Source organism: Bos indicus, chromosome 8 (assembly GCF_029378745.1).
Source record: "Bos indicus isolate NIAB-ARS_2022 breed Sahiwal x Tharparkar chromosome 8, NIAB-ARS_B.indTharparkar_mat_pri_1.0, whole genome shotgun sequence".
Classification (NCBI taxonomy): Eukaryota; Metazoa; Chordata; class Mammalia; order Artiodactyla; family Bovidae; genus Bos; species Bos indicus.
This window is the reverse complement of record NC_091767.1, coordinates 100,213,863-100,502,220: the sequence shown is the minus strand read 5'-3', so window position 1 is coordinate 100,502,220 and position 288,358 is coordinate 100,213,863. Positions and strand designations below refer to the sequence as shown.

The 288,358-nt window shown below is 40.2% G+C and overlaps 1 protein-coding gene, 1 long non-coding RNA gene and 2 other non-coding genes across 7 annotated transcripts; 3 read left to right on the top strand and 1 right to left on the bottom strand.

The window, feature by feature from the left end:
* Nucleotides 1-67,710: 67,710 nt before the first annotated feature.
* Nucleotides 67,711-75,477, bottom strand: LOC109563338 (uncharacterized). Its single transcript, XR_002181334.2, has 3 exons — nucleotides 75,107-75,477; nucleotides 73,034-73,928; nucleotides 67,711-71,398 (listed from the first exon to the last, which is right to left on the bottom strand). It is a non-coding gene; the product is annotated as an uncharacterized lncRNA (long non-coding RNA).
* On the top strand, nucleotides 73,885-237,788 carry LPAR1 (lysophosphatidic acid receptor 1). Of its 4 annotated transcripts, none has more exons than XM_019966710.2 (4): nucleotides 73,885-74,016; nucleotides 145,405-145,564; nucleotides 172,844-173,591; nucleotides 235,330-237,788. In XM_019966710.2, exons 2-4 carry the CDS (start codon nucleotides 145,520-145,522, stop codon nucleotides 235,629-235,631), a joined length of 1,095 nt encoding a protein of 364 aa, XP_019822269.2. In that variant the 5' UTR covers nucleotides 73,885-74,016; nucleotides 145,405-145,519; the 3' UTR covers nucleotides 235,632-237,788. The 4 variants fall into 4 exon arrangements, with proteins under 4 accessions (XP_019822269.2, XP_019822270.2, XP_019822272.2 ...); XM_019966711.2 differs by lacking the exon at nucleotides 73,885-74,016 and adding an exon at nucleotides 74,403-74,715; XM_019966713.2 differs by lacking the exon at nucleotides 73,885-74,016 and adding an exon at nucleotides 74,922-75,087.
* On the top strand, nucleotides 169,848-169,980 carry LOC139184697 (small nucleolar RNA SNORA71). Its single transcript, XR_011568264.1, has one exon. It is a non-coding gene; the product is annotated as a small nucleolar RNA SNORA71 (small nucleolar RNA).
* Nucleotides 234,905-234,976, top strand: TRNAC-GCA (transfer RNA cysteine (anticodon GCA)). Its single transcript has one exon. It is a non-coding gene; the product is annotated as a tRNA-Cys (tRNA).
* Nucleotides 237,789-288,358: the final 50,570 nt, after the last annotated feature.

Genomic DNA, 288,358 nt, shown 5'->3' with positions numbered 1-288,358 from the left:
AGAGATTATAAGGATGTGAATGAAGGCAGTGGCAGTCAGTCTGGGTGGAGCGAGATCGATGTGAGGGCTGTTTGAAAAGACTTGTTGACAAATCAAACCTGGAAAGGTGAAGGAAAAAAAAAACTTGGGACACAAGAAAAGATATTATCCACACTTTTTTCTTTCTGCTTTGAAAATATTATATTTAGAATTTTTTGTTTCAAATAGTAAGAGTTTTGCATAATCAACTCAATACAATCTATATAAAGCAGTCCAGTATAGCTTGTGGTACAGCATCTGAGCTATAGAACAGATGTGATTTCATGCAACCATATTCATCAGTGAATTCTGTAGTAAGGATGATATAAAATGCAAGTAATCACACATGAGTTTCTCTCCTGTATAGTTAGACTTCTGTAGAATGTGTAAATAGATTAATACCTTTCACACAGTACAGTTGTGCATCATCAAATACCCTCAACTGCAAAACAAGTCTGCTTTTTTTCTCCATTTAACTTCATTTGAGGAAATCTCTGGCACTTATTTTAAGCCATGTCTAATAAGTGCCTGTCTAGTCAAGTGTCTAGTCAAGGCTATGGTTTTTCCTGTGGTCATGTATGGATGTGAGAGTTGGACTGTGAAGAAGGCTGAGTGCCGAAGAATTGATGCTTTCGAACTGTGGTGTTGGAGAAGACTCTTGAGAGTCCCTTGGACTCCAAGGAGATCCAACCAGTCCATTCTGAAGGAGATGAGCCCTGGGATTTCTTTGGAAGGAATGATGCTGAAGCTGAAGCTCCAGTACTTTGGCCACCTCATGCGAAGAGTTGACTCATTGGAAAAGACCCCGATGCTGGGAGGGATTGGGGGCAGGAGGAGAAGGGGATGACAGAGGATGAGATGGCTGGATGGCATCACTGACTGGATGGACATGAGTCTGAGTGAACTCCGGGAGTTGGTGATGGACAGGGAGGCCTGGCATGCTGTGATTCATGGGTTCGAAAAGAGTCGGACATGACTGAGCAACTGAACTGAACTGAATAAGTGCCTGTATTGCTTTTCTAGGGCTGCATAATAAAGTACCACAGACTAGGTGGCTTAAACAACAACAGAAATATATTTTCTCCCAGTTCTGAAACCTGGAAGTCCAAGATCAAAATGTCATCGGGTTGATTTCCTTCTGAGGCCTCTCTCCCTGGCTTGAAGATGGCTGCCCTCCTGCTATGTCTTTGCCTTCTTCTCTGTGCTTTTGTGTCCAAATCTCCTTCTCTTATAAGGACACAAGTCATGTTGGATTATGATCCACCCAAAAGACCTTATTTTAACTTAAGAATTCCTTTAAAGACCTTATCTCCAAATTCAGTTATTAGGTTGGTGCAAAAGTAATTGCAGTTTCAAACCATGAATCATTTTAACTAGACTCAAACACATATTTATTAATCAAAATAGGAATCGTTACAATCAACACATTTTTGCTAATGAGAAATATTCCGATCATGTAAAAATCCATTCTTCAGGGTTCAACGAACTCTTGGAAAGCATTTTCTCCATCCTGCTGGTTGAGGAAGTGTTTTACCTGTGAAAAGTTGTCGAGATGCTTGAAGAAGGGGTAGCCGGTTGGCAAGAGATCAGGTAAATATAGTGGATAAAGCAAAACGTTTAGCCTAATTTGTTCAACTTTTGAAGTGTTGGCTGTGCAGTGTATGGTCAGGCTTTGTTTTGGGAAAGAATTGGAGCCATTCTGTTGACCAATGCCAGCTGCTGTCATTGTAGATTTCAGGGTATCTCATCGATTTGCTGAGCATATTTCTCACATGTGATTGTTTCCCTGGGATTCAGAAAGCTGTAGTGGATCTGACGGGCAGCAGACCACCAGACAGTGACCGTGAACTTTTTCTGGTGCAAGTTTGGCTTTGGGAGGTGCTTTGGAACTTCTTCTCAGTCCAACTACTGAGCTGTTCATCACTGGTTGTCAAATGAAATCCACTTTTCATTGCATGTTACAACCTGATTGAGAAATGGCTCATTGTTACTGTATAGGATAAGAGAAGACACTTCAAGACAACAGTTTTTTAAAATTTTCAGTCAGCTCATAAGGCATGTACTCATTGAGCTTTTTCACTTTTCCAGTTTGCTTCAAATGCTAAGTGATGGTAGAATGGTCGATGTTGAGTTCTTTGGCAACTTGTGTAGTTGTAAGAGGATCAGCTTTGGTAATGGCTCTCAATTGGCTGTTGTCAACTTCTGAGGGCTGGCCGCTATACTCCTCATCTTCAAGGCTCTCATCTCCTTTGCAAAACTTCTTGAACTATCACTGCACTGTATGTTTGTTAGCAGTTCCTGGGCCAAAGGCATTATTGATGTTGTCAGTTGTCTCTGTTGCTTTATGAACCATTTTGAACTTGAATTAGAAAATCGCTCAAATTTGCTTTTTGTCTAACATCCTTTCCATTGTGTAAAATAAATGTAAAATAAATAGCAAGTAGTAAGTCATTAGCAAAAAAAAAAAAAAAAGTAAAATGAGAAATGCACATTAAAATGATGTATAACATAACCACATTTACTCAAGTTATTCCAAAATCAAATGGCAAAATTTGACAATGCAAAAACCACAATTACTTTTGCACTAACTTTCTGAGGTTCTTGGGTTAATACTTCAACATGAATTTAGGTGGGGGTCAGTTTAGGTACCCCATAGTATGGTCCAAGATTACAAAGTTCAGAGCCATATTCACGCTGTAGGAAGCCGTTTCTTGAGATGATGGGATCCAGTTGCTCAGGCCATTCAGACAATCAGAACAGAGCCAAAAGTGACTTCACTGTGGGACACTTAGTGAAGTTACCTCCCTCTTCCTTATTATGTGGCCTGTTTCCCAGGGCTAGAGAGTGATTTCAGTCATTCTTTGGCATTATTGCTGGCCATGGGGACCTCTACATCTGATATTTTAAAGGGATGAGAACATGGGTGGGTGGAGGTTGAAAGTATTTGTTTAGATACAAGTACACAGACAGGCTGAATGAAATGGTGTGATCTCAGAGGGTGTGTGGAAACTGGCAAAAACTTTGGAGGTCAGTGCTCTGAGACTTGTAGAGCTATGCCTCCTTCTCCCTAGTCCAACACTCTCTATGAAAGGTCACTGCTCATTCATCAATTTGACATCATGGAAGAAAAGCTCCCTCAATCCTGTTTTTCCTTATGTGTGACTCAGAGTTCATTTATTAAGGGAAAACGCTGTGGATGTACATGTATATTTCCTAATAAACAAAGTGAGAGGGAATTTTTTTTTGCTACAGATTGTTTAATTAAAACACATTGCCAACCGATTAGCTCTGTAATAAAACAAAACAGGGTAACAACGTTCCGTTATTTAAAAATCCTTCCCTGTCTCCCCAGTTGAAGTATTCTTCTGCTCCCTGTCCAATGAATGGCCTTTTATTTAGCCTCACTTTTGGCCTCACACTGAAGAGTCTCAAATCTGTATCTGCCACCTAGAATTTTCCCCTAAGCTTCATAAGTTGATTGCCAGTTCTCTCTAGGTCTTGCCATTGACTGCTCTATAGGAAGCTCACACTCTTATATGTAGTGTACCAATAGTACCGAATATGTACCAAAGAGAACTTCTTTTTTAAAATTTATTTTTTGAAGTATAATTGATTTACATAGTTGTATTAAATTTCTGCTATCCAATGAAGTGACACAGTTACACACACACACACACATTCTTTTTTGTATTCTTTTCCATTATGGTTTTTCACAGGGTACTGAATATAGTTCCCAGTGCTATACAGGAGGACCTTATTGTTTATCCATTTTCTATCTAATAGTGTACATCTGCTAATCCCAAACTCCCAAAAAAGTGAACTTCCTGTGTCCCTCAGAAACGCTGCTCATCCTCCACATGCCACATTCTGGTTCATGAAACTTATTCAAAGAACTTAGAGATACACTTGCTTTCCTCTCATGCCTCACCTCCCATAATTAGACCCCCAATCCTACTAACTCTACGTCTTAAGTACATACCCTGGCTAGGCTTTCCTCTTCCTTCTCTTACATTTAGATTCCAACCATCTTTCCCCCAAGCCTATTACATTTGCTTCCCCAGGTGTCTCCTTGTCTCCTGTCTCACTTTTTTCTCCTTTCCTTGGATCCTAAACCTATAGACACATTTCAGCTTCCTTAGCCAACATTCCAGGCTCCCATCCTGGGCCTGACCACTTACCCAACATTCTACCCTGAAACACACCCTTTCCTAAACTTGCCGTTTGTTGCTCTAATGTAGCCTGATGGTCCCCAACTTGCAGTCATGCGCTCATGTGGATATGCAAACTCTTACTTCTCTTGCAAGCATTACTCCCTTGGGCTGCCTTCCATGGTCCCCATAGCTTGGACTTGGTGCTCTTTTCTGTGGTTTATGGCATAGTGTGCATATCCTTCATTTCACTGGTCTACTAAGGTGAACCAGTTTCCTTACCTGTCTCATACATCGGATTTCCAGTTCCTTATGCCCAAGGACACTTTTCTTCACCTCTGTGCCTCTAGTGTCTAGTCAATCACTGCCTTTAGGTATATTGAATAAATATGAAAGTGCTTTCAAAAGTTTCAAATCTGATGGAAGTATAGGGAATCTTTTTATAAACATATCCCTTAAGCATCTATAATGAACTATTGTTTTATTGTAAGAAGACCAGTGAAATCAGAGTTGTAAGCTTCAGGTGCCAATCTGTGTCTAAAATGGGGCTAGTGATACTATCTAAGCCAGTTGTGAGAATCAACTATGATAATATGGGAAAAATTTATTTCTAGACCCTAAATACCGTTCTTTGAAAACATGAGTTTAACACCAACTATGGTCAAGTCTTTCTAAAACTATATCCACCTATCTACCTATTGATATCTATACATATTTGTATATACACAGATATATGTATATTTTGTACTTTGTCCTGCTTGACTGTTTAAAAATTGATTATCACCATCTGTGTAATATTCCCTCAGTTGGTGATTCAGTGACTTCCTTATTTTCAAAAGAGAGCAGTGTTTTTGGTAAGATTAGATTAGGTTAACAAGTCCTTTAACGTGTATTTGATCAGGCACCTGCTCATCATATATTAATGCAAATAAACATAGAATTATCTAACAAAATTCAACCTGTTCTCCAAAAATAAAGGGAAGAAATTGAATCCTGTTTAGGTAAAGAGAGTTGTTCAAAGCCAGAAAAATCAGTGATTGAATGACTTGAGCTCATGTTTAATTTTGCCTTGAAAGAACCAATAAGTTCTGCCCAAATTTTTAGGTATTTTGAGAGAAGGTGGGAATTAGCACTGATTTTGAATATAGAAATGAAAAACAGCTCCTCTATCCACCTCCATAAGACATTTTCTATTTTTCCACATGGTATGTAGAAAGTGCTCAATAATTAGGGAGACCATACCTCCCATTTTGTTCAGAACAGTCCTGGGATGGCCTTCTGTCTAGATAGAATTAATATAGCATCTCTCTCCTTCTCTAAAATGTCCCTGTTTGGATGCTAAATCCCACCCTCAGTACTTATTGAATGAATGAACAAATGAAGTCCTAGCTTCATTCAAGGAGAGGAAACAAAGAAGGTAAACATTTCAACTGTAACATTCTGCATTACATTATCCAGTGTTGTTTTACCTGGGGGCTTTATCGCTCCCAAAGAAATATTCAGGTTTTCTAATACACAAGAAGTAGAAAGATGCCTCTTCTTGCCTCAGTTCTCTTCTATTTTCACTTAACTTTTTCCATTAAAAAATTAACATAGTGATCTGGCTGGACAGACCAATGGAGCCATCAAGGTTCTGGAGATGCAGTGACTGTTGTGGCAGAATCAGAGAGACCCTACGGTCACCAGATGTCAGAGTTATTTACATATCATGTGTGATTTAAACTAACCTGATGATGAGATTTATAGCACTTAAAAATTTATTTTATTGAAGCATAGTTGATTTTCAACGTTGTGTTAATTTCTGCTGCTGCTAAGTCGCTTCAGTCATTACCGACTCTGTGTGACCCCATAGACGGCAGCCCTCCAGGCTCCCCGTCCCTGGGATTCCCCAAGCAAGAACACTGGAGTGGGTTGCCATTTCCTTCTCCAATGCATGAAACTGAAAAGTGAAAGTGAAGCCACTTGGTCGTGTCCGACTGTTAGCGACCCCATGGACTGCAGCCCACCAGGCTCCTCCTTCCATGGGATTTTCCAGGCAAGAGTGCTGGGGTGGGTTGCCATTGCCTTCCTCTGTGAATTTCTGCTGCTGCTAAGTCGATTCAGTCGTGTCCGACTCTGTGCGACCCCATAGACGGCAGCCCATCAGGCTCTGCCGTCCCTGGGATTCTCCAGGCAAGAACACTGGAGTGGGTTGCCATTTCCTTCTCCAATGCAGGAAAGTGAAAAGTGAAACGGAAGTCGATCAGTCATGTCCGACTCTTCGAGACCCCATGGATGGCAGCCCACCAGACTCCTCCGTCCTTGGGATTTTCCAGGCAAGAGTGCTGGAGTGGGATGCCATTGCCTTCTCCCTGTGAATTTCTACTGCTTAGCAAAATGATTCAGTTATACACATATATGTTTTTTCATATTCTTTTCCATTATGGTTTATCATAGGATGTTAAATATAGTTTCCTGTGCTATACAGTAAGAGCTTGTTGTTGACCCATTCTCTTTGCGACCCCACGGACTGTACCATGCCAGGCTTCCCTGTCCATCACCAACTCCCGGAGCTTACTCAAACTCATGTCCATTGAGTTGGCGATGCCATCCAACCAGCTCATCCTCTGTTGTCCCCTTCTCCTCCCCCCTTCAATCTTTCCCGGCATCACGGTCTTTTCCAATGAGTCAGTTCACATCAGGTGACCAAAATATTAGTTTCAGCTTCAACATCAGTCCTTCCAATGAATATTCAGGACTGATTTCCTTTAGGATTGGCTGGTTGGGTCTCCTTGCAGTCCAAGGGACTCTTGAGAGTTCAGAAGCATCAATTCTTCAGCCCTCAGTTTTCTTTATAGTCCAACTCTCACATCCATATATGACTATTGGAAAAACCATAGCTTTGACTAGATGGACATTTGTTGGCAAAGTAATGTCTCTGCTTTTTAATATGTTGTCTAGGTTGTTCATAGCTTTTCTTCCAAGGAGCAAGTGTTTTTGAATTTCATGGCTGCAGTCACCATCTGCAGTGATTTTGGAGCCTAAGAAAATAAAGCCTGTCACTGTTTCCATTTTCTCCCCATCTGTTTTCCATGAAGTGATGGGACTGGATGCCATGATCTTAGTTTTACGAATGATGAGGTTTGTTTTTTTTTTAATTGGAGGCTGATTACTTTACAACATTGTGGTGGTTTTTGCCATACATTCACATGAATCAGCCATGAGCATACATGTGTTCCCCATCCTGAACCTTCCTCCCACCTCCCTCCCCATCCCATCCCTCAGGGTCATCCCAGTGCACCAGCCCTGAGCACCCTGTCTCATGTATTGAACCTGGACTGGCGATCTATTTCACATATGGTAATATACATGTTTCAATGCTATTCTCTCAAATCATCCCACCCTCACCTTCTCCCACAGAGTCCCAAAGTCTGTTCTTTACATCTGTGTCTCTTTTGCTGTCTCACATATAGAGTCATTATTACCATCTTTCTAAATTCCATATATATGCATTAATATACTGTATTGGTGTTTTTCTTCCTGACTTACTTCACTCTGTATAATAGGCTCCAGTTTCATCCACCTCATTAGAACTGGTTCAAATGCATTCTTTTTAATGGCTGAGTAAGATTCCATTGTGTATATGTACCACAGCTTTCTTATCTGTTCCTCTGCCGATGGACATCTAGGTTGCTTCCGTGTCCTGGCTATTGTAAACAGTGCTGCAATGAACATTGGGGTATACGTGTCTCTTTCAATTCTGGTTTCCTCGGTGTGTATGCCCAGCAGTGGGATTGCTGGGTCGTATGGCAGTTCTATTTCCAGTTTTTTAAGGAATCTCCACACTGTTCTCCATAGTGGCTGTACTAGTTTGTATTCCCACCAACAGTGTAAGAGGGTTCCTTTTTCTCCGCACCCTCTCCAGCATTTGTTGTTTGTAGACTTTTTGATAGCAGCCATTCTGACCAGCATGAGATGGTACCTCATAGTGGTTTTGATTTGCATTTCTCTGATAATGAATGTTGAATTTTAAGCCAACTTTTTCACTCTCCTCTTTCACCTTCATCAAGAGGCTCTTTAGTTCTTCTTCAGTTTCTGCCATAAGGGTGGTGTCATCTGCATATATGAGGTTATTGATATTTCTCCTGGAAATCTTGATTCCAGCTTGTGCTTCATCCAGTCCAGCATTTTGCGTGATGTACTCTGCATATAAGTTAAATAAGCACAGTGACAATACGCAGCCTTGATGTACTCCTTTCCTGATTTGGAACCAGTCTGTTGTTCCATGTCCAGTTCTAACTGTTGCTTCCTGACCTGCATACAAATTTCTCAGGAGGCAGATCAGATGGTCTGGTATTCCCATCTCTTGAAGAATTTTCCACAGTTTGTGGTGATCCACACAAAGGCTTTGGTGTAGTCAATAAGGTAGAAACAGATGTTTTTCTGGAACTTTCTTGGTTTTTTGATGATCCAGTGGATGTGGGCAATTTGATCTCTGGTTCCTCTGTCTTTTCTAAATCCAGTTTGAACATTTGGAAGTTTACGGTTTATGTACTGTTGAAGCCTGGCTTGGAGAATTTTGAGCACTACTTTGCTAGCGTGTGAGATGAGTGCAATTGTGCAGTAGTTTGAGCATTCTTTGGCACTGCCTTTCTTTGGGATTGGAAAGAAAACTGACCTTTTCCAGTCCTGTGGCTGGGTTTATTCTGTTTGTTGTTTGGCCGTTCCATTTCAGAACACCGGAAATATGGGAAAACAAGTCCTTAAAGAGACACAGATGTATAGAACCATCTTTTGGACTCTGTGGGAGAGGGAGAGGGTGGGGTGATTTGTGAGAATGGCATTGAAACATGTATAATACCATATACGAAACAAATCGCCAGTCCAGGTTCAATGCAGGATACAGGATGCTCAGGGCTGGTGCACTGGGATGACCCAGAGGGATGGTACAGGGAGGGAGGTGGGAAGAGAGTTCAGGATGGGGAACACGTGTACACCTGTGGCATATTCATGTTGATGTATGGCAAAACCAATACAATATTGTAAAGTAATTAGCCTCCAATTAAAATAATTTAAATTAAAAAAATAAAGTGTATAAAATAAACACCTGCTGCCCCTTTGGGAGAATTGCCTGGAATAAATGCACATGATAGAAGCTCTTTGCAGGAGACTGTCGGACTCTTTGGCAGGAGATCTAGGCAGGCTGGGCAGTGCTGTTGAAGCCCTCTCCTCCAGACAGAGTGTGATCAAGCCCTGCCATTAGCATTAGCAGAAGCTGTCAGGCCAGGGGCCCTGCTGTGGGCTGCAAAAACCCCTCTAAAGCTGTGGGCAGTGGCTGCCGGGTATTTACTTAACACCCTCCAGCCAGACAAAGGAAAGTTTATGGGAATAGATCCTACTAAGGGAACAAATGCCTAAGGGGACTGAGGAAACTAATTAAGGGGAAAATCTGAAACCTGCTGGGATTTCATTTCCTTAAGTGCTCCGGACACTGGAACTGGCTTACCTGGTCCTGCTGCTGTCATCCTGTGGTCCTACTGTGGGTGTAAATCCCCCCCAAATGTCAGTCCTCGGCATTTGAGAAAACCCACTGGGACAGATAGTGTAATGGAATCTCCAACCTGAAACCAGAGACTGCCAGACAATACAGATGGAGCCCTCAACTAAGAAGGAGGCGGGACACCGGGTGATCTTACTTTTATGTGGCTTCTAAACAATGTTCATTCCCAGAAGCCGAAACAGAGACTTAGAATGGTGGTTGCCAGAGCTAGGGATGGGGGAAATGAGGAGATGCTGGTCTAAGGGAGTGAACTTCTGGTTATAATGTGAGTAAGTTCTGGGGGTCTAACGTATAGAATGGCGACTATAGTTAAAAATACTGTGTTGTAGACAATGGCACCCCACTCCAGTACTCTTGCCTAGAAAATCCCATGGACGGAGGAGCCTGGTAGGCTACAGTCCATTGGGTCGCTAAGAGTCGGACACGACTGAGCGACTTCCCTTTCACTTTTCACTTTCATGCATTGGAGAAGGAAATGGCAACCCACTCCAGTGTTCTTGCCTGGAGAATCCCAGGGACGGGGGAGCCTGGTGGGCTACCGTCTTTGGGGTCACACAGAGTCGGACACGACTGAAGTGACTTAGCATAGCATAGCATAGCATAGCATAGTCATACTTTGCTAAGCGAGTAGATCTTAAAGTGTTCTCACCACACAAACACAAAATGGCAACTTCATGAGGTGATGGGTGTTACTGAACTTGACTGTGGTGCCCGCTTTACAATGCATACATATGTCAAATCACCGCATTGGTCCTGTCTGCCCTTCATAGGGGACACACGGGGGCAAAGTCTGTGAAGCTGGGTCTCCAGACTGCACGCTGGGCTAATGGTGGAGGGAGGCCAGGTCCAGGTATAACTTCCCCAGGTAGGACAGGGCTCAGATCTCCATGGAGGCCACCAGTGGGTGACTGTCTTCTGGCTCTGCCTGACATCTCAAATCATCATTAAGAATGTCACTTCACCCACAAAGAGGGAAATCAGGCTCACGTGAGTCGAGAGGTCTTCTGAGATCCTGAACAAATACCAGTATCTTTCCAACTTCTTATGTGGCATCTGGTTTTTAAAGAGAGAGAGCCTTTCCTTCTGACGTTTGAGATCACTTTGGTCTCATGTAGCATGGCTGAGTGTCATGTTACAAACAGCTTCCCTTTGCTTGTCTTGATAGTGTGACAAACCGAACATTTGTTAAGACGATGGGTCCTGAGGAAGGGAAAGGTAGAATGGTTACAACCTGGGCTAGGCATACAGAGACCCAGCTCTTAGTGGTTGCTTTGTCACTGTTTGGACGGAGGAGCCTGGTGGGCTGCAGTCCATGGGGTCGCTAAGAGTCAGACACGACTGAGCGACTTCACTTTCACTTTTCACTTTCCTGCATTGGAGAAGGAAATGGCAACCCACTCCAGTGTTCTTCCCTGGAGAATCCCAGGGATGAGGGAGCCTGGTGGACTGCCGTCTATGGGGTCGAACAGAGTGGGACACGACTGAAGCGACTTAGCAGCAGCAGACCTTTTCTCATCAGTAAAGAGGAAGTACTAACCATGAGAGATTAAATGAGACTTAAACCTGTATCTTTACATAGTAAACCCTCACTGAATGAGACCAAATGGTTTATGAATAGATTTTTTAGGGAAAAAAGAATCATGACAGCTCCTTAGCAATGGAGACCGGGGTCTGGATTTCCCTGGATTTCTCCAGTCTTCTCTAGGGGGTTAGCGTTTGGTCAGTTACTGACAGATTGTGACTTTGCCTGAGAATGTGTCCATCTGCAAATTCTCATGTAATAGACTTAAATCTCCCAGGACTGGTTATAACCCTGAGGTGGGATGATACAGAGGGATCTTCTGAGGTATAGGTTTTGTGGATTCTGTCATCATAGGAAAAATAATACCTAACAGTTTTTAAATATTACTGTGTGCCAGGGAGTGTCCTAATGTTTTAAATACACTTTCTCATTTAATCCAATAATGACCGTATGAACTGTCATGTGTCCTCCTTTTATTTAAATCGCAAGCCCTTTCCTCTGCTATAGTGTTTCTTGTCTTGTAAGGTATAATTGACAAATAAAAGGTGCATATATCATGGCATCCGGTCCCACCACTTCATGGGAAATAGATGGGGAAACAGTGGAAACAGTGTCAGACTTTATTTTTGGGGGCTCCAAAATCACTGCAGATGGTGACCGCAGCCATGAAATTAAAAGACGCTTACTCCTTGGAAGGAAAGTTATGACCAACCTAGATAGCATATTCAAAAGCAGAGATTTACTTTGCCAACAAAGGACCGTTTAGTCAAGGCTGTGATTTTTCCAGTGGTCATGTATGGATGTGAGAGTTGGACTGTGAAGAAAGCTGAGCGCCGAAGAATTGATGCTTTTGAACTGTGGTGTTGGAGAAGACTCTTGAGAGTCCCTTGGACTGCAAGGAGATCCAACCAGTCCATCCTAAAGGAGACCAGTCCTGGGTGTTCATTGGAAGGACTGATGCTGAGGCTGAAACTCCTATACTTTGGCTACCTCATGCGAAGAGTTGACTCATTGGAAAAGACCCCGATGCTGGGAGGGATTGGGGACAGGAGGAGAAGGGGATGACAGAGGATGAGATGGCTGGATGGCATCACCAACTTGATGCACATGAGTTTGGGTGAACTCTGGGAGTTGGTGATGGACAGAAAGGCCTGGTGTGCTGCAATTCATGGGGTCGCAAAGAGTCAGACACGACTGAGCAACTGAACTGAACTGAAGGTGTATAAGATGAGACATTGTGAAATGATTGTAACAATCAAGCTAATTAACACATCGAGATTGACTTATGTAGTAATGTGTGTGTGGTGAGAACACTTAAGATTTATTCTCAGAAACTTTTCCTATTTCCACCTACCTCCAGTCCCTGGGAATCTCCATTCCAGCCTCTGCTTCTGTGAGTTGACTTTTTTGAATTGCATGTCTAATTGAGACCATAGATAACGCAGTATTTGTCTTTCTGGATCTGGCTTATCTTACTTAGCCTATCTTAACGTTCTCTAGGTTTATCCATGTTGTCAGAAGTACGTGAATTTCCCTTTTTTACAGCTGAATAATATTTCAGTGTGTGTGTATGTGTGCCACATTTTCTTTATTTATTCATCAGTGACACTTAGGAGAAAGGAGCAGTGACCCTAGAAAAGACTGACCCAGACATGCCTGAGAGTGTCCAGGAGTCTCCGGCAGAGGCGTGGGTTGGCAGTGGCCTGCTGCAGGGTTGGGGGCACTGAGTGCAGCAGTGCATGCATGGGAACTTTCGAAGGAGGTCACCATTATTTTCATTACCTCCTCCATAGGGCTTCCCTGGTGGCTCAGAGGTTAAAGCGTCTGCCTGGAATGCGGGAGACCTGGGTTCTATCCCTGGGTCAGAAAGACCCCCTGGAGAAGGAAATGGCAACCCACTCCAGTACTGTTGCTTGGAGAATCCCATGTAGGGAGGAGCCTGGTGGGCTACAGTCCATGGGGTCACAAAAGGTCGGACACAACTGAGTGACTTCACTTTCTTTCACTTTCCACCATAGTTTGGCCTCAGGTCAAATAACAGGGAGGGAGCATAGCCCTTCCCTTCAATAGAAAATTGGATTAAAGATTCTGAGCATGCCCCACCCCCATCAGAAGAAGACCCAGTTACCCCTCAGTCAATCTCTCCCATCAGGAAGCTTCCATAAGCCTCTTATCCTTCTCCATCAGAGGGCAGATAGACTGAAAACCACAATCACAGAAAACTAACCAATCTGATCACATGGGCCACAGCCTTGTCTAACAGTGAAACTATGAGCTGTGCTGTGTAGGGCCACCCAGATGGACGGGTCATAGTGGAGAGTTCTGACAAAATGTGGTCCACTAGAGAGGAAATGGCAAACCACTTCAGTATTCTTGCCTTGCGAACCCATGAACAGTACGAAAAGGCAAAAAGATAGGACACTTCAAGATGATCTCACAGGTTGGTAGGTGCCCAACATGCTACTGGAGATCAGTGGAGAAATAACTCCAGAAAGAATGAAGGGATGGAGCCAAAGCAAAAACAACACCCAGTTGTGGATGTGACTGGTGATGGAAGCGAAGTCCGATGCTGTAAAGAGCAATACTGCACAGGAACCTGGAATGTTAGGTCTGTGAATCAAGGCAAATTGGAAGTGGTCAAACAGGAGATGGCAAGAGTGGGCATCGACATTTTAGGAATCAGCAAACTAAAACGGACTGGAATGGGTGAATTTAACTCAGATGACCATTATAAATACTATTGTGGATTAGAACCCCTTAGAAGAAATGGAGTAGCCATCATAGTCAACAAAAGAGTCCAAAATGCGGTACTTGGATGCAATCTCAAAAACAACAGAATGATCTCTGTTTTCAAGGCAAACCACTCAATATCACTGTAATCCAAGTCTCTGCCTTGACCAGCGATGCTGAAGAAGTTCAAGTTGAATGGTTCTATGAAGACTTACAAGACCTTCTAGAACTAACACCCAAAAAGATGTCCTATTCATTATAGGGGACTGGAATCCAAAAGTAGGAAGTCAAGAAATACCTGGAGTAACAGGCAAATTTGGCCTTGGAATATGGAATGAAGCAGGGCAAAGACTAACAGAGTTTAGCCAGGAGAACGCACTGGTCATAGCAAACACCCTCTTCCAACAACACAAGAGAAGACTCCACACATGGAGATCATCAGATGGTCAATACCAAAGTCAGATTGATTATATTCTTTGCAGCCAAAGATGGAGAAGCTCTATACAGTCAGCAAAAACAAGACAGGAAGCTGACTGTGACTCAGATCATGAACTCGTTATTGCCAAATTCAGACTTAAATTGAAGAAAGTAGGGAAAACCACTCAGGTATGACCTAAATCAAATCCCTTATGATTATACAGTGGAAGTGACAAATAGATTCAAAGGATTAGATTTGATAGACAGAGTGCCTGAAGAACTATGGATGGAGGTTTGTGACATTGTACAGGAGGCAGGATCAAGACCATCCCCAAGAAAAGAAATGCAAAAAGGCAAAATGGTTGTCTGAGGAGGCCTTACAAATAGCTGTGAAAAGAAGAGAAGCGAAAGGCAAAGGAGAAGAGGAAAGATATAAACATCTGAATGCAGACTTCCAAAGAATAGCAAGGAGAGATAAGAAAGCCTTCCTCAGTGATGAGTGCAAAGAAATAGAGGAAAACAATAGAATGGAAAAGACTAGAGATGTCTTCAAGAAAATTAGATATAAAGGGACTTTTCATGCAAAGATGGGCACAATAAAGGACAGAAACATTATGGACATAAGAGAAGCAGAAGATATTAAGAAGTGGCAAGAATACACAGAAGTACTACACAAAAAAGATTTTCATGACCCAGATAATCACGATTGTGTGATTACTCACCAGCCAGACATCCTGGAATATGAAGTCAAGTGGGCTTTAGGAAACATCACTACTAACAAAGCTAGTGGAGGTGATGGAATTCCAGTTGAGCTATTTCAAATCCTGAAGATGATGCTGTGAAAGTGCTGTTGTCAATATGCCAGCAAATTTGGAAAACTCAGCAGTGGCCACAGGACTGGAAAAGGTCAGTTTTCATCCCAATCCCAAAGAAAGGCAGTGCCAAAGAGTGCTCAAACTATTGCACAACTGTACTCATCTCACACGCTCAAAATTCTCCAAGCCAGGTTTCAACAGTACGTGAACTGTGAACTTCCAGATGTTCAAGCTGGTTTTAGAAAAGACAGAGGAACCAGAGATCAAATTGCTAACATCTGCTGGATCATGGAAAAAACAAGAGAGTTCCAGAAAAACATCTACTTCTGCTTTATTGACTATGCTAAAGCCTTTAACTGTTTGGATCACTACAGACTGTGGAAAATTCTTAAAGAGATAGAAAGACCAAACCACCTGATCTGCCTCCTGAGAAATCTGTATGCAGGTCAAGAAGCAACAGTTAGAACTGGACATGGAACAACAGACTGGTTCCAAATCGGGAAAGGAGTACATCAAGGCTGTATATTGTCACCCTGCTTATTTAACTTATTTGCAGAATACATCATGAGAAATGCTGGACTAGATGAAGCACAAGCTGGAATCAAGATTGCCAGGAGAAATATCAATAACCTCAGATATGCAGATGATACCACCCTTATGGCAGAAACTGAAGAACTAAAGAGCCTCTTGATGAAGGTGAAAGAGGAGAGTGAAAAAGTTGGCTTAAAACTCAACATTCAAGAAACTAAAATCATGGCATCCAGTCCCATCACTTCCTGGCAAATAGATGCGGAAACATACTTTATTTTCTTGGGTTCCAAAATCACTGCAGATGGTGACTGCAGCCATGAAATTAAAAGATACTTGCTCCTTGGAAGAAAAGCTTTGACAAACCTAGATGGTATATTAAAAAACAGAGACATGACTGATACTGAAGCCGAAGCTCCAATACTTTGGCCACCTGATGTGAAGAGCTGACTCATTTAGAAAAGACCTTGATGCTGGGAAAGATTAAAGGCAGGAGGAGAATGCAACAACAGTGTACGAGATGGTTGGTTGATATCACCAACTCAATGGACATATGTTTGAGCAAGCTCTGGGAGATGGTGAAGGACAGGCAGTCTTAGTGTGCTGTAGATCATGGGTTGCAAAGAGTCAGACACAACTGGGTGACTGGACAACAATGACAACAACAACAAATATTTCATTTACAGTTATTGCAAAATATTGGCCATATTTCCCATGTTGTACAGTATATCCTTGTAGCTTCAGTTCAGTTCAGTTCAATTGCTCAGTCGTGTCCAACTCTTTGTGACCCCATGAATCGCAGCACGCCAGGCCTCCCTGTCCATCACCAACTCCCGGAGTTCACTCAGACTCATGTCCATTGAGTCAGTGATGCCATCCAGCCATCTCATCCTCTGTCATCCCCTTCTCCTCCTGCCCCCAATCCCTCCCAGCATCAGAGTCTTTTCCAATGAGTCAACTCTTCGCATGAGGTGGCCAAAGTACTGGAGTTTTAGCTTTAGCATCATTCCTTCCAAAGAAATCCCAGGGCTGGTCTCCTTCAGAATGGACTGCTTGGATCTCCTTGCAGTCCAAGGGACTCTCAAGAGCCTTCTCCAACACCACAGTTCAAAAGCATCAATTCTTCAGTGCTCAGCCTTCTTCACAGTCCAACTCTCACATCCATACATGACCACAGGAAAAATCATAGCCTTGACTAGATGAACCTTTGTTGGCAAAGTAATGTCTCTGCTTTTGAATATGCTATCTAGGTTGGTCATAACTTTCCTTCCAAGGAGTAAGCATCTTTTAATTTCATGGCTGCAGTCACTATCTGCAGTGATTTTGGAGCCCAGAAAAATAAAGTCTGACACTGTTTCCACTGTTTCCCCATCTATTTGCCATGAAGTGCATGGCATGATCTTAGTTTTCTGAAGGTTGAGCTTTAAGCCAGCTTTTTCACTCTCCTCTTTCACTTTCATCAAGAGACTCTTTAGTTCTTCACTTTCTGCCATAAGGGTAGTGTCATCTGCATATCTGAAGTTATTGATATTTCTCCCAGCAATCTTGATTCCAGCTTGTGCTTCTTCTAGCCCAGCGTTTCTCATGATGTACTCTGCATAGAAGTTAAATAAGCAGGGTGACAATATACAGCCTTGACATACTCCTTTTCCTATTTGGAACCAGTCTGTTGTTCCATGTCCAGTTCTAACTGTTGCTTCCTGACCAGCATACAGATTTCTCAAGAGGCTGGTCAGGTGGTCTGGTATTCCCATCTCTTTCAGAATTTCCCACAGTTTATTGTGATCCACACAGTCAAAGGCTTTGGCATAGTCAATAAAGCAGAAATAGATGTTTTTCTGGAACTCTCTTGCTTTTTCCATGATCCAGCTGATGTTGGCAATTTGATCTCTGGTTCCTCTGCCTTTTCTAAAACCAGCTTGAACATCAGGAAGTTCATGGTTTCACGTATTGCTGAAGCCTGTCTTGGAGCATTTTGAGCACTACTTTACTAGCATGTGAGTCGAGTGCAGTTGTGTGGTAGTTTGAGCATTCTTTGGCATTGCCTTTCTTTGGGATTGGAATGAAAACTGACCTTTTCCAGTCCTGTGGCCACTGCTGAGTGTTCCAAATTTGCTGGCATATTGAGTGCAGCACTTTCACAGCATCATCTTTCAGGATTTGGAATAGCTCAACTGGAATTCCATCACCTCCACTAGCTTTGTTCGTAGTGATGCTTTCTAAGGCCCACTTGACTTTACATTCCAGGATGTCTGGCTCTAGGTGAGTGATCACACCATCGTGATTATCTGGATCATGAAGATTTTTTTTGTACAGTTCTTCTGTGTATTCTTGCCACCTCTTCTTGATATCTTCTGCTTCAGAATGGTTAGGTCCCTACCATTTGTGTCCTTTATTGAGCCCATCTTTGCATGAAATGTTCCCTTGGTATCTCTGATTTTCTTGAAGAGATCCCTAGTCATTCCCATTCTGTTGTTTTCCTCTAGTTCTTTGCATTTTATACCTAATAGTTTGTACCTCTTATTCCCCTCTTATTCCCCTCCCCCTATTTCACCCCCCGCCCCCCATTGGTAACCACTGGTTTGTTCTCTCTATCTGTGAATCTGCTTCTTTTTTGTTACAGGGGGTCTGCATTTTAACAAGCACTTAGTTGTTGCCTTTCCGCTTTTACATTTGAAAACCAGTGTCCAAAAATAGACCGATATGTTACTCTTCCTGCTGCTACTGCTAAGTCACTTCAGTTGGGTCCGACTCTGTGCGATCCCATCGATGGCAGCCCACCAGGCTCCCCTGTCCCTGGGATTCTCCAGGCAAGAACACTGGAGTGGGTTGCCATTTCCTTCTCCAATGCATGAAAGTGAAAAGTGAAAGTGAAGTCGCTCAGTCGTGTCTGACTCTTAGCGACCCCATGGACTGCAACCTACCAGGCTCCTCCGTCCATGGGATTTTCCAGGCAAGAGTACTGGAGTGGGGTGCCATTGCCTTCTTCTAGATACCCTAAATTTTTCACAGAAATAAGCAACATTTATACCAAAGACTTAAATTAATAGAAGAAAGCTATCTTTCTATAGCAGTGGCTCTCAGTCTTGAGTTTTTATTAAAACTCATTGGGGAGATTTAAAAAATAAAAATAAAAACCATGCCTGGGCCACACTCTAACAAAGACTCTGGAGGGAACCAGGCATCAGTACTTTTTAAAGGCTCGCCAAAGGATTCTAATGTATAGCCAGGATGAAAACTCTTGCTTTGTAGAATAGAAGGAGGATACAGAGGCTTCCCTGCACCTGCAATGTAGGAGACCCCAGTTCGATTCCTGCCTCGGGAAGATCTGCTGGAGAAGGGATAGGCTACCCACTCCAGTATTCTTGAGCTTCCCTTGTGGCTCAGCTGGTAAAGAATCTGCCTGCAATGCGGGAGACCTGAGTTTGATCCCTGGGTTGGGAAGATCCCCTGGAGAAGGAAAGGCTACCCACTCTAGTATTCTGGCCTGAAGAATTCCATTGACTGTATAGTCATGGGGTCGCAAAGAGTTGGACGCAACTGAGTGACTTTCACTTTCACAGAGAACTAGGGGCTTGCCAGGTGGTGCTAGTGGTAAAGAACCCACTTGCCAGTGCAGGAGACATAAGAAACATGGGCTCAATTCCTGGGTCGGGAAGGTCTCCTGGAGCAGGGCATGGCAACCCACTCCAGTATTCTTGCCTGCAGAATCCCATGGACAGAGGAGCCTGGCAGGCTACGGTCCATGGGGTCACAAAGAGTCGGACACACCTGAAGCGACTTAGCATGTACACACAGAGAACTAGAGCAGCATTTTTCAAACTCTGATGTGCATATGAGTTACCCGGGATTTTATTAAAGTGGAGATTTTGATTCTGTGTATCTGATGATGCCTGAGATTTGCATTTCCAATGAGCCTCCAGGCCCTCAGCCCACACTTTGACTAACAAAGCAGTGAAGACCCTGTTCTCAAACTTGGCTGCTTATTAGAATTAGCAGAGAACTTTACAATAAGCTGATGCCCAGGCAGCACTCTAGACAATTAAATTGAAATATCTGAGAATGGGACCCAGCCATGAGTAGTGTTTTAAGCTCCCCAGTTAACTTCAGTGTATGTCAAGGACTGGGAACCAATGTAGGAGAGGGTTGTTAAATTTATTTAAATCCCAAAGAAGACAGAGATTTTAACCATGTTGAAACCCCAAAGAGCAGGAGGAATTGATCCCATTCATTGATGATGTCAAAATCTAGCATCACTGAGTTTTTGCATCTTAATTTGTTTCACTTGGTTGAAGGGGACGTCATTCTCCCTTGGTATTCCCACAGTCCCCTCAACACTCCTTCTTTGTTCCACACCCATGGCGAAGACTCATGTGCTTCTGCAGTTTTCTGTCCCAAGCCTGACTGGGCTGAACCACATGCCCAGTTAATCTCTCATGTCACATTATGCTGCTCAGACATGAGCTGTGCTGACTTTCTAAATAAGACATGAAGTCCCCAAATTTAAAAACATGTGAGGTCATAGGAAATGTTTTTAAAACAAATAATTTGGTGCTCATGGAAACAAGAAGCTCAATGATATTGTCTAAGAAGTTGTCTGCAAGGACTTCCCACAGCTCTCAAATGGCTCTTGGTTATCAGGGGCTGGGAACATCCCAACTGGCAAGAAGCTCATCAATTTGATGCCATGGAAGAGCTGATACAGGCAGAATTTTAGAATTTTACTTCATGTTTAACTCCATCGGGACAGATATTTCACTTTTTCCTTGGTGATCTAATAGAGATTTTGGTTTATGAACAAGCCCTAAAAATAAATTCATATACCAGCTGTGTATGTTTGGTTTGAGCTTCATTTTCCCCCCAGTGTGTGCGAAGTTGGGTCCAGTCTAAGTTTTTTACAAGATTTCTATTGCTTTTCTTCTGAGGTTCTTCCAGATTATGACATAACCAAATGAGCCTTAACTAGAGATTTTTTGTGTCTCCTGTAAGAGGTGATGCATGAGCTTTCTGTCTTTCTTGCCTGTTTGAGTCCTCTGGGTTCTGTCTTAGGATAAAGGTCTCAGCACTCTATTCATATTTAAGTTTTTCAAATATTTATTTATGTATTTGGCTGGGTCGGGTCTTAGTTGCAGCGTGGGGATCTTTGTTGCATCCTATGGGATCTTTTCTTGTGGTGTATGGGCTTGGTTGCCCTGCAGCAGGCGGGATCTTAGTTTACCCGCCAGGTATCGAACCCATCTCCCCGCATTGCAAGGCAGATTCTTAACCACTGGACCACCAGGGAACTCCTCCTTTAAAAAAAAAAAAAAGTATTTTCTTTTTCTTTTCAGGCTTTAATAAAAGTAAACTCATTAACAACTTTTTGTTGAGAAAGTCACATTTAATAGGCAGACAATTTGTAATACTACATAAAGTATGTCTATTTTGTAAACATGGAAATCCTATACTAAATGAAATATGTAAGCATATCAAACTTTGCTGTTAAAATTCAGAATTTGTTAAAGGTCATTTAATGCTCAGCAATTAACTGTGAACCCAAGTGGTCCAGGATCTTTGCCAGTGGGAGGTTTCTAAGCACCATTCCAAGCTTTTCTATGCTAATTGGTGTTTACATTGTTCTTATTTTGCGGTCCATTTTGTTCATGTGTATTTTTATAGGAATCATTCATTTCTTCTAGGTTTCCAACTTGAAATAATAAATTTCTCTTCAGTTCAGTTCAGTCGCTCAGTCGTGTCCGACTCTTTGCAACCTGCAGCATGCCAGGCCTCCCTGTCCATTGCCAACTCCTGGAGTCCATCCAGACCCATGTCCATTGAGTCGGTGATGCCATCCAACCATCTTATCCTCTGATGTCTCCTTCTCCTCCGGCCCTCAATCTTTCCAAGCACCAGGGTCTTTTCAAATGAGTCAGCTCGTCCCATCAGGTGGCCAAAGTATTGGAGTTTCAGCTTCAACATCAGTCCTTCCAATGAACACTCAGGACTGATATGCTTTAGGATGGACTGGTTGGATCTCCTTGCAGTCCAAGGGACTCTCAAGAGTCTTCTGCAACATCACAGTTCAAAAGCATCAATTCTTCAGCGCTCAGCTTTCTTTATAGTCCAATTCTCACATCCATACATGACTACTGGAAAAAACATAGCCTTGACTAGACGGGCCTTTGTTGACAAAATAATGTCTCTGCTTTTTAATATGCTGTCTAGGTTGGTCATAACCTTCCTTCCAAGGAATAAGCATCTTTTAATTTCATGGCTGCAGTCATCATCTGCAATGATTTTGGAGCCCAGAAAAATAAAGTCAGCCACTGTTTCCCCATCTGTTTGCCATGAAGTGATGGGACCAGATGCCATGATCTTAGTTTTCTGAATGTTGAGCTTTAAGCCAGCTTTTTCACTCTCCTCTTTCACTTTTATCAAGAGGCTCTTTAGTTCTTCTTCACTTTCTGCCATAAGGGTAGTGTCATCTGCATATCTGAGGTTATTGATATTTCTCCCAGCAATCTTGATTCCAGCTTGTGCTTCTTCCAGCCCAGCGTTTCTCATGATGTACTCTGCATATAAGTTAAATAAGCAGGGTGACAATATACAGCCTTGACGTAGTCCTTTTCCTATTTGGAACCAGTCTGTTGTTCCAGGTCCAGTTCTAACTGTTGCTTCCTGACCTGCATACAAGTTTCTCAAGAGGCAGATCAGGTGGTCTGGTATTCCCATCTCTTGTAGAATTTTCCACAGTTTATTGTGATCCACACAGTCAAAGGCTTTGGCATAGTCAATAAAGCAGAAGTAGATGTTTTTCTGGAACTCTCTTGCCTTTTTGATGATCCAGCAATGTTCCCCTACCTTTTCTAAAACCAGCTTGAACATCTGGAAGTTCTTGGTTCACATACTGTTGAAGCCTAGCTTGGAGGATTTTGAGCATTACTTTGCTAGTGTGTGAGATGAGTGCAATTGTGCAGTAATTTGAACATTCTTTGGCATTGCCTTTCTTTGGGATTGGAATGAAAACTGACCTTTTCCAGTCCTGTGGCCACTGCTGAGTTTTCCAAATTTGCTGGCATATTGAGTGCAGCACTTTCACAGCATCATCTTTCAGGATTTGAAATAGCTCAACTGGAATTCCATCACCTCCACTCGCTTTGTTCATAATGATCCTTCCTAAGGCTCACTTGACTTCACATTCCAGGATGTCTGGCTCTAGGTGAGTGATCACACCATCGTGATTATCTGGGTCATGAAGTTCTTTTTCGTACAGTTCTTCTGTATATTCTTGCCACCTCTTCTTAATATCTTCTACTTCTCTTAGGTCCCTACCATTTCTGTCCTTTATTGAGCCCATCTTTGCATGAAATGTTCCGTTGGTATCTCTAATTTTCTTGAAGAGATCTCTAGTATTTCCCATTCTATTGTTTTCCTTTATTTCTTTGCATTGATCGCTGAGGAAGGCTTTCTTATCTCTCCTTGCTATTCTTTGGAACTCTGCATTCAAATGGGTATATCTTTCCTTCTCCTTTGCTTTTTGCTTCTCTTCTTTTCACAGCTATTTGTAAGGCCTCCTCAGACAGCCATTTTGCTTTTTTGCATTTCTTTTTCTTGGGGATGGTCTTGATTCCTATCTCTTTACTTTAATTTTTATTCTTTCTAGTTTTATACCAAATTGTCATAATTAATGAGCACATAATGATACATTAATTATTGCAATGACATATTTTATTCAGTTTCCCTCCCTTCTACCTTTTTCTTTTCCAGTATTTCATCATATTTAAGTTTTATCTTGTTTCTGCAGAGGGGAGGAGACTTAATCTGTCACTAGAGAATTCCTCCAGTTATCTTTGAGAGAAATTAAAAAATCAGAAAAGGTCTTTTATATTTACTGCCATGCTTATCATTTTATTACTATATTTATCATGTTTACTTTTACTGCCCTTTCTATTTTACTGTCTTTTATATTACTGCAAAATTTATCATATTAAATGCTTAAGGAATCATTAGGTTCTCAGCTAGAACTAGTAGCTAATGTATAACTGAATTTAAGATTCTTTAAAAATATGAGCTAATGTATTTTTGCTCTTTACTTTGCTAAATTTTGGGTTGTTGAGCAACAGATAACTAATACAATAAAGTGATTATAATCAGTGTTTTAAAGGTCTTGTTTGCTTATTCTATCATCTCTTTTATTCCTAGGTTTTTTTTAGTAATTATTTGTTTATTGGCTGTGATGGCTTTTCGTTGTTGGGGGCGGGCTTTCTCTAGTTGTGGTGAGCAGGGTTTTCTCTTGTTGCAGAACAGGACTGTAGGGTGTGTGGGCTTCAGGAGTTGTAGCGCATTTCTATATGGTTTCTATAGGGACATTGTGTACAGTGAGAAGCAAGGCAATATGTATTCTAGATCGCTAAGATGTGAACTTTTCAAGGCATTTGAAGGAGAGTAGTCTAACTCAGGGCCTTCCCTGGTGGCTCAGATGGTAAAGAATCTGCCTGCAATGTGGAAGACCTGGGTTCAAGCCCTGAGTTGGGAGGATTCCCTGGAGGAGGGCATAGCAACCCACTCCAGTATTCTTGCCTGGAGAATCCCCATGAACAGAGGAGCCTGGTGGGCTACAGTCCATAGACTCACAAAAAGTCAGACACGACTGAGCAGCCAAGCACAGCACAGCATGTGCTTAAAAAGCCACCAAACTATTTTTCACAATGGTTGTACCATTTTACACTTCCATTAGCAATGTGGGAATTTCTCCACATCCTTACCAATCCTTGTCTGTTTTCCCCCATTTTTTTTTTTTTTTTTTTCATTATGGCCATTCTAGTGAGTGTGGAGTGGTATCTCACTGCAGTTTCCATTTTCATTTATCTAATGATTGATGGTATTGAGTATAATCATTTTTATTGGATTCTAGACATTGTGATGATAGCATTATTGAGTGTCTGGTTTTGTTGTCTTCCTTTAATCAGGATTGGATTTTACTCTGGAAAGCAGTTACTGTAGTTCTAGATCTTGATCCGTTCAAGGCATTTTTTAAAGCTCAAATAGCCTTCACTCTGTCTTTCCTAAAGTGTAGATTCTAGTGGATTCCCTTAGTATGCAGTGAGGTTTCTCCAATTTGATTGGTCTGACTGAAAGGTTTTTTAACTCTGAAAAGTTCCGGTAGTTGTTCAATTTGCAGCTCCATATAAGTTTTCTTTCTGTAGTAGTTGGCTCTTGTGTTTTCTCACCCTCTAAATACACTGCTTATTATTCATCAGACATTCAAGATTCCCATGAAGATTTACCGAGCAATTTATTAAGCACTTCATTCCTTTGTGGTGCTCCAGACAAAGCCTAGCCACTTTGGCCCTCCTAAACTCTGATCTTTGTAACCTCCGCTTATCGAGACTGCTGCTCTCTGCTTGCCTTCTTCCTCCTTGTCAGCGTCTGGTAAATGTTTCCATGTAGAAAGCCGGAGTCATCATTGCATTCAACTCGCTTGTTTTCCTTCTGTCAGGGGTCACAATCCTGTGCTGCCCTGTGCTGTATGGTATCTAGAAATAGTTGTTTTATGAATTTTGTCCAGTTTACTAATTGTTTACTGTGGAAGGCTAGTCTGGTATCAGTTATTCTATCATGGTCAGAAATGGAAACGTAAAGGTTTTATTTAAGATATTAATTATCTCTAAAGAACTAAAAAGCTTCTTTCCCAAAGCTCCAGTTCATCCGCAAACTTTCAATGCCCTTCATTGTTTGGAGGGGGATATTAAATTTGCTTATTTCTGAATCAATCTTTTTGGTTATGATTATGCTAATTATAAATCAGTCCCTATGACAAAGTGGATTGTAGTCCCTAATTTGCTTGGTCTATTCAAGATTCACCTTTGAAACCGAAGGTGGAGTCAGGTGACCTAAGTATTTCAAACTCTATGAGGGAGAGGTGGATTCCTGAGTGAAAAGTATGGACAATGCTAAGATGACAGGAGGGATTAAATTCTGGGGTAGGTAACTAATATATATTCAGTATTTCTATTTTATAAATGATAAGTGGAAGGACAGAGAGGTTAGGTGACCTGACCAACATCTCAGATATAGTGAGTGACTGAATTAGGACCGATGCATCTAACTCCAAAGGCAATGGTAATGGCAAAAAAGCAATGTATTAAAATGGACTTTATAAATTATAAAAAATAGACTTTATAAATTATAAAAAGAAACTTTCATATACCTTCATTTGTTTTAATTCTTCAATCTAATGAGTTAAGCAAGGTAGATATTCACTCTGTTTTACAGATAAGGATACTAAAGTGATTGATACAGGTTGATTCAAGAATGTATGATTTGTGCAGAACTAGGATTAGAACCTAAATCCTCCTGCTATTTTCATGGACTATGATCTTTCCAATATTTCTTTAGTTATTTAGCCCAGTTTCACCCCCTCCCCATTCTCTTACCTGTTAAAGAGAACAGATTCCAGAACTTCATTGTGAACCATTTGGTTTTCGTTTCTTAATTTTACAGCTGAGTTGCTTTCACTGGGAGTCAAAAACCACATAATGAAAGATAAAATAATGTGTTTGTTTTATTGCTTTTCTTGGTGAAAGGTCTTGGCTCATGGGACAAATTCACTTTGTTCGGCAACTTGAGATAATCAGAAATTGATTACTTGAATCACTTAAATCTCTTTATCATTTAAATCTTTTCATGCAGAATTAAAGATGGTCATAGGTCAGAGACTAGAGGGAGAAGACTGCAATACATGCTTTTTCTAAAAGTAAAGAAAACAATTAGAAGACAGTATCTTGGAGAGAACAAGGGCTTTGGAGACTGGGAGACCTGAATTAAATCCCATCTCAGCTACTTAGTTACTTAAGGATTTTAAGCCTCAGTTTTCTCAGTTATAAAGTGAGGATAATAAGTACTCAGAAGGGTCATTTTAAGAATTACGTAAAGAAGGCTACAGTAGCACCATCAGATAGTTAATACTCCATGGCAGCTATAATTTTTATTATGTTAATACTATGGAAAATTCTGGAGCTCTGAGAGCAGTGTACTAAGATTTTTATCTTTGTCAGATATTTTCTCTAGTAAGATAATCAGGGTCCAAAGTCTTAGAAAAACTCGTTAGGCTGAGATAGTTACTTTTTCTTAGCCTGAAAACCAGAGTACCTTGAACCCTTGAGTTTAGAGCAATGGTTAAGGGGACAGGCCTGGAGTCAGAATATCTGAGTTGCTCTCTGGCTGAATACAGACTAATATCTCTGAATATCAGTCTAAGCTGCAGTTTCAACATTGATAAAATGAGATGATAATCATAAATGTGTGTCTACTGATACACTTAGCTTAAAACAAAGTAAAGCAATCTCTGTAAAATACTCAGAGACTTATACCAGTAAGAACTCCAACAGGTCTGCTCAAATTGGAGAAGAACCTGGGGTGAAGTGGAAGAGAAGCCATTTCCTGGTTCTCCATGAACTCGCATTTAACTCCCAGCACTGAATTATGGATTAGCTTCCTCTGAATGTCTATGCTATCTTTATTTTTTTCCCCCATTGCTTCTAAAATCTCTTGAGAGCTGGACTGTCTCATTGTGGAAGCTGCTCACTCAGAGAAGGTTGCTGAAGTCATCATAGGTAAATTCATCGCAGGTGGACTGACCGTGGGCAGCGGCTGTGGAACCCCCAAAGAGGATGAGAAATGTTACAGTTAGAAAATGCTGCCAGCACAGGAGGGTGAGGGGCATGAAATGGGGGCCAGAAGGAACTGGGAGGAAATCATATTCAGTGCAGTGCTGAGGAACAAAGGTTTGAAGAAGCTGAGAAGGTAACCCTGGGCTTTACGGGAGGAATCATAGCATATTTCTAGATTTGAGAATGGAAAAGAACATAACAAAAACTTGAGAAGGTCCAATAATATATTCAGCTCATGGCTTCCCAACATGATGCCAGATGGGAAACAGAAGAGTCCCAGAGTGTCTACCAGCCAGACATCTCAGAGGGGAACTTCATTCACTGAAGAGCTCTTATAGACCAGTAACATACATGTCACATTAGCTAATCCTCACAGCAACTCTGTAGGGCAGGCACTATTATCAAATCCATTTTGAACAGAGATCAGTAACTTTCCCAAGGTCATGAGACTAGTCAACATTAGAACTACCCATCTTCTAAAATTCAGTTTAACATGGTTACTTTGCCTTCTGAAAAATCTGGGGAATAAATCCACTGGAGATGACAACAAATTTATGTAAAAAAAAGTTAGGCAGATTCAGTTCAGTTCAGTTCAGTCATTCAGTTCAGTTCAGTTCAGTCGCTCAGTCATGTCCAGCTCTTTGCAACCCCGTGAATTGCAGCACGCCAGACCTCCCTGTCCATCACCAACTCCCGGAGTTCACTCAGACTCATGTCCATTGAGTCGGTGATGCCACCCAGCCATCTCATCCTCTGTCGTCCATTTCTCCTCCTGCTCCCAATCCCTCCCAGCATCAGAGTCTTTTCCAATGAGTCAACTCTTCGCATGAGGTGGCCAAAGTACTGGAGTTTCAGCTTTAGCATCATTCCTTCCAAAGAAATCCCAGGGCTGATCTCCTTTAGAATGGACTGGTTGGATCTCCTTACAGTCCAAGGGACTCTCAAGAGTCTTCTCCAACACCACAGTTCAAAAGCATCAATTCTTCGGTGCTCAGCCTTCTTCACAGTCCAACTCTCACATCCATACATGACCACAGGAAAAACCATAGCCTTGACTAGATGAACCTTTGTGGGCAAAGTAATGTCTCTGCTTTTGAATATGTTATCTAGGTTGGTCATAACTTTCCTTCCAAGGAGTAAGCATCTTTTAATTTCATGGCTGCAGTCACCATCTGCAGGGATTTTGGAGCCCCCAAAAATAAAGTCTGACACTGTTTCCACTGTTTCCCCATCTATTTGCCATGAAGTGATGGGACCAGATGCCAGGATCTTAGTTTTCTGAATGTTGAGCTTTAAGCCAACTTTTACACTCTCCTCTTTCATTTTCATCAGGAGGTTCTTTAGTTTTTCTTCACTTTCTACCATAAGTGTGGTGTCATCTGCATATCTGAGGTTATTGATATTTCTCCCGGCAATCTTAATTCCAGCTTGTGCTTTATCCAGCCAGGCATTTCTCATGATGTACTCTGCATATAAGTTAAATAAGCAGGGTGACAATATACAGCCTTGACGTACTCCTTTTCCTGTTTGGAATCAGTCTGTTGTTCTATGTCCAGTTCTAACTGTTGCTTCCTGACCTGCATACAAATTTCTCAAGAGGCAGATCAGGTGGTCTGGTATTCCCATCTCTTTCAGAATTTTCCACAGTTTATTGTGATCCACACAGTCAAAGGCTTTGGCATAGTCAATAAAGCAGAAATAGATGTTTTTCTGGAACTCTCTTGCTTTTTCCATGATCCAGCGGATGTTGGCAATTTGATCTCTGGTTCCTCTGCCTTTTCTAAAACCAGCTTGAACATCAGGAAGTTCACGGTTCACGCATTGCTGAAGCCTGGCTTGGAGAATTTTGAGAATTACTTTACTAGCGTGTGAGATGAGTGCAATTGTGTGGTAGTTTGAGCATTCTTTGGCATTGCCTTTCTTTGGGATTGGAATGAAAACTGACCTTTTCCAGTCCTGTGGCCACTGCTGAGTTTTCCAAATTTGCTGGCATATTGAGTGCAGCACTTTCACAGCATCATCTTCAGGATTTGGAATAGCTCAACTGGAATTCCATCACCTCCACTAGCTTTGTTCGTAGTGATGCTTTCTAAGGCCCACTTGACTTCACATTCCAGGATGTCTGGCTCTAGGTGAGTGATCACACCATCATGATTATCTGGGTCGTGAAGATCTTTTTTGTACAATTCTTCTGTGTATTCTTGCCATCTCTTCTTAATATATTCTGCTTCTGTTAGGTCCATACGATTTCTGTCCTTTATCGAGCCCATCTTTGCATGAAATGTTCCCTTGGTATCTCTGATTTTCTTGAAGAGATCTCTAGTCTTTCCCATTCTGTTGTTTTCCTCTATTTCTTTGCATTGATCACTGAAGAAGGCTTTCTTATCTCTTCTTGCTGTTCTTTGGAACTCTGCATTCAGATGCTTATATCTTTCCTTTTCTCCTTTGCTTTTCGCTTCTCTTCTTTTCACAGCTATTTGTAAGGCCTCCCCAGACAGCCATTTTGCTTTTTTGCATCTCTTTTCCATGGAGAAGGTCTTGATCCCTGTCTCCTGTACAATGTCACGAACCTCATTCCATAGTTCATCAGGCACTCTATCTATCAGATCTAGGCCCTTAAATCTATTTCTCACTTCCACTGTATAATCATAAGGGATTTGATTTAGGTCATACCTGAGTGGTCTAGTGGTTTTCCCTACTTTCTTCAATTTAAGTCTGAATTTGGCAATAAGGAGCTCATGATCTGAGCCACAGTCAGCTCCCAGTCTTGTTTTTGCTGACTGTATAGAGCTTCTCCATCTTTGGCTGCCAAGAATATAATCAATCTGATTTTGGTGTTGACCATCTGGTGATGTCCATGTGTAGAGTCTTCTCTTGTGTTGTTGGAAGAAGGTGTTTTTTATGACCAGTGCATTTTCTTGGCAAAACTCTATTAGCCTTTGCCCTGCTTCATTCCGTATTCCAAGGCCAAATTTGCCTGTTACTCCAGGTGTTTCTTGACTTCCTACTTTTGCATTCCAGTCCCCTATAATGCAAAGGACATCTTTTTTGGGTGTTAGTTCTAAAAGGTTGTGTCTAACTCTTTGCAGCCCCATGGCCTGCAGCATGCCAGGCTTTCCTGTCCATCACCAACTCCCGGAGCTTTCTCAGACTCATATCCATCAAGTTGGTGATGCCATCCAACCATGTCATCCTCTGTCATCCCCTTCCCCTCCTGTCTTCAATCTTTCCCAGCATCAGGGTCTTTTCCAATGAGTCAGTTCTTTGCATCAAGTGGCCACAGTATTGGAGTTTCAGCTTCAGCATCAGTCCTTCCAATAAATATTCAGGACTGATTCCCTTCAGGATGGACTGTTTTGATCTTCTTGCAGTCCAAGGGACTCTCAAGAGTCTTCTCCAACACCACAGTTTAAAAGCATCAGTTCTTTGGTGCTCAGCTTCTTTATGGTCCAACTCTCACATCCATACATGACTACTGGAAAAACCATGGTTTTGACTAGACAGACTTTTGTTGGCAAAGTAATGTCTCTGGTTTTTAATATGCTGTCTAGGTTGGTCGTAGCTTTTCTTCCAAGAACCAAGCGTCTTTGAATTTCATGGCTGCAATCACCATCCACAGTGATTTTGGAGCCAAGAAAATAAAGTCTGTCACTGTTTCCATTGTTTCCCCATCTATTTTCCATGAAATGATGGGACCGGATGCCATGATCTTAGTTTTATGAATGTTGAGTTTTAAGCCAGCTTTTTCACTCTCCTCTTTCACCTTCATCAAGGGGCTCTTTAGTTCTTCGCTTTCTGCCACAAGAGTGCTATCATCTGCATATCAGAGGTTATTGATATTTTTCTACTTCGTACTATATCAGTATTCTTAGGAATCTAGGCTTAAGGAGTTTTCCTAGAACTATTAAGGAAACCATATGGTTTGAGGAGCACTTGGAATTTTCCACCAAGCCCCAAGGAGTTCCTGCTGATCACATAGGGTGGCCTCTATGAGTTCAGTCTCTTCCCTCCATTTTAATCAAGAGCACATCAATGCTATTTTAAAATTCAACCAGATATTTAGATTGCCTGGGATTCAACTTCTCCCTCAACAAATCCAGCCCAAAGAGAGAGATCTGGGCCAAGGCCTTCAGGTCCCTTGCCTCCATGTGCTCTAGGAAGTTGGGGGGAATCCCCCATCTCTAAGATTTTCCTTTTAATTGACTCATTCTCTAAATGACTGCTGGCCTGACAAAGTGACCTCAGAATTGGTGTGAGGCCAGCAGAATATCTTCCTAAGAGCAGGATTCAATCCTCAAAGTCATTACGCTCTAAAAAGAGGCTGTATAGGTCTTTCTGAGGATTTCTAGAGGCCTTTTTCATCTGATCTCACAAGATTATTATCAAAGAGGTCAGCTTTGCCTCTTTACTTTCCTGGAAGCCATGGGCTATGTACTATCATCCCTGTTTTGAAAGTTACCCTACCCTTCAACCAAGTTCATTTTTCCATTTATTTAGCATCTGCCCTTTGTTTGGATTGGTTTCCAGAACCATCCTCTAATGAAATTAGATGTTTTTTTAGTTTTTCCATGTCGCTCCATAAATGTTTAAACTAACAAGTAACTTACCTGTTCTCTTAGAGTAGAAAGTTCCCTCTGAGTTGGGTTCCAGAACCAAACCATTCATTTCAGGATGGTCAGTACTCCTTTCTCAGTCACCCCTTTCTACCAGCCATCACCAAATAGGGTGTTCCTGTTACTGATAGCTCTGGGCATTCTCTGCAGTTCTTCTTCTTCCTTGGGCAAGGGTATTACTTATCACAATATCCCACCCTCTGCCAGAGTTAGAGCAAAGGGAAGAGTGCAGTAGAAAGAGTGCTATCGTTACTGACTTGTGGGATATTTTTGGTCATATTCTTGAATAACTATTTCCCTGATACCTAACGTATCTGAAGTAAAATGAAGTGAATGTCACTTAGTCGTGTCCGACTCTTTGCAATTCCATGGACTGTACAATCCATGGAATTCTCCAGGCCAGAATACTGGAGTGGGTAGCCATTCCCTTCTCCAGGGGATCTTCCCAACCCAAGGATCAAACCCAGGTCTCCCACATTGCAGGCAGATTCTTTACTGTCTGAGCCACCAGGGAAGCCCGTATCTGAAGCTGGAAAATACCCAGAGACTAGCACCTCTTCCCCTGCCCCCAGTCTCCTATGAGTAGGATTTTGATTGTCCTGACTTGCCTTTGTGGAGCAGCATTTCCCCAATTTTTCTTTTCTAAGAGAATAGAATTGGAGATGAGAAAGTTGGAATCTTATTTCCTGCAGCACAAGAGTTTTGTGGAAGCACGTTGAAGATATATTTAGGATAGGGCTCATTCTCATGTGTGATTTAGCATGTTTTTTTTTTCCAGGAAATAGGATGCATTTAAACTGAGAAGTGTTTGGCTTGTATAACTCACTCTAAAAGTTTAATGAGACTCTAGTGTTGAGAGTATGAGTGTGCAGAGTGCTGAGATGGTTTCTTTTGCTCACTGACCAGTCCCTGTGAGCAGGGTTTGGGCTGTGATCCCTGGTCAGCAAGAAGAGGAAGTGAGTAAGAGAAAAAGCCAACAAGGAGAGAGAAATAGTGACAGGTTCCAGATTTCCTTTGTTTTTCTTTCTTTTCTTCAGCTCAGGGTGGGAGGGAAATAATTTTAAAAGTCTATAAGTGCTATTCCCTGAGGACAATAGATGGAACCTTTAAAAATAATTAAAATAGCCTAAAATAGACATCTTTGGGGGAATTTCACTCGTGGAAAGTACAGAGATAGTTGCAGGATTTCTTTTCCATTACCTGGAGTATTCCTTTCCTGCCTTCTCCCAACCTACCTTCTCATAAGGGGTAAAACATCAAAGTAAAATTGTTCAAATACAAAACCAAAAGTAGCACAGCAGCATCACTAAGGTCGGATTTGGAAAAGATACCCTTTTTCACACATTCTATGGGTTTGGGAGAAAAAGAGGAATATAAGATTGTGGAGAAATAGATGTCTTGGCATGAGAGTAACTGTAACAGGGAAAAAAGGTCAGAACCTCTAGCGTTTGCTACCCAAGGGAAGGAAGTCTTAGGGTCTGGCTCCACTTTCCAGGCCAGGCACTTGGCTAAAGTTATTTCCCTCTGAAAGGCTGCTGAGGAAAGAGCATCCCACAGTTTGGAAGCTTGATTCCTAGCTCAAATGTCACTTCAGAGTTCAGTGCTTTGCTTGGTGTGTGCATGTGGGAGACATTCCTTTATCAGGGTAAGACCACCACAAATACCTCATTTTGGATTGGAGAACTGCGAGACCACATGGTTTCCGGGACAAAAATCCTCTGCTATTCCTATAAAAGGTTCACTTCCTTGTGGGCAGAGTTGAATCTTCGCAGATTTTATTTCCTTTTGGAAAGCGCTGCTTTTCTAAGTATGATTTAGACTGCACTGATATTAAAAATTATTTGTTTTTCTTAATATTATATATTAATATATATGTGGAATCTTGAAAATGGCACTGATGAAACTATTTGCAGGGCAGGAATAGAGCTGCAGACATAGGAGACAGACCTGTGGCCAGCCGGGGGAGGAGCGGGTGGGACGGGTTGAGAGAGGAGCCCTGAATCACACGCGTTACCAACACGCAACAGATAGCGAGAGGGCAGCTGCTGTATGACACAGGGAGCTCAGCCTAGCGCTCTATAGCCACTTAGAGGGCTGGGATGCGCTGAGGGCTGGGAGGGAAGTTCAAGAAGAAGGGGACACTTCTTGTATACTTTTGGCTGATTGCCTTGTTGTACAGCGGGAACCAACACAACATTGTAAAGCAATTATCCTCCAATGGAAAAAAAAAAATTTAAGTGAAAAAGAATAGTTGTTTTCTTATGAAGTGTATTTGTGTGTGTGTATATTTTCACAGTTATCCACAGGCTATATATACATGGCCTTCCCTGGTGGCTCAGACGGTAAAGCATCTGCCTACAATGTGGAAGACCTGGGTTCGATCCCTGGGTCGGGAAGATCCCCTGGAGGAGGAAATGGCAACCCACTCCAGTATTCTTGCCTGGAAAATCCCACGGATGGAGGAGCTTGGTTGGCTACTGTCCATGGGGTCTCAAAGAGTTGGACACGACTGAGCGACTTCACTATCACTATCACTGCTGCTGCTGCTGCTAAGTCGCTTCAGGCGTGTCCGACTCTGTGCGACCCCATAGACGGCAGCCCGCCAGGCTCCCCCATCCCTGGGATCCTCCAGGCAAGAACACTGGAGTGGGTTGCCATTTCCTTCTCCAATGCATGAAAGTGAAAAGTGAAAGTGAAGTCGCTCAGTCGTGTCTGACTCTTAGCGACCCCATGGACTGCAGCCTACCAGGCTCCTCCTTCCATGGGATTTTCCAGGCAAGAGTACTGGAGTGGGGTGCCATTGCCTTCTCCAATCACTATCACTATCAAATAATAAATATATGTTTTATATATTGATTGACTTGTATATAGTATATGCTATATATTTCATATTATATATTGTATATGTAAAATATACAATATCCTATATGTTATATACTATATATAATACTATAACTATATATAACATTATAATTGTATATAACATTATGCTATAAATGTGTTGTTCAGTCACTAAGCTGTGTCTGACTCTATAATTAATAGATGTAACACATAGTATATTCTATATTTTTACTTGAATATAATTTTGTAATGAAAATCAATTGTCAGGTAGGTCACCGAGGGGTCAGGGAATTACTATGCTTACTTTAACTTATTCTGAAAAGACCTCTAATGAAGGTTGACATTTCAAGAGCTCTTAGCATACAGAACTTGGCAAATGGGTCAGAACTTGGCAAATGGTATTGGAGGGGAACACATAACTTGACAGGAAATCAAAAATGAGAATGTGGAAACATTGGAATGAAAGGGTAGCAAGAAGTTTAGCTTGAAAGAAATGAAAATGTTTTAAGGAAGGGTAGTCAGGTGAGAATTAAAAGTGGGGGATTCAGTAGATACTGCCTTGATAAATGTGCAGTGAGCTATATGATTTGCATAAATGAATGGGTCTGAAGCTTGGCATTTACAATAGAATTTGTATTTTAAAGCTAGAAGGAAATATGGAAGGAAAAAGAACCTTTCGCAAGCATAATGAGCATAATGCTTTTACATGGATTTTTAGGGGAGTCAGCAGCTCTAAAGCCAGACAAAGATTCAAATCTCTGCTCTGCTACTTTTTTCCTTTGTGACCCTGGGCAAATTAACGTTCTGAGCTCTGGTTTCCTCATGTATAACATGGGGAGAGAAAACCTTCCTATGCAAGGGCTTTTTGTGAAATATAAAAGAAATTCTCAGAAGTCCATGGAATATTGCATCGACTATGTGAATGTTAATTTCTGTATCCCTTTAATAATTGACAACATTGAGGCTAGAGATTAGGTGCTATCTTTGAAAGTGAGATTTGGCCAAATTTAGGTGTCCTTTTACCTGTCTGATTCCCACCTCCTTCCTCCCCACTTACACTTTGTTGCCACTGGAGTTTGACTGGACCTCTGCTAGGCCTGGACGCAAATGGTCATGCCAGGTCACTAGGCAGTTTCTGGGAAGGCAACTACTCCTTTCTGTTTCCTAGAAAAGCCCCCAAACTAGCACTTGTGTGGAGGCAGCAAGGCAAAAAGACAATAAACTATTCCTGATGATACAGACTTTAGTCCAGTGGTGGAGTCAGAAAAGTATGAGACACTGTATACTCATAAATGGCTGGCACACAGCAGATCTGAATGCAAGGGTGAAGGCATTTATTGAGGAAAAAGTATTTCTTGGTGAGCCCCTGGAATGGGGAAGCTAAGCCTTTGGGTTATTATGGATATAAGATGAAAGCTGTGTTTCAACTTAGAGATAATATTTCCTCCATCATTCTCCGGCATAATTACCTGGACATGAACAAGACACGTGATTGAACTTTGAACTCACCGACTGGGGTTCGCAGGTGGCAGAAGCTCCCAAAAAGTCTGTGAGGTCGTTGTACACTCTTACCTAAGCACACTGATGCTCCAGTGTTCTCTTAGTCACTCTGGGTATTTAGAAAGGCACTGGCTCAAGCTCCTTCTCTTTCCCCACTTGTTTTTTATGGCAAAATATACAAGGATGAGCCTGTCTGCGTATCGTACAAGAGCCATGTGACTTGTGGTTTTGTAAGCTGCGCCGGTAGCTCTTTCCAATGTGTAATATCCACCCTGCTCTTCGGAATAAACCCTAAGAGCATATATGTAGATGTGTTGATGTGTAGACATGAGACATAGTCCCCTCCACTGGGGCTGCGGTCCTGGTGGACAGACGGGAAACAGACACGCTGAGTGGTTTGTTCTCAGACAGTAACTGGAAAGATTGATGTCATTTTATAGTCTGTATTTCACAATAAGGCTCTAAGCCTGGCTTTCTGTCCTCTCAGAACTGAACCATGTGCCCAAGCCTTAAAAAGGAAAACTAAAAGCAGAACATGAAGAATATGTTCCATTATAAGCTCAGGAGGGAGGTGAAAAGTTTAAACAAATGGAAAACAGAATCATTGTCAATGGTTGGCTATCGTGATTCAACATACTGATGCCATCAGCCAACTGTATTTTGGGGGCAAAAGAAAATATTACATGCTAGAAGATAGATATTTAACTATTTTTCTGTAGCATGATAAAAATGCAGGCTTTCAGTCTTCTACTGACTCCTGTGTGCTACAGGGAAAGAGCTTTAATAAAGAGTGAGAGAACCGACCCCCGCCACAGGGGTATGAGCTGGTATAATCAGAGGAGGGAAAAGACCATATTATTTAGGATAAACAAGAAGGGGAGAGCAATTTAATTGGTTCCTGATGTCCCACATAACACAGGCTAGAGCTCTTAAAACTGAGTGGCTTATTTTTATTTGTGAATAGATTTGATTTTTTTTTTTTTTAATGGGTTTTCCATCTGTGTTGGTCGAATTCCAGTTAAGAAACTTCCATCCTGGCTGCTTTGATCTTGTGCTCACCTTTCAAAGGCATAAAAAGGTCTTCTTTTCCCTTTATATAAAAGTACTTCCAGCCAATATTTAATATGAAAGAGATGTTTATCAGACTTGGGATGGGCATATTGAAGCTATTCAGGGGTTGGGGCTTTCTTTGCTCATTTCTTCTTTTTCTCATACACACTCTGTTTTTTTCCTATCAGCCTAGGTCCCTTGCCTATACTTCCTGTTGTGAGTTTGCACACAGAGGGAGGTAGAGGTGGCAATCAATAAAGTTGTTAGTGTATGGATACCAAGGGGGAAAGGAGGGGGTGGGAGGAATTGAGAGATTGGGATGGACACGTGTACACTATTGATACTACATATAAAACAGAGAACTAATGAGGATATACCGTATAGCCCAAGGAACTCCACTTAATGCATCGTGATGACCTGAATGGGAAAGAAGTCCAAAAGGAACGGGATGTATGTATATGTATGGCTGATTCATTTTGCTGTGCGGTAGACACTAACACAGCATTGTGAAGCAACTATACTCCAGTAAAGATGAATTTGAAGAAAGTGAGAAGAATAGGAATTCAAGAGGGGTTGCTAGGTAAGGGACAAAGTGTGTTGGTCGCTCAGTCATGTCCAACTCTTTGTGACCCCATGGACTGTAGCCACCAAATTCCTCTGTCCATGGGATTCTCCAGGCAAGAATATTGGAGTGGGTTGCCATGCCCTCCTCCAGGGGATCTTCCCGACTCAGGGATCAAACCCGAGGCTCTTACTTCTTCTGCATTGGCAGTTGAGTTCTTTACCACTAGCGCCACCTGAGAGGCCCTCATGTAAGGGAGAAGTGTGCGAGTCTGGGCATGCTGATTTGCTTCAGTCATGTCCAACTCTTTGTGACCCTCTGGACTGTAACCCTCGAGGCTCCTCTGTCCACAGGATTCTCCAGGCAAGAATACCGGAGTGGGTTGCCATTTCCCTCTCCAGGGGACCTTCCCCACCCGAGGACTGAACCAGTGTCTCTTATGTCTCCTGCATTGTCAGGCGGATTCTTTACCACTAGTGCCCCTGCAGGAGACATCTGGTTCCATCCCTGGGTCAGGAAGGTCCCCTGGAGAAGGAAATGGCAACCCACTCCAGTGTTCTTGCCTGGAGAATCCTGTGGACAGAGAAGCCTAGAGGGCTACAGTCCAGAGAGTCGCCAAGAGTCATACATGACTGAAGTGAATTAGCACACACAGGCACGCACACTTTGCAATTATTCAATTGCGAAACCTCTGACTGACATGGACATGACTATTTCAGAGAGCTGACGATTCCAGTACTGTCTGCTTGCCAGATCTTGATGTGAACTCCAGACATAGAGGTGGTGTTTGGGAGGTGGTAATTCTCCGTGGGTACTGCTGTTCCTCTTCTCCCCTTCCTATCTCTGCTGCTGCTGCTAAGTCACTTCAGTTGTGTCCGACTCTGTGCGACCCCATAGACAGCAGCCCACCAGGCTTCCCCGTCCCTGGGATTCACCAGGCAAGAACACTGGAGTGGGTTGCCATTTCCTTCTCCAATGCATGAAAGTGAAAAGTGAAAGTGAAGTCGCTCAGTCGTGTCCGACTCTGTGTGACCCCATGGACTGCCGCCTACCAGGCTGCTCCGTCCATGGGATTTTCCAGGCAAGAGTACTAGAGTGGGGTGCCATTGCCTTCTCCCACCTTCCTGTCTCTAGGAAAGCTATAAATTATTTAAATCAGCAAATCAAATAGGTCTCTTTGTGAACTTTTGCAAGTAAAACAGAATGTGTTATTTTAAAAACCAACTGATGATGATGAAATGGATCTGTTTTCAGGTGAAAGAAGTTATCTAGTTCCTGGACACAAAGCCTGGTCATCTGAGATGATTCTGGAGCCAACTAACATTTTTCAGTCCACTTTCTACATAATGTTTTTTATAAACTGTGATACTCACTGGTTAACTTACATATAATTACCATTGTTTCTTATGCAAAGTAAACACAGTTATAGCGATTGTGTTTCCCCTAACATTTAAAGCAAAACACTCAGTGAGATAGAAAGGCCCCCACTTTAAGGAAAATGGAGTTTTGCAAAAATAAAACACAATAGAATAAATATTTGCACATTGAAAATAATTAATTATTTGAACCTCACATTACTATATAATTCCTTTAAGTTACAAAATGTAGTTTAAGTATACTTTTATTAACTGTAATTTAATTAGCATGCAACTTTTTAGTAATATCCACTGCAAAAAAAAGTAAATTTCTTAACAGTTTTCTTTTAGCTTTTTGTTTTTAATAAAACCCACCACAGACTTTGCCAGTGTTATCCACGTCTGCAGCCAACAGATTTTGAAGAGATTGCTTCATTTTCTACTCAGACCTCTAAACCATGAGGAAGAGTGAAGCCTTTTACTCAGGGGCCATAGGATGGAAGCATTCTCAAAAAATAATTAGTGAAATTGTCATGAAGGGTAAGGAGGCAGGACCATGTTAGTTCCTAAACAGCTCTTTATCACACATTGCAGATGATGGAACAGAAATGCTGGAGCAGCACGTCGGCTATTTGCATGTTTCTCCCTGAATCAGAGGGAGGGGACTTTACGGATCCCAGCTGTGATTATTTTGGGGTTTCCTGGCTCTTTACCATTCTCTAGGTTGTAGTCTATGTGTCCAAAACTCAAGGGAGATTTTGTTCCAGCAGCTCTTGCCCAAGTGAGTTTTCTTTTCTTTCCTTTTTAAAAATTTTATAAAGAGTATTAGATACTTACAAGGTTCTGCATACTGCTATGATGTTCTTAAATGCCGGGTCAAAGGTAGGACGGGGCTGGGGAGACAGAGCGGGGGAGGGAGGGAGGATGGGACAGAGAGAGGATGAATAAATGAAAAAAAAGGGAGGAAGAAAGACTAGAGACCAGAAAATGAGCCCACCGTATTCCATTAATTTCCCGAGGAGAAAAGGAAGAGAGAAAGAAAGGAACAAAAGAATCAAGAATTCAGAGCACTGAAGGCCTTATCTACTTTTACTTCTTAAGTTTTAGTGCATATCATAATCATCTGGGAAGCTTTTAAAATGGAGAATTCTAAGACTCCTCGATGGTCTCTGATTTATCTGGAGCTCAGGAATCTGAATTTTTAACAAGAAACAAGCTAATAGTCTTAGTAATGTTGAAGGGCAGTTCCTCCCAGGTATTGGTGCCTGTGGAAGTTGCCTGAAGCAGGCCTCAGATCAGATCAGATCAGATCAGTCGCTCAGTCGTGTCCGACTCTTTGCAACCCCATGAATCACAGCACGCCAGGCCTCCCTGTCCCTCACCAACTCCCAGAGTTCACTCAGACTCATGTCCATCGAGTCAGTGATGCCATCCAGCCATCTCATCCTCTGTTGTCCCCTTCTCCTCTTGCCCCCAACCCCTCCCAGCATCAGAGTCTTTTCCAATGAGTCAACTCTTTGCATGAGGTGGCCAAAGTACTGGAGTTTCAGCTTTAGCATCATTCCTTCCTACGGGCACATAATTAAGTCACAAAAGCAGAAAGAAGAATGAACATTTGAGAGGAAACCAGGGGAATGCGGTCAGAAGAGAGTGTTAGGAGCAAAACAAGAGACCTCTTGGGATGCAGGAGAAGGAGGGTTAAAAGAGAAAGCAAGTACCAACAGAGATTTTTTTTTACCTTTTAACATCCAGATTTGCCTGATGAAATGAAATAGAAGACGGGAAAATGAGAAGACATAGAAGATGACCAAGTTGCTGTTAAGGCATTAATAAAATTAACCAAAACTTAAGGCTGAATTCCTTGCTCATTTAATAAGTCCTCTGTCCCAATATTTACCTTTGTGATACTATATCATAGGAAAATCATGAGAACGTATTATTAGAAATAAATGACTGAATTCTTTGCCCTTTTTCCAAGAAGTTCTACTGAGGCACCTGCCTTTTATTAGAGAGGAAGATGGAATTTTAAAATAACTGAAGAAAATTGGATCCAGAAGAGATAGGATCTAAAGTTGCCAATGGAAAGATGGAAGCCTGTTATTGCCCACCTCAGAAAACTTCAAAATGTCAAAGTTCAAGTGTCCATTTTAAGAGTTTAGAGTTCAGAATGGTATCTGGTTAGCCACTGATGACTATAAAATTTCTTTGTATAAGGGACTTGGAGGCAGAAATAGGTTTCGGAAGGAGCTGGAGTTGGGTTTGTATAGCACTTTACATAAGGTTGAGAAAGTCAGCTGTTCACCTCAAAGAGTGAGGGGTGATGGAAATTATTGATGGTAGGTGGGGTGGCTAAAGCCATTCCAGTCCGGTCTCTTTTTTTGAAGTTCCAGTAATGAGGCTGCTATTCCCCGAAGCAGACTCACATAAAGTCTCACTAAACAAGCTGTGAAACCACAGAGAAAATGAAAACATGGGTGTTAAAGAGACTGATAATCAATCGCCTGCATTCTGGAGGGGACTAAGCTGACTACAAAGACATTGAAATGACACATGCACACCTTACCACCTGAAAGAAAGCAAGGTGGGCATTTTCCCCCACTTCAGCAGACGCTCACTGGTCTGCCAGTCTAACCAGTGCCCTTGGGTCACTCATGTGAAGGCTCATAGGAATGTCTTGGTCCCCTGAATGGCACATACAGGTCTGGGAAGCCATCTCTCCAGCCACCTCCTCTGCTGATGCTGTGTTATAGCCCTCACACATCACACATTGATGAACTTGGCATTGGACAAGTCTAGATAGGGCTTCCCTAGATCCAGGGAAGCAGTCCAGTAGCTCCAGGGTCCTCAGTTTCCCTGATGATTTCTGGATGTTTTCTTTAATTGACGCCTATGCTAATAGAAGGAAAAGTGAGATTCCCAGGCTCTGGCTTCATCCTTCTTTTTCCCCAGACTCCACTAGGAAAAGAAAAGATGGACTTTTCACTCCTTCCTGCGATCTTTGCTTTCTGAGTTGTCCTTGCTTAATACTTGTAGTGGAAGTCTACGATCAAATTTGTTGTTAGGAAAGTGAGATCAAGGAATTTAGAAAACCCTTTTCTCTCTGGGCAAAGCCATTTGACAGAAACTGAACACTGACCTTTCTTTCTCCTGCATTCCTGCTGTTAGAAGTCCTAATTACCCTTAACCATCATGCAAATCAGATGGCTGCCCAAAAAGGACAAACCACATTAAAATATTTCAAAAACAGTTCATCTAGCACATATTTCTCCAGTTTATTGTTTTAAAAGTGTCACTTGTTCTATGTAGAGGCAATTATTGAATAAACTGAGTAAACTGCCCTCTCAAGACTTGCCTTTACCTTCCCTTCTGTCTGGGATGTGGCCCTCCACCGCTCTATCGCCCCCTTATCCACCTTCCTCAGATCTCTGTTCGTGTGCCATCTTCACAAAAGGTCTTTGCTGACCAGTGCCGAATCACTCTGCATTCGCTTTTCTCTAACTCCCTTCAGAGCTCTTATTGCTACGTGACGCGTCATCTGCTTGCTGGCTGACTCTGCTTCCTCGCGTTGGACTGTAAGCTCCCTGAGGGGTGGCTCTACTTTGTTCACTGTTGTGTCTCCAAGGCCAGAAATGGGACTTTTCTGCATTTATTCAGATGTAGCTTGTTTTCTCTTTTGACCTCATTTTGAGATGACTTATGAATGAAATTACAAGTCACTTTTAAACTCCTGGAAATAATTTCCATGAAGTTATTTTGAAATTTTGTAATACTGCCATGTATTTTAAAATGTTGCTATTTTTTATCTGTAGCTGTCAGTTCAAATTGATTTCTACTTTCTTTTACTATCTTAAAATCTTGTACTTCCAATAATTTTTACTTTAGATAAGATGATGTGGTACTGTTTGATAAGCAGTTGCCTCACTGCATCTTTTTGATAAATATACTGTTGGTTCATCTGAACTGTCCATCTTTATCTCCTTTCATTTTTTCCTTGACTGTTATTTATTCTGATCTTAATAATGCCATTCTCAAGTTTTAAACTAGCATTTGCCTAGTATTTTCCTGTTCTGCTTATTTTCAAATTTTTATTTGTTTTAGGTCTGCTTCTTTTAAGCAGCAGATAATTGTTATTTTACTCAAACACTCAGCCTTTAAAAAAAAAAAAAAAGCTCTGTATAGAGCTTTTCCATCTTTGGTTGCAAAGAATGTAATCAATCTGATTTTGGTGTTGACCATCTGGTGATGTCCATTTGTAGAGTCGTCTCTTGTGTTGTTGGAAGAAGGTGTTTGCTATGACCAGTGTGTTCTCTTGGCAAAACTCAGCCTTTGTCCTACTTCATTTTTTACTCCAAGGCCAAACTTGCCTGTTTTTCCAGATATCTCTTGACTTCCTACTTTTTCATTCCAGTCCCTAACCTGTAATAGAGTATAATCTGCAAAAATACTGAATCACTATATTGTACACCTGGAACCAATATTGTAACTCAACTACACTTCAGTTTAAAAAAGAGAGAGTCCTAAAAAAAAAAGATGAAAAAGTTCTAGAGATCTGTACAATTTTGTGTCTATAGCCAACAATAATGTATTGTAAACTGAAAATATGTTAAGGTAGTAGATCTCATGTTAAGTGTTCTTGCATTAATAAAATAAAACAGAAAACATATCTCAGTTTAAAAAAAATAAAAAAGAGAGAGTCCCTGGACTTGAGGCCGAATGGTATTCTTCACTGGTACCCTCCCACTTACTTTACATTTCTCAGGCTTCATCAATATGCCGGCCCGAGTCTGGTGCAGGTATCTTTCCCTGCAGCTCCTGCTGTGTCTTTAGCCTCACAGTGGTTACCCTGGGCAGTACGTACAGTCAGTGGGAATCATGTCTAGTCATTCAGGTGAACTCCCTGAAAACCCCACCTTCCTGCTTTCTCCTGGCATAGACTGAGGCTGGGGAACAGGATGCCATTAGCAGTTAGGGGCTGTTGTGCCATCTCTCATATCACACACGTCTGTCCCTACTTGTTAGTGTTTCTCTGTAGAAACCACATACTCAGAATCTCTTTATTTTTAGCTGCCAGCCTTAGTAACCCATTTTTGTAAAACTGGAAAAGTTTTCTTCAACACCCTATTATCTCCCTTTCACTATCTCCTCTATTAAAAATTCTATTTCTTTGCTTTTTACTGGGTATTGATAATGATCACTAACATTGTTAAATATTTTATGTATCAAATATTTAGATTTTACATAAATTAATCATTTAATCCTCATGGCAATCCAATGAAGGAAGCACTATTTGCTTAATGTCATAGATAAAGACTTGGCACCTAGAATCAACACCTAGAAAAGATAACTCGCAGCACAAGAAGAAATAGCTAAAAAGGAGTGGAGCTAAACTTGAGCCCAGATCATCTAACTGCAACCTCTGCAACCCCATCACAACACATACTGTTGTTACACTGTTCTAGGAGAAGTCCAGTGGTGCCTCTAACCCACTAATTTTATTCCCAGAAATGTTCATTCTGCCACTTGTCAGTTTTGCTCTTATTTGTTTATTTTCAATCATGTTTTTTAATCTATAAAAATTCATTCTTTCTTTTCATGATTACCTTCTAATATTGTCTAATGGAAAACCATTTTATCTATACATTGTCCTTGAAATCTCAATGGGAGTTATCAGTTAGAATTAAAGTTCTCGGGGGAGGAGCCAAGATGGCAGAGGAGTAGGACCGGGAGAACACTTTCTCCCCCACAAATTCACCAAAAGAGCATTTAAAAGCCGAGTAAATTCCACAAAACAACTTCTGAATGCTGGCAGAGGACATCAGGCACCCAGAAAAGCAACCCAAGTCTTCGAAAGAAGGTAGGAAAAAATATAAAAGACAAAAAAAGAGACGAAAGAGGGAGGGACAGAGTTCCGTCCCAGGAAGGAGTCTTAAAAAGAGAGAAGTTTCCAAACATCAGGAAACCTTCTCACTGCCGAATCTGTGCTGAGCTTTGGAAGCACAGAGGGCAACATAAAAGGGAGAAAAAATAAATAAACAATTCAAACTCACAGATTGCAAGCCCTACGGTAACTCCCCCAGCGGAGAAGCAGCGCAGACGCCTGCACATGCCATTAGCAAGCGGGGACTGGGCAGGGAGGCGTGGCATGGGCTGCATCGCTTAGAGTAAGGACCTGGCCTGAATACCCTGAGTGCTATCTGAGCGAAATAATCTGGGCTAGCAAACCAGACTGTGGGATATCTACCACACGGAAAAGCCAGCCCTAACCTAAGACACCGCCAGGTCCGCACACGGAACAAAGAACTGAACAGAGATAGCCGGCTGCAGACCATCCCCCTCTGGTGACAGGCAGCCAGAGCCAGAAGGGGGCAATCGCAGCCCCAGAGAGACATTATCTATAGAACTGTAAGCAGGCTTCTTTGCTAACTAAAACTTCTTGGGGGTCTGGACGGTCAACATCTGCCTGAGAAGGTGCGCCGGTTGTACACCTAGATAACCGAGTGGTGGGGAGGCAATAAGTCGCAGCAATCGCGCTCGCTAAACACCTCATCACCTGAGCTGCTCGGACCTAGGAAGGGCACAAAATGCAGGCCCAACCGAGTCTGCACCTCTGAGGACTACCTGAGTGCCTGAACCTGAGCGGCTTGGACCTGGGAGGTGCAGGCAGCCCAGGGCCAGACACAGATGGTTCCCGGCGGAGCAGCCTAGAGCCTGAGCAGTGGGCAGGGAGGCTACACGCGCTGTGAGCAGGGGCAGACCCAGTGCAGCTGAGGCACTGCGAGCACACGCCAGTGTTACTTGTTTGCATCATCCCTCCCTCCCTCCCCACAGCGCGACTGAACAAGTGTGCCTAAAAGGAAAAAAAAAAAAAGTGTCCTCCACCGTCCCCTTTGTGTCAGGGCGGAAACCAGACACTGAAGAGTCCAGTAAACAGAAGAAGCTATAACAGAGGGAACCGCCTTGGAAGCTACAGGCAATAGATTAAAACCCTGTGGTTACTACTGACTACATAGGAAGGGGCCTATAGATCTTGAGAAATAAAAGTCGGACCAAGGAACTAGCCAAAAATGAGCTGAACCCACAATACTCACAACAAAACCAGAGAAAGTCCTCGATATATTTTTACTATTTTTATGATCATTCTTTCTTTTTTTTAAAATTTTTTAAAAAAAATTTAAGTCCTCTATTATTCCTTTAATTTTCACTTTTATAACCTATTACTTTGCAAAAAAAAAAGACCCTATTTTTTTTTCTTCAGCAAACTTCACATATATATTTTTTATAATTTTTTGACCTTGTTTTTTTTTTTTTTTCCTTCTTCTTCTTTTCTTTAACATTGTATTTTTGAAATTCCAAACTCTACTCTAGATTTTTAAGTTTAGCTTTTTGGTATTTGTTATCAATTTTGTACCTATAGTTTTTTACAATTTCTGTGACTTTTTTTTTTCCTCTGTTTCTTTCTCTTCTTCTTTTATATAACATTGTATATCTGAAATTCCAAACTCTACTCTAGATTTTTAATTTATGCTTTTTGGTATTTGATATCAATTTTATACCTGTATCTTCTTTATAATTTTTGCGACATTGTTTGTTTTTGTTTTTCTCTCTTTCTTTTTCTTCTTCTTTTTTTTTAACATTGTATTCTTGAAATTCCAAACTCTACTCTAGATTTTTAACTTTTGCTTTTTGGTATTAGTTATCAATTTTGTACCTATATTTTCTTTATAATTTTCGCGACCTTGTTTCTGTTTGTTCGTTTTTTCTCTCTTTCTTTTCCTTCTTCTTTTCTTTAACATCGTATTTTTAAAATTCCAAACTCTACTCTAGATTTTTTAATTTTTGTTTTTATGTATTTGTTACCAATTTTGTACCTTTAAGAACCCAATCTTCAGTACCCATTTTTCACTAGGGAATGAGATTACTGGCTTAACTGCTCTCTCTCCCTTTAGACTCTCCTTTTTCTCCACCAGGTCACCTGTGTCTCCTCCCTAACCCCTCTCTACTCTACCCAACTCTGTGAATTTCTGTGTGTTCCAGACGGTGGAGAACACTTAGGGAACTGATTCCTGGCTGGATCTGTCTCCCTTCTTTTCATCCCCCCCTTTTATCCTTCTGGCCACCTCTGTCTCCTTCCTCCGTCTTCTCTTCTCTGTATAACTCCGTGAACATCTCTGAGCGGTCCAGTTGTGGAGTGCACATAAGGAAGTGATTATTGGCTAGCCCACTCTCTCCACTATTGATTCCACCTCATCTCATTCGGGTCACCTCTAACTCCCTCCTCCCTCTTCTCTTCTCCATGTAATGCTGTGAACCTCTCTGGGTGACCCTCACAGTAGAGAAACTTTTCATCTTTAACGTAGATGTTTTATCAATGGTGCTGTATAGAAGGAGAAGTTTTGAAACTACTGTAAAAGTAAGACCAATAACTGGAAGCAGGAGGCTTAAATCCAAACCCTGACTCCAGGGAACTCCTGACTCCAAGGAACATTAATTGACAGGAGCTCATCAAACGCCTCCATACCGACACTGAAACCAAGCACCACACAAGGGCAAGACATACCAAGCAAATTCTCCAGCAGCAAAGGAACACAGCCCTGAGCTTCAAGATACAGGCTGCCCAAAGTCACCCAAAAACCATAGACATCTCATAACTCAGTACTGGACAGTTCATTGCACTCCAGAGAGAATAAATACAGCTCCACCCACCAGAACACCAACACAAGCTTCCCTAACCAGGAAACCTTGACAAGCCACCTGTACAAACCCACACACAGCGAGGAAACACCACAATAAAGAGAACTCCACAAACTGCCAGAATACAGAAAGGACACCCCAAACTCAGCAATTTAAACAAGATGAAGAGACAGAGGAATACGCAGCAGATAAAGAAACAGGATAAATGCCCACCAAACCAAACAAAAGAGGAAGAGATAGGGAATCTACCTGATAAAGAATTCTGAATAATGATAGTGAAATTGATCCAAAATCTTGAAATCAAAATGGAATCACAGATAAATAGCCTGGAGACAAGGATTGAGAAGATGCAAGAAAGGTTTAACAAGGACCTAGAAGAAATAAAAAAGAGTCAATATATAATGAATAATGCAATAAATGAAATTAAAAACACTCTGGAGGCAACAAATAGTAGAATAACAGAGGCAGAAGATAGGATTAGTGAATTAGAAGATAGAATGGCAGAAATAAATGAATCAGAGAGGATAAAAGAAAAACAAATTAAAAGAAATGAGGACAATCTCAGAGACCTCCAGGACAATATTAAACGCTACAACATTCGAATCATAGGGGTCCCAGAAGAAGAAGACAAAAAGAAAGACCATGAGAAAATATTTGAGGAGATAATAGTTGAAAACTTCCCTAAAATGGGGAAGGAAATAATCACCCAAGTCCAAGAAACCCAGAGAGTCCCAAACAGGATAAACCCAAGGCGAAACACCCCAAGACACATATTAATCAAATTAACAAAGATCAAACACAAAGAACAAATATTAAAAGCAGCAAGGGAAAAACAACAAAAAACAAACAAGGGAATTCCCATAAGGATAACAGCTGATCTTTCAATAGAAACTCTTCAAGCCAGGAGGGAATGGCAAGACATACTTAAAATGATAAAAGAAAATAACCTACAGCCCAGATTATTGTACCCAGCAAGGATCTCATTCAAGTATGAAGGAGAAATCAAAAGCTTTTCAGACAAGCAAAAGCTGAGAGAATTCAGCACCACCAAACCAGCTCTCCAACAAATACTAAAGGATATTCTCTAGACAGGAAACACAAAAACGGCATATAAATTCAAACCCAAAACAATAAAGTAAATGGCAACGGGATCATACTTATCAGTAATTACCTTAAACGTAAATGGGTTGAATGCCCCAACCAAAAGACAAAGACTGGCTGACTGGATAAAAAAACAAGACCCCTACACATGTTGTCTACAAGAGACCCACCTCAAAACAGAGGACACATACAGACTGAAAGTGAAGGGCTGGAAAAAGATTTTCCATGCAAATAGGGACCAAAAGAAAGCAGGAGTAGCAATACTCATATCAGATAAAATAGACTTTAAAACAAAGGCTGTGAAAAGAGACAAAGATGGTCACTACATAATGATCAAAGGATCAATCCAAGAAGAAGATATAACAATTATAAATATATATGCACCCAACACGGGAGCACCACAGTATGTAAGACAAATGCTAACAAGTATGAAAGGAGAAATTAACAATAACACAATAATAGTGGGGGACTTTAATACCCCACTCACACCTATGGATAGATCAACTAAACAGAAAATTAACAAGGAAACACAAACTTTAAACAATACAATAGACCAGTTAGACCTAATTGATATCTATAGGACATTTCATCCCAAAACAATGAATTTCACCTTTTTCTCAGGCGCACATGGAACCTTCTCCAGGATAGATCACATCCTGGGCCATAAATCTAGCCTTGGTAAATTCAAAAAAATAGAAATCATTCCAAGCATCTTTTCTGACCACAATACATTAAGATTAGATCTCAATTACAGGAGAAAAACTATTAAAAATTCCAACATATGGAGGCTGAACAACACGCTGCTGAATAACCAACAAATCACAGAAGAAATCAAAAAAGAAATCAAAATTTGCATAGAAATGAATGAAAATGAAAACACAGCAACCCAAAACCTGTGGGACACTGTAAAAACAGTCCTCAGGGGAAAGTTCATAGCAATACAGGCATACCTCAAGAAACAAGAAAAAAGTCAAATAAATAACCTAACTCTACACCTAAAGCAACTAGAAAAGGAAGAAATGAAGAACCCCAGGGTTAGTAGAAGGAAAGAAATCTTAAAAATTAGGGCAGAAATAAATGCAAAAGAAACAAAAGAGACCATAGCAAAAATCAACAAAGCCGAAAGCTGATTCTTTGAAAGGATAAATAGAATTGACAAACCATTAGCCAGGCTTATCAAGAAACAAAGGGAGAAAAATCAAATCAATAAAATTAGAAATGAAAATGGAGAGATCACAACAGACAACACAGAAATACAAAGGATCATAACAGACTACTATCAACAATTATATGCCAATAAAATGGACAATGTGGAAGAAATGGACAAATTCTTAGAAACGTACAACTTTCCAAAACTCGACCAGGAAGAAATAGAAAATCTTAACAGACCCATCACAAGCACGGAAATCGAAACTGTAATCAGAAATCTTCCAGCAAACAAAAGCCCCGGTCCAGACGGCTTCACAGCTGAATTCTACCAAAAATTTAGAGAAGAGCTAACACCTATCCTGCTCAAACTCTTCCAGAAAATTGCAGAGGAAGGTAAACTTCCAAACTCATTCTATGAGGCCACCATCACCCTAATACCAAAACCTGACAAAGATCCCACAAAAAAAGAAAACTACAGGCCAATATCACTGATGAACATAGATGCAAAAATCCTTAACAAAATTCTAGCAACCAGAATCCAACAACACATTAAAAAGATCATACACCATGACCAAGTGGGCTTTATCCCAGGGATGCAAGGATTCTTCAATATCCGCAAATCAATCAATGTAATACACCACATTAACAAATTGAAAAATAAAAACCATATGATTATCTCAATAGATGCAGAGAAAGCCTTTGACAAAATTCAACATCCATTTATGATAAAAATTCTCCAGAAAGCAGGAATAGAAGGAACATACCTCAACATAATAAAAGCTATATATGACAAACCCACAGCAAACATTATCCTCAATGGTGAAAAATTGAAAGCATTTTCTCTAAAGTCAGGAACAAGACAAGGGTGCCCACTTTCACCATTACTATTCAACATAGTTTTGGAAGTTTTGGCCACAGCAATCAGAGCAGAAAAAGAAATAAAAGGAATCCAAATTGGAAAAGAAGAAGTAAAACTGTCACTATTTGCAGATGACATGATCCTCTACATAGAAAACCCTAAAGACTCCACCAGAAAATTACTAGAACTAATCAATGACTATAGTAAAGTTGCAGGATATAAAATCAACACACAGAAATCCCTTCCATTCCTATACACTAATAATGAGAAAACAGAAAGAGAAATTAAGGAAACAATTCCATTCACCATGGCAACGGAAAGAATAAAATACTTAGGAATATATCTACCTAGAGAAACTAAAGACCTATACATAGAAAACTATAAAACACTGGTGAAAGAAATCAAAGAGGACACTAATAGATGGAGAAATATACCATGTTCATGGATTGGAAGAATCAATATAGTGAAAATGAGTATACTACCCAAAGCAATTTATAGATTCAATGCAATCCCTATCAAGCTACCAATGGTATTCTTCACAGAGCTAGAACAAATAATTTCACAATTTGTATGGAAATACAAAAAACCTCGAATAGCCAAAGCTATCTTGAGAAAGAAGAATGGAACTGGAGGAATCAACCTACCTGACTTCAGGCTCTACTACAAAGCCACAGTCATTGAGACAGTATGGTACTGGCACAAAGACAGAAATATAGATCAATGGAACAAAATAGAAAGCCCAGAGATAAATCCACGCACATATGGACACCTTATCTTTGACAAAAGAGGCAAGAATATACAATGGATTAAAGACAATCTCTTTAACAAGTGGTGCTGGGAAATCTGGTCAACCACTTGTAAAAGAATGAAACTAGAACACTGTCTAACACCATACACAAAAATAAACTCAAAGTGGATTAAAAATCTAAATGTAAGACCAGAAACTATAAAACTCCTAGAGGAGAACATGGGCAAAACACTCTCTGACATCCTCTATGACCCACCTCCCAGAATATTGGAAATAAAAGCAAAAATAAACAAATGGGACCTAATTAAACTTAAAAGCTTCTGCACATCAAAGGAAACCATTAGCAAGGTGAAAAGGCAGCCTTCAGAATGGGAGAAAATAATAGCAAATGAAGCAACTGACAAACAACTAATCTCAAAAATATACAAGCAACTCCTACAGCTCAACCCCAGAAAAATAAACGACCCAATCAAAAAATGGGCCTAAGAACTAAATAGACATTTCTCCAAAGAAGACATACAGATGGCTAACAAACACATGAAAAGATGCTCAACATCACTCATTATCAGAGAAATGCAAATCAAAACCACTATGAGGTACCATTTCACGCCAGTCAGAATGGCTGCGATCCAAAAGTCTACAAGCAATAAATGCTGGAGAGGGTGTGGAGAAAAGGGAACCCTCTTACACTGTTGGTGGGAATACAAACTAGTACAGCCACTATGGAGAACAGTGTGGAGATTCCTTAAAAAACTGGAAATAGAACTGCCTTATGATCCAGCAATCCCACTGCTGGGCATACACACTGAGGAAACCAGAAGGGAAAGAGACACGTGTACCCCAATGTTCATTGCAGCACTGTTTATAATAGCCAGGACATGGAAGCAACCTAGATGTCCATCAGCAGATGAATGGATAAGAAAGCAGTGGTACATATACACAATGGAGTATTACTCAGCCATTAAAAAGAATACATTTGAATCAGTTCTAATGAGGTGGATGAAACTGGAGCCTATTATGCAGAGTGAAGTAAGCCAGAGAGAAAAACACCAATACAGTATAGTAACGCATATATATGGAATTTAGAAAGACGGTAACAATAACCCTGTGTACGAGACAGCAAAAGAGACACTGATGTATAGAACAGTCTTACGGACTCTCAGGGAGAGGGAGAGGGTGGGAAGATTTGGGAGAATGGCATTGAAACATGTATAATATCATGTATGAAACGAGTTGCCAGTCCAGGTTTGATGCACGATACTGGATGCTTGGGGCTAGTGCACTGGGACGACTCAGAGGGATGGTATGGGGAGGGAGGAGGGAGGAGGGTTCAGGATGGGGAACACATGTATACCTGTGGCAGATTCATTTTGATATTTGGCAAAACTAATACAATTTGTAAAGTTTAAAAATAAAATAAAATTAATTAAAAAAAAAAGAATTAAAGTTCTCTTTAGTTTCCCCCCATGACTAGTATTAATAGAGGTAATTTTCTCTGACTCTGCAGAAGAGAAACACTCTTCTGTCTGGTGGCAGAATCTCTTCTTTCATCTAGTTATTTCTCACTGTCCACTTACTTATGAGTGAAGGGTTAGAATAATCGGCACCAGAGGCCAACGTGGGTTTCCTTAAAAATCTTGCTGGATTGTGTTGATCATCCCTTGGTAATCCTCTTCTCTTCCTGCCTTGTCGAGGGCAGGTAGGTGTAAAGATCCTGGATAAGATGAGTTGGCTGGGCTGGGTCAAAATTTTTTCCTTTTTTTTTTTCCAGATGTGCAAGCTTAGAAGCAGACCTGAGGAACAGTCTCAGAACTGCCCCTTCAGTGAGTTCTTAGGGGCCAAATTCCTGCTCAACTTCACTTGTCCTGAATGAAGTTCAGGTTGAATGATATGCCAACCCATCTGTATGTGGGCCACTCAGAGTGGCTTTCAACATCCTGCGGTTTGCTCTCTGGTGATTGATCCTCAACCTGCCACTCACACAGCCTTTGCTCTTGGGATTCCAGGGACATTGACGGCAGGTTTGAAATGTAGTTTCCAGTGGGAAACAGGAGAGGTTACATGACTAAGCATGAGTGGGGTTTTATTGAAATATTGAGCTGTCCCCACCACATACCCCCACCTCCCCATGTGGTTTTGTGGTGGAAAGTTTTACTGAGAGAACTTTTGACTTCACTTTACTTCAGAAGTTTGCTACAGAGAATTGTCCATTTTATATATTTGAACTCTTCTCACCAAACCAAGTATGGAAATAAACACCAGAATTGGCCACTCTGTACAACATTATATTCATTTCTATTCATTATTGTGGTATAATGGTTCATGACAGTATCAATTAACATGACATCACAGTACTATATCAATTTACTCAGGGAGGGGAAAGGGCATCTAACTGAAAGGTAGCCAGTCCTATAAGGAAACCTGGAACCAAAAGGTTTTGTCCAAACAGGGATAAGCTGGTCCAATTAGATTCTCACTCTGAATAGTTCAAATGAGGAAATATGGTGAGAATCAGAAGTGGCAGGAAGAACAGAAGATAAAAGGGTGTATGGAGGGATCTTGAGGTAGTTTAGAAAGTACCATCAAGTTAAAGTTATGAAGAAGCAGAAAACATTTCAGTTAAATCAAAGATGTACAGTCAAGGGTGATTAATCAGTTGATAGTAGAAGAAGCAAGAAGACACAGAGAAAACAGAGATTGAGGTAACAATGGAGCCATATGAAAGGCTGTTTTACAGCAAGTATTACCAACCTGTTGCTCTCTGAGATCCAGTTCTAGTCTCTGTGAGGTCACTCAGAGCAGTGGAGTGCACAGGGACAGATATTCAGCAATTACATCCTGTGACTTTTTTTTTTTTTTTCATCCTCTGACTTTTGAGGGAAGATGATTGGGTTCTTAATCATCAGACCATGTGCATTTCAGAAGCTGAGAAAATAGAAAACTGTCAGATATTCTATGGGAAAAAAAAATTTCTCAACTTTCATTTTTTCCTTCTACTTGATACACTTAAAATTGCACTGAGAGAGACAGCATTTTGTTCTGAAATATTCAGTGAGCATCACTGGCAGTGTAGTTGAAGTCTTCCTGGTAATTAAGAATGACACAAACATATTCCTTACAAAATCCAAGCAGGCAAATCTTTCAGATATGAATCAAATGAAATTCAAATAGCTGAGGGGCTTCTCTCTTAACATTTGAGCAGAAACAGTTTTCAATACTGTTTGATAAAAATTTCAGCTTGATTGTTAGAGGAGAGGGCTTCCCAAGTGGCACAGTGGTAAAGAATCCACCCGCCAATGCAGGAAATGCAAGAGACACGGGTTTGACCCCTGGGTTGGGAGGATCTCCTGGAGAAGGAAATGGCAACTCACTGCAGTATTCTTGCCTGGAAAATTCCATGGACAGAGAAGCCTGGCGGGCTATAGTCCATGGGGTCACAAAGAATCAGACACGACTGAGCAAGGTCTGAGGAAAAAGCAACAAGGTGATCACTGCAATAACCTATAGAACCTAAAAAGACTAAAAGACCCTGACCAGATGGAGGGTAATTAAGGAGACATTGTAGGATGGAAACTATCTGCTCTGAAAAAGTGGAGAAGGCTATAGTGAAAGACTCATAAAACAGCAATATTATAATAGATGCTAAGGAGCTATAGGAAAAAAGAGCCCTAAAATACAGGGGCTCAACTAACAGACATTTATTCCCTGTCAAGAAACAGTCTAGAGGTGAGTAGTCCAGATTGGTGGGAGAGGAACATTGTTTCTTCCATCCTATTGCTTCTCCAATCCCTAGGGTGTTGTCTTCATTAATCCTTTGAAATTGGATCCAGATAGGAGAAAGTAAAGAGATGGAGGGTAGGCAATTTCCTTTCAAGCAAATAATATAGAAGCTGCCTACGTTTCGTCCACTCATACTCTTCCACATCCATTGGTGAGAACAAATCATTTGATCATAATGGCTATAAAGTAGGTTGGGAAGTTGAAGTAGCTCTGAGCTGAATGTCCACATTTCAGGTAAAATTCCATGGTTAAGGAGTTAAGTGAGCTTTAGGAAGCATCACTACGAACAAAACTAGTGGAGGTGATAGAATTCCAGTTGAGCTACTTCAAATCCTAAAAAATGATGCTGTGAACCCTGTGTACGAGACAGCAAAAGAGACACTGATGTATAGAACAGTCTTATGGACTCTGTGGGAGAGGGAGAGGGTGGGAAGATTTGGGAGAATGGCATTGAAACATGTAAAATATCATGTATGAAACGAGATGCCAGCCCAGGTTCGATGCATGATACTGGATGCTTGGGGCTGGTGCACTGGGACGACCCAGAGGGATGGTATGGGGAGGGAGGAGGGAGGAGGGTTCAGGATGGGGAGCACGTGTATACCTGTGGCGGATTCATTTTGATATTTGGCAAAACTAATACAATTATGTAAAGTTTAAAAATAAAATAAAATTAAAAAAAGAAAAAAAAAAAAAGAAAGTGTTGCACTCAAGATGCCAGTTAATTTGGAAAACTCAGCAGTGGCCCCAGAACTGGAAAAGGTCAGTTTTCATTCCAATCCTAAAAAAGGCAATGCCAAAGAATGCTCAAACTACTGCACAATTTCACTCATCTCACATGCTAGTAAAGTAATGCTCAAAATTCTCCAAGCCAGGCTTCAACAATATGTGAACCATGAACTTCCAGATGTTCAAGCTGGTTTTAGAAAAGGCAGAGGAACCAGAAATCAAATTGCCAACATCCGTTGGATTATCGAAAAAGCGAGAGAGTTCCAAAAAACATCTATTTCTGCTTTATTGAGTATGCCAAAGCCTTTGACTATGTGGACCACCACAAACTGTGGAAAATTCTTCAAGAGATGGGAATACCAGACCACTTGCCCTGCCTCTTGAGAAATCTGTAGGCAGATCAGGAAGCAACAGTTAGAATTGAACATGGAACAACAGACTGGTTCCAAATAGGAAAAGGAGTACGTCAAGGTTGTATATTGTCACCCTGCTTATTTAACTTATATGCAGAGTATATCATGAGAAATGCTGGGCTGGGATGAAGCACAAGCTGGAATCAAGATTGCCGGGAGAAGTATCAATAACCTCAGATATGCAGATGATACCACCCTTATGGCAGAAAGTGAAGAGGAACTAAAAAGCCTCTTGATGATAGTGAAAGAGGAGAGTGAAAAAGTTGGCTTAAAGCTCAATATTCACATAACAAAGATCATGGCATCTGGTCCCATCAATTCATGGCAAATAGATGGAGAAACAGTGTAAACAGTGGCAGAATTTATTTTGGGGGGCTCCAAAATCACTGCAGATGGTGATTGCAGCCATGCAATTAAAAGCCGCTTACTCCTTGGAAGGAAAGTTATGACCAACCTAGACAGCATATTAAAAAACAGAGACACTACTTTGCCAACAAAGGTCCGTCTAGTCAAGGCTATGGTTTTTGCAGTAGTCATGTATGGCTATGAGAGTTGGACTATAAAGAAAGCTGAGTGCTGAAGAATTGATGCTTTTGATGTGGTGTTGCAGAAGACTCTTGTGAGTCCCTTGAACTGCAAGGAGATCCAACCAGTCCATCCTAAAGGAAATCAGTCCTGAATATTTATTGGAAGGACTGATGTTGAAGCTGAAACTCCAATACTTTGGCCACCTGATGGGAAGAACTGATTCATTTGAAAAGACCCTGATGCTGGGAAAGATTGAGGGCAGGAGGAGAAGGGGATGACAGAGGATGAGATGGTTCGACAGCATCACTGACTCGATGGACATGAGTTTGAGTAAACTCTGGGAGTTGGTGATGGACAGGGAGGCCTGGCGTGCTGCAGTCCATGGGGTTGCAAAGAGTTGGACATGACTGAGCGACTGAACTGAAGGAAGAAGCAAAGAAGGCTTTCTGGTAACCACTAGCAGCAAGCCACACCGAGATAATCCATGCTAGGGATTAAAACTCTTTAAAAGTTTGGAAACCCAGGTCAGTAATGTCTTTCTCTAAGAGCCCAAAGCCATCTTTGTGGGTTATGAGGCAAAAGGCAAGTCTGTGAAGTCTGTACAACAATGCAATGGAGCCTTTTAGTTACCACCGTAAAACTTCAACTGTTGTTGAAATCATGTTTTCTTCCCTTTATCCCCAAGGGTTATATGTGAAAGTCCAGAATATCTTCTTTGCTTTTCTAAAAGGCACAATCTAGATCCTCTCTTTTAAGGCCCTGAAAGATTAGGTCTGCTCAGGGAAATCCTCAAATCTCAGCCTTCTCTTTTCTCCAGAGCCTTCATCAAGTGCTCCATTGTTTCTCCTCACAAAGGAACACAGGCAAACCCCCTCCAAAGGGGCCGAGGACTCTCAGTTCTCCCCTTCTGCCATAACTTCTTGGGTAGCAAAAAGCTTAAATAAATATTGGAATTTATTGGCTTATGTAACGTGAAAGTTCAAGGGACAGACTACAGGTACACTTTGATCCAGGAGTTCAAATTATGTCATCAGGATATTATCTCATTCTCTCTCTGTCTATCAGTGCTACTTTTTTGAGTGTTGGCTTACTCCTCTGGCAAGTTCTCATTCTTGTCGGCCTCTAACATTTCAGGCTTTCAGTTTCATAGCTCTTATTGTAGCAGGAAAAGAAGAGATACCCCTTTCTGCTCAGCTGAAATAAAAGTATCCAAGATTGGACATCAGTGGCTCTGATAGGGTCACTGGCTCATGTATGAATCAATCAATGTGACTGTGGAATTAGGTGCTTTGAATGCTCAGCACTACATTAGAGGAAAAGGTTCAGCGTATCATCTTTGCATGCTCAGTTGCGTCCAACTCTGCAACCCAATGGTCTGTAGCCCGCCGGGCTCCTCTGTCCATGGAATTTTCCAGGCAAGAATACTGGAGAGGGTTGCCATCTCCTACTCCAGGGGATCTTACCAATCCAGGGATAGACCTCACGTCTCTTGCGTCTCCTGCATTGGCAGGCAGGTTCTTTACCAGTGTGCTGGAAAAGGTTAAGTCAACACGAAATGGTAGAAAGGAATCTCAGAGTGCTGTTAGCAGAAGGGAGCATGGATGCTGGGCAACAAAACCACAACAGATGTCCTCGGCCTATCCCTTTGCCTATGAAATTGGCATATCCAAACTGGTCTTATAATAGGATAACAGTTAAATACTTGCCTTTGAATAAGCATATTCTCTAAAGGCCTTTAAACTACTTAGTTCCCTGAGCCTTCCTCCTGCAGTCATACTGCAAATTCGTCATTAACATGTCCTCATGTCCTTTCACCTTAAGGGCAGACATATGCCTTCTTACAAGGACCTACTGATTACAAGTTACATCACAGTAAGTGCCATCTTGCAGCTGTAATTTCTTACAGTTTTCATCTTACAGCCTACTTCCATTTTCTGTAACTTCTTGTTTATTCCTAATGAAATGAATTACTTAAAAAAACTCCACGTCCCACTTGAATATGAGGGACACCAAAACTAAAGCATCTGTAGCAAGAGTAATTTGTAGAGGATTTCAAGAAAGAAAACCTCTTTTATTTCTTAAGTAGAATAATAGATCTCTCTAAGATGCAGTGGAAGCTGATGCTATAGACAGTTGGTTCTATACCCTGCCACGGTCTCAAGGGCGTGGAATCAATAAGACATTTGCTCAATAATATCAAAATCTTGTTCACATTAATGAGGACTGAGCAGGGACTCCAGTTTTACCATTGTTCTCTTGGAGCAAGCTAGATTAGTTGGGACTGTAAATGTAGTGTAGGGTGAGGTAGTTAAGACTCTAAGACTTTTTTTCCCCAGGATTGAAATTCTACATCTACCACTCACTGCCTGTTTGACCTAAGTTACTTGACTTAACTATTCCTTAGTTTCTTCACCTACAAAGTAGAAACAATAATAGTATTGAGCTCACAGAGTTGATGTGATGCTTTTATGGGTTCATATGTATAAAATATTTAGTGTAGTGTGAGAACTATGAAAGTAAAGATCCATGTAAGTGCATAGTGAAGAACCTTGTTAGCTCTTACTATTTACTTTTAATGAATGTTCATATATAAATATTCAAGTAAACAAAGTGAGGGAAGTATTATTCAGTAGCAAGTTCCTTGAAGAAACAACTAAAGCACAAAACTCACATTTTCTTTTTATGAATCCTGCCTAAATTACCCACATCTGAGCAAGAAAGTGGGAATGACATATTAATGGAAAAACAGGCTAATAAGCCTAACCTAGTTTCACATTCGAGAGGTGGAATAATTTATGGGAAAGCTCTCTAGGCTTCTAAACGCTGCAGTCAAATCACTGTATGGAGAAAGCTACAAAATCAAATTCCAAACAATGAAAACATCAGTTTCTTAATGGAACAGTTCCAACCATCTGGCATTCATATGTTTGCAGGGAGGTTATTGTGCAGCCATAATGACCCAATCCCACCTCTAGGCAAGAAGCTTTCATGAAGGAAGTTTACTCTGGCCATTTGTGGCTGGTTAATATTACCAGAAGAGGGTTTTTTTTTTTTTTTTCCCAACTGTTCCACTGTTAATGTTTCAAATTTGAACTTTTTTTTCCAAGAGAACAGAGAAAGAATGAACATGAGATATATTTGTAGAGTGCAAAGAGAGAGTAGGAGATTTCAGCATCTCAGTAATAAGTTTTTTCTTGAAGGCAATTTTTCAAAAAGAGGTGCCTTGTTGCATAGGCTGGATTCAGTCTTGCTGATAATCTATTATCTCTTCTAAACAGATTTAAATTAATTATTAGATCATCTTCTTATCATACTTTAACAACTGATTTTGAATAGAACTCGGAACATAGAAATAATGATATTTCACTTTTCTTTGAATGAACTGGAACTTGACCTACTGTTGAATGTTCATTCACTCACTTAAGATTAATAATCCAGTAAGTATTTACTAAGCCTCTACTAAGTGCTAGATACTGCATGAGGCATACCTGTTTAATAGAATGTAAAAAGATGAGTTTTAAGAGTTGAAAACAGGTATAATAAGAAGGGCAGTTTGATATAAAATATTAACAGCATGAGAGATTTTTATAAGGACAAAAGGGAGACATGCACAAAAATTTAAAATTCAATGTAAATAAAATCTACATTGGAGTGATTAGAAAGAAAAATAAACTATGGATAATAAAATCAATCAAGTGGATTTCACACTTTATAAGTTCTTCTAAGATGGAGGGCAAAAGATTTTTTAAAAAGGCAAAGAGATAAAAATGACAAGAGAGTAACTGAATAGAGACCAGAGAACAAAGAGCTAGTGTATCGATAAGGCTATTCCTGAAGGAGACATAACAAATAAAGAAAAGGCCACAATTAACTATATAGTAGAAGAATGTTTTCTGACAATATACAATACAACTTTATTGTACAAAGTTATAAAACAACTTATACATTTATTATATAAAGACCTATGTCTGTAGATTTGTAGCTTCTAGGTTACAACAGTTTACTTTTTCTTTTTTTGAAGAGAACAGAAAATATTTAAAGATACACAAAGACTAAATATATGCTACCATAAAGCCTTTTTGAGAAATGTAAAAATTAGTCCAAGTGACTGAGTTGTGTACCAAGTTGAGAGCAGATAAAAATTATTGGGGCTTCTCTAGTGGCTCAGTGGTAAAGAATCCACCCGCCAATGCAGGAGACATGGGTTCAATCCCTACTCCAGGAAGATCCCACATGCCTTGGAGCAACTAATCCCCTGTTCCACAATTATTGAGCCTGTCCTCTAGAGCCGGGGAGGGAGCTCACAATTACTGAGCCCATGCACTGAAACTATCGAAGCCCGTGCCCCACAACAAGAGAAGCCACCACAGAGAAGTCTGCCCACTGCAACTAGAGAGCAGTCCTCACTCGCCACAACTTGAGAAAAGCTTGTGCAGCAGCAAAGACTCAGCGCAACCAAAAGAGATAAACATATAAACTTAAAAGTATAATGAAAAAGTTTTTTATTGAAGAGAAAGAATAAAAAAAAAATTCATTAAACATTCAGCACCAGAAACTAAGGAGATTTACAAAATAAACCAAAGGAAGTCAGTAGGAAGGATTTAACTATGAACAAAACAGCTAAAGAGATACACACCAGAAAATGAATAGAAATGATAAATCCATCCTAGATCTGTTTCTTTTTTTGTAAAGAGTTAAAAAAGGCCCTTAGCAAAGCAACTCAGTAAAACACACATACAGACACATGCATCATCTATAGTACTAGGATAAATGGTGAAGACTCTAACAATTCTGTTTCAAGCAATTTGAAAATCTCAACAAGAAGACTATTATATGGCGATCATTTAAAGATAAATAGGACAGTAACTGTGGAAGATACCTGTGCAGGTTGGGTTCTATGTAGATGCTGAGGCTGAGGCAGGAGAACAAAGAAAGCGCTTACTGCGGAGTACCATCTATGAAAGGAAAAGGAGGAGAAGCAGGAGAGGGCAGAGGGAGCTATCTGACTCTGTTGGAGGCCCAGTGAAGTCCTCAGTAGCCCAATATGGATTTGGGGACAAAGATGGTCCATTAGAGAAGTCCCTCATTAGACAAAAATGGCTACACCCTTGTACCACACCACTGCTCAGTCATTGGCCTGGGTTGACCATGAGAAGAGTGTAATCTTGGCTATCATTCTGCTCACTCATTGCCTAAAGTGATGCCCTAAGAAGAATGTGGCCTCACCTTAAAAGCTACAAAGGACCCTCAAATTGCTGAAAGCCATAGACCATCCACTAACCACACCCTTTGCAGCTGGCTTATGAGTTTTTTTTCTTGGAATGGATTTGAATGGCACATCTCCACGTCTGCCATAGTCCACTGCTTGCTCCACGTGGATCTACTTCTCCAAACTTGTGAAGGAAGCAGCACCTCCACACACACAGTGGGCTTCTCTTCCTGAGGAAAAACTTAGAAAACAGAGCTTAGTGGGATTAACCATAGCCTTCATCGCTGCAGTTCATCTCAGGGCCATCACTGGTATTTACCTTCCTTCCCCCCATTAAACATTTTACATTAAACATTACATTTACATTAAACATTAAACATCTCACTCTTCAGCTAACATCTCCAGTAGTCCTAGTAACTTACTTCATGGTGTGACCCTGTGTCCTTAGTAACCACACACTTCTTTAATTGCTGCATTTGTCCATTCACACTCACAACTGGGCAAGGGAATATACCAAGAGGTACCTACCTGAGTCACGTGAGTTCCACACATATCCCTCCCTGTCCCTGTTAAGTAACAGTCTTTATTAGGTGTAACTGACAAAAAATAGTCTTCTCCTGTGAATTATCAGTGTGATGTATCCCTTAAAAATGGTGATTATACTTCATGTCTGCTGGACTTTACATAAAAGAATTCCAAACTGCCCAGGTAGTACTTATAGCTTGTAGTTCAATGGGGCTTTTTCTGTAAGACTTGTGACACTGGTAAGAGTTCAGAACTTCTGTCTCGCAGATCCCAGAATTGTGTAAAGAGAAGCACAAAGTCTGAGAGTGGGTCACTGAGATTTATGGTAAGTGGGGTCCTTGGGGTTCCTTTTGCTTCCACCCTCTAACTTCAAAAACCCATTTTTTTTTTTTTCTAATTGGTGATAAGACACCACATAAAGGTCTCTGTGCCAAGGCATACAGTGCATCCTAAAAAATAATTTCCATCCTTGCAGGCTGTTGTCTCCAAGTTGGTGATTCAGCTGTGTCTTCAACAAGACATTCTATCCCCTCCACAGGAAGTTTTTGGGTGGGGTGGTATGTGATAAGACTACATGGTCCATTCTTATGCTTTCTTCACTGCAAACTGAATGCCTTGGTTGAATGTTGTATGGGATTCCAACCTTGTGGATCAGACATGCCATAAGTCCTGGATAGTGATGCTGGCTGATACCCTTAAGGGTAGGAAAGGCATATCCAGAAGAGATGACCATTCCTCTGAAAATGAACCACAAACTCTTTAAGGATGAAAGAAGCCCAACCTAGTCAACCTTCTAAGAAATATTTCATACTAGAGGTTCAGAGATAGGAATGTCAGATCACCTTACATGTCTCATGAGAAACCAGTATGTAGGTCAAGAAGCAATAGTCAGAACCCGACATGGAACAACAGACTGGTTCAAAATTGGGAAAGGAGTACATCAAGGCTATATATTGTCAGCCTGGTTATTTAAGTTATATACAGAGTACATCATGTGAAATGCCGGGCTGGATGAAGCACAAGCTGGAATCAAGATTGCTGGGAGAAATATCAATAACTTCAGATATGCAGATGACACCACACTTATGGCAGACAGCGAATAGGAATTAAAGAGCCTCTTGATAAAGGTGAAAGAGGAGAGTGAAAAAGCTGGCTTAAAACTCAATATTCAAAAAATTAAGATCATGGCATCTGTTCCCATCACTTCATGGAAAATAGATGGGGAAACAAGGGAAAGAGTAACAGACTTTATTTTCTTGGGCTCCAAAATCACCGCGGATGGTGACTACAGCCATGAAATTAAAAGACACTTGCTCCTTGGAAGAAAAGTTTTGACAAACCAAGAAAGCATATTAAAAAGCAGAGACATTATTTTGCTTCAAAGATCCATATAGTCAAAGCTATGGTTTTCCCAGTAGTCATGTACAGATGTGAGAGCTGGACCATAAAGAAGGCTAAGCACTGAAGAATTGATGCTTTGAACTGTGGTGTTGGAGAAGACTCTTGAGAGTCCTTTGGACTCTAGTGAGATCAAAGCAGTCAATCCTAAAGGAAATCAGTGAACATTCATTGGAAGGACTGATGTTGAAACTGAAGCTCCAATACTTTGATCACCTGATGCAAAGAGCTGACCTATTAGAAAAGACCCTGATGCTGGGAAAGATTGAAGGCAGGAGGATAAGGGGATGACAGAAGATGAGATGGTTGGATGGCATCACTGACTAAAAGGACATGAGTCAGGCTCCAGGAGATGGTGAAGGACAGGGAAGCCTGGCACACTGCAGTCCATGGGGTTACAAAGAGTCAGTCACGACTGGGCGATTGGACAACTATGACCAGAGGTTCAGAGTTGGTCCATGCTATGTCTATACTTCAGGCTTTGATTTGGTCTCCTTAGCTGGCAATGTGGACATTCAGAAGCAGCATTAGAGAGATCAGCTTTGGTAAGTGGGAGTCAGTTCTGTCATACTCATGCTTAGCCTCCCTCTCTGCCATGCTGCTGCTGCTGCTAAGTCGCTTCAGTCGTGTCCGACTCTGTGCGACCCCATAGATGGAAGCCCACCAGGCTCCCCCGCCCCTGGGATTCTCCAGGCAAGAACACTGGAGTGGGTTGCCATTTCCTTCTCCAATGCATGAAAGTGAAAAGTGAAAAGGAAGTCGCTCAGTCGTGTCCGACTCTTGGCGACCCCATGGACTACAGCCTACCAGGTTCCTCCATCCATGGGATTTTCCAGGCAAGAGTACTGGAGTGGGGTGCCATTGCCTTCTCCGTCTCTGCCGTGGTAGCCACTTTATTCACATGTCCTTGGTGGTGCTGACAAAGGTTAGCTCAGCATTCCTGCTTGTGGAGATGAGCAGGAATTCCACCTCTTCCCTCTCCTTTACCAGTTGGAAGAATTATGGAAGGGAGAGGATCATGTTCATTCAAGTTCATCTTGGAATATATGATGGTACTCAGTGTAATTTACTCTTGTCAAAACCTATCCCTAATGGGTCAGATCTATGACCTCTTAGTGTAAATTCCTACAAGTCAGTTCAGATCTGTTTCTGGGAAGAAGTCCAGTTATTGTTATTGCTGTTCATCTTTTAGAAACCTAAGCTCTCAGAAACAGATTTTTAGATAACTTTTCAGAGATATTTTTTCTGGATATTTTCTCAGAAATTGGAGATAAATTAACCTCATCAGCAAATTATATCAAGGCTCAATTGCTATTACTTCCTTCCTCCTGATCATACTGCATCTTCCCAGGGGTTTTTAAAGTATCCTGTGTTGCTGTTTCAACTGTGCACCCGCCTCCCCCCAACCTTTGTGGCTCTGTATTCTGCATATTAGCAGCGACTTCTGTGAGGTCATGTCTTACCTGTGGAGCCGTCCTCCCAAGGTTGTAGCCGTATTTTATATCAAGTTAATTCCTATTCTAGATTTGTAATCTTCCCATGGTGCAGATACAGGGTGGCTAAAGGTTCTTAGCAATCATGAATAAGATTTCATACCTTGAAATCCTAACCCTCAGCACCTCAGAATGTGATTGTATTTGGAGGCAGGGTCATTAAAGAGGTAATTAAGGTAAAGTGAGGTCATAAGGGTGAACGCTAGTCCAATAGGACTGTCTTTATAAGAAGAGACTAGGGCACAGATACACACAGACTGAGGGGAGACCAAGTAAACACATCTGGAGAAAAATCACCATCTGCAGGCCTAGGACAGAGGCCTCAGAGGAAAGAACCATTGACCTTGGACTTCTATCCTTTAGATCAGTGGGAAATGAACTTCTGTTGTTTAAACTACCCAGTCTGTAGTACTTTGTAATGGCAGCCGTCTGTTCTCAGGATACACAGACCTCTCTCTGTTGTTCTCACATTCCAAGAGTATTGTTTTTCCTTCAGGTCTATACATACTGTTTATGCCTGTAAATCCCCGTCTAGGAGGTCAGGTTTTTCTATAAAGATTTTTGATTTTTCTATTTTCCCTTTTGTTACATATTTTCCTGAGCAATGAGCACAGAACATATGATTCAACAGTGAGAGAAGGAAAGTGGAACTACAGGAAGAAGAAATTGTAGAATAAAAATCTCAAAATTTTGGTCATATTTGGTCAATTGTTTGGTCATATAATTATTATATTTACTAAAGCCAGAAGATACATGCTATTAATTATATATTTTATGGTTATATAAAATTAGAATAGTAGCCATGGAAAATCACAGGCTTCATACATAGGAATAATCTACTGACTTATTATTTAAAAACTTTTAAAATTGAAGTATAGTTGATTTACACTGTTGTGTAAGATACTGGTGTATACCGATGCTGCTGCTGCTGCTGCTGCTAAGTCGCTTCAGTCATGTCCGACTCTGTGCGACCCCATACACGGCAGCCCACCAGGCTCCCCCATCCCTGGGATTCTCCAGGCAAGAACACTGGAGTGGGTTGTCATTTCCTTCTCCAGTGCATGAAAGTGAAAGGTGAAAGTGAAGTCGCTCAGTCGTGTCTGACACTTAGGAACCCCATGGACTGCAGCCTACCAGGCTCCTCCATCCATGGGATTTTCCAGGAAAGCATACTGGAGTGGGTTGCCATTGCCTTCTCCTACTGCTGTATACTACTGATTCAATTATACATATACATATCTTTTTAATTATAGGTTATTATCAGATATTGAATATAGTTCTCTGTGCTATATAGTTGGAACTTATTATTTATCCTGACTTATTATAAAGTTAATTTTTCTTAGGACATGTGTATAGTTTATCTCGGTTTTTTATAGGAGTACAATCATTCTCTAGGATGTCATAGTGTTTATATATGTTCATTCACAACAGTAGCCCCCAGAGGATGTATGTGGTGGCTGAGTATTATTCCATAACAGTTTGCCTTAGAAATACCATTGTATGGATATATCCAGATAATTATACTTGTGTTTTAAAGTATATTATTTGGGTATAATTTACAAATAATCAGTTGCATCAACATTAAATGTTCAGTTCAATGAGTTTGTACACTTAGTACACCCATGTTACCAACACACAAAGCAAGATATAGGATAGTTCTCCTACCCGAGGAAATTTCCTTGTGTGCCTCTTCTGTCAATCCCCAATCCCTTGGCAACCATTGTTCTGTTTCAGACATCACAGATGAGTTTCACCTGTTCAGGAACTTCATAGAAATGAAATTGTACAGCAGGCACTGTTATGGATCTGTCTAATTTTATTCAGCATGTTTTTGAGATTCATCCATATTGTTGTGTATATCAGGAGTCTGGTCCTGATATTGCTGACTAGTCTTCCATTAATGTCCATAATTACCATTTAATCTGTGGAATTTACTCTGCCTCTTCTTCTGGCAGAGTTAATGTTGTCAGAGAAGTCAGGCTGATTGGCAGAGGCATTCAGTTAAATGTAACCAGTGCTTTGAGGTAGAGTTTGTACAAAGAGTTTGTACATTAGAGTTTGTAACATCTCTAATGTGCCCACTTCTGACAAATGCCCACTCCAGAGGGCAGGTCATCAGAAATCTCTCCTTTTCTCAGCTCAAGCCACGGTCTAGGTTACAAGGTATCATTGAATCCCTGGGATTATAGTAAAAATGTCTATGTATAATATATATGTCTATGTCTATATATATATTCATAGACATTTTTATACATATATGTATTTTATTCATATACATATATGTATATCAGTTAAACCAAGGTAACAGAGTTCTCAAATATAGTGTCTCAAAGAACAAAAAAAATTTTTTTCATATGAAAATCCAGAGAGATGTTCAGGTTGGTAGAGAGGCTCCATGTGGACATATAGGAGTCAGGAGTTTGGCTGCCTGCCATCTTTGATTGGTGGCTTCTAAGGTTGGCGTGGGCATCACCATCCTCATCAACAGAAAGGACAGAGAACCTGAGGGAGCACACATAAGAAGAGTCTTTGGTAATCCTAGACTCCACAGAAGTCTCTTTTGCTCAAGTTCTACAGGAGATAACTCAGGTATGTGGGCTTAATTAACTGCAAAAGAGGCTGGAAATCTAATCTAGCTGGTGTCCTAAAAGGCAAGAATGGATACTATAGTTACCTCTGTTACAATGGAGAAGGAAATGGCACCCCACTCCAGTATTCTTGCCTGGAGAATCCCATGGATGGAGGAGCCTGGTGGGCTACAGTCCATGGGGTCTCACAGAGCTGGACACGACTGAGCGACTTCACTTCACTTCTGTTACAATGTGTACTGCTGTTGTTGTCGTTCAGTTGCTAAGTTGTGTCCATCTCTTTGTGACCCCATGGGCTGCAGCATGCCAGGCTTCCCTGTCCTCCACTATCTCTCCAAATTTGCTTAAGGTCATGTCCACTCAGTCAGTGATGCCATCCAACCATCTTATCCTCTGTCACCCCCTTCTCCTCATGCCTTCAATCTTTCCCAGCAACACTCTTTTCCAATGAGTCGGCTCTTCGCATCAAGTGACTAAACTATTGGAGCTTCAGCTTCAGCATCAGTCCTTCCAATATTCAGGGTTGATTTCCTTTAGGATTGACTGGTCTGATCTCCTTGCAGTTCAAGGGACTCTCAAGAGTCTTTTCTAGCACCACAGTTCAAAAGCATCAGTTCTTTGGTGCTCAGCCTTTTATATGGTCCAACTCTCACATCTATACATGACTACTGGAAAAACCATAGCTTTGACTATATGGACCTTTGTTGGCAAGTGATGTCTTTGCTTTTTAGTACGCTGTCTAGGTTTGTCATAGTTTTCCTTCCAAAAAGCAATCATCTTTTTAATTTCATGGCTGCTGTCACCATCCATGGTGATTTTTGGAGACCAAGAAAATAAAGCCTTTCACTGTTTCCATTGTTTCCCCATTTATTTACCATGACATGATGACAAAAGTATGATTATGATCTTAATCATAGTCTTGTTTCTTTTTTCTCTTTTCCCACTATCAGCTTACTGTGTGTGTGCGCTAAGTCGCATCAGTTGTGTCTGACTCTGCAACCCTATGGACTGTAGCCTGCCAGGCTCCTCTGTCCATGGGATTCTCCAGGCAAGAATGCTGGACTTGCCATGCCAGGGTTGCCATGCCCTCCACCAGGGGATCTTTCTGACCTAGGGATCAAACCCATGTCTCTTACACCTCCCGCATTGGCAGGCAGAATCTTTACCAGTGGTGCCACCTATAAATCCACTAATTTTATTACTGCTTTATAGAACTAACTTTTTGTTTTGTGACCCTTTGTATGATTTTTTTTATATTTAGGTCTATTTTTAACTCTAAAATTATATATATAATACACATATATATTTTCTTCTTCATCCCCCCCACCCCCAACCACCACATCATTTTAGATCAAAAGCTTTTAATTTGCGTGAAGGAGACTACAAGAAAAAGATTGTTTGACCTTGATCTATTTCAGACATTACCCAGATTATTCATGCAGAAATAGGTGATAAGAAAATGGTGAGCAGAGAGAGACTCTGTTTAGGGCTCTCATTTCACTGCAGTCTGGTCCTCATGCAGGGCTGCTGCACACACAAGCCCACCTTCTAGTCCCCATTCCTAGAGTCTCCTGATGTCGCTACTACCCTGAAGAGTTTTATTTATTGTTACTACATTGGGCTGCCTCACCCTCCTCTGCCACTGGCCTTTTCAAATAGAAAGGTTTCCGAAGGAGAATGATTTCTTTCTGGTCAAGGGGAAAAGCACCAGAAGAGGCATAAATATACCATTTTAAAAAGGAAGAAACCCCTGTCTGAGAGGCACCTGAAAAACTTCCCCAAGCAGGCTGAATTCTCAGGGTATTGTTTCACCAGGATATACTTTCTACATTCACAGACTGGAGGGAAAGTTTCCAACAGATCTTTTTTGCTGATAGTTTTGATTACTCTCTAGTAAAAAAATTTCAAAGGCTTTTTGCCAGACAGAAGAAATGTGGGGAGGCAGAGGGAACTGGCCTGATAGTAGCCCCCTCTGAACAAATAACAGAGCCCAAAGTAGTGACAGCCAGTGTTTCAGTCCTAAATGCTTTGCAAATTATAGTCCTTGGACCACTAGATAACAGCAATAACCTGACAAAGTCTACTGTTACCCTCTAAGATATTAACGTAAACCATTCTGGAAGTATTCCCCACTCTGATTCTCTTCATTTTGCTAAAAATATTTTTTCTCATGTTTGACAGCACCACTGTCTTTGGGTCTCTGACTCTGCTGAAGTCATTTGAAGAAACAGATCTAGAGAAACATTGCTCGGCAAAGGATAAGAGAGAAAGGTTAGGACAAAAAGCATTAAGTTGCCCATCCAATAAATGGAATCAGTTTGAATGGCAAGAGGGCCACAGACAGATAAAAACATTAAAGAGAGTATAATCAAGATATCCTTCTGCATCTCTGTTGAAATCACATCATCTACTTTTGTGTCTGACGTCTGTTCAAATATATTATCTTACTTTGATAAAGGCAGTGTGGAACCCAATAAAGTAGACTGAAGTATTATTATCATCCCATTTTACAGATAAGAAAACTGACTTGTTTGAAATGTAGTACTTATTTTGATGGATTAACCTCTGTAATGAACTGGATTCTGTATTGTATTTCATTTTCTCTCTCTGTTTACACATGGGCATACAACCTAGAGTTGATTTTAAAGTTATTGAACGAAACCTGGGTGCAGAGCAGTCTCCTTCAGGCAGGCCTGCACATGTCAGGGAGACAAGTCTGTCCAGGCTGACCTTGTACTTTGCTAGGCCAATAAAGAGGAAATAAAAAATTTTAAAGCAAATAAATTGGAACTCTTGTATACTCATCTTGTGTGGACAGAATTCCTCATTTGATGTTAGAAAGGACCAGAGAGCAGTTTGGTCAGTTAATATGCAGTCAAAGCAGAAGCAGCCATATTCCTGAAATAAATATATTAGAGGTGAAATAAATATATATATTGGAAAAAAATATTGGAAACATTCAAGCTGAGGGCTCAAAAGAAACTCATTCACACTTTACCTTTGATTTATGAGGAAGGCCTAAACATAGAAATAATTAACTTGTAAATTAATTAAATGATTATTTGATACTATTTACTGCTACATTAATATAAGTATTTTTAATAAAATTCAATAAAATTTTAAAGTATTCTTTTTACTAAATATAGAAGTTTTAGTATTGAGAAACCCAGAAGTAAATACTGAGTGTATAGTAGAAAGACAAGAAAATTAGCTAAGTGAGTTTTCTGAGTCGGGTAGAGCTATATTGCAGAGTACATCATGAGAAACGCTGGGCTGGAAGAAGCACAAGCTGGAATCAAGATTGCCAGGAAGAAATATCAATAACCTCAGATATACAGATGACACCACCCTTATGGCAGAAAGTGAAGAGGAACTAAAAAGCCTCTTGATGACAGTGAAAGAGGAGAGTGAAAAGTTGGCTTCAAGCTCAACATTCAGAAAACGAAGATCATGGCATCTGGTCCCATCACTTCATGGGAAATAGATGGGGAAACAGTGGAAACAGTGTCAGACTTTGTTTTTCTGGGCTCCAAAATCACTGCAGATGGTGATTGCAGCCATGAAATTAAAAGACGCTTACTCCTTGGAAGGAAAGTTATGACCAACCTATTTAGCATATTCAAAAGCAGAGACATTGCTTTGCCAGCAAAAGTCCATCTAGTCAAGGCTATGGTTTTTCCAGTGGTCATGTATGGATGTGAGAGTTGGACTGTGAACAAAGCTGAGCGCTAAAGAATTGATGCTTTTGAACTGTGGTGTTGGAGAAGACTCTTGAGAGTCCCTTGGACTGCAAGGAGATCCAACCAGTCCATTCTAAAGGAGATCAGCCCTGGGTGTTCTTTGGAAGGAATGATGCTAAAGCTGAGAAACTCCAGTACTTTGGCCACCTCATGGGAAGAGTTGACTCATTGGAAAAGACTCTGATGCTGGGAGGGATTGGGGGCAGGAGGAAAAGGGGACAACAGAGGATGAGATGGCTGGATGGCATCACCAACTTGATGGACGTGAGTTTGAGTGAACTTTGGGAGTTGGTGATGGACAGGGAGGCCTGGCGTGCTGCAATTCATGGGGTCGCAAAGAGTCTGACACGACCGAGCCACTGAACTGAACTGAACTGAACTGGATAGTTGAAAACAAAAGTCCTTTTCAAGTATATTCTTTCTTTTCTTACCAATATGTACTTTGTATTATACTTAGATTATATAGTGGATATTTTCCTATTCGTCCTGATGTATTAGAGTTTAAGATCAGCTCTCATTGTTCGTGTGCTAAGAGTTTTTATATACTTTCTGCATGTTGTAAATGAACATACTAGCACTGTGCATGTATTAAAATCTCTAATTTTTCACATTATCTATTATAAAAGAAATTATAAATTGGTAGGAAAGGGGAAAAGGCAGTCATTTAAAGCTGATTTTTTAACAAAGGGGATTTGATGCATTGTTTGAAAAAGGAAACAGCCTCAGATAGTAATTGACGAGCAGCTTGGTTTTTAGCCTTGAGCATCCTGTGAAAACCACGAGACCAACTCACCCAAGGTTCTCAGCAGTCAGTCACTTGGGGGAGGTGGTCATATTCTCTTCGAAGCTATACCTCACTGGAAGCTTGAGAAGTTCTCATGCCTTCCAAGAAGTCTTCCTCTCCCCACTCGCTGCGGTTTCCAATGACCTCTCTTTTCTGCAAAGCCCTAGGTTACCGAGTGACCGGCACCAACGCAGCCCTCCCTCGCGGTTCTGCCTTTCTTTCTTACAGGTAGTTGGATCAGTCCTGCCAAAGTTCCTTGGCGTGGCCCCCACGTGCCGTTTCAGGCCAGAGTCTGCAGTGTTTACTAGTAAGCAGCTACTTCTGTTGTGCTGCGGCTTTAGCAGTGAAGCCAGAGGCAGAGAACTGCCAACACTCCTGGAAGCCAAGGGTGGTAGATGGTAGGGGTGGCGCGGCAGGAGAGCACTCGCGTCCTCCCTGTGGCCGCCCCCCGCCGTGGACTGGGAGGTGTTCAGAACCCGGGCGAGTTTCTCCGGCTGCCTCTTTCCGGAGAAGGATCCCCAGGCCTCAGTCCCGCACCGCTCCCGCCCACATCTTCAGGTGTGTATTCCCCGCCCTTAATTACTCTTCTAAAATTGATAGTTTGTACTTGGCTTGGCGAAGTGCAAGTGCAAACTGGGAAAGCGGAAGAGAAATGTATAATCATGGATATGGAGAACTAGAGGAGCACAGTCATACATTTGCTTTGGTCTGCAGACCCAGTCAGTCGCAAACTCAGAAATGGAAACGTGTGCACCTTTCGGGCAGCAAAATTGACTCCGCGTTCTTCGCAGCTTCGAGTTAAAAGCTGCGCTGGGAGAGCTGTGCCTGCTGGAAAGTTTGGACACTGCACTACGCGAGAGGCCAGACGTTAGGGGTTCCGCGGGCCCAGCGATGTCTTCCAGAGCTTTTCAAGTGGGAAGAAAAGAGCGACAAAATGAAAATGCAACGTGTGGGGGTGGCCACCCGAGTCCCGCAAGCTGCCGGTCGCAGAGGTGAGCGCGGGAGCGGGTGCGGGGTGGGGAGATGGAGTTGGAGGCCCTAGGGTCTCGGGCCCCGGGTGGGTTCTCTCCGGGTGGGGGGGCGCTGGGAATATCATGAATGGGAGGCTTGAGCTACCCTCCGCCCCCGCTCTGCAGACGAGGCTGGAAGTCCAGCAACTGAATGGGGGAGGAGGAGCGCCGAGGGTCGGGGCTCGGGGGGCGTCGCGCCAGGTAAGGGAATGAGCCAGGGGGAGGGAGTCGGGAGGTGCAGGACTTGCTGACTTGTGCTACGTGGAGCCAGCAGAAAAGAAGGAGGCGGAGGAAGAAGGAGGCCGGCGTCGGCGCGGCTCCCGTGGCCCTCCCCCGGCGCCCCCTCCCCCGCCGCCCCTGCCAGCGCGCCAAAGCCGGAGCACTCCAGGCGGAGCGGCGGCAGACGCTCCCCGAGCCGCGACGCCCCTGTCCCCCAGCGGAACCCGCCCGCTGTAGGGCGGCCAGGGTCCCCGCGCTGCTGAGCCCTTCCCGGCCTCCCGGCCGCGCTCGGGACCCCGGCGGGGTGGGCGCAGGGGGCGGCCCCGCTCCGGGCGACGGCCGAGGGGCGGGCGGAGGGCCGGGCTCGGCGGGCCGCGGGGCGGGGGCTGCGGGGATTGACCGCGCAGCCTGAGGCCAGCCTGGGGGCGGCGGGAGCCGGACGCGAGGCGGCGGCGGGCGCAGGTAAAGGCGCGGGCGCGGCGCGGGAAGACGGTACCCTCTGAGCGCCGAGCCTGCGGCCCCGGGTCCCTTCTGCGGCCAAAGGGCGCCCCGGGATCGCGCTTCCCGGCGGCAGACGCGCTTTGTGGCTGTGGGTGCGTGCGTGCGTGTGTGTGTGTGTGTGTATACGCGCGCGCCTGTGCCGGGTGTGGGTGGTTGTCTATGCCCGCGGGCCAGCCTGTAGGAGCGAGGCGCTGACGGCCTCCCCAACCAATTGACCGAGCCCCGGGAGAGCAGTTGCGGCAGCCGCCCGGGGCCCCCGCCCTCCGGTCCCCAGCGCGCTCCGGGGCCCACGCTGTGCTCTGTGCCTGCGATCGGGACCCGCCCAAGTGACACGTAGGTGGTCCCCGCTTACCTGGGACTGGGTGGGGGCACAAGAAGGCAGGCGGGGGGCGCTCGACGTCCTCCCCAAGCCGTGTCCGGGTGGACTTGGGCCGCTGGGGGTCCTCGCGCCCCGCAGCGCCGGGTTCCCGCACCACTTGCTTCTCATCCCTACTCAGCAGTCTCTCCCGGCTGAGGACTTTAAGCTTAAGTTTCTGCTCACCCGCCTAATAAACACGTTTATCAAGTAACTGGGAAGTCTAAAGCAAGGGAGGGACCTGGCTTTGAGTTGGTGGTTTTGAAATCGACGGGCTCCTTGTGTGTGTGTGTGTGTGTGTGTGTGTGTGTGTAGGACGAGTTTGTCGTGAATGGACTTAACCATTTTTTCTTTGCTGCCATTTGGACTTCGATGTGTAAGAATGACGGTATCCAGGACTTGTTGCTGCCTTCAGTCTGGGGCCTGAGATTCCTGCTCTCTGCTGCTACTTCTCTTTCTTTTCCTTTTTGTTGAAATCTATGGAGTTTTTGTAAATGTGGGTTTCCAGTGAGCGCTGGCTTGTTAAAGTTTCACTATGAACGCATTGTTTTCTATTGGAATAAACACATATTTACAAACATGAATCTTGAAACAGGTAACTGCAGTTAGGAGAGCAAAATCCTCTATTCCTTCAGGCTTTAACAGTCCGAGTTTTTCACCTATTTGCTTAAGTGTCATTTGCCCAGCCTACGTATAACCGTGAAGCAGGAGGTCTATGATTCAAAGCTTTCAATTCCGGTTATAGAGAGACTGCACTGGAAAACCTGCAAAGTTCCTTCTCCTAAGAAACGATTTCCTTGACAGATAAAGAGTAGTAGAGCCCCAAGGAAAAAGGGTGTGTACTGGAGTTATGCTTATTTGGACGGAACTAAATTGTGTTAACACACATGTCATCCGGTTGTTTCTGCCCTTGATTCTCCAATTCAGGGAGACTGGAGAATATTTGTCCCAAATGCAAAATTGTGAATAACGATCACCATTATTAAGACTGCGTTTTTCTTGATACGGTTTAATTTGAGGATAAAGAAGCCAAGTAGCCAGAGAAAGAGGTAGTGTGTGGCAGGAAGATCAGGCTGAAGGACCAGCAGGACTGGGTTATCACAATAAGCCACAGGCACACCACGCCCCCTAGCGGTGCGACCTTAGCCAGTTGGGTAAACTAGTCCTTCTCCCTGCCTGTGTCCTCATCTGGAAAATGGAAGCGTTTGATCATCTTTGCTGTTCCTTCCAGCTCCTTGCGATAACTAGAAACTGGAGGGTGGTTATCCCATCTTAGAACAGTAGGAAGTGAGTAAAGAGAAGTATAAACCGTTAGTCTGGGAGGTACGGGGGAGGGCAAGCAGGCTGAGAAGGTGTAAGAAAACCAGCAGTGGGAGATGCCAGGAGGACGGGAAAAAACAGCTAGGAGTTGATTTTTCCTCTGTTTTTTGTTTTTCTCATCCACAAGGACATCAGTAATACCTGCTCCCTTCCCACTCCAGTCAGTCTTCCATTACCCATTTTATTTAAAGTGGGTGAGCCTACTTAACCATAAAATTGACCTGGAGTTCCCAGTCTGACCTGACCAATTTCCCATTTGCATCATTGTCTGGAGATGAGCAGTAGCACTCGGCTGTGGGCACTCAGTGGATCTCAGAATCCCTGCAAGTGATGGGGAAAGATATCAGACATGGGAATGTAAGTGGCCACCCTTTTCAACACCTGCAGTTTAAAACATCTATTTTTATTTGAAGCTAACCTTTTCTGAAAAGTAGTTTAAGAAAAAAAGACTTTACCATAAACTTTGCAAATTTTTACTGAATCTATTCTGTTAAGACCTACTGAAAAATTCAAAGAAAGTAAAACTCTTACTTGGTAAGCCTTTTTGGTACATAATGGCGGTCAGTCTGAAGTTCATGATTTTTAGGCCCAAGAATCTTATTTCAGATGCTCAGTCAGGGAAGCTGCAACCTGTGTGGAGTATATGGTATCATTTTTCACTGGGAAGCTTTAAGTGTCCAGCAAATAAAGACCTAAAATTTGTTTGAGGTCACGATTTTATATCTGTGCTTGATGTGTGGCCTGTTTTCTTTGTTTTTGGTACCCGTATGGATACACGTTTGAGGGACATGATCTATTTTAAGTGAATTGTGATACCGTAAAACTTGGTTTAAAGTCTGAAAGCTTGCTCTGGCCTTGCTAACTCAGCATCTTGTTTGGTTTCTAATTTTTACGTATCACGTTACCTTCCCAATCCATAGCGTGTTATTTAACTATGTCATGGAGAGCTATTATGGATGCCTTGGAGAGTTGGGAGAAAAGGAGGATATTTTAATTGAATAAGTAGTTACTGAATTCCTTTGACAGTGGCAGAGACAAGGATGAGAAAAAGGCTCTAGAAAGAGCTGCAGTACAGAGGGAAAAAATACAGCCAACTTCCAGTATATAGCAACTGGGTTGCATAACTAGGTGGCAGCTGTAGAGTCTAAGAACCTTGGCATGCCAGGGAAGGGAAAACTGAATTCTGGCTCTGGGAAGGACTTCACAGAGGAGCGTGAAGATGAAAATGATGTGTCTCTTAAAAGATGAATAGTGGGGCATGAACTTGTTGTTGGAATCTGGAGTAATGAGGCTGGAGAGGTACAAGGTGATAAATTGTGGGGGACCTTGGATATTATTTTAAGGAATTGTGCTACCTAGGGATGTGGAGGGGCATGTGTGATTTAACCCTATGATGCAGGAAGACACTGAGTCACAAATCCTGGGCGTAGAGAGGGCTGAAATGATTGAGAGGTGCCTGGGCCCCGATTCCATTACATTCCTTTGTAAAACTCAAGGGCGAGTGAATGTTAGGGCACTGCTGCCAGCTTATGCAGATTATATAAAGGTTACAGATTGCCCCCAAATTGACAGTGCTCTTTTGAGAGATTTAATATAGTGAAAATTAATGATGTTTTTGTGTTACACCTGGACCTTGTGAGGCCCTTGAAGCATGTGGTTTAAAATTGCAGAGCTGACCAAGAAAACCTTTTGTTTCCTTTTGTTTTTGTTTAGGGAGGGGCCTGCTAGTTAATACTAATTTAAACATGACTAATGGCAACTGACATTCTCAACCCTGTTTATGTTATACATAGTGTTTAACCACGGTAATTGAATATTTGTAGCACAGAAGAGAATTATTACTAGTTTAAAAATGGTGTTGACACCTTTGTAAAAGGTCAGGGTTAAGGAAAGAGGAGAAAAACACTGTTGCTGTTACCTTGAGGATTGACACAGGCCCCCCAGAGCCTTTATTAAGTTTAACCTCCAGTGGAAGGAGCTTGACCGGTTCTGTGAAAGTGAAAGTCGCTCAGTCATGTCCGACTCTTTGGGATCCCTGTATAGTCCATGGATTCTCCAGGTCAGAATACTGGAGTGGGTAGCCTTTCCCTTCCCCAGGGGATCTTCCCAACCCAGAGATCAAACCCAGGTCTTCCACATTGCAGGCGGATTCTTAACCAGCTGAGCTACAAGGAAAGCCTTGACTAGTTCTGTAGATGAATACTTAAGAACATTCTTTCTGGTCACCTGCTTTTTTTTTTTTTTTTGGTTTGTTTTTTCCCACTAAATCTCTAGAGCTGAGGTGTGTAGCTCATTATCTCTAGACAGGAAGAATCTCTGTGGGCTTCTTTTGGGAGAGACTTCCAGCAAGGTGGCTCAGATGGTAAAGCGTCTGCCTACAATGCTGGAGACCCAGGTTCAATCCCTGGGTTAGGAAGATCCTCTGGAGAAGGAAATGGCAACCCACTCCAGTACTCTTGCCTGGAAAATCCCATGGATGGAGGAGGCTACAGTCCATCGGGTCGCAAAGAGTCGGACACGACTGAGCAACTTCACTTCACTTCACTTCCAGCAACTCTGGAGGTTTCCTTTCATGTCCCAGTACCTCCTGTCAAAGGTGGGAGTGGGTAGCCTTTCAGCTGCATGTCCAAGGTGGAACTGACTGGAGTTATTCTGCTGTTGCTGCTGCTGCTAAGTCGCTTCAGTCATGTCTGACTCTGTGCGACCCCAGAGACAGCAGCCCACCAGGCACCCCCGTCCCTGGGATTCTCCAGGCAAGGACACTGGAGTGGGTTGCCATTTCCTTCTCCAATGCGTGAAAGTGAAAAGTGAAAAGTGAAGTCGCTCAGTCGTGTCCTACTCTTAGCGACCCCATGGACTGCAGCCCATCAGGCTCCTCTTTCCATGGAATTTTCCAGGCCAGAGTACTAGAGTGGGGTGCCATTGCCTTCTCCGTTATTCTTCTAATTGCCTTCAAATCTGGAGGTGCTGGGCCAATAAGGAGAAAGATGATGAAAGATTCGGCCAATTGCTTTGTACCATCTTCTGAATACAGTTTGAATGAATGATCCTCCCAACTGTGTGTTTTATCTTCCACAAGGGAACTTGGGTTTGTAAGTTTAATCAATTAACTTAATTAAGGTGATAAATTGAAGGAATCTAAAGTTTTTTGTTTTGGCGGGGGAGGGAGAAGGGAAGTGCTGCTGATGGTGATTTTATTTAAATTTCTTGGCCTTTTTTCCCCCCCAGCAGGTTAGTGTGATTTACAAGTAATGCCGTTATTGACTTGGGGGTGGGGTGGGGCAAAGAAAATTATCTCAGTACTTGGATGTTGGCTCCTGTTATCTTATCAGCACTATAGAAACTTTAACTTTGAAGTTCATGTAACATTCAAATTTCTTCCAGAAATAAGAGGAGTGTTTTACTACTACATGGATTTACGTTATAATTTTATTTCTGTGGTACTATTTTTAAAAAGTGATGTAATAACAGGGCAGACTCTCAAATTTAGTCCAGTGCTAAAACAAACATGTGTAAGCCTGAATGAGGTAAATCAGGTTGTTTGCTTTATTTAATATGGAGACAAAGGAAAATGATTTCAAAACCGCCTCTTTCTCTAAAAGAGAGAAAGTTGGACTAATAAAACCTGGTTATGGATCTCTCTGGGGTAGGATTTCCAAGGTTGAAACTGTTGTTAGGGGAAATCTTGTTCATTATGGCCGTCGTGTGTGCCTTTGCTTCTTAAGGTTTAGGATTCATTATACAGAGAGGGCTACTGTGAACCATTCCTTCTTAGCAAGCTTTCCTTTTTCCATTTTCTTAAATTTCAGACAATAGACTGGATTTGACTTTATGTAAGTCCTCTGTACTCGACCATGCTTTCAGTGGTTCTTCGTGACCAATACCCAAGCTGCCTTCATTCTGAAACTCAGCCCTAACAGATATTCTTGGATCTTTGGAAGGAGAAATGATCTGGGGTCAGAGGAAACGAGTTCTATTCTACTCCTAGCCGCACTGAACTATAACCCTGCTATAACGCAAGCATTGTGCTAGGTACTAGATACAGGCAGGGAGTGGGGGTGAATAAGCAGGGTTCCTACCCTCCAGAAGAAGCTGAGCTTACAGACATAGTAACATGATGATTGCAGTTCAGGGTGATAAGTGTGATGAGGGAGATAAGCTCAGGGTACTATGGGGGGGCACCAAGCAGGGGCCCTTGCTCCTCGGGTGTGGGGGAGGGGATGAGGCTCCTAGGAGATGAGGATCTGGGAGGAACCTCAGAGATGAACCAAGAGACCCAGAAGAGAAACAAGAGATGAAGACAGAGGGACTCAAGAGGCTTTTTATTTCTAGTGTTGTTATTGCTGAATGGGTCAAAGTTGCTTTCTTTTTATATCTGTAAAAAAAGAATGTTGCTGTTGTTTAGTTGCTAAGTCGTGTCCAACTCTTTTGTGACTCCATGGACTGCAGCCCACCAGGCTCCTCTGTCCATGGGATTCTCCAGGCAAGAATACTGGAGTGGGTTGCCATTTCTTTTTCCAGGGGCTCTTCCAGACCCAGGGATCGAACCCACGTCTCCTGCATTGCAGGCAGATTCTTTACCACTGAGGCACCAGGGAAGCCCCTGTAAACTAAGAATGGGCGCTGATACTATCTGGTTACTAATTCTAGATTAGTTTACTTTTTCCTCGATCTTGAATTTGCTCGTTTACTCCTGATGCAGTAGGTACCGTGTACTGGGGACCGAATGGTGGGAAACTAGACATACAAAGTCCCTTTCCTCAGGGAGCTTGCATTCTATCATGTTACGTTAGCGACTGAGGTTCTTCTGAAACAGCTTCAGATAAGGAGCATGTTTGTTGAATTGTTTTTCAACTTTAGGAATGTTTTCTTCAAACTAGGCCCAGTGTTTTCAGATCAGTTTGCTTTTCTTGAGAAGAAGAGAACGAGATGGATCCCAGTATTCTCATTTTCATTTTTTAAACTTGAAATGTTTTTACCTGGGTTTACCAGTTGCCAAGTCTAGAGACAGGCATGACTTTGTGTCTTATCTGTAGCCCTGGCTTGCTTCCTTCTCATTTGGATATTCTTAATATCGACCCAGTTTGTATTTGAGGTTCTTTAGTCAGTTGATGACTTGCTTCCTAGAATAATCCATATCTAGCCTTGGTAGGAAGTCAGACCTATTTTGAGGTCATGCCATCACAGTGACTCTGCTTCGTTACTGCATTTTACTTGTCCTGTTTAAGTCTCTCAGGGCTCTGAACACAGTAGAAAGTGTTCTCACCAGAATAAGATGCTGCATTCATTTATAGAAAGATACGGATTTTGTAATAATTCAAAAACTATGGATGTGTCTAACATAAATGGAGTAATGTCCCTTTGCTCTTTCAAGCTTTCTCTTCTGATGTAACCAACCCCTCTGTCATCAGCTTGTTACACAGCCTTTCATACCTTTCTTTTGCTTATACAAACCTCCAAAATGTTTGTGTTTATTTGTTGGATTTGGCCCAAAAAGTTCATTTGAGTTTTTCCTAAGAGCATATGGAAAAACCCGAATGAACTTTTGGGCCAATCCAGTATATTGATGCATGTGGGGTGTGTGTCTGTGTGGGCACATGCTCCCTCCTGCCCCTGTTGGCTTCAGAGAGGCTGTGGATGAGGCTGCCATCACAGGCCAGACATTTGAGGTCCCAGGAACCTGCATGGCTCTTCCTGAGTCAGAACAGTGTGCTATAACTCTATTAAGAATCCTTGTCCCCAACAGAAAACCTTAATAGAACATTTCTCCAAAGAAGACATACAAATGGCCAACAAAGACATGAAAAGATATTGAACATCACTGATTACCGGAGAAATGCAAATCAAAACTACAATGAGGTATCATCTCACACCTGTCAGAATGGCCATCATCAAAAAATCTACAAACAATAAATGCTGGAGAGATTGTGGAGAAAAGGGAACCCTCCTACACTGTTGGTGGGAATGTAAATTGATACAGCCACTATGGAGAATAGTATGGGGGTTCCTTAAAAAACTAAAAATTGAGATATTGTATGACCAAGCAATCCCACTTCTGGGCATATACCCAGAGAAAACTGTAATTCAAAAAGATACATGCACCCCAGTGTTCATTGCCACACTATTTACAATAGCCAGGACATGGAAGCAGCGTAAATGCCTATCAACAGAGGAATGGGTAAAGACGATGTACATATATACAATGGGATATTACTTAGCCATGAAAAGGAATGAAACTGTGTCATTCACAGAGACATGGATGGACCCAGAGACTGGTCATACAGAGTGAAGTAAGTCAGAAAGAGAAAAGCAAATATCACATATAATGCATTTATGTAAAATCTTAGAAAAATGGTATAGGTGGTCTTAATTGCAAAGCAGAAATAGAGACATAGGTGTAGAGAACAAACATGGATACCAAGGGGGAAAGCGGGGGTGGGGAGGATGAATTGGGATGTTGGGATGAAAATATATACACTGTAGATGCTAGGTATAAAAGAGATAACTGTTTATCTGAGAATCTACTGTATGGCACAGGGAACTTTACTCAGTGCTCTGTGGTGACATAAATGGGAAGGAAATTAAAAAAAGGGAATATGTGTATATGTATGTCTGATTCACTTTGCTGTACTGCAGACACTGACAGAGCAGTGTAAAGCAACTGCACTCCAATTAGAAAAGAATAATTCTTGTCTCAGAAATAGGAAGGTTATGAATGTAACCAACAAAATGATTTTCAGCTGTATTTCAGCAGCAGATATTGCCTGGACTTTTATTTCCACCAGGACTGTGTTTCATCAGGTCTCAGGCAGGGGAGGAGGGGCATTTAGGAGCATGTGTTTGGCATCCTTGAACCTTTTGTTAGGCCTTGCCCAGCTGCCATGCTTTGCACTATCAACCGCTTCCGGAGCAGAGCAGATAGGGGGAGTTACTTATTATAGGCAGGTTTCATTGTGGAAGCATTAAACAGGGGCCCCCTGGAAGCCGGCAATCTGCAGATGATAAGGATGAAGAGTCCTACGGAGGGGGCAGCACAGTTGAAACAGGATTGCCTTTTGTTAAGGGACTGCTTTGCCATGTTGGACTGTGATTTGTTGGGAGAGGGATTATTGTCATGTGGAGAAAAGGAGAAACTCATTCTGTACTCAGTGTTTATTGTAATTCCACAGAGACCTGCTTGCTTTACTTTCTGAGTAGACATAGGGACCAGAAAGTTCAAAAGCTAGGGCAGGATGACTTGGGTTTCCAGATTCAGTGGGATCTGTGATCTCCTCCCTTTATCTGGGACCTTGTCAGTTCACTTTCATGAGCTAAAAGACTTTGTGTGCTACTGTGAACAGTTGCTTTGCTTGGCTGAGGACATTACGGTGTTAAAAACAAATTTAAAAAGGAAAAGCAAGGACCAAGAAAGTGTGGTTCCCTGCTCTCCTCAACAGGGAGAGCCAGGGATGAAGGTGCCTGAGATCAGGCATACAGTGATAATATTGTAAACCGAGGTTTAAATGAAATGCCATCTGAATGTTTGAGGACAGAGAGAGTAACTGCCTTGGAGGAGAGGAAGGATTTGCAGCAGTATTCTGGCCTCATTGGCAAGTGGGTTGAGAATGTCATTCCACACAGAAGAGTCATAAGGGAGGTCTGGGAGCTACACGTGAGTGAGTGACAGGTTGCGATTTGTGGCCCCGTGGTGGTCCACTTTGGGTCCATGTTGAAGGACTAACAGGGGATCAATAAAAGGCACATCAAAGCCCTTAGCAGAGAGTAGGGACATGAGAGTGTGAGGATTGTTCCAGTGAGGCAGTGAGATTTTCAGCTGGACATTTGAGTTTGAAGTTTAGCCGAGAAGCCAAAGTGTGGCAGTATTCAGGAGTAATTGTTATATATCAGAGTAAATACCAGTGAAATTTACGTGGTAAGCTGGAGAGAAGTTTTGGAACCTGAAGAATGATATATACTTTGTCTTTAAAAGGTGAGGATAAAAGAGGAGGCAGACATTGATTAAAGAAAACAATGGATTGGTCTGATGGAGGTAAAAATCAAGAAAATAGATGGAACTCTGGTCCTCACTTTTTTTTTAATTTTTAAAGACAGTTAAAAATTAAAATTATTAAGCAAATTTTTTCTCCTAGCTTTTTTGAGGTATAGTTGATAAAACGAATACATTTAAAGTGTACAATGAGAAGATTTGATATATGTACATGTTGTTAAAGGATTCTCCCCCATTGATATACATACAAGGTGTCTTAACAAGGGCAATAAGGCATATTTTGGTTCTTCAGGTAATTCTTCTTTCCAGAACGTGCTTAAGATAGCTTTGTCAGTTGTCAGACATTTACTGAACATCCACTAGAGTTTCTCTTGATGAGGTGGTTCTGGGATGATACAAAGGAGATAGAATTTCAGTTTGATGTTCCTTTGAGAGGAATAAAAGCCTCTGAAACAATCCATTCCAGCAAGGGAAAATAAATCCTGAAAAGAATCAGAAGGTAGGTGGTGATTTGGTGCCTGAGAGGAGCTGCAAATACAGTTACAGGTTCTTGCTGAAATAACAAAAGTGTTGTGCATATTACTGTCATCACTGCAATAAAAGACAAGCCAAAAACCTCTCAGCCTAAGACCAGACTTTGAGAAACCCCACAGGTTTGTCATGGTGATTTATAAACTTTGGTCAAGTAAATTTAAGCTTTAATTGCTTGATGAAGGTTAAAAATAGGATACAGTACAACTTTGCTCTTTACTTGGTTTAAAAAAAAAAAAAGCCTATTTTAAATTAAGAATTCGTTGAATATTTCCGTTTCAAGAAATTATATTGGCATGCCTTCCCTGGTGGCTCAGTGGTAAAGAATCAGACTGCCAATGCAGGAGACGTGGGTTCAATCCCCTGGGTCAGGAAAATGACCTGGAGAAGGAAATGGCAATCCACTCCAGTATTCTTGCCTGGAAAATCCCATAGACAGAGGAGCCTGGCAGGCTGCAGTCCATGGGGTCGCAAAGAGACTCGACTTAATGACTGAACAACAAAATGTCAGGGAATTATATTGGCCTGCCTTTTTGTAGTAAGATAGAGCAAGGGGAATCTGTTATCAGCCTTTTGCTCTCTAGGCCATTATGATTCTTTAAAATTATACTCATTTCCGTTTGAAAGTTGTAAAAGCAGTACATGCTTATTTTGGTATTTGAAAAGTCCAGGAGACTCATCCATAGTTTCACTGCTCAGCGATAACTTCCTTATTCCATTTCAGGGTAACTCTTGCAGTTTTTAAAATATTTGATCATGCTGAATATTAAGTACATATACTATTAAAATCTTTCATTTTAAATTTCCATCAACCACATGATAGTTACAATACTGGATATGTATCATATTTAATTATTTCCTGTCTCTGTTGGCTTCTTTACTTGTTTAAGGCCTTGTGGTGATGTTCCCAGAGTTCTGTCCTTACTTTAAACAGGCTCCAAGCATGAACTTACCTATAGGGCAGACTGTGTTTTCTAGCCCTTTGCCACTGACTGTCACCTCTTCCTGGTACTCTCTATCTCCAGGTATCCCTATGGTTGCTTTCGCCTTCGTAGTGCAGCCTTTTCTAATTATCACTACATTTAAAATTGTATGCCTCTTCCCATTTATACAGTTTGCCTGATATTTTCTTCTCCATTGCATGCATTTTCTTTGGACTTCTTAGATAAGGGAAAAGATAAACTGGAAAAAAAAAAATCCCATTTTATTTACTGCTGTCTTCCCTGTTCTTAGTATAATACCTTGCATGTAGAACTCAAATTTTTTGAATTAAAATTTTGTTTGAACTGAAATTTTTTGAATACAAAAATGAGTATGTTTGCCACCTCCTGAGCATATTGCAGTAAATAAGACCCGGTCTTGACTGCAGGAGATTTACAATCCAGTGAGAACTACTAACAGCAACTGTGACTGGAATTAGGGAGGAAAGCAGAGTGTCCTGGAAGAATCTAACGTGGAAACTGACCTTGCCTGCAAGGGTAAGGAGGATTTCTCTGAGAAACTGGCATTTATATGGAGGCTTGAAAGATGAGTTGAGTTAGGTTAGTGAGTTAGGTTAGTGAAACTGGGAAGTGAAGATAAAAGAGGAGGGAGACATTGATTAAAAAAAACAATGGACTGATCTGATGCGGGGGGTGGGGGGAGTCAAGAAAATAGACGGAATTCTGGTTCTCACTTTTTTTTTCATTTTTAAAAACAATTAAAAAAATTTTTTTTTTTGGCCATGCTGCGTGCTGCGTGGTTTGTGGAATCTTAGTTCCCCCACCAGGGATGGAACCTGAGCCCCCTGCATTGGCACTGTGGAGTTTTAACCACTGGGCTGCCAGGGAAGTCCCTGTTTCTCACTTCTTGAGTTGAAATTAGGTCATTTGTTTTAAATGAAAAGTTAGGCATTGATTGACTTTGTTGTCATTTTTGATGTATACAACTTTATTTTCAGTGATTTTGAAATAATCAGTATTTTAAAATTTTGAATCTGTAGTTACTGGGGGAGGAGGAATAGGAATATTCATATAAAAATCTGAAAGTGGCAATTAAAATAATAAAACTAGCTTTATTTCTATGTTTTGTGCTGATGTACTCACTAAAAATTTAAAAGAGTGTAGGGAAAGTAAACATTCTCACTTTACTGGGATTGCTACTAGTGGCTCATTCAGCCAAGTGTGACTTGGCTGAATATTGCTTTATTATTTTGTTTACAAGTAAAGTTTTGCATCAACTATTAGTTTTATTTTTCATGGTAATTGAGGTCTGTACAGTTTTTACTTATTGTCTATTAAGGATTTCTTTGTTCTGAGGATGGAAAAGAACATGGTTTCTATAGGTGACAAGTGCAGATATGTTTATTAATTCAGTAATATCATTCACATCTTCTGTGTCCTGATTTTATACTTGAGCTGTCATAGACTAATAATGGTTCTTTAGCCTCTCTCTATGAATGGGCTTTTGTCAGTTTCTTAATAGGAATTTCTGTGTGTTAACATAGTATTAAATACATAAAGATTACTGTTAGGCCTTTATTATGTTTATCAGTATAAAATAACCCTCTGCATTTGAAGCTACATTCTACTGTTTTCCTGATATTAATATTGCCAGTGTTTTCTTTTTTTCTTTGTCTAAAATGACTTCACTCATCCTGATTTTAAACTTTTGGTGTCTGTCATTTTTTTTCATATCATTTTGCTTGTAAGCATCATTTAATTGAATTTTAACATACCTCTTAAAGGGAAACTTACTTCTTTAATATTTATTGTTAAGACCAAAAGGTTTGATCTTAATTCTTTAAGTTTTTTGTTTTGAGAGGTACTTTAAAATGCACTGGTTTGCTTTTTCCCACCAGTATTTAGCTGCGTTGTCTCAGATAAATTACATAATATCTCTAGGACTGCGGTTTTTTATTTGTAAAGAAGCAACATGCACACACAAATCTTCAGTTAATGCTTTAAAAGGGCCTGGCATGCTGAGCAGATTACCTGACATTATCATTGATATATTGAGCCATATGAAATTATTTTACCACTTTGACCTATAAAAATGGCAGCTTCCTATGGTTCAGTCTAACATGCTTTCTGTCTTTTTCTATGTATCATTTGTTTCATATATCCAGAGTATTTTTAAATGGCCAAATCTGGTTTTTAGCTTACTAGTGATTATCTTTGTTTTTCAAATACATTCATAAAATCTATTTCTCTGATTCCTGGAGAACTAAATAACTTCTGATCCCACTCCTCTGTACAGTTTACTGTGCCTTTATTTCTTTTGCCTTCTTGCCATGTCTCAATTTCCATTTTATATATATATATATATGTGTGTGTATATGCATGCATATATATACACACACATATATATATATACAGTATGCATATTTCAGTGTATAACTTAAATTTCAAGTATAGACTTTAGATTTTTGCATTCTATTTTGTAATAAAGTCTACAGCAATATTTTGTATGTGTCTCTAGTTAGTTTTGAGCCTCATTTGCACTTGGGGTCCCCTTGCTTATGCTAGCTTGAAAGGTACCTCCCGTGTGGTTGAGATAATGCCCTCATCTTTATCTGGCCAGTTGTATCTTCTGTATTTCTAGGTTATACTCATGATTTTTCTGCATTCGTCAGAGTGTCTGACTTGTTGAATTTCTAAAAGTGCCGTGTGAGTTCTTTCAGATTCATATCCTTCACAGAGTGTGGTTAGTGGAAATAATGCCTTGATTTTGCCAGTTTTGCCATTTTGTGTACCTTAGCATTTTGGTGGTAGGTTGGGAGGAGTCATGTTGGGACATCCAGTTCAATGGCTTTCAAACTTTTTGGACCATGCCCCCATAGTTAGAAAAGGTCATACATATATGAAGAAAATGACAGTTTCATGCAGATAACTACATATGCTACTGATTTTCCCCTCTATTTGTATTGTACTCTGTTCATTTTCATTTAAAAGAAATGTTAGTCATAACTAAGGTTTGAACACACTAATCTGTTTGTGAACAGTGGTTTGAAAAACACTGATTGAGTTTGTTGCTATTCTGTGTGTAATTAGGGTTATTCATTGTTCTATAAGTCTTTATTATATACATGGTACCAATTCTTATGCTAATAGTTGGACTAGAGTGGGGAATAAAGTGGCTATTATTATAGGAGGCTTGAAACAGTCCAGTGGGAAGGAAGACATTGACCAAATGAGCACCCATCATGGACAAAATGCAATGAATGTTACAAGGGAAAAGGCACAGGGAGTTTCAAAAGAAATTATTAAATGGGGAACCTCATCTGATGTTAGGGTGACTCAGAATTTTCCTAAGAAAGTGACATTTGATTAAATCTACAGAATGAGAAGGGATTAACTCAGTGAGGGGTCGAAGCGGGGTGTGTGAGGGATCATAGAGTCATGGAAGAATTGGGTAATGTAAGCAAAATAGAGTACTGGAAGTGAAGGACAGACAGATGAAAGGCAGGCCTTTTGGTGTGATGAGTGGGCATTTTTGTGATACTTAGTGGGCCTCCTGTTTATGGCTTTTTTCCCCCCAATAAAAGCCAAAGAAGAATAGAAAAGATATTTGAAGGGAGATGGGTGCAAGTGTGTTGAAGCAGTTTGTGTTACAGCTATTTTGTGTATTGCTACTATAAAGCCTCTTGATGAAAGTGAAAGAGGAGAGTGAAAAAGTTGGCTTCAAGCTCAACATTCAGAAAACGAAGATCATGGCATCTGGTCCCATCACTTCATGGGAAATAGATGGGGAAACAGTGGAAACAGTGTCAGACTTTATTTTGGGGGGCTCCAAAATCACTGCAGATGGTGACTGCAGCCATGAAATTAAAAGATGCTTACTCCTTGGAAGAAAAGTTATGACCAACCTAGATAGCATATTGAAAAGCAAAGACATTACTTTGCCAACAAAGGTCCGTCTAGTCAAGGCTATGGTTTTTCCAGTGGTCATGTATGGATGTGAGAGTTGGACTGTGAACAAAGCTGAGCGCCGAAGAATTGATGCTTTTGAACTGTAGTGTTGGAGAAGACTCTTGAGAGTCCCTTGGACTGCAAGGAGATCCAACCAGTCCATTCTAAAGGAGATCAGCCCTGGGATTTCTTTGGAAGGAATGATGCTAAAGCTGAGAAACTCCAGTACTTTGGCCACCTCATGCGAAGAGTTGACTCATTGGAAAAGACTCTGATGCTGGAAGGGATTGGGGGCAGGAGGAAAAGGGGACGACAGAGGATGAGATAGCTGGATGGCATCAGCTACTCAATGGACGTGAGTTTGAGTGAACTCCTGGAGTTGGTGATGGACAGGGAGGCCTGGCGTGCTGTGATTCATGGGGTTGCAAAGAGTCGGACACGACTGAGTGACTGAACTGAACTGAACTGAAACAGTAATAGCATTTGTTGAAGCTATGCTCTGCACTAGAAACTGTACAAAGCTCTGTGTTGCTATGGAGAAGTAGTTTTGGTTGGATTAAAAAAAAAAAAAAAACTCATATAGTGTAGTTACCAATCTAGTAACTATGCATGATTTGTAGGAAAGTAGACTACTGGTTAAGTTTCAATAAGTGTCAATCTGATGATTGAATGAGCATTTCATAGCTTGGTGATTTTTAAATAATGGTTTGAAATTATTGCTGCATTAGGATTTTTATTTTTTATTATTTTGCCATGATTGGGTTTTAGTATTCTTTCCCCTGCCCCCTCCTTTTAAAGTTGGGTGATTAGTTTTAAAATATTTTAAATGGCATGCATGTGTACTCAGTCATTCAATGGTGTCCACCTCTTTGCGACCCCATGGACTGTAGCCCACCAGGCCTCTCTGTCCATGGGCTTCTCCAGGCAAGAATACTGGAGTGGGTTGCCATTTCCTTCTCTGGGGGGATCTTCCCAGCCCAGGGATTGAACCTGTGTCTTTTGCATCTCTTGCACTGGCAGGCAGATTCTTTACCACAGCACCACCTAGGAAGCTGTTTTATATTGCAAATCCATAAATTAAGCAGACTGATTGAGAACTGAGCATGGCAGGTGACCATGATTCAAGTATCAGTTTTCCCACTGCTATCCATCGGGCTTTTGGCTGGACCCACCCTTTCCAGGTCTCCAGGTCCTTGTCTTGGAATAAGATATCTTGTCCACTCATGCTCAGTCGTGTCCAACTCCTTGCGACCCCATGGACTATACAGTCTATGGAATTTTCCAAGCTAGAATACTGGAATGGGTAGCCTTTCCCTTCTCCAGGGGATCTTCGCAACTCAGGGATCAGACCCACATCTCCTGCTTTGCAGGTGGATTCTTTATCACCTGCGCTGTCAGGGAAGCCCTATCTTGAAATAGAAGACTTGAAATCAGTACACACAAATCATTCTCCTTATCGTATTATGCAGTGACTTCATGCTTTTTATTTTCAACTTTGCTGTGTTTCATCTTTAGAGAATTGATGTTTTTGTGCCATTGAGCTAATATAGTCTGACAAGCTCAAGTGAAACACGGAAGAACTGCAGGTATTTACATCCTTATGGGTATTGTAAAGGGAGGCTCAGGTGGTATATTTTGCCATTGGCCACCAGCACTGATACTTCTGGAAACATGGAAGGCAAAGAAGAGGACTTTCCTGAACAAAGTCTTCAGACTTTAACACCATAGTTAAATTAGCTGAAATTACATTGCTTATTAACCTTTCAGATTCAGTGAAGGTGAAAAAAATCACTATCTTAGGCTTCATGATGGATGCTTGCTTTGGGGGAAATGAGCAATATCTACGTTGTTCTATATAATCTATATTTTATAAAAACATGAAACAGTAATCATCTTGTTTCAGAAAGACTTAGAGACCTAAGGAATCCCATGGAATATTAATTCCGTTTTAATGACTATTCCACGTTTAAGGACTGTTGGGTAAAGAATGGGTTTTCTGGGGAAGAGAATGAAAGGTCCTTGGCCTTTCTTACCAGTATACTAAATCAGTTGATTAAAATGTTCGTAAAATACATGAGTTTTGGTAATTTCAAAATAATTTTCAGTCTTCCAGTCTTACTTACAAGTACTTTATTTTACTTGTTCTTATTTCTGAGGAAAATATATTTGAGGAAACAAAAGTGCACGCTTTTTCTTTTTGTGGAAGTGAAAAGAAAAGTGAAAGTCGCTCAGTAGTGTCTGACCCTTTGTGACCCCATGGGATTCTCAAGGCCAGAATGATGCAGTGGGTAGCCTTTCCCTTCTCCAGGGGATCTTCCCAACCCAGGGATCAAACCCAGGTCTCCCACATTGCCGGCGGATTCTTTACCAGCTGAGCCAGAAGGGAAGCCCACACTACCTAATTCTTTATTGGACTTCTCTAGTGGCTCAGATGGAAAAGCCTCTGCTTACAATGTGGGAGACCTGGGTTCAATCCCTGGGTCGGGAAGATCCCCTGGAGAAGGCAGTGGTAACCCACTCCAGTACTCTTGCCTGGAAAATCCCATGGACGGAGGAGCCTGGTAAGCTGTAGTCTGTGGGGTCACAGAGAGTCAGACATGACTGAGCGACTTCACTTTCACTTTAATTCCTTATTCGTAATAAATATTTATTCAGGAAGTCCAGGTAACTGGGTGTTTTACTTAGTATGTTTTGATGTTGATTCATCAGCTTATCTGCCTCTATTTGCTGTTGAATATCTTCTCCTTAAGCTCACACTGTGTGGAAACCTGGCCGGTACCTCAGGTTCCTGACTGGGGACAAGGCAGGGGCAGGTCTCACAGACCGTGGTTGGAATCAGATTGGGCATAGGTCCAGGCAGGTAATAGATATGGCTGTTGCTCAAGGCTGGTACTAAGAAATAGATTGAATCGGAAGGGGTTGGAGTCATGAGGTTAAATTATGTTCAAGGCCAACAGAGGCAGGAAGCGGCATAGAGTGTTCTCCTGCACCGCCGAGTACTAACGTTTTAAGACAGGGCATCCTGGATAGCCCTAAGAGAGAAGTTGTTAGACAGAAGTTGACTCATGGGAAAAGACTCTGATGCTGGGAGGGATTGGGGTCAGGAGGAAAAGGGGACGACGGAGGATGAGATGGCTGGATGGCATCACTGACTTGATGGACGTGAGTCTGAGTGAACTCCGGGAGTTGGTGATGAACAGGGAGGCCTGGTGTGCTGTGATTCATGGGGTTGCAAAGAGTCAGACACGACTGAGCGACTGAACTGAACTGAACTGAACTGAACTGGAGGAGTTTTATTTTCAAAGATCTGAGCATCTGTTGACCATCTCTGCTTGTTCAGGGGAACCTGGATGCTCTATCAGGGCTTTATCACGATGACCTTGGGAAGCACAATCCCCACAGTCTTCCAGCGTTTGGCCACCTCACAGTGGAGAGACACAGATGACAAATTCTTGTTTGATTCAGGGATTAGAGACCTTATTGAATACCTTCTCCAGGAGCAGAAAGCAGCCCAGGTTTTGTGTCTTTCTCCAAGAGATTTCCTGTAAAGCAAATTTAACATTCCATTAGTTTGAGGGAAAATAAGTATTAATCCTGGCCAGTAGCTGTTACAACAGAGGTTAGTGGACTGTTTGGGCTTACTTAATACAGGGAGGATGCACAGAATTTTTTAACTACCTAAACACCTTCCTTTTTTTCATTTTCATCCCATTTTGATGGTGGAATAACTCAGTTGGTAGAAAACATTTCAGTAAACACATTAAAGGTTTTTTTTTTTCATATTTAAAGTATTTAAAACTGTCCAACTCATTTAAAAATATTTATTTCTATGTAAAAAAGTGGCTTAGAATATTCTTAAAAATGTTTTAAAATTTATTTTTGAAACCACATCATGACAATATTTAAACAGACCTACTCATATTTGCAGTTCCCTAATGTAATATATTTTTCATTTAATCATGTTAGTTTTATAGTCTATTCCCATTATGGTCTGTTTTGTGATATAATTCTACCTAGAGGTAACAAATATGTTTTTGTTTCTACTGGCCATGTTGTTAAACTATTCATTCAACCATTGTCCTTTTTTTGGACATTTAATTTTATTTCTTATTTCTTTGCTATTTTAGAAAATACTACACTTAACAACTTTCTGTGTAATTGTCTGAGACTAAGAATGAGATCACTAATTTGAGAATAAATATCATTTGGTTTCCAAGTATGTTTAGAAAGGTTATTAAGAAAAACTCTTTAAATTACACAACTAGTATGTGTTCATTGTACAAGACAAAAATATAAAAGAAGGAAAAAAAGTAGTTGTAGTCCCCTCCGAGGTAGCCACTGTTAACTTTATGTGACATTTCCTTCTAATATTTTCTCTGCACATTTTGCTAACTGGTTGAAATCCTACCAAGTAGCATCGAGTATCCTGTTTTTTGTCTTAACAGTATATCATAATTAGAGGTGACCTTACTTCCGTTTAGTAGCTTTACTTCACTGCAGTGAACACTTGTGTGTGTGTGAGGCTTTGTCTGAGTTTCAGAGGATTTGTTTGGGATAGATCCCCATTTCTAGAATTTACTGCTTCAAAAGATAGGGATGATTTTTTGACTAGTGGTGAGAAATGATTAATTTCCAGAAACCAATGGTAATACTTCATACTCTTTTCAGCAGAATTTGAGAAAATTTGAAAAATAGAAATCTTCCTGAACGAAATGTAGGTTTGTGAGACTTGGAAAATGATCAGAGCAACAGGAAGCTTTGGTAGTGAAATTGATCAGACTTATTGATGGATATGCCTCTCTCCGCTGCAGTGATACTCTTCACTCTTCCACAGTTTTGTATTAACCAGCTTTCCTTAGTCCTGTACCCTTCCAGTGCACAGATTTTAATGTGCAATAAAACATGTTGGTTTTAACTGCATTTACTCTCTCAAATGATTGTGGAATATTCCAGGTTAATATGCTTCTGCAAAAGAAATGGTTAACTACTAGGAAATGAAACAAAATGGATAGCAGAGAATTAAAAATTGAATAGTATTTATACCTGTGCTTGTTCTGTATGTACTCTTTGTATCAGTCTCCATAAACTTTATTTTTCTCCAGATGTCATTGGTCTTGAGGCCAGGGACGACTTTTGCTCTTTGGGGGAAATTAAGTGAACTTCCTTAAGATATAGTTAATTTACCGTTTCATCCATAACTAGAAGTAATCACATGAAATTCAGTTCAATTTTCCATTCAATTGATGATCATTTATTAGACTCCAGAAATACAAAGGTGAGTAAGATGGAGGCCTTGTCTTTAAAAAAACTCAAAAGCAGTAGAGCTGCAAACTGAATGAAAAATACTGTGTGATGAATGCATTGCTGGAAAGTAGTTACCTGTATATCTCCCTACTGAAAATAAATTTAGTAAGCACAGGAAAGAAATGCAGGAAGAGAAAGTGAGAGTGTGAGTTTCAGCAGAGACCAAATCAGAGTGGCCCCCTCAGAGTCCTATTCACACATTTGGAAAAGACCACACAGCTCACTGTCCTTGCTAGAAGGGGACACGAAGAGGAAACACAGTCAGCTGTATGATCCAGAGAGCCTGTGAGGATAAGGGCTAAAAGGGGCACAGCTCTTCATGGTGCTGGGAGGAGAGAGGATTTTAATGGTTCTTTAAACATTTAGTATGTTAATATAATGAGCAATGTCTCCAAACACAATCTTTACAATGAATATAACTGTTGGAGTAAGGGGAAAAAACACAACAGCGTTGCTCAACAGAGGTCAATGGCATCATGCCAAAGCTTGTCTCAGAAAAGCAGTTCTGTGGGAGCCAAAGCTAGACAAGTAGCTCTTGGCTGATGTGGCTCTATCCAAGGATTATTCACATTCCTTGTGCAATGATAGGCTAGATACCTTTCAGGATAAGCCTGTGAATGTTATTCCTTGAAAGGAATATTTTTGCTAATATTGAGTAACAGTGAGTTCAAGATTATATAGCTCAACTCTGCATCCTTTCCTTGTAGTCAGATAAGTGGGGACTGAGTGTTTTACGAGTCAGCCCCACTGGATAGCACAAACAAGGATCAGTCTATGACCTCAGGCTATGGGAATAACTACAGGCATGTTTGGTAATCTCACTTCAAGGAGTAGAAGGAAGAGAGATGAAGGCCCTGACATTTTATGCCTTTGGCTGGAGTTTGCAAGACTGGCAGTCTGTGTGCTACATGGATTTGGCTCCATATGTATTTTCTTTGTTCAGTATAAGGTTTTGAAAGGTGACATAGCCAAGAAGGGATTATGATTGGTTCTTATTATGCAAAGTTAAGATATGTTTTTACTAGATACTTCTTTTATTTATGATGCCTGGGTGGCCCCTAGAGATATTTGTGTTTGTCACACCTGCCAAATTGCAGTTACAGTATAAAGGGAAGTTTGTATAACTTTCAGAGACAGCGTAAAACAGGTAGTGATTACTCTGGGTGGGGAGGAGGATCATAAAAGGTTTTCTGAAAAGGTGGTTCTGAGGCTGGCACTGGAAGGATGAAGGGGGCATGGGATTCAGACAAGGGAAGGTGTTCCAGGAAGAGCCAAGTACATGTGTAAAGACACTTGTGTGGTCAGCATTATGTGTTAGGTGAGCTTTCAGTAGAAACTGATGCTTCGTGAACAGAGTATGGTATTGCTGAAGTGGGAAATGCTGGAGGACTCAGTATTCTGTGCTCAAGGAGTTGAACTGGAAACAATAGGAAACTACGGAAGTATTTAAAATTGAGCATTGGCATGCTAGATTTCTGTTCTGGGAAGATTATTCCCACACAACCAAGGGAAGTGGTGGTCGGTGGAAGGGACTTAGAATATGTTGCTGCTGCTGCTGCTGCTGCTGCTGCTAAGAGGAGATAATTAGGGCCCCAATTAAGGCAGTGATCGTGGGTTTAGAGGGAGGGAAGCAGATGTGAAAGATGTTTAGGAGGAAGAGTTGACACCATTGAGTGAATGAGTAAATATGTAGGTGGAGTGGGGGAGGTGGGTAGTAATGGTGAATGAATGGTGATTCCATTGACCAAGATGAAGAAGGAGGAGAGTAGGGAGGGTATGGGAAGTGTATGAATTTTCTAGGGCTGCCAGGACAAAGTACCACAGATTCAATTTAATTCAGTTCAGTCGCTCAGTCGTGTCCGACTCTTTGCGACCCCATGAATCGCAGCATGCCAGGCCTCCCTGTCCATCACCAACTCCCGGAGTTCACTGAGACTCACGTCCATCGAGTCAGTGATGCTATCCAGCCATCTCATCCTCTGTCGTCCCCTTTTCTTCCTGCCCCCAATCCCTCCCAGCATCAGAGTCTTTTCCAATGAGTCAACTCTTCGCGTGAGGTGGCCAAAGTACTGGAGTTTCAGCTTTAGCATCATTCCTTCCAAAGAACACCCAGGACTGATCTCCTTTAGAATGGACTGGTTGGATCTCCTTGCAGTCCAAGGGACTCTCAGGAGTCTTCTCCAACACCACAGTTCAAAAGCATCAATTCTTCAGTGCTCAGCTTTCTTCACAGTCCAACTCTCACATCCATACATGACTACTGGAAAAACCATAGCCTTGACTAGCTGGACCTTTGTTGGCAAAGTAACGTCTCTGCTTTTCAATATACCACAGATTAGTGTAACTTAAATAATGGAACATTTTCGTACAGTTGTGGAGGTTAGAAGCCCAAGGTCAAAGTGTTGGCAGGATTGGTTTCTTTTGCGGCATCTCTTGGCTTGTAGATGGGTCCCTTCCCTGTATCTTCATTTGATCTTTTCCCTGTGTGTGCTTGTCTGTGTCCAGATTTGTGAGTGCTCACAGCTGTATGAGTGTATACTTTCAGTTAGAAAGGGGATTTTGAAGTGTCAGGGGCCAGTTCTGGGTAATGAGGGGCTAAGCAGAGAGGTCAGTTTTGGGGAAATGTTGAAACTACCCTTTTCTTGTAAGGACACCAGCTGTATTGGATTAGACCTCATTTTAACTTGATTACCTCATTAAACACCCTGTATCCAAATTTGAGGTACTCAGTGTCAGGCCTTCACCATATGAATCTCTGGGGACAGTTCAGCCCTTGACAGGAAGGATGAGGGTCATAGTTAGCACATGTTGGATTTGAGATCCCTGTGGATATGCCGTGGTGGTTCTGGAATGTGTTTAGAGATGTGAGAGCCCAGCTCAGAAAATGCTCCAGATTTGGTAGTTAAAACCTGGGAGCACATGAAGTTATCTTGGATTGAGGTACCCAACTTTGTCTTATTTTAAGAATCGCCCAAGAGGGGGTCTTTTAGAATAAACCCCATGTAGGGTCCCACTTGAGATGCGTTGACTCCGTCTTAGGGTCGGAAGCTGAAGCAGCCACCTGGTGATTCTAACGTGTGTCCCAAGTTTGAGAGGAGTGTCTGGGGAGTGTGATGTGTGAGCCAGAGAAGATGTATCAGAGATGGCCAGGATCACTCTAGTAATGGGTGGGAAGGGAGAAGAGCAGAATTTAAAAGCCTTCTTGCCTGATGTCCACTAATTTCTCCATGAAGAATATGAAAGTTATGGAGTTTATTTGAGAGGATAAGGGCTTAGAAGAGATACTGGGGGAAATGGAAGAGAGCCAAGGACAGTGACACCATAGCGGTTGTTATTGTGGGCTCTGCTGAGATGAAAGTGTCTGATGAGCAGTGCCCTCTTCATCTTGTCCATACGTTTTCTCTGTGGGGGGCCTCTGGAAGCTGTGAATGGGGGCAGAACAGGAAGTTTGGAGTTTGATCCAAATTGAGGTGTTAAAAGGCAGAAGGGAATGTGGTAGGTAGCAGGCTGGTGGCGGGGTGGCCTGTGACATTTAGGCTGAATGTTCTGGGAACTGAGGCTGGATGGGCTGATAAACAGGGGAAAATGGAGGGGGCAGGAAGCTGGATATTTTGACATCCAAGGGCAGACAGAGTGTATGTGAGTGCTCACAGCTGTACGGACGTATAGTTCCAGTTAGGGGATTTTGGAGTGTCAGGGGCCAGTTGTGGATAATGAGGGACTAAGCAGAGAGGTCAGATGTGGGGACATGTTGAAACTACCCTTGGTATTGACTTGCGTGCTAAGTTGTTTGAAGGAGGGAATGGAGGGTAGGAGGGATTTACTGGATAGCCTTTAAGGTCTCTTTCAGCTTTATGATTCAACAGAATGTCTTTTTTTTTTCTTTGAGCCACTGCTATCATTTTTTCCCCCTCCCTTTAGTTGTTTTGGAATCAGACTGCAGCAATCTGGAAAGTAGCCATTTAACACATATTTTTATTGATCCCCTTGTAATTGTAAATATTTGATGATGGCCTCTTTACATGCCTTTGGAATCTGTTCATGCGTGTGTCAGAGGGTTCACGCAGGGTGAAAGTGGTGCATTGGTCAGAAACGTCCCCTCCAAACAGCTGGCTTCTGGGGCCTGTAATGAGGAATTATGACAGGAAGGAGAGGAGTTACTGAAGTTATTTTAAGGTAACGTTAGTTGGATTCACTGCTTACCGCATGGGAAAGGTCATCGTTATTACATTTACCATTTCGGGTTTGGAGTTTAACCTCTTTATTGTGGATTTGTTGGTCCTGGGCACTTTAGTTTTGTGGTAGGATGTTTTGTCTGCAGTTTGCATCTGTATTTGGAATGAGAATGAAGTATCGTTTTTAAAACCAGGACCCAAAACAATGGAAACAATTGTGAGGGCACATCTTATGTTCAGTGGTAGAATTTCTCATGGATACTGGAGAAGATAAATTTGATTCTCATCCTGGCATATAAAAATGACTCATAGTTGTTGCAGCAAAGGCAGATGTCAACAGCTTTGATTTTGAGTTTGCTCATTTGGGGAAAAACATTTTCTAAATCACATCAAGCTTAGTATCAATACAGAAACCCAAGAGTGAAACTCCAGAACTTTCACAAGGCTATGGGCTGAATCCAACTGGTGTGTCCTGTACAGTCACAGAAATCCCCCTCATCTGTTGCCTGGGATTTAATTCTTTCTCTCTTCTCATTCCTTACCTTCCTTTTCTTCCTTCTTCTAGCAAGGTCCTCCACACTGAATAGTTTCTCGGCTTTTTACCACCCACCTTTAATGATCAAGTGCCTTAGGATATTTATTTCCCTGAAGTCAGCCCTGTCTCACACTCTGCCTTTCTCTCATCCTCCTACTACATCACATATACTGTTCTCCCTTCAGGGACAAGTTTGGACTGGAACTGAAAGAAGGGATTATCAGGATTTGGTTCTAATCCCACTTTAACCATCAATTGAAACCAGCCCACATCGTACTAGTCATTTTGATCCTGCCTTTGTGGACCTACAGGAGAAGGAGAGGATGAGAGAGAATGGATGGATTTGCGTATGGTGAAGTGGTAACCATTTTGGCAACCATGAAGGTAGGGTGTTGGTTCTCACCTTTTACTTTGCATCAGAATCACCAGGGAGCATGTTTGCCATGCTAAGTCCTGGGCCCTCTCACAGAGATTCCGATTCAGGCAATCTGGGAAGAACTCAGGATTCTGTATTTTTAACGAACTCAACTGAGAGACTTGTAGGACTTTAAATTTTAGAATTCTCAGCTTCGCAGTAATAGCATTTTTCAGGGCTGGACCCACTTGAAATGGCTGTTAACTCCAACTGTAGACTTTATTTCATGATAGTGTGTTCTCTAAACATGTCATATGTGAAAATTAAAGTGAAAGCAAGTGAGATGTTGGTTTCACCATGTCTGGGTTGGCCAGAAGCACACAGCAAGGGTACTCTACTGTGGTTTAGACGTTGTCCTTTAAAGAATATGTGTATCTCAGTGGAGAGTGGAAGGAGCTGGTCAAGGATCTGAGAGAGAAGAATTATGAGAAAGGAAAGGAATAAATGGGTGACTCGATCTCTGCCTTCATTTGCCTGATCCACCTTCCAGTGTTGGAAAGGTGAAATTCAGTTGATTACAGAAGAGCAGCTGGGTCCCCTTGATGGGCTTTTCAGCCAGGTGACTTGAACCACATTTAAGGGAATTTCTAGTGAGCAATTTGCCCAAGGACTTCATGGCTGGCCTTGGAAGGGAGTGAGCTTCCTGTCCTGGAAGTGTTCCAGCTGATACTGGAGAATGTAGATAAGATGAGAGCGCTGGGGAAGGGGTGAAGCTAGATGAAGCTCAGAGGTTTCCTTCCAGTTGTGAGATGCTACTTATTTTATGAACAACACACTTAAAAATTTTTAGGACACTGTTCAGGAATCCAAAGCTAAAATAAATCTAAGTAAACTCTAGCTGGTCGATGGATTATACACACACCACACACACACACCCCACACCATCTTAGACTCACAAATGATAAATGCCAGGCTAGTTTTGGGTTGTCTTTGAAGTTTATTATTTGCAGGTGTAGAAGCTCTTAGTTTTAGCTTGTAACGTTTCGAGACATGAAGTGCTGTCTTGAACTGTCTTTGATGATTTGATGTTTATACATAAGGTCTGCTGTGAATTTGGAAGGCACTGCAGAGTCACTCTTTTAAAGATCAGAGGAAGGCTGGATGAAATAAATTAAGAGTTTTTTCTCGATATTTTGTAGATTCTTATTCTTTGCCTAGAGATCTGCCTTCAGAGAGCTGCTTATGGAAAGAGGGAGAGTCGTGGCATTTCGTGTGAACTCATGAGCCAATGTGAGGTTTTCCTATCATTAGCTAATAACATATATTTAAAGTCACATAAAAGTATGTTGCCTATGGTTTGTATTTTCATTTCTGAATAAATTAGAGATTAAAATCTGTGGTTTCTAGTTCAAGGATATTGTACATAAACACACAAATCATGTGTCTGATGTGGATTTTGATGTCATTAAAGAGAAGTGGCAGCAGCCAGGCATTATTAGCTTTCCCCCCTTTTTCTTAGTTGCATCGGTCTTTTGCCTTTATGTTGAAAGGCCACAGTAGATGTTGACTTTCCCCCTCTAACTGCCAATAATTGTAAAATGTGAAATGTTTTTAGATAGGTAGTTTCAGCCCCTGTCTTTTTTCCTGGTTCTCTTGCTTTCGCTGCTCTTGTTCCCAAGACTCAAAATTGAGGCCAGATGTGTGTCAACATTGAGGAACCCTGACTGGCTCTCTTGTTCTCTCCCTCCTTGATATTAATGCACGAAGGGAACTGCGACACCAGGCCACTGTTAGTGTTCCAGCATTTCTGCCTGTTGTTCTCTTGCAGGTTCTGAATGAGATTGGCACGTATTCTTGTTGTGTGCTTTAAAATGTGAATATTTAAAGCAGCACTTTCTGATAACACCGTAAGTCTCTGAAAACATTATATATAAATCTATGGATATGCTGCAGATTTTCAATTTTGATTATTTTATTTTGGGAGGAGGGTTGAATGTTTCTATTTTTATTTCTTTATTGGCGTATGAAAGTGTTAGTCACTCAGTTGTGCCCGACTCTTTGCAACCCCATGGACTGCAACAGTCTCCTCTGTCTGTGGGATTTTTCAGGCAGGGATACTGGAGTTGCTTTTTCCTTCTCCAGAGGATCTTCCCGACCCAGGGATCGAACCTGAGTCTCCTGCACTGCAGGCAGTTTCTTTACTGACTGAGCTATGAGGGAAACCCTATTGGAGTACAGATGATTTATAAAATTTTATTTTTTAAATGAGATTTTCTTGTATAACATTTTACCCAGAATCTAAGGCTAAATGACTCATCTATGTATCTACATGCGTATGTTAAAAATTGTTTTAACAATGAAACAATAAATGAAAAGGTATAAAATGTAAGCAATAGAAACAACAGAAATCAAATTTTGTGAAATATAAAAATTATAAAGCATGCTAAGCATCCATAATAAAACCACTTTTAATGTTTTTAAATATCAGTTCTTTCCCCCTCTGTATTTGTACTTATGATTTGGTCGTTGATTGCAAACTGTAGGGGAAAATCCAAATTCTTAGAAACTAGGAATACTAACTCTTAATATTTTTGGTATATGTCTCTTCATATATTTAAATACATTGATATATTTCATGTTGTTAAAATTTTAATTTTTAGTAATTTTCTTATTTTAAAAGTGATACATATATAATTCAGAACCTTTGAAAAGATAAAAAACATAAATAAAAATTTGACAGAAGTCTTTTCACTTAAAAATAAACATTAACCATTTTTAAACTTTTTTTTCCAAGTGTGAAAGTGAAAGTCACTCAGTTGTGTCAGACTCTTTGCAACCCTATGGACTCTACATGTATATACATGTATATGTAATTCCATGGAATTCTCTAGGCCAGAATACTGGAGTGGGTAGCCTATCCCTTCTCCAGGGGATCTTCCTGACCCAGGAATCGAACCGGGGTCTCCTGCATTGCATGCAGATTCTTTACTAACTGAGCTATCAGGGAAGCCCTTTGCAAGTATGTGCATCTATAAATGCATACTTTTTACAAAATTATAAATACTAGAGTATATAGTTGCTTTGTAGGTTTTTTATGGTTAAAAAAAACTTAGAATGTATAAAACTTTTCTTTTGGTAATAATGGCACTATTAAGTTTGTTTTGGTTTGATCTTGCTGTTTCTTATATCTGAGGATTCATATCTACCACCAGTTCTGGGACATTTTTGTTCATTAGTTCTTAGAGTAATACTTCTGACAGTTTTGTGGTTCTGACTCTCCATTTAGATGATTCTGAGACCTTTTCAGTATCATTCCTGCCTCTGAACCTCACTTTCAAATTCTCATCTCTGAGGCTCTGTCTGTTCTGTGTGATTTTTTTGGGTAGTAACAGTCTCATTTACTAATTTTCTCACCAGTTGCACTTAATCAGATATTTATCTCATGCACTCATTTGAAATACTATGGTTTTCATTGCTACAAACTCCATTTGAATCTTTTTCAAATATGCATGGTCTTAAAAAAATTGCTATTCTTTTACTACATCCTCTTGTTAAACATATTAAACATTTTTATTTTATAGTCTGTATCTGATAATTCCATTTTCTGTAGACTTTATAGGTCTGATTCTGCTATTTGTTGTGTCTCTGGTATGTTCTGGCTTCTTCATGCGTTCTGTGACTTTTTTTTTTTTTACTTTTTGTACATGAGCTCATGTTTCTAGGAACTTTTCTTCTAGTAATTCTTTGGGAACTTAAGGTGAAATATAAAAAACTTGTATTTGCTTCTGCTGCTGCTGCTTAGTCGCTTCAGTCGTGTCCGACTCTGTGCGACCCCATAGACGGCAGCCCATCATGCTCCACTGTCCCTGGGATTCTCCAGGCAAAAACACTGGAGTGGGTTGCCATTTCCTTCTCCAATGCATGAAAATGAAAAGTGAAAGTGAAGTTGCTCAGTCGTGTCCGACTCTTCCCGACCCCATGGACTGCAGCCTACCAGGCTCCTCTGCCCATGGGATTTTACAGGCAAGAGTACTGGAGTGGGGTGCCATCGCCTTCTCCGGTATTTGCTTCTACTGATGCCTTAAGGGCACTATCAGTTCATGTCCACATCAGTTTAAATATCAGTTGAGTTTTTTGGGTGGCTATAGCAATTGTATGAATTCACGCCTCCAGTGTAATATTAGGGGCAAGTGTCTGGGTATAAAACTTCAGAGAAGGCGCCTTCCTGCCTAGATCCAAATCTGAGACAGTCATGTTTCTTTATCCTCTCCCTATGTGACATGCGTTAGTACTTTTCCCCCTTTACACTATTGAGGGTGAAATGTCCCAGCTTTTTGATCTGACTTTAACTTCCCACTTGATTTCTGCTTGTAAAAGTCAAAACTAGGGTCAGGTGGGATTGGGATACACCTGGTTGCTAGGTTATGTGTTCTTCTACCTTGACTGATGTCTTGACATATTTTGGCTTCTCTGGAGGTCTGTTACTTTTTGGCCAACTTGGCTAAGCATTTGAAAAGGTGGGTAGGGATGTATGTGTTGTGTATGTGTGTGTGTGTGTGTACACATTTTCATATGTTCACACACCCAGCAGTTTTAGCTGTTTTTGTATTGGGAGAGTTTTCAGGGTATTTTGTCTTCAGTATTCCTGGAAAGGAAGTCTACAATATGACTTTTTAATAGTAGGGCATAATTCATCCCTCAATTATATTTTTATTTACTTAAATAATCTTCTTCCTTGGAACCTTAGGTTGCTTTCAATTTCCGTTACAAAGGATGCCCTCATTTAGATATCTCAGCATAGGTTGCTGATGTTTCCTCAGGATAAATACCTTGAAGCGAAATTGCTGGGTCAAAGGGTATACTTGTCTGGTTTTTGATAGATATTACCAGAATCACCCTGAAGGATGAGGGTAATTGTTCCACACTGAAACTTCCTAACACAGCACTTGCAAATGCCACACTTCTTTAACCACTGAGTATTACACACTTAAGTCATCAACATTCTAGGGGAGATGGCATTTTATTTTTAAAATTCAGATTTCTTTTGTCATTGGAGAGGTTAAGCGTAACTTTTTCTTAGCATTGAACATTTGTATTTCTTATAAAGTTTGGGTTCATGTTTATAATCATTTTTCTTCTAGGATGCTTATGTGCAGATTTTTAGTTTAAATTATATACTTAATATATAGAATTCTTTAACAATTTTAAGATATTAATGGCTTTTCATAAGACTTTTTTTCAGTGTGCATTTATTTTTCTTAAATATAAAGAAGCTTTAAATGTTAGTCCACTTTATTAATCTTTTAGGCTTCTTATTTTGGCATTATGCTAAAATAGCCTCCCCCTACTCTAGGATTATATAAATGTTCTATTATGATTTCCCTTAGGTATGTTAAGGCTTTGTTTTTCATTGAAAATTTATTTAGTTGTTTATGTAATGGGAAGGTCTGTCTCTCACTTTATACCATTGTGGATTTCTCATTCAGGTTGGTTTGCTTGTTCCTGTTTGGTGGTATGATTTAGATAAAGCCAGATCGTTTGGGAATTTCTTCATGTTGAGGCCGTAACTTCTGAAAATGGAAATGACACAGTATAGAATTGGCATGATATGAAATTGGGAATGTAGATGTTGATGTAGACAGTGCTGACTTCCAAATCCGTGATGAGAAAAGCAGGGAAGTGTGTTAATAAAGAGGGAATGAGTTAAGGGATGTGGTAAAGAAGACTGCTTCCCAGTGGTTCGGTGGTAAAGAATCTACCTGCCAATGCAGGAGATGTGGGTTTGATCTCTGGGCTGGGTAGATCCCCTGGAGGAGGAAATGGCAACCCACTCCAGTATTCTTGCCTGGAAAATCCCATTGACAGAGGAGCCTGGCAGACTACAGTTCATGAGGTCACTAAGAGTTGGACACGACTGAGCACACAATAGAAAGAAGGTTAACTCTCAGGCTTAACCGTCATGGGGTCATCTTCCCACCCGTTTCTGTTTTCTGTTGTCCTAATTGCCATTGGAAATAGAATGTGTGGGATGGACAAAAAGGCTCTTGAATTGTCGGGGTTTGCAATGATTTGAAAAAGCTGGGGAGACTTTATATTACTTACACTTTGTTTTTTGTGTGATATGGCTTTTCTGCATGTGGTGGGTGCTCAATCAGTATTTGTTGCATGAATGAATGAATGGAGATTCCCTGGTTAGGAAATAGAGCCAGGTTTAAATACTGTGTATTTTGGAGTAAACCAATTGTTTGGTTCATTTTTTATTTCTAGTGGCTCTCTGCATTCTTCTTTTGTCCACCATGCCTTTTATAAGGACTGTCTGCCAGACACACTGAACATTAGGATAAAAAAAAATAATTATGGTGCTGACTTTGTCCTCAGGGAGCTCAGATCCAGTAATTGCTTCACAAATGGATAGAGTTTAGTGCAATGAAGCTGTCTCTTATGTGCATGGTACAGAGATGATGTTATATAAGAGGGCATGTCTGACATGATATAAGAGGGCTGCTGATGTGAATGGCAGGGGGTGACTAAGAAGGAGACTTTTGAGACTTGATAATGAAAGGTTGAAAAATAAAGGAGAGTTTACCTTGTGGATAGGTAGTGGAAGAGGGCATTCCAATCCGTGAAAATAGACCATGAAAAGATAGGAAATAATATGGTGTTTTCTAGGAACTCCAGGTGGTTTGGTTGGTGAATAATGGATGATGAGGCAGAGGCCAGATCATGGGAGGTCTTGTGGTGTGTCTGAAGGAATCTGAAGTTTGCTTCTTCCCTCCCTCCCAATTGTTAACAATTGAAAGGATTTCCACAGTTTATTTCTTTTTTTTTTCCTAGTTAGATCATTAAGGGAGGTTAAACTGGAGAGAGACAGAGCAGTGAACTAAGATTAGAGATAGAGACCCTTACAATTGTCCTAGGGAGATGACCTGAACTAAATAAAGTGACGGTGGGGGCTGGAGGAGAAAGAATGGATTTGAATTCATTGAAAAGTGTAGTCAACAGGATTTAGCAACATGCTCAGTGTAGGAAAATAAGTTGTGTTTGGGCTATTTTTGAATTGGAGGTTTTAAAATTATAGACGGGTCAGTTGGAGTGTGGGAGATTATGTTCTGGACTTGCGATGCACATTTAAGCACCATCAGCCTGCAAGTGTTTGTGGGATCCATTGCTATGAATAAGATGGCCTAGGAAGAGTTAGCACCAGTAGGAAAGGGCTAAGCAAAGGACTTGGGGGTGCACCAACATTTCCGGACTCTCACAGGAAGAGCATCCTGCAAAGAGGCCTGAGAAAAAGCTAGCAAAAAGTTGGATAGGAATCAAAGGAGCATACAGTCATTAAGTAGGGCAAGTTTTTAAGACAGTGATTAACAATGTAAAAATGTCGTTAAAGACACAAGATAAGGACGCAGAAATGTCCTTATTTAGAGGAAAGGGATCTTCGCTCAAAATTTTGAGCAGTGAGGGCAGAAGCCATGGTCCATCATAAGAGGATGCAGAAGAAGTGAGCGCAGACTGTTCCTTTAGTGTTCTTGGCCTTGAAAAGGAAGAGGGTGGGGGAGGGGGCAGGGAGCTGGGGAAGAGGAAGTAGTGGTAGTTGGGGTCAATAAGTATTTCTTTCTGTATTCTTTTTAAGTGGGAATTATACCATGTTTTTATTCTGAGTGCTAGGAACTGAAGAGAGAACAAAGCTGAAGGTCCAGAAGACCGAATAATTGAATGAAGTCAACTTTGGTTCTAAACTCCACATGGCCAACTGGGGACAGGGATGGGTGGGAGAAATGTCTTACAAAGTCAGTGTTGGCCAAAACTGGTGATGGTTCCTATCATTGGAAGATACAGGTTTTCAAGGCAAGCATTTCACCAGTGCATATGGGCATAAACATTGGTAACTGTCTGGTAGCTATCTATTGGTGTGTGCTACATGCAGCCTTGATTATGTCCTCGTGGAAAAATTAGTTGGATGTTTTCCCCTAAGTCTGAATAGTTGGAATAACCTTTATTGGATCACTGATATATCTTTAACACTACAAACAGTATAAGAATGTTAAATTGTCTTTGGAATAATATTCAGAGGTGTTTGTAAGTAAATTTGGTTACATTTGGGTTATTGCTAAACAGCCCAGTTCTGATTTCCATTACATTCTTGTTTCTTTGAACTACAAGAACCTGAAGTACAGTCAAAGTTTTGGGGGATGATTACTAAGGTATGTGGCTCCAGTATCCTGTCTTCACCTCCACAAAGACTGTCTAGTTTTCATGCTCCAGCTCTATGGGATCGTGCTTCTGAGAAGGAAGGAAACTCCTGACCCCATCAAGTTGCATGGGTACCCGGACAACGCTGTCCATTCTGTGATTGCTGCCACCACTTTTTAGTTACTGCCCCTTGAGGAATCGTTCACCTTACTCTATTGAAACACCTTGAAACAGAGAGTTTTCTTTTAAAGTAGGAAAACTCTTTAAGCTATTTTCAGAGATGTCTGCATGTTTATATCTCTGTTTAGGGCCAAAGATAGCCTTCCTCTTTCAATTAGTGGTACCTTCCATTAAGCAAATCACATTAGGTTACCCCAGAGGATGGGCTCTAGGGTGTCCTGTGTGGCACCATGCTGGTGTCACTCTTGCCAGCCTTTAGCTGAACAAGCACTTGTGTGCCCCTGTGAACTGTCTCCGACCGTGGAGTGTTCTGGATTGTCTGCTAAAATCCAGGGATTGGGGCAGCCATAGTCTCTCCTTCTCTGTTTGAGAATGGGTATCTGTGGTTTAAATACTTTCCTGTAGAACCACAGGACTTAAGGATTTCCGTTCTAAATGACCTGGATTCTCAGAGTTCCTGATTTAGGTGTGCAGATTAGCTTCTTAGAACCAGAACTTGTTTATTTGCACAACCCTAGAACTTTGAAGTTTGGAAGAACCACGTATTTCTAGAGCCTGTCTTTTGTGTTCCTCTTTTACTGATTGTTCTTTGTTCTTTTGGCCTTGGCGGGAAACATCCCCTCTCTATTTGTGGCTTTAGATCCTCTGGCTTATCTGACTTTGATTAGGGATAAAAGAATGCCTTCCTATCTAGCTCTCACAAGACAGTGGGTATTGCTTTACACTCACCCTCACTGTTCCCCATCCTTTTTTTTTTGTAATAGTTTAATTTTTTAAATTGAGATTTAATTGACGTGTAACATTATGTTAGTTTCAGGTTACAGCATAACAGGTCAGTATGTGATACAGATTACATTTTTTACTTTAGTTTTTTGCTTTTCAGCCAACTTAATTTTAAAAACTCGTAATATCCACTTCTTTATTTATTTTATCTTTATATTATGCTGCAGTAAAGTTGATTTACGATATTGTGTTAGTTTCAGGTATACAGGAAAGTGGTTCGGCTATGGATATACATATATCCATTCTGTTTCGGATTCTTTTCCCATATAGGTTATTACAGAATATTGAGTAGAGTTTCTTATGTCCTTGTTGATTATCTGTTTTATATATAGTAGTGTATATGTGTTAATCCCAAACTCCTAATTTATCCCTCCCCTCAACCTTTCCCTTTTGGTAACCATAAATTTGTTTTTGAAGCCTGTGAGTCTGTCTTTTGCAAATAAGTTCATTTGAATCTTTTTTTTTCTTTCGATTCCATCCCCACCCACTGTTAGTTTACATCATGTGACACTTTCCCCTATTTTAAAAGACAAATTCCTTCTGAAATATATTCTTACTTGCTTTTGGTTTTGTGTGATTAACTTTGACACACAGTGAGTGTTGACTGGTAAAATCAAGTGCTTATTTTGCCTTATAACTACAGTACATACTGATCTACTGATTAGGGTACAGATTGAGGTGGTTTAGAAATAAGGTTGAAAATTGATTTCTCAAGGGAGTTTTCTGAGGAAAGGATAATAGATGAATATAGATGAATATGTAATTAGAACTCTCTTCCTCTTTAAGGAACATAGGCCATCTTAGTGCTTCCATGTGTTTGGTTTTAATGTATTAAAAGTTAGAAAACATGGTGAGAAAGAAGGGTTAGCTGTGAGCTTATTATAATCACTTGTCTTAATGTTTACATTTTTCTTGATGCATCTAGTTAGGTCTCATGCTGACTCCAAAATGACAGAACTCTCTGGAGAGCCCATTTGCTAGAATAAAGCTTCTTCCATTTGAATTGAAAAGTGACAACATTTCTTTCTACATCATGGCTTTTGTGCACAGTATGCCTGCACAGCCCGATAGAAGTTTTTGCAGAGATGGAAATGTTCTGTTTCTGTATGGTCCGCCTCTGGAGGTGACTATCATATTGAATAGTGCAGGCTTTGACTTTGGAGTTAAAAACCACTCCTCATTTGCTAGCTGTGTGTCTCCTGACTAGTCTCAGAAAGGTTCTTCTTTGGGACAGACAGCTGCACACCAAGGCACACAGCTGGGTGCATTCCGGACATAACTCTCCCACTTAGCCATGTGCCTTTGTGAAGTGACGAGGACCACCCTCCTGACTACCGCAGAGGTTCTGCACCTTGACTGCTGAAACAGGAGAAAACCCTGGCCCCGTATCCCCAAGAAGTCTTTCCGAGGAAGGGGGTTCCCGTTCGTTCCTGAGTTATAAATCAGTGCTGAGGGGCCTGGCTAAGGACAGGAAAATTTTCGTGTTACACTTCTCCCTCTACCCACATCGGTTAGAACTAGACTTCTGTTCTCCTATATTCAGGAGGCCACGGACCAGACAGTGGATTATTTATTGTACTTACTGATTTATGAGGGCTTCCCTGGTGACTTAGCAGTAAAGAATCTGCCTGCCAGTGGAGGAATCGTGGGTTTGATCCCTTATTCGGGGAGATCCCCTGGAGTAGGAAATGGCAACCCATTCCAGTATTCTTGCCTGGAGAATCCCATGAACAGAAGAGCCTGGGGGCTACAGTCCATGGGTCGCAGAGTTGAACACAACTTAGTGACTAAACAACATCACCACTACCAACTTATTTATGAACAAATGTCTTGGCATAGAACTTATTAAAGTGATGGGATAAAAGGAGAATAGTGGATTACTGTCTGGTCATTGCTGCATTTCAGAAAGCAGAGCTGCATGGTAAGGGGTTGGTCCCTGCTGCTCTCTTTGATCCCCAACCCTTTTTTCTAGAAAGTGAGGTAGAGTGGGGAAGGTCTGCTCCTTCTAACTTACTTCTTCCTGTTTGTTTTCATCACGCAAAGCATTCGTTGGACACTGATTGCTTTCAGTTCTGCTCCATCTTCACCGCACTTCATAGATATTACACTGTACTTAATGTATATTATTCCCAGGTTCTTCTAAATGGCTGGATACTCTTCTTGATTTCTTAGCCATTTTGAGTTTTTGCCTTTTTGTTTTTATTTACATGCATTTCAACAGGAAATTGGGTGGGAACACATCAGGAAATTTGGGCTTATAACATTTTTATTCAGAAGTCGGTTTATGACCATTTACACTATGAGTTCTTTAATCATAGCTTTTGATCGTGAAGAAATGCCTCTGGGTTGAATTGGCAGATCTCAAAGATGTTGGACGTTAATGTTGCTTAAGAGGATTAACAGAAAGGCACTGAGGGTCACGTGGTATACAGGAATTACCTTTTAACAGATCAGATTCCACTTCCAAATGATATAAAACATGTGTCCACACCCCTCTGCCTTTTTTCAAATTTATAATTTAATAGCTTAAAAGAACCCTCTATATGAGTTAGATATTGCCTTTCCAGTAGAGCTATAATATCTTATGCTCATGAACAGGAAATGAATTCAAGAAACCTCAGATGTGTTGTCCAGTCCTTTGCTAAAGGAGAGCTTGGTGTGAACACTGTCGAAACTTAAAGCAGTTGCTTTTGGCAGACACGCTTCACCATTCAGATGGACAGCATTAAACAGCTTCACTCCGCAGGTCACTGCATGTGATAATGTGGTGGGTACATTGCAGCTCTTTTATTCCTATGGATACACACTGGGATCAAGTCCTGCTCAAACACATGTTCTTAGCATCTTCACTAAGTGTGTTTTAAAAGAAAAGTGTCCAAGGATTATATATCTGCCCTGCATTTTTCTGTGGCGTTTCAGTTAAAAGTCTTTACTGAATAATCCAAAAACTCCTTCCTGAGAAAATTCCTAGCTATCCCCATCAATAGGTGAAATGACCCTCAATTTGGATTGTAATCCAGTTGATTTTGTTAAAGAAAGTTCCAAATGCCTGGTGTCCAAAGTACGTGGAAGTGGTTTTTGATTAACAACTGGCCTCTTAAACTTCAGACACTTATCAGAGACTTCAGTCTTGAATCATCAACCTTTCTAGTTCTCTCTAAGGCCATTTGAAGCAACTGTTAATATTATCGCGTAGTATTAAATGGACAGTCCAGTGAGTAGTTCTCAAAGTGTGGTCCCAAGACTAGCAGTACCTGTTAGTAAGTACAAATTCTCAGGCCCATCTCAGACCTACTGCCTCAAAACTTAGAGGGTGGGGCCCAAATACTGATTGTTGGAATGAGATCTCCAGCGAATTCTGGAGGCTGCATGCTACAGTTTGAAAATCGCTAGTCTTAATATAGGAGTTAACACATCTGGCTTTCAGCCTAGGCTCATTTTGGATAATTGTTAAAATGAAAGTTCTTGGTTCCCACCTATGCAGAGTCAGATTCAGTAGGCCTCAGTTAGGGCCCAGGGATCAGTGCTTCTGTGTTTGGTGGCAAAGCCTGCTTGGGGAACCTCTGCTTTCCCTTTGTGTCAGATTAGTCACTCTACATAGAGAATACAGTGCTCTGGTTCCTTTGTAAAAGTCTTTCTAGAACTCTTGATTTAAGACAATGGCATATAATCAGAGGTTACTTCTGAATTACTTAAGGAGACTTAAAAAATACAGGAGACTGAGTTCTACTATATCAAGAGGTCTGGTTAGGGGTGAGAAGTGCTTGTTTTTGTGTGTATTTTTAAGTTCATGGGTGAAATGCCCCCTGAGAACCATGAACTTTTGTTTTCAGATTTCATTGAAATTGATAGAAGTTATCATATCATTTATATTTCTGTTAATTTTTTACTATAGAACTATTAGTAGTATTTAGTAGAAGAGAATAGTGTCTCTCTCCTGATAGTTAATGTGCAATTCTTCTTTTTTCTTTTGCTTTAATTAACAGAGAGCTTAGAGTACAATTTTGTACAACATTTTGAAATAATCTATTTCTTTTGCCCACTTCAGTCCATGACTCTTATTTTTTCCCATTTCTTTGCAATATTATCGATATATTGTGTAAGCTTAAGGTGTATAGCATGATGAACAGATACATGAATAGGTTGCAAAATCATTATTGCAATAAGGTTAGTTAACACATCCATTATCTCAAAAAATCAGCTTTTGGGGGGTGGTGATAACATTTAAGATCTACTCTCATCAACTTTCAAGTATATAATGTAGTATGGTAATTACTGTCTGTACATTAGATGCTGTACATTAGATCCCCAGAACTTAACTCATTTTATAGCTGGAAAATTGTATCCTTTGATCAATGTCTCCCCATATCCCCCACCCACTTGCCACTGATAACCACTAATTCTATTATTTCTATGAGTTTGCTTTTTTAGATTTCACAGATTAAGTAAGATTGCATAGTATTTTATCTTTCTGTTTCTGACTTACTTCACTTTGCATAGTGCATTCTGGGTTCATCTGTGGTGTGGCAAATGGCAGGATTGCTTTCTCTTTTATGACTGAATAATATTCCACTGTATGTATATTATAATACACCATATTCTCTTTATCCAGTCGTCCAGTGATACACACTTAGCTTGTTTGCATGTCTTGGCTATTACAAATAATGCTGCAGGAGACATGGGAGTATGCTTATCTCTTTGAGATAGTGAGATATCTCTTTGAGATATCTTTGAGATGGCTATTTCCTTTGGCTGTATACCCAGAGTGGGATTGGTGGATCGTATGGTAGGTCTATTTTTAATTTTTTGAGGAAATTCATATTGTTTCCTGTAGTGGCTGAACCAACTTACATTGCTGTCAACAGGGTACAAGGGTTCTTTTTTTCTCCATGTTGCTAAAACTTGTCTCTTTCTGTGTTGGAGAAGACTCTTGAGAGTCCCTTGGACTGCAAGGAGATCCAACCAGTCCATTCTAAAGGAGATCAGCCCTGGGTGTTCTTTGGAAGGAAGCTGAAGCACCAATATTTTGGCCACCTCATGCGAAGAGTTGACTCATTGGAAAAGACTCTGATGCTGGGAGAGATTGGAGGCAGGAGGAGAAGGGGATGACAGAGGATGAGATGGCTGGATGGCATCACCGACTCAATGGACATGAGTTTGGGTGAACTCCAGGAGTTGGTGATGGACAGGGAGGCCTGGCGTGCTGTAATTCATGGGGCTGCAAAGAGTCGGACACGACTGAGTGACTGAACTGAACTGATTCTAAGAGGTGTGAGATGCTACATTGTTGTTGTTCAGATTTGCATTTCTCTGAGGACTAGCGATGACCATGTTGATGAACATGTTTTCATGTATCTGTTCTGCATGTCTTCTATAGAGGAATGTCTATTCAAGGCTTTTCCCATTATTAGTTGTTTGTTGTTTTGACATGGTTGTATGAGTTCCTGTTAACCCTTGATCACATAGATGGTTTGCAGTTTTTTACTCCGATTCCATAGACTGACTTTTCATTTTGTTGATAGTTTCATTCTGTGTGCAGATGTTTTTAGTTCAATGTAGTTCCATTTGTTTTTGCTTTCATTGTTTGTGCTTTTGGTGCTATATCTGAAATACCGTTGCCAAGACCAGTGTGTCTAGGAACTTCTTCCCTATGTTTTTTTCTAGTAGTTTTATAGTTTGGGGTCTTTTATAGTTTGTATGTATGTACAGTGTCATATCATTTGCAAATCTTTTTCTTTATCCATTCATTCATCTGTTGATGGCTACTTGGGTTGCTTCCATGTCTTGGCTATTATAAATGGTGCTGCTGTGAACAGTGGGGTGCCTGTATTTTTTCAAATTAGTGTTTTCATTTTATCTACACAAATGTCCAGAAGTGGAATTGCTAGATCATATGGTAGTTGTGTTGTTAGTTTTTTGGGAAACCTCTATACTGTTTTTCACAGTGGCTACACCTGTTTACATTCCCACTAACAGTTGCTGTAGAAGAGTTCTCTTTCCTCCACATCCTCCCAACTTTTGTTGTTTACATTTTAATGATAGCCATTCTGACAGGTGTGGGGTGATATCTCACTGTGTTTTGATTTGCATTTCTCTAATAATTAATGATGTTGTGCATCTTTTTTGTGCCTTTCACCATCTGTGTGTCTTCTTTGGGAAAATATCTATTTAGGTCTTCTGTCTATATTTTGATTTTTTTTTTTATTGAGTTGTAGGACGTGTTTATGTATTTTGAACATTAACCCCTTATTGGTAGTATCATTTGCAAATATTTTCACTTATAGGTTGTCGTTTTTGTTTTGCTAATGGTTTCCTTTGCTGTACAAAAGTGTTTAAGTTTAATTAGGTTCCATAGAGAATAGACTGGTGCTTGCCAAGGGGGTGGAGGATGGGAAAGAATTGAATTGGGAATTTGGGATTATCAGATATGCACTAGTATATATAGAATGGGTGAACATCAAGGTCCAACTGTATAACACAAGGAACTATATTCAATATCTTATGATAAACCATAATGGAAAAGAATATGAAAATGAATGTGTATATATAACTGAGTCACTTTGCTGTACAGCAGAAGTTAATACATTGTAATTCACCTATACTTGAATAAATAAATTAAAAAAGAAAAGTTTAATTAGGTATCATTTGTTTATTTTTGCTTTTATTTCTTTTGCCTTAGGAAATGCATCCAAAAAATATTGCTATGATTTATGTCAAACAGTGTTTCTATGTTCTCTTATAGTCATTTTCAGGTCTTAATTTAGGTCTTTAATCCATATTGAGTTTATTTTTGTATATGGTGTGAGGAAATATTCTAATTTAATTGTTTTATTATACATATACTATATAATATAATAAATATACAATCAGATCAGATCAGATCAGTTGCTCAGTCATGTCCAACTCTTTGCCACCCCATAAATCGCAGCACGCCAGGCCTCCCTGTCCATCACCAACTCCCAGAGTTCACTGAGACTCACGTCCATCGAGTCAGTGATGCCATCCAGCCATCTCATCCTCTGTCGTCCCCTTCTCCTCTTGCCCCCAATCCCTCCCACCATCAGAGTCTTTTCCAATGAGTCAGCTCTTCGCATGAATGAGGTGGCCAAAGTACTGGAGTTTCAGCTTTAGCATCATTCCTTCCAAAGAAATCCCAGGGCTGATCTCCTTCAGAATGGACTAGTTGGATCTCCTTGCAGTCCAAGGGACTCGCAAGAGTCTTCTCCAACACCACAGTTCAAAAGCATCAATTCTTCGGCGCTCAGCCTTCTTCACAGTCCATCCATACATGACCACAGGAAAAACCATAGCCTTGACTAGACGAACCTTTGTTGGCAAAGTAATGTCTCTGCTTTTGAATATGCTATCTAGGTTGGTCATAACTTTCCTTCCAAGGAGTAAGCGTCTTTTAATTTCATGGCTGCAATCACCATCTGCAGTGATTTTGGAGCCCAGAAAAATAAAGTCTGGCACTGTTTCCACTGTTTCCCCATCTATTTCCCATGAAGTGATGGGACCGGATGCCATGATCTTCGTTTTCTGAATGTTGAACTTTAAGCCAACTTTTTCAGTCTCCTCTTTCACTTTCATCAAGAGGCTTTTTAGTTCCTCTTCACTTTCTGCCATAAGGGTGGTGTCATCTGCGTATCTGAGGTTATTGATATTTCTCCCGGCAATCTTGATTCCAGCTTGTGTTTCTTCCAGTCCAGTGTTTCTCATGATGTACTCTGCATATAAGTTAAATAAGCAGGGTGACAATATACAGCCTTGATGAACTCCTTTTCCTATTTGGAACCAGTGTGTTGTTCCATGTCCAGTTCTAACTGTTGCTTCCTGACCTGCATACAGATTTCTCAAGAGGCAGGTCAGGTGGTCTGGTATTCCCATCTCTTTCAGATTTTTCCACAGTTTATTGTGATCCACACAGTCAAAGGCTTTGGCATAGTCAATAAAGCAGAAATAGATGTATTTCTGGAACTCTCTTGCTTTTTCCATGATCCAGGGGATGTTGGCAATTTGATCTCTGGTTCCTCTGCCTTTTCTAAAACCAGCTTGAACATCAGGAAGTTCACGGTTCACATATTGCTGAAGCCTGGCTTGGAGAATTTAAAGCATTACTTTACTAGAGTGTGAGATGAGTGCAATTGTGTGGTAGTTTGAGCATTCTTTGGCATTGCCTTTCTTTGGGATTGGAATGAGAACTGACATTTTCCAGTCCTGTTTGGACTGCTGAGTTTTCCAAATTAGCTGGCATATTGAGTGCAGCACTTTCACAGCATCATCTTTCAGGCTTTGGAATAGCTCAACTGGAATTGCATCACCTCCTTTGTTTTAGGTTAATTGACATAAGTGAAAGTGTTAATCATTGAGTCGTGTCTGATTCTTTGCAACCCCATGGACTGTAACCTGCCAGGCTCCCCTGTCCATGGGATTTCCCAGGCAAGAATAGTGGGAAATTCCTTCTCCAGGGGATCTTCCCGACTCAAGGTGGGTTTTTTTTGTGGACTCTTGCTTTCTCCTTAGTTCCATTGATCTATGTGTCTGTTTTACTTATTGTAGGTCTGAAGTCTGGGAGCCTGATACCTTCAGCTTTGTTCTTTTTTCACAAGTTTACTTTGGCAATTTGGGGTCTTTCATGATTCTGTATGAATTTCCAGATTATTCTAGTTGTATGAAAAATGGCTGGGGCATTTTGATAGGGATTGCATTAAATCTGTAGATTGCTTTGGGTAGCATAGCCATTTTAGCAACATTAACAATCTTCCAATCCTACAGCATGAGATATCTTTCTGTTTTTTTGTGTCATCCTCAGTTGCCTTTATCAGTATTTTATAGTTTTCACAGTATAGGTCTTTAATTTCTTGGTTAAGTTTATTCTTAGGCCTTTTATTCTTTTTGATGTGATTTTAAACAGGATTATTTATTTTTTTAACTTTCTCTTTGTGAGGGTTAATTACTAGTATATAGAAAGTCAACAGATTTGTGCATGTTAATCTTGTATCATGCAACTTTGCCGTATTCATTTATTCTAATCGTTTTTCAGTGGAGACTTTAAGATTCTCTGTATAAGGTATCATGTCATCTGCAAATATGACAGTTCTATTTCTTCTCATCCAGGTTGGATGCCATTTATTTCTTTTTCTTGTCTGATTGCTGTGGCTAGAACTTACAATGCTATGTTAAATAGGTGTGGTAAGAGTGGGCATCCTGTCTTGTTCCTGAATTTAGAGGAAAGACTTTCAACTATGAATATGATGTTAACTGTGGGTTTATCATAAATGGCCTTCATTAAGATTAGAGATGTTTCTTTTGTACTCACTTTGATGAAAGTTTGTATCATGAATGGATGTTGTGTTTTGTCATATGCTTTCTTGGCATCTGTTGAAATAATCATATGATTTTTATCATTACTTTTGTTAATGTGATGTACCACACTGATTGATTTGCAAATATTGAACCATCCTTGTGTCTTTTTAATACATTTAGCTTGATCATTATGTATAATCCTTTTAAAATATTGTTGGATTGGTTTGCTAATGTTTTGTTGAAGATTTTTGTGTCTATATTCATCAAAGATATTGGCTTCTAATATTCTTTTTTTGTAGTGCCTTTGTCTGATTTTGATATAAGAATAATGATGGCCTGGTAGAATGAATGAGTGTCCTGTTCTCTTCAGTTTTTTGGAATAATTGGAGAAGGATAGGTCCTAGTTTTTCTTTATATGATTGATAGAATTTCCTTGTGAAGCCATCTGGTCCTGGACTTCTGTTTGTTGGGAGATTTTTAGTTGTTTTTTTTTTTTTAATTTCAAATTCAATTTCACTTTTAGTGATAGGTCTGTTCAGGTTGTCTGTTCCTTCTTGATTCACTGTTGTAGGTTGTATGTTTCTAGAAATTTGTCCATTTCTTCTAGGTTGTCCAGTTTGTTGGTGTATGATTATTGTAATATTCTCTTATGATTTTTGTATCTCTGTGGTATTGGTTGTTAGTTCTCCTCTTTCATTTCTTAATTTGCTTATTCAAATCCTCCTTTTTTCTTCTTGGTGAGCCTGGCTAGAGATTTGTTGGTTTTGTTTATCCTTTCAAAAAAACAACTCTTGGTTTTATTGGCCTTTTATATTGCATTTTGATACATGTTTTACTTATTTCTTCTCTGATCTTTATTATTTTCTTCTGCTGAATTTGTACTTTATTTGTTCTTTTCTTAATGCTGTATGTGGTTATGTTAGGTTGTGTATTTGAAATTTTTCTTGTTTCTTGAGGCAAGTCTGTATTACTGTAAACTTCCCTCAGAGCTGCTTTTGCCCCATCCCATAGATTTTGCAGTGTTGTGTTTTCTATTTTCTGATTTCCACATTGACCCTTTGGTTTTTTAGTACCGTGTTGCTTAGTCTCCTGGGGCTTTCCTGATAGCTCAGTTAGTAAAGCATATACCTGCAATGCAGGAGACCCCAGTTCGATTCCTGGGTCAGGAAGATCCCCTGGAGAAAGGGTAGGCTACCACTCTAGTATTCTTGGTCTTCCCTTGTGACTCAGCTGGTAAAGAATCTGCCTACAGTGTGAGAGACCTGAGTTCAATCCCTGGGTTGGGAAGATCCCCTTGAGAAGGGAAAAGCTACCCACTCCAGTATTCTGGCCTGGAGAATTCCATGGACAACATGTTTGTGCTTCCTCTGAGGGTATGCTGGTAGCTTTCACCTTCGTAGGGGGTGGGGCTGGAAATGGAGGGTCTAGAGCTGAGCTAGGTATGACATAGGACTTCCTCTCTGCTCAGTGGCTGTCACTGACCTGTTGGGGATGAGGTCTTATCCCAAGTTGCTGGGGCAGAAACCCTGAGGGGTGAGCTCATATTAGGTCTGACCTGCTTACTCCCCAGGGCAGGTGTCCACTTTTATAATCTCCCTTTTTCTCTGGATCCACTCCCAGGGGCACAGGTCCCAACCTGATTTTTCTTCCCTTCCTGATTACTTTTGTGTCTTTCTTATAACTTTGGATGTACAGGAGTCCTTTTGCCAGTTTCCAGGTTTCAGTGAGGATTGTTCTACATGTAAGTGTATTTTTTAAGTGTTTGTGGGGGACAGTGAACTCCATATCCTCTTACTCGGCGATCTTGATCACCGTACTATTTTGATTACCATAGCTTTGTAATGAAGCTTGAAATCAGGAATTGTGATGCTTCTGCTTCATTCTTTTTTCTCAGGATTGCTTTGGTTGCGTGAGGTCTTTTGTGATTCCATATCCATTTAGGATTGTTTGTTCTATTTCTGTGAAAAATGCCATTGGAATTTTGATTTGGATTGCGTTGAATCTAGGTGGCTTTGAGTAGTATGGATGGTGTGTGTTAGCTGCTCAGTTGTGTCCCTCTTTGAGATTCCCACGGACTGTAGCATTTCAGGCTCTTCTGTCCATGGAATTTTCCAGGCAAGAGTACTGCAACGGGTTGTCATTTCTTCCTCCAGGGGATCTTCCCAACCCAGGGATCGAACACAAGTCTCCTGCATTGCAGGCAGATTCTTCACCACTGTGCCACCTGGGAAGCCCATATGACAACCGTATTAATTCTTCTGATCCATGAGCACAGGATATCCTTCCATTTATTTGTGTCTTCTGTTTTTCTCATCCGTGTCTTGTAATTTTCAGTGTATAGATCTTTCACTTCCTTTGTTAAATTTACTCCTAAGAATTTTACTGTTTTAAATGCTCTTTAAATGGACTTTTCTTTATTTTTCATATATTCATTTTTAGAGTATAGAAACAACAACTGATTTTTGTATGTTGATTTTTATATACTGCAATTTTACTAAATTAGTTTATTACACCTAGAAGTTTTTTGATGGAGTCTTTAGGATTTTCTTTATATAAGAGCATATCATCTGCAAACAGAGACATCTTTATTGCTTTCTTTTGATTTGAATGTCTTTTATTTTTATTGTGTAATTGCTCTGGTTAGGACTTACATGTCTGTGTTGAAAAGAGGTGGTAAGAGTGGGCATTCTTGTCTTGTTCCTGATCTTGGTGGGAAAATTTTTATCTTTTTTTTTACCAGTGAGTATGATGTTAGCTGTCAGTTTATCATGCATACCTTTTATTATGTTGAGATCTGTTCCTGCTCTACTCAGATTTGAGTTTTTGTTTTTAATCATGGGTGTATGTTAAATTTTGTCAAATGCTTTTTTTGCATGTATTGAGAGGGTCATATGATTTTTAGCCATTATTTTGTTAATAAAGGTATATTGTGCTAATAGATTTTGCATTATATTGACCCACTCTTTTATCTTAGAAATAAATCCCATTTGATCATGGCATCTGATTCTTCTGCATTGCAGGCAGATTCTTTACCCACTGAGCTATCGGGAAAGCCAGAAACTAAGTAAACTATGGAATATTTGCCTTTGCTTTGAAATGAGCTTCCTGTTTGGAGAACCTTTCCCGTATCTTGGTCAGTGTTTCTATGTTTCCTCCAGTTGATGGATGTATTACAATCATCAGTTGCCTGGCCGTGAAAGAGTTAATGTTTCCTAGTACCAGGCACTGACATAGGCAGTGGGGGAAGTCTGGCTCATTTTGTTTCAAAATACACCGTACCTCAAATAAGTACAAACAGCTGCAATTATGGGACTGAGGCCAAAAGAAATCCGTGTGGTGTTCTGAACTCCAACTGAGAGGAGTTCATGTAACATGGATCTGAGATTAGGCTCCAAAACAAAACCATCAGGCCCCAGCAGGAGAAGTGTCCTTACTTGTCATCCTGGTCACCTCTGTAGCCATCACCCAAAGAAACTGGTGTGGTTTGAGGTGACCTTTTGTTTCCCTCTGGACCCGCTTCTCTGCGGCAGGGTGAATTCTACATTCAGTTTCTTGGAACCCACAACTACAGTAGTGTAAGATGGCGACACCTTGGAACACGAAGGATTTATAGATGTGTTGTCTGCTTATTTTATTTCCGTGACTTGGCTTAAAACAGCAGTCACACTAAGTCTGGTCATGTAGCACAGTCCTTTTCAAGCCTCAGGAAATTCTTGGTCAGGTAGAGACTGCTGCCACTGAGTCTGTTTGGTTGTTTCTTCATCTCCCAAGATTTTTTAGGTAGTAACAGTTTAGCAAAGCCTTTTTTTTTTTTCCTGATCCCGTTCATAATCGGAATTCACGTTCTAATGCCTTATCTTTTCTTTGGAGTGGCCATATGATCCCTTCACACTAGTTAGGAGCTTTCTGTGTGACACTCTTCACCCTCCACATATTTGGATTTCCCTATGATTTTTTTCTGGACATTCAGGACAGCATCGTTCAGGCTGATGGTTAGATGGTTAGAAGTCTAATTTAAAGTGTGCCTCACAGCTGTTTTTAGGTCTCCAGTTGGTTTTTAGGTCATATCTCAAGCAGAGGGACTTGTGGCTACTTGTGGTTTTATCATCTTCTCACAGCTTATAAAAAGACTTCTTTTCCTTTTCATATTCTGCTGCATTTGAGATAAACAGCTTCAGTGATAATTTAGAAAGATACCCTGTGTTACATTTGAAAACTCGTTCATAAAAGGAAAACAAGAGTTCGAATACCATTCATGTGAAAGTTAGGGAGGAACCCCCTATTTTTGTTGTTTATTTGTTATCATGGTTACTGAATTATTGTGAACAGAGAAGAGTCATTTGATTCCTCTTGCTTCACATTCCTGATTTCATCCACAGGGTAATAGTGTTTCAAGTGTTACTCACAGCATTGTTATATTAATGAACGAGGCCAGCCTTGCCTTCTCTCTCAAAATGTGAATTCTCAGGAAAACTTATAGTCTTCTCATTTTCTTAGCCCAGCGGGGAATAACTCATCGTGCAGCACAATACTAGTTTCCTTTAGATTTCCCTGTATTGGCTACTGTTTTAAAAAGTTATTGCCAAGAGGGACTTCACTGAAGAAAAGTGATGTTCTATTATAGCAAGAAAGGAAATGAGATGAAGTACCTCATTTTTCCCCCATCGTGAAGTAGATACTAAGGTTGTATTCAACAGGTTTGATTTTTTTCACCCTTAAAACTTTGAGTAGGATGTATAAGTCTAGACTTAGGATGTATGCTGATTAAAAAAAACACAAAAACCTGTTAATCTCTGATTTAATTAGAAGTTAGTGAAGGAAAGGAGATTTCTTATTTGGCTCTTGAACTCTGAAAATAAACAAAACTTTCATATTTTGAATAACACATTGTGGGCCAAACAACATCTGGAAGAGATTATTCTCACTAGCTGGCAGAAGGAATTTCATAATCCATCGTCTTCAAAGAGCATGGTACCTTGTCACATTTTCCCTGTATCCTGGAAACAGAAGACATTCTTAGGGCCACTTTTGTGGGGGATCTGCCCTTTCTTTGTTTTGCATCGAATGTAAGTGTGTCTTTCTAATTCTGTATAATATTTCTTTAGCTTTTGGAAATACAGCAAAACTTGGTGGGATGACTCTGCCTGCACTGTTTATTGTGGTCCAGACTTCTCCTTTTTCAAAAGACCTATTTGACTTTTGGCAGTATGCCTCTTATACTCTGCCGTTTGTCTGAGACGTCTCTTCCTGTCTTCTCTAAAATCAGGCACATGTGTGTCTGGAATAGTCATGTAATTTGTAACAGTAACTTCTAACCAGATTAAAAAAAAAGTTTTTAAATTCAGTTTCTTCTTGCGCATGCCTAGTCTTACGGTTAGTAGTGACACATGAATACTCTCTTTCAATTAAACACATTTTATTTTAGATCATGGGGCTTTTCCGCCTCCTCCCCCTGCTCCTCCCTTCCTCCTTCCTTCTCTCTCAAACTTACAGAAAAGTGGCAACTGCAGTACAAAAATGCAAAGAACCTTTTATCTTGACAAGTCCATTAGGAATGAATTACTGACATGATGTTCTAACATCCTCCAGTACTTTATAATGTATTTCCTAAAAACAAGGACATTCTTTCACATAGTCACAAAACAATCATTTGATTTTGGAAATTAACATCATTACTGTTCAGTTCAGTTCAGTTGCTCAGTCGTGTCCAACTCTTTGCGACCTCATGAATCGCAGCACGCCAGGCCTCCCTGTCCATCACCAACTCCCGGAGTTCACTCAGACTCACGTCCATCGAGTCAGTGATGCCATCCAGCCATCTCATCCTCTGTCGTCCCCTTCTCCTCCTGCCCCCAATCCCTCCCAGCATCAGAGTCTTTCCCAGTGAGTCAACTCTTCGCATGAGGTGGCCAAAGTACTGGAGTTTCAGCTTTAACATCATTCCTTCCAAGGAACACCCAGGACTGATCTCCTTTAGAATGGACTGGTTGGATCTCCTTGCAGTCCAAGGGACTCTCAAGAATCTTCTCCAACACCACAGTTCAAAAGCATCAATTCTTCGGCGCTCAGCCTTCTTCACAGTCCAACTCTCACATCCATATATGACCACAGGAAAAACCATAGCCTTGACTAGATGGTCCTTTGTTGGCAAAGTAATGTCTCTGCTTTTGAATATGCTATCTAGGTTGGTCATAACTTTTCTTCCAAGGAGTAAGCATTTTTAATTTCATGGCTGTGGTCACCATTTACTATCAGCTAATTTTCAAATCCATTGAAGTTTTCCCCAGTTGTATAAGTTGTCTCCCCTTACCAGTGAAGGATCCAGTTCAGAATCTTGCGTTGTATTACCTGGTCATGTCTCTTGTTAGTCTCCTTTTAGCATGGGACTGTTTCTTAGTTTCTTTTCTTTTATGACCTTGATCTTTTAAAAAGATTATAGGATGGTTATTTTGTAGAATGTTCCTCAATTTGGATTTGACCATCCACCCCCTTTTTAAAAAAAAATTAAACTCAGAGTTTGAAACTTTGTCAGGAATATCACAAGAGTGGTGCTCTGTTCTTCTCATTGCGTCCTATCAGCTGGCACACACCGTGTTGTTCAGTCACTAAGCTGTGTCGGATTCTTTGCGACCTCATGGACGAGCACACCAGGCTTCCCTGTCCTTCACTGTCTCCCAGAGTTTGTTCAAACTTATATCCGTTGAGTTGGTGATGCCATCTAGCCGTCTCTTCCTCTTCTGCCCCCTTCTCCTTTTGTCTTCAATCTTTCCCACCGTCAGGGTCTTTTCTAATGAGTTGGCTCTTTGTTTCAGGTGACCAAAGTATTAGAGCTTCAGCATCAGTCCTTCCAATGAATATTCAGGGTTGATTTCCTTTAGGATTGACCGGTTTGATCTCCTTGCAGTCCAAGGGACTCTCAAGAGTCTTCTTCAGCACCACAGTTTGAAACATCAATTCTTTGGCACTCAGCTTTCTTTATGGTCCAACTCTCACATCCATACATGGCTACTGGAAAAGCCATAGCTTTGACTATATGGACCTTCATCAGCAAAGTGATGTCTGTGCTTTTTAATACACTGTCTAGGTTTATCATAGCTTTTCTTCCGAGGAGCCAGCATCTTCTAATTCCATGGCTGCAGTCACTGTCTGCAGTGATGTTAGTATTTGTCCCAGTTTCTGGTGATGCTTACTTTGATCATTTGATAAAGATAGTGTCTTCTAGATTTCTTCACTGTAAAGTTACTGTTTTTCCTTTGTAAGTATTAAGAATTTTGTGGGAAAGCATTTGGGTCTATGTAAATATCCTATTTCTTATCAAACTTTTATTAGTTAATTTGTATTATAATGAACTCATAAATTCCTGTTTTATTCAAAGGGTTATAAATCTGTTCTGACATTCATTCTGAAGCTCAAAAATGTCCACTTTAGGCCAAGAAGGAACCCTTCAATCTAATTTTCTTTTTTTAACATATCTTCATAATTCTTTGAGTGCTATCTGTATTTCTGGCACAAGAACATGTTCCAAGTCATCATGTACTTCCCTGACCTCCAGCCCTGGACTCAAGCATTTCTCCCAAGAGCCTGGCTCCTTTCAGTAAAGAATGGTATTTAGAAACCAAGATCTAAGTCCTGGCACACTCATTGTTTTTGGGGTGTCACAGCTCCAAATTCTCTGACTTGCATGCACACACATGTTACACCTCACTACACATACTCTTAAACTTCTGATTTTATTTCTATAGCTCCTGAAAACCATGAGTCTGTACCTCTGTCCTCTCCTCTCCTGGACGCTCTCTTATATTTTAGGCTCTGACAGGTGCTCTCAGCTGCCTTCCCAGGACCTCCTCCTCACCTCCTTTAGTCTCTGACACTGCACTGGGTTGCTCTTGAGTTGTTACTGATATATGTATACATTATAGTTGGTGCTCAGATTTTCTTATAGTGCAGTGTTTTCCCTCCAAGGAAAATATTCTTTAAAAATTGTATTTTGGAAATCTATAACGTGGCATTTTCCTTATTATTATAAGACATAGACTTTATATTAATAATTTTATTGAGGACATACATGAATTGTACATATTTAAAATGTATAGCTTGATTTGTTTTGATGTGCGTAATACCCTTGAAATAATCATCACAATCAAAAGAATGAACAAACCTATCACCCCTCAAATTTTCTCCTTCCCTTTGAAGTCCTTCCTTCTGTTGTCTTACCCTCCCTTCCTATTCTCCCAACTATTACTGGTCTGCTTTTGGTCACTATAGACTAGTTTTCTTTTTCTATAGTTTTATATAACTGGAATCATATAGTAAATGCTGAATTTTGTTTGGCTTCTCTGAGTCAGTATAGTTATTTTGAGTTGATATATATGTTATTATGTCTATGACTAGTTCATTTGTTTTAATTGCTGAGTAGTAATTCCATTGTATGGACATTATAGCAATTTGTTTATCTATTTGTGAATTGATATTTGAGCTGTTTCCAGTTTTTGTCTATTAAAGATAAAGCTACTATAAACATTTGTGCTCAAGTCTTTGTGTTGATATGCTTTCTTTACTCTTGAGTATGTACCTAGGAGTGAAATGTCTAGATTGGATAGTAAGTGCATATTTAATTTTAAAAAATGGTCTAATCGTTTTCCAGATTGATCCTATCTTCTGTTCCCACAGCAGTGTGTGAGAGTTACAGTTGATTCATATTCTCACCAACACTTGGTATGGTCAGTCTTTTTAATTTTGGTTATTCTGTTAATATCTAGTGGTATTTTATTGTGGTTTTAATTTGGGTTTTCACAGTTGCTCTTCTGTGCTTATTTGCTATCTGTATATTATTTTCCATGAAGTGTCTAGATCTTTTGCCTAGTTTAAAAAGTGAGTGGTTTCTTCCTGAACTTAGAAATTTTAAAAATACATTTTGGATACAAGTCTTAGATATGATTTTAAAGTTTTTTTTTTTTTTTACCAAGTTTGTGGCTTTTTAAATTTACTTAGTGTCCTTTGAAGAGCAGAAGAGCTTTTGATGAAGACTTGTGTTTCAGTTTGTTCTTTTATGGGTCATACTTTTGATATCTTACCTAGGAAAACTGGGCCTGATCCAACTCCACAGAGATTTTCTCTTTTGTTTTCCTCTAGCAGTTTTATAGTTCTAAGTTTTACATTTAGGTCTTTGAGCCATTTAAGTTGATTTTCATACGTGGTTTGAAATGTGAATCAGAAGTTGTTTTTTGTGTTATTTTGCATTCAGATATCCAGTAGTTCAGCACAATTTATTGGAAAGGCTCTTCTTTCTCCACTATGTCGCCTATTTACCTTTCTGAAAACTTTCTTATTTAAGTATAGATCTACTTTCTGTTATATTTCATTAATCTATTTACCTTTCTTTAGGCCCATACCACACTGTCTTTATTCTTTAAAAAATATATTTGTTGCATTAAGTCTTACTTGCAGCATGCAGGATCTTCATTTTTCCATGTGGGATCTTTTCTTGCAGTGCTCAGACTCTCTAGTTGTGCCAGGCAGGCTCCAGAGTGTGCAGGCTTCAGTAGCTGTGGCCTGTGGGCTGTCTGCTGTGTCACGTGGGCTCAAGAGCTCACGGGCTCAGAAGTTGCTGTGTGTAGGCTTAGCTGCACAGCACATGGGATCTTAGTTCCTTTCCCAGGGATGGAACCCCATCCCCTGCATTGCAAGGTGGATTCTTAACCACTGGACTACCAAGGAAGTCCCCATTCTATCTTTTTCCTTTATATCCTTTAATGTGTATGGGGTCAGTAGTGACCACCCCTCTTTTTGTTTCTGCCATTAGTAATTTGTGTTATCTTTTTTCCCTAACAATTGTATTGATTTTCTCAAAGAAATAGCTTTTGGGTTTATTGCTGTTACTAATGGGCTTCTCAGGTGGCCCAGTATTAAAGAATCTGCCTGCTGATGCAGGAGACACAGGAGATGTGAGTTTGATCCCTGGGTCGGGAAGATCCTCTGGATTAGGATATGGCAACCCACACCAGTATTCTTGCCTGGAAAATTCCATGGATAGAGGAGCCTGGAAGGCTACAGTCCATGGGGTCACAAAGAGTCAGATGCAGTTGAGCACACACACACTGTTATATTATTATCTGATTTATTCATTGTTTCCTCTTTTTCTGCTTACTTTGGGTTTAATTAGATCACCTTTTTCCGGCTTCTGATGGTCATTTGTCAGACGTTTTTTCTACTAAGAGTGTTTAATGCTGTAAGTTTCCTCAAGTACTGCTTTAGAGGCACCCCGCGAGAACTGATGCTTTGTTTTTGTCTTCATTCAATTCAAAACATTCAAAATATTAATTCAGTTCAAAGCACTTTCAAATTTCCCCCTTCAGTTTCCTTATTGCATAAGGTATTTAAAGAGATGATAGTTGTTCAGCATTTGGTAATCTTCCAAAGATCTTTCTGTTACTGATTTTTAATTTAATTCAGTTATGGTCAGAGACCATACTTTGTATGACTTGAATCCTTTTAAATTTATTGAGACTTGTTTTATGGCCCAGGATAGGGTCTGTCTTGGTACCAGTTCATTTTGCATTTGAGGAAAATGTGTATTCTGCTGGTAATCAATAAAGTGTTCTAAAAATGTCAATCAGAATCAAGTTGATAATTATGTTGTTTAAGTTCTTGTTATCCTTATTGGTTTTCTGTTTTATCAATTAATTATAGAGGGGTATTGAAATTTTGGCTATGATTTCAGATTTGTTTGTTGCTCTTATCATCAGTTTTTACTCCATATCATTGGAAGTTCCCTTAGTGTATGTACGTGTGTGTGTGTTAGTTGCTCAGTCATGTCTGACTCTGCGACCACATGGACTGTAGCCTGCCAAGTTCCTCTGTCCATGGGATTCTCCAGGCAAGAATACTGGAGTGGGTTGCCAGTTCCTTCTCCACTTTATTAGATGTATAAACTTTAATTATTATTGTGTCATCTTGATGAATTGACCCCTTATCAGTAGTAAATGGCTTTCTTTGTTCTTGGCAATATATTTTGCTCTAAAATCTACTCTGCCAGATATTAGTATAGGCACTCCAGTTTCATTTTTAGTGTCATCTTGACACATCTTTTTCCTTTTCCTGTTAAACTACTTGTGTCTTCATATTTAAAGTATGGTTCATGTGGGAAATGTATAGGAGTTGACTCTTGCTTTTTTATCCAGCCTGACAACCTCTGCCATTTCATTGATGGTGTTTAGACCTCTTCCTCTGTGTGTGTGTGTGTGTGTGTGTGTGTATTTTGTTATGGTTATGTTTAAGTACATCATCTTGCTCATCTGATGATGTTTGCTTATTTATCCTGTCTATTCTTTGTTTCTCTTTCTCTCTTTTTGCATTTGGTGGTTTTTGTAACTTTATGTCTTCTTTGGCGTATTAGCTATAATTCCTTGTTTTATTTTTAGTGGTTGATTTCAGCATTTGTAATAGGCTTTCAGTTATATTTATTTAATTAAGTTGATTATATTAAATGATACTTTTATGTGATATTATCCTTCTCTCTAGTATAAAAATCTTACATTATGTTTTCTTTTCTGCCTCCTAACTTTTCTAAAATTTTATTTCTATAATAAATCCCATCATTATTACTTTTGTCAGGTATCTTTTTAGTAGCTTTGTGGATATAATTCACATATAATTCAGCTATTTAAGAAATATAGTTCAATTTTTTTTTTTTAAATATATTCAGTGTTGTGGAATTGTTACCACAATGTTAGAAAATTTTCTCCATCCGTAAAGGAAACCCCACATCTATTACCAGTCATTCCCTATTTGTTGTTGTTCAGCTGCTAAGTCGTGTCCGAGTCTTTGCAACCCCATGGGCTGCAGCATGCCAAACCCCCAGAGTTTGCTCAAGTTCATGTCCATTGAGTCAGTGATGCTATCCAGTCATCTCATCCTCTGCTACCCTCTTCTCCTTCTGCCTTTAGTCTTTCCCAGCCTCAGAGTTGGTTCTTTGCACCCGGTGAGTTGGCTCTTCGCACCAGGGGCCAAAGTATTGGAGCTTCAGCTTTAACATCAGTCCTTCCAGTGAATGAATATTCAGGGCTGGTTTCCTTTAGGTTGACTGGTTTGATCTCCTTGCGGTCCAAGGGACTTTCAAGAGTTTTCTCCAGCACCACAATTCAAAAGCATCATTCTGTATTTATCCTTTTCCAAACCCCTGGGAAACACCAATCTACTCTTCTGTCTCAGAGATTTGCCTATCCTGAACATTTCATATAAATGGAGTCATAGTATTAGGCCTTGTATGGCTGGCTTCTTTCACATAGGATAATGTTTTTTAAGGTTGATGCATGCTATGATAGCATTTATTATCATTTTTTCCCCTTGTGCATTAAGATTCTATTGTTTGGATGTATAATAAGTCCCCTACATGTGAACGATCTTCATTTTGAGAGCATGTTCATATGTCCAATTTGTAAGTCCAACAAAATTAGTCTAGTAACCCAACTAACACAATTGACTATATAATACTGTACTGTAATAAGTTTATAACACTTTTCACACAAATAAAACATAAAAAAACAAAATAAAATATTTTAAATCTTACAGTGCAGTAGTACCTTGGAAAGTACAGAAGTACAGTAGTTCATGACAAACACATGAGCTGACTTACATGATTATACATGCGAATGAATGCATGTTCTCATCTTTGACAGTTCACAGCTTGAAGATTCATGTGTAGGGGACTTACTGTAGGATATTTATTTTTTAGTCTGTTTATCAGTCGATAGACATTTGGGTTGTTTTCATTTTTTTACTATTATGGATAATGTTTCTAGGAACATTCTTCTATAAGCTTTTGTATTGATACATATTTTCACTTCCCTTGGGTATACACCTAGGACTGTACTGGCATGGTAACACTGTTTAATGTTCTGAAGGACTACCAGGCCGTTTTCCACAGTGGCTCTACCGTTTTACACTGCCACCAGCAATGTTCGAGGGTTCTAGTTTCTCCATATCCTCACCAATTCTTATTATTTATCTGTTATTTTGATGATAGCTTTCCTAGTGAGTTTGAAGTGGTATCTCATTGTGAATTTGCTTCCCCCCCCCCCGCCCCCACCGCAGTGGCTAATGCTGTTGAGTATCTTTTTATATACTTACCAGCCATTTATGTATTTCCTTTGGGAAATGTCTATTCCGATTTTTTTCTCCTTTTAAAATTGGCTTGTGTCTTTATTATTGAGTTGTAAAAGTTCTTTATATACTCTGTATACAAGTCCTTTATCAGATATGTTTTGTAGCTATTTCTCTCATTTTTTGAGTTATTTTCAATTATAATTTAAAGAGATATAAGAAAACTGTCTTTTATATTTATCCATTTAATTACTAGTTTCGGTGTTCTCTATTTCTTTGTGAAAATTCATCTGTCCTTGTGATATAAGTTTCCTCTGTCTGATAGAATTTCTTTCTAACATTTCTTATAGTCCATGGTCTGCTTACCGTGAATCCTTTCATCTGTTTTGTTTTAAAATGTTTTTGCTTTATTCTCCTTTTTGAAAAACATTTTCCATGGACAGAGACTTTTATATTGATAGGGTTATTTTTTTCAGGACTTTAAAGATGTTGGCCACTGTCTTCTTGCTTGCCATATTTCTGATGAAAAATCTGCTGTCCTCCTTATCCTAATTCCTCTCTGTGCCACATGTCTTTTTTTATCTGGTGGCTTTAAAGATTTTCTTGTTATCATTATGTTTGATAAATTTGATTAAGTGTGCCTGTATGCGTTTTCTTTGTTTTTTATGTTCATAGTTTATTAAACTTGTTGAATATGTAAGTTTGTAGTTTTCATTCAAGTTTGGAACTTTTTGGCCTTTGTTTTTCAGATATCCTTCTCTTTCCTTTAAAAGTGTTAGTCACTCAGCCATGTTCCACTCTTTGTGACCCCGTGCACTGCAGCCCAGCAGGCTCCTCTATCCATGGGATTTCCCAGGCAAGAGTACTGGAGGGGATTGCCATTCGACCCAGGGATCGAACCCAGGTCTGCCTCATTGCAGGCAGACTCTATCATCTGAGCCACCAGGGAAGCCCTCTCTCCTTCCTTTGGGAGCTCCAGCTACATGTATAGTGGTCTGTTTGAAATTTTCCCACAACTCACTGATGTTCTTTTAATTTTTCTTACTCTCTTGTTTTTCTCTCAGTGTTTCATTTTGGATCGTGTCTATTTCTCTCACTTTGCTAATCCTTTCTTCTGCAATGCCAGATTTTTGTTAATCCCATCCAGTATATTTCTCATTTTATGCATTGTATTTTTCATCTCTAAAAATTTGATTTTGGTCTCTTTAATAATCCTTTATGTCTCTACTTTTTTTAATATTTGGAATATAGTTGTAATAACTGTTTTAATCTACTTATCTGTTAATTCTCACATCTATTTCCGTTTTGTTTCTGTTTCAGTTGTGAAACTATTTTCTCCTTGTGTTGTTCATATTTTCCTACTTCGCTGCATGACTAGTAATTACTGATTGGATGCCAGACTATGTGAATTTTACCTTGTTGGGTGCTAGATATTCTCAGGCTTTGTTCTGGGTCATAGTTAATTACTTGGAAAGAATTTGGTCTTTTTAGGTCTTGCTTTTAAAATTTGTTAGGTGGGATCAACTCAGTGTTTAGTTCTAGGACTGATTATTCCTCATTACTGGGGCAAGATGTTTCTGAGTGCTCTAGCCAAGGTTCTGTGAATTATGAGGTTGTCCAGTCTTGCTAGTGGAAACAGAGACTGTTCTAACAGATATCACTCCAGTCTCTTCACAGATTCCTGTGTGCTTCTCTGATCTGTTCTCTGGTGAGTACTCAAGGCAGGGGATGGCAGGGCTGCAGATCTCTGGGGTTTTTTTTCTGGTTCTCTTCTCTATGGTATTCTGTTCTGGTAACTCTAGCTGCTTAGAGCTGCTTGTGTTCCCAGATATGCTTCTTTAACTCAGTAAGTTCTCTGGGTTCCACCTGGATTTCCCTTGTATGGTGGCTGGCCACTCTTGAGGCAGGAAGCCAGGTCAATCATGAAGTGAAAGTGAAAGTCGTGCAGTGTGTCAGACTCTTTGCGACCCCATGGACTACACAGTTCATGGAATTCTCCAGGCCATAATCCTGAAGTGGGTAGCCTTTACCTTTTCCAAGGGATCTTCCCAATCCAGGGATTGAACCCAGGCCTCCCACATTGCAGGCGGATTCTTTGCAGCTGAGCCATAAGGGAAGCCCAAGAATACTGGAGTGGGTCGCTTGTTGTTTCTCCAGCGGATTTTCCCGACCCAGGAATCGAACTGGGGTCTCCTGCATTGCAGGTGGATTCTTTACCAACTGAGCTATCAGGGAAGTTTGGGTCAATCATAGTGCTTACCTGTTCTTTTCCTACTTCTGACGTGTTCAGTATTTTGTATATTTTATTATTTTTCTTTTTTAAGACAGGCAGTCATCTGGTCTTAGCCCTGTATATTATTTTTCTGTAGAAAATTAAAGTATCCACAGTACCTCAGGATACATATATATATATATATATATGTGTGTGTGTGTGTGTATATATATATATATATATATATATATATATATAAAACCTTACTGTGTAGATATGTTTCCCAAATGGGATAAATATATAGATACCTAATTTAAATACAATTTAATTTTTATTGGGTATATAAATTGAATTGCATGGGAACATAATTTTAATAATTCAGTTGGCAAGCACTGTATTATTCATTGCTAAAGTTTTCTAGTCTTATATGCTATTGTATTAAGCCCTCTTGTAGTAAAATCTTCATCCTTCATGAACTCTTTCCACAGTATAAATTTATAGTTGTAGAGTTACATAGTCTCTGATCCAGTGTACTTTTTAGAATCTTGATGCAAGCCACACAAACACATGCGCTCATCCATATTGTATTCCAGAAAGATTGTATAGTTTGTCTACACCAGAAATAAATGTGTCTGTTCTCTTACACTGTGGGAAACACATCAGAAAACTATCTTCCAGGCATACCTTTTTTATGTTGAGGTGCAGTTGTAGTTTTAAAAATTTAAATTTATTTTATTGAAGTAGAGTTGATTTATAATGTTAGTTTCCACTATACAGCAAAGTGATTCAGATATATAGAGATTGGTGTTTTCTTTTTCATATTCTTTTCTATTATGGTTTGTTACAGGATAGTGAAAATAGTTCCCTGTGCTATACACTAGGATTGTGTTGTTTATCCATTCTATATATAATAGTTTGCATTTGCTAACCCCAACCTCGCAATCCATCTTTTCCCGCTGCCCCTGTTCCCTCCGAGCAACCACAAATATGAGCAACCATAAATATGAGGTACATAGAGTGAGTTTTAAATCACTCTTCAGGCACTCCGAATTTATTTTGACTTATTTTCTGAAAAGTATTTGAAGTTTAAGCTACTGGAAACCTTAAGTAATGGAAGATGCCTCTGTCCACAGAATCCTTTGCTGTTATTCTGGGCTGAATGCTTTTCTTATCACAGCTGCAGACTTCTATATTTTGGCCAGCTATTTTGACCATATGCCTCCACCCCCATTTGCTTTCCCTTTTTCCTTCTTTCCCTTTCCCTCACACCCTTCTATTCTAAGTAATTTGGGAATTACTTCTGATTTTAGAAACATGCATTTGCTCTTAGAAGAAAATATCCCTCAAGCCTCCTCCATTGGCTCTGGTTGGAAGAATCTAGCTCATCCTGAGGGTTGATTATAAAGTTGTAATCTCTTTGTCCTGAAACCTGTGGACTGCAGACATTCCAACATAGCTCAGAGGCTCTCTCCATAAACATCCCTCAATAGAAATGTACCCACCCTATCTGTGCTTCAGGATATTTACTTTCTTGGGTGGAACTCTTGATTGCCTAAAGTCTTTGCAGGCTCTGGGTCCCTATGCAAAAGGCTGGGTCAAGGCATGCAGATAACAAGGAGTTTGGGAGTTTGGACATTGTGGCCTTGGGTAGTGGAAAGAAAAAGGGTGGTTGTAAGTCTGTTTCTTATTCAAAGAGTAATTCTTTTCATTGCCCTTTCAAGAGGATTTTTTAGATCTTTTAGTTGACTTCTCTTCCTTTGCTCTCATCCCTTTCTTTTTGCTCTCTCCCTTTAGATTTAGCATGCTCATGAGTTTCTTTCTTTTTTTTTTTTAACTTATAGGATACGTTTCTTTTGGCCAGTTTCTGACCCATTATTCCTAAACTTCAGGTCACCCCCGTTTTCTAAATAATATCGCACAAACTAGCTTGGCATGTAAACAGAGTTTGACTAATTCATCCTTGACCCTAGTAGTGAAGACCATTGTAAGACTTTTTTCAAAAATTGTGTTTTTACAGTTCCTGGTTATTTGGACAAGTTTCAGGATAGCATCTCTCCCCAGCAGGAGCACTTTCCAAAAGGGAAAACTATACACCTGTCAATACAGTCTTTGAAATCAGAACTGTGAGTTTATTTAAATATTTTCTGGCCAGTTCTTTAATCTGTAGAGTCTTGAGCTCTGTCAGAGTACACATATAACAGTGCGGTTGTGGTGCTTGGGTTTCTTTTGTGCGGGTTGCGTGAGCACGATGGGCTAGCTGTATTCCTGCGTTTGAACACATTAGCCAATTGCCATGTAGAAAGAATGGTAGACTTTTAGGCCAAATGTAAGTTTGATTGAAAAGCTGGAAAAGCAAATGGAAAAACTGATCCTATCAGTTTTGTGAAAAAGGAAAGATTTAAGAACATGAAATATATATGAAATATATTGTCTTCAGTGTGTAAACTGAGGGCTTCCCTGGTGGCTCAGTGGTAAAGAACCTGCGTGCAATGCAGGAGATGCAGGTTCGAGTCTTGGATCGGGAAAATCCCCTGGAGAAGGAAATGGCACCCCACTCCAGTATTCTCGCCTGGGAAATCCCATGGACGGGGAGCCTGGCAGTCCGTGGGGTCACAGAGAGAGTCAGACACGACTTAATGACCAAACAACACAGTGTAGTATTGTATGACTCTCAAAATGTGAAGAATGTTTTCCTTTTTCTTGTGATTTCCTGGAGTTTTTAATATTAGTTCATCACATTTATATGCATTTCAGTTGGACAGTTTCTTTTAATAGTTATAATAGCTACATTTTTTGGTCAGCATTATTATCACAGATATTCCTTGTTTCCATGGAATATCTTACCATGTAATCTCATCAATATTCCATGATAAGAAGCTCATGCTGAAGCTCTCCTGAGCACATTATTTTGATTTATCACCTGTATTATGTCATCTGTGGAAATTTCAGGGTGTAATATATCCTAATTTCATTTAATACAAGTGCCTTGTGTTTGCTATTGCAGATAAATGATGCCATGGCTGAATGTATAGTTTGAGTCATTCTACATTTTTGACAAAATGAAATATTGCTTCTCTGTCTTGTCAGCTGTTGTGGCCAAGTTGATGACTGTGTCCAGCCTAAGTTTTTCCCTTTGTGATTTTGATTTTCTCCCCATTTTGTTTTTTCATGGGAATTCTTTTAACTCTTGAAGTTTATTTATTTAACAAACCTGCATTTCAGTTGTAGATCATGCACTTCATATTTTTCCTGAAATGAGCTCTTTCTTTTAATTGTTGTAACATATAAATGACATATAATTTACATTTTCAAGTTCAGTAGAGCTAAGTATATTTACATTGTTGTGGAACAGATCTTCAGAACTCTCTCTGTCTTACAAAACTGAAACTCTCTGCCAATTAAAAAACAACTCCTCATCCTCTCCCTCTCCAGCCCCTGGCAACCACTGTTCTACACACTGTCTCTATGAATTTGACTCCTCTAGGTACCTCATATAAGTGGAATCACAAAATATTTGTCTTTTTGTTACAAGCTTTTTTCACTTAGCATATGTCCTCAGGGTTCACCCACGTTGTAATATATGCCAGAATTTCCTTCTTTAAGGCTGAATGATATTCCATTATATGCATTTAAAGTACTGCATTTTGTTTATCCATGTATTTGTCCATGGACACTTGAGTTGCTTTCATCTTTTTCTCTATTATTGTGAATAACACTGCCATGGACATGGGTGTTCAGATATCTCTTTGAGACCCTGCTTTCAATTATTTTGGGTGTATACACCCAGCAGTGGAATTGTGGGCTTAAAAAAATTCTATGTTTAATGTTTTAAGAAGCTGCCATTCTGATTTCTACAGCAGCTCAAGTATTTTGCATTCCCATGAGCAATACGTAAAGGTTCCAATTTCCCCACAGCCTTGCTTATTTTGTTAGCAACAATTCTAATTGACGTGAGGTGTTCTTATCGCATTGTGGTTTTGATTTGCATTTCCCTAACAATTAGTGCTGTTGACTATCTTGTCAGGTGTTTTTTTGACCATTTGAATGTCTCTGGAGAAATGTTTATTTGTCTTATTTTTTAGTTCAGTTGTTTGATTTTCTTCTTGTTGAGTTTCTTTATATATTCTGGATATCAATTCCTTTTTAGGTATATGATTTACAGATATTTTGTCCTGTTCCATGGATTATCCTTTCATTCTCAATTGTGTTTTTTTGCACAGGAGTTTTTAATTTTGATTTAGTGCATTTCATCTTTTTTTCTTTGTGTTCTTTAAGCTTAAGAACTTAACGTCTTTTAGGAAAAGCTTACTTTTCTTGTTAAATAACTTATGTTCTATTTGTTCTTTCTGGATGTATTAATTCTTATTCTATTGAATCTGTATTTTTTATGCTCCACAGCCATAATTTCCAATCATTCTAGTAACTATTATATTAAAGCATGTGTGATTTTTCTCAAACTTGTCTTCCATGGCATCAACTTGGTCTTCTATAGTGACACTTCTGCCTGTTGTAGTTTTAATACATTTTTAGTTTCAACAGTTTTATTTTCTTTTTCTTTTTTGTTTTTATTTTTTTTTAATCAATGTTATAAACAGTCAAATAGCTATATGAGGATTTCTAAGAAAAAGGAGTTCTTTTTTCCCTTCCTGCCTTGTCTCTTGCCCATAACTACCATTTTCAGTTGATTTAGTTGCTTCATTGGGTATTTGCATTATATCACTAAGATTTATCCTTGTACTATTGGATATGTCAGTTTCAAGTATTGATAGAAATTCCTGTGGAAGATGTGTTGCACGCATACTCCCCTCCTGAACCTCTCTATCCTGATACATTAGGTTGTAGATCATGTCAGTTTTCAGTGTTAATGTTATTATGACCTTGATAATATCATTCACAGCTGAGCCATCTAGAACTCTGTGAATCCTTTTCTTCTTCCGTAAATTCTCTTTTAAATTTCATTTTTCTTCTTATGTGTGCTTACTTTTCCATGTGCTGGTTATTCTGTTCTATATGCTTAGGAGTCTTTGTGTTCTTTCAGTCCCAAGCTATCAGTTCTAGAAATCTGTCAACATACTCACAGACAGTTGGTCTGTCCAGCCTACTTTGTCATCTCGCAATGTCCTTTCACAAGCAGGCCAGGAATTCCCTTTAGTTTTCTCCTGAAGTGAACTTTTGTTCCTGTATCTCACGCCTTCATTTGGACTAGTTTCCTCCCTACATTGCGAAGGACATCCTGCAATGAGACTGCAGATTGTAAATCACTTTCTTTATTGTCCATTGTCTTCCAGCTTCTAGGTTGCTATTGAGAAATGCAGACTTTCTGATTCCTAATCCTTTGTCCATGAGCTCCCCCTATCACTTTCTGATCAGTTACAAGAATTTTTAAAAAATCTTTTGTGTTTAAAAAAAAAAATCATGATGATGTGCTTAAAGTGGGCATATTAAAATTGATAGAAGTGGGCATGTTGGTTATCAGTGGACCTTACAAGTCAACAAACTTAGGACTTGTCACTTTAGGAAATGTTTTGATTTTGTTACTTGATCTCCCCGACCCACCCTTACACCGCCCACTCCACTCCATTTCCTTTTTTTTTTTGTTCTTTAATTCTGGAATTGCTTTTGTTTGGCTGTTAGATCTCCTGGACCAGTCCTCCAGCTTTCTCATTCTTAACTGTTCTGTTTTCCTTCAGTTTGTCTTTTGGCTCTGCATTTTGGGGAAGTTTCTTAACTTTATGTTCCAGTCCTTCTCCTGCCTTTCCAGTTACCGGTTTTTAAGTCTCCTGTTTTTGTTTGAATGGGCGCAGCATCTTCTTCCTGATGTTACTGTTGTTAAGATCTTTTCATCTACTCAGATTCCAGAGAAGACTCTTCCAGACTTAGCCTTTAGATACAAGGCTGGTTTCAGATGCTTAAGGTAAATAAATAGATAAATAGAAATAGATAAATACTGAGCAAGACAAGCTATAGCCCTGACCTTCCTCTTGTTCATCTTGCTCATCCAGGTTTGAGGTTAAGAGTTTCTTGTCTAGTTTCTGCTGGACTAGAGAGTATAGAGCTCTCTGAAGAAGGATACATGAAATCTGAAATATTTTCCTCTCTGATCTAACTGGCTCTATTTATGTGTAATTTGGAGGATAAATGTATCCATTCCTGGTTTCAGCATTGATGACTTCTTTCCTCTTTTGGTACTTTATGTTCATCTACTTATTTGGGGAATGGAAGCTTTGAAATCTTTAGTCATGTAAAGTGAAATTGAAGTCGCTTAGTCGTGTCCGACTCTTTGTGACCCCATGGACTATAGCCTACCAGACTCCTCTGTCCATGGGATTTTCCAGGCAATAGTACTGGAGTGGATTGCCATTTCCTTCTCCAGGGGATCTTCCCGACCCAGGGATTGAACCCAGGTCTCCCTCATTGTAGACAGACGCTTTACCCTCTGAGCCACCAGGGAAGTCCTGTAGGCCCCATCCAAAGCTGTGGTTTATCTTCTCTTTCACTAATACCACTTTCTGCTTTTTTATTCTGTTTTCTATTTTATTGACTGCCTTCATTCAGGTCTGTAATTCATAATTTTTTGGTTAATGTTGACTCATGTCTGATCTCATATTTCCTAAAGTTACCTTTTATGTTGTATACCTATTTCTTAAGTAAATGTTTGCTCTGACTCTAGAGTCTTCCTTCTCTTGAGCTGAACAATATTTTTCATTTGCCTGGTGGATATGAATTTTTCTGTGTCTTATCCTTAGAGAGGGAAGTCTGTGTATATTCAGTATCAGGTATTGCCCTGTATTCTTTTAAGGGGCTGAGATGAGTCATTATTTGACTTAAGTCCAGATGAAGGAAAAAGGTTAGATTTATAATAGATAAATTTGCCAAGTTAGAAATTCATCTTCCTATGAGGCCTAGGAAAAGAGCCAGCATCAGCTCCAGAAGTAATCAAAGGAAACAGTTGCCTCAGAACCAGAGACTTTGTTTTAAGGTATTTGGTGTTGCACTCAGTAATTAGAAAGATCATTGTCACTTGGCATGGCTGCCCATATCAGAAGCCAGCTGGTAGTGCTTTTTTCCCACATATTTTCTGGGCCAGTCATTATGGCTACATGTAAATTAGAAGTAAATACAGCCAGAGATTACTTGCTCAGTCAGAGCCAGGAACCCCTTTTAAGGAGCTGAATGTATTTTAAATGTACTCCAATGCTCCATGGCTTAGTTCACTCTAGCCCTCATCCCTCTTAACAGGGAGCATCATTGTGAGTCTGTTGGGGTCTCATTTACTTATTTTCTGTCCATGTAATTATAGTTTCACATGAAAGCAATGTTGAGCTTTAAATGTTCTCCAACCTTCCATGTTGATTCTTGCCAGTATATTTTTCTGAAAGTTTGAGCAACAGGTAGGATCCATCTGTGGCTTCTAGGATTGAGTCAGGATATTTCCTTTTCTTATATTCAGTTGGTTATTTCCTGTTAATCTAGCACAGAACCATGAGCCTATGTGGCTTTCATACTTGTAGATTGTATTTTATTTAAACATTTTTTATAAAATATTTTTTTAATTGAAATATGGTTGATATACAATGTTTCAGTTTCAGGTGTACAACAAAGTGATTCAGTTAGACATACACACATATCTATTTTTTTTTCAGATTCTTTTACCTTGTGAGGTATTACAAAATATTGAGTATAGTTCCCTGTGCCATATAGTAGGTCTTTGTTGACTATATAATGGGTGTGTGTGTGTGTGTGTCAATTTTGAGCTATGGGGAGGGATTTTGAGGTAATTCATAGCCAGTGACTGTCAAATGAATGAATAGGCATGTCAATCGGTGACAAAGCTCGTGTTCTGCTAGTAGCATTAGGTGTGGGTTTGTGGTTTTGAGAAGGATAATAGAGATTAGAAATCATGCCTAGAATGGAACATGGGGACAACTAGGGAGGAAGAGAAGGGAAAAGAGTGATGGCCAAGGGTACCTGGGGTTAATGGAGCCAACTCACACTGCTTTGTGGTTTCCTGTTATCAAGAGCCCAAAGGAAATAGAGAGTTAGGCTGGTTATAAGAACTTCAGGACAGATATCTAAATACTTGGAAGAGTTCAAAGAGGGTTGAGTTGTTTTTTTTTTTTTTTAATTCTGTGCAGCTCTGTAGTTGGCAGTCTGGGGCTCTGAGAAAGCAGGAGATGATATGTCAAAGTAATCTGGCTTACTTGGCCAGAGACTGAATGGCATCATTACTTAGGAGATTGTCTTTGGTGTCATCACATCTCTTTCCCCATGATTTGTACAGTTTTGTAATTAAGTTGAGCAGTACATAGGTTTCATGAATGTAATTTTAAGACGTTGCTTCCCAAGAGAGCTATTTTATACTCTTTGAGGTAGTATTGCTTAGCTCTTACATTTTCAGAGTTAAGTAACCATACCCTATCTTATAAAGGGCTTCTCATAGTGTAAGAACAGGTTCAACATACACTTTTATGAATCTTCTAGTGTTACACACTATTAGCCCAGAAACAAAAATCTCTTCGTCTGAAAAAAGGAAAGGTTCAAACACAAAAGCATCTAAACTCTATATGTCTTCGATGCTTTAGGGGAAGACAGTTAATGTTTTGTCTTGATCTTCTTCTTCAAAAAGGAAACTAACAATCTGTATTGTCTACTGTGTAGCTCAGGGATGTGTCACATAAATCAACACTAGGGGTACATCATTAACATTTTATGTGGATGAGAGCAGGGTTTGGGGAAATAGGTACTCTGCAGGACGTCTGACTTGCATCTTGCTTCCTTCAGAACTTTCTGGAATTTTTGGTTAGAAAATCTCCAGGCTCTTTCTCTTGGTTAACTGTTGTTCACTTGGAAGGTTCATCTGTGGAAAGGCCCCGTGGGGGTCCCGGCTCATGTCTCAGCTCTGTCGTTTCCTGGTTCCTGCCTGGGGCTGACACATAAACCCTTCAAAGCCTCAAGTTTCTTATCTGTGAAATGAGTTGACAATATCTACCTCAAACTGTGCGTGAAATGACTGCACCCTTTCTCAGCATCTTGTTCACTGAATCCCAGTCTCCTACCCTTTCCCCTTTTGCTATCAGCAGTGATGCCATATGGCATTTGTTACACCCATGTCTTTATCCTTTTTCTGACCGTAGGCTGGGTACCCAGCATTCACATTTTGGGCAACTCTTTGTACTCTGAATATGGGGAATATTTTAAGGTCATATTGCTTAATGATGTAACTCAGCAGAAATGATATTGGACCCACATGAATATTTAAGAATAGAATCTGACTTGCCTTCCGTATTTCTTTTTGGTTATCATGCCGTTCATATAATCATAGAACAAGATGGTGTGAACTGTAAATATGCGAGAAGGAAAACAGGGGGAAAAAGTAGGCGTGGCACCAAATGATGCCAGGAATAAGTTCAGTACAAAACAGTGCACCGTGGGGCCCTATAACTTTCCTAGGGTAGGGTCGGCTTTCCGACAGCCCTCACAAAAGAGAGGCCCTCTGTGGATGTGTGCCTTCCTCCTGGGCTATTTATTTAACTTCACAGTGTGATGAACAGCAGGTCTTTCCTCCCTAAAACTGGGACAGAAGAGAACATCACTGTTGTCTCAGGGTAGCTACGGAATTTTGTGTGGATCATTAGACCAAAATGTCTTGGCAGCTTGACTTTGATTTGTTAATAAAAAATAGTCACTGACAGAATGTTAGAGGAGGAAAGTAGAAAGGTACCACACTTCTGAACAATGAAAACCTAAAGTGATGAAAACTGTAGTATGAAGGATAATAGACAAAGACAGGATAAAAATCAGAATAGCGAGTTCAAAGAAGTTGCTGCCAAACCTAGATTGTTTCTTAGGAAACAGTTCTTCTGAGGTTATGTGACTTGCCCAGCATCATTCAGCTAATAGAGAAGAGTGCCAGAGGATTTGCAGAGACTTGGCTTAGATATCCAACTCCACCGTTACTAACTGCTCAAGATTACTGACTTGGATTTTGTGATCCTGGTTTGTGACTTTTACTGTTATGAAAAATATCATTTCCCAATAGTATGATAGTGTTCTGGTGTCATTTTGCATGCTGGGGAAACCAGAAAGTGTATTTACAGACAAATGCTGCCTTTTTGAGGCAAGATTCGGCTCAGTTTTATTCATTATGCCCTTAGTTCACTGTGGATGTTCCATAATTACATTTTGAGTAAAAGAAAGGATATTGTTAGGTGGTATGAAAGCAACCTAAAAGTGAAAAATTGTCTTAAAATGAAAGTATTTTCTTAAAGTCTTTTTTTAATTAATTTTTTTAATTGAAGGGTAATTTACAGAATTTTGTTGTTTTCTGTCACACCTCAACATGAATCAGCCGTAGGTACACATACATTCCCTCCCTTTGGAACCTCCCTCCCATCTTAAGGTCTTAAAATGAAAAATCGTCCCCCTCTGTACTAGATTGAGATGTGGAAATAAGTCACATCCATCTAGCATCCTCTAAGAATGTTGAGAGGAATTGAGAAATGGACTCTTCCTCACACCTGTGGAAGTTTGATTTACAAAGCCCCCTCCCCCACTGCCCATCCAAGTCCTTATTCTTGTGACCCACTCCTTTAACTTTGGGATGTCTTGCCTTTCTTTAATTCTGAAAATGGTAACAGGTTCCCTAAGGAAATGTAAACATGGAATGCATTCGCTTAAATCTCATCTGGGACTGGGACTTGGTGCTCTAGGACTGATTCTCTATGAACAAAAAGTATGATTCCACTCATCTCTCTTCATCAGCCCTCAGGTTTTCAGCTGCTAATGGGCAGGGTTGAACTGGGTGTGTCTCTAAGACACTTGATGAAAGAAAGTGAAGTCGCTCAGTCGTGTCCGACTCTTTGCGACCCCGTGAACTATAGCCCGTCCACCAGGCTCCTCGTCCATGGGATTCTCCAGGCAAGAATACTGGAGTGGGTTGCCATTTCCTTCTCCAGGGGATCTTCCCAACCCAGGGATCGAACCAGGTCTCCTGCATTGCAGGCAGATGCTTTAACCTCTGAGCCATCAGGGAAGCCACTGGATACTTGATACTGTTATTCTATTTGCTCTTTGCCTATATAGTGAAGGCTCTTAATTGTGAGTTACTCAGTTTCTTATTTAAGGACAAGATGGCCCTTTCCCCTCCCTACTCTCCCCCTCTTCACTACTTGAAATCACCTGCTACAAACATCTGGCTCACATGCCAAGTTGGCTTTAGGTTTATGAAATGGTAGAGAAATCCTGGCACTGAGATGTTAGCTGCTCTGTAAGATGCTCCTTCCTGGGTTCCTCTTTGTATTACGCTTGTGGTTGGCTTTTGAGATAGGGTTTTGTTTGTTTGTTTTCGCTGCCCATGGCCAAAGGTGCTTCACTCCCATGTGCTAGTCCTCTGAGGCTAAAGTGGGTTTTCCGATCCTTTTCCAGGTCCACAGTTGCTCCTAGCATGACCACGATCTGATCAGCAGCCAGGAGAATCTGACTCCCTTGCTGTGGACCTCAGCGCTGGGGCCTGGTTACCGCCCACGACTCCGGAGCTGCCATGGCTGCTGCCTTTACATCCTCCCCTGTCGTTTCACAGCCCCAGGTATGTGATTCAGACACACGTAGGTCTGGGCTAATCATCGTTTTGTTGAATGTTTCAATTGAGTTTCAGAACCTGTGTTTGACTCTGGAGATCACACGTGTCTCCTCGGAGTTCTCGTTTGGTGGGGATTTGAATGAGTGTTTTGTGAGGGAGGTGCTTGTTTTTGGCACCTAGGGTGGCTGGCTGCTACTGGAGGCGTCCAACTCCAAATCAAGAGAGTCAGTAGCAGATCCCCCTGTTGGCTTTTTTAGGGTTTATCTCAGAACTGATCTAATCTTATAACAAGTTTTCTGAATGTTGTCTTGGTGTCCTCCTCCTATAATGATGATTATTTTACCTTGACCTGTTCTAGTAACTGTGAGAAGGAAATGCAATTCCAGAAACTTCTGAACCACAGTAATGTGAGTTACTTTTACTGTCCAGAGAAGAACAGTCACACAGCAGGAACATTGTTTTCACTGTTTTACAATCTGATCTACTGAAATGCTAACTGAACCCTTTCAGTTTCAGGAGGCAGCATGGTACAGCGGGGAAACAGACTTTGGAGTCATTACACATGTGTTCACATCTCAATTATTGGGTAAAGGGCCTTAGTCATGCTGACCTCACTCAACTTCCATGTCTTCTCATGTAGTCATCCCTCACAGCACGGTTATAGGGATTCAAGGAGAGGATCTATGCAAAGCACGAATCAGCAAGTGTGATTTCCCAAATTCTCTGCTTTCACTGTCTTCTTTTATTTTTTGGCTGCACTGCGCACATGTGGGATCTTAGTTCCCTGACCAAGGATTGAATCTGTTTCCCCTGCATTAGAAGCATGAAATTTTAATCACCGGACCACCGGGGAAGTCTCTTCTCTTCCTTTTAGACTGTGACCTCCGATCACATTCATGAGAATCACTTTTAGGGCCAAGGTGGAAGAAAAAAGCATGATTTTGAGAAAAAGTCATATTGATTGAAATTTGAAAGTTTATGATACAAAATACTTTTCTACACCTTTTTTTCTTTGAATCATTTTGCAGGCTACTAAATTTTGTATATATTTCTTTATTTAATTGAATATAAATTTTATATGATATGGGAGCCTTCATAAGGAAATGAAGATCTGAAGAAAGAAAACTACATATTTTTATACTGGGGTATTTTTTTTTTTTTTGGTCTGATTTCTAAAAAAAGTTTTTTTAAATTGAAATATAGTAGATTTACATTTTGTATTAGTTTCAATTGTACAGCCAAATGATTCAGATATATATATATAAATATATATTATCTTTTTTCATATTCCTTTCCTTTATGTGTTATTAGAAAATATTGAGTGTAGTTCCTTGTGCTATAGAGTAGGCCCCTGTTGCATATATTTTAGGTCAGGGTGTGTGTGTCTGTGTGTGTGCAAAGAAAGGGAGGGAGGGAGAAAGAAGAAAAAGGAGCTTTTCTACTGTATTTACTGTAAATGTTTTTCTTCTTCTCTAAAAGACTTGGAATTTTATCACATGGGAGTAGTCATTGCTGTTCCTGAGCGTTATAAAGTTTGTAGTGTCATTTTCCAGAATGCTTAGTGTTATCACCATCATGTGTATTTCTCTTGCTGGTAAACGGATCATTGCCTTTTCAACACTTCATTTACTTTGGGTGTTTGATTTCCATTCCCCTCAATAGTGTTCTTGGTACCCGAGAGACATGGTAAATGGGTGAACAGATTTAGTGCCTGTTACCTAAGGTCACCATTTCAAAGTCCACTGGAGTTGTTCCCTTGCAATGACTGTTCTTAGCCTTTTGTGAATAAGTTAGGCCCTGATCCAGGTTTCCTGGACAGGACATTTCAGCACCCTAGCCTTGCTGCTCTCATTTGTCAGCATTTCCAACAGCATCATCTTATCTACACATCTTTGCTCTTACACAAGCTACTATCAGCCGGTGAGTGATATAAATATTTTTAAATGATTCATTTAATGAAAATGTTTAGCACCACCCTATGTAGAAAGAGGTCATATTTAACATAAACACTTGAGGAAATGTGTATTCTTGTAAAGTCTCTGTGGGGAAGTAAATTGGTCCAGTCACTCTGGAAGGTAATTTGACAGTATCTGTTAAAATTATAGACCTTCACACATCCCCTGTTCCCATCTAGATACTTATGTTAGAAAAACATGATTCCAAGGATATGTGCAGGGAGATATTCCCTGAAACATTAGGTGAAGACCAAGCAGTAGAAAACTTTCTAATAATCAATAGTAGAAGGACTTAATAAAGTCAGTCATGTTGATATGATTTAAATACAGCAGTTAAATGAGGATATCTGTATATCTCAACACAACTCTGTCTCCTCAAGATATCTAATGGAGGGAAAAGAAAGCAAGATGCAGAATAATACTTATAGGAAAATATAATTAAAACTGTAAAACAAGACCATATGTTCTTAGGGATAAACATATGGTACATTAATATAAATGCATATAGTGAAAAGTCTGTAATACACATTGTCCACAGGAACGAAATTGCCCCCAAGAGGGCAAAAAATGGACCTTGGGAGATGAAAAATCCCTGCAGAGCTTAACCCCGCCTGATGAAAACCTATTCCTAAGTACTTAGTTTCTCCTTCGGGAGAACTTGAATTTAATTAAAATTTCTTCCTTGAGAGTCACCAATAGAAAAAAAAGGAAACGCTGGTCTAGAAGGATGCACAAGACTCTGCAGTCACACTGCCTCAATTCCAATCCTGGTTCCAGCATTTACTAACTGAGCCCATGGTGGGAGGGGAGAAAAAAATATTCACTCTGTCAGTGCCTCCATTTTGTCGTCTGGAAAACGAGCATCATCATGAAAAAGCCAAATCCGTAGGGTGGTTTTAAGGTGGAAATGAGATCATGTGTATAATATTTAGAAGAGTATTTAATATATTTCTCGGTACATCTCAGTATTGTTCAGCAAGCACTGTGGCAGGCCTGGGGATGCAAGATAAAGACAGCCTTTGCCCTGTCGGAGTTTAGAAATGTAAGGGGAAATACCCAGATAAGGAAACAAAAAATTAGAGTGCTGTGTCACAAATGCTGTCATGTGGGAAGTATGGGTGCTCTTTGGGGTAAAGTGGAATGATGTGTAGGATTAGGGAAGATGTCTCAAAGGAAGACTAGCAGGCTAGGAGCTTATTCATGAGTATAAGTTATTCTGGTAAGGGAGAGGATACAGCCCGTGTGAATATAAGTGTCCCAGGGTGGGAGAACTCACAGCTTTCGGTCATAGTAAAGTGGGTGTGAGGGTGTGAGCAGTGATGTCTGGAGCCAGCTGTACCAGCTCACAAGGTCTGACGTTTCAGCTTTCAAAGGAATTTCGTAAGCTGGCTGACTTCATGTTTGTGGCTTGAAATCAGCCAGGGTGGAGTATTTACACCATGGAAGTTGGCAAGCACAGGCCCTGGTACCTAACAGCCCATTGTTAAGTACTGATCAGCATACTTCAGGTTGTAGAAAAGGTAGGGTTGGGTTACAGAGTTGGAGAAGATTTTGCAGGGCCTTGGAAGCCACATGAAGATTTTTAACGTTAATCTCAAGGAAACTTATGTAGCTCATGAGTCTTAGAGCCTGGGTTCAAACCTTACTTTTGACAACTGTGCTGAACCAATTTATTAATGAATCACAACCAGGGAAGTGAGTCCCATGATTTTCACAGAGACTCTGATAGGTGGGGAAACTCAAGCCCCTTGGAAGAAGTCAGCTGTAAGCTGAGGTGTTAGGTCACAGAGAGAGGCAGCTTACCCTTCTGGAGAGATGCAGACCAGTGGGTCACTTGGTTCCCAGGATCCTCTCATCCATGAGGAACCTCATGATTGCTTGTCAGTCCTTCCCATGTAATTTGTGCAGTCAGCTTTTAATCCAAGGCTGATTTGCCCTTGCCTGCAAGCTTGTATTCATGTATTCTCTATTATCAAGTTTTCCCCAGGTTCAGAGAAGGTAAAAGCAATTTAAATACAGATCTCCTTAGGCGAGGCGTAATAAGCCATTCACTCAGTCAGCTTTGCCTGGTATTGTCTGGCACATCAACTCGAATTCTTTCAGGGTGAATTCAGGGACCTGTGCAGAGATAAACCCACATTCAAGTGTGAAAGGCCTGACAGTCCTTTCTTAAGACAAAAACAATTGGGAAAAAAAAAGCTTTCAGTTTTGTTACTCTCTATTCACTTGGTAACAAAGAGCATTTTTCTAATCAAGGCTGCCTAATACTAGATATAAACTAATTAATATGAACAGAATAGCTGGTGATTGTTTCCTACAATAATAGGGAAGAAAGCTTTCATTGTCACTCATGCTGGAATTGCTGTTCAGTCAGTGAAAGATACGCCTGGTGCTTTGAAGTGGGACAAGTTTGTATTCCTGCTTGACTCCTGCCCAGACTGTTAGATGGATTTTTGTTTGTTCAGGCTGAGAAAGACAGCACCTTGTTCTGAAGCTGGATGGATACCGAGGCGAAACCAGACTAGCAGCAGCAGGCAGACTGTGCGTAGCTGCTTTATGTTGACTAGTTCAGCTAGTTCAGAATAAAGAGCTCCTGAAGGAAGCTCTGGAGATGTCTGCAGACAGGAACATGCTCGTGCTTTGGTTAAATTAATGAACGTGCTCCTACCCTGCAGGGCTGGGAGGATGGAGGGGATGGAGACAGAACGGGTAAGCAAAAAGCTTGCCACTCTTAATGACCATTTTCTGTATCTAGAACTCTGTGAGCAGGACTTGAATGGTGGTTCATCTCCTTACTGTGGGTGGAGTATGGATTAAAAGCTTTATTTTACTTTTGAATGGAAGGGTCAGTAGTTCAATCCGTGTATGGGTGGTTCAGTCTTGATCAAACCCAGGTATTAGAGATGAGAAGAGGTGTTTGAGAATTTTGAAGGCGTTCAGATCTCAGAACCCCGATCCCAGCAAGGAAGGAATATTTGCCATCAGTATTTTACAAGGTATTCTGTCTCATTTGCCAAGTGGCTGTCTTGGTGTTAAGCCAAGGAAACAAAGATATTTTGATCCCTTCAAGTGATTTCCAGTGAATTTCATTAAAAACATGAATTTGGGTAGATGCTCAATGCTTTCAAAACATTTGTTCCCCTAGTCGCTACCCGGTGCTGCAAGTTAACTAACAAGTAGGTATCTGCTTGGTGTCTGTTGGAAGACAGGGATTTTTGAACATCATTACTAATAGGTTTTTAGAGGTTTTATTTCTGATATTAGAAAATGGATAATTTTAGACTAAAGCAGTTGAATTCTGTGTTCAGTGGGTTGTGATTTTGAGATTGAAAGAATTCCATTTTTTTGGAATTTTGTATTATGCAGTTTTCAAATGTCACACACACACACACACACACAATCAGAATAATAGAGTGAATCCCAGGATAGCTGTCACTGAGACCCAACAATTATTAGCATTTGGCCAAACTTGATTCACTTTCTCTCATTTTGGGGGAATTAAATATTTTAAAGCAAATCCTTGGCATCCTGTTATTTTATCTCACATTCATACATCAATATGCATCTCTAAGAAAGAACTCACTTATATTGCCACAGTCCCATTCCTCCACAGAGTAAAATTAAAAACAACTTTTAAAATTATTTTCTACTCAGCTATGTTCAGAATTTCCCAGTTGCTTTTCTCAGAAGTGTTTTTTGCAATTGGTGTGTAAAGAGTTATCTTTTAAAAACATTGATTAGATTAGTTTACTCTTCTGCCTGAAACTATTCAATGACTTTTAAGGTTTACACAGGGAATTGTTTCAATTACTAAATTATCAGTCCCTAAAGTAAAGGATCATAGTTATCTTGATAGCACTTTCTTGTGGACTACAGTGTGAACAATTGCTTGCAGCGTGAGGTATGTTTCCAGTGCCACACAATGAAGACGCAATGTGATCTGACTTAACCAAACATGGAATTGAGAAACCAGAATGCATAGGATTAGACCCAGGTGAATTTTGGTTCAAATCTAGATTTAAATCTCTTTCAGTATAGATCTAGCTTCAGCTAATTTTTTTTTTTTAATCCGTAGAATAATAGACACTGTGCTCACAGATTTAAATGGCAAAATATGTTAGATGCTTTGTACAGTATCAGCATCCTTTAACAGACCACTGACATACATACTGTTAGTTCCTTCCTTTTCCCCCATAATTATTCTGGGAATTTTTTTTTTTTTTAACAGGGAGAGAGTGGTTACCTCTACATATGGTCTGTGTGTATGACGCACTTACGTAATATGCCAGAAGATCCATCACAGGAAAGCCAAGTTAGATAAACACTCTATGGAAAACTCCAATGTATTGCCAGGAATAAATGCATGTGGAGATAAACATTGAGATTTCTGACTTACTCCATCTTGAACCATGTTTCTGTTAGAAGTTAAATTTGTTCTCATATTGCAATTTGAATTCATCTCTGCCCCCTTTTGTGTTTATAAACACAGATAAAGTTTGAGAGGATATCTTATTTTGCAATCTGAGGGCACGTTTGGAGTTTTCAGTTCATAAGACAAAATTGTACTGGGATACCTAGGGTAAACCACAAATGGGACATTAATATTTGTTTCTTTTTCTAATACATCATTTCTAATCGGTTTAGTCTTTAATGATTAATGGAGTCAATTCTTTATCCTTCAAAGGGGTGAGGCTTCCGCCCTCTCATGACCCATGATGGTGCTCTTAGCCGGTGTTCCTTTTTACTTTCCTAGCTGTCTCCAGTTATTTTCCTTTGAACTTTAGTTATAGTTATTCCATGAATATATGCTAAGGTGGGATAACACCCTGCTGTTTTCACCAGCTGAGGAGATGGTAATCATAGGGTCTGGGGATTTATGTCTTTGGAGAACTGTATCTCACTGTCATAAGACCGTCATTTACAAATTCCACCTTCATTTGCCACATGATGGTACTGCCATTTGGTAATCACACAGCATCCTGTGAAGAACTGCCAGTGAGTTAGACTTGAGTCCATTTTGTAAATGATTATCCTAGACAGGCTCAGGCTGGGAGAGAAGTGAGAAGTGGTTGTTACCTGTTCCTTAGCATTGGATAAAATATTTCTGAAAGGGCCACGAAGGAGATGAATTCCTGAAAGGTGAGATTAGCTATCAAGCACCTTTCAAAGATTCAGGCAACCTTTGGGAGCCAGAACTCCTGTCCTGTAGGAAGAGGAGTAGGGTGTGTTGTTATTGTTCAGTCGCTCAGTCCTGTCCGACTCTTTGCGACGCCATGGACTGCAGCATGCCAGGCTTCCCTGTCCTTCACCTTCTCCCAGGGTTTGCTCAGACTAATGTCGATTGAGTTGATGATGCCATCCAATCATCTCATCCTCTCTTGTACCCTTCTCCTCATGCCATCAATCTTTCCCAGCATCAGGGTCTTTTCCAATGAGTCGGCTCTTTGCATCAGGTGACCAAAGTATTGGAGCTTCAGCTTAAGCATCAGTCCTTCGAATGAATGTTCAGATTGATTTTCTTTAGGAGTGACTAGTTTGATTTAGCTGTCCAAGGGACTCTCAAGAGTCTTCTCCAATACCGCAGTTCGAAAGCATCATTTTTTTGGCACTCATTCTTCTTTATGGTCCAACTCTCAGACATCTGTACATGACTACTGGAAAAACCATAGCTTGGCCTATATAGACCTTTGTCAGCAAAGTGATGTTTCTGCTTTTTAATACACTGTCTAGGTTTATCATAGCTTTTCTTCCAAGGAGCAAGCATCTTTTAATTTCATGGCTACAGTCACTGTCCACCGTGATTTTGGAGCCCAAGAAAATAAAGTCTGTCACTGTTCCCATTTTTTCCCCCCATCTATTTGCCATGAAGTGATGGGACCCGATGCCATGATCTTAGTTTTTTGAATGTTGATTTTCAAGCCAAATTTTTCATTCTCCTCTTCCACTTTGTCAAGAGGCTCTATAGTTGCTTTTTGCTTTCTGCCATTAAGGAGGTGTCATCTACATATCTGAGGTTATTGATATTTCTTCCAGCAATCTTGATTACAGCTTGTGATTCATCCAGCCCTGCATTTTGCATGGTGTACCCTGCATAGAGATTAAATAAGCAGGGTGACAATATACAGCCTTGATGTACTCCTTTCCCATTTTGAACCAGTCCGTTGTTACATGTCTGGTTCTAACTGTTGCTTCTTGACCTGCATACAGGTTTTGCAGGAGGCAGGTGGGGTGTTCTGATATTCCCATCTCTCTAAGAATTTCCCAGTTTGTTGTGATCACAAAAAGTCTTTAGAGTAATCAGTGAAGAAGAAGTAGATGTTTTTCTGGAATTCTCTTGCTTTTTCGATGATCCAATGGATGTTGGCTATTTAATCTCTGGTTCCTCTGCCTTTTCTAAATCTAGCTTGTACATCTGGAAGTTCTTGGTTCACGTACTGTTGAAGCCTAGCTTGAAGGATTTTGAGCATTACCTTGCTAACATGTGAAATGAGTGCAATTATGTGGTAGTTTGAACATTCTTTAGCATTGCCCTTCTTTAGGATTGGAACAAAACTGACCTTTTCCAGTCCTGTGGCCACTGCTGAGCTTTCCAAATTTACTGGCATATTGAATGCAGCACTTTCACAGCATCATCTTTCAGGATTTGAAATAGCTCAGCTGGAATTCCATCACCTCCACTAGCTTTGTTCATAGTGATGCTTCCTGAGGCCCTCTTGACTTTGCACTCCAGGATGTCTCATTCTCAGGATGTCTCATTCTAGGTGAGTGATCACACCATCGTGGTTATCCGGTTTGTGACATTTTTTTGTACAGTTCTGTGTATTCTTGCTACCTTCTCTTAATATCTTCTGCTTCTGTTAGGTCCATACCATTTCTATCCTTTAGTGTGCCCATCTTTGCATGAAATGCTCCCTTGGTATCTCTAATTTTCTTGAAGAGATCTCTAGTCTTTCCCATTCTATTGTTTTCCTCTATTTCTGCATTGATCACTTAGGAAGGCTTTCTTATCTCTCCTTACTATTCTTTGGAATTCTGTATTCAGATGGATATATCTTTCTTTTTCTCCTTTGCCTTTAGCTTCTCTTCTTTCTCAGCTATTTATAAGCCCTCCTCAGACAACCATTTTGCCTTTTTGCATTTCTTTTTTTTGGGAATGGTCAATCTCTGACTCCTGTACCATGTCAGGAACCTCTGTCCATAGTTTTTCAGGCACTCTGTCTATCAGATCTGATCCCTTGAATCTATTTGTCACTTACACTGTATAATCGTAAGGGATTTAATTTAGGTCATACCTGAATGGTCAAGTGGTTTTCCCTACTTTCTTCAATATAAGTCTGAATTTTCCAAGAAGGAGTTCATGATATCATGATATCTTGCTTGGTATCTCTAATTTTCTTGAAGAAATCTCTGTCTTTCCCATTCTATTGTTTTCCTCTATTTCTTTGCATTGATCCCTGAGGAAGGCTTTCTTATCGCTCCTTGCTGTTCTTTGGAACTCTGCATTCAGTTGGGTATACCTTGTGGTTGTTGGTAGACAAGATAGCTGCCTGATTTAAAAGTATCTGCACTGAGATGAGCTTCCACCAGACAGCAGAAAGAGGTCTGAAGCCTTAGCTGAAGCCTGGAAAGAAAAGTCATTGATCTGGATTCAGGTTTGAGCCCCAACTCCAAAGGCTTTGCATACTCTAAAACTGTTTAGCATTACCTGAATTACGGTTGGGAGAAGGCAGTGGCACCCCACTCCAGTACTCTTGCCTGGAAAATCCCATGGACGGAGGAGCCTGGTGGGCTGCAGTCCATGGGGTCACTAAGAGTCGGACACAACTGAGCGACTTCACTTTCACTTTTCCCTTTCATGCATTGGAGAAGGAAATGGCAACCCACTCCAGTGTTCTTGCCTGGAGAATCCCAGGGACGGGGGGAGCCTGATGGGCTGCCATCTATGGGGTTGCACAGAGTCGGACACGACTGAAGTGACTTGGCAGCAGCAGCAGCAGCAGAATTATGGTTGATCAGGTTACTGAAGTCACCTGGGAAAACAGGAGGGGAGGGCTGTATTAGAGCCACACAGCCTATATTATAGCTGGAAGTCCAACTCTGTATTGGTGGAGAAAGACAAGACAGGAAGAGTAAGGTGGTGAATGATAGGGAATCTGTGAGATTGTAGTCCTAGTTACCCCAAGATGTATCAGGAATGTACATTTATTCTTATGAGAATGCTTTTTGCATGATTTTTTTCCCTGAAAAATATTTTTTAAATTTCATTAAATATTTAAAATATTAGAAGCTGCCTCTTTTGAGCCTCACCTCTTATTGCTTTCCTCTAAGCTAGTCACTCTATGGACGGAGGTTCGTGACATTGTACAGGAGACAGGGAGCAAGACCATCCCCAAGAAAAAGAAATGCAAAAAAGCAAAATGGCTGTCTGCGGAGGTCTTATAAATAGCTGTGAAAAGAAGAGAGGCCAGAAGAAAAGGTGAAAAGGAAAGATATACCCATTTGAATGCAGAGTTGATAAGAAAGCCTTCCTCAGTGATCAGTGCAAAGAAATAGAGGAAAACAATAGAATGGGAAAGACAGAGATCTCTTCAAGAAAATTAGAGATACCAAGGGAACATTTCATGCAAAGATGGGCTCGATAAAGGACAGAAATGGTATGGACCTAACAGAAGCAGAAGATATTAAGAAGAGGTGGCAAGAATACACAGAAGAACTGTGCAAAAAAGATCTTCATGACCCAGATAATCACGATGGTGTGATCACTCACCTAGAGCCAGACATCCTGGAATGTGAAGTCAAGTGGACCTTAGGAAGCATCACTATGAACAAAGCTAGTGGAGGTGATGGAATTCCAGTTGAGCTATTGCAAATCCTGAAAGATGATGCTGTGAAAGTGCTACACTCAATATGTCAGCAAATTTGGAAAATTCAGCAGTGGCCACAGGACTGGAAAAGGTCAGTTTTCATTCCAGTCCCTAAGAAAGGCAATGCCAAAGATGCTCAAAGTGAAAGTGAAAGTGAAGTCGTTCAGTCATGTCTGAATCTTTGCGACCCCATGGATTGTAGCCTACCAGGCTCCTCCATCCATGGGATTCTTCAGGCAAGAGTACTGGAGTGGGTTGCCATTTCCTTCTCCAAGGGATCTTCCCAACCCAGGGATCGAACCCGAGTCTCCTGCATTGGAGGCAGACACTTTAACCTCTGAACCTCTTGCAAAGGAGACCTGGGTTCAATCCCTGAGTCCGGAAGATCAAATGCTCAAAGAATGCTCAAACTACCGCACAATTGCACTCATCTCACACGCTAGTAAAAGTAATGCTCAAAATTCTCCAAACCAGGCTTCAACAGTATGTGAACCAAGAACTTCCAGATGTTCAAGCTGGTTTTAGAAAAAGTAGAGGAACCAGAGATCAAATTGCCAACATCTGCTGGATCATCGAAAAGGCAAGAAAGTTCCAGGAAAACATCTATATCTGCTGTATTGACTATGCCAAAGCCTTTGACCGTGTGGATCACAATAAACTGTGGAAAATTCTGAAAGACATGGGAATACCAGACCACCTGACCTGCCTTTTAAGAAATCTGTATGCAGGTCAGGAAGCAACAGTTAGAACTGGACATGGAACAACACACTGGTTCCAAATAGGTAAGTACATCAAGGCTGTATATTGTCACCCTGCTTATGTAACTTATATGTGGAGTACATTATGAGACACGCTGGACTGGAAGAAGCACAAACTGGAATCAAGGTTGCCGGGAGAAATATCAATAACCTCAGATATGCAGATGCCACCACCCTTATGGCAGAAAGTGAAGAGGAACTAAAAAGCCTCCTGATGAAAGTGAAAGAGGAGAGTGAAAAAGTTGGCTTAAAGCTCAACATTCAGAAAACTAAGATCATGGCATCTGGTCCTATCACTCCATGGGAAATAGATGGGGAAACAGTGGAAACAGTGGCAGACTTTATTTTTATGGGCTCCGAAATCACTGCAGATGGTGATTGCAGCCATGAAATTAAAAGACGCTTACTCCTTGGAAGGAAAGTTATGACCAACCTAGATAGTATATTGAAAAGCAGAGATTACTTGGCCAACAAAGGACCGTCTAGTCAAGGCTATGGTTTTTCAAATGGTCATGTATGGATATGAGAGTTGGACTGTGAAGAAAGCTGAGCACCAAAGAATTGATGCTTTTGAACTGTGGTGTTGGAGAAGACTCTTGTGAGTCACTTGGACTGCAAGGAGATCCAACCAGTCCATCCTAAAGGAGATAAGCCCTGGGTGTTCATTGGAAGGACTGATGCTGAAGCTGAAACTCCAATACTTTGGCCACCTCATGCGAAGAGTTGACTCATTAGAAAAGACTCTGATGCTGGGAGGGATTGGGGGCAGGAGGAAAAGGGGACAACAGAGTATGAGATGGCTGGATGGCATTAGCGACTTGATGGATGTGAGTTTGAGTGAACTCGGGGAGTTGGTGATGGACAGGGAGGCCTGGCGTGCTGTGATTCCTGGGGTCACAAAGAGTCAGACACTACTGAGAGACTGAACTGAACTATGGCAGAAAGTGAAGAAGAAATAAAGAGCCTCTTGATGCAAGTGAAAGAGGAGAGTGAAAAAGTTGGCTTAAAGCTCAACATTCAGAAAACTAAGATCCTGGCTTCTGATCCCATCACTGCATGGCAAAGAGATGAGGAAACGATGGAAACAGTGACAGACTTTATCTTCTTGGGCTCCAAAATCACTGCAGAACGTGACTGCACCCATGAAATTAAAAGACGCTTACTCCTTGGAAGAAAAGTTATGACCAACCTAAATAGCATATTAAAAATAAAGACATTACAAAGGTCTGTCTATTTAAGGCTATGGTTTTTCCAGTAGTCATGGATGGATGTGAGTGTTGGACCATAAAGAAAGCTGAGCACCGAAGAATTGATGCTTTTGAACTGTGGCGTTGGAGAAGACTCTTGAGAGTCCCTTGGACTGCAAGGAGATGCAACCAGTCCATCCTAAAAGAAATCAATCCTGAATATTCATTGCTTTTGAAGCTGAAACTCCAATACTTTGGCCACCTGATGTGAAGAGCTGACTCATTTGAAAAGACTCTGATGCTGGGAAAGATTGAAGGCAGGAGGAGAAGGGGACGACCGAAGATGAGATGGTTGTATGGCATCACCAACTCAGTGACATGAGTTTGACCAACGTCCGGAGTTGGTTATGGTCAGGGAGGCCTGGCGTGCTGCAGTCCATGTGGTTGCCAAGAGTCGGACATGACTGTCGACTGAACTGAACTGAAGAAAATATTTTGTGCTTTAATAAATAAACAAATGAGCCATTATAGATAAAGTTGAGCCTCTTATACTGCTTCCGAAGTCTGTTAACCTCCCCCATGGCTCACATGATAAATTCATACTTATCATCTCCTCCCATATATTTGTGATATATACATATGTCAGGGAAATGTTTAAACAATATATAGTATATTTCTGTAATTTTTTTTGACATTTCTAAGAATGGCGTAGTGCTTGTATACTTTGCAAGTTGCTTTAGTCATCAGCATACGTAAAGCTATACTTTGTTCATTTTGGCTGCTTTATAGCTTATCTTTCTGGTTATTTCACAATTTGTCCTTTCTCCGTTTGAAATATTTTATGTTACTTCTAATATTTTGATATTAGAAAAGAGTAGCAGTGAAAATTCTTGTATGTCTCTCAGGCACATGTTTGAGGTTTTCTAGCGTTAGAATCATGCAATCATGTGTATGAAAATATCTAATTTAAGAGGGTTTTGCCAAACTGTTTTGCAAATCAGTTGTATTAAAATTTTATTCCCAAAATAACTGTATGGCAGTCTTCATCAACTCTTGATAGCTTCAGACTTGTTAAATTTTACCCACCCAATGGAATGATTGGTTAATTGGATTTGACTGCAGTTTTTATTTAATTTTCTCTGATTCCCTGGAAAGTAATTATCTTTTCATGTGATGATTGGCCATTTAGTTTTCCTTTTTTATGAATTGCCTGTCCCCATCTTTGCCTATTTTGCTATGGGATTGTTTGGCTTTTCTATTTTGATTTGTGGACTAAACCTTTATTATGTGCACTGCCAAAATTTTTACTATTCTTTAAATTTTCTTTTCATTGATTAGAAAGTCTTTTGCTGCATGGAAGTTTTGAATTTTGTCAATGTTTTGGTCTTGTTTAGAAAAACCCCCCTAGTTGCAAATTATAAATATATTTTTTTAGTTTCCTTTTTTACACGTCTTTACTTAAATTGATTTCTGTGTATGATAGGGAAAAGACAGTTTGTTTTACTTTTATTTTTTCACACAGATGAACAGTTAATGCTGTTTTCCCCATTAGGTAAAGCCATGTCTCTTATATCAAGTTACCATGAAAGTGTGTATTTCTGGTTCTTTTCTACGTCATTGGTTGTTCGCTTTTCTGTGCCAATATCATGTCTTCCTGCTATCACTTTGAAATAAAGCATGGTTTTCCTTAGGGCATCTAGTTCTTTGACTTCCAAGTTATCTTGTGTACTCTGGCTCTTTTGTACTTCTGCAGCAGTATTCAGAGAGTCTGTCAAGCTTCATGAAAAACCCTTTGGGATTTTCATTTTATTGCACTGAATTTATGTATTACTGTTTTGGAAAACTGACATCTTAACATCTTTCTCTGCCCATTAAATGCTATCTCTTAATTATTTAGGTTTCCTTGTAAGCTTTTGAGTATTTAGACTTATTCCTAGAATCAATAAACCTTTTTTTATTATGTGTTGTCCTTGAAATAATAATTAAAATTTTTTTCTGATATTTGTATATAAACACAGTTAATTCATGTGGCTTGCTATTTAATTCAGCAAATTTGCTGAACTTTGTTAGTACAGTTTGTTTATAGATCATCTTGTATTTTATATGTAAATAATTAATCATTTGTGATAGAGAGTTAAGCTTTTCTTTTCCAGTTCTTTTTTTTTCTTACTGTTTTGGCTATAATCACTAATACATGCTAAAGGCAACTGGTGATCAAATCAGCTTTGTTTTGTTTCTTAAAAGGGAATATTAATATTTCCATGAAATATGACAAATTTCCATCAAATATGACAAATATTTCCATCAAATATGACATATACCTTTTACCAAGTTAAGGAAGTTTCCTTCTAAGCCTAGATTGGCAAATTATGGTGAAAGTTGTTTAAATTTACCAAACACATATTTGCATGTCTAATGAGATGATCATTGGCCTTTTTTCTTTCCTTGAATTTGCTCATGTCATGATTTCTATTACCAGATTTTTAAAATGTTAAATCACATTTGCATTCTGGAATAAACTCTGTTTAGTCACATCTCTCTCTTTCCCTATGTAGGTCTAGATATATAAATATAGATAATTATTTTATTTAGGAACTTTTTATTTTTGTTCTCAAATAATACTGGCTGACAATTTATTTCACTCTTAATCTTCCTTTTGTGCTCGTAACATGGGTGTGCTGGCATCATACAAAGATAACCAAATAAACTGAGAATGTAATATCAAGTAATTTTAGGTAGGTTTCAAAACAAATGGAAGTAATGCTAAATCACAGGGAGCTGGAGGCATTGGAGTGAGTGCTTACTTAGGGAAGAGGATTACCTGTAGATGTCAAGTATGCATGTTCAAATATTAAAAATAAGCATGAAAGAATAGAAATGGAAATGTAACTGGAACCAATTGAAGTAGAGAAGGGAGAATGCAAAAACTCCATCGGTTCAGTTTTGTCTTTAGTCTGATATTCTTGGATCCAATCCTACTGTGTACTGTTCTGCTGATTCTCACGCATGGTACCCTTCTTGGGTGTTTTTATTCTTTGGGGTGATTAATTCATCAGTGGGGCTGACCAGAGAGAATCCTGTGTGGCTGTATTGATGTCTGGCCCTCTGGAGAGGTCTGATGCTTGCTAGTGCCAGGCACATGGATGTGGGGCGGAGATATCACAAGCTAAAGGGCTGTGGCTTTTGTTAATTTCTCCTTCTGTGGCTTCTCACACTTGGCAACAGGTCTAACTTCAGATCCCATCTGTGTGTGATTTATAGGCTTGGGGTCTTAATTTCTGAAGGGAGTCTTTTAATTTATTTATTTCCCAACCAGGAGCCTAAATGAGACAAACTTACTTGTTTTCCCCAGTGCCCCTGTGTAGATTATGTTTTCTGGTTCATTCTTTTACCGATAGGGAGATCTTCAAGACTCCTAGCTTGGCTCTTGATCTCAGTTCTAAGTCACTGCCTCAGTTAAGGCCAAGGGCTCATCTTCTTTTTCCCAGTAATGTTTAATGCCGTGTCTCCATAATGTTGACAGTCTGCTACCAGGGCATCCTGTCACCTCCGTCTGCTGTTCCCTTGGAGCTCAGCAGCGCATCTAAAACACTACTTATATTTTTCTCTAGCATGTCTTAGTGTTTGTTTGGTTTTTAGTCTGTTTGTTTTTTTCCATTTCTTCCCCTTGGGCCTGACTCAAAATTCTCTCTGAAAATTCAGCTAATATGATGTCACTCATGCAGCCTGTAACAGGGAATAACAGATACACAAGTGTTTTCATTGATTTACTGTTTGTTTTCCATAGTTTTCTTTTTTATATGTCGGTACATCATATTCGCATACATTGTTACTATATAAGAAGTAGTATTTTAGGTACTTTTTCAGATAAACTTTTAAAAAGATCTAGTAATTGCATGTTCTTCAACTACTTGGAATATGAGTTTCTAACTTAAACATTTTTGGTTTGCATCAGCATTATTTTGTGGCCTGTTTTCTGATTCTAGTGGTGGATCATTCCTTTTTTTCTTTTTATTGTTTCTCATTTGAGGCTCTAAAAAGTGTGAGAAATATTTTTATTGTAATTAGAGACTTAATGACATTTATTAAATTCTGTGCTGTCTCTTTTCAATCTTTTTTGTGGGTAGAATGGAATGAGGTAGGAAATGTGTGGAAAGTCTGAGTATTTTAGCTTTAAGAACTAGAATTGAATTCCCTGGTAGCTCAGCTGGTAAAGAATCTGCCTGCAATGCAGGAGACCCTGGTTTGATTCCTGGGTCAGGATGATACCTGGAGTAGGGATAGGCTACCCACTCCAGTATTCATGGTTCCCTGGTGGCTCAGACAGTAAGGAATCCACCTGCAATGTGGGAAAACTGGGTTTGATCCCTGGGTTGGGAAGATCCCCTGGAGAAAGAAACGGCTACCCCTTCCAGTATTCTTGCCTGGAGAATCCCATGAACAGAGGAGCCTGGTGGGCTACAGTCCATGCAGTCGCAAAGAGTAGGACACGACAGAGCAACTAACACTTTCACTAGAGATGTCTTATTTTACAAATGAGAAATCGACACTTAGAGATGTTGTGAGACTTACTGTAGACCAGATTAGCTGGTGAGCATCAGAATCAGGAAGAAGTCCTCACCCACTCCATTGTTTTACTTTAGCAGAAGTGGGAACCCAAACTGGCTTGATTTAGGTCTTATTACTGGTCCTTTATTCTGCATAGATTAAAATCTCCTTTTAGTCTGTCAGAGTGCATATTTACATTCTTATCTAAATACTTACTAAATCATATAGACTTAATTACTGGTCTGTGAGCTGGTAAGTCTGCGAGCTAAGCATTCCCTTCACTTGGCTAATGAAGATGTAGCTGTCTTTCAAGAGATTAAAGACCACACTGGATGGAACGGGAGTGGCCCCCCCAGCAGGCACCCAGGTGTATCCTTTTGGTACCCCTGGAAGGCATAGCTCAGTGCAGTGCTTTGCCTGTACCTGGCGTTCCAGTAATGTCTGTGAATGTGCCAATGAACAAATGAAGTATGTAATGAAGATGAACACCCTCTGTGCCTCTTTAGAGTTCAGGCTTGGCAGATTTGTTATGACTTCTTTTGAGATCACATGATAAGGTGAGGTAAATTTCTGAGATTTGGAACATCTGTTCTGTAGAGTAGCCAGTGAGGCCTCCTCCCCCAGCCCCATCATCCTATGATGTAATTGGTAGATGTGAAAAGGGCATGAATGTGGACTTCTCTTTTTAGCGTTGAGGGCAGTTTATTTTTGGAATCACTCTGTTTTATTTATGTCTTTGTTTCTTGGGCAGGGTGGAATTCTGTAACTCACTACAGAGAATTTCTAATTATAGTGATTGAGATTTTGGAATAATGGACTTTAAAAAGTATTTGAGTTTTGTTTGATTATATTCTTGTTTTCCCCTAAATTCTTGCAACACATTACTTTTCAAAAGAAGAAAGGGAAATCATTTATAGTTTTATCTGTATAAATTTCACAAATATTTAAATTTCACAAAATTGTCATTCTTCACATAGTTTGTTCCCCCTCCCCCGTATTTTTCTCTGTTTTCTCCAGTAATATGAAAAGTAGTCATCTTATTTTTAGTATGTTAACTACTCAATTTGGTGGTTTTTGAATCATGTTTAAACTTATTTTTGAAAATTATTGTTACAACTTAAATAGTATGCTTTGATTTGTGCCTAAGTAATAAAACAGATATTTACATACTTCTCTTGCCCCATTTTTAAGTCTTATCAATGCAAGGATTTTGGGGGCAGTGCTGTCATTTTTATTATGAAAACACTCATTATGAACCACAATCTTTCTTATGTGCCCACTGTATATACATGTATATTTATTGACATTTTAGTGTTAAATGTTTTCTCTTTTATTATCAATACAATGATTTTAATTCCAGATTATTATTGTTTTTACAATAAATACACATTCAAGTCATTTTTGATGTTTGCTTTGTTTTATAACCATATGAAGAACAGTTACTTAGACTCAGTTATCTTTTGTATATTTTCAATGCTCGCTGCTAGTCTTTTTATTCTATTGTGGTTTTTATTTTTACTTTTTTCATGGCTTACTTGCATTTATATTTTCTTTAGGAAGGAAATGTGTATGTTGATCGTTCTGAGCTCCCACACCTCGGGACTGTTCTTTATTATCCCCTTATGAGAATTTAAGTATAGGTGGTTATAGAATTTTATGTATCTCAAACACTGTCTCCATGTAATGGAGACATTTTTTCCAAATTGAAGTACAGTTGAAATAATGGAGATTTTGATTGGTTGTATTCTGTCCTTTGAAATTCTACAGCTGAGGTTTGGAAATACTGTATTTTCTCTCTTTCTCTCAGTATTTGTTTGCTTTTTGTTTACTTTTTATATTTTTAGAATTTAGAATTTTAACCCTGAAATTCCAAAATCTAACCTAGCTATATCTGAATTTTAGTTGATTTTAATTAATTCCTTTGTAGTTTATGTAAACTTGCATCAGTAACTTGAGGTCTTTCTTTTTAAGCAGTAACTTTTCATATACGTCAAGCTGTGTTACTTGAGCTTTGTCCTAGTCTTAGCTGGAAGAGTAGTTACGTTAGGAATTTTTTCCTGTATGTGCCTTCTTTCCTTTTATCTTATCTCAGATCTTCTCTGAGCACTGAGTAACTTTCCTAAGTATGTTTTCTGCTTGTCATTTCAGTTTTCTGAAATTTTTATACTTCATTTCAGTGCCTGCATTACTGCTTTTAATTCAGAAATGGCTTTTCATTCCTTTGGTGGCCACACTGATGGAGTTCTGATGATGTTCACTGTGTACTTAATCCCGGAACCAGTGAATATGCTACTTTACATGGCAAAGGGGACTTTTCATATGTGATGAAGTTCCATATTTTGTGTTGGGGAGATTATCCTAGGCTATCTGAGTGGACAAGAATCTTTAAATGTGGAAGATCGAGAAAGAAGTGTCAGTGTTAGAATAATGTCAGTGTGAAAAGGGCTTGACTTGATTGGTCATTATTGGCTTTGAAGCTGGAATGGGGCCAGGAGACAAGGAATGTGGGCCATCTCTCCAAATTGGAAAAGACATGAAAAAATTCTCTAGAGCCTCTGGAAAGGAACACAGTCCTGCCAACACCTTGATTTAGCCCAGTGAGACCCACTTTGGACTTTCTGACCTCCAGGACTATAAGATAATAAATTTGTCTCTTGAAGCTACTAAATTTGTGGCAATTTGTTATGTTAGTAATAGGAAGCTAATATAATTTCTATGGAGTTTTTTCTGGAATATTTATTTTCTGTCTTTACAATGACTTTCTCTATTTTCAGTGCTTGTATCCTAACAAAGCACTTTGAGAATACAAATTAGAAATACAAATCCTGGCATTTAACCCCTTCTCCCTCTGCCCACCACCCCCCACCTTTTTTTTTTTTTTCATATATCTGCTTCAAGGGGAGGCATTCTGTGTCATATGGCCATCTCCTCTGAGTTGCTTTCTCCCCATTGTGTTTGCTAATTTTTTTCCTGTTTGCTTTATCCTTGTAACCATGACTACCTTAATGGCTTATAGTCCACCCAGGCATAGTTGAATTGGATACTCCCAGAGCTTGATGTGCATTTCTGCTTAAATCCATCAGGTCCTGAAAAAGTAAAGAAGTACTTTCACACTACCTTTCTGAATACCGTTGAAGATGCTACCAAAGTCTCTTTTGCTTATTCTCTAGATCTGCTGATTTTTGTAGATGATAGGAGAAAAGATTTAATGCTTCTTTCAATTCAGTTCTATTGTACTAAATCTAGCTAAAATTCCAATTTTTTCCTCTGGCATTATCTTGCTAAGCTGCTTCAGTCATATCCAGTTCTTTACGACCCTATGTATTGTAGCCCTCCAGGCTCTTCTGTTCATGAGATTCTCCAGGCAAGAGTACTGGAGTGGGTTGTCATCTCCTTCTCCACAGGAGTTATTGACCTTTGTTATTTTTAATTCCTGGTATATTTTCTATTGCCTTAATATTTAGCTGGTGATTTTATTAAAATATTGAATTCTTATCCAGAATATTCTTGGAATCGAATTTAAAATCTGAAATAGACCTTATGTATAATCTAGTCCAATTTTCTGATTTAACAGATGATAAAACCAAGGTTCAAACAAATCATGTAACTTATGTCATTAAATATGGTATGCTTTTTATGATATCACTACTCAGTTTTTATAAGAGATAAGAGATGGCATAAAACCAGGTCACATGCCATTGCTAAGTAAACACTGGATGCCTTTAGAGGAAATTTGTCAGTTTTATTTATCTTAGTGTACTGTGGCTTAAAAAGACAATTTATACTTTATATTGTAATTATTAATGATACAGTTTTTCTATGTGGGAAAAGCAATGAAGCTGTATATAACACTGCTTGACTTTGTTGGCAGTTGGCATTCAGAAATGTGAATGCTGTGAAATACAACATTTATATTTACATTTTAAAAAATATCCTTTGCAGAAATTCTTGAAATGTAAACATTTTTGAAATTAGCTTTAGTTTATTAAAGCAATCAATATGTATTTAGCATCTAGTATGATAGTTGGATGCTATACAACAATTAACAAGAAAGCTAGACCCTCTGCCCTCATGATATTTAGTCCAGTGTGGGGAGATGTCAATAGATAAGCAGTTATTGTACATTGTGTGTTGTTATAGGTGTAACGCAGGGAACTGTGGAGGAAGCACCTTGCCGAGATGTGGGAAGATCTTGGGAGAACAACTAGAAAGAATAGTATTCAACTGGTACATGAAGAATGAGTATAAGTGAAACTGGGGGAAAGATTGTTCTAGGCCAGTGGTACTCACAGAGTGGTCCTTAGACTAGCAGCATCAGTATCACCTGGGCCCCATCTCAGCTCTGCTAAATCAGAAATTCTTGGGATGTGGCCATCAAGCTGTGTTTTAAAAGCGCTCTGGATGCTGATGCAGAAAACTTCCGTTCTCAGTGATGCTGAGAACCAGAGGTGAAAGAGATTACAGTACGTTAAACAGGTGAAGCAGAGAGCTTGAAGTCATTAATAACTTGAGTTGAGGCGAGAGGTCTGATAAAATGGTTGAAGAGTTTAGATCTTTAACTTATGTGCTCTTGTAAGCCACTGAAACACTTTCAGCAGAGGAACAGTGTGAGCAATTTTGTCTTTTAGAAAGATCACTAGAGAAGAGATTAGTGCTAGGGAGAAAGAACACCTGGGAAACCGGCACAGTAGTATTGCTGGTGGCTGTGAGGGTGGAATAGTAAACAGGTTGAACAGACACTGCTGCTGCTGCTGCTAAGTTGCTTCAGTCGTGTCCGACTCTGTGCGACCCCATAGATGGCAACCTACCAGGCTCCTCGTCCCTGGGATTCTCCAGGCAAGAGAACAGATACTGGGGAAGAATTTATAGGATGTGGTTACTGATTGAATGATGAGGATGAGAGAAAAAGGAATTTCCCAGGTTTAGCACTCAGGCCACTGGAAAGCTAGAGGTCTCTAGCATAGGGTCGCACAGAGTCAGACACGACTGAAGCGACTTAGCATGCATGCATGCATTGGAGAAGGAAATGGCAACCCACTCCAGTGTTCTTGCCTGGAGAATCCCAGGGACTGCGGAGCCTGGCGGGCTGCCGTCTATGGGGTCGCACAGAGTTGGACACCACTGAAGCGACTTAGCAGCAGCAGCAGCCTTGGCAATAGAGACCACAGGAGGAACAAGCTGGGGAAGATTTTAAGTCTGAGCTTGGTTTTGAACACAGAGAGTATGTGATAGTCAGAGATAATGGTGGACAATTTGATATTTGCTTAAAGCACAGGAAAGAAATAGGGGTTAAATGTATAGGTATGGGAATATTTGGGCTCCTCAGGTGGGTGAGGGGTAAAGAATCAGCCTGCCAATCCAGGAGATGCAGGAAATGTTGGTTTGATCCCTGGGTCAGGATATCCCCTGGAGAAGGAAATGGCAGCCCATTCCGGTATTCCTGCCTGAAAACGCCATGGATAGAGGAGCCTGGCAGGCTCCAGTCCTTGGCGTCACAAAGAGTTGGACACGACTGAATGACTGGGTGTGGGAATATTTGAGATATATAACATAACTGAAATCTTGGAGGACATTTTTGAAAAATTAGTACAAGTGTGTTAAAGGAGAATGTAGGGTAGAAATAGTAACATTGCACAGAGGATTGGGAGTCTTGGAAATGACTGTGGAGGACCAGCCCAAGAAAGAGATCAGCGCCCAGGAGAATATGATGTCACGAGAGTCAAAGAAAGAGGATTTTATTAAAAAGAGGCTTCCAGTCATGTGTCTAATGCTCTGAGGGGTTAGTGTGGTGAGGACTGAAAAGTTTCCACTGGACCAGCCACCAGATTGGTGTTGACTTTGGGAAGTTATGTGAAACTCAAGGATTGGCTAGAGTGGTTTTCATGGAGGGGTAGGAGGAGAAGCCATATGACAGGTAATTGAGAAACCAGTGTGTGTCCAGTGAGACACAGAAGAGAGCAATTGGCCATGAAGGGGAAGGAATCATCAAACCTGGAAGTGAACATGAAGTTATTGTAAGGCTTTCTTTCTGTCTTTGGTAGAGATTAAACTAGCTTGATTATAGATAGGAAAGATTCATGGGAGAGAAGAATGAGTGAGGGGGAGAACTGAAGATCTGAAGAAGAGAAAGGAAGCAGTTTGTAGAACAAGGTTCTGGAAATAGTAGGGATGGATGGGATTCAGAACACTTGGAGACAAAGGGTATGCCTTTTCCATTGTAACAGAAGGAGAAGGAAGGAGAGATTCTTGAGTAGTAATTTTAAAGGTAAGAGTTCCAATAAGTTTCCCCTTTTGGCAACTGCTGAGGAGAGATGGAAGGTGGGACTCAAAAGAGAATAATAGATAAGTTTAAAATAGTTACTGTGAAGAAGACACAGAATAATAATTAGGGAGAAAATCAGATTTCTTATGGCATTAAAGTCTCAACTGAGGCTGATTCTTTACCACCTGAGCCACAAGGGAAGCCCAAGAATACTGGAGTGGGTAGCCTATCCATTCTGCAGCGGATCTTCCCAACCCAGGAACTGAACCGGGGTCTCTTGCATTGCAGGTGGATTCTTTACCAACTAAGCTATCTGGGAAGCCCGCCAGGCGTTTCAGATTTCCTCTAACATTTCTCAGAAGCTTTGGCATAAGTATGGAGTAGTGTCAGTTGCTCAGTCATGTCTGACTCTTTGCAACCCCATGGACCACCAGGAGTCCACCAGGCTCCTCTGTTCATGGGATTCTCCAGGCAAGAATACTGGAGTGGGTTGCCATGTCCTTCTCCAGGGGATCTTCCCGACCCAGGAATCGAACCCGCATCTCTTGTTTCCTGCAATGTCAGGTGGGTTCTTTACCATTACAGGAACCAGTTGTATTCATCCAAGACTGATGTTATTCTAAGAAATGGTTACAGAAGTACAGTGGAGCAAGTCGATTAAAAGATAAAGGTCTTGCTTCCTAATTTGAAATTGTAAAATTCAAGAAGGTCTGCCCCCTGCATTCGAAAGTGACCGTGGGCTGCCTGTGCCCTGGTCATTGATAGTGCAGGGAGAGGAATCGCCGAAAGCCTTTCCCCGTGTTTGGAGGGTCCATCCTGTCCCTTGCAAACCCTGGCGCTTTCACACATGCCTGTAAAAAATAAAAAATAAAAAAATAAAAATAAAAAAAAAGAAGGTCTGAAAATGGAAGATTTTTTTTCTTAAATAAATGGCAAAATTTGCTCTGAATGAATCAATATGAGGCTACTTATAACCTTTATTTATCAAATTTAGCGTATATACTCATATTTTAGGGCTTCTAAGGTGGCACAAGTGGTAAAGAATTCGCCTGCCAATGCAGGAGACACAAGAGATGTGGTTCGATCCCTGTGTTGGGAAGATCCCCTGGAGTAAGAAATGGCAACCCAGTCCAATATTCTTGCCTGGAAAATTCCATGGAGAGAGGCCTTGCAGGCTACAGTCCAGGGGGTCTCAAAGAGTCGGACATGGCTGAATGACTAAGCACACAGCTCAACATTCATGTTTTATTTTAGAAATTAATGTGTATCATTATGGAGTGCTGCCCCAAATTTTGATGGGGCTGTTATATCAGATAAGGATTATGTCCTCTATAACTGTGATTAAAACCAGCAAATTCGGGGGAACTTCCCTGGCAATCCAGTGACTGAGACTCTCTGCTTCCACTGCAGCGGGTGGGGGTTCCATCTTTGGTTGGGGGACTAAGATCCGACATCTTGGTGGCCAAAAGCAAAAACAAAACCAGAAAATGTTTAAATTCTGAAGGAAACCTGACCTCAGAGTCTTCAAGAAGAGAATATGTTCCTGTGTTAGCAAAAACAGTGGTTGAAATGATATACTATGGAACCTGAGATGGATAAAGAAAGGGGGAAGATACGTAATACACTGGGGAAAAGTAGCATGCTTAAGGAAATAGATGGCTTCAAAAAACTGCTGTATTGGGGATCAAATGAGAAATTGGGAAGAATGGGAAGTGAGGGACTAGAATGTATAAATTGGGAAGAATGGGAAGAGTAATCCAAATGTAAAGAATATTGAATGTATCAATTGATTATTTCCAAAGGGAGACGGTTTTGAACAATTACAAAGTTCAGGGTGTGACCAGGGGAGTGGGCAGCTGAGTTATAGGAATAGAAGGGCATGAGTGATGAGATCAAGAAACTGAGAAGCTAGAAAATTAGATGAGTTACCCAGAGTAATGGCAAGATTTGAAGTGGAATGAAACATAAATTCTCAGATCCCCAATGAAGGGTTCTCTGTGGAAGGTACATGAAATACCACGATGTGTAAGGCAAGGTCCCCACTCTCCCTGTGGAGTGTCATCTTTTTAAGAAACAAGGTGCTAAATAATTATACAGCATAGTAAGTGATGATTATAGAAGCATGATCTAAAGTCTATTGAGTATAAATGAGGAAAGAGACCCTAGATGTCTGGACAAGTCAAGAGACTAACCCTTCAAGAAGAATCTCACTTTTTTGGAGGTTTCTGTGATTGGTAAACATTTATGCACAATCCACAGATATTCAGTAGAATATTTGATCAAAACTAGTGGTTAAAACTATATTTGCTTTAAAAAATTTGTATTTGCTAGATTATTTATCAAATGCATTGCAAGATAAAAAGGTTGGTTGTGAGCTGTCTTCAAAAATTATTCTCCAATTTTAGGAGTCACAGGTACACTTAAGTCTTTAGGTAAGTTGATTTGGTGTGTAATTTTCTAGTTTCTCCTTCATGTTACTTCTTACTCTCTAATTTTATTGTAATAGTTTTATTGACTGCCTATATCATTCTGTTATAAACCTCCTCAATCCTTTTTGGATTCAATTAAGAGTTGAAGTAGTTAATAAGGAAATATATTCCAATTGAGGATGTTAAAAATAAGAAAACACATAATAAAACATTAGGACATCAGTCCTGGGTGTTCATTGGAAGGACTGATGTTGAAGCTGAAACTCCAATACTTTGGCCACCTGATGCGAAGACCTGACTCATTTGAAAAGACCCTGATGGTGGGAAAGATTGAGCGCAGGAGGAGAAGGGGATGACGGAGGATGAGATGGTTGGATGGCATCAACGACACAATGGCATGGGTTTGGGTGGACTCCAGGAGTTGGTGATGGACAGGGAGGCCTGGCGTGTTGTGGTTCATGGGGTCACAAAGAGTCAGACACAACTGAGCAACTGAACTGAACTGAATCACTCATTATCATTTTAAAAGATATACTTTAGAAAAGTGTCCAAATAGCAACTGCTCTTTGAAGGTTACACTAGGTAATATATTTCTTATGTCCTCCAAAAAGAAAAAAGTTCTCAAACATAGATGCATTGATGAATGCTATTCTGGGGTAAGTAGTTGTGGGGATAGACAGTGCTGACCACAGGAATGTTGAACAGCAAACGCTGGCTTTGGGCAAAGAAGCTTTGATGCATAGTGACCTCTTTGAAGTGTTGGCACTGATAGTTCCTGTGGGGACTTGACGTTACAAGATGCCTGACACAGATTGAACATGCTATGTGAGAACAGAAATGCAGAGTAATAGGGCAATAATACCCTATCTGTAAACCAACTGTGTTTACAGATTCCCTAAATAACAGGTCAAAATAGACTGCACTATGATAAATATTCCAGTTGCAACACTCTTGCAAAATTCTCATCTGTCTCATGTATTTTAAGCACGATTTCTGGGTCGTGTGGCTTTTCTAGTAGACTTCAATGATGTGCAACCACCAAGCACAGACCTTGTCATTTATTTAACTCCAACTCTCTTTAATCTTGAGGACAGTAAAACTGTAAGAAATCTTGGGGTTTCAGCATAATCATAGAACATTACACAGAGTCAGATTTTCAGATTCTTTGCTTATGGCTTTTTGGGGGCCACATTTACCATAGAACCCTTGCTTTATCTATACATCTTTAGATTTGGATCTGTGGTTTTTCGCTTTTTCTCATCTTTCTTCCTTTCTCTTTTAGTTCACAGCCATGAATGAGCCGCAGTGCTTCTACAATGAGTCCATCGCCTTCTTTTATAACCGGAGTGGAAAGTATCTTGCCACAGAATGGAACACAGTCAGCAAGCTGGTGATGGGGCTTGGAATCACCGTCTGTATCTTCATCATGTTGGCCAACCTCCTGGTCATGGTGGCGATCTATGTCAACCGCCGCTTCCACTTTCCTATTTATTACCTTATGGCGAATCTGGCTGCTGCGGACTTCTTTGCTGGGTTGGCCTACTTCTACCTAATGTTCAACACAGGGCCCAATACTCGGAGACTGACTGTCAGCACGTGGCTCCTGCGTCAGGGCCTCATTGACACCAGCCTGACGGCTTCCGTGGCCAACCTCCTGGCCATTGCAATTGAGAGGCACATTACAGTTTTCCGTATGCAGCTCCACACGCGGATGAGCAATCGGCGAGTGGTGGTGGTGATTGTGGTCATCTGGACCATGGCCATTGTTATGGGGGCTATCCCCAGTGTGGGCTGGAACTGCATCTGTGATATTGAAAATTGCTCCAACATGGCGCCCCTCTACAGCGACTCTTACTTGGTCTTCTGGGCCATTTTCAACTTGGTGACCTTTGTTGTCATGGTGGTTCTGTATGCTCATATCTTTGGCTATGTTCGCCAGAGGACTATGAGGATGTCTCGGCATAGTTCTGGACCCCGACGGAATCGGGACACCATGATGAGTCTTCTGAAGACCGTGGTCATTGTGCTTGGTGAGTTACCGTAAACAAACCAGATCAGTTCACGGTAGTGATAAAACAACAGTGTGAACATGCATGAGTGTGAGCATTCCATGCAGGAATTACAAGGGGACAAGGCATCTTTATAGCAAATGTTTATGGTAAAGTCAGCATCCCAGTCTTCCTAGAATTACAGAATTGGTCTCAGGGAAGTAATGTCTTAGTGATGTGATACAAATGATGATGATGGGGAAGATCTTATTGACAGGTTTGGCTATCGAGTATTGACAAACACCTGCTTTTGAAAGGTTTTATTACAGCCCAAATTATGGAACTTTTGTCCATCGTCTGTTTATTACAGATTCCCAGAAAGTATTTTTAGTCTCTTATGAATATTCTTTCATATATAGTCATTTTTATGAGTCTATTTCCTAATAAAACATCTTTCACATTCAGTCATTGCTACTGCATGCATATAGGTAATTATACCAAGATTTTTATATATTTATTGCACAAAATTGTTTAGAATTAATGCCATCTGTGACAGTCACCTTTATGAAAACTTATTTTTTTCCCATTAATTGTCTGTTTTTAATTGTTGTTTAGTTGCTAAGTCATGTCCGACTCTTTGCAACCCCATGAACTGCAGCATGCCAGGCTTCCCTGTCCTTCACTATCTATCTCCCAGGGTCTGCTCAAACTCATGTCCATTGAGCCTGTTTTTAGTGGTGAAAGTTAATTCATCTTTCAAGGTGAAAAACAAGGTTTTATTCTTTTATGTGATGTATACTGGAATAATTTTTGTCTTTAAATAACTATTATTTTTCCTGGATGAAAAATTCATGGTTAGTGATCCAGAGGAATATATTTATTCATTTATGTTTTCAGAAAAGAGTTAAAGAACACCTCATAACTTCCAGGCCTTGTGTTGACTCCTGGAAATGTGTCTATGAAGAAGAAACACACAGAATATTTCTTTTGGAACTTGGGGGCCTATTTTAAAAGTTCATCCACTGAGCATTTTAAGTAATTACCCTCTGTAATTACATTTTCTCCATAGACTGTATTCAAGTTGCTGTTTCATCACATTAAATTTTTTTTTTTAAATATTAAGCATTTCATCTTTCTCCATGAAAATTCAGTGGCAAGTTCCTCTATTGCCTTTTATTCCAGTTTGTAAAGCAGGGTTGAGTGGATGGAACCTGGGATTATGTGGATCCTCTGAAACGCTGGGAGCTACGTTAATTTTAGCTATGGGAAAGAGAGCCCTAATTATGGCTCCCAGGATAAAGACCAGGTCTTGGGATTGTCGACACAACTAAAGGCCTGACACTATGACTAACTGGCACATGTCGGTGGTACACATGACCTACCGAGGCCCCCATCACCTCAGATGTGAAATTATCTTTTTCCATCAAATAAAGTTCAATTGAAGTACAAAAATGGTTTCCATCTATGTTTAATTATCAACAAAAGCCCTGTGCTTTCCTGTGCTTCAGATATACATTCTCCATGGTAGGGATGAAACTTGTCTTTATTTACCATAGATGGTGTTTTTTTTTTATTATTATTATTATTAAATAACATGAACTATTTCACTTCTGTATTGACTCAGGTATTCGTTTACTGCTGATCTGAGTGTTGGTTGAAACTTTTCATATGCATACACTTTTTCTACTATTATCTCAAGTACTGCTCATAGTTCATAGAACGACCAACAGAAAATAATTCCTGAACTTGGACTATGAACCTGCCAAGTTCTTGCTTTAATTTTGACCTTTGTATAATGCCTAGCATTTTCCAGTGTGTAATATGCTCAATGATTCATATAAAGTTAACTTTTGGGCCTGATGGGGTGATTTTGCAGGTTAAATGAGAACTACTTTGAGGATTTATGAAGCAGCAGTTTCAGGGCACAATGGTCCTAAGTGGCCCTTCTGCCCCACCACACCAACCCCTAATGTGAAAGTAACAGATATCATGCTACCCTCTAAGGTTAAACTGGTGAACTCTACAAAGATTGAGTATATGTGGCTGCCTCTGAAATAAGTGGCACTATCTCTATAGGTATATGATGGAGGAAGTTTTAGAACATGGAAAATGTCAATCAGGGTGATAGGTGAAGAAACTTGGTGAGACAAGATAATGTATGGGATTGTAGTAGAAGAAGGAGAAATTTGAAAAGTGGACTTTAGACTTCTGGAGAAAAGGGGCAAGAATGGGAGAATAGGTAATTCATAACCCTAAACATTCTGGGGTTTTTATCAATATGGTGCCTGGATCCCATTCACACAACAACATACTCCCCTGCTTGAATTTTATGTAGTCATGATTGCCAAGAGATGAGTTGGTCTGTAGGAACAAAAATTCTAGTCTACTTGAAGCTCTTCTCATTGTAAATTAGGTTATTGACAATCAGGTATTTTTGTAGTACACATTTGGGTTTTTAATATGTCTTCTCTGCCAAATTGTCAACTTTGCAACTTTGGGCAGGGATTGTAATGATGTGTTATCCACTTTCTCCACATTTCCTCTTGTAGGATCTGGCGCAAAGTAGGTGCTTGTCAAGTAACTGTTGAATAAATGAATGTGGTGACAAAACCAAATTTCTGAGCCTTCAAAACTGAGGACCAGAAGAAGCCAGAGTGAATGTACTAAGTTGATGCCATTTGTTCAGTCGTGTGGCAGAAGCCAAGACTGGTTACATCCCTGTCACAATTTATGCCTTCCCATCAAATATTTACTACAGCTAGGAAAGTGACCACAGTGGCTGCTCAATAAATAATGCTTACCTTATTCATTTATTCTGGTGATGACTGGTTTGATTTAACTGTGTCAAACCTTTGGTTTGTATTTCACCATGTCAGAGTGACCTCTGGCTTTTAGACTTATTCAGTTCAATAAACCAATGTTTATTGGTTATTTATCCTTCAGTTAAAAGAATTTGTTGGTCGACAAGTCAAATTTCTAGGAGTCAACATAAAATAAAAGGGTCTTTGAGATTTATGATGGCAATACCAGGAGCAGTTTTGAAGCACAGGGTTGTGTATAAGCTGCTCTTGAGTGAGTATTGGATCTTAATAGTTTTATTTGTAAAACACATAGAGCATTTAAATCAGGTGCCAAGCTATACTGTGCCTTAGAAATGACTTTTTGTAAAGAGCATCCCTGAGAGTTTTCCTGGTACCATTATCTTATTTGTTAGCTTCATTTTCCAGATTTGAAAACTGAGGCACAGGGACATTAGGTAATTTGCCCAAGGTCACACAGCTCGTTAAGTACAGGGACTAGGATATTTTCAGGCAGTCTGTTTCCAGAGCCCACGTGTTTTTCACCTCCATTCTATTCCTGCCTCTGTATTACCAACAACTACTGGAACATGCTAGATGGAGATACAAAGCTTGAGCAGCACTGTGCTGGTAAATCGAAACATTGTAATCCCGTTTGTTTCTGTTGATACTGCCTAGTTGCCTGTGCTCTATTTCCTGGGTAGAAGAAAGCTTTCAGGGAGCATGCCTTTCCTCCTTTTCCTTCTAATGATGATGCTTACGACTCTCATCTCATAGGCTCTTTTTCATTGTTTGGTGTTGGAGCGCCAGGCGCTGACTACTTCTGATTGAGGGAGTGTTTAGTTCAAGGTGTAGTTAACTTGAAGGTTCATTGTCCTAGCATGAGGTCATGTTATCCTTTCCCCAGGCTTGAATTCTCCCCCCTTGACATTTTACCAGAAATTCCTTTTGAGTCTGTTCCACAGTTGATTCAGAATGGCAGTCAAGTTCTTCCTTATTTGACCACAGTCTATCTGGAGTTATAAGTCCTTGCCTTTCTTGCTCTGTTCTTTGTGATGGAGACACGTCTGTTGGGGATAATTAGAGAAGAGGGAAACCAGGATTTGGAAAGAGAAAATAATGGTTATGGTGTGGAGGTTTTTGCATTGTAATCGTGGGAGAGAGTGAGGAACATAAAGCAAAATAAATCCAGGTGGAGCCTGTCTCTTTGGGGAAGAAGAGAGAGACACTGTTTTTCTAGTTGGATCCCTTCTGGCTTGAAATGATCACCACTGAAGCTAGACGACTGCTTATTACTGATGTACCCTGTCCCTTACACCAGGGAGAGCCCATTGTTTTCTTGTTACTGTGATGAAAGATAGTTCAGCAAATACCTTATAAGCAAATCATCATGTACTTCTGTGTTCAATTTAATTCAACAAACATATTGTTGAGTTGTTAAATACGTACTAAGGGATAAAAAGATGAATAAGGTAAACACCATTTTTTAAAAATTGAGACAACATTGGTTTATAATATTATGTAAGTTTCATGTGTACAACAGTATATTTCTACAGCATGCTCACTACCAAACTTTTAGTTTCCATCTATCACCATACTGTTGATCTCTCTCATCCATTTCACCCTCCTCCCTACTCCTTCCCCTCTGGTAACCATTACTTTAATTCCACAATAAATGAAATCATATATTTGTCTTTCTCTGGCTTACTCCACTTAGAATAATACACTCAAAGGTCCATCCAAGTTGTAAATGACAAAATTTCATCTTTTTTATAGCTGAGTAGGAAAATTCTGAAAGAGATGGGAATACCAGACCACCTGACCTGCCTCTTGAGAAACCTGTATGCAGGCCAGGAAGCAAAAGTTAGAACTGGACACGGAACAACAGACTGGTTCCAAATAGGAAAAGGAGTACGTCAAGGTGGTATATTGTCACCTGCTTATTTAACTTACATGCAGAGTACATCATGAGAAACGCTGGGCTGGAAGAAGCACAAGCTGGAATCAAGATTGCTGGGAGAAATATCAATAACCTTAGATATGCAGATGACACCACCCTTATGGCAGAAAGTGAAGAGGAACTTAAAAAGCCTCCTGATGAAAGTGAAAGTGGAGAGTGAAAAAGTTGGCTTAAAGCTCAACATTCAGAAAACGAAGATCATGGCATCTGGTCCCATCACTTCATGGGAAATAGATGGGGAAACATTGGAAACAGTGTCAGACTTTATTTTTCTGGGCTCCAAAATCACTACAGATGGTGACTGCAGCCATGAAATTAAAAGATGCTTAACTCCTTGGAAGGAAAGTTATGACCAACCTAGATAGCATATTCAAAAGCAGAGACATTACTTTGCCAGCAAAGGTCCATCTAGTCAAGGCTATGGTTTTTCCCGTGGTCATGTATGGATGCGAGAGTTGGACTGTGAACAAAGCTGAGTGCGGAAGAATTGATGCTTTTGAACTGTGGTGTTGGAGAAGACTCTTGAGAGTCCCTTGGACTGCAAGGAGATCCAACTAGTCCATTCTGAAGGAAATCAGCCCTGGGATTTCTTTGGAAGGAATGATGCTAAAGCTGAGAAACTCCAATACTTTGGCCACCTCATGTGAAGAGTTGACTCACTGGAAAAGACCCTGATGCTGGGAGGGATTGGGGGCAGGAGGAGAAGGGGACGACAGAAGATGAGATGGCTGGATGGCATCACTGACTCTATGGACGTGAGTCTGAGTGAACTCCGGGAGTTGGTGATGGACAGGGAGGCCTGGCGTGCTGCGATTCATGGGGTCACAAAGAGTCGGACACGACTGAGCGACTGAAGTGAACTGAACTGAGTATTCCATTGTGTCTGATACTACATCTTCTTTATCCAGTCATCTGTTGATGGGCACTTGGATTGTTTTCATATCTTGCTATGTAAATAATGTTGTATTGAACATAGAGGTACATATATCTTTTTTTTTTTTTTTTGGTTTTTTCTCCAATTTTATTTTATTTTTAAACTTTACATAATTGTATTAGTTTTGCCAAATATCAAAATGAATCCACCACAGGTATTTATATTAGTGTCTTTTTATTCTTTGGATAAACACCCCAGAGTTGGATAACTGCATCATATGGTATTATACTTCTAATTTTTTGAGGAATCTCCACACTGTTTTTCATAGTGACTGTACCAATTTCCATTCCCACCAACAGTGTAAGAGGGTTCCCTTTTCTCCACATCTTCTCCAATACTTGTTCTTTCTTTCTTTTTGATAATAGTCATTCTAACAGGCAAGAGGTAATATCTTATTGTGGTTTTGATTTGCATTTCTCTAATAATTAGTGATCTGAACATCTTTTCATGTGTCTGTTGACTATCTGTCTTCTGGAAGAATGTCTGTTCAGCTCCTCTGCCCATTTTTAAATCAGACTTTGTTGTTGTTGAGTTGTGTGGGTATTTTTTATATATTTTAGGTATTCACTCCTTATCAGATTTATCATTTGCAAGTATCTTCTACCATTCAGTAAAATGTTTTCATCCCTGGTGCCTCAGAGGGTTAAGTGTCTACCTGTAATGCAGGAGACCCAGGTTCGATCCCTGGATCACAAAGATCCCCTGGAGAAGGAAATGGCAACCCACTCCAGTATTCTTGCCTGGAGAATCCCATGGATGGAGGAGCCTGGAAGGCTACAGTCCCCGGGGTCGCTAAGAGTCGGACGTGACTGAGCAACTTCACTTTCTTTCTTTTTCTCTCTACCATTCAGTAGGTTGTCTTTTTGTATTGTTGATGGTTTCCTTTGCTGTGCAGAAGCATTTTAGTTTAATGTAGTCCTCCTTTTTAGTTTGATGTAATCCTACTTGTTTATTTTTGCTTTTATAATCCATTCTTTACTGAGCTTACAGTGTATTAGAGGAGGCTAAGAAAGAGTTGCAAAAGCAGTAGGGCCCACATGCTAGTTGATGTCTGGGCAGAGTGGAGGGAAAGGAGGGCTCCCAGAGGAGGCAGTGTTGAGTTCAATCTTGATGTATGTGGAGGAGTTTGTCTTCCTATAAGGTGGGGGTCGAGAAGAAGCTCAGCAAAAACTCCCCTCTGGGGAACTGGAAGTAGTTGGGTGTGATTACCATGTGGTGGGTATGCTGGATAGATTTTTGACTCAGAGTCAGCATAACATACTAAGGAGTTTCAGCCTTTAGGTGCTCAGAGGCACTGCAGGAGTCCCTGAGATAAAGAATACCAGTTCCTTGTAGGGATAACCATATAATTTATCGTCCAAACTGTGACCCTTTTGGTAGTGAGAAGAGGCACTAACTGGGACACCAGGACAACAGGCAGAAACCGAGACTAGTCTGGTCAAGCCAGACTACGGTGGCCCTCTTTCCAGACCGTGCTTTCTGTTTGTTTATATTCCTTTTAGGTTTTCTTTTGGCTTTTTAAATGTAGAGCTTGACATTGGCCTTGTTCCACTGTGTAAGGATAGTAGAGAACAACTTCTCCTTTTTTTTTTTTAATATAGCAAGGACTGTCCAGATTTAGAATTAAGACTGAGTGACTTCACTTTCACTTTTCACGTTCATGCATTGGAGAAGGAAATGGCAACCCACTCCAGTGTTCTTGCCTGGAGAATCCCAGGAATGGGGGAGCCTGGTGGGCTGCCGCCTATGGGGTCGCACAGAGTCGGACACAACTGAAGCGACTTAGCAGCAGCAGCAGAGCTGAAAACAAAAATCACACTATGTCTTTAAAAAAATCACACTATCCAACTTCCTAATCTTACAAATAAAGAGACTGAAGCCCCCAAGTTAATTGAGAAATTGAAGTCTGTGTTAGCTGGTGGCTCAAACCAAGAAGTGGGCTCACTCCCAGTTAGGTGCTGTTCCCCCTGCCGAGGCCTCCAGCTTATTCATTTCCACCCACGCTTTCCATCATTTTCTTGCTTGTGAACATCAGCATGTATTTATGTGGCTACCCAGGGTTAGGTGTAAACAGTGTGGCTATAAAGGTACCTGGAACCCACAGAAAGGGTCCTCTTGAATTTGGCTTTATTATAAACAACTGGTGATCTCTGAAATGAAGTGTTAACAAGAGTCATTGGAAACTGAATTACTAGCACATCATGTAGTTTTTACACATATTACCCTCCTGTTTGCTTTATTAAGGAGAGCATTGTATTAGTTTCTCGTTTATCTTGGTTTTTATTGTTTATATTTTCCTGTGTGTGTATGTGTTTCCCCACTTACATTCATTGAGGCAGGATGCCTCTGGAATCTAATCCTGACTCTTGTTATTAACTGTCTGGGTGATTCTGGGCAGGTCACTTTCTGCAGGATGGAGGTGGCTGATTTGATTTCCAAGGTAATTTAGAGTTCTACTTAGAAATACACATTCAAATGATAAGGGCATACCTCCTGTGGATCGGCCATGTAGAATTTTCTATTGGAAAACACAGAGCTAGAATTGATGTAAAAGCAAGGAATTATGATTTTTTTTCATATCAGCTTTAGAGTAATTAGCTTTAGGTGTACTCTGCCCCATTAAAGGGGATGGTACGCCTATAGGGGAGAGGCTCAAAGAAATGAATTTTTAAAACACGACTCTGCAGTAGAGAACTGTGCAGCAAGAAGGGAAGGTTTCCCAGTTAGTCCTGTCAGGGAAGGGACTGGACACAGGAGCCTCTTATTCCCTGGCCACAGGTGACGTACTGCATATCCTGTTGCCCTGAAGAGGAACCAGAGCTACCCTGAGTCTCCTCAGGTCCCTGTGGCGTCTCTGTTAAGGCCCCTTTGAGGAAGGGCCTGGGAGGCCATTCATGAGAGCCTCCGTTGTTGGGTCAGCCACAGGCTGGTTGGCACCATGGGTGTGGTCAGGAGAGAGTCCCCGCGGAAGCCCCACAGCGCTGCCCAGACCCCAAATCCTGGGCCCGGTCAAACACAAAAACAACTTTCAAATACCAGCTCTTTGTACCCTTTTGTTGCCCAAATCCATTCAAATATTTTTACTCATAAGAAACTTTTAAAACAGAAACAGAAAACAAAAATACCGCATGAACCTAACAGAGTTCCTTCTGAGGTGTGGACACAGCAGGCAGAACATGAAGCTCTGTCTTATTTTAGGTTTGATGAGAGTGATTCAGACCGCATCTGGCTGAGACGCCTGTCAGTCCAGAATGAAGGTTACCCAGTCATTTGTCCTTATCCTTAAAGGTCATAAAAGATGCAAAGGTTTCCTGAAGGAATTGTGGTAGCCCCTGGGAATCACTGTTGCTTGGGGCTTGAGAGCTTTGTTTTGGAATAAAATAGGCCAGAGTTTAGAATTTGAATCCCCACTCCTCACTTTTTAGTTTCATGGCCTTGAGAAAATGACTGAACTCTGAGCCTCAGTTTCAGAATTAACTAACATAGGGATAGTAGGGCCTTTCTGTAATTAAGTGACCATGAGCACTAGAATGAGAATTTCTATAAAGAACACTTAGCACAGGATCTGGCTAATGTACAACACTGTTATTGTCATTACCATTAGGTCTTGTCTGCATGTGTATTTTCTGCCCTTATCCCCGCCCTGCCATTTCCCTCTTCTCTCTGAGGTTCCCCTCTCATCTATACACCAGCGTACATACAATACTGGATTTGGTGGCTGTGATGGTGCTTCATTTCTAAGACATGGCATAAGGATATTGTTATAAGGTTTAGCAGCTGTTAGCTCTAATAACAGACTGTAAATTTTATTCTAAGTGGCCTTTGCTTTTCCAAAGATACATCTGTACTTCAGGGTTGCCTGCATCTTATTTGTTGAGCCTCAGGCTCTATGTATGAAAAGTCCTGCTAGCCCCAGAAGAAATGACAGTTTTGCCTGGTAACCCTCTGGATATCTCCAGATTAAATAGTTAAATAGTGTTGACTATTAAAATGAGTTTTTAAATAGAACAGGCCATTTTGTCAACTTCTCTTAAGAAGGGTCATCAGCTCCTTCCGGTGGACCTGTCATGCTCAGGGCACAGCTGGCCACTGTGCATTGTTTAGGGCCCTGTTCTATTTTTTTCTGATCCACAATGAAAGACCGTGTCTGACATAAATGAAAGAAATGGCAAGTGGACAGGGTCATGAGTCCTTATTGCTGTTCCCCAACTTAATGTGTGACCACTTCCGATTCCTTTAGTCTGGGTCCCATGACTGTCCACCTAGAAAGGAAAAGATACTTATCTCTTCTTCTAATCTCTCACTGCTGCTTCATCTGTTTCTGGAATATTGTTATGGGAATTCAGTGATCGCAAGGCTTTATCTTATTTCCCATCTCTGGAACAGGGCCTAGCACTTGGAAAAGTCTAGATATTTATTGAATGAATAAATGAACCATATCTTTTTTTCTGGGTGGAGTTTTATAGGTTCCCTAGTAACAATAGAATCACACCTGTGTTGCTTGAAAGTGAAAGTATTAGTCACTCAGTCCTGTCCTACTCTTTGTGACTCCATGGACCTCTGCCAGGATCCTCTGTTCATGGGATTCTCTAGGCAAGAATACGGAATGGGTTGCCATTCACTTCTCCAAAGGATCTTCCCCACCCAGGGATGGAACCTGGGTCTCCTGCACTGCCTTACCGTCTGAGCCACCAGAGAAGCCCATTGCTTGAAATTTAATGGAATTTAATACTGAGTCTCATTGAAAAGAATATTTGTTAAAAGATAGTTATCATTAGGCAGTTCCACATCCTGCCTGTCCATGACATTTCTTTAGGTTAAGTTCTAGTATAAGCTTGTAAATAATAGTTTATTTTGTTAATAAACGTATATGAAATGTCTACTTGGGCCTTTGTTAAGTAGTAGGGATGCCGGAGAAGGCAATGGCACCCTACTCCAGTACTCTTGCCTGGAAAATCCCATGGATGGAGGAGCCTGGAAGGCTGCAGTCCATGGGGTCGCTAAGAGTTGGACACGACTGAGCAACTTCACTTTCACTTTCCACTTTCATGCATTGGAGAAAGAAATGGCAACCCACTCCAGTGTTCTTGCCTGGAGAATCCCAGGGACGGGGGAGACTGATGGGCTGCTGTCTCTGGGGTCGCAGAGTCGGACACGACTGAAGCGACTTAGCAGCAGCAGTAGCAGCAGGGATGCAGAGGTCAATGAAAATATGGATTCTGTTCTCAAGGAACCCTTATTATTTAGGAGCTCATAATATATAATTTAAATAAAGACAATATAATTTGGTAAATAAAATATGAAAAGTGCTGTGGGAGTGCTGATGTCTCATCAGGCAAAATCAGGAAACTTTATGATGAAGGGGTTAGAGGGGTAACATCTTGGGTGATGTTATTCATGTTCTCCATGTGGACCCAGAAAAGGAATGACTTCTATTAGGTATTCTGTACACTCTGAATTGAATTAAGTGTTGTTACTTCCCCATACTGCAATTATTACGTTGCTTAGATATGGAAATAACCCCTGTTCAGCTTTTGTGGGAGGGGAAGCTTGTTTGATTTTAAGACATTGTGCTTATAATTTTATTCCCTGCATCTTGCACTATATGATTCATTTTTTGAGTTGACTGTACTTAATCAGATTCACATTAAATTGATTATGAAGTAAATGAGTTTGAATGGTTACTAAGCTATAAGGAAAGGGCTATTTCTGTGTGTGCAAATTAACAATTTGTATAAAGTAAGAAGGGCTCTGTAGTGACATGCATGTTTTAGGACTTGAAAGGTCATTGCCCGGAGATGTGGACACCTACACTTATGATAAGTGTAGAGATGAAAGTTGCCAAATTTAGCAAATAAAAATAATTGCACAGGCATACTTACACTAACAAAAGTATTCCCTGTTTGTCTGAAATTCAGTTGGCATTTTGTATTTTATCTCAATCCCAGTACACATAGCATTCAATGGGAAATAAAGTGTTTTAGATGGCAATCAACCCTCTATACATAGGTGTTTTTTTTTTTTTCTTTGTACTACAGGTTTACCTGTGCCCTGGAGGTCAGTTTAAGTGCACAGGGATTTCACTTATTTAATATTTCTGATTTTCATTTGGAGTTGTCTGGAAATAAAGGGACGTCTCTGGTTTATAGAATCTTATACTTATTTCTCTGAAATTATGTTTATGAAAATACCTCCAGTTCAAAATGAAACTCGTCTCTCCTTTTGCATATACTTTGTCGTGTTCTTTGAACAATGTGTTTTTCCATAGAAATAACCTTTTTTTTCTTGTGTCTGTACCTTTGGTTTTTTTTTTTTTCCTTTAAGCCCTAAGCTAGAGCCTTATGCTCCAAGAAGCTACTTTTTATTCATGTATTTTAGTGAAGATGATACTGTCTAGACTAAGTGTGGTCACGGCTTTACTTAAACCCTGGCTGGTCTTCTCCGCCCATAGAGGAGTTATTATAATGATCCAAAGCAAATACAAAGTTCTAAGAGGGTGACAGAGCAATAACAGGGTCTTTTTGAAGAAGTGGGATTTAGTCTGGCATCGGGAGACTGGAAATTCATGGCTTCACCTATTTATCCTGCCCAAGTAGACTTTTTGTTGACACAAAGAGCACTGCATTTTAAGTAGGGTTTTCCATGAGTTCATTCTAAATGGGTATTTCTCCACTTCAGAAAGCTTCTCTTCATGTGGCAGTCAGGGATTCGTTTGCTTGAGTTATTTTCCTTTCTCAGGGGAGGTGGGGAGAGAGAAGACAGTCGCTCAGGAGTCCAGCCTTATAGGACCTGCCCAGGAAACTGACGAGGTGGAAAGCTGACAAGCGTTTGCATTTGCTGTGGCCAGCGAGTGATTCACCCATGATTTGCTGAAGGGATTTGCTTTGCTAACCTTGCTGAGCACGTGATACCCGGGAATGCTCTTTTGTATAATTACCCCAGATCCAGAGGAGAAGCCTAGCCATAAATCGAAACGCTGGAATCTGAGTTTCTGAACGAAAACAGGGGAGGCCTGTATTTGGACATCCTGCAAAGGCCATATATAATGATCAAATAAACAAGAGTTGTAGAGATTAGAGCACTAGCTTTATTTAATTTGGCAAATTCTTATGTCTTGGGAAAAATGAAGATGTTTTCATTAAAAAACACTATTTCTAAGCCCCTTGCTAACTCTAACGTACTCTAATGTATCTACAAACACTAAATGCCATATACATCAAATGAGAATACTAAGTCTGACTGTAGTATAGATACTTACATTGCTGTGCTAAGATAGTAAAGTTGATATAATTTCATAATGAAATTTCTTAATATTTTAGTTTAATCTGAATTGGTTCTACAGCTTTTAAGGCCAGAACTCTATCACTACAGCATACATACATTTGAAAGACATGAGAAGCAGGAACAGAATAAAATTGAAAATAGAATTTGAAAATGCATTCATTTATATATCTTGATTTGTCTATAATGTATCGAATAGTAAATGATTTATTGCTGTTATATTACAGTGTGATGTATGGTCAATGTAGTGTCCCTTTGCAGCTGTTGGTTTACAAGATTAATAATGCTGTGTGTAGCTTTATTTCTAGGTAGCTTTACCCATTGTTTTGATCCAGTCATGACATTTTCATCCTATCTTTGTGACTATAGATATTTAAATCACAATTAGAGTGACATTCAATTTTGATTGAGAAAATATTTTCTAGAGCATATATTAGTCTGTTAATCCCTTCAACAACTTAATATATAGCACAGTAAAACATTTCTAGTTTGTTACATTTTTCCAGATTTAGTTTAACTGAAGTTTTCATGAGAAATTTTTTTGTATAGATTGTAGAGTGAAAACTTACCCATTGGTTTTTGGGGAACAAACCAGATTATAACAAACTTCCTACCATTGTGAGTTTTCATTCTTCTTCTCACATTTACTTTGCTTTGGCATTATTTTACAGCTAAGTTTTATTTTTAAAAAATTGATATTTTTTGGTTTTAAAATGTAATAGATTTTGTGTAGTTTGGCTGTTCATTTTATTTTTAATTAACTTTTATACCAATTTAAAATTTTCAAAGGTCAATATTTATAGTTTTGACAGTTTCTTAAAAAAAAATGGAGATAATAATAATGGTTAACATTTGAGTGCTTACTAGTCATTGACTCATTAAGTCCAACTCAGTTCAGTTCAGGCGCTCAGTCGTATCCGACTCTTTGCGACCCCATGGACTACAGCACGTCAGGCCTCCCTGTCCATTACCAACTCCCGGAGTTTACTCAAACTCATGTCCATTGAGTCAGTGATGCCATTCAACCATCTCATCCTCTGTCGTCCCCTTCTCCTCCGCCTTCAATCTTTCCCAGCATCAGGGCCTTTTCAAATGAGTCAGTTCTTCACATCAGGTGGCCAAAGTATTGGAGTTTTAGCTTCATCATCAGTCCTTCCAATGAATATTCAGGACTGATTTCCTTTAGGATGGACTGGTTGGATCTCCTTGCAGTCCAAGGGACTCTCAAGAGTCTTCTCCAGCACCACAGTCCAAAAGCATCAATTCTTCAGTGCCTAACTTTCTTTATAGTCCAACTCTCACATCCATATATGACTACTGGAAAAGCCATAGCTTTGACTAGATGGGCCTTTGTTGGCAAAGTAATGTCTGCTTTTTAATATGCTGTCTAGGTTGGTCTAACTTTTCTTCCAAGGAGCAAGCATCTTTTAATTTCATGGCTGAAGTCACCATCTGCAGTGATTTTGGAGCCCCCCCAAATAAAGCCTATCACTGTTTCCACTGTTTGCCCATCTGTTTGCCATGAAGTGATGGGACCAGATGCCATGATCTTAGTTTTCTGAATGTTGAGTTTTAAGCCAACTTTTTCACTCTTTCATTATCATCAAGAGGCTCTTCAGTTCTTCTTCACTTTCTGCTATAAGTGTGGTGTCATCTGCATATCTGAAGTTATTGATATTTATCCCAGAAATCTTGATTCCAGCTTGTGCTTCTTCCAGCCTAGCGTTTCTCGTGATGTACTCTGCGTATAAGTTAAATAAGTAGGGTGACAATATACAGCCTTGACGTACTCCTTTTCCTATTTGGAACCCGTCTGTTGTTCCATGTCCAGTTCTATCTGTTGCTTCCTGACCTGCACACAGGTTTCTTAAGAGGCAGGTCAGGTGGTCTACTTTGCCTCAAATCTATATTATATAAAAATTTAAGGAAGCATCTTAAACTCTGAATTTCTGTTCCCTCTTACCCCAGATACAGATACTAATATTGTTTAATAATCTTATATGATAGTGCCTATGGAAGTGTCACATAAATGTTAGCTATGAATGTTTTTGCAGCTGCTGCTTTTAGAGCACTAATGAAGAAAAATAAAAGTTTGGACTGCTAAGCATGAAATGTGATGCAGTGTGATTGGAAAGGCATTAACTATATTCTTTCTCTAGATTTGCCACTCACTGATTGGTGTGACTTTGGGCAACCCACTTAACCTTTATGACAGTTTCTTCATCTGCTGCATGAAGGGCTCTGCTACATCTGTGTTTCTCCAGGTGTGGCCAAGGACCACCTGCATCTGAATCACCTAGGTTGCTTATGTGCTGGTTCTTGGACCTGAAGCATAATCTTTGTGTTGGCTTCCAGGCATCCATAGTTCAGTCATGAGTGAGTGAAATGGAACTCCCTCTGTGGTGTCTGACTCTTTGTGACCCCACGTACTGTAGCTTGCAAGGCTTCTCTGTCCATGGAACTCTCCAAGCAAGAATACTAGAGTGGATTGCCGTTTCCTTCTTCAGGGGATCTTCCAACCCAGGGGTCAAACCTGGAGCTCCCGCATTGCAGGCAGATTCTTTATCATCTGAGCTACCAGGGAAGCCCCTGGCATTGAATCTGTCTATTCTCATTTCTAAGCTCTGTTTTTCACATTTCTACCAAAGTGAACACATGCTTGGTATCATTTAAATAGTGAGGACCTGTGATCACCCTCACACACAAGTGTCTGTACACCTGCCTTATAAGAGAATGAAGAGAAAAGGTAAAGGAAGGTGGAGGTAGGAAGAAAACACAGTGCTGCTCTTGCTGCTGCTGCTGCTAAGTCGCTTCAGTCGTGTCTGACTCTGTGCGATCCCATAGACGGCAGCCCACCTGGCTCTGCCGTCCCTGGGATTCTCCAGGCAAGAACACTGGAGTGGGTTGCCATTTCCTTCTCCAATGCATGAAAGTGAAATGTGAAAGGGAAGTGGCTCAGTCGTGTCCGACTCTTAGCGACCCCATGGACTGCAGCCCACCAGGCTCCTCCGTCCATGGGATTTTCCAGGCAGGAGTACTGGAGTGGGGTGCCATTGCCTTCTCCAAACACAGTACTAGTAAGGTAAAATTCTTGACTCTTGAAGAGCTTATTATTAAAGACAATTGATGTTTTACACTGAAAAGACTTTCCTCTTGACGTTACTGAGCTCTGTTTCCCATTGATGATTGGGGAGAGCATTACTTACCACTCTCCCCTGAACTGGGGACATTTCTGTGAGTTAGTAGGTGTTAATGTGCTTAGAAAATGCTTGCTGGCACATGTTACAGTGAACATAAAGATCTCATGCCTTACCTGTTGTTCTGCTTTCATCAAAGTGCCACCTTTGACCAGTAGCCATTGGTCTTTTGAAATTGTTTTCTTGGAATGGTCATCCTTTGGTGCCAGTTGCCCTGTTTTATAGACATAAATAATCGCTAGTGGCATTTCCCCACTGTCTGCCCATAGAAATGAAACTGAGTATCCTATATGGGAACTCAACCCATTACTGTGGTTTGTTTATTCATCCGTCCATTCATCTCTTAATTGCTCATTTAACCAATGAATGTAGAATCCTGGTGTGGGGTGAGACTATAAATTATGGCATCAGAGCCTCTTCCAAAGCCAGGGTTGGGTTGTCTGTACAGTAGTAATGATATGTGGTCTTTCAGCAGGGAACATTCTTATCTCCCAAGAGGACGTATAGATGGACTGTTATATAAATTGAGCCAAAATCTGGTAAAAAGCTATATTTTAGGGTGCCACCCACTGTATCTAGTTCTTTTTCCTTTGGTTCCATAAAGAACACTGTGTCTATATGTGAACCAGTTCAGTTCAAGTGACATCCATTGCCTCTTATGTGTTGGGATAACAAATACCAAAATGTATAATCCTTACTCATTTACAAGTATGACTAAATTACAAGGCAGAACGGGAATAAGGCTTAAGACAGATACAGTTACAAAGCAAATATGACCCAGCCATCTTAAAGCATGAAATCTGATAGGAAGGATGCCACATGTATGTAGATGATTATTATAAAAGGCAAGAGATGACAAAAATACCCCCAAAATAAGTTTGAATAAAGCTTTTTGGCAATGTACAGGAGAGAGAGAACCCCATCAGTAGTATAATCAGGAAAACTATGTTAATGACTTTTTTGAGTTGAGTGTTGAATCGTGGGTGATGTTCGAGGAGTGAGGTGATCTGTTAGACTGCATTTACCGTCTTAAGTGAGCTTCCCTGGTGGCTCAGATGATAAAGAATCTGCCTGCAATGCAGGAGACCTGGGTTTCAATCCTTGGGTCAGGAAGATCCGCTGGAAAAGGGAATGGCTACACCCCGCAATATTCCTGCCTGGAGAATTCCATAGACAGAGGAGCCTGGCAGGCTACCGTGCATAGGCTTGCAAAGAGTCGGAGGCGACACTTTCACTTTCACTTTTCACCCTCTTTCTAAATCCTGTTTTAATAATAATTTTGTTTACCATAGTAATACATTTATTAAGGGGGAAAGTGGCAAAATTAAGAACTTTAAGTAATAAAAATTAAGAAAATTTAGAATTCTAAACTATTCAGAGAACCAAAATATTAAAATGAATATGCTGTTTCTTTCCAGTCCTTTGTTCTGATGAATACTGTACAATTGGAATCATATGGTACATACACTTTGTTGTATGATGTTTAAAAGTAGTGTGCATGTTACCATGCCAACAAGTAATCTTTGAAAAAATGAGTTTTCTTCACAAATTTCAGTACATCCAAATGATATAATCATTGGGTATTTAGGTTTTCTTCTTTCTCTGCTATTTCAAATAACATTGAGATAAATATTATCTAATACAAATTTCTGCTTTCTTCACTGAGACTCTGCTATTTAATGTTCTCTAGAAAGTTTGTACCAATTTATGCTCTTTAACACAAGGGGATAAGACTGTTTTGTTACATTCATGCCAATATTGGGTGACTTTTTTTCCTCTCTTAATGGTGTCATATTTTTACCATTGACAGTGTTTCTATTTGTGAGGCTGGATATTAACAAACCTCTAAAAGAGATGGAATCTTTTTCTGGGACTTAGAAACTAAGAATAAACAAAAATAGAAATGCCTTTGCTGCTACTGCTGCTAAGTTACTTCAGTTGTGTCCGACTCTGTGCGACCCCATAGACGGCAGCCCACTGGCTTCCCCATCCCTGGGATTCTCCAGGCAAGAACACGGGAGTGGGTTGCCATTTCCTTCTCCAATGCATGCATGCATGCATACTCAGTCGCTTCAGCCATGTCTGACTCTGTGCGACCCCATGGACAGCAGCCCACCAGGCTCCTCTGTCTACAGGATTCTCCAGGCAAGAATACTGGAGTGGGTTGTCATTTTCTTCTCCAAGAAATGCCTTTAGCTCCATTTAAATATATGCACTACTTTGAAGTACTTTATCCTATGTAAAAGTCTAAAACGGATTTATTTCTTTAGAGACCTAAAGGCCTGACAGCTGAACAGTATAGCACAGGGGCTAACAAGTGTTATCTCTGAGGTGCACTGCCTCGGTTCTAATCCTGACCCTCCTTTGTACCAGCAGAGTTCATTTAAGCAACCTACTCAGTTGCTCCAAGTTTTCATTTCCTTGTCTGTATGACGAGAGGCAGGGCAGAAACAGTAAAACCTCAAAAAAATTAAGTAAGATTATTATATAAGACGCCAGGCATGTAAGGACTTGGTAGATACTATTATGTAATACATAACATGGTGTTTTCATTGAATATTGCTGTGTTGAAACCTAAAGTCCCTGGATTAATCCTCACGTCGTAAATCTTCATTCTGATGTGAGAAGAAGGGGCAGCCCAGAAGGATCAAGACCCATCATGCTTTCGGGATTCAGGGGGACAGGTTTTCCTTGTCAGAGGATCCCAAAGGACTCTGCAGACAGAAACACAACTTTCTTCTGAGCTCCCCCACATTTCTGTCTTCCCTGCACCACTCTAATCCCTATTGTAGATGCTCCCATAATCCCTCAGTGCCCTTCTTGTCTCAGTTATTTTTTCATAGTGCTTTTAGGCCGAAAGAAGTACATTTATTAAGTGGTTTAATCAACTTAATAAGTAGGTAGGTCCTGATGAATGAGTAGCCATTTCATAAACCAAAGCAAAAACACATACTCTGAAAGGATGAAAATAATTTTTTGTTAATTCTTAACAGCAGTGACTGAGAGATGTGATTGCTTTGTTGGGCACCGTGCAGCTCATTAGAACCTGATTGGTCCTGGCCGCTGCCATCCTCATTTCTTGTTCCACACTGAGTTTTGGGCAATACTTGATTTTTAACATAGTATACAAACTGCCAAGACACAATGTCACGGAAAGGAATGCAATGCCATCTAATGCTGAAACTGTGAACTACTTCAAGCTAGTGGTTCACATGGTTTCTGACTCTCTATATCTTATCTATCTATCTATAAAGGGGAGGGAAACAGTGACATTTGACATATTTCTGTATCTATCTGTCTGCCTGTCTGTCTACCTGGCTGTGTTCTTCTAAATCAACTGGAACCCTAAGGTGCCTCTGGGCACAGTTTGGGAACCAGTGTGTGTTAGTCTGACATGCGTTAGCCGCTCAGTCGTGTCCAACTCTTTGTGACCCCACGGACTATAGCCCGCCAGGCTCCTCTCTCCGTGGAATTGTCCAGGCCAGAATACCAAAATTGGTTGCCCTTTCCTTCTCCAGGACATCTTCCCAACCCAGGGATCAAACCCGGGTCCCCTGTGTTGCAGATAGATAGTTTACCGCCTAAGCTACTAGGGAAGCCCAGAGCACTGCTGTATTCCTACTTTCTGGATTTACTTCAGTTTTATTTATTTTTTTGTTTTGTTTTGGCTACTCACTTTCTCTTGTTCTCTGGTTCCTGTTTCTGTTTGGTTCTTGGTTCTAGCCGTCCCATTTCCTTCCTGTTTGCCCAGAGCCTCTCTCCACCTAGTCTCCATCAGGCAGCAGCAGTCTCTGGAGCTACTTGTGAACCTTTACGGTCCTAGAGGTAGCCTGGGCGGTCCTCGTGTGGTTTTGTTCTGGCTGTGGACCAGTCACGGTGCTTGCGATCTTACGGGACTCCTTCATTTCACAATTTCAGGGAGCTTCTTTCCTCCACAGGCCGTACAAGTGGAGGGCGAGTATTGGGTCGTGTCTTTGGGTGTCCCTCTGTGGCCGTCTCCCTGTGGTGTGGGTGGGCACGCTCTCCTACCCAGACCTCCCAGTTCTTATAGCAACAAGACCTGGCCAGGCCACATCTCATTGTCCCTGTTCTCGGCATGTCAATCCAGAAAACGCATCTGACGCGAATGAGTGGTTAACTGTGGTCTCTGGATTAGACCTCCTGCTTTTGTATTCTAGGTTACCACTTAACTGCTCAATTTCCTGAAACTTTAGATTCCTCGTCTGTAAAATGGAGATTAATAATAGGACTTACTTTGTATGAAAAATGAGAAAATGAAGTGAAGTAAGATCTGGTGCCTCTTAGCACCATGCCTGACCTTAATAAGTGTTATTAAAGCACTTAATAAATGTTAACTGTTAGTATTTTTTTTTTCTGACAGTAACTATAAAATTTACTTTCAAGTATTCTGACTTTTGTTAGGAATAAAGAAACAAGCCATTCATTTTTAAAATTTAATATCTTTTTACCAGTCAATGAAAGGGAAGTCAATATTAAAATGAAAAAATAATCTTACACTCACATTTGATTTATATAATTAAAGTACACTAAATAGTAATCTAAAGATTTTCATGACATAATAGGTTTATACTTTATGCATTTGACATTTTGCCTGTTTTAGAAATGATAAAACTGAGGCTCAAGAGATTATGTGAATTGCTGAAGATAATCCAACATTTGCTGGAACCCACACCCAAACTCCAGATTTGTAATTTCAGTGCCAGTGCTCCTTACTTTATTGTTTCCTTTAATATTTAAAATGTTAAAAGCCAGAGAGGAAGGAAGGAAGGAAAGGAAAACAAAGAAAAAGAAAGACTGTTATTCTCTCTGATTTTTCTAAGCGATGAAAATTTGCTGTTTTTGCTGTTTCTAGTACATTCGTTACAGTAGTTTTAATTTAGTGTAGAAGAATCACAAGTTTGAGGGAAAAAAATATTGCCAGTGCTTCATTAGAAACAAATCTGAGAAATTTATAAAGATGGTAACGATGACCCAGTATGCGAGACAGCAAAAGAGACAGTCCTTTGGACTCTGTGGGAGAAGGCGAGGGTGGGATGATTTGCGAGAATAGCATTGAAACATGTATATCATCTTATGTGAAACAGATCACCAGGTTCGATGCATGAGACAGGGTGCTCAGGGCTGGTGCACTGGGATGATCCTGAGGGATGGGATGAGGAGGGAGGTGAGAGGGGAGTTCAGCATGGGAAACAAATATACACCTGTGGCTGATTCATGTCAATGTATGGCAAAAACCACTACAATATTGTAAAGTAATTAGCTTCCAATTAAAAAAAAAGAAAAAAGAAAAATTCCGAGAGAGACGGTGCCTTGTGGTCTTAGTCAGACTACATGTCAAAAACATTGTATTCATCTCTCAAAAATATAAGGCAAGCATTTTTAAAGTTTAATATCCAATTGACAGAAAAGTGCTTCAGAAAGACAAGCTGTCCCTTCCCCCATTCTCCCTTTACCCAAGTGTTCACTTGCCTAACCCTTTCACCCTCGCTACAGCCGTTGCCGCCTAGCCACTTTCTGGGCACAGTGGCGTGGAAATACATCATCACTGTATAATTTTACACACAACAGAGAGAACATGCCATTATGGAACCAAATCTTAGCTGAATAGCCTGGCCTTAGACTGTATTTTCATCTCAGTGTAAAAATGGAAATGAAACCTTGGCTTCCTTACGGGTCAGTAGGGAGTTTGCTGGCCCGTACTTAATGTCGTTTTCAAACTCAAATAGAAGGTGAAGGGAGAACCAGTGCTCTTGTAGCTTCGAGGTGGAAGGCATTGAATCCCCTGTGCTGAGTCATTGTAACAATGTAAAGATGTAGCTTGATTCCCTCTTGGCTTCTTAGAAGATTATGGAAGTCACAGGCTAGCAAGCTAAACATTTCCTGGCCTACTGGAGACAAGTCTCTTTGGGCAGGCAAACAATGAAGCCTCACAGTGACAGCATCAGTGGTCCTCCAGCCAAGCATCATGGACTTTGTAGCAGAAGCTCTAAGTATCTGGAACGTTTAATGTGGGAGAGCTTGGCTAAGTAGAATATGAACATATAAGAAAAGAGTCTGATGTCAGTTGTACTTCAAAAAGAGGTTTAAAAATATAAACATTAAGGCTACAAAGAAAGAATATAAATGCTAAAAACCTAGAAACTCACAAAGATTCTGAAGTTTCCATTCTGCTTTTTTCCTGTTAGCATCATGAGGCAATTCTCATGCAAATTGACTGTTTCGATGTTGTGTTAGTTTTCTGTGCTGTGTAACAGATTACCATGCTTAGTGGTAAAACATCTATTTACTATCACACAGGTTCGATCAGACTTCCAGGCACACTGTAGTGGCTTTTCTGCTGAAGGTCTCACTAAGCTGAAGTCATCATGGGCTCCCTTCTCATGTGGAGGCCAGACCAGGAAAAGAAATGCTTCCATGGTCCCTCAGGTGGTTGGCAGAGTTCATTTCCTTGCAGCTGTGGAAATTGTGGCAGCTTGCTTCTTCAAAGTAAACAAGAAGGACCTACTGTATACTGTATAGCACAGGGAACCACGGAACCATACTCAATATTTTGTAATAACCTATAAGCAGTTATAACCTATAACCTGCTTCCCAGGTGGTACTAGCGGTAAAGAATCCACGTGCCAGTGCAGGAAAAGTAAGAGACGTGGGTTCTATCCCAGGGTTGGGAAGATCCCCTGGAGAAGGAAATGGAAATCTACACCAGGATTCTTGCCTGGGAAATCCCATGGACAGCGGAGCCTGGCTGTCTACAGTCCATGGGGTTGCAAAGAGTCGGATATGACTGAGCGCGCGTGCGTGCGCGCGCGCGCACACACACACACACACACACACACACACACACATATGTATGTGTTTGACTGAATCACTTTGCTGTACACCTGAAACTAATTCAGCATTGTAAATCAACTATACTTCGATTAAAAAAAATAATAATAAATTGGGAAAGAAAAAAGCAACAGAGTCTTCACAGTTTTCCAGTGTCTGACCTCTAGATTCTTTTTAGAAGAGCTTACTTGATTAGGTCCAGCAGACCCAGGATAATTTATGTTTTGCTCCACTTAAAGTCAGTTTAATTACGTATACAAAATCCTTTCACCTTTGCCATATAACCAAACCATCAGGGAAATTGATGCATAACCTTTGCTGTATTCTGTTTCTTAGAAGCAAGTTACAGGTTCTTCCCACACATGAGGGGAGGGGGCTGTGTGTACAAGGCTGTGCCTCAGGGAAGGGACCTTGTAGATTGTGCCCACCATACATGTGCCATGTGTTTTAAAATGAGCATGGTTGGAAGAATTGACTTTTGAAAAGCACCAGTTTAAAAGAAATTAATATTATTTGATGGAAGATTAAGGATGCAATATTATGTATTTAAACTATCTGCTTCATAAATATTTGTTCTTCCATAAAGAATGTATCATTGAACACACCCGTCTTGAATTTTTCTCTTCTTTTGGCCGCTGAGACGTTACTCTTTGCTGATTCTCCTATCTTTTGCCTCATCCCTTCACTTGCACTTCCTCCCTTCACTGTTTGTTTTTAAAATGTCATATCTCCAGCCTGACAATTTCCTTTGTCTACTCACCTCAAGGATAGCAGAAGTGTTATATCCCTGACCACTTACTTCCCGAGCATAGTGGCTTGGAAACACGTAATCAGGATATAGTTGTGACTCTGCAGATAAGCCAGCCACTGTGTTGGGGTCAGCTGTCATCTGAGTGTCTGCTGAATGGCCCAGGACAGAATTTAGACTGGACCTCACTGTTAGAATAGAAGTGAAAGTTTTTGCTCCTTTTTGGTTTGTAGGAGACATGCTGATACCACTCATGTTGCGTGATTTTTATGTCTAAATAGTAGTATAACATAACTAGTCTTACAGATGTGTGCAGAGTGTCTGCCTGTGTTTGTTTATATTTAACCTTGTATAAAAAAAAGGATTTAAGTCAGCTTAAAAAGATGTATACAGTTCAGAGGATAAAGTTAAAAATAAGCAAGAAAAAAGAAAAAAAGGGAAAAATAAATATGAGAAAGTGCCATGTAAGGATATACTTTATAGCAATTAATGCAGATGTAAACACAATTAGATTGATGATTTTGTGACTATAAGATATCAGGAGAAATAGCACTTGTGAATACTGAGCCCAGAGGGAGATTTCTCTTATGGGTCTTCTTAGTCGTTGATGGATGCATAGGTCATGGTGTGACGTACTGGACAGTTCACATGCAGAACCATATCCCATGAGAACATTTTTATAATAGTCCTTAAAGAAGGCTGGGAGTCTGCTTCCAGAGTGCAGTGCAATGAAGGCATTTCTGGGCTTGATTTACTAACGTATTGGTTGATTCAGTCTAGACTGAGGTTTATTAGAGTGTTCCTTAGTCTTAAAAACTTACTGTCCTATTCCTCAAAGTTTGAAAAAAATTTTATTTTCCATACCTTGGATTATGTTTTGAAAAGAAGCTGTTTGTTTCTCCAACTATGGAGTTGCTACAGCATAAAAAATGAATATGCCCAGCACTCAGAATTCTGCTCTATCTTCTCTCAGTAACCTTTAAGAATCTTTATTTTACCTAATTTAGAAGAATGAGTTCATCAAGCATATTATAGTTCTTTTTTTCCCAAGGACCTAGTTTCCAAATGATATTTCCTGATAACATCTGGACTACTGTTATTTTTATATTTTGAGTTAAGTATAGAATACTTGTGAAGTTATAGTAGAGGATTTTTTGACAGGGCTGGGAAGTGGGGGGTAGTAATTAACATTCTTTAGAGAAAACCTGTGGAGCTTGAAGAGATACCTGCCTCCTTAGAAGACTGTACCACCTCAATTGCAAGGAGAGGATGAGGAGAACCACGTCAAGCAAAGGATCTCCTCATGATAATAATGATGTCCTGGGATCATCAGTAATGATGGCCCTGACTCACAGGGGCTGTATGTGATCTTTATTTTCTCTTCACTGATTTACACCTGCCTAGCAAAGTAACGATGGCACCCCACTCCAGTACTCTTGCTTGGAAAATCCCATGGACGGAGGAGCCTGGTAGGCTGCAGTCCATGGGGTCACGAAGAGTTGGACACGACTGAGCGACTTCACTTTCCCTTTTCACTTTCATGCATTGGAGAAGGAAATGGCAACCCACTCCAGTGTTCTTGCCTGGAGAATCCCAGGGACGGGGGAGCCTGGTGGGCTGCCGTCTATGGGGTCGCACAGAGTCGGACACCACTGAAGTGACTTAGCAGCAGCAGCAGCAGCAAAGTAAATCATATTTAATGGCAATGTTTCGTAAAGGACGAACATTTGAATAAGAATAAAAACCCACCCTGCTTTTGACCACCACCATTTGGATGTATTTCCATCCAGTGTGTTTTCCTATTGCAGTGCGGTCTTGTGGCTCAGAACAAAGGCTTCTGGAGGGATTCAGACCTGGACTCATATCCCAACTCTAGCCATGATTTCTCAGTCATGTGACCCACAAAAGCCTCTTGAGCTCTCTGAACCTCAGTTTCTCATTCGTAAGATAGAGACAGTAGGAGCGTCTGTCTCCTGAGGTTATTGGAAGAACTACATGAGAAGGCGCATGTGAAGAGCTTAGGACAGTACAGGGCACATGGCAGACGCCTTCAGCAGCTATCGTGAGTGTGTAAACATGCATGTAAGTAGATAGAGTTGTGTTATATAATTGATATCATACTTCATACAGCTGCCTTTAATATTTAAAGTCTGGCTAATGTTTTATCATGGAGTTGTTTCATTCTAAACTTACCTGTTTGCTTTTGCTTTATTTTTGTTATTCATGTTGTTACCATGGTTTGATAATTTATTAAATGATTATGTTGACTGATACTCAGAAGGTAAACAGGAAGACCTAAAAGAAGGCAAACTTGTTCAATTTCTCTTCTTAGGAAAGTCAGTGACTGTTTCATTGTCCATGATAGGAAGTACAGAAAATAAGCTAAAAGCTACGTCTTAAGATTTTAAACGATTTGTATTCTTTTATGTCTTTGTACTTCTAGGAATTTATTCTGAGGACAAAAATGTGTATAAAGATATGTAGTGGTTGTATGTATATGTATGCATGTACATAAATGTACATGTGCTGCTCACAGGTTTGATTTCAAAGATGGAATTATAAATTTTGTTGTATATTTCATTTTAAAGGATTCTACATTGTATAGGACTCTTGTGATCACAAAATAGCAATAATATTTTTTTTTAATGAAACGTGAAGAAGAGCTATAAAATGCTGAACATAGTCATTTAAGAGTACATTTACAGAGAGTTTAAGAACAGACTAAAGTATCCTTGAGGACAATGTCTGTGTTAAACATATGACACACATCCTCATTACCGTCTCTGAATTCAGACTTTTATTTTTAACTTGAGAAATCTGCTTCACCCAAGTTCCTATGCAAGCCAGGTAGTTATTAGAACTAAGGAAAGATTCCATTTTTAAGGATTAGCAAAGACGGAGCTGAAGAGGTAAAATGACCTATTTGAAGGAGAAGTGAAAGCCAGAAGTAGCATCTCAGCAAGCAAAATAAAATAAGCTTCTTTTTGAGTATTTAATGAGGAAAGAAGTGGAAAGAGAGAAGACTTTTGTATCCATACTGTGTCAGACATCTTCCATGTAATTATCGGAATATCCATTTTGGCCTCTAATCTGCAAAGGAAGATCGTCATGATTTATTCTCTGAACCAGGATTCTTCTAGAAACATGTTTATTAAAGACATTTACATACTCAAAGCAATTTAAAAGTTAGGCTGCTACATAAGAAGAGAAAGAGAAGTATGTTTAGAATCCAGTGGGAGTTTGTAAATTCTTGGATGTGGAGTTTGCTTTCCCCTGGGAAGAGGTACCTTTTGAGATGATGGCATCCTTGGTGGGCAGGAACCTAGGGGGAAAAAAGCAGTGGAAACCTTTTTGTTTCTCATCTCCTGCCAGAGATAAAGGACACTGATACTTGTCAAGCTTGGACAGGTCCCATTAATGCAGTCCAATAACAGCCTTTCTGTGGAAGAATGTAACAGGTACCCAACCGAACTTCTTACCCATTCTCTCCACTTTCAGCATCTCACTCTTCCTGTACTTCCTGTGGAATAGGTGCTTAGATCTTCCTAATCCGTAATGCAAATGGGTCATCCCCACGGCCCAAGAGGGAAAGCTGAATCTCTTACCCTACTAATCTCATCCTTCCAAAAATCACTTTGCAACCTGTTCCTGACTTATTTCCCTTCACTTGCTTTGTTTCATCCAAAATGGGGTATTGTTTCTTGGGTGTATCATTCTTATCTGCTGATCTGGTCTGGTTATTACATGGGTTTGTAATATCTAAAGCTAAAAATGAATATACTTAAAATATATTTAAAACACCTTTCATAACACTACTATAAAACTTTGATGAAGGGATTCTTGGAATCACATGTGTTTGTGTATATATGTGTGTGTGTAAAATGACAAGTTGGTGCTAATTTTCATTTCTCTCAAGAAGATGAACCTTTCTGATTTAGCTCTAAAACTGACTTGTATTAGTGATAAATACTGCTTTTGCACATCTGCACCTGATGTAAGTGTAGTGTTAGTTGCTCAGTCGTGTCTGACTCTGTGCGACCCCACAGACTGTAGCCCTCCAGTCTCCTCTGTCCATGGGATTTTCCAGGCAAGAATACTGGAGTGGATTGCCATTCCCTTCTCCACCTAATGTAATGACTTCTCTAAAAGTCTGTAGCTCCATGTGGCACGGTCTGGTGGCAAATTGCCTTGGAATCAGTTCAACACTTTATTTCCATAAAGGTAGGTAGGTAGGCAGGCAAACAGATTGATAGTACCTGTTGTGTGCCAGGTGAACTACTGGGTCTGGGAATATAATAGTATATCTGGATTTGAACACAGATTTCAGTTGAAATGGTAGCTTGACAAGTCAGTTGAATTCAACTTTTAAGTTCTTCATTGGAAATAAGACAACTGATCCAACTAAATACACTGTGTTGGAGAGTAAATGTAAAACATTCTTGCCATGGAGTTCTTGTTCCTGTGCTGGTCCTTCCTGTGGCTGGAAGTCTGACCTTCATAAGGTTGACCAGTTGCTTAGTCCAGTTGAGATCAACCTTTTCACTAGTTGGGGCATCTCAAGTGAGGCAAGATTAGCAAGAGCCTTGTAAACTAAAAGGGGCCAGTTTCATCTGCAGGTTGATGAAAAAAGGGCAGTGTCCTGGGACATTTGGAATGGAATCTCTAGTCCTTTCTTCTGGGCACATTTCCTGAGTAATGAAAAAGGTGATGTTTGAGACGTTGTCTTCAGCAGGAGACATAGGGTTATATTGTAATAGTCCAGATTTAGACACTGCCGGTTTCTGTGGTTGGTGAAAACGTGAACAAAACAGTAACTTCATTAACAGCATTTCAATGCAGTCTGACGGACGAACATCTTAAAACAGGTTTTATTGGAGAAGCTCGTTTGATCTTGCCTCTTCTCTCTTTGCTTTTAGGAGTAAAAACAATTAAATGAGAACTCTTTAGTCAGCAAAAAAGTGTTTAACCTCTATTAATTCTCTTTTTTTATAAACAGTCATTAAAAGACAAGGGTTTTCCTTTTTCAAAGTTTTATATTCTATCTCTGGGTCTTGGATCAGACATTTGCATCTGTGAAGAGGTCAGAATTGGTTTTGAGGGAGGGAGATTCTTGGCAGTGTCCATCCTCCCAAGTTCCAAGGTATTATGATTCAAAGTTCTACAGACGCAGAGGGTCAGAGCAAAGAGATCTGGCCTTATGGGTGGTCGAAACTGGGTGTGTTTGGAAAGACATTGTGTTTTTCTTTCCATTTTCTTCTCTGAAGGGTTGAAAACCTGTGATTTAGCTGTTTTGCTTCTGCATTGCCTTTGTGCTTGCTTTTCTCCTTCCCCCGTCCTCAGTGACCCAGATGGTTTTGTATCTGCCCGTCCACTTCCTGTCTCACTTGGGGTTTTCTGCTCTGAGGTTTACTTTAGACTGAGATAGTATCTTCCCTGGCCTCTCTGCTTTCTTGCTGACCTTTATTATTGTTGTTAGGTCTCTAAGTTGTGTCTGACTCTTTGCATTCCAATGGACTCTGGTACACCAGGCTCTTCTGTCTTCCACTGTCTCCCAGAGTTTGCTCAAACTCATGTCCATTGAGTCAATGATGCTATCTAACCATCTCATCCTCTGCCACCCCCTTCTTCTTTTGCCCTCAATCTTTCCCAGCATCAGTGACTTTTCCAGTCAGTCAGCTCTTCGCATCAGATGGCCAAAGTATTGGAGCTTCAGCATCAGTTCTTCCAGTGAATATTCAGAGTTGATTTCCTTTAGGATTGACTGGTTTGATCTCCTTGCAGTCCACAGGACTCTGAAGAGTCTTGTGACCCTTATACAAACATCTAGAACTTTTGTATATTACTAAGTGTTGAATTCCAGTCTCAACTGAGAAGAAGGTAATAGGAATATGGAGAAGGTACAAAAGAGGTCAGATCATACAGATCTTCTGGCATCTAGTCTCTAGTTCCTTGTTCCTTCTGAAACGGAAACTAAAAATCCCATTGAGCTTTCCCTGTGCATGGTGCATACCAGCTGTGCTGAAGGGTTGCTGGATATGCCTGTCCTTTCCTTCAGCAAGGGTTTTGCCTGCACCATGGGCTTCCCAGCACCCTGTGTAGCTGGGTTTAAATTTCATAAGGCTTCCTGGACAGTTGTGCACATGTGAGGGAGTTTCTAGTCCACAGAGGAAAGGCATTTCTTTACCATATATAGTTAACACCACTACCTAATAAATTTCTCTCTTAGAGTCTGGCATGTTTTATTCAATGCAGTTACTAAAATGTGTTTATCCTCTTAGATTATTATTTTATTTTACATTTTCTCTCTGAGTTTCTTGTAAAGATATTATGTGATCAGGCATTCATTTACATCAGATCAGATCAGTCGCTCAGTCGTGTCCGAACTTTGCGACCCCATGAATCACAGCACGCCATACCTCCCTGTCCATCACCAACTCCCGGAGTTCACTCAGACTCACGTCCATCGAGTCAGTGATGCCATCCAGCCATCTCATCCTCTGTCGTCCCCTTCTCCTCCTGCCCCCAATCCCTCCCAGCATCAGAGTCTTTTCCAATGAGTCAACTCTTCCCATGAGGTGGTCAAAATACTGGAGTTTCAGCTTCAGCATCAGTCCTTCCAAAGAAATCCCAGGGCTGATCTCCTTCAGAATGGACTTGTTGGATCTCCTTGCAGTTCAAGGGACTCTCAAGAGTCTTCTCCAACACCACAGTTCAAAAGCATCAATTCTTCGGCGCTCAGCCTTCTTCACAGTCCAACTCTCACATCCATACATGACCACAGGAAAAACCATAGCCTTGACTAGACGGACCTTTTTTGGCAAAGTAATGTCTCTGCTTTTGAATATGCTGTCTAGGTTGGTCATAACGTTCCTTCCAAGGAGTAAGCATCGTTTAATTTCATGGCTACAGTCACCATCTGTAGTGATTTTGGAGCCCAAAAAAATAAAGTCTGACACCGTTTCCACTGTTTCCCCATCTATTTCCCATGAAGTGGTGGGACCGGATGCCATGATCTTTGTTTTCTGAACGTTGAGCTTTAAACCAACTTTTTCACTCTCCACTTTCACTTTCATCAACAGGCTTTTTAGTTCCTCTTCACTTTGTGCCATAAGGGTGGTGTCATCTGCATATCTGAGGTTATTGATATTTCTCCCAGCAATCTTGATTCCAGCTTGTGTTTCTTCCAGTCCAGCGTTTCTCATGATGTACTCTGCATATAAGTTAAATAAGCAGGGTGACAATATACAGCCTTGACGAACTACTTTTCCTATTTGGAACCAGTCTGTTGTTCCATGTCCAGTTCTAACTGTTGCTTCCTGACCTGCATACAGATTTCTCAAGAGGCAGATCAGGTGGTCTGGTATTCCTCTCTCTTGCAGAATTTTCCACAGTTTATTGTGATCCACACAGTCAAAGGCTTTGGCATAGTCAATAAAGCAGAAATAGATGTTTTTCTGGAACTCTCTTGCTTTTTCCATGATCCAGGGGATGTTGGCAATTTGATCTCTGGTTCCTCTGCCTTTTCTAAAACCAGCTTGAACATCAGGAAGTTCATGATTCACATATTGCTGAAGCCTGGCTTGGAGAATTTTGAGCATTACTTTACTAGCGTGTGAGGTGAGTACAATTGTGCGGTAGTTTGAGCATTCTTTGGCATTGCCTTTCTTTGGGGTTGGAATGAAAACTGACCTTTTCCAGTCCTGTGGCCACTGCTGAGTTTTCCAAATTAGCTGGCATATTGAGTGCAGCACTTTCACAGCATCATCTTTCAGGATTTGCAATAGCTCAACTGGAATTCCATCACCTCCACTAGCTTTATTCGTAGTGATGCTTTCTAAGGCCCACTTGACTTCACATTCCAGGATGTCTGGCTGTAGGTCAGTGATCACACCATCGTGATTATCTGGGTCGTGAAGATCTTTTTTGTACAATTCTTCTGTGTATTCTTGCCATCTCTTCTGCTTCTGTTAGGTCCATACCATTTCTGTCCTTTATCGAGCTCATCTTTGCATGAAATATTCCTTTGGTATCTCTGATTTTCTTGAAGAGATCCCTAGTCTTTCCCATTCTGTTGTTTTCCTCTATTTCTTTGCATTGATCGCTGAAGAAGGCTTTCTTATCTCTTCTTGCTATTCTTTGGAACTCTGCATTCAGATGTTTATATCTTTCCTTTTCTCCTTTGCTTTTCACTTCTCTTCTTTTCATAGCTATTTGTAAGGCCTCCCCAGACAGCCATCTTGCTTTTTTGCATTTCTTTTCCATGGGAATGGTCTTGATCCCTGTCTCCTGTACAATGTCACATTCCATAGTTCATCAGGCACTCTATCTATCAGATGTAGGCCCTTAAATCTATTTCTCACTTCCACTGTATAATCATAAGGGATTTGATTTAGGTCATACCTGAATGGTCTAGTGGTTTTCCCTACTTTCTTCAATTTAAGTCTGAATTTGGCAATAAGGAGTTCATGGTCTGAGCCACAGTCAGCTCCTGGTCTTGTTTTTGCTGACTGTATAGAGCTTCTCCCTCTTTGGCTGCAAAGAATATAATCAATCTGATTTCGGTGTTGACCATCTGGTGATGTCCATGTATAGAGTCCTCTCTTGTGTTGTTGGAAGAGGGTGTTTGTTATGACCAGTGCATTTTCTTGGCAAAACTCTATTAGTCTTTGCCCTGCTTCATTCCATATTTCAAGGCCAAATTTGCCTGTTACTCCAGGTGTTTCTTGACTTCCTACTTTTGCATTCCAGTCCCCTATAATGAAAAGGACATCTTTTTTGGGTGTTAATTCTAAAAGGTCTTGTAGGTCTTAATAGAACCATTCAACTTCAGCTTCTTCAGCGTTACTGGTTGGGGCATAGACTTGGATTACTGTGATATTGAATGGTTTGCCTTGGAAACGAACACAGATCATTCTGTCGTTTTTGAGATTGCATCCAAGTACTGCATTTCGGATTCTTTTGTTGACCATGATGGCCACTCCATTTCTTCTGAGGGATTCCTGCCCGCAGTAGTAGATATAATGGTCATCTGAGTTAAATTCACCCATTCCAGTCCATTTCAGTTCGCTGATTCCTAGAATGTTGGCATTCACTCTTGCCATCTCTTGTTTGACCACTTCCAATTTGCCTTGATTCATGGACCTGACATTCCAGGTTCCTATGCAATATTGCTCTTTACAGCATCAGACCTTGCTTCTATCACCAGTCACATCCACAGCTGGGTATTCTTTTTGCTTTGGCTCCATCCCTTCATTCTTTCTGGAGTTATTTCTCCACTGATCTCCAGTAGCATATTGGGCACCTACTGACCTGGGGAGTTTCTCTTTCAGTATCCTATCATTTTGCCTTTTCATTCTGTTCATGCGGTTCTCAAGGCAAGAATACTGAAGTGGTTTGCCATTCCCTTCTCCAGTGGACCACATTCTGTCAGATCTCTCCACCATGACCTGCCCCTCTTGGGTTGCCCCACGGGCATGGCTTAGTTTCATTGAGTTAGACAAGGCTGTGGTCCTAGTGTGATTAGATTGACTAGTTTTCTGTAGTATGGTTTCAGTGTGTTTGCCCTCTGCTGCCCTCTTGCAACACCTACCGTCTTACTTGGGTTTCTCTTACCTTGGGCGTGGGGTATCTCTTCACGGCTGCTCCAGCAAAGCGCAGCCATTGCTCCTTACCTTGGACGAGGGGTATCTCCTCACTGCCGCCCTTCCTGACCTTCAATGTGGGATAGCTCCTCTAGGCCCTCCTGTGCCCACGCAGCCACAGCTCCTTCATTTACATAGGAGTCCAATTTTAAGATATTAATCATTACAATTAAACTTATATTTAAGGTATTTTAATAGTTAATAGTAAAAATACCCATCTAAATAATGATTTATGAATGTTTTATTAAGTGCTAATCAGTTCAGTTCAGTCTCTCAGTCGTGTCCAACTCTTTGTGACTCCATGAATCGCAGCACACTAGGCCTCTCTGTCCATCACCAACTCCTGGAGTTCACCCAAACTCATGTCCATCGAGTCAGTGATGCCATCCAGCCATCTCATCCTCTGTCGTCCCCTTCTCCTCCTGACCCCAGTCCCTCCCAGCATCAGGGTCTTTTCCAATGAGTCAACTCTTCACATGAAGTGGCCAAAGTATTGGAGTTTCAGCTTCAACATCATTCCTTTCAGTGAACACCCAGGACTGATCTCCTTTAGGATGGACTGGTCGGATCTCCTCACAGTCCAAGGGACTCTCAAGAGTCTTCTCCAACACCACAGTTCAAAAGCATCAATTCTTTGGTGCTCAGCTTTCTTCACAGTCCAACTCTCAGAGCCATAGATCACCACTGGAAAAACCATAGCCTTGACTAGATGGACCTTTGTTGGCAAAGTAATGTCTCTGCTTTTTAATATGCTATCTAGGTTGGTCATAACTTTCCTTCCAAGGAGTAAGTGTCTTTTAATTTCATGGCTGCAATCACCATCTGCAGTGATTTTGGAGCCCAAAAATATCATTGTAAAATTATTTAAAATGTCTAAACAATTTTAAAATAGAAAAACTAAAAATAAAAATATTTTAAAATAGCTAAGTATTTCTAAATATTTAAATAAAATCATTTATAATTAATAGTATTTTAATTACTAATTTAAGTGGAAAATGTTCTTAAAATAAGCTTAAGGGGAAAAAAGAAAATAAGAAAAACAGTAATTAGTTGTTTCATAATAACAAATAAAGAGCAGTAGATGAGAGGCCGACCTATTTGGATTGGAAAAGAGCTTAAACTTTTTCTACTATAATTTTTAAATGAATTCATTCTGAAATCAGAAAAGGGGTATGTGAATGTGGTGTGTGTGTATGTGTGTGTTTTAAGGATGTCGTTCTTGGTAGAAAACTTTGGGATGATTAAACTGATATAAATCAGACAATTCAAATATTCTTTGCACAGCAAGCCATCTTTCTATTTTCTGTGATTCTTGCTTCTTATTCTGCTTTAATGGCTACGTTTTTTTATTAATGATGTTTATTTTTCTTCTATCATAGTATATGATCAACACATATAAATTGGGTAATATTAAAAAAGAAAGAAAATGTTAATAGCAATGGCAACCCACTCCAGTACTCTTGCCTGGAAAATCCCATGGATGGAGGGGCCTGGTAGGCTACAGTCCATGGGGTCGCTAGGAGTCAGACATGACTGATCGACTTCCCTTTCACTTTTCACTTTCATGCATTGGAGAAGGAAATGGCACCCCACCCCAGCGTTCTTGCCTGGAGAATCCCAGGGACGGGAAGCCTGGTGGGCTGCCGTTTATGGGGTCACACAGAGTCGGACACGACTGAAGTGACTTAGCAGCAGGAGCACTCATGTAGTCCCATCACACAGACAGTAACATATCTTTTATCTGAGAGCATCTTTCTGTTGTCCTGACACATAAATGATGGGAAAAAATATAGAATTAATGGGTCAAGTTAGATTTAGAAGACGCTTCTGATTTAGAAGAGTCTGAGGTCGATCTGCTTATTCTCGCTTTATGGGTAACCTGTTTATTTTCATGTATGGTTCTTTCGTGATCTTTATAGGTCTATCTCTGCCTTCTCTTCCACCAAAGAGCTGTTCCCCTGGAGGCCTGGAACCTTTGTGCCAAGTTGCTTCAGTCATGCGCGACTCTTTGTGACCCTATGAACTGTGGCTCTCCAGGCTCCTCTGTCCAGGAGGAATACTGAACGGGTTGCCATTCCCTCCTCCAGGGGATCCTCGTAACCCAGGGATCGAACCCATATCTCTTATGTCTCTGACATTGGCAGGAGGGTTCTTTACCACGAGCACCACCTGGGAAGGCCCCCCTACCTTTTTACAATGCTAAGGGGACGAGGCTGTCTGTGCCTCAGAAGCCTGCCAGATCTCTAAGGAATCTAGACTGTCTTCCACCCATGTCTGTTAGTCTTAGTTTCTTTCTGCCCCTTCCTGGATGGTTCTGTGATGCTATTCCCTAGTCAGCACGTTATCAAGAATATTGATTGTCCGTGACATTATTGCCATCAATTCTTAAATAAGACTTGACCTCTTCTCATACAGTGTTATCCTTTTCTCCTCTGTTAAGCTGATGTGATGAATACATTTTTAATATTTTCAGGCATGCATTAGCTTTTGTGATTAGGTATCTACACTGTAATAACTGAAACTGTATAGACATCGATAAAAGTTGTTTTATTCTTAATTTTAGGTTTTTTCAAAAATTACAAAATTTAATTATTATTCCAAGTCTATTTTGCATCAATGAAGGATTTTTCCACATAGTAATTTTCATAAACTTCCTTTATCCATAAGTTGGCCCCTTAAAGTGTATGCAATATCACTATAGAAGCTTGGGTCTTACTTGTATTTTGTATGATATGTCTATTATGTTTTATATTTGCTAAGTGCGTTTATATTTTTTATATAGAAATCATTTTAATTTAAAAAGTCTTATCCTAGAAGAGGCCTTGAAGAAAACTAGCTGTTTTTAAAGTACTTTGATAACTGATTATCAACCTTAATGGTTATGAGAGTCAAATCCAAGGAAAATATTTAAATATGAAAAAAATTCTACCACAGAATGATTGGAATGTATGCTTTTATTAGATCATTTTTGAGGTGACCATTTGGCATCTATTGGGTTAGTGTTAAAAAAAGAGAAGATAAGCTTACATTTCTAGTACAAGCTGAAATTATGAAGGTGCTGTTTTTAATGAATACATGTCTTGATACTTAGTTTTTTCTCAAAGAAAAGAACACATGCATTAAATAAGCTTTTTTTAAGAAACCACCAGTAGTTATATTACACAAATGAAGTAGAATTTTACCCTATTTCATCAGTATGTTACACCAGGTATGGAAGGAGTTCAGTTCAGTCACTCAGTCATGTCTGACTCTTTGCGACCCCGTGACCCACAGTGCGCCAGGCCTCCCTGTCCATCACCAACTCCCGGAATCCACCCAAACCCATGTCCATTGAATCAGTGATGCCATCCAACCATCTTGTCCTCTGTCGTCCCCTCCTCCTCCTGCCTTCAATCTTTCCCAGCATCAGGGTGTTTTCCAATGAGTCAGCTCTTCACATCAGGTGGCCAAAGTATTGGAGTTTCAGCTTCAACATTTCCAGTGAACACCCAGGACTGATCTCCTTTAGGATGGACTGGTTGCATCTCCTTGGAGTCCAAGGGACTCTCAAGAGTCTTCTCCAATACCACAGTTCAAAAGCATCAATTCTTTGGCGCTCAACTTTCTTTATAGTCCAACTCTCACATCCATACATGACCACTGGAAAAACCATAGCCTTGACTAGATGGACCTTTGTTGACAAAGTAATGTCTCTGCTTTTTAATATGCTGTCTAAGTTGGTCATAACTTTCCTTCCAAGGAGTAAGCATCTTTTTATTTCATGGCTGCAGTCACCATCTGCAGTGATTTTGGAGCCCAGCAAAATAAAGTCTGCCACTGTTTCCACTGTTTCCCCATCTATTTGCCATGAAGTGATGGGACCAGATGCCATGATCTTCGTTTTCTGAATGTTGAGCTTTTTCTCTTTTTTTTTTTTTCTTTAATAGAAAATTATTTAATTAGTATACATGAGCTTTAAGCCAATTTTTTCACTCTCCTCTCTTACTTTCATCAAGAGGCTCTTTATTCCTAATATAGGAAGTAGTCCAGCGTTGTAGTCAGGTGGTAAACGATTTCAGGGTCTCAAATGTTAACACAGGAGAAGTTTGGCTTCAGAGGTAACATCTCTAAGGACTTGTATTTTTGTGCCATAACCCTTATTGATCTGACCTTTTAAAATGCTTCACTTTGTTTGCAAAATTATGCATGCCTCTGACAACAAAGTTTCTGTAGTACAATGCTTAGCATATACCAAGCACTTGATGTGTGTAGCCTTATTTATGTGCAGCCTACAGCAGTCCTGTGCAGTAGATACTATCATATCTTTTTTACAAATGAATACACTGAGACCCAGGATATTAAACTAGGACACTGAGCCAGCAAGAATACAGATCAGGGTGTTTTCTAGTCCAGGTACATCTGACATCAAAGCCCGAGCTCTTAACCACAAAGCTGGATTGCCATGTTGAATGATTCCATCTAATTCTGTTTATCTGGTCACAAAACATAAGAGATTGACAGAAGTTTATAGTCTTTTTTCTTTTTTTTTTGCTTCACTGTGTGACTTGCAGGATCTTAGTTCCCTGATCAGGGATTGAACTGAAGCTGTGGGCCTTGAAAGCTCAGAGTCCTAGCCACTGGACCACCAGGGAATTTCTTACATAGAATCTTTTTAATCTTTACACATTACTGATAAGAAAACAGAAGTTTAAAGCTTTATGATAAAGTTAAGATGTTTATATTTGTTTATAAAACATTGTATTAAATCGATTTATTTGTCCAATGTACCAAACCATCCATATATGACTAGCACTTCCCAAAGGTAAATTATTTTGGGGACCACTGATGCAGACCAATTAGAGACCCCAGGGCTAAATGGTCTCGCAATCTCAGACCTAACAGAAGATCAGCCAAGCTCAAGACTTTCCAGATTCCCAACCAAAGGCAACCCAGGTGGGCTCAATCCTCCCCCAGATCAAGTGGGGTGTCACCGACACCACCAGGCAAGCCGGCAGCACTGGCAAAAAGGGCTGGATCAGGATCATCCCTGACAGGAAGTGGCCAGGGAAAGCACTCTCCTTAGTCACCAGACCTAAGACTCACTTGGCCTAGTGAGGGATTGTGGGCACTAGGCAGCTCCAGAAAAGGAGATTCTGACAGGAAAAAGTCCCACCTGGGAAGGGCTGTTCTTCCCTGCAACATGGGGAGGAGAGAGGAAAGGAGGATCATCCTGGCACAGCAAGAGCCAGGAAGTAGTTTGTTCTCACGCCAAAGAATTCTTCTCTCCACCCCAACCAGAGACACTGGGAGGTCACACCCAGGGAAACTCCTCCACCCCTCAGGTGGAACCAGCAGGGACTCTGGGTATCTGAGCCGCCCCAAGTAGCCCAAGTCAACCAAAATAGCACCACAAAGTCCCTGAAAATGCTAAGTCTAAATGAGATGACTGACTGATAAAAGAAAAAATTAAAATAGGACCTTGAGTTTCCAAATATAATAGCTAAAATATCTAGTTTACAATGGAAAATCATCCATCACATCAAAAATCAGGAAAATCACTACTTGACTGAGAAAACAATCAGCTGATGCTAACACTGAACTGGATCAGACATTAAACTATTGATAAGAATTTTAAAGCCGCCATCATAAAAACACTTCAGCACACAACTGCAAATTCTTTAGAACAAATAAGTATCTCAGCAAAGAGCTGCTGCTGCTGCTAAGTCACTTCAGTCATGTCCGACTCTGTGCGACCCCATAGATGGCAGCCCACCAGGCTCCGCCATCCCTGGGATTCTCCAGGCAAGAGCTAGAAGTTTTAAAAAATAACCAAATGGAAGTTTGAAATTAAAACATGCAATAACAAGAATAAAGAGTGGGTTAAATAGTAGAAAGCAGATGACAGATACCAATTCATCTGAAGACATATCAACAGAATCTACTCAATCTGGATAAGAGGAATAAAATAGACTTAAACAAAAGAAGAAATCCACAGTGGCAGGGACCAGGGTGATAACAAAAGATTCAACATTTATACACATCATCAAAGCCCCAGAGGACATGAAAACGGAAGCAAACTTAAAAGAATATTAGAAGAAACAATGGTTTAAAATGTCCAAATCTGGCATATATGTATGTATACATACACACCCTGTATATACAAGCCTACAGATTCAAGAAACAGTATGAAACTCAAAGAAGATAAATACAAAGAAATCCACCTCAAGACATCTCATAATCGAATTGGTTCACTTTCCTTTTCTGCATTTCAGAGTTCTCTTTGGTTGTCTCTTGTGTTTTTCACCAGAATTTGTGTTTATACTTAGCTGGGAGGTACAGGGAGAAAGCTGTTTGTACCATCTTGTCTGGATCAGAAGTCTTATTCATGGACTTTTGTGGGAGGGAAACCCTTCAGACTGCCCATAATACAAAAGTACGAATTTGGTCAGTGGCTTTATTTTAGCAGAAAATACACTATTCTGGTACATTTCTATCTCTCATCATTCCCTGTACACAAAGCCAGAACACAATCTACCTTCTCTTTCTTCCCCCGCTCCTCCTTCTACTTCTCTAATCATGTTACCACAATAGGCTTCAATGAATGGAAGTGCTTGTGTCTTTGAAGGTGCAAAAAAAGAGTTAAAGCCTGATTTCAGTCTGCCACCCTTTGTGGTGGGAAAGTGAGTCAGCAAATCCTCTATCCTTGGGCCACCACTTCTCCCTACACCTTCCTCCTTGTCAACCTCACTAAGCTGAACTTCTCAAGTCTGGGAAAATGGGCTTTAAAGACAATTTGTCACATCTTGTACCTCAAACTCAAAAAGAGAAAGAAACCTTAAGTGTAAATGCCATCTGGCTTTATTTACTCTTCATCACCCACCTCTTAGAAAAAGCTAAGCAGATACAGGCTTTTACTCTATAAGAGCAGTTTATAGGAACAGATTCAAGGATTTGTTTTTAAATTTTTGAACAATAATTTGATTCAATTAACACAATCACTAATTATTTCATATCTGAAAATGACCCATTCCTTGGTCAAAAATCTAAAAAATTTGTTTGTGATAATTGGTTATGGCAGCAGTAGAAAACTAATGCAAATACCTAGGTTGTGCTTAAGGAGGTCACTGTTCATCTCACATGCTTTCCTATGTAAAAGCTTTAGTCAACCGCCAGCTTCACCCTCCCCCACGTTGAACAAACTCTGGAGACATTGTTAATTTCATGATTAGAATGGGTACCACTGTCATCTAGTGGGTAGAGGCCAAGGATGCTGCTAAACATTATACAATGGAAAGAACAGCATCCTGACAAGAAAACATTATCCAGTCCAAAATGTCATTAGTGCCCAGGTTGAGAAGTCCTGAACTAAGTTGATTTTCACAGAAAGTTGAGGTCTACCATGCATTTGGCTCTAAATTAACTGCATAATCTAGACCTGCTCTCTCCACAAGGGTGGCTATTAGACATATGACTATTTAAATTCTTTAAAATTAAATTATTTTAAAATGAAGTTTCTCTGTCATACTTGTCATATTTCAAGAGCTCACTGGTCACAGTGCCTTGTGGCTACCATACTGGGTAATTCTGATTAGAACACTGTATCATTGCAGAAAGTTCTGTTGGGTTGCACTAGTCTTTCATACGATTGCTGCATTGAGTGTTATGAATGGACAAGTAAAATCAGCATTCTCTAGAAGCTTGTTAGCAATGCAGACTCTCAGATCCCACCCTGATCTATAAAATCAGAATCTATATTTTAATAAGATCTCTAGATGATTCATGTTCACATTCAAGTTTGAAAAGTCTCAGTGACTTTCTCTTGCCTTGTTTTCTTTCTCCTCCACTCTTGTGCTCCTTCTGCTTCTGTTTCCCTTTTAGCTGCACAAATGCCTTTCTTCCCAACATTAGTTCTAGTCTCTTCAAACCAGAATTATGTCTTATTTTATCTCTGTATCCACCCACGACCCCAGCCCCGACTCCAAGACATTGAACACATTGTCTTGCACAAAATGGTTTCTTATTATTACTGTTTCTGGGCTGAATTGTATTGAAATAACTCTGATGTGCAGATGACACCACCCTTATGGCAGAAAGTGAAGAGGAACTAAAGAGCCTCTTAATGAAAGTGAAAGAGAAGAGTGAAAAAGTTGGCTTAACACTCAACATTCAGAAAACAAAGATGATGGAATCTGGTCCCATCACTTCATGGCAAATAGATGGGGAAACAATGCAACCAGTGACAGACTTTATTTTTTGGGGCTCCAAAGTCACAGCATATGGTGACTGCAGCCATGAAATTAAAAGATGCTTGCTCCCTTGGAAGAAAAGCTATGACCAACCTAGACAGCACATTAAAAAGCAGAGATATTACTTTGCTGACAAAGGTCCGTCCAGCCAAAGCTATGGTTTTTCCAATAGTCATTATGGATGTAAGAGTTGGACTATAAAGGAAGCTGAGCACTGAAGAATTGATGCTTTTGAACTGTGGTATTGGAGAAAACTCTTGAGAGTTCCCTGGACTGCAAGGAGATCAATCCTAAAGGAAATCTGCCCAAGGATTCATTGGAAGGACTGATGCTGAAGCTGAAACTCCAATACTTTGGCCACCTGATGCGAAGAAATGACTCATTGGAAAAGACCCTGATGCTGGGAAGGATTGAAGGCAGGAGGAGAAGGGGACAACAGAGGATGAGATGGTTGGATGGTATCACCGACTTGATGGACTAGAGTCTGTGTAAGCTTCAGCAGTTGGTGATGGATAGGGAAGCCTGGCGTGCTGCAGTCCTTGGGGTTGCAAAGAGTCAGACATGACTGAGCGACTGAACTGAACTGAATTTCTGAAAAAATCTTAGTATAGGTCCTTTTTCTTTTAACCAAAAGGATGGCTATTTGTACCTTTTACTTTGAAATTTAATTTGACTATTTCCTAGAGTTTTGATTAGGAAAAAAAAGTTTTCAAATGTTGTGAATTAAAGTTTCCTTGGGCTTTCTAGGTAGCACAGTGGCCTGCCAGTGCCAGAGATGCAGGAGACCTGGGTTCCATCCCTGGGTTGGGAAGATCTCATGGAGCAATAAATGGCAACCCACTCCATTATTCTTGCCTGAAAAATTCCATGGACAGAGGAGACTAGTGGGTTACAATCCATGGGGTTGCAAAGAGTCAGACATGACTGAGTACCACCACCAAAGGTTCCTAGTGATTCCACAATGTAAAGAAGAGAATGCATAATAGTATGCTGTATTCAGATTCTTCTTTGTGTAACAATATGTAGAAGCATCTTTATTCTTAATATTACCAATGTCCATATATCTAATTTATTTTGTATTGCATTACAAAATAAATACCTAATGTTTGAGTCACCTAAAAGGATTATCAGTGTTCTGTTTCTTTCTTTTTTTTTTTTTTAGTATCAGTCAAAATTTGTTACTTTATGTGATAACTACTGTGGCACAGTGGTAAAGAATCTGCCTGTCAATACAGGAGACATGGGTTCAATCCCTGGGGTGGGAAGATGCCCTGGAGAAGGAAATGGCGACCCACTCCAGTATTCTTACCTGAGGAATTTCATGGACAGAGGAGCATGGCAGGCTACAGTCCATGGGGCTGCAGAGTTGGACACAACTGAGCATCTGAACAACAAACACGACCGCAAGGAATTCACTTACTCTCTCTTGGCACCAATGCAATTAAAACATTCATCAGATGTTTTGGAGTCAAGGTGACATAGACTCCATGAATGACTTGATTTATGAGTGCCTCAGCTTTTAGCATGCATAAGAATTAACTGTTGTAGCAAAGGAGCAAATTAAATAGCTTAATTACACCTTAGAGGATTTGGTATAGAGGCTGTAGACTGTTCGGATGGTAAGGGTTCTCTTTCATTTTGCAAGTAAGGAAACTGAGCCCAGAGAAGTCAGTGTGGGGATAAAGATGGTCCCGTTCTTATGTTTTGTGGAGGGAGCAACATGGGAGACCTTTCTTTTAGACCTCGTGTCTTCATCTCGTAAATGTATGAAACATGGGATGAACCCGAAGATCCTTGAGTGCCCCTAGGAACTTTGAAAATAGATTTCATCCAGTTCTCTTTGTTTTAAAAGTAATGTTCCTTTTATAGTTTTATGCTGCCTCTCTGTAGACTATTTCTATCTGGGATTCAAACCCTCATCACAACACTAGTATTGAAGTTAGATTTAAATTCATGTTTCTTTACACATATTAATCTATGTTAAAAAAGTTTTAATTTCGTATATAGATGAATAAAAGTGCCAAATTGTATAAATTCTTGGTTATAGTTCTGCAATTCCAAACTACTAGACAAAGTCAAACAGACTTTTTAAAAAATTCCTGAAAGCACATTAGCACTGGAAAAGAATAATTTGGTCCAGAAATTTTGGTGTAGATTGCCTAGAATTGTAAGCAAAAAGTTGTTTTAGGATACTTTTTTCCCCTCAGGGTAGAGCATTGGCTTTCATTGGACTCTGAGAGGGGCTGAAGTCATAGAAATGACTAAGAACCACCGGTCTTTTCAACTCCTGAAATTTTTTATGTATATGAATATATATGTACTCTGAGGGCCTCTGAGAACATGACCTGTGCAAAATAGCAAGTTTTATTAGTAGGATTTCTTGAATCCCCTATTTTTCTATTAAATGTTTTCTTTCTTCCTCTGAAATTTCTATAGTTGAGGACTTCATGTACCTTTTATGAAATAATCCCCAAATGATGAAAATTTGACAATAGTGGTGTAGAGATGACGGTAATTAACATGAGTAGTGTGGGTATTTGCTTAGTTAAAAAATTTTTAAAGTGCTCATTTTAGTTAATACCCAGTTCTTTTTCTTTCTACTTATCCTGTCTTTCTCCCCGTCTTTCTAGTTGTCTGTTTTCATCTACTCTAGGTCTGTGATTATCAAAGAAGCTGACAGGGATGCTCTCATTTGGAGAACGTAGGTGCCTATAAATTAAGCAAGAGTTGGCACTAACACAAAGGTTTCTCCCTGTATGCTCAGTCTGCAGGTCTGATCTGCTGAAGCTTTGCCAACTACTAATGGAGTCGGTTGATGGGAAGGCAGGATGCAGGAAAAAAGTTCTCCCTGATTAAAAAGTTGTACATCCATATACAAGTTACTCACTCTCAGCCCCAACTTTTAAGCCGTGCTTAAATATATTATTTATTTGATAAATTTTCATGTGGTAGTAGAGTCTTCAGAAGCCTTTAATCAAGCAGCCTCACTCTTATTATAACATTAGAATAATGATAGTTCCATCTTACTGGAACTTTCTAATCTTACTGTACTGTTCCATCTAATAAGATGTCATGGTACTGTTTTTGCTGATCCTTCGCTTCATTTTTTCCTGCCAACTTAAGTGTAGGATTACTTTCCACATTGTACTGTGGAGCACAATGGGGAATTCTAAAAAATCCAATATTTAAGTGCAGACTGCAAAAGAAGCTGTCAGGAATCAGACCAAGCAACTACATCTCACACTTTGAGATGCCTGTGTATCTTCCATGAGTGGGTTGCCCCTGATAGGTTCAGCTGAGCATTATAAAAGATACCTTGTAGAAATGCATTTGAAAGGGATAACTGCACTTTAAAACTTTACATAGTTAAAGTCAGAAAGCCACAGAAGACTGGAAGAAATAGCAGGAAGTCTGAAAAATAAAGCTTTATTAAAAGGAAACGATCAGTAGTCATTTTTGAAACATTAGAGCCCTGGAAAGTATCAGCAGAGTTTAAAACCTTAAGAGGTAACAAGATTAATTACAAATCAGACTTGAAGCTGTGCATCCGTGTCATAGCCCTAGATGAAATCAACAAAAGTCCATTCTCCCTTCAGTCTGAACTGGAAGCAGATATTTCACTGACAACTAGGAGCGAGAGGTTGGCCAGTGAATCACCACAGCTTATCTCTTCCTTAACAGAATTTTTCTCTCTGTAAGCCCGATCTGATTAAGATCTTTGATTAAGAAATGTATTAATATACGAAGTGGGTGGGTGAATATAGTGAGAAAAGCCAGAGAAATAAATGTCCAAGGGTGGTCCAAAGTGTTCCTTCCCTTTCCTTACAATAGCAAACGTGCAACCCTGTAGACTTCATTTGTTCTTTGGGAAATTATTTTTTGTTTTATCTGTTTTCTTTTCCCCTTTTGCCAAAACTAGGCTGTGATGGAATTCTCTCAACCCTGGCCCTTTCCCAGCGGCCCCACTGTTTCAAGAGGGTGGGGTCCAGTCCTACTGAGTTGGTGGGAGGGCATCGGACGCTGACCACCCACCCTCGGTGCTTTCGAGGCCTGACCTGACCCCACACCCCGCTCCTCAGCCGTGACCTGTGAGCAACAGGGACGTGAGGCCTGAGTCCATCCCCTGAAGAAGTTCCTTCCCTGCCTTATCTGTTTTCCCCAGATGTCTCAGCCTGGTCTGGCCCAGTCGTTAAAAACTCATCATCCCCGCCCTAGTTCCCAGTTAGGAGGAAGATCTAGCCTCCACCTTGGGCCTTGACCTGGGGACTCAAGTCTTGGACCTTTTCTTAATAGAGAGGCCCACACTGCCGCATGGCCAGGCCCCAGTGTCTGCCCCAGAGAAACTTGGAGCAAGCTGCCCAGAAACCCCACCAGCTGCCAGCTCTGCACAGGCTCAGAGAAGAGCCTCTCCAGTCCACTGTGTTCCCAGGCTATCTCCAAAGCCAGAAGGATGTCCTCCTTTTCCAGAACACGAGAGCAGCAGCACAAGCTGGGGTGGCCCCTTGCTTGCTTCAGGTCCTCTGCCTGAAGTATATGAGAGTTCAGGGTCTTTAAAACCCTCCAGTCAGAGCCCAGGAAATTAAAAGAAGTTTTATCTCCAAGGAGTCCCAGTCCATCTTCTTTCCCACCAGCTAGCTTCTTGAGTGCCTATAGGAATAATGCCTGAATTTTGTCAACTGTTTCCTTAATTATTAAAAACAAACATGCTCTTTGTAAAAACAACAAACAAAAATTACAAAAATATTTACATTAAAATTTGAAGTCTGTACTACCACCCCTGCTTCCTCGAGGTAACTCCTGTCAACAATTTGATGCATATTCTGCTAGACTTTTTGTAATAATGTGTGGGGTATATATGTATATAAGTACTTATAGATATTTTATAATAAATGTAATATTGTGCATGGTATAACTTCACAGACTTAATATTTAATTTGTGTATCTTCTGACATAGGTCAGTGCAGTACAGCCATGTTAGTCTATGTGATGGCTGCTTACTACTCCACTTACATATAGCATCAGTGAATGTTTAGATTTACAGTTCTACACTGGTACAGATATTGCCTCGTCAGACATCCTGTGTTTATAACTTTATGTGTTGTTTCTAGGCATTTCTTTTTTTTTCTTTTCTGCAGATGTGTTTTGTTTTTCAGCTGGGATGCTTCTTCGTTGTTGCTTGCAGACTTTCTCTAGAGCGGGGGCTGCCCTCTAGTTGTCTGCGCAGGCATCTCATGGCAGTGGCTTCTCTTGTTGCAGAGCTTGGCCTTTAGACATGCAGGCTTCAGTGGCTGCAGCGTGCAGGCTCTAGTGGCATACGGGCTTAATGGCTCCACAGCATGTGCAGTCTTCCAGGACCAGGGATTGAACTGGTGTCCCTTGCATTGCAAGGTGGATTCTTAACTGATAGATGGAACATTGTAAGTTTGTGTGTTAGTCATTCGGTCATGTCCAACTCTTCGCAGCCTCATGGACTTTAGCCCACCAGGCTCCTCTGTCCATGGAAATCTCTAGGCAAGAATACTGGACTGGGTTGCCATTCCCTTTTCCAGGGGATCTTCCCAACCAGGGATCGAACCCGGGTCTCCTGAGTTGAAGGCAGATTCTTTACAGTCTGAGCCATGAAGGAAGCCCATCCTAAGTTTAGACATTGCCAAATTGCCTCCAAAAAGGTTGTTAGATGACTCTTCTGTCAACAGTATATGGGTGAGTCTATGGATTTATTACTTATTTTGTCATTAATCGGATTATAAATCTTCCCCAGTCTGTTAGCTGTTCTTTTTAAGATAAGAATATAATATTTAATACAGGTGAGCTTTAGATCTAAAGCCAAAAGAGCTTGGTAACATTTCATTCTAGATTGAAAACCTCAACTACCCAGCCACGGACATTGCTTGACAACCATAGGCCAACCCCACACCCCACCCCGAACACACAATCTGCGCCACTGAGCTTCCTGTATGGTTCTGAGCAGGCCAGACAGATGCTTCCTACCAAAAGATAGGGAAAAGAAACTAAAGATGATTTGGTGCTAGTTCACTCTGTTATCTCAATGTCAATCTCTCCCTCTCCCTTTCCTTCTCCTCCCTTCCCACCTCTCTTCCTCCCCTCCCCCACTTTATTGAAGTATAATTGACGTATAACAAATTACATATAAGCTGAGCACCAAAGAATTGATGCTTTTGAACTGTGGTGTTGGAGAAGACTCTTGAGAGTCCCTTGGACTGCAAGGAGATCCAACCAGTCCATCCTAAAGGAGATCAGTCCTGGGTATTCATTGGAAGGACTGATGCTGAGGCTGAAACTCCAGTACTTTGGCCACATGATGCAAAGAGCTGACTTACTGGAAAAGACCCTGATGCTGGGAAGGATTGAGAGCAGGAGGAGAAGGGGACGACAGAGGATGAGATGGTTGGATGGCATCACCGACTCCATGGACATGGGTTTGGGTGGACTCCTGGACACCAACTCCAGTTGGTGATGGACAGGGAGGCCTGGCATGCTGTGGTTCATGGGGTCACAAAGAGTTGGACACGACTGAGCTACTGAACTGAACTGAAAGTGTACAATTTACATATAATTGTTAATGATCAACTTATGGTTTAGCAATCTAAAAATCTGAACAAAAATGAACATATCTGTGGAGGATGTATGATACATACACACACAGAGCGTGGACCTATTCTTAGCTTTCTCTTACCTATTAATAAAAACTTGGTAAAGATAGTAATTTATACCCATAACCACTTCTCTCTAAATTGCTTCACAGAAAAACTGCCTAAAAGCTTGGTCTGTACTTGGAGTGTCCAGTTTCTGTCCTGTTCACTCTTGAATCTACTCCAGTCAGCCTTCATTCCCAAGACTCACAGAACTGTCTTCAGTGATCTCCTTGTCGCTAAACCTTTTCTTTCCGTAGCTCACAGGTTTCCTCCCCTCCTTTCCCTCTTCCCAGCCCTCAGTCTATTAGCAAATCATGTCAGTTTTACCATCAGCCGGTGTCTGTGGTCACCATCTTCTCGTGGTCAAAGCTGCCCTCAGCTCTTACGTGGATCACTGTGTGATTCTCTAGCTGCCCTCTTCCTTCCTTGCTTTCCCATCCTCTCCAAATACTGTGCCCCTCTAAAAGAAACCTTACTGATTCGTTTTGTTAGTTGTCTCTCACAGCCTTCCTACAGCTTAAATGCAGATAGGGACGATAGTTTTCTGTTGCATTCACTGTGGCATCCTTAGTACCTGGAGGTGTCCTGATATGTAGTTACATGAGGCTTTTTTTAAAAGTTAGTCAACTAAGGCCTTCAGGCCAAGTGTTTCTCTCAGCCTCTGACAGTTACGAAGAATCAAAAAATTTTTTTAACTCCTAAAGTTATTTGTGCCAGATTCTTATAACAAAAATGTAACTAGGTAAATACCACATTATCATTTAATAAAAAAGAGGGCAATCAGAAAATGTTTCTGGGAAAGCTGAAGGGAAGGCTTTGTTAATATTCAGTGGGGGCAAATTGCAAAAAGAAATTGCTTGAAATTTGCTGAGGAGAACAACTGTACATGTGGGGGGAAACCATAAAAAATCAGCAAGGGTTGTTTTGTACTCAGATTGCTTTGCAAGAATTTTAAGTTCTGACTTCACTCTAAAGAAGCCAATTTGGAGGGAGTTTTTAGTCTGTGACGCTTTATTGGTGTGGCTTTGCTTGGAAGATGATGCAGAGCTCCAGTTAACAGACCAGTGTTCAAACATAAAGCCTTGGCTCTAGGTTAAAGGATTGGCAAATGAACACAAGTTGGCATTTTAAATTCAAGTAAAATATTGAAGGTATCATTTTTATAATTTTATGTTATAAACATTTTTAAAATTAATTGATTGTTAGCCTCCCCTAAAGCTTATTATAGGGTATTTGTGTGTGTGTATACACACTTTTCTTTTTTGCAGTCATTGGAGCATGATTGATACCATTTTATACATATGTTTTAATATCTGTTCTTCTTGCTTAACAGTGTATCTTGGAGATCATCTGGTAATGATAGAATTTCTTAAAAACTTTAGAAAGTTGAACAGCATCTCACTTTATGAATTCAACTTATTTTACTTCTCTACTACTGATTACTTAGATTATTTCCAGTTTTTAAAAAAGTGCTGCAAAGAATTCCTGGCACATACGTAATTGTATTGTATGTAAACACATCTATAGGATAAATTCTGAGAAATGACCTTGTTGCAGTCTGTTTTGATGGCTTTAGAACTGGTTGATTTTTGCTCAGGATTTATGTGTTAGAATTTGCTTTGTGATATTTTGTCTTAGTTTTGAACGATCAGTATTTTACTCTGAACATACATGTTTATGTAGAAAAATATGTTTGTGATTTTAATTTGGAAATCTTTAAATACCCACTTCCTTGTCATTTTTGCAACTTAAACTTTTTAATAAAAGTTTTTGATAACAGGAAATATCTTAGGCACACAGCTGTTTACTAGAGTAGAATAGACTGTACCTCCTTCCTACTCTGTCAAGAATCTGTACTTCATAAACATCAATCTAGAACATTTAGCAACTGTAAGAGACATAGCCAATCTCAAAATGAATTATCATATTTACAATTTCTGCCCTTCTGGGTCTTTCAGCTATTAAATACATACATAAATAAAATAAATATAATTTATAAATAAAATTTTTAGGTTGCAAGAATATTTCTGAATTTTCTTTTGGATTAAATTTTTATTTTTTCTCTCATTTCATTAGTAAAATTATGAATTATAAGCTAAATTTCCATTATATTTTTTGTCCTTGAGTTTTGTCTTCTGAGTGACACATATCTTGCTGATCCATACCAGTAGTTCATGAACTGCAAAGAATAAAATCCATAGGATTCTGTCATCAGTTACACTCTGTGAGTACTTTCAGCCAGATATTGGTACTTGTTTAGACTTGTACCATTTTAGGGGAATCTAAATCCATAGCTGAAAAATTAAGTATGTTGTAAAACCAATTACAAATTCTCTGTTTATGCTGAACTTTTCCTAGGGAAATATTCTGGATGGGGGGAATTTCATTTACTCTTTCAGGGATAAATATTACTTACATCACCTTGGTAACAGCTAGACCACAGTCATGCGATATGTTTGGTATCACTTTCTGAGTTAGACAGTGCTGAACAGTGGTTGACAAGACTGATTTACTGTGCGATATAAGACTGACCATTTTTAAAATAAGGGAGGGAAATGTGTTTTGAAAATTCGTGTAATCACTATGTTTAGGCAGCAAAACTAATTCAATTTTTCTGAGAATGGTGAATTATCTCCTATGTGAAGAATAAGCGACATTATCCTTTTTTGTTGGTTCTTTTGTGAAAGAAAAGAAATCTTGTTGTCTTTTTTTTTTTAATATTTATTTATATTGGCTGTGTCAGACATCAGTTGCGGCACAAGGGATCTTCAGTCTTCACTGCAGCATGATCTTTAGTTGCATAGGAGCACAGTGTTAGCCACTGGATCACCAGGGAAGTCCCAAATCTCATTGTCTTTTTTTAAGCTACTAAGATGCAGTGACTGTTGTGAATCTGTATGGGTATATAAATCCATACACACATTTATCTAGTATGTATAATATAGGGCTTCCTTGATAGCTCAGTTGGTAAAAAATCTGTCTGCAGTACAGGAGACCCCAGTTTGATTCCTGGGTCAGGAAGATCCGCTGGAGAAGGGATAGGTTACCCACTCCAGTATTCTTGGGCTTACCCTTGTGGCTCAGCTGGTAAAGAATCCACCTGCAGTGCAGGAGACGTGGGTTCAATTCCTGGGTTGGGAAGATCCCGTGGAGAAGGGAAAGGCTACCCACTGCAGTATTCTGGCCTGAAGAATTACATGGACTCTATAGTCATGGGGTCACAAAGACTTGGACACGACTGAGCAACTTTCACTATATAGTATATGTGTGTGTATTTTTTAAGTTTAAAATATATCTGATTTTAAAATGATAAGGGCTTACAAGAAAAGCCTTTACTAGGCATTTGGAGTAGCACTGTTTTTTAGTTATTAGTGGGTAATAATGGTCTGGTGAGCCAGTCTTACTCTAGTTAGTTCACTCTTAAGAGCTGTTCAGAAGTCAGAAAACACGTTTAGAGAGGAGGAGACGAGGTGGTGACCCATGGCTTAACACGCATTGGTTTTGTTGAAAGTAAATTAATGCATTTGCTGTTTGTCTGCTTGCACAGAGACTTCAGGGGTCGTATCTCCAGGAAAACATGGGCCACTGTTGGAAGTGGTATGGGTGTTTGTTTGTAAGGACGTATAACTTTGGAGAAGGCAATGGCACCCCACTCCAGTACTCTTGCCTGGAAAATTCCATGGACGGAGGAGCCTGGTAGGCTGCAGTCCATGGGGTCGCTAAGAGTCGGGCACGACTGAGCGGCTTCACTTTCACTTTTCACTTTCATGCGTTGGAGAAGGAAATGGCAACCCACTCCAGTGCTCTTGCCTGGAGAATATGGGTGTTTGTTTGTAAGGACATATAACTTAGTGCATTTTTATTTTGCGAGCTATCTCTTGATTTTTTAGAATTTGGAGCTGATGAGAATGGCCATACTAATTCTGTACTGAATGTTACTGCAACTTCATTTCACTACTCGTAGAAAGTTTCAGAGGAACACATCTTTCCTCAAGTGATTGTCTAATATAACCATTTGGCCTGTTCATTGGATGGTGTGACTGGATGTTTTAGATTTGCAAAAAACTGACTTCAGTGGCAGTTCACTGTACTGCCTTCCCAGGAGGTCCCCCATGCGGGAAAATCTCCTGCACGGTGGACAGCCAGCCTCTGACACATGGTGCCCCTGTCCCCCACCAGTGCATTTGTGTGTCTGAAGTATCTTACATGGAAACAAAAGTGTGAAAGTGTTAGTCCCTCAGGTGTGTCCAACTCTGCAACCTCATGGACTGTAGCCCCCCCCAGGCTCTTCTGTCCATGGAATTCTCTAAGCAAGAATACTAGAGTGGGTAACCATTCCCTTCTCCAGGGGATCTTTCTGAAAATATAACATCTGATTGCCTGCATCCCTTACCACCACTAATAAACCAACCATCTTTCTATGTTAATTTCATTTGCAATTCAAAAAAAGATCCCACATTTAGAATTAAAAGAAACATTTAAAAAGTGTGCAGGGTCATGTACTAAAGTGGCTTGAGACTGCACAATTATGTTTACATTCCCTATTTATACTTTTTGTATTTTCAAACTTTTCTATAGGAAAAAGTATAATTCAAGGAATTAGCTTCATACCATTAGTTAGACATCTATCAGGAAATGAAAAACAGCTGATATACCATTCCAGGAAGAAAAATTAGATTAATGAGACTTATCCTTATTGTACTTGCATAAATTATAAGTGTTCCTTGAGTTCAGGAAACAGTACTACAAATTATCAGGCCATAAATATGTGAAAACAACTTGCCAATTTGAGTCTCTGCAAAAAAATATTCAAGAAACAGTGGCTGACTTTATTTTTCTGGGCTCCAAAATCACTGCAGATGGTGATTGCAGCCATGAAATTAAAAGATGCTTACTCATTGGAAGGAAATTTATGACCAACCTAGACAGCATATTAAAAAGCAGAAATATTACTTTGCCAACAAAGGTCTGTCTAGTCAAGGCTATGGTTTTTCCAGTGGTCATGTGTGGATGTGAGAGTTGGACTATAAAGAAAGCTGAGCGCCGAAGAATTGATGCTTTTGAACTGTGGTGTTGGAGAAGACTCTTGAGAGTCCCTTGGACTGCAAGGAGATCCAGCCAGTCCATCCTAAAGGAGACCAGTCCTGGGTGTTCATTGGAAGGACTGATGTTGAAGATGAAACTCCAATACTCTGGCCACCTGATGTGAAGAGCTGACTCATTGGAAAAGACCCTGATGCTGGGAAAGATTGAAGGCAGGAGGAGAAGGGGACAACAGAAGATGAGATGGTTGGATGGCATCACCAACTCGATGGACATGGGTTTGGAGGGACTCCGGGAGTTGGTGATGGACAGGGAGGCTTGGCATGCTGCGGTTCATGGGGTCACAAAGAGTTGGACACGCCTGAGCAACTGAACTGATGACGCTTGAAAAAAATCTTGTGTATATTTTAGCTTAATATTATAGATGGACATTGGTCAGAACTGTAATTTATATTTAAAAAAACGATAAAATAAGTATTTGTTGGGTAGGATGTATTCTTTTTCCCTCCTTCTTGATTGCTAGAGCGTGGATATGAGACTAAGTAAAGAGTGGCAAGGTGAAAGTTCCCTGAGGCGAGTTTTGAAGCTTGAGGGATTAACAGAGAGGTATGTTGGGTCAATTAGTGATTGTTCCCAGGAAGCGACCTCAAAATCCAGGGTCTAATGGGGCGGCCTCATCCTGTTGAAACATTCCTTTAGCAGTAACTTGACTGATGCTGGTTTCCCTTCTTGCCTGATCGGACCTGCTTCCCTAAAGCGCAGTAGATTCTGTAGGTAATTGGACACCCATCAGAATTAGAAGCAACAGGCTAGTTTTTGCTAGAGTAACAAGTGCATATGTAAAGAGACTTTTACATTGTAGGATCCACCTCATGCTCCTTTGAATGTCGCATAGTGCTCATTTAAAGACCATGTACACTGTATGTGTTACTGTTTTCCAAACAGAGCTAAGTGACTTTTCTAATTAATTTTCCTTGTTTTAGATATGTCTATCAGGTAGGTAGTTGTGATTTTCTGCTCTGTTTGGCAGAAATATTGAGTAGCACTGTTTGCCAGCCACTATTGTAGATGCCAGAAATACTGACATGCAAGAGATACCTTTCCTTCTTTTATGAAGCTTACCTTCTCATTGAAGGAAGATAGAAAATAAACATATAAACCAATATATAAGATATTTTGGGGTATGGGTAAGGGAAATGAAGATGATAACATGAGATAATTAGTGGGGAGAATGTGCTGCTTTACCTAGGATAGTCAGGTTTGGCTTTTGAGGAAGTGATATTTAATAGTAAGAAGACATGAAGATCTACAGAAAGAATATTCCAAGATGAAAACACATGCATGCAAAGATCCTGACACAGAAATAAGCTTGGTATGTGTGTGGCTAGAACCCAGTGAATGAGGGGTAAGTGGAAAGAGAGAGGCTGAAGAGTCTGACAGGAGCTAGTAATGTCGGACATTATGGATCACAGGAAGGATTTCAAGTAGGAAGCTGTGCAGAGTCTTAAGTAGGAAAGTGATGTCATGTGAATTGATTTATGCTTTTGAAAGATCACTCTGGCTGTTCTGTGCAAGCTGGACTTTAGGGAAGAAGCATGGAGGAAGAGGAATTGGTTAGGGCCCTATAGCAACAGGCAAAGAAAATGTATTGCTTACTTGGCTAGATTTGTAACCGTGGAGAAGTGGTTTCTACTGGCTGTTCTCAAGCACAGATGGTCTTCTATAAGAGCTAGTCCTAGTATGCATGCCACTTTAGCCTGTGCTTTCCAAAGTATGGTTGTAGGACAAGATTTAGAGTCTGTTGTAGATTATGGAGCATGTATGTGTATGCTGCTGACTGGTTAATGTGTAGGAGAGTATATAAAACGCCAGAAGGATGGCACCGTTGGCCTTCTTCTGTGTCTATGGAAGCCAGGATCATGTTGAGCAAGACAGTATTATGGGGCAAAACTTATGCACAGGAATATTAAAAAAAAAAAAAAAGAGAGAACATAATGAGTATTCTACTGTGATTTGAAGATCTGTGTGTTGTTAACGTCCTTCTCCAAAAGATAAATGTTGCTCTCAGGAACAAGTGAAAGAAACACTAGAATATATCACACAATGAATGAAATCACGAAACTTTAAATGCATGAGACATTTATTAAGACCATGAAGAAATAGAAGTGGTAGGCATTATACTGAATGAAGTAAAATTGGTATTAAGATAGAAATGACTTGTTTTTGGAGATATCTCATTTGCATTAATATCATTTTCTGTGTTCCAGAAAAGATTTTATAATGAATATAGTTTACTCTTTTAGAAAAACTTTTTTCTCTAAAAGCCATTCATATACTTCTCCTGCAATGACCCCTTTACTGTTAGACCTAGCAATAAGCTTTGTATCTGTGGTCTTTTACCTAACATTCTCCTTTAAGATTTATAATTTAGAATGACTTCCTAGCTAGCCATATTTGCACCTTAAGAGCAGAAATCAAACTATAACTACAGAAATAAACTAAAATCGATTGGATTCTGGGATATCCAGATGTCTGTTCTGAAAGAATACACACTTTAGTGGCAACTAGAAAGAGTAGTTTATGTGTTTGAATGCTTTTTTTCCCATTAGATCTCTGCCACACGTCTCTAAGGTTGGGGGACTGTTTCAGAGATACTCATTTGAGGAACATGAAAAGCATGACTAAGGAAAGGTTAATTTGGACACAGAAGTGGTATAGAATGGACTTGCCTTGACTGATTTTAGATCTGCGGATGTCTGATTTTTTGTAAAAGCACAAATTTGCCTGCCAGACTGGAAGTGTTTTCTGTTTTTTTCATCAAAAACCTTGGACTCCCTCCCACAAGGTCTTCTTTCTTAGACATTTTTTTCTCTTTAACTTTAGTTCTTAAGTTCCATATGTAAACAAAGTTCAACTAGTTAGGAAAAAGTCCCTCTAGAAAAAAAAAGCCTCTAATTGTGAGACCAGATGGTAAGCATTATTCAGCTGATGGGGGTGTGTAGATTTCAGGGAAGGTGTGGTAATCTGATCTGGTTCTGCAGCTGTGACCTCTTGTTCTAAAACAGCCTCTTTCCTCCCTGTTTTCTGCTTCTACATTCCAGCACCTCTTCTTCCATCTTTGTGGGCACCGGGGCCCTCACAGATCGATTTGACAGATGCAGAAGAAAGGACTGAAGCTTGCTCTGCTATTTATTCCAACCCACAATATATTTTGAGTAGTCTTCTCCCCATGTTACTTGTAATGTTGGCAAATTGTGCAGAATGTAACCACTCCTGTTCAGCCCACCTAGAGTGTCTTTCAGGACTCAAATTGCCCTGAGCCCATCAGGATGCCTTTAGGGCATCTCCCATCTGAACTCATGCAGTTCAGATCAGATCAGATCAGTCGCTCAGTCGTGTCGGACTCTTTGAGACCCCATGAATCGCAGCATGCCAGGCCTCCCTGTCCATCACCAACTCCCGGAGTTCACTCAGACTCACGTCCATCGAGTCAGTGATGCCATCCAGCCATCTCATCCTCTGTCATCCCCTCCTCTTGCCTCCAATCCCTCCCAGCATCAGGGTCTTCTCCAGTAAGTCAACTCTTCGCATGAGGTGGCCAAAGTACTGGAGTTTCAGCTTTAGCATCATTCCTTCCAAAGAAATCCCAGGGCTGATCTCCTTCAGAATGGACTGGTTGGATCTCCTTGCAGTCCAAGGGACTCTCAAGAGTCTTCTCCAACACCACACTTCAAAAGCATCAATTCTTCAGCGCTCAAATCAGGCTAAAGTTAAATAGAACTAAGGGCATCATCTGCGTTCTCCTTATCTCCCCTCAGAAAACACCAGCCAACACTTCTCCTGTGTTTCCTCCTTCAGTGGAAGGTAGCACCATCCTTCCTTCTCCCAAATGGAAAATCTAGAAATCATTCTCAATTCATCTCTAAAAATACTTTGCCAGTCTTTTCATATTTCTCTTCTCATTGCCACTGCCTCTGTTCAGGTTCTTCTTTCTCCTCTAGAATTTGGAAATACCTGGTTTTGCTTTTATGTTTACCTCGATCATTTTTTTCTTCCTTTCTCTTTCAGTGTTGTATATTAAACCAGATTCTGGCCAGTGAGGCTGATGAAAGTAAAATCTGATAGGGTAGATTAAGATCAGTATTTCTTATATGTTCTGCAGCCATAAATCATAGTATGTGGCTATTCTGAGAGTGCTGGAAAAGCTTCAGATGTCTTTGCCAGGCTATGTAAGATCTTGAACATCTTCTCTTCTGGTACTTCTGCTTCTGACTTTACAATAAGCCACCACAAACTACTTGTGCTTCCTCTTTCTTTCATGCTGTTGCATAACATTCCTTGGCTTTATGCCTTAATCTGTGAGGATTCATCCATCAGAAATGTTCTAGAAATACACAAACCACGTAAAGGACTGTCTCCATTGAGCACCACAATATTTTATCCATTATCTTCAGTAGGTACTGAGTCGACCTGTGAGAAACTCCAAAATGACCTGGGGCTTCCTGTGCTTCTCTATGTTCCTCTCTTTTCCTTCTTGTTATTCTTGTCACATCCATCTTCAAGGATTAGGAATCTCTTATAATTGGGGTGGTGTCTGAGAACTTTTTGAAATGCCAGGTCTTCATGGTGTAAAACATGCTTCCACATTTTGCCTGGAGGCACTCTGCCCTCGTACTCTGCTACCCCAGCCTACATGCGTTATGCCTCCCGTGACGGCAAAAGGTAGTGTGATCAGGTAGAGGAGCAGTACTTTTACATGTTGTATCTCGGTTTGATCCTCATCATACCCAGTGGAGGCGGCCAGAAACTATTGTTTCTCTACTTGACACATGTGGAGATTGGGGGTTCTTTTCATTCTTATCAACCTGCCTTATGGGTGTGCCCTTGACTCTCCTCAGATTATGTATAGGTAGACCGTCCACAGATTATAGATCCAGGGTCCCCAGTGCACTTCTCAAGTTCTCTGACCCGAATGGATTATGGTTGGCTCCTTTTTGCCAAAGGGGGCTGGATGTAGCTTTTGTTTTAAGAAGCCAGATGGTAAATCCATAACTTGAACAAAGTTGATCTCATACTATTCAATCACTATTGTTGAGAAATCTCTAATCACTTAGGAATTTCCCAGGGCCTCTTTTCCACTGCCATAGTCCACCTTCAGCTTTCAGTCAGTTTGGTCCTCACACCTCTGTGAAAGAGTGGGGAAGGGAAAAGAAAGAAAAGCTCTGTGTGATTGATTTTAGATGTTAGTTTCTGAGGTCTGTCCTGAGTCTCTTAAATTAGTCGGGTCTTGAAGATCCACACACTGAGTGTTGGAACGGTGTGGTTGTGAAGAAGGGAGAGGACTTGGAGTTCTTCAATGAAACACCCATGTGTATTAGCTCCCGGTCAGGCCACAGAGTTCCCACTTCCCTTCTCTAACCTGGCAAGGCTTCTTGCATGGTTGGTAAAACCCACTGGACTAGTTCTGGAGACCATGGCTTTTATCACAAAGATCTTGCTCTTTTTGAATTTAAAAATTAGAAGAAGTTATAAATAACAAATGACTGTATTTGAATTCTGTTACTTTTGAAGAAAGGCAGTTTGAGCCAATCCATGAGAATAAGGATGTTCCCTTCTGCTGCCTGGAAGGGAAAAAAGATCATGTTATTTAAAATAAATCTATTGAGATGCATGTTGCTGGTATCTAATCCAGCTCTGAATTTGAGCTCAATTAGAGCTTTGATGAAAGAAAGGGAAAAGGAGTCTTGAAAGAATGTTCTGCCATTCATGAAAGGCCTGCATGTGTTTAGTTTCCAAGGAAATGGAATAATGGGACCATGTATTTTCCATCCAAGCATTTTCCATCCTGAGAATAATTCCCTTCCCAGCTTCTCAATGAATAATGCATTATATCTGAAACTCAAGAGGCATTCCTTTGATTTTCCTTTATGTTTAGCTTTCTGAGTGATTTTCAAGCAAGGAAATTCAAGGACTTGGAATGAATGCTTTATTAACATTTTTACTTGAAGTACAAATAGCTCCATGGCTATTATCTCCTGATATTTGAAATATTTTTTCTTTTCTCTCTAAGGAAACTCTAAGGTATTGTATTTATTAGAAAATGAAGCACCTTGGCCAGTCTTCAAAGTGAACAGCAGTTTAAAACCAATAGACATTTGTGTTTAGAACAAAGAGCTTTATGGGGGTACTTTGCTCCTTTCTTTATTTTCATTTCCCCGCTGAAAAGTTTCAAAAAAGAAAGCTCACATTCAATACTGGACTGTTTGGGAGACTAAATCTCACTTGTTTACATTTTGTGAAACCCATTCCTTGAGGCTAGTCCGATTCTCGACCCCAGTCCAAGCCTTCCTCCCCCTAGGTCAGTACCATTTAAATCAAAATATTCCAGTGCACTTCTGGGATTATCCCCACTCCCTGTCTGCTCATTGTGTAGCCTGATTATATTAACACATAAGGGCCCCATCAAGGGAGATGTAATGGGACAAGACCTCGCCCACCCCATCATGTTCTCTTAGCCAAGGATCCCCAGCTCATCCTGGGGGTAACACAGGGGTAGATTTTAACACTATTTCTAAACCTCCTTTTTCTCTGGAAGCCAAATGAATGACTTCAGTAGCTAAATAAATTGGAATTAAGAATATAATTTATTTTCCATCCTTTTATAGTTACAGTAAAATCTTCATGAGTTAGAAGAGTTGGGAAAGCAAGAGAATTTAAATAGGAAAACATCTAAAGCATACAATTTTGGCTTAAGAAATTTAATTTTATTAATTTGAGAAGTGGGAATATAACATTTTCTGGAGCATAGACTTTGGAGCCAGGCTTTAAGAGCAGAAACCCTGGGGTTTGCCTCTGGTCTGCAGATTTCCAGGACCATGGCCTTGAGCAGGGTATTTTACTTTGCGGTTTCTCAGTTTCTTCCTCTGTGTGGTGGGATAACAGTTTCTATCTCATATGGCTATGGTGCAGATGAAATGAGTTAATATTTGTAAAGCATGTAGAAAAGCCCCATTTAAGTGACAGCTGATTAAAAATCAAAGTAAATATACATTTTATCACTGGAAATTGCTACTTCCAAACAGGGTTGTGTTATGGAGCAGATAATAGTGATATTATTGTTATTGTTTCTGATAAGATACATGGAGTGATTATTTTCTTAGCCCTGGAAGCTCAGCTGGTAAAGAGTCTGCCTGCAATGCAGGAGACCCTGGTTCGATTCCTGGGTTAGGAAGATCCTCTGGAGAAGGGAACGGCTACCCGCTCCTGTATTCTTGGGCTTCCCTGGTGACTCAGACAGTGAAGGATCCGTGTGCAATGCAGGAGACCTGGGTTCAATCCCTGGGTTGGGAAGATCCCTTAGAGAAGGGAATGGCTACCCACTCCAGTAGAATTGCCTGGAGAATTCTATGGACTGAGAAGCCTGGCAGAATTCCATGGACAGGGTCGCAAAGAGTCGGACATGACTGAGCAACTTTCACTGACTCACTCATTTACTCCTACAACAAACCAAATGAGGTAAATGTAATTATTTCTACTTTTCAGATGAGAAAACAGGTAAGAAAACTAATTTGCCAACAATAAGGACCTATTGTATAGCATAGGCTACTGTATTCACCAACCTTATAGTAATCGATAATGGAAAAAGAATCTGAAAAAGTATATATATTTGAATCACTTTGCTATACACATGAAACTAACCCAGCATTGTAAATCAACTATACTTCAATAAAAAAGAAAGTATTTTGCCTAAATTCATCCAATTTAATAAATAGCAAAGCAAGGATCTGAGGTCATACTGAATCCGGAAACTGTGCTTTAACTAAAATGAGAGGGCATTTGTCACAGTGGTTTTTCCTGAGAACAATCTTATGTTATAAAACACAGTATTTTTTATAAGCATCAAAGTGTGTATCCTAAATGCTGAATATCTCTATTTTGTATCTCAATTGCTTAGCAAACTCTGTTTTGTTAAAAGTAATCATCAATGTCTCATAAATAGTCAATTTAGTAAGGTCCTAGGGCTTCCCTGGTGGCTCAGAGGATAAAGTGTCTGCCTGCAATGCAGGAGACCCAGGTTCGATCCCTGGTTTGGGAAGATCCCCTGGAGAAGGAAATGGCAACCCACTCCAGTATTCTTGCCTGGAGAATTCCATGGACAGAGGAGCCTGGCGGGCTACGGTCCACGGGGTCGCAAAGAGACAGACACGACTGAGCGACTTCACTCACTCTGAATTAATAAGATTTTATTCAATTGCTCATTTTATTGTCAGAATCTGTTCTGATTATTTCAGAACATGAACATTTTATTTCAAATGATGATCTGATGCCTTTGGAGCTCATTATTTTGACCTTGAGCTGAAATCATTTCACCATATGGGTGCTCCCTTCATCATTCTATTTTTCTGTTCTCTCTTTAAACCTTCCCGTTCCCGCTCCCCGACCCTACAGGTGCCTTTATCATCTGCTGGACTCCTGGACTGGTCTTGTTACTTCTCGACGTGTGCTGCCCCCAGTGTGACGTTCTGGCCTATGAGAAGTTTTTCCTTCTGCTTGCCGAGTTCAACTCTGCCATGAACCCCATCATCTACTCCTACCGCGACAAGGAGATGAGCGCCACCTTCAGGCAGATCCTCTGCTGCCAGCGCAGTGAGAACACCAGCGGCCCGACGGAAGGCTCGGACCGCTCGGCTTCCTCCCTCAACCACACCATCCTGGCTGGAGTTCACAGCAATGACCACTCCGTGGTTTAGGAAAGAAACTAAGATGAGAGGCGGCCAGCATCTATTGAGGGATGAACAGCCTCCCCCTCCCCAAAGGCCAGGGCAGGGTGGGGTGTGAGAAAGAGAGGAAAACTGCATTCATGTACTTAAACACTAACCCATGGCAGTATTTGTTCCTTGACCCACCAAGACTTGACATATATTGAAAAATTAGCTTATGTGATACCCCTCATCCTGCTCCCATTCCTTTTGAAAGTAGAAAGTGGAGATCTTGCAATGGAATTCATACACAGACTCTGGAGCGTCCGTGTACACTACACTAACTAGTCTTCAAAAGTTTTTGTATGATTTGGTGCAAGTCAGAATAAATTCTGACTAATTGAATCCACAACTTCATTTACATGCAGGCTTCCCTTTTTCTCTTCTTAAAGGATACATTTCATTTAATAAACATGTTTATGCCTATCAGCATGCTTGTGATGGATAAGACTGTAGACTGTTTTTAAATGATTTATAACTCCATTTTTTTCCTTATGTTAGGAAAATTGTAAATTAGAATTACGTTTTTAGAAAGCATGCATGAAAATCTGTGTGTGCAGTATGCCATACTTAAAAAGACAAAAGAGTGTTAATTTTAAATGTTCTAGGAAGTAGAAAAACCTAGATGTCAAAGCCAGTATTTGTTTAGGTTATGAAACAAACAATGATCTAATCACAATATTACCTTTTTTTTATTAAAGTGTTGTGACATGTATAAAACAGGAAATGTAAGTTTATTATCAGAAGAATATGTACTCTATAAAAGTTATAGAAGATGAGCACAGTGGTATGGTCCCACATATTTATGGTACCCGAGTACATTCTAATTATCAGTTCATCAGAGGAATTTTTTTTAATAACCTGTGTTTTTCTGTATTATAATACACAGTCATTGTAGAAAACTTGAAAAATGCAGAAATGTATAAAACAGAAAAAATACTGATATCACAACCCAGAAGTAACCACAGTTAACAGCTTTTCCCCTGTGTATGCTATGTGTATTGTATACCTTTATATATAATTGCAGTCATACTGTAAACAATTTTATAACCAGTTTGTTTTTTTCCACTGCAGAATTGCCACATTTTCCTATGGCATTAAAAATTTTACAAAAACATGACTTTACTGGCTATATAATATTCCATTTAATGGATGCAACTCAGTTTAACCATTCCTGTATTGTTGGTTATGTCTAATTTTCACGATTTTATGTCTAATTTTCATTATTATAAATAATGTTGCAAAAATTTATGTACATAAAACTTTGTCCATATAATTGATTATTTACTTAGGATACATTGCCGTGAAGGATGTTTTTTTAAAAAATGTGAAATGTCTTTTTATGCTCTTACCTTTTATAAAAGGAGATTTCCTACTTTTGCCCTATGTGGGTGGCAACAGTGAGAAAAGCCAGTTAAATTACCTTTTTACAAAGGAAATGCAGTGGTTACTTTAGTTGAGAGTGACTTTTTTATATAACAAAATGGACTAGAAACAGTCTGTTGTCACAAACAGCCAGGATACCCTACTTAATATGCTTAGCAATTCCAGATTTCATTTGAGCAACAATGACCCGGCTCTTGGTAACCACAACTTTAATGTGGAATGGAAGAAAATGCAAAGAAATCGAACATGTCGAATGAATAAAGGATCACCTTCATATTAAACAGCTTCTGTAGCAAATGGGTTGAATGTGTCTGTATGTGACTAGATAATTACTGTGTGTTCTTGAGGGCCACCCCACCGTGTTAGGTGATACCTATTTAACCGTCCAGCTCAACTAATTATTGCACCGGTTTGTAGTAATAAGTAACCAGTAAAGTCACAGTCATGAAGCAGGTGTGGGAAAGTTAGGAGTACGTTTAAGAGAGAGATGTCCAGGAGAAGAACGTCTGTTCAGGAAGGAGGAAGTCAGTGTATGGTCACCATTTGAGCAGAGAGCACACTTAACAAGTGCCCAAACCAGAAGGAGTATGGGGAACCAGGTAGCAGAAGGCATCTGCACAGATTTTATGCACAATATAGAGCCTTTTGTAGAGGAAGGAAAGAAATGAACTTGGACTTTTATTCATGCACACTTTGAAGATGTGGACTATTTGAAATTTAAAAACATGCTACTTGGACTTTAATAAATCATTCTCAACCAGTGTTTGGCAATGTATGGTTCTGGTCAGTGCTGCTTCTCTTGTGCAAGAGTCATCTTTGCACTGCATGGCGTCTGCCTTCTGTGACCTCTTCTCTGTTCCTGCCACAGGGGCTTCTAAACTCAGAGGGGAACCCACCATATGCTTCCCCAGCTCAGAATTGCTTTTAGTTTTTCATAGTCATAAGTCTCTTCAGTGTCCGAGAGATGGTGGTTTATGTTGTCTGAAAGGAGAGATAACATCTTAGGATAATACTTCATCCCAGCAGTGTAACTATGTGAGTGAGTTTCTTTTGGAAAAACTAATTTTATAAAAACTTTATGATGACTTTATGGTAAACTCTCACCAGGAGTTTATAAACTTACGGTTATCTTTATGTTTTTAATAACTAAGAAGATAAAAGTGATAGGTACCTCCCAGATATATGCTAAATATATTCTTTTCCATATATTGCTAAGATGTTGGAGGCAGATAACAAGGGGTTTATTCAAATGAATGTCTCAGTGAGTATTTAAAATAGGATTCTAAACATTTAAATTTAGGTAGTTGTAAGACTGTTAGAAATCAAATGCCTCAAAGCTCTTATTCACTGATTAACCATGTTTTGTTGCTGTTTGTTTTGTTTTGTTTTTTTTTCCAGTGAAAACATAATTTCCTGGATTCGAAACCTCAGCTAACATTATACAATTAGTGAGTCTTACTGGTTTTCTCATGTTCTTTCCCAGTTAACCATTGCATTATGCTCCATTGTTCATCATCTTTCTCATTTATTCCATGAGTCTCTCAACTTCTAAAATGGAATTTTGTGATATTGTTTCCAGCCTTTCTTCTTAAACCCAGAGTGTGACTTGTGCTAGATAAAAAACGTAGAAATGCTTTATCAGGTCCCTTCATTATTACAAGACCTTTGGAAACAAATGGCTTATTTTTTAACACAAAGTGAGCTGTACCTGATCCCAAACGCTCAGAAGGCTTGGGGTTGTTTCTTTGTGTTGGGATGGACTTGAACTTAGGCACCATCTGACAGAAGAAATGTGTGTAGCGAAGAGCCAAAGCAAGTCATCAGCCTTCCACAGCAGGGATCGGTTAGTCTCTCACATTCGTCTGTACTTTGTATAGTCTAGACAAAAATTCTCTGATTCTTTGATTGATAGTGCTCATATTCACAGATTACTTACTGTTAATCTGTTTAATGATATGGCAGGTAAAGATCATTTACAAATCTAAAGTAGAGATTGATAAACTATGGCCTGTTGGCCAAATCTACCTGTTTTTGTGTGACCTGTGAGCTAAGAATGGGTTTTACATTTAAAAATCACTTGAAAGTGATTGAGGGAGGAAAGGGAATATTTTTTGAAACTTGAAAATTATATGAAATTCAAATTTCAGTGTCTATAAGTAAGATGCTACTGTGGTTCTTCTCACTGCATTACTGGTAACGTTAACTCAATTTCTTAAGATAATGTCTGCCATATTTCTCCACTGTGGGGGTGGGGGGAACACCTGTTTTTTCTTTTATAATAAGCATGTTGTAGGAAATATTCTGTTCTTCATCAAATTTTAACATCTGATTTTACCATCTGTTGATATTTCTTAGATGAATGAATCATTCACTGATGGTTGCCAAATGAATTTCTAATTCTCTTTTTTAAAATGTATTAGTTAGCTCTCTACTTTGAAAAAAAGCTTTGTCCTCTCCCATTTATTTATTCATTTATTTATACTAATATGGGCTCATGAATTCTGATTTGATCCAGTTGGTTATAATGTTGCTGTTATTTTAAAATTAAACTTTAGAGATAATTTAAAGTCCATGTGCAGTTGTAAGAAATAGTATGACAAGATCCTTATACCCTTAATTCAGTTTCTCCCAGTGGTGATATCTTGTGAAACCAGAGTATGACATTACAGCTAGGATACTGACATGGATACAGACAAGGTACAGAACAAGGATTGGCCCCCACAAGGCTCTCTCCTGTTACACCTTTATAAACACTATCTCCTTTACCCCTTTCTGACTCCTAGCAACCACTAATCTGTTCTCATTGCAGTTACATTTTAACTTTTTTCGTATTGAAACTCCTAAAAACTTCTCTACATATGACAATAGTTTCAGAATGTGGGGCTTGATAACTTCCCTAGAAGTTGTTGTTGTTGCTATGTACTCTCCATACAGAGGGAGAGGGAGTTTTGTGATTGTAAAAGCTACACAAACCTAACAATATTTCAAGGAATACAGAAATAAGTAAAAAGTAAGAATCTCTCCTGCGGGATGGAAGCTAGACCGCAGATGCTGGCTGAGCACATCACCTGTCAAACAGACTGTCACAAAGCGATTTTATGTTTTCTTTCCTGAAACTCAGTGTCTTCCCACTGGCATCAGGGGCGAGGCTTCAGTCTTGCTGCCTGTTTTGCATCTTATCTCTTACCTTTAATCTTTCTTTCAGGAAAGGAATCTTACTTCACTTTGTATTCTCCACCTCACCTCACACAGTGCTAAATGGTACTACTTATTAATACTCGCTTGTTTAAATGAAAGAAAATGGGTGAGCCACAGGAAAAGGTATTCTTAACCAAGAAATGCTCCTTAGTTCCATAAGCCTGATAAAAGGTTTCCCTTCATGTGTAAGAATGTTGCAGTTAAAATTAAGTAGGAGCAATGAAAAAACAAGGACAAGGGCTGCAAATGATACAACATTTGTGCTTTCTGTGGCTTATTTAACTTATTTTGATATTTAATGTTATTATGTTTTGAATCTGTAGTGTTATCTACATTTATATAATTTGTATTTTGATCTTTGCAATGACATTGTTACACATGAAGAAATTGTGTCTCAGAGGAAAAATTGGGGGTCTGATATTTGTTGTCTAGAGAACTTTTTGAACCTAATTATTTATTTTTTATGTTGTAATTCCTAATTCCTCATATGTACTTATCTTGGCTCGCCAAACAAATGATGAGTTTCTTGATCAGTACAATGCATTGCATTTTAAAAAGTCCTTTAAAGAACCTAGTACAGTAAAAGTAATAGGTAATATGAGGTCATGGGCAGCACCTGAATTGTTCTCTGTAGGGTTTACATTGTTGCAAGTATACCTGTATCCTGAGCTAGATTATACATCCTTTGAGAATGAGATAGACTGGTACTTTCCACCTCCTTTAAGTGAATTCAAGTGACTAGAACAAAGCTGAAAATACGATGCCTTTACTAAATGCTTCTTGACTGAGAACTGTAAGAACATAATTAGGTGTTGTCATTGTTGTTACTATCACTTGTTCTTTAATTTATGCATCCAGAAGGACATTTTTGAGGCCCTCTGTGTACGGGGCCCATGAGATACTGCTGTAGAGGAGATACGCGAGATCTTTAATGAACCTTAAAATTCAGTAGGAGTGAGGGAGATAATGGGAGAAGTAAGTTAAAAGTAAAATTACAAATTGTATTAAATGCTATGAAGGAGAATATTGCATGCCAAAGAAATTAAAGGAAGATAAAGGGATAAAGAAGGCAGAGAGAGGAACTACCTTTGAGAGTCTAAAAAAGCCTTCCTCTTGGGACGGGAATTGTCCCCTCAAAGCCCACTCCTTGAGCCTGAGTTGCACGAAGGAGTGGCTCTGCCAGGCTCTTCAACTTCTACCCACATAACCAGCGCCCATGAAAACACCCCATTAGAAAAATGGACATGAATCCAGCATAAATAGGTAGGAATTCCAGGCAAAATGTGTAAGTGCTTGGCGAGACCATGCATTTTGAAAAGAAGGACTATGAGAAAGAAGCTTGAAAGGCAGCAGGTATGATGTCTGAGTGATTTGGAAAGTGATTTTATCCTGTGAAATAGGTGGACTGTATTAAAGGACTTACGTAAAGGGAGTGACAGAGTCTGGTTTATGCGTCAAAATAAATTGAAGAGGAGGAAGCCTGGAGGCAAATGACAGGATCAGAGGTTGTCACATTAATGGAAGATGAAGGTGGTCGTGGAGGTGTAGAGAAGGAGATGGCTGGAGAACAAGATGTCTGGGACCTGGTGACTGTGTAATGAAGTCATTCCTCGGGTTATGACCTTGGCCTCGGTGACACTAAGGAACATCGGATCATGAGCACGTTTACGGAAAGAAGACGGTACATTTTGAAATATCTGAGCCACCCAAGGAGAGCTGTGCAGTTGGGAAGCTTCAAGTGTGATACATGAAGCTCAGCATGCTTTCTCAGGACTGAAGATCCAGATCTTGGAGTCCGTACTCCTCTGCTGTCATCTTTCCCATTCCTCTTCAAGATAGGAAACACCAGAGCTGTTGACCTGTCTGAATAGAAAGAAAGAAAAGCAAGGAAATGGGGAGGAATAAAAGAGCAGAACTTAATAACTGAAAATATTATCCAGAGACTTGGAGATATTTCTTTCACAAAATAAAGTTAGCTAAATACAGCATATTTTTGGTGGTTGGTTTTTTTTTTTTTTTTTTTGACAGTACATTACAGAGATAGATCCAAAGTTGATAAATATGTATCTACCTAATTGTATAGTTGAGGTAGAGATGTTTAGAACCCATTAATGTCTTACATTCTCCTTCCTGGGCTGTAGGAAAACTACAGTTCTGTTCAGCAGGTCCATGTGACACATCATGGCCAGTAGCCTGTAAGCAGATGTTGACCAGTGTCGTTTCTAGGCGGAGCAAGTAAAAAGCTCCTGTGCTATTCTCTAGGTCTTTTTTCCCCCTGAAAGCCAAGCACAGTGATGTGGACATAAAGAGAATGATGTCCTCATGAGTCTGGGACCTGGAATGACTCTGTAGTGCAAAATCCCTGCCAACTTATAATGAATGTATAGCATGATCAAGAAATAAACATTTACTCTGTGTATGGTAAGATTTTTGTGGTTCATTTGTCACTGCAACATAGCTTATAATAACTAATAAATAGTATTAAATTTTTATGAATGTTAGGTTTCTAATTGTCTAGCTTTTCTGCATCATAGGGAAGGTACATTAAAACAATTTTTTTGTAGAGAATAGCAGAAAACATACCCCCCAAAATCATATCAGTTTATGGTCCCACATGTATGAGACTATTTCACCAATACTAGAGGCTGTCAGTGTCTTTACAAGTTTGCGTGGAAACTCCCCAAATACTTAGATGTAAAGAATTTCTATATAACATATACATAAAAGAATAAATCTCATGGAAAATTTAAAAGTATCTTGAACTAAATAAAAATGAATATACAACCTATCAAAATTTGTGGGATGTAGTGAAAGCAGTGCTTAGAGGGAAATTTATAGCAGTGAATGTGTATATTAGGAAAGAAGATCTGAAATCAATCATCTGGGCATCCACTTTAGGGAAATAAAAAAGAAGGGCAAATTAAAATCAAAGTAAGTAGAAGAAAAGAAAAAAATCACTATTTTAGTGTGCTAAGCCAAGAAAAAAGATATACAGGCGAAGGAGGAAGAAATACAACAGACTGTGTTTGCAGATAGTATGTGTACATAGAAAATCTGAACAAATCGACAAAAAACTGAAACTAATCAATTATAGAAAGGTAAGTGTTATGATTAATGTGCAAAAGTTAATCACCTTCTTACAGCAACGAACAAGTGGAATGTGAAGTTAAAAACAACACCATTTACATTAGTGCTAAAGAAAGTGAACTGCTGCTGCTGCTAAGTCGCTTTAGTCATGTCCGACTCTGTGGGACCCCATAGACGGCAGCCCACCAGGCTCCCCCGTCCCTGGGATTCTCCAGGCAAGAACACTGGAGTGGGTTGCCATTTCCTTCTCCAATGCATGAAAGTGGAAAGTGAAAGTGAAGTTGCTCAGTCATGTCCGACTCTTCGTGACACCATGGACTGCAGCCTTCCAGGCTCCTCCATCCATGGGATTTCCCAGGCAAGAGTACTGGAGTGGGGTGCCATTGCCTTGTCCAAAATGAAATAATGGATTGGCCAAAAAGTTTATTCCATAATCTTATGGAAAAACTCACACGAACTTTTTGACCAACTCAATACTTAGATATAAATCTAACAAAACATGGACAAGATCTATATGAGAAAAACTAAAAATTCTGATTAAAAAATTAGAAAACTAAATAAATGGAAAGATATTCCAAGTTTGTGTATATTGTCAGGTGTCAGTTTTTTACAAATAGATTTATAGATTCAATGCAGTCTCAACCCAAATCCCAGAAAGATATTAGATATTAACAGATTCTAAAGTTTTTATGGAGAGGAAAAAGACCCAGAATAACCAATGTAATAATTAAGAAGGACAAAATTGGAGAATTGACACTACCCAACTTTAAGATCAAGACAGTCCGGCTGACACTATCCAACTTTAAAATCAAGACAGTCTGATACTGGTGAATTATTGGACAAGTAGATCAATGGAACAGAATAGAGAGCCTGAAAGTCGACCTGCCCAAACATAGTTAACTGATCTGTGAGAAGGGAACAAAGATTTGTTCCAATACAATGAAACAAATGTAGGCTTTTAAATAAATGGTACTAGAACAACTGAATATCCCCGTGTAAAAACATGAATCTAGACACAGAACTTATACTCTTCACAAAAATTTAAATGGATTAAAGACATAAATATAAAATGCAAAACGACAAATCTAGACGTTAACAAAGGTTAAAAAAAAAAGCTTTAGAAGACCTCAAGTTTGGCAAGGACTTTTTAGATACAACACTAAAGGCATGATCCATGAAAGAAATAATTGATAAACTAAATTAAAATTAGAAGTATCTGCTCTGTGAAAGATGCTGTCAAGAGAATGAGAAGACAAGCTGCAGACTGAGAGAAAATACCGGCAAAAGATGATGGTAAACACTCTCCCAAAATATACAAAGAACTCCTAACATTAAACAATAATAATTTAAAAAGTACAATTTTTAAAAAATTGGTAAAAAACCTGAACTGGTGATTCACTAAAGAAAATATATAGATGGCAAACAAACATACAAAAAGATGCTCAACATCATATGTTATTAAGGAAAATCCAAATAAAAGAACAAGATATTGCTATAAACCTATTCAATCAGTCAGTCGGTTCAGTTGCTCAGTCATGCCCAACTCTTTGCAACACCATGGACTGCAGCATGCCAGGCCTCCCTGTCTGTCACCAGCTCAAACTCATGTCCATTGAGTCAGTGATGATATCCATAAACCTGTTAGAATGAGTGAAGTTGCTCAGTCGTGTCCGACTCTTTGTGACCCCATGGACTGTAGCCTACCAGGCTTCTCCATCCATGGGATTCTCCAGGCAAGAGTACTGGAGTGGGTTGCCATTTCCTTCTCCCCTATTAGAATAGCAAAAATTTAAAAGAATGATAACATCAAATGCTGGCAAGGATATGGAGCAATAGGAACTCTCATTCATTGCTGGTGGGGATGCAAAATGGTTCAGCTACTTTATAAGACAATTTGGTGTTTCTTACAAAACTAAACACATTCTTAGCATCCAGCAATTGAGATCCTTGGTACTTACCCAAAGGCTGAAAATTTGTGTCCACAGACAAACCTACACATGTTTATAGCCAGGGCAACACTTTGATTTTTTAGAAGTCCTGTTTGGATGGTTCTTGGAGGCACCTAGTTAAGGGTTTCTGAAATATGAAGAAAATACTGTCTGGTCATAAACTTAGCTTCATCTTTAGACCATGTTTTCCTGACAGTGTCCTTAATTTGTTCTTTGCCCAAAGTCATTTTTACTTAGCACTCTTTACTATTTTTAGAAATTGATAGTTTTCAAACCAAACAATTCCTGGGTTCTTTGTATTTAACAATCCTTTCTTTAGCTCATCTCTCTCCTGTTGTATTTTACTATAAATGCCTGTAAAAACACAGGCAAAATCTGCAGTACTGTACCTGGAGATCTCCTTAGTTAAACTACCCAGCCTATAGGCACATTTTAAAAATTCTTCCACGTTCCTGTAGGTGTTAGTGTTACTAAATGTTCTGCCACTATTTAAAAAGGATTCCCCTCCTAATTTCCAATACTGTTTTTCTCACTTTCTTATGTCTTCACCACCAGCAGCCTTGAAGATCACATTTATGACGTTAACTGGAAATTTCACATTGTCTTTTTGTGTGTGTATGTGTGTTACTAGAGTATATTATTTGAATCATTTCTTCTGTTGGGGTCCCCAAAAAGTTCAGTCCTGTGCCTACTCTCACAGAGCTTACAGTAAGCTTACTGGTAAAAGTAATTATTATGAATGAGATGAATTTTATAGGGGAAGGGGACTTAACCTTATCTGAAAGGGGGAAGGGGCAGCAAACAAGGCTCCTCTGAGAAAGTAACTTTCAAATTTACAGCTGAAGACTGTGTAGAAGTTATCTAGATGAAAAGGGGGCATGGAAATGTTGACGGTAGGTCATGTGTAAAAATTTTAAAGCATGCTCTTGAGTACATGAAAGAATGCATACATGGAGCATGAAAAAAAGGGCTAAAATCAGGATGGCGATTAGAAACTGTATTAGGTAGAACCCTATCATTCATCCTGGGGAATTTTTCCTTTATTCTAAGAGCAATGAGTTACTCAGTGGTTTCTAGGCAAGGCAGGAAATCAGGAGCTGATTGGGTGATAGTTTAGATGGGGCATGAGTGAATGCAAGGAGACCAGTAGGATGCTACTAACGAATCTGAAGTGAAAAATGATGTTTGCTTAGATGAGGGTGTTGGTGTAAATGAAAAGAAGTGGGCTATTTTAGATACATGTAAAAAATAGAAGCAACCAAGATTTAGTATTTTGATGGGATGTGTATTATAAGGGAAAATGAAATAAAGTTCTCTCTGGATTAAGCACCAAGATTTTGATGGGATGTGTATTATAAGGGAAAATGAAATAAAGTTCTCTTCTCTCTGGATTAAGCATAATGAAAGTGAAGCTGCTCAGTCGTGTCCAACTCTTTGTGACCCTATGGGCTAGCCCACCAGGCTCCTCTGTCCATGGGAATTCTCCAGGCAAGAATACTGGAGTGTGTTGCCATTTCCTTCTCTAGGGTATCTTCCTGACCCAGGGATGGAACCTGGGTCTCCCACATTGCAGGCAGACTCTTTACCCTCTGAGCCACCAGGGAAGCATGATAGTGGTGCCATTTACTAAGAGGAGAATTTAGATAAGGAACATATTTGGGGTGAAAGCAGGGAGAAGAATTTGACTTCACTTATAGATGTGTTTGGTAGTTGCTACCTCTGATACACCTAGAGGGAGATCTGTTTACCCCTGAACATAGGGCTGAGTGTGTGTTAATCTGTTTTCTTATTAAAACATACTGCTTAAAAAACAAATACCACTTTTGTATTTGTTATAGTCCCTTCTCGGCTATAGCCACCTTGGGCTTCCCAGGTGGCTCAGTGGTAATGAATCCTGCCAAGCAGGAGGCCCAGGTTTGATCCCTGGGTCAGGTAGATCCCCTGGAGAAGAAAATGACGACCCACTCGAGTATTGCCTGGGAAATCCCAGGACAGAGGAGCCTGCCCTGGGGTGGCAAAAAGTGAGACACAGCTTAGTGACCGAAACCGCCAGTGCATATTTCCTTCTCACTATGAATGCATTGATATTCCTTCCGTTTCCTCTACTCTTTTATTAGCTTTGGTGGAGGATGTCAAATGTATTAGTATTTTCCAAGCGATAACTTTTGGGTTTTATTATTCTTCCTACTGTCTTCTTATATATGAATTTAGTAATTCTTGATCCTATCTTTGTTAATTCTTTTCTTCTCATATCCTTGCCTTATTTGAGGACACATGAGTTGAATGCTTCATTCATGTAAACATTTGTACATTTTGAAGATGCAAATTTACCATGAACCCTGAATTCAGATTTGGAGCGATCTATTAGATTTTGTTTACTTTAAAGTTAATTTACTGTGTAAAATTTAAATGACCATTTCAAAGAGAATAATAGAGAAAAGAATGATGTATTCAGAATAATTATATCCATATATGCAGATAAATTAGCATATTTTAGTTTTGGAACTATCAAAAATAATAATCATTAAGAAGTATACTAATTGTCCACAGCATTCATTTATACAAGTATATTGGAGCAGAAATGGCCTGATAGACTTCAAGTATCGCCTATACTAGTGAGGCACTGGCCCCACCCAGGCCATTAAACAGGAAGAGTTCCAGGACTTCCCGTTATGCTGAAGCCAAACCTAACTAAAGCCCAATGCCACTGTCGCTATTAAAGATATTTTCTCTCCTTAATGTCTAGAGCACAGGTCCATAGAGGCAGAAGAATGGTGCAGTATAGCAGCTCTCAGTTTTATCAGAGCCAGTGCCTACCTTTATTAACAATTTTTAGTTTAAAAAATTATTACTGTCTTGAAATGAGATTCTTAGTAATGCAATCTACCTAGTCATATTTCTTTTTTAAAAAAATCAATATTCTTAATTCTCTAGCAGTAATATAATGGAAAACATATGAAAGGAAGCTAATTTACAATAAAATAATTCTTCAATATGTAAATGCTCCGAAAAGTGCTATAGTAGAGGACATAAAAAAGGTAGTCAGATGTTTGCATATTCGGATGTTGAGTAAGTCCAGATTTAAGAGAAACAAGACAGTACTCAACCAGATACTGTAAATCCCAACACTGAAGTCCAACAAATGTAATTACTTTCAATGCAGTATCAGGTTATTTAAAGGTCAATGAAATGATTAAAACAAGCTGCAGGGAACCTTCTGAGATTTCCTGGGTTTGCCGCATGGGTCAAAGCTGTTGCATCCCTAGTGTCCTTTGGAGCCTCCTGGTGGCAGTTGCCCTGCTCCAGCTTAATACTGATGGGAAGAATTCCAGATCCTACTCTTCCAATTTTCCTTTTTTACTGGGTTGTAACATCTTACTGATTCCCTCATGAATTAATGAGCTAAATGAAATATTTGCTGTGTGTTCATTTTATTTTTAGATGAGAGTCATGCTTTTTTATCTCCTAAAAAACTAATCACTTGGCACTATCATCCCCCCAAAAGTCATGTTATATTCCACAAATTGCTGAGTGACCTGATGGATGGGAAAAGAATGAGGATCGGGGATGGAGGAGATAGAATGCACAGGAATTCATGGCCTGAGTACCTGTCAGAACCACAGACAGCAGCAGGGCACACTGCAAACGCACAAAAGCAAGGCATGACTGGCTGCTTGTATCTGGTGTCAATCCTTAGACACCAGGTGGGATAAGCCTGGAATCATTGCAAGTCTCAGAGACAGACACACCTCCTATTTCCAATGCCAGGAATTCCATGAGTTTCCTCTTAGGTGAGAAGTTTCCAAGAAAAAAATACAGAAAATGGAGCAAGAAGTTTTCCAAAGCAAATGGAGTTAAGCTTCAATAAACTAAACTTTAAAATAATTTTCTAAGTTACTCCGCATGAGTGAGTGATTTTTTTTCTACCACTGAATGGAAATAGAACCTCAGAAGATCAAATTCAGTTATCAAGAAAGTTACATTTTTGCACCTCCAATATGTAAAAGGCATTTTTGTAAGGCAAACATTGGATTATGGCATGCATATTATAACCTGTTTTTCTCCCTTATTTTGGACTGCTTTCATGCATATGGATATACACGTATCTCAACTTTTAAACTGCTGCATCATATCCACTGAGTGCATGAACTGTAATTAAAATAATGCTTGGTGAACATTTAACTGGAATAAAAATGCTGGAATAAAACACTCCAGAATCCTTAAAAAATGCTGGAATCCGTATGGATCTTTGCACACTTTTCTACTTCCATAAGATAAATTTCTGGAAGTGAAATTGCTGATACAACGATTGAATATGGGCATTCGATTTTTGATTCCACTTAACTGGATGTCCATGAAGATGTCCAGTTAGAGAGCCTATTTCCCCCATGCATTCATAAATATTGGTCCTTAGGCATCTTTTGATTCTTAGCAAAATTGTAGGTGTTTAACCATTTCTAACTTTAATTTTTATTTCTTCATTTACTGATGAGATTGATGGTTTTTCCCTAAGTTTCTTATTTTTCTTTGCATACCTTTTTTCAGTTGCTGGTCATTTTAATTTGGAAGTTGTTACACTAACCTTTTGTCTTTTTGTCTTTTACATATCAAAGCTAAATTTTCCTAGCTTTGAATGTAATGCCTTTGGCTATATTCATTTCCCTTAAACAATTCTGTAGTATTTTCATTTATAGTTTCTGAATTTTGTGACACGATTAGAGATATTTTGTCCTCCATCATTTTATAAATACATCTGAACACCTTTTGTTCCATGTACTTTGTGCTTCTACTATTTTTAGTGTAAAATACTCGACCTTACTGCAGTTTTTAAGTGTTTGGTAGGAGGTGAAGATGTACCTTTATTTTTTTCAAAAATAAAGTCAACTTTTGTAACATCAATGGTGCAATTGTTCATATATGTACAAATAAATATATTTATTTATAAATATACATGCACATGGAGAAAGAGAAAGGATGAGAAAGAAAAAGACTGTTGCTCTCAACTCTTTTAAATAATTTATATATAATAATATTTGTTTTAATTATTACAATGTTAAATGTTTTAATATAAGATGCTCATACTATTCCTGTGTCAATATTTTCCCAATGTTCTTGAACATTTTTTCTATATACAACTTAGAATTAACGTGTCTAATCCCAAAGTACCTTGAAAAGTATGTGAGATCTTTGCTAGATAGAGATCTATGTTTTCTTTCTAATTAAATTTGTGACTGGTGTATTTAATTTAATATAAACTATCCTCTTTCACTTTAGGTATCACATTCAGATGGTTTGCTCTTGTGTCTGTTGTTATTGTGATTTTGGCCAAATTAAATGTGTATGGCGCAGACATTGTTGGATCATTTTTTTATATCAACTTGATAGCACAGAATTTTTTGTTTGTTTTTGAATTTAGACTTCTCCAAATGTTAGTATTTCTGGGCCTGCTGTTTCTTAATTCGTTTGCTAGCTCTGCATTATTTTGTTTTGGGTATGCAGTTTATAGGAGCTTTCCAGGTGGCTCAGTGGTGAAAGAATCCACCTGTCAATGCAGGAGACACGGGTTTGATCCCTGGGTCAGAAAGATCCTCTAGAGGAGGAAATGACAAGCCACTCCAGTATTCTTGCCTGGAAAACCCCATGGACAGAGGAGCCTGGCAGGTTACAGTCCATGGGGTTGCAAAGAGTCGGACGCGACTGATTGTGCATGGACATACAGTTTATAAACAGTAAAAACTTTAGTTTTGCTTTGCTATTCATTCCATGAGGTTTTGTATAATAGAGTTATTTAGTTGATTCTTTTTATTTTTTTTCTACTATGCTTTTATATATCCTTATTTTTCTTTGTTCTAATTTTCCATCTTGAAATTATAATGCTTTTCTAATCTCTTTGAATATTTTTAAGACCTATTAACTTTTATTAATAAAAAAAAAGTTTCTCTTTTCCAAGTTCAGAAGTTTATTAGTTTTACTTCCTTCCTACTCTTTTCTCTGAAATTCTCGATCTATTAAAAATCAGCCTATTTATTTTCAGATCTTTTTCATAATGCAGTTTTTCTTTGAAGGATCTTTGCTAACATATGCCAACAAGTCCTTCGAAAGTGGTATTTGCTAATTATATAGCTCATTGGCTTTTTTATTTTTATTTATTTTTTTCCTGGGCAAATGTTATTTATTTATTTATTTTTAGTATAAATTTATTTATTTTAATTGGAGGCTAATTACTTTAAAATATTGTATTGGTTTTGCCATACATCAACATGAATCCACCATGGGTGTACATGTGTTCCCCATCCTGAACCCCCCTCCCACCTCCCTCCCCATCCCATCCCTCAGGGTCATCCCAGTGCACCAGCCCTGAGCATTCTGTATCATGCATCGAGCCTGGACTGGTGATTCGTTTCACATATGATAATATACATGTTTGAATGCCATTCTTCCAAATCATCCAACCCTCGCCCTCTCCCACAGAGTCCAAAAGACTGCTCTATACATCTGTGTCTCTTTTGCTGTCTCGCATACAGGGTTATCGTTACCATCTTTCTAAATTCTATATATATGTGTTATTATACTGTCTTGGTGCTTTTTTATACTATGTCTTCCTCTTTTTTTACTTATTTGTGCTGAATCATTTTTCTTTGGGTTTCCATGAATGATATTTTTCTTCCTGGAGGCGTACTTTTCGTGTGAAACCACGTTTCATTTTTCCTCTCACATCAACATTTTTTTGGCCAAGTTTACAATTCTTGAGCAATAATCTTTTTTTGTAATAAATTTTTAAACATTGCTCAGTTATCTCTAGCATAGAGTGTTGTAGGAGTGATAAATGATGCCAATCTGTAACATTATTATTAAGTGTAGGATATAATCTTTATTTTAGAATTGGGAAGTCAGGAGCCTTTATCTTAGTATCTTTTTTCTAAATGTCTTTTGTAGGCTTGAGAAGAAATCATATTTTCTAATAGTTGAATGCAAGATTTCATGTTTTCTTTAGGTCTACTATATTCATTATATTTTAATATATTTGATATTTTGCTGTTTTCTGCTTTTTCTGTCCATAATTGAGAAAGATGTATGTAGGTCTACTTTGATTGTGTGTTTTTCCTGCAGCTGGGGGTGGGGTCTGTCCATTTCTACTTTATGTATTTTGAGGCTATTTTATTAGAGTATTCATATTGAAAAAGATCTTCCTAGTGAATTAAATCTATCAGTATGTAGCAATTTCCCCCCAGTAGCTCAGCAATAAAGAATCCACCTGCAATACAGGAGACCCAGGAGACATGGGTTCAATTTCTGGGTTGGAAAGATGCCCCGGAGGAGGAAATGGCAACCCACTCCAGAATTCTTGCCAGAAAAAATCCCATGGATGGAGGAACCTGGTGGGCTACAGTCCATAGGATTGCAAAGAGTCAGGCATGACAGAGCATGCGCGCAATAATGCTTTTTAACGTGTGTTTTTACATTTGATATTGAATGCTTCTTTACCATTTCTTCTCAGGATTCAGTGAGTCTAATGTAAACCTCAGTTAGCTCAGATAAAATTTCTTCTACTGTTTCCTTCATGCACTCTGTAGTTTCCTGACAGACCTAATTATACACATGTTGGGCCATCGTCATCTATTATTCATATTACTGAGCATTTCTCTTAGGTTTCACATAATGTCTTTTAGTTGCTCTAAATTCTGTAATAATTCTACTAGAATGAAGGCTCTATGGGAGCAGGGCTTTGTTTGCTTCTTATATCCCCAGTGTCTGGATATAAACCAGAAGAGAGAGCAGAGAAAATGCTTAAATAATATCTACTGAATGAATTGTTGGTGTGCTTATTCTAATTTGTTTTCAGCAGTCTAATGTTAACTCTGATATTTCTGGCCTCTATTACCTATTTTTAAATTTGATCAATCATCTTTTTTTTTTTTCCCCAACAAGAACTCCTTTTCCCATAGAACCCTACATTAATTCTATGCATCCATATAATCTATTAATTTGCACTGAAAATACACTTTATGTTTTTTTTTTAAGTTTTTTTCCTTTTCTTTTTTTGTTAACCATTTCTCCAGGAGAAGTTGCTTAAACACTAAGCTAGTGACCCAGTTTATTGCAAGGTACTTTGATGAATATCTTTATCAGTGAAGGGTAAGCTTGATCTGACCTGTGCTCTTTCAAGGATTGTACATGTCATTTTGTGTGTGTGTCCCAAGTGTGGCTCAGTCTGATTGGCTACTGACTGAAAGAGTCTGAGAACAAGCTTTTCTCTGGGTATGGTTAATGGATGGAGATTCTAGAATTCATGCAGTGTCAATTTCCAATCAGAATTATTGAACTTCCCCATTCCTCCAAGTCTTGCTACTACAATAAAGTTGAGGAAAAGGAGACAACATTTAAAGCTTTGAGGGCATAGTGTTCTTTAATGAAGAGAACTTCATGCTGGGATAGAATGTTAGACATGCCGCCACTCTTTAAAGACAGAGGACTTGAAAGAGAGGTGCCCGGGCCTTTTGCTGCAGTGGCCTCTCCTGCTGCGGAGCACAGGCACCAGAGCATGGGCTCAGTAGTTGCTGTCATGGCTTGGTTTCCCTGCTGCATGTGGGATCTTCCTGCACTGGCAGGTGGATTCCTACCCCACTGGACCACCAGAAAACCCCAGTAGCCAAGCTCTGACTCCAACTCATATTTCTAATTATTCCCTGAGAGGCTCTATCCACCAGAGGTGGGGTGGAGACTCATTCCTTCGTGTAGACTGAGAAGAGGGACATCTAGTGGTAGTCTGTAACTAGGAGGACCGTTGCTGAAAGCGTTAGTTGCTCAGTCCTATGGACTCGTCGTAACACCGTGGACTGTATTCACTAGGTTCCTCTGTCCAAGGGATATCCCAGGCAAGAATACTGGAGTGTATAGCTATTTTCTTTGCCAGGGAATCTTCCTGACCCAGGTATCGAACCCAGGTTTCCTGCATTGGTAGGTGGATTCTTCATCATCTGAACACCAGGGAAGCCCCTAGGATGACTGTTACTTTGGTGCCAAATATCAGAGAGCTCCTGGAATGACATTCCATTAAATACCGAGCCAACTGTGTTTGCTTCTCAGAAATTTGTCCATCCACCAGCATCAAGTTGAGTTGAGTGGAGGGAGCTGTGGTGGTCCACCTGGAAGCCTCCAGAAGCACATGGCAAGGCTGAATCCCAATCCCCAATAGAAGAGAGGGAAAGCTAGGTTGTAAATAAAAAGAACTTCTGGGATGCCCACTTAATATAAGAATTTTCTTGTGTATGTATATATGTGAGTGTTGAGGGGGGTGTAATTTTGACAAGGAGGAAGAGAGACATAGTAAAAAATTATTGGTCTATGTAAATCATTTCCAAATCCCATCTTACCCAAGAGAAAGCTCTTGTCTCACTTGGTTATTCCTGATCTTCTCTCTGAGAAGCATTTTTCTCTGTATTACGAGCTTCTGGAAAGAGTGAAAGGGCAAAGAAAACTCTTAGGGTTGAAGATGAAAAGGGGAGAAGAACTCAGGGGAAAAGATATGAAGTTAATCTCCATAGGAAAAGAAAAGATACACATGTTGATTTGGGTACAGCTGTTTGCTTTTCCTCTGTTTTGAGTTGCATGTTTAAGATTGAAACTTTTTAATTATTGTTTTTGGCTGTTTCAAGTGTGTTTCCTTGAAGATGACATTGTATCCAGGAGCCAAATCCATTTGGGTCCAAGATTCACATTAGTTTCAGCTTCTGTCCTTGCTGCCATATTCCCACTGCTGCTTATCCTTAACCTGAGTTCAGAACTCAGTCTCTTTCCAGAAATGGTTCTCTAAATCTCAGCACACGGACCTCTGACTCTGACCTCTTTGTCTCTATCTTAAGAAGAGCCTAACCCTTGACTCCCCAGCTCTCACTTTGGCACATCTCCAAACTCTTCCTGCCAAATCCAGTCCTGATCCTCTCTTCTCCATTCTACTCCCAGTGTTTTTCTTCAGACTGTTCTGTAGGCTCTGGAGGGTGAGAGCCATGTTCCTGTCCCATTGTTTTATGATTTTACTCTATTTCCTTTCATTAGTCCCCAGAGAGAATCTTTTCTTAAAAAGCACTCTTTTTAGCAAAGTTCTTTTCTAAATAGCTATTTTGTTATTCCTACAGCAATCTCATACTAATTCCTTTGTTATTATAAGCTGGTTGTTCTGTAAATAGATTACTTCTAATCTGTTATTTGGAACAGATTTCTTTTTTTTTTATTGTTTGAATTTTATTACATATTACTTCTTTTTTTAATTTTATTTTATTTTTAAACTTTACAATATTGTATTAGTTTTGCCAAATATCGAAATGAATCCGCCACAGGTATACCTGTGTTCCCCATCCTGAACCCTCCTCCCTCCTCCCTCCCCATACCCTCCCTCTGGGTCGTCCCAGTGCACCAGCCCCAAGCATCCAGTATCGTGCATCGAACCTGGACTGTCAACTCGTTTCATACATGATATTATACATGTTTCAATGCCGTTCTCCCAAATCTCCCCACCCTCTCCCTCTCCCACAGAGTCCATAAGACTGATCTATACATCAGTGTCTCTTTTGCTGTCTCATACACAGGGTTATTGTTACCATCTTTCTAAATTCCATATATATGCGTTAGAATACTGTATTGGTGTTTTTCTTTCTGGCTTACAGATTTCTATTAGCACAAAGATTGTATTGATTACATAGCATTATGCCAATTTTGTGATATCCCATAAAAGGAATTGACTTTGGAAGAGAAAGATATCTTTGCTTTCTTCCTCTCCCCATGCCATCTACATTCTGTCTTACAGACAAGTAATGCTGGGGATTGATGCTGGGGATATTTGCATCAATATTGAGTATTCTTTTTCGATAGCTTCAATTTATTAATAGCTTCAGGTATTCGGAAAAAAATTCATTTTTCTCCTGGCAAACAAAACCTCAGAGGCAAAGCCAAACAGAGCAGGTGAGTTCAATTTAAATAAAAAAGCTAATGGACCGTTTTAATGTCAAGCCTGTGAAGGGTTACATGGGATTGGGACCAGCTGCTTTCACTCATGCTTGTTAAAAAGCAGGAACGGGAGCAGATAGTACGGGGTCTACCAAACAGGAAGGCTTGGCTTTGGAGAAGCAATCTGAAAATTCATCCTCTGCAAATAGAATGAAAAGGAAGTTTCCAGACTCGGTGTATAAGCACTCAGAGTACTTTTGCTGATGAGCTATTTCAAGACCTTCGGCTGAACACTCAGGTATGTCCCATGTTTAATCAAAACAAAAAAAAACAGTCCTCAATCTGTAACTGGCATGTAATAGAATTAAACAGTCATCTTCTCAATTGCAATGTGTTGGAAGAATGGTAGTCTGTGTGGAGTCCAGAAATTGAAAGCCAGAGAGTGAGTCATGTATCTCCAACCCAGTTTGGAGATGGGACCACGTCGACTGAAATGAGAGAAGTGGAGTCCGTGATAGGAGTATCTCTATGGGGAGACTTCACGCTTCTTTGTTCTGGTTCAGTGCTCACTGAGAAACTTTTTAAACTTTCAGCATTTACTTGTAGATGCTGCTTTATGTGAGTTACGTTTTTACACGGACTGTTTTGAAAAATAGAAATTTTGAAACTGACTCTTCGCTTCACTTGTCTAACAGCTATTTTGGGCATGTATTTTTTTTTTTCCAGTTTGTTTTCTAGGAATATGTGTGAGCCATTTTGTTTTCTGTTTTTTGTTTTTTTTTTCCCACTGGATGTTCTAGCAGAAGCATGTCCCATACAGCCAAAACATTTTCCTAACTACCGCTTTAAATATTACTGCACAAATATCACAAAAGAACTCCGGCAAATACACAGTTTTTGCACCAGCACATGAAAAGTTCCACAGTAGAGGTTGTCCATCTCAGCGTGAGTCTCCCTGTGCCTGGGGCTAGCTCCCTGAAGCAATGCAGCAATGACGCTTTATGACTCTAAGAATTGGGTACCAAGGTGCCTGATGCCAAACTCATTCTGGGGGTCCTCTGCCTGTGTATTCATCCGGGTTTGGTGATGAGTTTGGACCATGACTGATCTTTTTGATTTAGCATCTCCACAAAGCAGTGCCTTGGAGATTTCTGCTCTGACTGACAAATCTCCAAGCTACCATCACCCCTGCAAGGTACAGACTTTTTGGAATACTGAGAGCTCATTGGAGTCTAATGCCCAGCCCCTGACCTTGTGGCAAGGACAAGCTCAGATAAGAGAACTGGGAAAATAAAAGTATTTTTGCTTGTGAAGTTTTTTGAGTTACTCCACACTTCAAAAGAGCTGGGATCCCTAAATAACCAAGGTTAAATTAGCTTTTTAATGGCAGGAAAATATGTTTATTCACTTGATTATTGTCTATAAATAAAGGTTTGCATATACATGTAGGCATCAGTCTTGTAAAAGTCAAGGGTAAAATTGTTTTGAATAGAGAGTTAATAAACTAGAGAGTTCAAGTCTTCCTGTATTTGTTCAAGTTCACCCTTCCTAGCAATGCTAGGCAGGGTGTTCTTGTTTTTAAAAAATTATTTTATGTATTTTTGGTTGCCCTGGGTCCTCGTTGCTGTGCGGGCTTTCTCTAGTTGTGCGGAGTGGGGACTACTCCCTAGTTATGGCTCAGTGGTTGTGGCATACTGGCTTAGTTGCCCCAAGGCATGTGGGGTCTTCCTGGATCAAGGATTGAACCTGCGTCTCCTACACTGGCAGGCAGATTCTTCATCACCGAGCCACCAGGAAAGGCCCTGTTCTTGGCCTTCAAAAAGAAAACAACTTAGAATGCAGAGAGGAGTTTTTTCCCCTCTGGCTGGAGTCTGTGATACGCTTAGTGGTAATACTGGCAGCTGGGCCATTTTGCTTTCTTATTTGTCTTGGAGAAAAACGGGCCAGGAGTGTGCAAGGATGCTCTGAGAGGACAAAGAAGAGACAAACCGCACTGGTTTATTAGTTAATCTATTGCTATAACGCTGCCTAAAAAGCGCCCACAAAATCTCACTTCCATTTAACAGTGAGAACTTATCTCGCAGGTCTGTGGGTCCTCTGAGGGTTAGCGGATCAAAACTGGGCTTGGATCAGCTCACTGCAGAAGTCTGACTCCATGAGTTTCTCCTGCTGCTATGGAAACAGGGTCAGACATGTTCTTCTCGTACTGATGTCAGAAGTTTTTTTAAATGGACAAGGAACTGTCCCGTTATCAGCTCTGCTTCTATGTTATTGGCTGAAGGAAGGCACAAAGCTGCCCTCAGAATTAAAGTCCTTTGTTCATGCTGAAGCCATGGCAAAAATGTCAATGCACTAAATGGTGAAGAACTTTGAGCAGGAATGTAACCTGTCACACTGAGGCTAAGGGAAGACTTTTTGCTAAAGGGATGAATGAACTGTTCTAGGAAGATGAGAGAAGAGTAAGCGTAGGGTTTTGGAATGAGATTGCAACAGAAGGAAGAGAGAGTTGGTGGACAAGTGTGCATGGAACAGCATGATGTGTTTAGGAAAATAGAGGTAATTCCTGGAGGGGCAAAGAAATGTGGGTAGGTGACTACAGATGAAGTTCTAGAGATAGGATGAGGGCAGACCATGCAGGACCTGGTGTACAAAATAAGGGAGCTGAAATAATTATAGAGCCATGGAAAGACAATGAAGAGCCTTAGATTTGCCTTTATAAAGTTAAGGAGTATGTAGGAAAAATTAGCATGGTCCAGAAAGGTGTTAGGGAGATGAGTAGAGAGAAGGAGATGTCATAAAATCTTGAACTAAGGCAGTGGGGGTGGGGATGAGGAGGAGTAAAAGGATATTAACAAGGTGGAATTCACAAGACTTGACAGTCTGGTTGTTGGGACTGTAAAAAGAGGCCTTAATTCTCAAACCTGGCAATTCAAAGGACCATCCACAGGCCAGCAGCATCATCCTCACCTGGGGAACTTGTTTTCAGATTTGGACAGAGTGGGAGGCATGAGGGTAGATGTTTATTTAGCTATTCTGGGATCTGTTGTGTTTTAAGTCTCTATGGCTTGTTCCAGTGGAGATATCCTGTCTACCATTCTGGGTCTCAGGATAAAGATCTGGGACTTGAATCTGTGAATTTGGATGAGGCTACCTGGAGAAACGGAGAAGGCGATGGCACCCCACTCCAGTACTCTTGCCTGGAAAATCCCATGGATGGAGGAGCCTGGTAGGCTGCAGTCCATGGGGCCGCGAAGAGTCAGACACAACTGAGTGACTTCACTTTCACTTTTCACTTTCATGCATTGGAGAAGGAAATGGCAACCCACTCCAGTGTTCTTGCCTGGAGAATCCCAGGGACAGGGGAGCCTGGTGGGCTGCTGTCTATGGGGTCGCACAAAGTCGGACACGACTGAAGCAACTTAGCAGCAGCAGCAGCACCTGGAGAAAGGATTTTAACCCAAGTAACTGAGTGCTGAAGTCAGATCCTCGATGTGAGAAGTGAGCTAATGAATAAGAAGAATCATCTGACAGATGGGAGGAGAATCAGAAAGGTGGTGGTCTGTAAACCCAAGGGGGAAAGGGGATTGGCAGGGTCCAGAGCCGTGGAAAGTTTAAGTGAGATTTTTAATAAAAGGATCTATTATACTTGAAAACCGGCAGGTTATTGTTGACATTTATGAGGATAATTTTAGGTGAATGGGGGGTTAAGTGGCTCAGCTAAGATTATACATGGTATTTAAATGGATAATCTGAGATTCAGACTAGGGTTCTCGCCCCAAGTCAGTTTTCATCCTGTGCACCTCAGCTATTGATCTGTTTCTGAAGGTAAATTAATATATTGACAACTTAGCACAGAAGCCGTTATGGGAGGGAGGAGATAAAGAGGCATAAATGACAATTTATCAAAAAAATATCTGGTAAGTTCATTAGGTCGAAGCTCTTGAAAGTCCTAATTGCCTCTAGTTGAACAGATACGTTTGGGCTCCAGGACAGGCAAAGCCATGGATTCCCATCAGTCTGGATCCCTAGTGATGCCCGCAGTCTGTAAGATGTTTCAAGATATTGTCACTCTGTAGCTTCCTCAGTCACATGGACATTAAAGGAAGGGCCCTTTCTCTACACTCCTGGAGGTTTTGATTAGTAAGTCAGGGAAGAAGGGAATATGTATTGTTGCCCCTTAGCTTTTCCACTCTTCCTTTGCAAAAGTTCTTCCTTTTTCCACTTGGGTGATAAATCCTATAACTAATAAAATGTTTAAACACTGTAACTTAAAGATTCATGAAGAATCCTCTTCTCTTCCTTCTAGCTGAAATACTGAAACACAAAAATAAATGATCCATCTAACATTGTGGTTTCAAGTATTTTTCTGGGCAAAATAAACAGGGAAAAAGAATGTAAAGAATCTTAACTGGGATGCATTCTTGTGAGGTGAAGCAGGACTTAATGATTACAGGGACTGTACAGGCTGAAAGACAGATTTGAGCCCTAAGATGACTCTCGGGCCAATCCCACACACATTTATCCTGTATTATTTTTCATAATGTTCTGTGAAGTTTCTTAGATTACTGGAATGTTGTATTACTGAAAATGATTTAGAAGTTGATTTTCTAGTATTTTTCTACTTATGTAATCTATTCTCTAGAAATAATTTTTTGCATTTTCTTTTTCAAAAGAAACTTCAATTTTTTTCTTTTTACTGACTTACTGCACTGGATGAAACTTCTAGAATAAATTTATTAGGGTACTTATAATGGACATGTTTTATTCTTTATTACTTATGTATTACTTCATTGTGTCATTATGAGGTATTGTATCTACTTGAGATGGTGTGTAAGCATTCTTCTATGCTTGTTCAGGAATTTTTTCAATCTTTTTTCCCCACTGGAAATGGATATTCAATTCAGTTCAGTTCAGTCACTCAGTCGCGTCCAACTCTTTTCAACCCCATGAACCACAGCACGCCAGGCCTCCCTGTCCATCACCAACTCCCGGAGTCCACCCAAACCCATGTCCATCGAGTCAGTGATGCCATCCAACCATCTCATCCTCTGTTGTCTCCTTCTCCTCCTGCCTTCAATCTTTCCCAGCATCAGGGTCTTTTCAAATGAGTTAACTCTTCGCATCAGGTAGCCAAAGTATTGGAATTTCAGCTTCAACATCAGTCCTTCCAATGAACACCTAAAGGACTGATCTCCTTTAGGATGGACTGGTTGGATCTCCTTGCCATCCAAGGGACTTTCAAGAGTCTTCTCCAACACCACAGTTCAAAAGCATCAATTCTTTGGCACTCAGCTGTCTTCACAGTCCAACTCTCACATCCATACATGACCACTGGAAAAACCATAGCCTTGACTAGATGGACCTTTGTTGGCAAAGTAATGTCTCTGCTTTTGAATATGCTGTCTAGATTGGGCATAACTTTCTTTCGAAGGAGTAAGCGTCTTTTAATTTCACAGCTACAATCACCACCTGCAGTGATTTTGGAGTCCAGAAAAATAAAGTCAGCCACTGTTTCCACTGTTTCCCCATCTATTTGCTGTGAAGTTATGGGACCAGATGCCATGATCTTCGTTTTCTGAATGTTGAGCTTTAAGCCAACTTTTTCACTCTCCACTTTCACTTTCATCAAGAGGCTCTTTACTTCTTCACTTTGTGCCATAAGTATGGTGTCATCTGCATATCTGAGGGTATTGATATTTCTTCCAGCAATCTTGATTCCAGCTTGTGCTTCTTCCAGCCCAGCGTTTCTTGTGATATATTCTGCATATAAGTTAAATAAGCAGGGTGACAATATACAGCCTTGACATACTCCTTTTCCTATTTGGAACCAGTCTGTTGCTCCATGTCCAGTTCTAACTGTTGCTTCCTGACCTGCATACAGGTTTCTCAAGAGGCAGGTCAGGTGGTCTGGTATTCCTATCTCTTTCAGAATTGTCCACAGTTTATTGTGATCCACATGGTCAAAGGCTTTGGCATAATCAATAAGGCAGAAATAGATGTTTTTCTGGAACTCTCTTGATTTTTCCATGATCCAGTGGATGTTGGCAATTTGATCTTTGGTTCCTCTGCCTTTTCTAAAACCAGCTTGAACGTCTGGAAGTTCACGGTTCATGTATTGCTGAAGCCTGTCTTGGAGAATTTTAAGCATTACTTTACTAGCATGTGAGGTAAGTGCAATTGTGTGGTAGTTTGAGCATTCTTTGGCATTGCCTTTCTTATTGTTGGAATGAAAACTGACCTTTTCCAGTGCTGTGGCCACTGCTGGGTTTTCCAAATTTGCTGGCATATTGAGTGCAGCACTTTCACAGCGTCATCTTTCAGGATTTGAAATAGCTCAGCTGGAATTCTATCACCTGCACTAGCTTTGTTCATAGTGATGCTTTCTAAGGCCCACTTGACTTCACATTCCAGGATGTCTGACTCTAGGTGAGTAATCACACCATCGTGATTATCTGGGTCATGAAGATCTTTTTTTGTACAGTTCTGTGTATTCTTGCCACCTCTTCTTAATATCTTCTGCTTCTATTAGGTCCATACTGTTTCTGTCCTTTATTGAGCCCATCTTTGCATGAAATGTTCCCTTGGTACCTCTAATTTTCTTGAAGAGATCTCTAGTCTTTCCCATTCTATTGTTTTCCTCTATTTCTTTGCATTGATGGCTGAGGAAGGCTTTCTTATCTCTCCTTGCTATTCTTTGGAACTCTGCATTAAGATGGTTATATCTTTCCTTTTCTCCTTTGCTTTTTGCTACCCTTCTTTTCACAGCTATTTGTAAGGCCTCCTCAGACAGCCATTTTGCTGTTTTGCATTTCTTTTTCTTGGCAATGGTTTTGATTTTTGGAATAATTCCTACTTGTTCATACATTTTAATTTTGTAATATAATGTAGTGATGGTGGCATAACATCGTGGTTAAGAGAAGTGCTCTGAAGGCAGGCTGCCTAATTTAAGTCCCGGTTCTACTGCTGGCTGGTTATATAAACGTGGGCAAGTTTCTTAACCATCTGTGGCTCACGTTTCCTTTATCTGCGTGGGGGAATATTAGTCCCAGTCATGTAGGGTTGTTGCAGAGGTACAATAGATTTGGCGTCAAATGTTTTGTCTAGGGTGATTGGCGGAGGTGGGTGGTGACAACTGAAAGTGTGGACTTGCTTTTTGGGGTGATGAAAATGTTCCGAAATTATTTGTGATGAAGGATGCGCATGTATGTGAATATATTAAAACCCATTGACTGGTACACCTTAAGTAGCTGAATTGAATTGTTATTGATGTGTTGGTGCCCAGTAATTGTTAGCTAACAAGAACTTAGCATTAAAGACTGATATCAACATTAACACTGTTAGCTGTGTTTTTGCTTGTTGTTAAGATGAGGCGTCCTGCACAGGGTGCTGCTGGTGGTTGGGTGATGCCGGGTCTTGTGTTCAGTGGTTTCCTTTGTGTGAGTTCTCACTGTTTGACACTCCCTAGGCTTAGTTCTCTGGTAGTCTAGGGTCTTGAAGTCGGTTCTCCCACTCCAAAGGCTCAGGGCTTGATCTCGTCTCCCTTCTCCTTCCTTTGGCCTTTGCCCTGAGATTCTCCTTCTGTTACCTGGTCACTGTGGACGCATTGGTCTGTTTCTAGAAGACACCTTTGGAGTCCCATCTCCAAATAGAGCCTCAATGGGTTTCAGAGTTTCAGCATGTGAATCGTTTTACACCTTCCTGCGAAAGGAAGAAAAACGAAACCCTTGCCTGTCAGATGGAACTGGCGCTTAACCTCTTTTGTGTGTTAGGTTCCTTCATGTAAAGTGAAAATAACAGTGTTCACCTCTTTGGTTGTTATAAAGAATAAATATATTAATACATTTAAAGCACTAAGAATAATGTCTTGTCAAATAGTACATTCTCATTATATGTTAACTTATTAAAAATATTTCTTAGCTAATATTTTACTTAGGATTTTTAAAATCTTTATTCTAAATTATATTGATTTATCTTCCTTTATAAAAAGGAACCTTCTTTTGTAATAATAGATACTATGTTGTTATATATCCATTTTAAAGTTATAAACAAGATAAAAGAAAGAAAAGGAACCTGCAATCCCATTGTTCTGAGATAGTCAATGTTGTCATTTTGGTGTATAACCTTTTTTCTCCTCACTCTCATTCTATTTCCCCAAATAAATATGTGTGTGTGGTGTGTGTTTTGTTCTAGAGCATCAATTGAATATATATTACATAAATCTATTAATGAGTATAACACAGTGTATAGGAATATTTCACAAAATAGAATTATACTCCTCATACTCTTTTATCTGATTTTAAAATTCAGTGACCCCACTATGAATATCTTTTATATCATTCATTATCCTCTAATTCTTTAAATGGATGCCTGACAGTCCACATGTGTACAATAATTAGGCTATTTCATACTGAGATATTAGGGTTTTTCCAGTTTCTATTAATATGTATCACATTGCAAGGCACAGTATATTTAAATATATCTGTATTTCGTTCTACTTTCTAACTTGGTTCTCTATTTGCAAATTCTCTGAGGGTTGTTTTGGTCTGTGTGAACTGGCCTACTCACCCTCTGTTTCTCTTCCGATGCACCTCTGGCACTGCACATGTGGGAAAGCTAAAGTCCCCTAGTATTTATTCACTTCCGTGTAGCTTACTCCTTGGAAGGAAAGTTATGACCAACCTAGACAGCATATTGAAAAGCAGAGACATTACTTTGCCAACAAAGGTCCGTCTAGTCGAGGCTATGGTTTTTCCTGTGGTCATGTATGGATGTGAGAGTTGGACTGTAAAGAAAGCTGAGTGCCGAAGAATTGATGCTTTTGAACTGTGGTGTCGGAGAAGACTCTTGAGAGTCCCTTGGACTGCAAGGAGATCCAACCAGTCCATTCTGAAGGAGATCAGCCCTGGGTGTTCATTGGAAGGACTCATGCTGAAGCTGAAACTCCAATTCTTTGGCCACCTCATGCGAAGAGATGACTCATTGGAAAAGACCCTGATGCTGGGAGGGATTGGGGAAAGGAAGAGAAGGGGACGACAGAGGATGAGATGGCAGGATGACATCACCAACTTGATAGACATGAGTTTGGGTAAACTCCGGGAGTTGGTGATGGACAGGGAGGCCTGGCGTGCTGCAATTCATGGGGTCGCAAGGAGTCGGACACAACTGAACTGAACTAAACTGTGTAGCTAGTATTTCTGATGTGATTTAGGTTTTGTGAAAGAGATGTACTTGTATAAGACTTGACTTTGCAAGTGAATTGAATGGGGAGAAAGGTAAGGTATACGGCAAGATTTTACCAATAAAGAAAATAGCAAATGTTGTACAGTTTTAGATCTGGCAATAGTAGAAGAAATTTACAATTTGGCACCAACTCTCTTAGCCTAGACCCTCCATGTGGCTTTAGGAGTTATTCCCGGAAATATAGCCCATATTCTATTTTTTTTCTAGTACTCTTAATAATTCTTTAAGCCATTTAGTACTATGCAATAAATATGCTTCTGCTTAAACTGGCTAGAGAAGATACTGGGTTTTTGTAACCAAATGTAACAAATACATATTGGTTCTAACTGTATTTATTTCAAATATAATTTGTTAGTAGTTCTTTCTCTTCCCATTGATTTATAATCTAACCTTTGTCATATGCATGGCATATATACGTGTGTGTGTGTGTGTGTGTGTACTCTTTTTTAGTCTGTCTTTTTTTTTCATTGAATTTTTTTCTGTTTATTCTACTGCCAGTACCACCCTTTTGTGATTACTGTAGTCTTATGGAAGTATTTGTCACTCAATCATGTCTGACTCTTTGCAACCCCATGGACTGTAGCACTCCAGGTTCCTCTGCCCATGGAATTCTCCAGGCAGGAATATTGGAATGGGTTGCTGTTCCTTCTCCAGGGAATCTTCCCAACCCAGGAATCAAACCTGGGTCTTCCACATTATAGGCAGATTCTTTACCATCTGAGCCATATAGTATGCTGGAGTAGGCATCCTTTTGATGGATCAGCTGTGGACATCAGTGGAATCATAAGAAGAAGAAAGCCTCATGGGTTGGGTGATTTCCTTGAGACCCAAGAGGTAGCTACTGTGTTCTGTATCTCTTAGCCTGTGATGCAGCACACACTCATCCACCCTTCTGTCCATTCATTCCAAAATCCCCTTGTTTAGCATGATCTTACTATCCCATATTTAGCCACAGATGATCTCATAATTTTCCCACCGGAAGATAACACACATTTATGTCAATAGGAGTGCTTGTTCCCTAAGTCCAAAATCTCTCCCTGATATCCGTTCCTTCTGTATTTCTATGGCAAAGCCATCATGTGCAAATGCTATTTCTGCAGATGCCAGCCATTAGAATATAAAAGAGAGTTTGTAAAGATTTGAAAGAATGGAAATATCCAGAGTTAGTAAGAGTGGAGGAAAACAGACCCTGTTGTTGGGTAAATGAATCCTGATGAACTTTCTGGAGAAGGACTTGGCAATTTGCTTCAGGGTCTTTATAAGGAGCATGTGCTATGTCAGTTAAAATTCTTTGGTTGCAAGTAACAGGAAGCAACTGGAGTTGACTTAAAGAAAAGGGGTCATGGAGTTTATTATAAGAATACAGAAGTCTCACAGGCTATTCAAGGGCAGAGTTGCAGTTGGCTTTAAAACAGTATGAGAACCAGGATTAAGGAGGTGTTAAGATCTCAGCTCTTGAGCCTCATGTCTCCCCACTCTGTGCATCTGTTTCTTTTATCTGTACTTGTCTGTTATTGATATTTGTTCTTGTTATGGAGTTTGCTTCTCAGATTACTCGGCATGGCTTCTGACACCCAGCATGTACTCCTTTAAATTCTATGACCATGGCCTTAATTTTTTTTTTAATTGAAGTACAGTAAATTTGCAATGTTATGTTAGTTTCTGGTATACAGAAAACTGATTCATTTTTATATACATACATATATATATATATATATATATATATATATATAGTGATTCAGTTATATAAATATGTGAGGATGTATATTCTTGGGTTTCCCTGGTGGCTCAGATGGTAAAGAGTCGCCTGTAATGCAAGAGTCCTGAGTTCGACACCTGGGTTGGGAAGATCCCCTGGAGGAGGGTATGGCAACCCACTCCAGTGTTCTTTCCTGGAGAATTCCATGGACAGAAGAGCCTGGAATGCTATATAGTCCATGGGGTTGCAAAGAGTCAAACATGACTGAGTGACACAGCACAAGGAGATATATATATATATAACTGAATAATTATATGTAAGGGCATATATATATATATATATAGATATATATATATATTCAGTTATTCACAACATTGTAAACTAACCATACTTCAATTAAGACAAAAAGTCACAAAGAATAAGACCTGACTGAATGACTAACTACACAGTCCATGGAATTCTCTAGGCCAGAATACTGGAGTGGATAGCCTTTCCCTTCTCCAGGGGATCTTCCCAACCCAAGGATCAAACCCAGATCTCCCACATTGCAGGCAGATTCTTTACCAGGTGAGCCACAAGGGAAGCCCAAATGACTAACACACACACACACACACACACACAAACAAATATATCCTTCCATATATTAATATATATTATTTTTCAGACTCTTTTCCATTTTAGGTTATTACAAGATGCTGAATAAAGTTCCCTATGCTATAAAATAGCTTAGCTCCCTATATTTAATTATTTTACATAGAGTAGTTAGTATCTACTAATCCCAAACTCCTAATTTATCCTTCTCCCACTCCCTTTCACCTCTGGTAACCATAAATTTACCATTATATCTAGACCATTATATCTACTACTGCGGGCAGGAATCCCTTAGAAGAAATGGAGTAGCCATAATGGTCAACAAAAGAGTCTTAAATGCAGTACTTGGATGCAGTCTCAAAAACGACAGAATGATCTCTGTTCATTTCCAAGGCAGACCATTCAATATCACGGTAATCTAAGTCTATGCCCCAACCAGTAACGCTGAAGAAGCTGAAGTCGAACGGTTCTATGAAGACCTACAAGAACTTTTAGAACTAACACCCAAAAAGGATTCCTTTTCATTATAGGGGACTGGAATGCAAAAGTAGGAAGTCAAGAAACACCTGGAGTAATAGGCAAATTTGGCCTTGGAATATGGAATGAAGCAGGGCAAAGGCTAATAGGGTTTTGCCAAGAGAACGCACTGGTCATAGCAAACACCCTCTTCTAACAACACAAGAGAAGACTCTACACATGGACATCACCAGATGGTCAACACCGAAATCAGATTGATTATATTCTTTGCAGCCAAAAATGGACAAGCTCTATACAGTCAGCAAAAACAAGACTGGGCGCTGACTGTGGCTCAGATCATGAACTCCTTATTGCCAAATTCAGACTTGAATTGAAGAAAGTAGGGAAAACCACTAGATCATTCAAGTACGACCTAAATCAAATCACTTATGATTATACAGTGGAAGTGAGAAATAGATTTAAGGGACTAGATCTGATAGACAGAGTGCCTGATGAACTATGGACAGAGGTTCATGACATTGTACAGGAGACAGGGATTAAGACCATCCTCATGGAAAAGAAATGCAAAAAAGCAAAATGGCTGTCTGGGGAGGCCTTAAAACTAGCTGTGAAAAGAAGAGAAGTGAAAAGCAAAGGAGAAAAGGAAAGATATAACCATCTTAATGCAGAGTTCCAAAGAATAGCAAGAAGAGATAAGAAAGCTTTCCTCAGCGATCAATGCAAAGAAATAGAAGAAAACAATAGAATGGGAAAGACTAGAGATCTCTTCAAGAAAATTAGAGATACCAAGGGAACATTTCATGCAAGAATGGGCTCAATAAAGGACAGAAATGGTATGAACCTAACAGAAGCAGAACATACTAAGAAGAGGTGGCAAGAATACCCAGAAGAACTGTACAAAAAAGATCTTCACGACCAAGATAATCATGATGGTGTGATCACTCACCTAGAGCCAGACATCCTGGAATGTGAAGTCAAGTGGGCCTTAGAAAGATCACTACGAACAAAGCTAGTGGAGGTGATGGAATTCCAGTTGAGCTATTCCAAATCCTAAAAGATGATGCTGTGAAAGTGCTGCACTCAATATGCCAGCAAATTTGGAAAACTCAGCCTTGGCCACAGGACGGGAAAAGGTCAGTTTTAATTCCAATCCCAAGGAAAGGCAATGCCAGAGAATGCTCAAACTACCACGCAATTGCACTCATCTCACACACTAGCAAAATAATGCTCAAAATTCTCCAAGCCAGGCTTCAGCAATATGTGAACTGTGAACTTCCAAATGTTCAAGCTGGATTTAGAAAAGGCAGAGGAACCGGAGATCAAATTGCTAACATCTGCTGGATCATGGAAAAATCAAGAGAGTTCCAGAAAAACATCTATTTCTGCTTTATTGACTATGCCAAAGCCTTTGACTGTGTGGATCACAATAAACTGTGGAAAATTCTTCAAGAGATGGGAATACAAGACCATTTGACCTGCCTCTTGACAAATCTGTATACAGGTCAGGAAGCAACAGTTAGAACTGGATGTGGAACAACAGAATGGTTCCAAGTAGGAAAAGGAGTACATCAAGGCTGTATATTGTCACCCTGCTTATTTAACTTATATGCAGAGTACATAATGAGAAACTCTGGACTGGAAGAAGCACAAGCTGGAATCAAGATTGCCAGGAGAAATATCAATAACCTCAGATATGCAGATGACACCACCCTTATGGCAGAAAGTGAAGAGGAACTCAAAAGCCTCCTGATGAAAGTGAAAGAGGAGAGTGCAAAAGTTGGCTTAAAGCTCAACATTCAGAAAACAAAAATCATGGCATCCGGTCCCATCACTTCACGGCAAATAGATGGGGAAACAGTGGAAACAGTGTCCGACTTTATTTTTCTGGGCTCCAAAATCACTGCAGATGGTGATTGCAGCTGTGAAATTAAAAGACACTTACTACTTGGAAGGAAAGTTATGACCAACCTAGATAGCATATTCAAAAGCAGAGATTACTTTGCTAACAAAGGTTCGTCTAGTCAAGGCTATGGTTTTTCCGGTAGTCATGTATGGATGTGAGAGTTGGACTCTGAAGAAAGCTGAGTGCTGAAAAATTGATGCTTTTAAACTGTGGTGTTGGAAAAGACTTTTGAGAATCCCTTGGACTGCAAGGAGATCCAACCAGTCCATTCTAAAGGAGATCAGCCCTGGGATTTCTTTGGAAGGAATGATGCTAAAGCTGAAACTCCAGTACTTTGGCCACCTCGTGTGAAGAGTTGACTCATTGGAAAAGACCCTGATGCTGGGAGGGATTGGGGGCAGGTGGAGAAGGGGTGAAAGAGGATGAGATGGCTGGATGGCATCACCGACTCGATGGATGTGAGTTTGAGTGAACCCCGGGAGTTGGTGATGGACAGGGAGGCCTGGCGTGCTGCAATTCATGGGGTCTCAAAGAGTCGGACACGACTGAGGGACTGAACCGAACTGAACCATAAATTTGTTTTCTATGTCTGTGAGCCTGCTTCTGGCTTGTAAATAAGTTCGTCTTTTTTTTTTTTTAATTCTACACGTAAGTGATATCATATGGTATTCGTCTTTTTATTTTTACTTCACTTAGTATGATAATCTTAGGTCCGTCCATGTTGCTGCAAGTGGCAATATTTCACTCTGTTTTCTGGGGAGCTTCTCTGGTGGCCCAGATGGTAAAGAATTTGCCTGCAATGTGGGAGACCTGGGTTCAAGCCTTATGTTGGGAAGAACCCCTGGAGAAGGAAATGGCAACCCACTGCAATATTCTTGCCTGGAGAATCCCATGACAGAGGAGCCTGGCAGGCCACAGTCCATGGGGTCACAAAGAGTCAGACACGACTGAAGCAGCTTGGTACAGTACATGGCCGAGTAGTAGTCTCTACAGCCTTAATCTTGAGTGTCCCACTTTGACCATGGTGTCTAGACTTCCCTCTGTGACACTTGGTGTTCTGAGCTCTTCATTTTTTACTTCGGTCTGTCTTCAGCTTTTGCTCAATATTTACATATTGCCATTCTATTATCTCCCAGGTGTCTGACCTTGGTTGCAAGCTTTGTTCCAACTGGTTTAGCAATTAGCTATATCTGACATTTTATCACTAAAGTGCCTAAAACTACTACTTCAACATGGGGATAAGTGATATTTATAACTTCTCTTCCTACTATACATCGATCCTCAAAATAAATTACTGGCCCCTTCTGTAATTAGTGAAAAAGTGTTAACAGATTTTGTACCAGTTTTGATGTGGAGTCTACTTGAAAGGGAAATGGAACCAGTTCAAGCATCATTCAGGTTTGGGGTTGCCAGGCTCTGCCCCAGGCTAGTAAGGATGCAAGCCAGCTGAGTCTCTCATTTCATCTTTCTTGGCTTATAATAATGAAGTGACTCAGCCTGGGATTTTATAAAACAATGAGTCATCCCAAACTATGAAATAAAGTATAACACCTTTGTTTAACAACCATAATCATCACAGCCTACTCCCTACCCACTTTCTCTCCACAGGAATATCTGTATGTCTCTGTTATTATCAATTCTTGTCGTTAAGTTATTGATTAAACCCTGAACCTAGTGTCATTACTCTAGGCTGGTCTTCCCTGGACACCATGTCGCATGGGACGTACCATGTTAGTTACCTCTTGATTTCAGATGAGACAAAACGATTTCACAGCCCAAAGTTGGTAACAGACCGTTTAGTCTTTAAGAAAATTTCTGCTGTGACTACATGATTTTCATCAACTTTTCCCATTACTTTGACTCTTTGTGAGTTCCTTTTGTTATCTATGAAATGTAGGGATGCTGGAATTCTGTCTGTTCCATACTGTTAATGATTCTGGGAAGAAAAAACAAGCTATTAAAAAAATTCCTGAAGCTTTGATGGGGAGGGTTTAGTGACTTCTCTGACTTTAGGCGGGGGAAAAGAATATCTTTCAAGTAGGGTGTTTCCTGAAAGACTTGCTCCCATTAATCAGAAGCTTTTCTTCTAGGGTTGCTTTCTGTTTACAAATATTTAACAGCCCCTTCGCAGCAGGAGGTAGGATTAAAAACTCTGTACTTGCAACTCTTTTATCCATTTCTCAAATAATGCTGCTGGTTTTCTAAAAAAAGGAAAAGTTCATTAGTTAACGTCCAACCTATTTATGGTTTTAATCATTGTATTATTGTGTGGGCTGATATTTCAAATGTTCACATGTATAGGGAATGATATTTCTAAGAAACAGGACATTTCATACAGTGATGGTAATCTATCTTTATGCATGCTTGTAGCAATGGGATGTAACAATTTGAAGTCATTAAAAATGTCTCTCATTCATTTTTGATAGATTTTCCAAGAGACTGTTAGTAGTTATCCTTGTCTGTTGAGTAAAAGAGCATTTAGAGAAATTAACCATCACTCTCTTTAAAAATTGGCTTGAACAGGTTTTCTTCTTTTTTCAACCAAAAAAGTGACGTTTTATAATGTTGATTATTTTAGTTAGTAGTTAACTTGCCCTTTGCAGTTAACAGACATTTGGTATGGAAAGTCAACTGGTGCATTCTTTCAATAAGACTTCTTCTCCATGACCTGAAAATTAAAATTTTGTTTTTTGGTTTTGGTGAACTATTTGGTAGACATTCTCTCCTAAGCTTCTCATATGTGCGTCAGCTGCTTGTTCCTATCCAAATGTGGAATTCATTTAACTAAGCCCTGCCAGGGCCTTTTCTGTGGGATTCCCCCCCTCCCTCCCATTTCTGGAGACTTCTATTCCTCCTGAATGCCCCTGTCTGGGAAAGATTATCTTGGCAGAGAAGGGGGACGTTGGGAAATAAGAGAGGGCAGCTCTTTGTTGCCAAGAAGAAGTAGTGGCTCACTGACTTCAGAGAAATATGAGTGGGTGAAGTGGGAAAGAGTTTTCAAGAAGTGTAAGTGACCTCATTCTTTTCCTTAAATGACTTCAATCCCTTAAAGCAAGAGCAGTGCCTGAGAGTGTGATGTTGAAGCTGAGCAATCCTTGTTTTACATTGCCACCGATACGAGATCCAGGAATAGCATTGGAAGATTTGGGGGTGCCAAGGTGATACTACTGAGCACTCAGAAATGAGTCATATGATGTATTTGTCCAGTTTATGGAACTTTGTTACTGTCGTACAGTCCCATTGCTGTCCTAATCACCAGAGTCGTCTTCAAAATGTGTGTACCAGAGGCTAACTCAGTTGTTAAAATATTGAAGTACAGCAACACACCCCCCACCCTTATCCAAAAAGGAGATATTCCAGGACCCCCAGTGGCTGCCTGAAACTGTGATAGTACAAAACCTTACATCTGCTATGTTTTTTCTATACACACACACACCCCACTATGATAAAATTTAAATTTAAAAATTAGGCACAGTAAGAGATTAACAACAATAATAAAATAGACAGTTATAACAATATACTGTGATAAAAGGTATGTGAGTGCTATCTCTGTCTCTTAAAATAGTTTATTGTACAAATTTAATGCTTTTCCACCCTAACTAAACACTTACGCACTGTGGCCATAGCTTCTGCTGTTTAAGGTAGAACCGCAAAAGTAGCACAAACTTCTCTTCTTTGCAGTTTCACAGCTGGGAGATTTGTCCTCACTGTGGATCTTAGCAACTTCAGCATACGATTTTTTTCTTTACTTATCAAGTTGATAACTTGTATATATATACATACTTGATTTAAGCACTTTACAGCTTCTCTTTGGCATATTTGACTTGCCAGCATCGTTACTTTTGCACTATGGGATCACAGTTAAGTAAAATCAGAGTTACTTGAACACAAACTCTGCCAAGATATTCTATCTGATAACCAAGACAGTGAATAGGCGGGATCCACTGGACAAAAGGATGAATCATGTCCTGGGTGGGACAGAGCAGAGTGGTGTGAGATTTCATCACTCTACTCAGAACATCTTGAAATTTGAAAGTCATGGATTGTTTATTTCTGAAATTTTCCATTTAATAATTTAAGACTGCAATGATGGGGTAACTAAAATCAAGGGAAGTGAAACCACAGGTATGGGGTGTCTACTGTACTTGAGGAATTCTCTGGATCTTCCGTAGATCAACTAAGTGTCATTCATCTAGTAAGAGGGTGTCCTCCAGGTATCCTGTGGATGGTGATCTCCCTAATTTGTCTAATATGGCCCATATCAGTTGGTAAATATTTTGACTATCACTGCTAATAACCAGTCTTCTTTCCAGTTTTTCTTTCTGCCAACTCATTCACTCATTTTAAAATTCATTTATTTAAGAAATCCTTACTGATGACCTGCTAAATGCAAGACACTGCTGTGGATACTAGAGAAACACTAGTGAGGAAGATGGACAAAGTCCTTGATCTAATGGTGTTTTCATTCAAGTAGAACAATCAGTCAACATGAACACAAAGATGCAGACAAGGTCATGACGCAGTGGCACCCCACTCCAGTACTCTTGCCTGGAAAATCCCATGGATGGAGGGGGCTGGTAGGCTGCAGTCCATGGAGTCACTAAGAGTCGGGCATGACTGAGCGACTTCACTATCACTTTTCACTTTCATGCATTGGAGAAGGAAATGGCAACCCACTCCAGTGTTCTTGCCTGGGGAATCCCAGGGACGGCGGAGCCTAGTGGGGTGCTATCTATGGGGTCGCACAGAGTTGGACACAACTGAAGCGACTTAGCAGCAGCAGCAGCAGCTTTGAATAGTACCTTTAGTGATGAGTAAAATTGCCCAGGAGGGATTCATCAGGTGGAGATGTCAGGAAAAGCCTTCCTAAGGAGGAGTGTTATCTGAGACTTGAATGGGCAATTCTTCAAATGTCGGCTGAGCTTGATAGTGTGACCAAGAGTTGGCAGGCTACCAGCATGAAGCCCTGCCCATGCAGCTCTCTCATACACCCAGAAGCCTAACTTAGACATTTCTATGGCAATAGTATAAATGGAAGTCAGGGAATACATGTCTCTCAAGATTCTTCCTATGTTGCTTGTTAGCATCCTTGGCTAAGGGAATGCACCTGGACAAACCTAGAGACAAATAGGAAAAGTCATCATGGTATTAAATAGCAAAGGGTGTGCATAAAATGAGAGATGAAGAAATGAGATCATTAATTAATAAATTGGTTTATTAATTCAATTATTCAACCATATATTTTTTCTGTTAACTTTTCTCTTTTAGCCAAAATATTTTTAAAACCCCATTGTTTTTCTCTCCTTTTCTATAGCAACTGTTCTTATAGTTGTTAGTTTCATTCCAATTCCACAGAAGGGTAATGCCAAAGAATGGTCAAACTACTGCACAATTAAACTCATTTCACATGCTAGTAAGGTAATGCTCAAACTCCTTCAAGCTAGGCTTCAACAGTACATGAACCAAAAACTTCCTGATGTACAAGCTGCATTTAGAAAAAGCAGAAGAACCAGAGATCAAATTGCCAACATCCACTGGATCATAGAAAAAAGCAAGAGAGTTCCAGAAAAACATCTACTTCTTCTTCATTGACTATGCTAAAGCCTTTGACTGTGTGGATCAGAACAAACTGTGGAAAATTCTTAAAGAGATGGGAGTACCAGACCACCTTACCTGCCTGCTGCAAAACCTGTGTGCCAGTCAAGAAGCAACAGTTAGAACCGGACATGGAACAATGGACTGGTTCCAAACTGGGAAGGAGTACATCAAGACTGTATATTGTCATCCTGCTTATTTAACTTATATATACAGGGTACACTACATGAAATGCAGAGCTGGATGAAGCACAAACTGGAATCAATATTCTTAAGAGAAATATCAGTAACCTCAGATATGCAGATAATACCACCCTAATGGCAGAAAGCAAAGAGGAACTAAAGAACCTCTTGATGAAGGTGAGAGTGAGTGAGTGAAAGTCGCTCAGTCGTATCCAACTCTTTGCGACCCCATGGACTATACAAATCCATGGGATTCTCTGGGCCAGAATACTGGAGTGGGTAGCCTTTTCCTTCTCCAGGGGATCTTCTCAACCCAGGATCAAACCCAGGTCTCCCTCATTACAGGCGGATTCTTTACCTACTGAGCCCCAAGGAAAGCCCAAAGATGAGAGAGGAGAGTGAAAAGGGTGGCTTAAAACTCAACATTCAAAAAACTGAGATAATGACATCCAATCCCATCACTTCATGGCAAATAGAGGGTTAACAATGCAAACAGTGACAAACTTTATTTTCTTGGGCTCCAAAATCACTGCAGATGGTAACTGAAGCCATGAAATTAAGTGACACTTGCTCCTTGGAAGAAAGGCTATGACAAACCTAAATAGCATATTAAAAAGCAGAGACATTACTTTGCCGATAAAACTCCACATAGTCAAAGCTATGGTTTTTCCAGTAATTATGTACAGATGTGAGAGTTAGAATATAAAAAAGGCTGAGTCCTGAAGAATTGATGGTTTTGAACTGTGGTGTTGGAGAAGATTCTTGAGAGTCCCTTGGACTGCAAGGAGAACAAACCAGTTAACCCTAAAGGAAATCAACCTTAAATATTCACTGGAAGGACTGATGCTGAAGCTGAAGCTCCAATACTTTGGCCACCTGATTTGAAGAGCCAGCTCATTGGAAAAGACCCTGATGCTGGGAAAGTCTGAGAATAGGAGAAGGGGACGACAGAGGATGAGATGATTGGACGGCACCGTCGACTCAATAGACATGAGTTTGAGCAAACTCCAGGAGATAGTAAAGGACAGGGAAGCCTGGTGTGCTGCAGTCCATGGGATTGAAAAGAGTTGGACATGACTGAGGGACTGAAAAACACCACCTCAGTATCATTTCAAACTTTTAAGAGAAAACAAATTACAGTATCTTTTTCTTAGATTTTTCTCAATTATGTGAAAAATGACTTTTTCCTCAAGGGTCATTATTATATTTTAGTAATTTGCTCATCTTCAGTTCAGTTCAGTTGCTCAGTTGTGTCTGACTCTTTGCAATTCCATGGACTGCAGCATGCCGGGCTTCCCTGACCATCACCAACTCCTGGAGCTTACTCAAACTCATGTCCATCAAGTCATTGATGCCATCCAACCACCTCATCCTCTGCCGTCCCCTTCTCCTCCAGCCTTCAATCCCTCCCAGCATCAGGGTCTTTTCCAATGACTTGGTTCTTCATATCAGGTGGCCAAGCTATTGGAGTTTCAAATTCAGCATCGGTCCTTCCAATGAATATTCAGGACTGATTTCCTTTAGGATGGACTGATTGGATCTCCTTGCAGTCCAAGGGACTCTCAAGAGTCTTCTCCAACACCACAGTTCAAGAGCATCAATTCTTTGGCGCTCAGCTTTCTTTATAGTCCAACTCTCACATCCATGCATGACTACTGGAAAAGCCATAGCTTTGACTAGATGGACCTTTGTTGGCAAAGTAATGTCTCTGCTTTTTAATATGCTGTCTAGGTTGGTCATAGCTTTTCTTCCAAGGAGTAAGCATCTTTTAATTTCATGGCTGCAGTCACCATCTGCAGTGATTTTGGAGCCTCCAAAATAAAGTCTGTCACTGTTTCCATGTTTCCCCATCTATTTGCCATGAAGTGATGGGACTGGATGCCATGATCTTAGTTTTTTGAGTGTTGAGATGGTGAGACAAATCCAGACAAATCCATGTGTTTCCTCTTCCATTTTGAACTGGAAGGTCATGGAAACCTTGAAAATTCCACAATAAACCCCTTCCAAATGAAGATTAACAAACATTAAAATTTCAAGTTGAGGAGTATAAGTAAATCAATTTATACATTCATCCTTCAGGATCCATGGGGGGTTGGCTCCAGGACCCCCGCAGACACCAAAATCTGAGGATACTCAAGTCCCTTATGTAAAATGGCTGGTCTAGTCAGCCCTGTGTATCCATGGATACAAGACCCACAGATATGGAGGGCTGACTGTATTAACATTGTCCATTTTCTATAATTTATATTACCTTATTGTTCAATTTCTCCTTTACAACATCAACAAAAGTGATATTAATTTTAAAGACTTCTTTTCAAAAGGCACGTACTCATCAAATTCACTCTCTGTTGCCTTTTGTTGCTAACTATTTCAAGACCAAATAAGTGAAAGTGAAGTAAAGTCGCTCAGTCGTGTCCGACTCTTAGCGACCTCATGGACTGCAGCCTACCAGGCTCCTCCATCCATGGGATTTTCCAGGCAAGAGTACTGGAGTGGGGTGCCATTGATTGCAGGTTTAATTTAACAGAATAGTCTTTCCCTTACTCTTCCACAGCCCTTAGCAGCATCTTTAATCTAGCTGGGAAAGCTTCATTTAGACATGAATGAGGATTGTTTTGAAATCTCTCTGCTGAAGAAAAAAAAAAAAAAACCTCAAGTAAAGTAGACCCTTCGGTCCTCCACCCCCCTCCACCTGCCCCCAGCAAAGATATTTCCTGCAGATAAACTTTTCTCCAGCCAAGGGTTCTGCCCAAGAGATTCCAGGCTCACAAGTGCTTCAGGCAAACTGCCCATCATTTAGGGCTGGTCCACAGCCAGGGGTTGTCCAGCAATACAAAGCTCTGGTTTAGTTGTGCCCATCTTGGAGGTTTAGGATTTAGGGAGGGTGAGCAATTCTTTCATCCCTTTGCCTTGAAGTTTTGATAGGAGGCTTCTCACTGTGCCCTGATTTGAAATAAAATGAAAGAAACTCTTGATTATATATACACGATGTCATTGTCAATGGTTCTAAACACATATAAAATAGCATGCCTGTTTTTTCCAGAACTTTGGAAAACTTATTGCTGGCTGGAATTTTGTTTGACCATTGAATCATGAAAGGCATATAATCATAATTCCTAGAATGTAAACAGAACATGTTTGGGCTTGTCTTGGAATCTGTTAATTTCAATGAACCAGTCCATGCTGATGGAAGAAAAGAGCATATATTAAACCAGTTAGGCCTTCCATTAACATTGTCATTGTAATACCCTGTGGACAGTCTTGTACTATGAATATCTCCCAACATTGTTCGTTCATTTGTACTATTTCCAATTAAACTACTTTATTCAATTGAACTTTTTCCCCTTTTATTTACAATTGGTATAGAGTGTTTGAGAGGGGGCCAAATGGTTTGGACCATCTTCTCTGGTTTTATAAGATAATATATAACCAGTTGTGCATAACTCAGTGGTCACTAGTCCAGGGGACACACAGACAAGCTTTCTTTGGGGACAAGCAAAGATCCAGGGGCACAGCATGCAACCTTGGACCCCTTTTCTTGCTTTCATGAGGTCAGCAAATCTCTCTGCCATTTGCTCAAATACCATCCTGAAGAGGGAGGGAGGTTGGGTAAAGTCATCTGACAGTGACGCCAAAAGTTGGCCTCCGTGTACTGGTGCTAAATTGAATGCTGGATACAGAGTTTTGGGAGAAGTAGAAAAGAATAGCTTTATTGTTTAGCCAGGCAAAGAGGGACACAGGGGTCTGATGCTCTCAAAATTGTGTGTCGCAACTTGGGGGGGTGGTTTGGTGAGGAGTTTTAGAGTGATGGTTCCAGGGCAGGGTTGCTGGTAAGGATCAGGATGTGTGCAGGGCCTGCATTCCTTTAATCTGGTCTCAGGGGTCTCCTCATGAGTTTCTGTGGTTCTTGAGGTCATCAAACCGTGAACTTCTCTCTGGAATGAGAAATGCTTGATCAAGTAGTTAATACCTTCCATTTGTTGGGAGTTTTAGTTCTTCAGAGGAGCTCGCAGACACTGTTGTGTGTGTCCTAGAGGTTGAACCAGGACCCTGGCCCAAGGCTGCCCTAGTGTTCCTTTTTCTTAAGCTTGTTTAGTTTTTTATTTTATGTTTTGGGGGACTGGGTCTTCATTGCTGCATGGGCTTTTCTCTAGTTGTGGCAAGTGGGAGCTATTCTTTCACTGTAGTGCACGAGCTGCTCATTGCAGTGGCTCCTCTTGTTGTGGGGCCCAGGCTCCAGAGTTGTGGTGCTCGGGTTTAGTTGCCCTGTGGCCTGTGGGATCTTCCCAGATCAGGGATCAAACCTGTGTCTCCTGCACTGGCAGGCGGTTTCTTTACCACTGAGCCACCAGGGAAGCCCTGCACTGTTGCTTATTTACTTTTTAATCTAATAAAAATATTTTATTTATTATTTTAATTTTGAAGAATAATTGGCACAGGAAACACAATATTCTGGGATAACCTTTTTTTCTATATGTATATGTATAACTGAATCACTTTGCTCTACCCCTGAAGCTACTACAACATTGTAAATCAGCTGTGAACTACATTTGTTTCTTTTTAAAAAAGTTAATTTATTCATTTTAGTTGGAGGCTGCTTACTTTACAATATTGTGGGTTTTGCTATACACTGACATGAATCAGCTATGGCTACACATGTGCACCCCCTTCCTGGACTCCTCTCCCACCTCCCTCCCCACCACATCCCTCTGTGTTGTCTCAGAGCACAGGCTTTGAATGCCCTGCTTCACATATCGAACTTGCACTGGTCTCCTCCTCCCTTGTCTCTGCATCCGCTCCATTCCTGATTAGCAACTGATTAGAATCTGCTCTTTAGACCTCAGGGAGGGTCCTGGAAGCTGAAGCCTATTCCCTACAAATAAGAAATGGGGGACACAGAAAGGCTTCCATGCCCAGGAGCCACATAGGGTCCTGCTTGGTTTCACAAACTATAAAGAATTTCATATGAGGTGCCTACATTCCTAAAGGGCTATCTAAATAATGTTATTGGGCCAGGTTTACTATGGTAAACTAAACCATAGGTTTCCCCTCTATGCAGCTGCTGGGAATACTCAAGAAAGCAACAAAGAATCTATATTTTATCTACTTTCTCTGCACTGCGGTGTGAACAAATCCATGATTCTGATAGTGTGAATATTTAATAACCTATTTCTCCAGCTTGGGGTGCAAATACATTCCCATTTCTTATTTTTCCAAGCATTAATTCAAACCCCCATAGATTCTTCCTCTTGAGTTCTCTCTTCTTAGGTCCTCAGTGGTCCAGGACCCCAAGCAGAAGGGGCCAGCTCCGTCTTAACATTCCAGAGGAGGCAGGAAACTGGGAGGATGGATTGGTCCATCGGCTCTGCTACAGTTGCTGCTGCTGGAGATCTGGCCTGCTTGTCCGCTAGGGCAGAGGTGTCTCTTCTGGTCCAAACACATCTCTGTGCTTGGGCAAGAGTCTGAATTAGCAAACCTTTATGTGTGTCACTGATACAGAACTGCTTCCTTCTTCAGCCTCATGCTGTACAGAACCAGCCTCCCCTACCACATTTCATAGCTCTAGGAGGAGGTCTGATACCATCCCAAACTTCCCTTCCCTCCTGGTGGGGGCAGCGGTGACTTTATTATTCTTTCCTGATGGCAGAACTTGGTCAGACCATCACAATCCATCCCGAACAAGTTCTCCTAACTTTGAACGTCAGGCGTAAGGAGTTGAGTATCTTCCAGGACACCCCTGGCTTCCACACAATTAGTCCATCTTGCCTGTGGGGTGTGTTAAGGTTGTTGTTACTAAGTTGCGTCCGACTCTTTCCCACTCCATGGGCTGCAGCACGCAGGGTCTCCCCTGTGCTTCAGTATCTCCCAGAGTTTGCTCAGATTCATGTCCATTGAGTTGGTGATGCTATCTAACCATATCTTCTTGGAAAAGCAAATTCAAAGGACAAAAAGTTCTCTTTGCCCTTCAAATGTGAAATCAATGACCTCATTCTCTATTTGTTTAACTAAGAAAGACCCCTCAAATAATATCTCATATTTCTGCTGTTTGAAATCTATCCCAAGAATATAGGCACATATATTCAATACAATGAATTTTTATAGTGTTGTCTAAAATAATGTAAATATGTAATAAGTCAAATATCCTACATGATTGTTGAGGTACTACTTTGAATTTTCTTTTTGCTGCTGGAAAACTTAGAGATATTAGAAATGGCTTTTCCCTCTGAAATTTGTTCCTAGTCTAAAAGCCATCATTTCCTTTGCTACAGATATTTTCTCAGTGCCTAAAGCCTGAGCTGCTTGTACAGTCTTTCTTCTTGGCCCTTGAGAAAGCCTAAACTAATTGGAGAGATTAGGTGTAAGAAATCAACAACAGAAAGGATGAGACTCTCCAAGGCTGAGAAGGGGACCAAAGTCTGGTTTCTAACTGTGATGGAGACCCACTCTCTAGATGTCCTGGTGAGATGGCAGGACCCCTAGGGTGAATGGTTGCTTAGAGCAACTAATAACATTGAGCAGGAATGATTCTATGATAATTGGAATATATATAATTAATATATACTAATAATGCTGATTATAGTATTATGTATTAATGCCATTACATACATGCACACAATTAGAATTCTGGAACTCTTTGGAGCTCCCTTCTAGATGTGATAGTATGGGAAGAACTGAACTCTGACCATCATCTTTTTTTCTTTCCCATCCTGGAGTCTGCCCAGCACATGAAGGATCTCATGCCCACATCAGTGTTAATATTTTCAGAGCAGCTGCCCCTGGGTGCATATACCAGAACTGTCCAGTCCGGATGAGAGGAAGTGAGAAAAAGGATTGTGCCAGCTCTGAAATTCTAGGGTGTCTGATACCTGGAACATGGTTTAAAAGGAGGGAAATTTGACTCTAGGGAGGCATATCTCCTTGGCAACTCGGACTCCTTACCCCACGAGAAAGGTCATGTCCAGAGAAGAGCCAGAGTGGGGCCCAAGTCAGGGACCCCTCTAGTCCAAGAAAAAATTGGTACTGATCATGTTGAGTGAGACTGGCTGGTGCCATTTGATAGATTACATTGTTTAGTGCCAAGCTTGGAATTTTCCTTGCTGAGCAAGTTCTTTTGTGGTATTTGCGAAATATTGTCAAATCTGTTCTGAGAGCTTTCCCAAGTGTGAGTGAAGCTGTGAAATCCTTGACAACAGGAAGAGTTATAGTTTACTAAACTTGAACTGGGATACTTCCCCTTTTGTATTTCCAGCACGGAGAGGCATAGACTCCAGAAATTATATATATCAGAGCTACAGAAAAATTTCTCAATTTCTTCTTAAAATGCTGACAACACAGTTTGGATCCAGGACAGAAATTAGGGACACGTGATGGTTTGTAAATAATGAGGAAGGTAGAAGATTCTCTCGCTACTTCTTCTCATTTCTCTTTCCTTGTCTCTTATTGGCAACTGTGGTACTTTGAGGACTCCAAAAGCCTGGGGGAATGCACCCTTCCCTGACTAGGAATCAGTGGAAGTGTTCTTGTAAGAAAGAAGTCCAACGGATGGGCTAAATACATGCTGTTAGTATTGCATAGAGAAAATGTGCAGTAGGCAGTTTCTATCTCATTCATTTGGTAGCCAGCTAAGGTTGAATTTGGATCATTCTTTCTTTCTCCTCAAGTTCAGCTGGTGCTTCAGCAAGAAGGGAGGGCTGGATCCTGAACCATCTTAAAAGATAGATTGTGTTACCAGGATTTATGTCACACCCACTAGCAGTATGAGGGGAAGTGTTCAACATAAAAAGTTAAGGGGTCATGATACTTACACAAGATTGCATCCGCCACTTCCCAGTGTGCCCAGGGGCAGCTTCTAGCCCAACGCTGATCAAAGCACAGGTTTAAGAGTACATTGCCTTTATCACTGGGTAGGCCAACCTCTTGGGCTTCCCTCATAGCTCAGTTGGTAAAAAATCCACCTACAATGCAGGAGACCCCGGTTCAATTCCTGGGTTGGGAAGATCCGCTGGAGAAGAGATAGGCTACCCACTCCAGCATTCCTGGGCTTCCGTTGTGGCTCAGCTGGTAAAGAATCTGCCTGCAATGAGGGAGACCTGGGTTCAATCCCTGGGTTGGGAAGATGCCCTGGAGAAGGGAAAGGCTACCCACACCAGTATTCTGGCCTGGAGAATTCCATGGACTGTATAGTCCATGGGGTCACAAAGAGTTGGACACAACTGAGCAACTTTCACTCACTTCACAGGACAACCTCTGGGATATACTTCATGCTCCAGAGCTCCCAGTGAGGTCAAGCTGAGTCACACTTTAGCTGAAACCACCCCATTTGCCCAGTTCCTTTGCTGCCCAATTCTGCTTCCTCCCCTCCCTAAGGATTCCCTCCCTGCCCCCCACCCCTGCCCCAAACATTTCCTTAAAAAGTCAGTGGCACAGGAATCCTCATCTTCAGTGTGACTATTATGGAACCTGACCTAAAACAGTGGCCTAGAAGTGGTACCAGGAAGCATCTCTAGGGATGGGAATCTAGAGTTGCACTGTTTGCTGATGGTGATGAGATCTCCATCACTTGGGGTAGGTGTTGTATACACCAGGGGTCTCCAATCTCTGGGATCTACTGTCTGATGACCTGAGATGGAGCTGATGTAATAATAATAAAGTGCATAATAAATCTAATGCTTCCTGAAACCATCCTCTGCCACCCAGTCCATGGAAAAATTGTCTTCCATGCAACCAGTGCCTGGTGCCAAAAAGGTTGGGGACCACTGGTATAAACAGCCCTTGGAATGCTATTTTATATATATATATATAGTTAATATATTTATAATATATATGTATAGTTAATACATTTTAACTATATGTATATAGCTGATACATTTATTTGTGATGTATGCACAAATTCTCTGCCTTCATGGTGCTTACTGCTATTTAAAATGATCACCTTTATGTCTTTCTTTTCAAGTTTACTGTTTTCCATTATGATAGAAACTACCACCTCCAAGACCTTGCGCATTTATTTGTTCACTCCTGTTTCCCCAGCATCTACAACAGTGCCTAGCATTTAATAGCCAATCAGTGACTCCTGGTCGTATGAATGAAATAACAAATTAGTGGGTGGGTGAGAGGAGGAAGGAATGACTGGAAATTTGTTATTAGGTGTGGTGGTCAATGGCACCCCACTCCAGTACTCTTGCCTGGAAAATCCCATGGATGGAGGAGCCTGGTAGGCTGCAGACCATGGGGTCCGGAAGAGTCGGACACGACTGCACGACTTACTTTCACTTTTCACTTTCATGCATTGGGGAAGGAAATGGCAACCCACTCCAGTGTTCTTGCCTGGAGAATCCCAGGGACGGGGGAGCCTGATGGGCCGCTGTCTATGGGGTCACACAGAGTTGGACAGGACTGAAGCGACTTAGCAGCTTAGCAGTGGTGGTCAAAATATTTACTTATAGGGCCCAGGTACTGACAATAGAAAGATCACCATTCATACAGCCTGAATTACCCTTTTTGCAAGGTGATAACACTTTAGTTAGTAGATCTAGGGAAACAGTCACAAGGGGTTAGCCAAGAAGAATGGTTCCCATGTCTACTTCATCCTTCTTTTATTTCCTCTGTTCTGTTTTCTGTCAGCATGACTCCATCTGCTTTCTGTCTTCCAGAAATGTATCAAAATCTATAGTCCACTGAGACCCCAGGCGGTGAGACAAAGACATGTGTTCCCTCTCCCATCTTGAGCAGGAAGCCCATCCAAACATTGAAAATCCCACGATCACGGCACTTCATATAATTATTAACCTGCTAGGGCTTAAGTCTGCCATTTTGTTTGTTACTTTCTGTTCTATTTTTTTCTTTCTCTTTTCTCACGTCCTGTGGGTTACTTGAACAATTTTTAGAATTCCATTTTGATTTACCAGTAGTGTTTTCAAGTATATCACTTCATATGATTTGGTCAGTGGTTGCTCCAGATATTCCATTATATGTTTGTATGTAACCTGTCACAGTCTATTGGGGTTGACATTCTACCAGTTCAAATGAAGCATAGAAACTTTGCCTCCCTTCACATCCTTGTAACCTCCCTGGTTTATAGTTTACTTGCCTCAAATGCTTCCTCTGCACACATTTAGAATCCAGCGGGAATGAAAGTCTTAGTTCCTGGCTTGTGTCAGATTTTTCCAATGCCACTTTTGCAGGGTTTGAGCCCCTCATTATGGACGGGTGAGGGTGGAAATATAGGCCCCCTTTCAGCCTTTGCGGGCCTTGATGGGAAAGGACTATATTTTTTCTGTGGTATGGAGGAAGAATAGAGCAATTATTGTTTCAAAGTTTTCTGTCTTAATTAGTCTGCCCTTTTTCCTGGCTATAGAGAGCAGGCTTTAGTTAGGGCCTTTAGGGGTGTATGTGCATTGATGCTTCTGGGTTTCCAGCTTCTTCAGCTCTGAATCTGAGATATTTGAAGCTAGATGAAAATCTAGGGACTCACCATGTGTCATTCCTCCTTCTGAACCGATCTGCCTACTTTTCTAGCTTTTCATAGTCTTACCTTTGTTTTCCATTTGACGGTCAAGGTTTTTAGTCGTATGTAGTGGGTGGAATAGGGAAAAGCATACCTCCTCCATCTTTCCAGAAATGAAAGTCTGCTGTATAGATGTTTATAACCTCTAGAGGTAGATTCGTGTGAATATATTATTACTAAAAATAATTCAATAAAAATAATGATACAATAGAAATAGTTAAAAGCAGCTTGGCTCTTTACATAAGAGATGTAATGAATGAAAATCATTTATCCTACCCCAGAGGAAAATGACATGAAATTAATACAATGAGAGTAAAGATAATGAATATAAAGTTATGCATTCTAAGAGATTCCAAAAAACCTAGAACAGATGAAAGATAATCAGTTGGAAAGAAAAAGAAGTGCATACTTGACAATTTACAAAATGACCAAAAAAACAGTTGATAAGAATACATGAAAAAAATTTGCAGTGTCTCTAGGAATTAAAAAATAAATAATATTAAAGCAAGGAGATAAAATTTGTCCCTTATCAAAATGGATAAAAGGCACCCTGTATAAGAAAGTGTTACTTGCATGTGTTGCTGTTGGTTGTGTAAATTGTTGCAAGATTTCTGGACTCAGGGCTGGATTGGCAGGTGGATTCTTTACCACTGAACCACCAGGGAAACTGTTGTATTCTTCGGAAACAGTAAAAAGATATGTAAAAAGGTATGTGCGGTGATTTAGCTGTACTTCATGGTGCTGCTGCTGCTAAGTCGCGTCAGTTGTGTCTGACTCTGTGCGACCCCATAGACGGCAGCCCACCACACTCCCCCGTCCCTGGGATTCTCCAGGCAGGAACACTGGAGTGGGTTGCCATTTCCTTCTCCAATGCATGAAAATGAAAAGTAAAAGTGAAGTTGCTCAGTCGTGTCCGACGCTATATTTCATGGAAGCTATACATTTAGCTATGATTTATGGCAGCTTCTTATGTAATAGTAAATACTAGACACATATTAGCAAATTCTTGGTAGTATTTCCTATGTATTGGGCACTTTTCTAAGTATTGTCCATTTTTAACCCATTTAATTCTTCAGCAAGCTATGAACTAGGTCTTATTCTTATTTTATAAATGAGGAAAGTTGAGGCATAGAAGGTTAAAGTTAGTTGCTGGGACTTGAGTCAGTGCCTGAGTCTGTGTCTTTTGCTGCTCTCTCTCCTGTCCGCCTAGATAACACTTGTGAGTGTGTTCAGTCGCTCAGTCATGTCAGACTCTTTGGGACCCCGTAAACTATAGCCAGCCAGGCTCCTCTGTCCAGCGAATTTTCCAGGCAAGAATACTGGAGTGGGATGCCATTTTCTACTCTAGGGCATCTTCCCGACCCAGGGATCGAAACTGAGTCTCTTGTGTCTCCTGCATTGGTGGGCAGGGAAGCCCAGATAACACAACATGTATATAATGGTTTATTATACAAGCATTAAAATAATGTTCATATTTAAAATATAAAAATATTTTCCCAATTTGTCATAAAATGGAAAACCGGCGGGCTACTAAATAATACAAGGCAATCTTAAGGAAAAAAAAGTCTACATGGATTTTTAAAGTGAAGGATCTAAGTGTAAAAGATTCATGTCAAAGGGTTAATCATTTTAAATTGTGATATATTAAGGTCATCTTGATTGTGCTGTAGATACAATGATTTACCTAGTCATGATAAGTTCTGGGCAAGTGCTAGCTAAATTCACATGTACTGCAATGAGAAAGGAGGCTTTTCAGAAGAAAAACTGAATTCTCTCCAAGGCTTTGAGAAAATTGGCTGAGTAGAGGCATGCTCCCTTCCAAAACTGTCTTGTGTTTGAAAATCGAAAACGATGATTTCATCAAGCTTTGGAAAACTGATCTCATAATTGGACACTGAATTTGTCAGCCATAGAGACTGAGGTAAAGAAGTTTTTCCTAAAAAAAATTAGAGACTTCTTA

Excerpts from the sequence above, each read along its gene's own strand:
- LPAR1 (XM_019966710.2), top strand. The coding sequence starts at position 145,520 with ATGGCTGCTGCCTTTACATCCTCCCCTGTCGTTTCACAGCCCCAG. Across the intron at positions 145,565-172,843 it reads CTGTCGTTTCACAGCCCCAG|TTCACAGCCATGAATGAGCC; the intron begins GTATGTGATTCA and ends TTTCTCTTTTAG. Across the intron at positions 173,592-235,329 it reads GACCGTGGTCATTGTGCTTG|GTGCCTTTATCATCTGCTGG; the intron begins GTGAGTTACCGT and ends CCGACCCTACAG.